Source organism: Microcebus murinus, chromosome 5, assembly GCF_040939455.1.
Source record: "Microcebus murinus isolate Inina chromosome 5, M.murinus_Inina_mat1.0, whole genome shotgun sequence".
Taxonomy (NCBI): domain Eukaryota; kingdom Metazoa; phylum Chordata; class Mammalia; order Primates; family Cheirogaleidae; genus Microcebus; species Microcebus murinus.
Genome location: NC_134108.1, coordinates 47,220,165 through 47,469,899, shown reverse-complemented (window position 1 = coordinate 47,469,899; position 249,735 = coordinate 47,220,165). Strand labels below are relative to the sequence as shown.

Genomic DNA, 249,735 nt, shown 5'->3' with positions numbered 1-249,735 from the left:
AAATTAACCATGAGATATTCTAAACTTCGTTGGCCATTTCTACCTTGGTGACTATCTCACTGGTCACCTTTCATCTTCTAGTTCCTGGATCTTCCAGTTCCTTCCAGATTCCAGTTCCTGGATCTCTGTGGTGTCCCCCTCTTCAGAGGCCTCCTTTCTCCCTCCTTCAGGGCCCTAGACCTGTGTCTCAGCACCACCCAGGTGCGAGATTCTGCAACTTTATCAGACAGCACCACCTCATCCCTTTCCATGGTGACAATCTCTCTTTCCTGCCCATTGCTAGAGAACTCATCTTTCACAGCTAACCATATCCCATCAAGGTCATTCCATAAGCAGCTATCTGCCACTGAGATCATTACTATTTCCTAAATGTCAAAAAAGCCATCATTTTATCTTTTTGTAGTGGTTTTTTTCCTTTGTGTTACATCAGAAAATTTTGGAATATTAAAAAATTAAGAAACAGTTTAGTAGTTTCTCAAAAAGTTAAACACAGAATTACCATATTATTCAGCAATTCCCCCCTTTGGGTAAATATCCAAAAGAATTTAAAGCAGAGACTTGAACAAATGTTTGTCCACCCATGTTTATAGCAACATTGTTCACAATAGCCAAAAGGCGGAAACAACCCAAATGTCCATCAATGAATGAATGAATGGATAAACAAAATGTGGTACAGTAATACATAATACGATGGAATATTATTTAGCCTTAAAAGGGAATAAAGTCATGACACATGCTACAAGGATGAACCCTGAAGACATTATGCTGAGTGAAATATGCCAGGGACAAAAGGACATACATTGTATGATTCCAGTTATACGAGGTACCAAGAGTAGTCAAATTCATAGAGACAGAAAGTAGAATAGAGGTTTCCAGGGCCTGGGGGACAGGGAAATGGGGAGTTCTTGCCTAATGGCTACACAGTTTCAGTTTGGGATGATGAAGAATTTCTGAAGGTGGATAGCGGGGATGGTTGCACAACACTGTGAACGTACTTAATGCTACTTAATGGTACACTTAGAAATGGTTAAAATGGTAAATTTTATGTTATGTATATTTTACCACAGTTAAAAAAAACACGAATTAGGAGCCATGGCTCTTTTCATTTTCTACACCCTCAGGCAAGACCCTTCTCCCTACACGTCCCTGGAGAGCCCCAGCGGGGACAGGTGAAGGTGGGGGCTACGACAGCACAGCTGTGACTATAAAGCAGGAGGGGTTGCTTTTTAGATTCTGCTTTTCTTTGGGATTCGGCACCAATGCTTGGCTCACAGGTAAACCCTCCCTTTAAATGTTTTGCTGTTTTCAGTTTTCCACTGTCTTTTGATCCAGTAGAAGCCAGCTCCCTCCCTGGGATTAATATTCACAACAAGCAGCAAGCGATTAATTCAACCAGTTGAAATTTATTGTGCACTCGCCTTAACTCAAAGGCAGATTCTGCTGGGTGTTTATTTTTCACTGTTGATGCATTGCACGTGACAGCCCCGAAGCATCTTGAATTTAAAGCACGGCCCACTACAGGGTTCCTGCTACCCCCTTCCTCTGACCTGACCCCCTAAAATCGAGAAGGCTCTGGGTTCCACACCATGTCTCAGAAAAGGTAATTCTTGATTGCTGGCCGATGGGAACAACAGTTGGGAGCCTAGAGGCAGTTTAAGGTTTGATTTTGATGCCTGGCTCATGGAGCGGGTGACTCATTTCATTTCAGGGGGCTTCAGTCAATAAATTCTGAATCTGACTTACAAGCGCATCCACCCCCACTCCCCGGCTGTCACAGAAACGACCAAAGAGTCTGAGTGTGTCTCTCCGACTGAGCACGGAACCCTCTTTGCTGCGTTCAGCCTCATCCAGGGCTGCACACGTGCCACCAGGCATTGTGTGGCTCATCCGGCCCGGCCCTCTCCTCCTTCCTTACCTCGCTTCACCTCGCCCCGCTCCCCGCCCCGCAAAGGGACAGTCTAGAGAGGACTCTCACTGCTGGCGCCTAACAAGGCAGAACAAAGGCCGGCGTGCTCGTGGAGTTCCATTTGGAGTGCATGACAATTTCAGAGCACAAATGGAGAAAGAAAAAAAAAAGGAGGTTTGAAATCTATAGCTGGCTTTTATCAAACCAGAACTTGTAGCTGTCGGCTGACAGAGAGCCAGTAGCTAAAGCCCACGAGGGACAGTTTGTACTCGCGGCTTCTGGCTGGCTATTAGCTACCAGCAGCCTCCTGACCCTTTTTCTAGGGAAGTAGCAGCTGGCAGCTGACAAAGGCACTGGCAGAGTGGGTAACTTTCGTTTCTCTGGGAACGGATATAAGATTGGCAGGAAATAAGGCATTTAAAATATGACGATTATAAGCATTTTCACTTGCTTTTTTTTTTTTTTTAAATGCTTTTGGATTCTGGCTGTGATTACTAAAATGTATTATGTGCTAAGGAGCTTTCATGGCATTTTTTGAAAAGTAGATGTCCCAGCTCTTTCCCTGTCACTAAGACCAGCCCAGAAAAAAAGTGCATTCTAGGAGTGTTTTCTACTTAGCTCTGGTTGAAACAATTCTTAATAACAAAGATGACGGACGGACGAATGGCCGTGAGGTCACATGAGCTGACGTGCATGCTGCTGCCTAATTAAAGCTCACCTGTGGCTCGTTGGGGCCCGGCAGGCAGGGCCTTCTGTGGGGCCACAGCAGTCGGGGAGGGGTGGAAATTGGGATGACGTGAAGTCCAGATGGATCAACCAGCAGTGGATTGTTTAAAACAAGTCAGCTTAATTTCTCTCTTCTCTGGACTTCCCAATATTCCATTTTTCTGTCAGAAAAGGCAGAGGTGGGGTCCTAGCAGAGAAGCTAGTGCTCGTGAGGTGGGATAACCACCCTCGGGAGGAAGCAAGGACACATTGTGCCGATGCCACACTTCCGTCCCTTGGGTCTCCTTTTGCAGGACTTCGGGCTTGTAGCCATCACAGTATCTGCAATATTCCTGTTTTCAGTCTGTTAACAATATTACAATCTGCTTATTGTAACAGTTGACCTTTATCGAAAGTTTTTTTTTTTTTTTTTTAATGTAGATGTTCAAGGTAAAGTTTGTCCAAAGAGCACCAGGCAGAGGAGGACAAGAAGGTTCTGACCCTAAATGGCCAGCAGGACAGAGAAACATCCTGAAGGTCAAAAGGACTTGGCAAGATGGAAGAAGTGTGTTTCCATGACAGGCTTAAACGGCACATCTATATGCATTTTGACTTAGTAAGCAGTATTTTCAGAATACTGAATTCTGTTTCTTGTGTTCTTGTCCAAGGAGAAAATAGATCCATGTTGAGAGGAAAGCTTAATTTTCAAGATGGTGGCCTGGGCAGGTGGGTTTCTCCTGCTCCCTCCCAACGACTCTCTAACATGACAATAAAGGCATCTTTAAAAGGTATGATCCCATAACATGAAAATAACTGAGGAACAGGAATTGGTGGACTATGGGAAAAGGAAGGTAAGGGAGAGGATGTTGATTTTCTAAATAGGTCCTCCTGTATCATTTAGTTTTTTTAATCATGTATTACTATGATATGGAAGATTTCTTTTAAGTTGGAAGGGACCTTTGTTGTCTTATTCCTACGCCAGCTTTTAATTAAGACCACACTTACACCATCCTAAAGAGATGAGCCACGATCCTATTTTTAATAACCCCCAGAGAAAGGCAACACTAGCCTCTCCTGAGCGGAGCCGTTGCATTATCTGACGATCCTCTCAGTTTTGGTTCAGATTTTCCTTGTGGCCCGAAGGTGATAATATACGTGCAGGGAGAAGCCCAGCTCTGTTCAATGAAATAAAATGTCCAGAGCTGTCCTCTTTATGTTTTATATCACAACACACTTGTACGTGTGATTAAGAAACAAAACAACAAAGTGGGGAATGTACTGGGCTTATCAAAGTACAATAGTTGCCTGCTCACCAGAAAAACTAGTACTTTCATTCTATTTCTGGCACGGTTAGGCTAACCCTGGGGAACCAAAGACATTCTGCACTGAAATAAAGAATAACACTTAACAGCAATAGTCAGCTCATGGCAAAATTGTGAAAAGGGCAGAATTTGTTGTTAGGATTTTTTTCATCATCCCTTACCTGGTCTTTCTTCTTACTATCTCTTTGCTTAGTTTCAAGGCTCCTACTGCTCTCTAGGTGCCAGGAAAACAAAACAAACTATTTTACACTAAAGTGTTGCTGAAGTCCTGTGAATTCTACCCCAAGGACGTTTGCATTCTATATCAGTCTGGATCCAATCACGAGAAAGAAACTACATAGTAGTTTGAACAGGCAAAGTATAATATAAACAATTATTTGGACCGGGCGCGGTGGCTCAAGCCTGTAGTGCTAGTACTCTGGGAGGCTGAGGCAGGCGGATCGCTCAAGATCAGGAGTTCGAAACCAGCCTGAGCAAGAGCGAGACCCCCCCTCTCTACTAAAAATAGAAAGAAATTAGTTGGCTAACTAAAAATATATATATAAAAAATTAGCCATGCATGGTGGTGCATGCCTGTAGTCCCAGCTACTCTGGAGGCTGAGGCAGCAGGATTGCTTGAGCCCAGGAGTTTGAGGTTGCTGTGAGCTAGGCTGACACCATGGCACTCTAGCTGGAGCAACAGAGTAAGACTCTGTCTCAAAAAAAAAAAAAAAAAAAAAAAGAGAATTATTCATTATAACAGCGGATTGGTTAGTAAGAGGTAAAAAGAATTCTAAAGAATATTGGAATGGCAGATATAAGGAGCAGCCACGACCCTTAGGGCTGAGACAGATGCTGAGGAAGAGGCCCCCTGGGGCTGAGATCCAGACCTTGTTGAAGAGAGCTCAGCTGTGGCACACTGGATGGTAGAGAAGTCTCCAAGATGCCATACTGGTGGAACTTGCTGGAAATCTGCCTTCTAGGGTAGCAAGAAGAGCTGACCACAGGGAGATATCTCTCCAGATGTACTCTGCTACAAAGCCACCTTAGGTGGGGGAAGTACCAGGGAAGCTACCGGCCATTGGGTGCCACTGGCCACCATGCATTATAGGAGCCAGGCACTGGTAAGCTGTGGGTGTCGCCAAGCAAGCATAAGGGAACAGGATAGAAACCCCTTCCCTCTGAAGTGTCTCTCCAGTGCCTTCTACTGACAAGCTTAACATTGTGCCAGCTGTAAAAGAAAAATATTTAAAGGGCACAGGTCCATTTTTGAAGAGCATGCAATGAAGGGTGAATTTGGAGTCAAGAGTCAACAAATTAATAACTGGCACACATTTTAAAAAAGAAAGAAAAGATCAAGGCAATGTTGAACCCAAATGGGATGAATTTCTAATGGCAAAGTTCCAGAATATGCAGGCTACAGAAGATATTATAGTGCAGGATGGCTTTCTAACAGCCCATAAATCATACTATGTAGGTGACATAAATGTGTATCAGGATTGAATGGGATTAGTAATGGTTGGTTCAAGGCAAGACAGGAATGCTGTCAGGCCTGAAACTCTTAGTTCAGGTTCACCTCCATTCCTAGATGTGTCTAGGATGGACTAGATTCCCACCAATTCCATTTCTGCTTTCAAGCACATGAGGAGACATGCTCCAGACTCCTTGCTTCTGAAGGGCATGCAACAAGTTCTGATCAATGGAATGTGAGCAGAAGTAATAAAAGCCATTCCTTTCTAGGTCTGGCTCTTAAAACATCCCGTTAGACCATCAGTTCACTTATGGCCAGATGAAGACAGGGGAGCCAGTAGAAGGCTCCAAAGAAGCTCTAGCAGTTGTGGTCTCATCAGTTGGAAAGGCCCGAGTCATAGCTCAGAGGAGAGACACTCAGGAGACCTGCTCAACCCACATTGGACTAGAGTGTGACTAACTTGAACTAAGTCTCTGATACTTCTGGGATTTTTGTTACTGCAGCTAGTGTTACTTACCCTGACTGATACACTGGGCAAATTAAGAACCCTAGGACTGTCTCATTCTTAAACTTAAATAGCAGAGAGACAGTACCCATTACTTCTTTGAGCTTGTCAAAATGAAGAAGCTAGATTGTATCTTCCCTTTGATTCTATGTCACATAAGTATGGGATGTCTGAGTCCCCAAATAATTTTTCATGACCCAGTGTAAAGCATGCCATAGCAAACAGACAAGGACTTCCTGAAGGTGAACTTCAGGGCATGTCCTTTTCTCACTTCCAGGGATTGATTGTTTGTACAAATAGGCTTGACATGGAGGCACACGATAGAATGCACCAGGGAATTTATCATGGTGAAAGAAGGAAGCCCTTTCCTGGCCAAAGCTGAGCTTCAGCTGCAACAGGCAGCTCCATTCCTGGTCCACACTGCGCACCTACTGGAAGAACTCCCTGGGCCTGGCCAGACTCTTCTCTCCACTATTTACTGATGAGCAGAAACAGATTTGGTCACCTCTATAAATATTTAGAAAAATGCATCATTTTCCATATTCAAATATGTATATTTATATTAAATATGTATATTATATATATACACACACACATACATATTTTCCCCCTTTTCTCTTTCAGACAAACCTCCTATTATTTATGGACGTTTTGGGGGTATGTATAGGTGAAAAAGAAAAGCCATTGCACATGGGTTTTCTCCCATCTGTCGAGCCCAGGCCTACTTCTGCAGCCTCCTCTGATTTTATGGCTGTCAGGCTGAAAGCCAGCCGGGAGACACCTCGGAGACTTCAGCTGGGGAGACGCTATCACCCGGCCTCTGCGATTCAAGGCCCTCTGGAGAGCTGCTCTGACCCTGGGGCGCTTTCTTTATGTGACGCCTGTGGGGGTAGCACAAATCTCTCTGCGTCCTGTGATCCAACACCTCGAGAGTAAATCACTTTCAACAGCGGGGAGGCACAGTATAAAGTTTACAGCGGATGGACATAAATTTGGGTCTGGAAAGAGCACAGTTCCCTGTGGTGACAGGCAGCTGCTGGTGCTCCCACAGCCCCCAGCCCCCTTTATTGGATTGCAAAGGGTGTCAGCTGGGGGCCTTAGTGGCAGAACAGAACACAAAAGCCAGGTCCGACACTGGCACCTGGCATCTGAATCCAAACTCAGGAACTGCGTTTTATCCTGTGAAATGTGCTGGGTATAGGAAATCTATTAAACTGAAGGCAGCACCCTCTAACCCTAAACACACACCTTTTCTGAAGGTTTCAGTGAATCCAGAGGAAGGAACCAGGGTTAGAAAGAAAGGGGTGGGTTGGGGGGGTTTAGGGGGTGGGGGTAGAAAGAGAGAGAAGAGAATTTTATTCTCCTGTCTACTGACACATAATTACATGGTTCTACTTTAGAATCTGTCTTGGGACAAAGGATCTCCAAATGAATTCACTACTAAACCTAACATTTTTGGGGAGATTTTACACTGAAATTGATATCATCTCGCCCCCACCCCCAATGTGCCATAGGACCCACATCTTCAGCTTCTTCTTTGATTTAGTTAAGATTGCACAGGTTGACATTTGTGAACAAACGGGGCTTCTCGCACACTTATGCCCCAAACCACGTTAGCCCTGACAGACTTGCTGTGGAACCTGCTAGGCTGCCCAAGATGTTATAAATCGTTATTTTCCAGAAAAAAGGGGATGTCGGCCTTGGAAGCCTGGAGGTAAGGCCAGGGGCTGGGGTGGAGGATGGGAGCGTCATTTTGAAAAATATAACTTGGTAACTTCAGGGTTAGACCTGGAACATACTCCCACCACCCACGCCCCCCAAAAAAGGCCAGCACAGAGGGATCCCTGGAGAAATCGGGGTGATAGAGGCGGCTTTGAGAACTGATAGGGCCACAGAGAAAGCCAAGGGCCATTTGGGGCAGCGAGCCCTGCTTGTGTGGAGACCTGGAGTGCTGGTGCTGCTTTGGCTCCTTTGATCCTGAGAAAGGGGAGGTGAACAGAGGGAGCAAAGCGCTTGGGGGAGAGACTTCTGACCAAGGCAGGTTTCTAGAAAAAAACAGAGCCTTGTCAGAGGAGGCAGTGCGGCAGGGGTCAGGAGCGTGGACTCTGGCACCCAGCAGTCTGCGTTCTGTTTCTGGCTTCCCCAACTTGGTAGCAGCATGACCTTAGGCAAGTCCCTTAGACACCCTCTTTTCCAGTTCTCTCAACCTTGAAATGGGGACAATAGGCCTTAATATATGTAACAGTCTAGAACAGAACCTGGCATATAAAGGAGAACGTTGAAGTACTAATATAGTGTCTAACCATGATTTAGGGGAGGACAATAGAGAAAGAAATGACATTTCCTCTCTTCCCCCAAACATGAGGCTGCCTTATGCTTCCTAAACACAGAAATTCTATTGCAGACACATACAAACACATGCAGAATTAATACTTCCTTGGAGGAATTTATTCAGGGAAGAACCCTGGGCAGGGAGTCAAAGGACTTGGCTTTTCTTCTCGGCTTTGTCACCGGGACCACGGGCCATAAACCCCATCTCCCTGGCTTCCATTTATGCATAGACTCTTGCAGCAGTTGGGTGAGGCTTTGCAGTTCATCTAGTCCGTATCCATAATGTTGACAATAGCAGTAACAACTGCTATATCAGCATGTATTGAGAGTTTCCTATGCCAGACACTGTTCTAAGTGCTTCGTGTAAATTGGCTCAAAATTAACTTCTGATATGAGGGAGTTACTATTTTTATGCCCATTTCGCAGATGGGAAAACTGAGGAAGAGGGCAGTTAACTGCCTTATTTTATATACATTATCTTGTCACCAAATTAATACATACAAGGTAGATATTATCTCTATTAACATGAACAACTGAGGCTCAAAGAAGTTAGATAATCTACCAGACCCTTAAAGAGGTAGTAGACTTACATTTAAGTCCTTATAAAGTTTCTCTTAGTATGAGTAGTTTCTCTCAATTAGTTTTTGTTGTTGAGGTAACTTACATTCTGTAATGTGCGCCAGTCTTAAGTGTGCAGCTCAGGGATTTTTTACTTTTAGATATACTAATGTAACTGCCAACTTGACTAAGAGATAGAACTTTCCTTCACTCTAGAGGGTTCCGCTGTGCCCCTACCTGGTCACTACCTCCAGACCCTCAGATGAGCACTAGACTGCCTTCTATCACCCTTGATTAGTTCTGTCATGTAAATAAACATAATATAAATGGAATCACACAGAATGTACTCTTCTATGTCTGCTTCCCTTCACTCAATATTAGAATTTTGAAATTTCATCTGTTGTGACGTGATGCGTATCAATAGTTTGTTCTTTTTCACCACTGTGTGATACGTTCCATTGTATGAATTTATCTACAATTTATTGACCCATTTTTCTGTTGATGAACATTTAAATTGTTTCCAGTTTTTGGCTATTATGAATGTTTTATGAATATTCATGCACAAATCCTTTACATGCATATGTACTATTTCCCCTTGGATATATATACACCTAGGAGTGGAATTGCTGGGATATAGGGTAGTAAGTATATGCTTAACTCTACTGCCAGTTTTCCAAAGTGGTGGAACAAATTTATACTTCCGCCAGCAATGAATGACCTTTGAGTTGCTCCATATCCTTGTTCAATATTGGTATTGTCATTCCTTTTGCTTTTTGTCATTCATGCTATCCCCTTGTGATTTTAATTTGCATTTCCTTGATGAACAATGTTGGTGAGCACCTTTTCTATGCTTACCGGCCATGAGGATATCCTCTTCTGTGAAGTGCCTGTTGAATCTTTTGCCCATTTTAAAATAAACTGTTTAGTTTTTCTTAAAGATTTTTAGTTCTTAATATATTCTGGGTATGAGCGTTTTGTAAGAAATATGTATTGCAAATATTAATATATTTTCCAAGTATGTGACTTGCCTATTTACTTGTTCGATGATGTTTTTGATGAACATACATTCTTATTTTTAAAAAGGTCCAAGTTATTGTTTTACTTTTGAAATCTTTTAAAGAAATTTCTGCCTATTCCAAGATCATGAAGATAATCTACTGTTTTGCTTTAGAGGCCTTATTGTTTTACGTTTTGCATTTAGGAATATAATCTACCTTCAGATGAATTTTTGTGTATGGTGTAAGAGTGTGAAGGTTCATTTTTTTCAACATGAGTATGCAAATGATTTGACACCATGTATTAAAAAGACCAGTATTTTCCTACTGAATTGCAGTGGTTCCAAACCAAATGACTATATGTGTGTGGTTCTAATTCTGGAGTCTCTATTCTGTTCCATTGGTTTATGTGTATATCTTTGTCTATACCACTTTGCCTTTTATGGTAAATCTTCAAATCTGATAGTAGTATATGGTCTCCAACTTTGTTATTCTTCAAAATGGTTTTGGCTATTCTAAGTTCTTTGCATTTCCTTATAAATTTAAGAATCTTATCAATTTCCACAAAAGCTTCTATTGGGATTTTGATTGGGATTGCCTGGACTCTATAGGTCAATTTGGAAAGAACTGATATTTTAATAATATTAAGTTTTCTAATGCATGAAGATGGAATATCTCCTCTTGATTATTTAGTTTGAATAATAACAATTTAAGTAAAACTTTATTTTCAATGATTAAGATAGAGGCTGGGCACAGTAGCTCATGCTTATAATCCTAGCACTTTGGGAGGCCAAGGCAAGAGGATTGTTTGAGGTCATGAGTTTCAGACCAGCTTGAATAAGAGTAAGACGTCATCTCTACAAAAAATAGAAAAATTAGATTGGCATGGTGGTGTGCACCTGTAGTCTCAGCTACTTGGGAGGCTAAGGCAGGAGGATCACTTGAGCCCAGGAGTTTGAGGTTGTTATGAACTATGATGATGCCACTGCACTCTAGCCAAGGTAACAGAGTGAGACTCTGTCTCAAAAAAAAAAAAAAAAAAAAAAAAGAAAAGGAAAAGAATGATAGAGTTACTATATGATCCAGTAATTCCAGTCCATATACCAAAGAGAGTTGAAAACATATGTCCACATAAATGTTCATAGCAGCATTATTCATAATAGTCAAATAGTGCTATTATGAATAGCACTATTCATAATAGTCAAAAAGTGAAAATAACCCCAATATCCATCCATTAATGAATAGATAAATAAAATGTGGTATATTCACATGATAGAATATTAAGCCATAAAAAAATAAAAGTCTGATACTTGTTATAACATGGATGGCCCTTGAAAACGTGCTAAGTGAAAGAAGCCAGTCACAAATGACCCCATATCATATGATTCCATTTAAATAAGATGACCAGAATAGGCAGATCATGAAGATAGAAAGTGGATTAGTGATTGCCTGGGGCTGGGGGAGGGGAGGGGAGGGAGGGAATGAGTGATGACTAAGGGGTGTGGGGTTTCTTTTTGGGTAATGAAAATGTTCTAAAATTGATTGTGGTGATGGTTGCACAACTCTGTGAGTATAACAAGAGTCATTAACTTATACAATTTAAATGAGTGAATTGTTTGGTATGTGATTATATCTCAATAAAGCTATTTAAAAAATTTTAAAGTAATTTTGTCCACAATCTATTTTTATGGGCTGAAATGTGTCTCTCCCCCACATTCTGCTAACTTACATGTTGAAGCTCTAACTGCCAATACATCAGAATATGACTATATTTGGAGACAGGGCCATTAAAGAAGTACTGAAATTAAGATAAAATGAGGCCTTTGGGTGAGCCTTAATCCAATCTGATGGTGTCCTTATAAGAAGAGACTAAGACAGAGAGGCATTAGCAATGTGGATGACCAGAGGAAAGGCCATGTGAGGACATAGTGAGAAGGTGGCCTTCTTCAAACCAAGAAGAGAAGCCTTAGGAGAAACCAAATCTGCTGACACCCTGATCTTGGATTTCCAGCCTCCAGAACTGTGAGACATTTCTATTGTTTAAGCCGCCCAGTCTGAGTTTCTTTGTTATGGCAGTCCTAGCAAACTAATATATCAATGTTGATTTTTATATTCTCCAATGCCAAATTTAGTTTCAAACTCTATCAGTATATGAACTTCCCAAGTCTAAAGAGAAGTCAAACTGGGCCATGTTTTCAGCACTTAAAGAGTTGTCTTTTTTTTAGGAGAAGGAAAGAGAAGTTTATTATTAATAATTTGTTGGCAAATGAGGAGGCTGGCAGACTCCCATCTTAAAGTACCAGTGCCTTGTTTTTGAGCAGTACAGAGCTTTTAAAGGTTCTGATTGATACCATAATCCCATCTTTGGTTAAGGCAATCTAGTGGCTTCTGCCTGAACTCATCCCATCTTCTGCTAAAATAATCTGGTTCCTGGACAATTCCCTTGAGCTATCGCCTATGGCACAAAGAACAAAGGACACTCTTCTCCCTGTTCTGATCACTGGCCTGAGGGAGGGATGTAGGTTTTAGTTCTCTAAAAGGGTGGAGGGGTTCTGAAGAGACAGAAAACATTTTAACCCTTTTCCAGGCCATTTTCTCTGTTACATATTCCCCACTCTCAAGTTTTATCTTTCCATATCTACGAGAGCAGGGGTGACACAGGCCTCAAGCCACTTCCTGCTAGATTGGGGCAATGTTTTAGATGAGAGGTTTATATTAATAGTTATGTCATTACAAGGTTTTGGCAGTAGATTTATAACAACAAATTACTGGGTGAGAAAGGGCATAAGTAACAACTATAGCCGTGAGTATTTTTTTTTTTTTTTTTTGGAGACAGAGTCTCGCTTTGTTGCCCAGGCTAGAGTGAGTGCCGTGGCGTCAGCCTAGCTCACAGCAACCTCAAACTCCTGGGCTCGAGTGATCCTTCTGCCTCAGCCTCCCGGGTAGCTGGGACTACAGGCATGCGCCACCATGCCCGGCTAATTTTTGTTTTTTATATATATATCAGTTGGCCAATTAATTTCTTTCTATTTATAGTAGAGACGGGGTCTCGCTCTTGCTCAGGCTGGTTTTGAACTCCTGACCTTGAGCAATCCACCCGCCTCGGCCTCCCAAGAGCTAGGATTACAGGCGTGAGCCACAGCGCCCGGCCGTAGCCGTGAGTATTGACAGGGCAAGATGGGAGATACCTGAGAGGAGAGATTTTATGCCACTTGGTATCTAAGACACCAGTAGGACTGTGGGTTCTTCCTGTCACCTTGCACATAATGTCCAATACAGGGCTGGGTAAGGAGTAGTTTTTTGTGAAAACATTTTGACGGTAAGCAGCACTTTGGAATTCTTTAGGTGTTTTTTGTTTTGTTTTGTTTTTAAATTATAGACAAATCAGATTATCTAAATTTGGGGGGAGGAAAGATAATTACTGAAAAATTGAATTTCTAAATACTCAGTAGTGTCAATAATTCTCAAGACAAACATTCCCAACCTCAATCTCATATAGTCAGTATGATAAAAATCCTTGATTCTGCTTAATTAAAAAAAAATCATCTTTCTGTGTCTGTTAATGCTTTATAGTTCAAAAAGAGTTCAAAAATAACATTAAAAAGACAAAATTACTGGAAGACCTCACTAATCTATTTTTGGGTTGTATTTTTAAAAATTTAAATCTTTTAAGGAATTATGGTAATTACTATACATTTTTTTCCCTTGGAATGAAACACTGAGAAAGAAGTGAATCTCTTTAAGCCCTAAGTATGAATGAACACAAAGGAAGTGTGAATGGCATATTAACAAGAGCATTCGAGGGAGCCATGTCTTGTTTTTTTAACTTGCAGTGATGTGTGTTTCACAGGAAAGCTGGAGAGCTGTGCTGCTTGTAAAGCAGTTTTGAAATCTACTTAAACCAAGTATTAAACTTGATCAAAAAAGCCCATTTTTGGTGAGGATCACCTCAATGCAACAGTGGGGAATAATAAATCTATATTTGGTAATTTCCCTAATGTTACAGAAGCAGGAATTCAAACCAAATGTTTTTGTCGCCAAAGCTGGTGCCCTTAACCCCGGCGGTAGATGGGATTGAAAGACACCACCCTGACTCTCCGCTCCCCTTGGCCATAACTTTGCAGAGCCCTCCCACCAAGGATGGGGTATACTTTCCTGCCCCATTGATGTGTGCTTGGCCATTTCGCATGACTGGCCAATGAAGTGTTAGAGATTGAGATGCAATCATAAGTCTTAAAAGAGTGTGAGAGGTGTGGGTTGGCGTGGGTGCTCCTGTGATAGCCACATGACATGAGTTCCCCAGGAAGCGGGGGTCCCCCTTCAGCCTGGGCCCCAGAGCAAACACCTGTGGAACAGATCTGAATTTGACCTGAAGCCTGCAGCTAAGTCCTGCAGTGGGCAAGTTGGAATTCTGAGTCTAGAGTCCAGTCAAGCACAGCTGGGTTGCGGTCCACCTGCAGACCCACAAAAACAAAAACAAAAACAACTTGTTATTTTTAGCCATTGAGTTTTGGGATAATTTCTGTAAGCACAGTGTTATTGTAGCAATAGTCAACTAACACAACCACTATTTGATGTCCTCAAAGTATGGTCCTTGGACACCTGCATCCAAATCATCTGAGTACTTGTTAAAAAATGAAGATTACAGGAAAATGATTATTTATGTACACTGACTAAGCAGTTGGATGGGACAATTCAGCAGTAGATATTAAACTTAAGAATATATTCAAATTAACATTGAAGCAATTCCACTTCTGGATCTTTCTCCAACAGAAATCCTTGCAGATGTCCATGAAAAAAGTGCAAGCATGTAAAGTTGTTTGTAACAGTGAGAAACTTGAAGTAATCTAAGTATCCACCAACAGAACAATGATGAAATAAATGATGTTATTTCCACTCTATGGAATATGAAAAAGTAAATCTAAACACACAGACATGGAAATTTCTCTGAGACATCTTGTTGGGTGAAAAGTCAAGGTGCAGAACAATATGCACAGAAGGATTTCATTTATGTAAAAAAAAAAAAAGCCTTGCTTGTGTAGATGTATTCAAAAAAGATTATGAAGACACAAACCAAGTTGATAAGTGATTCCCTTTGGGAAGATATGGTTTGGGAAGGGGTAGGGCATTGCTTTATCTGTAATGTTTTTACACTAACTCGAGAATGTACACATATATGACTTGGGCCATTAAGAAGAAAAATTTTCTGTTTTAAAAAATGTAGGCCAGGCACGGCAGCTCGTGCCTGTGATCCCAGCCCAGCACTTTGGGAGGTTGAAGCAGGAGGATTGCTCGAGCCCAGGAGTTCAAGACCAGCCTGGGCAACTTGGGGAGACCTCCTCTCTACAAAAAATAAAAATTAGTCGGGTGTGGTGGCACGTGCCTATAGACACAGCTGCTCAGAAGGCTCAGGCAGGAGGATCACTGGAGCCCAGGAGGTCGAGATCACAGTGAGCTATGATTGTGTCTCTGCACCCCAGCCTGGGCGACAGAGCAAGACCCTGTTAAAATAAATGTAGATTTCTAGGTTTCACTTAGAATCAGAAGAGTCTAGGAATTTGCACTTAACTAAAATTTCAAGCTGTGTTCTCTTAACTGCCTGATTTAGCAGCGAGCTCAGGGGAAAGCTGCCAGCCAGGGTAAGAACTGCTACCTGGGGTAAGCCAGGGCAGAAGACAAACTGCAGGCTTCCCCTGTGAGCAAGATGTGGAGGGCAACTCTGCCTGAGGGTTCTTCAGTTTTAAGAAAGCCAAAGGAGGCTCTGGAGCCTTCAGCCTCTGGAGAAAGCCCCTGCTGGTTGCTAGGGCGCCCCTGACAGGACATCTCCAACCTACCCTGTGCCCCTCCACTCGCCTGGGGGAGTACATCTGAATCTTGAGTTAGTTACATTTATCAAAGAGGGCATGAGAATCGAAGTAGGGTGTCCTGAAGTGTGGCCAGCTCAGGGAAGGGACACTGGATGTCATTCCACATGGAGACTTTCTCATAATGAAAAGGATGAGGTCAGGACAGGACCAAAGCCAATGGGAGTTTTCAATGTGTTTCTGGAAACGTTTCGTCTATAAAACCAGGGGCTTGCCCTGAAAAACAGTCTCGTATGTTCTTACGTCTGTAATCTTCTGGAACTCTCTGCTGGAGGTCAGGTTCATCAAATCTAACAGGGCAGCACTTCCTGGAAGTGCGAGTGCTAAGGCTCGGGCCTTGCAGCCCCAAACCAAGCAGGACTAGAGCTGTGAGCTGGGGGTGCTCTTTGGGTGTGATAGGAATCAGGCCATCCTGCTCCCAGGACACTTATCACAGGTCACTAGTCCCTGCTGTACCTAGGACTTTCTTTCTCCACCTGGCCTGGCCTGGCTTGGTTGGCTTCTCCAAAAGCTGAAGGGCCCCATGGCCAGGACTGCCCTGGTGCCCTGTGAGAAGGCAGACTTTGCCTCAGCTGTCGGGAGTCTCTCACCCTCCCTAGGCTCAGGGGCTGGACTCACCTCATGACCTAGAACCGCAAGTCCGGCTTCCTTGCACAGAGGGGCGGTCAGGTATTGAGCATCTCTAGGCTGGGAGTGTCGCTGGAACAACACCCCCAGGACCGAGCCCCAGGCACAGGGCTGGGGAGGAGCTGCCAGGCTCACATCTGCAGTCAAGATTCTCATCGGGGAAATTCTTACGTTTGCAAAATGCAGCTAATGTTTCAGGCACTGTCTGCACGAGCAGCTGCTTTCTATTCTTGACGTGGGGCCACGGAATCCTGAACCTGAGTGGACATGTGTCCACACCTAACACAGACGTTCCCTCTCCTGATAAGGCCAAAGCCAGGTGTGCCTGTGTCACCAACAAAGGCAGGGCTCTGCCGGTTCCCGGGTCAACGGTGAAAGTCTTCCAACTCAAGCCTTCCGGATACAAGAGCCAGTTTCAGCAATAGGCATGGGGGGTTTAATCTTAGACTAGAGCAATCTCAACACTTATAAAGAGGCGACAGCCTTTCCACCAGGATAAAAGTTCCAGAAAGTTTTATATTGCAGCACCAAATCCAGAGTTATGGTTCCAATCAATTTAGGAAATAAAATTTATTTGGGTCTGTAAGACTTAGAACTCTTGGCCAAAAATGTGCCCTTTGATCGTCGTCCCTTTAATGTGAAGCATTCTCTAAACACATTTCCATTTTAAAGAACGATGCCTTAGACTGGCACAATGCTCTTTATTGAAGAAGCTCAGATTGTATTTTAGGATTCTGCCCCTTGGATTAAATCCAGTGTAATGTCTGGGTGCCTAATGTGTGCCAGGTTCCTACCCTCAGTGGGCTTGGAGGCGAGGAGAAAAACTCCAGGACATCCACTGACAAGCACGGCAGGGAGCGGTGTGCGCGAACGCCATCAGAGGACCAGAAGACAGCGTGAGGGGTTCTGAGGAGGCAGCCGTCACCAGATGCCTGAGTCAGGTCTCAAGGGATGGATAGCTTTTAAGAAGAGGAGCGAGGACAAAGGAACAGTCCAGGCAAGGGAAAAGGCTGCAGCAGTGCAGAGCATGCTGGCAGAGTTGTGGATAATTTGGTGTAGCCAGGAGATAGGGCAGGGGTGATGGAGGGTCTGACGGGACAGTCGAGGCTGTCGGACAGCAGAGCCAGACTGCAGGGGCTAAACTCCCTCGAATTCACCCAAGTAAAGGGATACTAGACTGCAATGGTTCGGAGGAATCTCACAGAGATGGTGCTCGGGCAGCACAGCTAGACCTCCAGATGTGGGAGCGTGGGCAGTAGCCGTCCCTAGTCACTCTCTCTGGTGGCCCAGAGCCTGCAGCACTGTTTCTCTCTGCAGATCGCGTCCTCTGCTCCCCACAGGGCTGACTCTGGCCCTGACTCAACCTACCCTGTAGGCCAAGCATCCGTCACCACGGCGTCCTGATTCTTGGTCCCAACTTGAAGGAGACAGTGGCCAATGAACTGGCTGTCCTGGTTAGGTGTCTACCCCTTGTATATCAGATGTTCTGGTGGGGAAGGGGGCGGGGGTCAGGTGGTAAAAGCATGGCCTGCTGGGCCCACCCTTCAACAGAGGGTAGAGTGTGTGGGAGAGTTTAAAGAAAGGGGCGTGGGCTGGGCAGGTCCTCTAAACAGGTCTCCTTCCACTAGTGGGGGTCAAGGGGAACCATCACATTTTTTGAGGAGGGAAATGACATAATCAAAGCTGTAATTTTGGAAGATTATTCTCCACCACATGAAGGATAAGACTGAAGATGAAGGGGAAGCTGCCGGCATGTATCAAACATCTACCGTGTGCCACGCACCATGCTAGGTGCTGTGTGCATAGTTTTTCAGTTTTCACAAGAGCCCATTGGACTTATAAGGAAATTGAAAGCTGAGAGGCTTGGAAAAGTGAAGTAACTTGCTCAAAGTCACACAGCTAGTACCGTGTTTCCCTGAAAATAAGACAGGGTCTTACATTTATTTTTCCTCAAGAAGACACCCTAGGGCTTATTTTCAGGAGATGTATTATTGTTTTAAGTATGGTACAACAATCTGCATTTATTCAAATATAGTTTAGTTGTCTTCTTCTGGAACATCATCATAACTCTCCAAACCCCAAATTCCATCCTGAATTTCTTGCAACTCTATTTCCTTTAGAACCATTGGCCCCAATCTCTCATGTCAAGCCATAGAGCTCTTGGGGCAGATGAGAAGGGCTGCTCGTCTTCTTTACCTCTCTGCAACGAAATGCATGGGTTGTGCAGATGCGCTGCGTAGCCACACCCATCACTAGGTCTTATTTTTGTGGTAGGTCTTATATTGTGCAAATGCTTAGAAATCCTGCTAGGGCTTATTTTATGGATAGGTCTTATTTTCGGGGAAACACAGTGGTAGAATTGTGATTTTAACCTAAAATTTGTTCAGACTTGAAATCCTTGCTTTTCCACCACACCCGGCAGGAAATCAGCTGGGATAGCCTGAAGTAGGCGTCCGCAGGGACCTCATGTGCCTCAGATCCGAACTGAACTGAACCCGTCACCTTCTGCCATTTTCTGTTCCTCTTCCATATATCACCATCTGCCCCGCCACCCAAGTGCACGTCTTTATAAATCTCAGTTTCCTTGTCTGTAAAACAGAGATAATAATATGTCCCAAAGGCTGCTGTGAGAATTAACAGAGAGCATCCTCGTGATATTCTTGGCACTGAGCAAGGTGCTTGACTAGGGCTGTCTGCAGAGTTGACAGACAGAGCAATTGATTGGATGTCGGGACCACAGGAGCATGACTTGGAGTTTTATTTGCCTAATACAGGAGCTGACAAACTTTTTCTGAAAAAAGGCCAGGCAGTAAGTATTTTCAGCATTGTAGGTCATGCAGTCTCTATGACAACTACTCAACTTTGCCGTTGTCAGGCAAGATCAGCCATGGAAGAGACAGAAATGAAGGGGTGAGGCTGTGTTCTAAGAAAACTTTATAGACAAAAACAAGCAGTGGCCCACTGGCCCCTAGCGTTGTGTTTTGCTGACTCCTGGTCTTTGTTCTGCCTCCTCCCATGAAGGCGATGCCATGTCTGTTTAGTTCATAGATTTTTCTCTAGGGTCTAGTACAGTGCCTAGCACATAGTAGATACTCCATAAATAGTTGTTAAAGGAATGACTAAAGGACAGGAAGCAAGCAAGTAAGAACAAAAGAAAGTCTGAGAAGAGACAGAGTTTTGGGGACTACCTGGATATTAGCAGAAGGGTTCAGTGTAGGAAACAGAAACTACACTAGGGTTTTTAAGCAAAAAGGGATTTAATATGGGGAACTGCAAATTTGTTGGAAGGGCTGGAAGAGATGGCTCTAGGCTGGGCCTTTGAGGAATGTGGCAAAACCAATCTGCCAAGGGAGGTGTCCCTCTGCCACAATCAGGAAGGTTGGGCTCAGGAAGCTGCCATTGGAACTGGCAATCTCAAGAACACAGTCACTGCAAAACAAGGGCAGAAAGGGGTCAGAAAGCTAGCAACACACGAACTGCCGCCACCAGCTCGTTTGCTAGGCAGAGGCGCCTAGCAACTGCCAACAGACTCTCGACACCCATGAAGCTGCAGAGTGGATATCAGTGGCTCCATGACCTCGCTTCCCAGCAGAAAATAGCCAAAAGCCACAGGAAACTGCTGCCTGCCTTCTACACTTTGTGCAAATATGTCTAATTGGTATACCCTAATTCACAGTCATGATCCTAGTGGTAGGAGAGCCTGGGAAATGTAGTTCTTAACTTCCTGACTCTATAGCTCCAGGAGGCAGCCTAGAAAGATGTGGGAATGCAGTCACACCACAGCGAGCACAGTGGGTACATTCTCCTGATCGACTGTTGCGAAATAACTATTCTAAGCCTTAGTGGCTGAGAACCATAATCATTCATTTTGTTTAGAAATTTGCATTTAGGGCAGAGCTGGGTGGGGACAGCTTGTCTCAGTCTAATGATGAGTCAGCCAGGGTAGTTCAACACGCGCCCCACTGTGGGAGCAAGTGCACGCGGCCACCTGGGAGGCTGAGAGGAGGGCATCCAAAGCCCTCACCCACCGCCCAGCTGGGCTCCTGGGCGACCGCCACCAACTTAGCAGCCACGTGCACGAGCCACTGTGAAAGTGGGTCCGTCAGCCACACCTGAGCTGCCCTGGCTGAGGCCTTGTGGAATGGAGAGGAGTTGTCCCTGATGAGTCCTGCCCAAATGGCAGATTCACCAGCAAAATAAATGACTGTTTCTGTTTCTGCCGCTAAGTTTTGGGGTGGTTTGTTATGTAGTGGGAGATCACAGAACATGCAGGTTGTGCTGAATGGGAAGGAGGGAGGGGAACAGATGGGGTAATCAACAAGAAATGAAGCAACCACAGCCAGAGAGGGGGGTAATGGTTGACCCACGCGTAAGCCAAGTCCACCTCCTCCACACCCCAGCATTCAGATTTACCAGCTTTCTAACTTCGATGCTTCCTGAAAAACAACCAAGTGTGGTTTGGGCTGTGTCTGCCAAGACGGTAGGTCAAAGCTCGGGCTGAATGCTGGAAAAGCCCTTTCTTCTTATAGGTGCTGCTGCCTGGGAACTGCTGTCTCTTCCAGAAACGGCTCCTCAGCAATTTCTGATCACGGGTAAAGATTTAGATTTTGACATTGCAAACTGTCATAAAAAACAAGACTGACTTACTGTGGCTGTGAGTTTTACACAGGGTTCCAGGATAGCTCAGGTGCTTTCAGACTACACGGTTGTCACATGTAGTTGTGCCAGTTGTGTACTGCACAATTCTAGGGGGCACCATTCACATTCTAGTCATTATCCTTTTGCATATTTGTTATAACGATTTTCTGGCAGATGGCAGCAAAGTGTCTTGAGGCAGGGTAGCCTTTTCTATTTGCATAAAGGCGATTTATAGCAAGTGGCAGGAGGCATAGGTACAAAAACTAGTGCCTAATAAATCTTAAACCAGTGGCAGGGGGTAGGGGAGAGATGGAGGGAGTGGGGAGGAGTATTAGGGTTGGGGAAGGCCCTTTTGCTCAGCCAGAATGAGCACCCCAGAGATAAGAAGTGCTGAGATTTGTGGGGTTCAAAGTTCAGTTTCAGGGGCCAGCAAGCTTCTAGAGGAGACAGGAATTTAGTGCAACAAAGGAAGACTGCTTGGGATAAGCAGACAGAAATCAGCCACAGGTTTGTCCTGAAAGGTAGAAATCTGAGAGCTGAATTTAATAAGTAAATAATGACTCTTTGTGGAGAGATGGGGATAAAGAGAGTGAATGAATGCCTAAGTGCAAATTTTATGAATCTAATGGGATTGGGGAGCAGGGGTGATGAGGATGGGAAAAAGACAGGAAGAGAAGTGGACATCAATTGAAATGGGTGTGCCCTCTGGAAGCAAGGGGTTTTGGATCTATGTATGAATTCCACCCCACCTCCAACCCCTCTGGTCCTGAAAATCTACATTAGTCAAGAACAATTATCGTAATTCCTAGCAATAGTGCGGCTTCTGACTGTCAAGGTGGATTACATGATGATGCCTTTTTGTTTCAGACGGCTTGTAGATTACAAAACCTTTACAGTTGGAACAGTGTTCTCCATTTTGCATTTGATTCTGAAACAGAAATCCCAGCCAAGCACAGCTTTTTGTTTTATCTGTGTATCTTCCAAGGTCTCCTTTGGCTGCATGCTTGTTGCTTTTGTTCTTGGCTTGCTGTTTTAAGTATAGCTTTGCTACATTTCCATTTCCCCCCACTATTCAAAAACAAGTACTTATTTGAATCAGAGCAGAAAAATACTGAATAGAATGAAGCATTGCAATCCCCCTCTCAAACACCGTGAGGTCATGGTTTAGTGATAGCAATGACAATGATTAATGCTTTGCACTTTCATTTAGAGACCTTCAGGAATGTATAAACAAATATTTTCCGAAATTCGCAGGTGAGAGGAAGGAGGTGAAGTGGCTCACGAAGGATTGTGCTGATTGCAGCCCGATGCCTCTTCCCCTTCCCAATTATCTCACAAATTATGCTTTGGTGAACAGTCCGGGAGCTGCTCATATTTCAAATCAAACTAAAGTCCACTGAAGTAGGAAAATTATGCCTTTTACATAAATGATGTGGGCAAATTATTATTCAATTTTTAACAGGGCTTTCCCATCACTTTCCTCTGCACAATGTAATACGCTTAATTTACCAGAAAGCATTGTTATTCATTTTCTAATTCTCCAGGCAACTGCTGCCATTTGCTTACTATTTCCTCCCTCTCTGGGAGCTGACAGACCTCCAGGCTCCTTCCAGGGTGGTTTGGGTTCTCTCGCATCTTGCTGAGGCTCAGCTTCCCTCCTGGAATCTTCCTGTGCTCGCCCCTTGGGAGGAGTCTAAAAAAAATGAAAGGATTCACATACTTGGATTTAGTTTCCGAATGACTTCTATGAATCCTTTTGTAAACACACACCAAAGGAAAAAAAGATGAAATCTCTTGCTATTTAGTGATATTTCCCCATAGTATTATGTGTGCTCTTTTCATTAAAAACACTATCTGAATAATACCCATTTCATTTTCTCTTGCTTCCAATTAGCTCCCCATTGATTGCTACACAGCAAGCACTTGATAATTAACTAAAGGAAAAATATCCAGAACAAAACAACAAGCCCACCTTGCATGTGCCAGCGTATACCTTCCTCCATGAATTTACACGGTGCATGATGATTCGAGCAAAATAGCCGGGCTAGTAAATGGAAGGAAAGGAATGACAATGGATTTATAAATAGGAGAAAAACCCCTATTAATTGCTATCAAGAGAGGTAGTGAGGAGTTATTACAAGCCTCTTTCCCAGCAATTCTTTTATCCTCATATTCTATAAATAGCTTTCAAATTACATTCTAGCTGGGACATTGGAGACAACAACCTGCTTAAAATCTTACTCTCTGTCCTTGAATAGTATTATCTACCCTCTATTTAGTAGCCCGCTAATCAGAATAAATAAGCATGTGTGTGTGTGTGTGTGTGTGTGAGAGAGAGAGAGAGAAAGATATGAGAGAGATGAGATGTTTATTGGTGTTTTTCTTTATCTAGACCCATCTGCTGATCACCTTTTATATTTAAAGCATGAGGTAGCCCCTAATGGGGGCTGGAAATCAGAAGGAAACACATCCAAAGGCAGGAAACACTAGCCCCTGCTACTAAGCCATCTTTAAGACCGAGCTCAAGCAGCACCTCCTCCAGGAAGCCTCCCCTGCCCTCTCCCTTCTGAGCCAGGTGTCACTCCTTCGCTAACACCTGTGCTTCCATCCAGCAGAGAGCTTGCTGCAGCTGTATTTATGGGCCTCCACCCTCACTAGACTGTGAATATGGTCTCTCTTTGAGTTTCTGGTGCTAAGCGCAGGGTCTAGCCCATAAGTAAGCAACAAAAATTTGGAGAAGGAATGAACGGTAAGTGCTTACACGTGTGCACAGTCATATCCACCTTCACCCCGTTGCCTTGACCAGCGCTGGAAAGGACTCCTCTTGTCCCCGCTCTGGTTTCCTCCTCCTTGTCCACCGTCTCCATCTTCTCTACTCCCACCCACATCTCGGTGGCACAGGCTGACCTGACCCACCCACTGCCAGGTGGCTCTGGGTGGTTTTCCTCTTCCTTCCCATCATCAACTCCCTCATCTTCTGTCCCTGTCTCAGTCACAGGGCTGTTTGCTGGGTGAAAGGAGATCGGATAAGAGAATCCATATTAACGGGGGCTAATGTGACCTCTCCCAAGTACAGTAATGACACGTGAGCAGTGACGTTTTGTGGACATCGCAGGGCACAGGAACTCCCTGGGTCATGCAGGGGCGTGTCAGGGACACAAGCCGCAGGCTGGCTAACAGTGCACAACCTGATGGTTCAGGAAAATAATTTTATATGAAGAGGAAGATGGATATCTTAGGGAGTAAAATACCAACTTTTCATAAATTACGGAGTTAAAATGAGATCTGTAAAAGTGCTTTACCTAAGACTATGTATCACTTGGTGCCATTTATTTGCTGTCCCCAGGTTCCAAGAAGTACAAGTTTATCCCCACTGGTGTTGGGACAAGCTCTTGGTAAAGGTTCAGGAAGCACCAGTGGTGTTTGCTTTGGGCTACAGATTGGCCCTTCAGATAACAACTGGAAGACTGGTGACCGGGCATTCATAACTGGTAGGGTAGCGCTGCTGGCAGCACTCGGTGAACCCTGTGTGCTCAGCAGGTTCTTAGGCAAGTGAGGGAGACTGTTCACCCCACCATCCACCTAACAGTCCATCCATCTGTCCAGCCGGCATCTGCCATGAACGCATCACTGTTCTAGGTGCAGGAGAATAATGGTGAACAAGTCAGGCAGTTCCTGTTCTCAAGGAGCTCTCAATGTGGCGGGGAAGACACATAAAAAGCAGAGCAGCATTATCAGACGCGTTGTGAGAGAGCAGTAAGTCTTCTGGAGAGGAGCGTCGTGTTCTGGCTGTTGCGGGAGCAGTCGTTTGTCACTCTTGTTAGAGTAGTCCCTGCAACACTGGAAAATCACTTATTTTTATTTTCAGCACTCAGAATTAATTTCTAAAATAAAGGTACCTTTGTCCCTCTATGGGATTCTGAGTATTCTGCATGTTGGGAAAGAATGAGGATGATTTAAGAGTTTATTATGAAAACTTTCTGGAAATACAGGTATATATACATTATGAAGGTCCATTTGATATTTCAAATATATCAAAGATACTGTTTTTTCATTATTTTCTTCTCTGTAGTTGTAATCTATTTTTGAGAATTAAGTAAAAATAAATATATGTATTGATAATTGCTTTAGTAATCTATATCCCCACACAATACCATTTTTAGAGTCAAAGCTTGTTTGACCTTCCTTTCCCCCCCAAAATTAAAGCCAATCTCCTTCCTTCCTTCCCCTTTCCCTCTCTCCCCTTTTCCCTTCCTTCTAGCAAATGTTTCTGACAGCCTAATTGAATTGCAACAGCACTGTATAATATATAGTTGTAAGAAAGCCAACAAAAGTCATCTGAATCTATTAAAATACCTTTCAGGAACAAGCTGACCAAAGGCCATTACATTCAAATACAACTTGTTAGGAAAGTCCTGTCCTGTGAAGTGAGGTTCCTTGTCCTGAGTCATGACAAATAAACAGATAACATCCCTTTTGCAGTGGCTTTAGTATAATTCTCTTCTGCATGTTGCTGAAAACCTTCTTTCAAGACTCATGAAAGAACTATTCCAATTAATACAATATACTATTCTTAAGGCCCTCCTAGGAAATTGCAGATAAAATAGTGCAGCTCCAATGCTACTAGTAAAATCCTCTGGTGCCAACATTTAGCCACAGGAGGATTCTTATCTCTCTCAAGGTGGGTAAACACCCTGTGGTGCTTGTCAAGAACTCTTCAGCAGTGTGGCTATGTTTGAGGGATTAACTGTTCTCATGCAAGCCTCTGGTTCCCCATACACCTTTCTGTGCCAAGAGGTGGGCAGAACCAAATGCATGGTTGGCCCAGGTCTATACCCTGATGCCCTAGAGGACATAACACCCTGTCGCACTGTATCTGCAGGGGCTCTCTGGCCCTCCCAGCCCACCAGTGCGCTGTGAACCAAGCAGCATCAGGGGAGAGTGTAAGCTGCAGAGAGAATGGGGTGAACAGAGCTCCTTTTGTCACAGTTTACAATGTCTGAACTTTGTAAATTATCTTTTCTAATAGATTGATTATTTGATACTTAAAAAGTAAAAAGGCCGGGCGCGGTGGTTCATGACTAATCCTAGCACTCTGGGAGGCTGAGGCAGGCGGTTGGTTCAAGGTCCTTAGTTCAAAACCAGCCTGAGAGGCCGGGTGCAGTGGCTCATGCCTGTAATCCTAGCACTCTGGGAGGCCGAGGCGGGCGGATTGCTCGAGGTCAGGAGTTCAAAACCAGCCTGAGCAAGAGCGAGACCCCGTCTCTACTATAAATAGAAAGGAATTAATTGGCCAACTAATATATATAGAAAAAATTAGCCGGGCATGGTGGTGCATGCCTGTAGTCCCAGCTACTTGGGAGGCTGAGGCAGTAGTATCGCTTGAGTCCAGGAGTTTGAGGTTGCTGTGAGCTAGGCTGACGCCAGGGCACTCACTCTAGCCTGGGCAACAAAGTGAGACTCTGTCTCAAAACAAAACAAAACAACCCCCCACCCCCAAAAAACCAGCCTGAGCAAGAGCAAGAGCCCATCTCTACTAAAAGTAGAAAGAAATTAATTGGCCAACTAAAAATATGTAGAAAAAATTAGCCGGGCATGGTGGCATATGCCTGTAGTCCCAGCTACTTGGGAGGCTGAGGCAGGAGGATCATCTGAGGCCAGGAGTTTGAGGTTGCTGTGAGCTAGGCTGACGCCACGGCACTCTAGCCCAGGCAACAGAGCGAGACTCTGTCTCAAATCAATCAATCAATAAAAAGTAAAAAGACATAGTTTATGAGGAAGCCTCCCTGCCCAGGATGATGTCAGATGCCAGCTCTGCTGAGGGAATGGAGTGAGTGCTCACTCACTACCAGGCTACTAAAGACAAAAACTACCTCGCTGTCACTGTACACTAAGGCGATACTTTTCTCTCTTAGCAAGGGAACTTTCTGGTCAGCAAAGTGTTTCCTCACCCCGAACTTCTACAACCAGCGAGGAGAGAGGCTGCTCCGGAGGTGTTGGGACTCCCTGGAGGTGACGTTCCATTTGCCTGGACTGGTCTACCTCAGGAATGGCTCCTGAAAGCACATTAGCATCTTGGAAGAAGAAGACTGAAAGTTTCTGATTAATTTTTATTCATAGATACTCTCTTAATTTTATTCTGCAACTTTCCCTAAGCATTTCAGAACAGTTCCAGCGTGCTGTTTTTCGTAAGCATGTCCTTGAGTTGACCCAAGTCCATAGTTTTGTTTCATATAAGAGAATCCACAATGAATTCAGTTGATGAGTTAAAGGTTATACTTTGTTTTGAAGAGATAGCTTTTTCTTAAAGAATCTCTGTTTAAAACAGGTTTTTTTCAGATATTTTTTTGAAATGAGTCAAAACATAAACAAAAATCTTCCAGAGAATATTTGCAAGTTATCCAACCTACTGGAGTGTGAGGATTAAAAACAAAGTTGTCTTTAAAAATATCTAGAATGTGTTAACCAATTGCCTGATACTGTATTAATAATTATATGTTATGAGAGCTTTAACATTTTACCAGTTTAGCAATTGGATATTAATGCCAAAAACAATACCATAAAGTTTGGGTCAATCAGAAAATCCCTCTTTGTATCATTTAAAAAAAATATTGGAAAACTTTTCTACATGTTAGGGTTATTTCAACAAAAAAACTGTCCTCCTCGTATGACTCCACCTGACGTCAGTGATTTTAGAATCACAGATCTCGGAGCTGTAGGGCCCTAAGAGTGAATCTCATCCAAGCCCCTCAGTGGCACAGACAGGCCCTGAACACAAGAGATGCCAGGTGGTCCCGCAGCTGAATGGTGACAGAGCCAGGCCTGGACAGTTGGCCTGGGTCCACTCACTGCCCTTTCTACCACACCACATTGTCTCCTTGTGTATCAACTTCATTATAGAAGTAGAGGGACACCCAGAAATGCATATATTGACTCCAGGACAAGAGAGATTCTTGTATTTGTCTCTTTCACTTACAAGTGGGACACAGTAAATTCCAGTTAGAAAAAATGTCTGCTAAATTAAAATGTTAAGGTGTAGCTAATTTTGCTTTAAGAATCTTTGGATTATACAGACAATAGCCTAGCTTTTCTGGGGTGGAGGGAACTCTCCAGATGTTCTGAATGTCTCTGTCATTTGCAAGTCATTGCACCATGGCTGAATTCACCAGGTGGCTCCTTACCATCTGGTGTAGGACAGCTATGTCACAGAACTACCAGGGTACCTTCCATGATTTAAACAAATAAACAAAAAAAAAAATTCAAATGTAAAATGCTCTCTTTTTAATTACTAAATTAAGAAAGTTAAACAATTTAAAAATGTAAACTCACAAATAAATCATAACAAAAAAGGAATTAAGACTTCAGAGGTGCTACTCGGCATTAAAAACTCAATAGAAATAGGATTTCTGATTTGTTGTTGTTAAACATATGTAATTCAAGGTTGGTACAAACAGCAACTAAAAATGTAATACTTTTTTTTGTGCATCCCCATGAAATGTAAAGTAGTGCATAGTTATTCCACTGGAGAACTCTTGGACATATAGAAAGTCATTCATTAGCAGTACAGGACATTCAAAACACTTATTTTACAATGGGAAATGTACAACCCTCCACCCTCACCTTCCCCATAAATTTTAGTTGTATGAGAAAGTTTAGCAGGTTGCCATGACTACAATGCTATGGGTTTTAGACCATTTAAATGTGGTTACAAGGTTTATTAAATAAAAAACGTCTGAAACATTTCAGCATTCATAATTTTATACAAGAAGTTTGTGTGGTATCCATCTTCCAGTTCCCTTGGTAGTATTGGCCATTTGCTTGCTTAAATATGCTTGCTTTTAAGTTTCAAGAACAAACCGCAGTAAGTCGAAGCAAATACTGGTAACAGAACTCTTGAATTCAGCTTGGGGGAAGTTCCTGAAAAGAGTCAAGGTTAACAACCATCTACAGGTACAGTCATGAACCAAAAAAGTGCAACCTAATGAAAAAAAAATCATGCTTTGCAAAAGCCAAAAAAGAGGTCACTGGTTTTCAGAGTAACACCAGTGCTTTGATGTTGATTTTGCAGTAAAATCCTCACTCTGGGTCCTGCAGCTTTGTGGTCTAGGCTGGCCACAGTCTCCACGTTAGCACCCACATTGTATATGTACAGGGACATATATATTATATATATTCATAGTTATAAAAAAGAAAAAAAAAACAAACACCTGTCCTGATTGGTTTTTGTTAAAACATGAAAAAAAATTTTATTGTTTTAGACAAAGAGGCCACTTTTGGAAAATAATACTTTTTTTTTTAGTTGAATCAGGTGAAGACAGAGTTAAAATCACATAGGATTTGCATTTTAAAAAAAGGAAAGCACTAGGATCGTTGGCACTGGAGTAACTATTTACACTGAACAGAGGTCTGGCCTTTTACATAACATCGATAACAATGCATTTTCCAAAGTCTGAGAAATAACAAGGTTCTGCCTCGAATGCTTCACAGAGGAGGTTCGGATTTGGGGACAAGTGTCATTAATGAGGAAGTTCATCAGCTTCAGAGTCACATGCAATCTGATCCTGGACGGTTCTTGCTGCTCAGGGGCAGCTGGCTACGGAATTGAAAGCTAATGGGGAGGGGTGGGGCAGCCTCTGGGACAAGGCCTCTCTCTGCAGGCCCGGGCCTTACAGGTTTTCACCAGGTTGGTACTGCGGCTCTGTCGCGGTAAAGTAGTCTTCCAGGAAGCCCTGCAAGTACTCAAAAGTGGGGCGTTCTTCGGGGTCCTTTTTCCAGCAGTGGATCATGAGCTCATGCAGAGAGATGGGGCAGTCCTGCGGACAGGGCATCCTGTAGCCGCGCTCCACCTGCTCCAGCACCTCCCGGTTGTTCATGCCTGCAAAGACAAGCACAGTGAGCGCGGGCACCTCTGGGCTCCAGGCCTGACTGCGCCCCTGAGACTCCCCTTCTTCTCCTTTGAGTCTGCACGTGGCTGAAATCCGTGGAGGGCCCCCGCCTCACCCAGGAGATGAACCATGCCATACCACTCAGAATTAAAAGAGGAACGTGGCACCGATACGTGCAAAAACCTGGAGGGTGAATCTCAGAAGCGTGAGAAATGAAGGGAGCCAGACACAGAAGACAACATACTGTAGGATTTCATTTACACAAAATTCTAGAAAAGGCACAACTCCATGTAGAGAAGGCAGATCAGTGGTTGTGAGGGGGAGGGGAGGAATGCCTGCCCAGGGGCCGGAGGGAATGTCTGTAGCAGGGGTCAGCAAACTCTTCCTGTCAAGGCCAGATAGTAAATATTTTTGGCTTCATAGGTCACATATGATTTATGTCTTCTTCTTCATTTTACAACCCTTTATTTAAAAACAACAAAACAAAGCCAGGCTGGGAGTCAGATCTGGCCCATGGCTGCAGAATCTGCCAACCCCTGTTCTGTGTCACGTACGTGGTGGTGTGACTGTTGATGTATATCAAAGCTCACTGAATTGCACGCTTAAAATCGTTGGATTTTACTGTATATAAATTACATTTCAATTAGGCTGACAAAAATATATGAATAAAGTAGACAAAAACACCTTCACAGAATGGAAGCACACCGCCCTTGTTTATAGCATTTATAACCTCCATTTATGAACGTCATAAAGCAGTTTTCCTCGTGTCTGGGCAAACTCTTGAAGCCCCACTGTCTGAGATCTGCCATCATGCCGGTGCAGCTCAGCACCGTCTGGCCTGGTGACCCCAAAGTGCCCTGAGGTTTGGAGACTTTGACGGAGGCACGAGGCACCTCCAGGGCCTGTGCTTACCACAACCCCGGCCAGACCATCCATCATGTGAGACCCTCCTGCCCCAGCGTGCTGTCGGACAATACGGGAAATACCACACTCAGGGTGAGGCAAACGGTCTGACCGCTTTCCCAGCTACCGCCAGTCACTATTCTCCAGTTTTCCTTCCCTTTTTCATCGTATCACCTTCGCCATCTCCCCACCAACCCCTGGTATGTTTTCTGGCTGCTTCCTGGCCCCCAAGCCTGTAGTCTGGAATCCTGCCCACCCAAGCCATACAGAATCCTAGATTTCTTCTCCTCTCTCTCAGGGCTGCGACCAGCAGGAGAACGCGGCATATGCACCCAGCTTCCTTAAATTCTGGAGGAGGTGGCGACCTGCTAGCTAGAAACCTGTCAGCCTGGCCAGAGGCACCAGGCCCAGAGCACAACCCTGTCCCCCTGGGCAGGGGCATTCAGACTTTGGGTGTGTTGCCGATCCTCTTTGTCACGTTGTTACTTTTGGAGCTGGGTGTATCCTGGCTCCCCCTGGCTGTCCGCCATTGTCCTATAGGTCACAAGTCCGTCTACACCTTTTTAGGATGCTTTCCTGTTCTCTGCTGTTATAATTTCTTGAGGTGATAACATCCACATGTTATTTACACTGTATTGAAGTTGGCTTTCAACACAAGCATTGCAAAATCACCTTGCAGGTCAGGGTGACCCCTAATTTTAGAGAGAGAGGTTTGGCGAGACAGTCTAGGTCCCTGCCTCCGCGCCACGCATGCCGTGGGAGGTAGAGGTGGCAGCTCTGTGGCCGATTAGCTTAAATCCTCCTCTAACAGCTGAAAACTCGGTGCAGGGTGGGGTGGTTGGGGCGGGGGGGGGGGAGCTGGAAGCACAGGGAGGAACTTTTCCACAGTGCTCTGGACAAACAGGGTAAGGGACACAGGCCAGCACTTCCTTATCCACAATTCCAAATTCCAACAAGCTCTGAAAACCAAAATGTTTTTGTAACTCAGTTGGCAGCAGAACTGATGTGAACTGACCTCATTCGGCTATAAAACCTGAACTGATGTGAGGCTATTTACTGTTTTTATTTCTCTATACATATTGCCCAGAAAGGTTTAGGAAGGAAGAGGGTGTTATCACACACCAGGATTGGCATTCTCCAAAGTGTTCGCTTTGCCGCATATTTTAGTACAGTCCTTTGGGTTTCATAGTATTTCAGAAATCACAGAAATTTCTGCCTGAACCTGCACAAATCTCCCTTGTCCTTGTCCCTGCCAGGAACCTGCAGGAACTGGAGGGAAGACAGGCAGCAGATCTGAACCTCAGAGGTCTGACAGGCCCTTCTGGAGGTGTCTACGACCCCCCAAAACGCCTGCTAATGCTTTATCCTGTCACAGACTCTCCATCCAAAATGGCACCACAGAGTTTAATTAATCACTCTCCTCTGGCTCTGCAGAGCTTATGTCAGTACATGTTTCATTTCATTAAAAAGCAAACTACTCAAATGGAAAGATTTTACTTTTTTTTTTTTTTTTTTAAGTCTTAATTCAATCTCTGCCAATGGAAAGTTTAATTGGCCACTTGGGTCAATCCTATTTTTCCAGTGCTCAGCCCAAGCCTCGGACACAACAGATTTGGCAACATGAACTCAACATGCGGCCTATCTGGAAGGCAGCCTGCTTCCTGGACATTTGGAGCCAGGGGACAGAGTGTAAGCTGGCCTGTGCGGGACACTGGCAGGCCCCTTCTCCCTCTCCACCTCCTTTCCTACCTGCACCCCCCCCCACCCCCGCCCCCTTCCCCACTCCTTCTCCTTCTCTTCTCAGGCCGCCTTCTCCCCCGATTCCTCAAAGCATGGAGAGCAGATGAAAACAATTCCACGCACAGGGCCAAGTAGAAACATACCAACGACAGCTTTGCCAGAAAAGGGGCTATTCAACAATGCTCTTGGCTGACAATGACAAGCAGAATGGCACTAGCTCTTTTCCTTTTGCAACCATCCATAAGCCAGAACCCACTTTTGGATTGGCTGACCCTTGGACCTGGCACCTTCACAAAGTACCTCTGCAACAATAACTGCACAATCAAGATGGGCACACTCAGCAAGGTGTAGGCTAGTTTTTATTTTACGAACAACAGCTAAATTAAGTGGACTGTGTTAACACAGGTTGAGTATCCCTTATCCAAAATGCTTCAGACCAGAAGTGTTTGGGATTTCAGATTTTGGAATATATGTTTTATACTTATCAGTTCAGCATCCCTAACCCGAAAATCCGAAATGCTCCAATGAGCATTTCCTTTGAGCATCATGTCGGCTCTCAAAAAGTTTCAAATTTTGGTGCATTTCAGATTTTGGATTTTTGGATTAGGAATATTCAACCTTTATCTAAAAAATAGAATTCTCTGCTATAAAAATTTTGAAAATCATGTTTTTTCCTAGAATTTTGTTTTTGGAAAAATGGCTTTTACTCTATACACGACCATAAAGACGGGCCTATTTTGTTTTTACTTTTTAGATGGTTTCATATTTTTTTCCACCTGGGAGGAGAAGGGCAGTGAATGGGAAGGGAATATATAGCATCTTGGGGACCGGAGTGTTCAGGAGAGAGTCTTGAGGGACATGGGGATAGTAGAGAGAAGATTCTTTTTATTGTACTTCCAGCTGAGACAGCGGATGAGAATGCCTGCGAATAGTTTTCTTTTTTCTCCCTTTTTAGTGGGGAGAAGGCCATAGGAAAAAAAAGAAGAGACAGGAACTTTAAAACACAACTGCATGGGCATGTATCAGAGAAATGCTGTCATAGACAGCTTGAGTTTCCAGGTTTCCTAGTGGGAGCTGCAACAGACAGCGTTTTCAACAGGGGCTGCGTGTCCCTGGTTCCCAGCCTCCGTGTCAGAGAGGAGCCTCAGGCTGGGCAGCCAGCAAGCACAGAGACCACCCCTGGGTTTCCTTCCGATCCTCTCCCCTCTGCTCCCAGTTCCAAGGGAGCAACCTGCCCTTCCTGCTCTCTCATGAAAGTCACTCAGGAAAATGCGCCATTGTGGTGGGCCTCTCTCACCAGGCACCACTCCACAGTACTTAAGCCACAAACCGCCTTACTAGCCACTGTGTGGGGGTCTGCCTTCGAATTCCTCTTCCCCAGAGTTGCCACGAAAGCCTCCTGCCACCTTGGATTTTAAGCTTTCAAACATTGCCCTTGATTTCTAGTCGGTCTGCCCAAAATACTGCAGCTAAGATTGTCACAGCCAAGAGGACTATACTCAATTCCTGCCATTATGACTGTATTATCCTTTCTAAATCACACTCCTTTCCAGCACACTCAGAGGTCAAGTCTCCAACTCTCACTTTCAAACCCTCACTCTATATGGTTGCCAACAACGTCTACTCTTACGTATGTGTTTTCTTTTTCCTTCTCTCCTTTTAAACTTTCCTATTCTTCTTCTTGAACTCAGTGGAGACTTCCCTCTTTTTTTTTTTTTTAGATTCTTTAGAGAAGGAATAAAAATCAGTTTCATTGGCAGAGCATTGGATTAGTTGCCACCTCTTGACTTCTGACTTTGCATCCATCTTTCAGCAGGTGACTTGATTTTCCCTGGCCTCAGTTTCTCCATTTGTCAACAAAATACCTCAACATTCACTGTGTTTTCAGCTGTTTGAAAAAACAACTTCTGGCTGGGCACAGTGGTTCACGCCTGTAATCCTAGCACTATGGGAGGCTGCGGCAGGAGGATTGCTTGAGCTCAGAAGTTTGAGACCAGCCTGAGCAAGAATGAGACCCCGTCTCTACTAAAATTAGAAAAAATTAGCTGAGCATGGTGGTATATGCCTATATATGCCGATTGTCCCAGTTACTCGGGGACTACAGGCAGGAGGTCACTTGATCCCAGGAGGTTGAGGTTGCAGTGAGCTAGGCTGATACCATGGCAATCTAGCTGGGGCAACAGAGTGAGACCCTGTCGGAAGGAAGGAAGGAAGGAAGGAGGGAAAGAGGGAGGGAGGGAGGGAGGAAGGGAGGAAGGGAGGAAGGAAGGAAGGAAGGAAGGAAGGAAGGAAGGAAGGAAGGAAGGAAGGAAGGAAGACAAACTGTCTTCTGTGAATGAAAAGTATTTGTTTTATAGCTTTTGATTGGTGCGGCTTCCCAATATGAATCTCAGAGGGGCCATATCTGCACAATCAGGGACCTTAACTGTTATCTGCTCATATTTACATCTGTATTCGACTATGGGTTACAAGAACCTGGATTTTTGTGCCATGTGAATTAAGTACTTTAACAATGGGAATGATGTTCAGGTGATCACACATCCAAAGTACTTTTGCAAACCATGCTTCCCATTAGAAGGAAACTATACAATACTGTGCATGAGGCCTTCTGTCTGAAGCTCCCCTTGCCTCTCTGCATAAGCCCTGTAAAAAGGCCCTTGTGTTTACTGTCTGTTGAGCAGTGCTGCACCAGTGCTGGAAGAAGGAGGGGTGTTAATGCTGCTTCCTCAGCACGAGCCTGCACCATCGCGTGTGCTCCTATTATCAGATTATCATGTGCTCTAGCTGCCTTACTGGACAACAACCATGCGGCTTCATGTTAGGTTTTGGTATAGGATCAAAGTAAAAATTTTAGGCAGAGAGTATAGATCAAAGAGTATAGATGAAAATAAAGGACTGATCTTGAGAAGGCACAATAATGACTAGTTATGCTTCCGTTTCCCCATCTTACCAGATAACCTCAGGGCAGCTGTTTTTATTAAGCCCACTGCATTAATAAATATAGAAATGACAGCTGTGCAGGTCCCATAATACACAAAGGTTATTTAAAACTTGATAATGCAGTATCATAAAGAACTCCTTTGTCCCAGCAAGAAAGACGTGAAGAAGAGAGGAAGGTGCCATTAGGGAGACCAGGGGACTGCACCACTGAGGATGAGGAGCAGTGGCGCAGGGCTGGGTGCGGAGGGCCCCTCCCTGGCTGCCCCTTCCTCCCTCCTCCTCTCACGGGCCACACTGGCCAAGGGAAGCCTTGTAGGGGAGGTGACAGCATGAACCTCTGGGCATCCCAGGCAGCATTCTCTCTCTGAGGGAACACCATGAACTGAAGGAAAAGTCCCAAGGACCGTGGACTGGCCAGGGAGGGACAGAGCAGCCTCGGCCAAGATGAGAGGTTTCATCCTGCTTCCTGTTCTCCTCCTGGCTGGAGAGTCCTAAGCCTACCCTACCCCGCAGAGAATCTGCTCTTGTCATGTTGAACACAGGAAAATACATGTCTATGGCTTAGGGCAGGACTTGTAATTCTTTAAGGAAGGAGCTACTAGTTTCACTAATTTCCCTTACTTCTTAAAGACATTATCCAGTGACTACATGCATTCAAGGAAGTCAAGCGGCTGTCACTTGCTGAATGATTTGAAATTGCTTCAAATGCATGAATAAATACAATTTGCTTAAGAAAATGTTCCTGGCTCTGCCAGATCTTGCCAAATACAGAAAACAGGTGTTCAGTTAAGAGCCAGGGAACAGAATGGCCAGGACATTCTGCCTGGAACAGTGTTGGAACATGGTGTTTGAAGTGACCACAGGATCAATTTTCCAGAACAACTTTGAAGACAGAGGCTACCTGGTGGCTGAGAAAATACATGTTATATCTGTGTGTGAAGATTATGGAATAGATTTAAAAGGCTTTGCAGGCTACGGGCCAAATTTGAAAACCTTGTTTCAAAAACCTGATAGGTTCTTTCTTTTCTGTCTCATTCATTCATTTGTTTATCCTTAGCGAGAGTCTACTATGTGGCTGACACTGTACTGGGAGTTGGGAATACATCACAGGAGCTCCCTTCCCCTCAAACAGTGTAGAACTACTGGGAAATACAGGCACACAAACAGGCGCTTCAACAGAAATGTACCAGGGGTCATGGAAGCGAGCAGAAGGGGCACATATTTGGTCTGGACATGGGGAAGCCTTCACAAAAGAGGTGACATCTGGTTGGGCCTGCGTGTTCAAGACCTGCATGTTCAAAAGTGATCTCTTGGTGTGTCTGGGGTAAAGTGTGAAAGGTAAAGAATGGCAAGAGAGAAATGCTAAGTCAGATCATGTCACTCTCCTGTTCAAGTCCCCTCACTTCTCATCTCACTAAGAATAAAAGCAAGAGTCCAAACAATGACTTAGGAAGGCCCTATCAGGTCTGCCCCCGGGGACCTCCTGCTCCCTCAGCTCCCCCACACCCCACACCGGCCTTCTGCAGTTCTGCAGGGCCTCTGGCCTCTACTCTCTCCCTTCCCCCTTGATAGCAGGCTCTATCCCCAGATACCCACCTGGCTCAAGTCTCCCTTCCTTCAGGTCTTTCCTCAGATGGCACTTTCCCAGTGAGGTCCTCCCCGCCACTCTCTCCTGACTCCCTCTCTCTCCTTCCCTGTTTTCTTTTTCTCTCCAGCTGTTATCACTAGCCAACATTTGATATATTTTGCTTATTTATCTTTGTTTATTGTTTGTCTCCTTGAAGCAGAATGGAAGACTATGAGGGCAGGAGCATTTGCCTCTGTTGGTTCACTGATATACTGTTGGTGTCTGGCATACAGTAGGCACTCAATAAATATTTGTGGAATGATTACAGGAAAAGAGTTGCAAAGGACTATGCAAAACTAAGCCTTCTGGAGTTTATCTGGAAGGCAAAAGGAAGCCATGCGTGTGTTTGTTTGACTAGGAGAGTAAGATAACTAGGTCTGTGCTTTCTAGGATACTAACTCTGCTGGTGACAATGATAAAATGGTGGGTGGATGGGGAGAGACCTGGAGCAGAGAGGAAACAAAGGATTTGAGAGAGGTTTTGAAAGTGAAATGGCAGGTTAAAATGCATAACTCTGATTTTATGCATCAACCCACGAAAACTGCTTTTACTTACGTGTTTCTATTTCTCATTATACATCAGTATAAAATCAGTTCTAATCTTGATGCAAAGAATGGTTCTGAACCTGGGCTTGCAGAAAAGCAAGCTAGATTGCAATGCTGGAATGAATTCAGGTCAGGCTGCTAGCAGGGAGCTGATAACATGGAGCTATTCTTTGGAGCCGTGTGCGTGTTTGATACACGTCTTGAAAGCAACCTTACTTGTCTGGTAAGGTGACGTGACTCCTCTTCACTACCGTCCTGTTAATCTCAGCATCACGTTTCAGTACTTTTTTCCTCTGGCTTCAAGGTTCTCAAGCAGTTTGAGACTGTCCTCATCCCTTCCTTTTTATCCATTCCTTTCACAAAACTTGCCCATGTTTTATTGCCTCTTCATCCCTTTTGCCCTTTATTTGGTCACACCTCACACAATCCATTCTAAGTTCCTTCTCTGATGCTCACTTCTGGATCTTCTTGCATGCTGGGCAAAAACGCCTAGAAAGCTTTTATAAAATCCATTTGTAAGTCACCTCCTCCTCCCCCACTTCCATCCTCACCTACCAGCCCGAGTAGCTTTCCTATGTGTGGAGGCAACAGAAGGCCATTCTTAGGCACGGAGGAACTCAGAAAAATGTACCACCACCTACTGTTCTCAGAAAAAGAGAATGACTTGCATGTGTACTCCAGCCAATGGAGAAACTACTCCTTCAAAATGCAGAATGAAAGTCAAGACGGATGGGGCCTGGGAATCTGTCTAGGGCGTCTACCCACAGGCACAAAGACTCAACAGGGAAAATTGAGAAGTGACCTCTCAGCGCACGTGGACTGCCTGGGCCGCACCCCCAGACAGCCCGAGTATAGAGAGGGGACCTTTCCCACCTTTCCCAGTGATGTCTGACGAAGCTTAATGGAACTGTTTGTTCCCTAGGAATTGTTATCCTTCATTAGGGTAATAACCCTGTAATTGGAATCCCTCTGTAAAAGCTTCTCCCTCAAGAAGAGTTTTCTGTCAGATTCACAAGTCCAATTAAATATGATTATAGCTATGTTAAAAAACAAAGGCCACAAAGCACCCGTGGCCAGGAGCAGGCCTGGGAACAATCTTCCACGAGTGAGGGGCAGCTCACGTCAGCCCTGCCGACACGGCTCCCGGTCACCGCTGCTTACCGCCAGGCGGCACACGGGGCCCCACGTGACCGGCTCCTGCTCTCGACTGCCTTTCCAGCCACATCACCTCACGCGGCCTCTTTTCCTCACACTCATCCTGTGGCTCCTTGTACAGGCCCTGTCCTCTGAAGGCTTAGTGCCTTCACAGGTGCCAGACTTTGGGATGCTCTTCCCACCTCCTCGCCTTGAGGAAACCCTACTCACCTTCCGAGGCCTGGCTGACTTGCCTCGTCTACACAGCAGCCCTGCCCCACCCCCACAGAGTCAGAGGCAGTTATCAAAGCCCACTGCGTATCAGCAGTTGCTTGTAAATCTATAACTATGCATGACAAGCTGGACTTAGTCCTCACTTCAAAGTCCTGAGTCATCGTCACGGGGTGCTGCGGGAAAGGCCCCTCTTCGGACCTGTTGTATGTAGACACCTGAATCAGGTGCCGCTGACCCCATGATCAGAATTAAGATTTGGGGCCCATAGTGGGTAAAGTCAAGTAATCCGTCCCTTGAGGATGACTATCTCTAATAATAAAAAAGTAACAAATACAGCTGATTTCTTCCTGGATTTGATGCATATTTTATCTACCTGATTATAAGCTCCACAAGTGCAGGGACTAAATTCATTTATTTGCTTACTAGTCTCTCTCTAGCACCTAGAACAGTGCCTAACCTGAGGCAGGAACTAATCAATGTTTGCTGAGAGTACGAGTGTCTTAAAAACGCCTGGCACAGTTTATACTTGACTAAAGCTACACTAAATGAACGAATCCCAGTCTAAGTTGTAAAATGAGGCCATTTTCCTTCTGCTAAAACCAAACCTGACAAAAGACCCTCCTGCAGAAACGCACACCTGCCTTTCTTCTCTGAGGCCCTCACCTCCACCCCTTTGTCTCGGCTTCTGTGTGTGATCTGGAGAAACAAAAAACCTCTTTGTATTCTGGAAGGAAAGGCTTTTCAGAAACGCAAAACAACATTAACCTTTTCCCCCCAATTGCATTCAACACATGGGGTGACTATAAACCAGGGGGATCAGGAAGAAATTAGTTCAAAATCCAGATGAGAAAAAAAGAGGTGCCTTCCTGTCTTCAAAATACCTAGACCTGCACATTTCCCCCTTGGGGAGCAATTCAGAAACCCCCATGTCGTGCTCCAGCCCCTCCAGGGTGGCCCTTCCTTCTGGGCTGCCGCCTGGCTATTCCTGGGCGTCTGCCGCCTGTGTGTGCGGGGGAGGGTGGGGGTGTGGGGGTGTGGAGCAGCAGTCTCCCCGTGTCAGTAAAGCTGCCTTACACCCGCGCCCCTACACACCCATGCTGGTACTTCCGAGACCCGGAATTTGTCAATTCTGCCTCCATGTCACCCTGGCTCTTCTAGGAGTGTCGAGGCTACACCAATCCAGAAAGAGATCCTCTTTATGTGCACTTCTCTGTGTTCTATGAAGATGACCAGAAACAATCATGCAAAACGAACAAAGGGATTACAAATTAATCTGCCCTCGCTGGCTCCTCTGACTGCAAAGATACAATTACAAACCCAGGATTTGCAAGAGACCTAAATTCCTCATTAATCTCCACTATCGTTCCTATCACTGTTTTTTTCCCCCGTCCCTAAGCTTTTTTCTTAGGCAGGACATGAGAAGGAGCTATGTTCTCTCTCCACTCAGCAGTAACTGAAAAATATGTCCTTAACATTTCAAAAAGCAGATCGCCCCTGTGCCATAACCGCTAAAGCGTGGAGGTGAAATGGGATGAGTGTCCTTTACGTCACCATCTGTCTAAATTAATGAATTTAAACACGCATAACCTAAACCTGCGGTTTCTTTGGAAAGCATGAATTTGATACTCCAGAAAAATTTCAGGGTCTAAGAATCTCCAATTTCTTTACATTATACATGCTTTGATATAGCATATCTGGACTGTTCAGCAACAGGCAGCGAATGGTCTCTAAATTGCATTTTGCATGTGCGTCTGCTCTGTTTGGCCATCTGGAGCTGGGGCCTGCAGAGAGAGCAGGTTCTGGCATCTTCCTGCCAGGCTCACTCCATGGGTCAGTGCTATAGTGTAATCAAAAAGCAGTGGGGGCTTCTCTCCTTCTCTTTCCCAGACATGCCTGCAAACTCCATTTGGGCAGAGGCTCTGCCAGTGACATTTCTGCTCTGGGAACCACAGACACATACTCCTACTGAGAGAAGAGAGATTCCATGAGCTGGAGATGGGGGGTAGGGGTAGGGGGACCGAATCATTCAGACCACCTGTTATTATATTAAACCCAGCACACAGTTCACAGTGGCTGCTTGTCTACATGCCATGGTGGATCCCAGTTCTGTTTTTCTCTGACTAAATACCTGCCCATGTTCTTCGAACTCAGGCTAAACAGAAAGCAAACTGGGTGAGGTTTCCCCAAATGGTGTCAGAAAGCCTCTAATCAGAGGCGCATTTCTGCAAGGTCCTGCTCTTACCTGGGTATGGCACTCTTCCTTTGGTGACCAGCTCTGTGAGTAAAATTCCAAAAGACCACACATCAGACTTGATTGTGAACCTGCCATACAGGGCTGCTTCAGGGGCCGTCCACTTAATGGGGAATTTTGCACCTGCAGAATAAACAACTGGTTATTCATGAGGCAGAGGGCACGGGATGGTATGGTGGTATGGTGTGGGGGAGGGAAAGCACTTGGAAGCCACTTTCACAGGAGCAGGTTTAGAGAGAACAGGGAGGGGGTGAAACAGGAATGCACTGGGCTTGAGATGTGCGCCAGGAAGTTCTGTTGAAATGGGCTATGTGTCCCCAAGGTCTCCCACACTCACAGCAGAGAAAGGATTTTCCCCTGGCAAGTCCCCTCCCTATACTTGCTTTCTCTCCTCTGCCCTTTTCCTCCATAGCAGCCATCTTGACCCCTGGGATAGTTTTTTCTTCTCCACTATATGATTACTTTTTTTTTTTTTTAATCTCTTCACCTTTCTTCTACTAGCCAGAAAGGGTATTATTTAATGTTTGCTTTTTTCTTTTTGAGACACAGTCTCGCTCTGTTGCCCCGGGTATAGTGCAGTGGCATCATTATAGCTCACTGCAACCTCCAACTCCTGGGCTCGAGCAATCCTCCTGCCTCAGCCTCCCGAGTAGCTGGGACTACAGGCATGCAACACCACGCCTGGCTAATTTTTCTATTTTTAGTAGAGACAGGGTCTCACTCTTGCTCAGGTTGGTCTTGAACTCCTGAGCTCAAGCAGTTCTCCCCTCTAAGCCTCCCAGAGTGCTAGGATTACAGGTGTGAACCTCCGCGTCTGGCCTAATGTTTATTTTTTAAAGAGCAATGTTGCCTCTATGACTGTCTTGGGAGTCTCTGACTTTTGAAGACCAGGGAGCAAATTCATGCCAAAGTCAGTAGAGTTTTTCCTTTCAAATTTCTCTCATCATTAAAAGAATCCTCTCTCTGAACCAAAAGGAAGGGTGGGGTCCACCCTGTTCTTTACTATGTTTGATGTGTGTGTAGGGTATTAAAAGGGATTGGGCAGCCTGTCTGTGTTCATAAATGTTAGGCTCAGCAATTACAGAGCAGTTCCAGATATTTCATTGAACAAACTAAAAGAAAAACACAAGGAATTTTTATTACTGATATAAACACAATTATAGTTAATTCTGCTTAGGAGCTCCTAAAAAAATCATACAAAGTCTAACAAAATCAGAAATTTTCATAGTATCTTCTATAAAAAGACACTATGTGCAAAAGTGACAAATAATTAAAATCTTTAAATTAGTGTGGTTTTAATAACCAGAAGTATGATAAATTACAGCAATTATTTGGTTTTAAATACAGTATATGATAACATCTTTAGTAAATCTACCCTGGCATTTTATGGCAACATAATTTTCCTCTCCATCTCCTTCTATGCTCATGTGAAATGAAATTATAAAAAGAAAATCTTACTATTATGTGGCATCTCACATTAACACTGGAGCAGAAAAGTTATTCTACAGTCTTTTTCCCTTTAATGCATTGAGTTATTTTTAATTAGCTATGTTCCTCAAGCATAATTATTTGTATCTTTCCTTATATGCTGGATAATTCCACACAAGACCTGGTATTCTCTGAATAGTCATTTTGTTTCTAAAGTTTCTTTCAAAGCATTCTTTTTACACTTCCTTTCCTTGAGCATTCTGTTCACGCAGCTTTGGCCTCTGAGCCGCTGGGATTAATGTGATAGATTTTCTTCAGTGTCGAGAGCAGACTTTGCCCTGGACCAAGCCTCAGCTGGAGTTCTCTTACTTCAGAGAATTAAAGGTATATTAAATTCATTCCTATTTAAACCATCTCTCGAGCCAAATGGCTTAGAAATTTCTGCCCATCTCTGAAGCAAATGGAACATTTTTCTCTGCTGTGCAGACAAATCCCGTAACTAAAACGACAAGCAAAAAGGAGCCTTTCTTCTTGGAATCACTCAACGTTGGGTGAAGGTGCATGTATTGCTGAAAGCAAACGAGTTAAAATTTGGATACAATCATTTTGGATTTTCTGAGAGATTTCATACTTTCAGATTTAAAAAAGGTCAATTTGTCAGCCACTTGCACTAGTCTGCTTTATTATTTTCTCATTTTATAATTTATATTAAGGATTATAACATGTAAACCTTCAAAAAAAAAGATAAAACAAAGGCTGTGTAGTATAACGGGTCTTCGATAGGAATTAATTTGTAGATATGTGCTATGGTTTAGTAGTAGGAGCTAATTTAAATAAATTTATTTTGTATTAGTTTTCTGAGATAAGCAATATATTATATTCATACCAAGCAATATATTTATAATATATTTGTAGGGACAAAGAATAAATATCTTCATCCAACTGCTACTTCTTTTCTGTCTTCAAATAGTAGGCACTTTTGACAAAATAAACTTCTCTAAAGATAACTCATATTTTCCTTTTCAAGGAGGACAAAAGGTTAAATTTAAGCAGCAATAAGTATTAACCCTTTGCACTTGGATGTCGAGTGTGACTCGACACGGTTAGCAAAAATTATAGAGATTAAAATTACTCTTTGAATGTATCAATAATTTGAAATATAAAAAAATTCAAATAAGTTTATATGAAAAGAAACTCTAGTTTTTTATTCTACTGCCACACTTTGTAAAATCTGGGGTATTTAAAAAATTAAATCCCAAGTAGAATAAAGGAATCGAGACTAAAGCAAGCGAGTGCAAAGGATTAATGATTAACTGAGGTTTCTACTGAAAAGAACTGATTGATGCTTACTCTTACTCTACTCATTTCATTACCTGTATTTCCCCTTATCTTGGTTCCCACCTCTTGAGGGTACTAAGCTATTGGCCCTAAAATGCAGCTCTAAAAGGCCTCGAGTTAACTGGGGATTTTTGGCAGGGGTCTTTGCAAATGGCCATCCAGATTGCACAATGCAAAACTCCTGTCTGTGTGAACAGTATCCCTAAGGTTGTTGAGTACAAGACCTGTCTAATCCCACAGGTGGCCTTGCTAGGAGCTGCTGCAATGGGCTCTTTGCTTGGATGAAGTTAGGAGAGCTCAGACACTGGTAAGGATAGATCTCCTGGGTGTAACTATGGTCTTTCCTTTGAAAATGAAGTTCTGTCTCTCAGATATTTTCCCAGATGGCAGGCATAAAGTCAGGATCAAAGTCGTCTTCTAAACAGTATGGATTTGTAGAAAAATGGAGAAAATGTCAGGAGAACTATATTATAATTAACTTGCTATTGTTATGTAACTACCTGATTTGCTCTATGAAATTCTGTCTGGGAGCAGGATTCAAATACCAACACAGTTTTCTCTCCTTTGCATTTTATTGGATGAAATACAGCAAACCATGTAGGTAACAATCATCCGTGTCACTGACCTTGAGCTTTGGAGCACACTGTAACGCTCAGTGTACTTGTTCCATGTTTATATGAATTAAAAAAAGGAGTTGTCACTCTGTTTTTCATTTCTTACTGAATTGGTTTAACAGTTTAAGATTCCTTTAAGCCAATACACAAAGGCCATAATATGTATGTATGGACTTGGAAGCATCTTTCCATTGGATGTTTTCTAGGTACTGCTTGCAAGTTTTACCAATCTCTCAGGATAAACTCATTGGTGAAACCTCAACTTGGTGCTGCCACCAGGCCAGTATCCCTGGAACTTCCAGGTATCTTTGTACTTTAGTCATTCAACTCCGAGGAACAGTTTATAAGACCAGTTGGCCTTAGGGTGAATCACTTCCTGTGGTGAGTAAATACACCAGTGTTTTCTTTTTTTTTGTTGTTTTTCTTTTTCTCATTCTCACCATCCAAAGGAACATACCAGTGTTTTAAATAATTTCTTATACATACGTCAATTTTATTTCTCTAAATTCTGTCAAGATAAGAAAAGAGTGGTCACAAGCTCTGAGTAACAATAAGTGATCTTAATCACTCTGTGGTTGCAATGACTATCTTGACGCCAATGGTGCCTGCGTTTACATCACTGGACGAGACCTCTCTCTTGAGATCCTGACTTGTGTAACTGATTTCCTCCTCAATGTCTCCACTGGGATGTCTCAAAAAGCTCCTCAAATACAACAGCCAAAATTTATCTTCCCCACAATTTGGCTTCTTTTTCAATCTTTGCTGCCTTTGTAAACCACCCAGCTGATGATACCCAAATTCCAAGATTCATCCTCATCTGGATGCTCTGATTTTCCATCACTGTGCACTCAGATACCAGCACAGTACCTGCCTGGAGGAGGAGCTCAATGCGTCTTCACCCGATGATCTTCAGCCTCTCCTCTTTGCTGCCCTCCATTTCCATACAGAACCCATTTAACCCTGACTGTTTCATACTCTCGAATGTGTCTAGTCCTCTTCACCTTCTCTGCCCTCACTCTAGTCCTCATGAGCTCAGCATCACCTGCCTGGACACTGGAGTAGCCTTCCAACTGCATCTGCGTGCACCATCTGTCCCTATCTACTTCTCCAGCCTCTTCTTGTCATCCCAGACTTGCCTTTCTCTGCTCCCCTCTTTACCCCACAACTCTCCATTGCCTCTCTTTGACTGCTTTGCAAGTCTCAAGCTCCTTCCTGCTTTAGGGCCATAGGACAGGCTGTTCCTTTTGTCAAAACTCCCTGCCTGGTGGCTAACTCCTACTCTTACTCCTCCTTTGATCTTAGCCTAAGTGTTACTCACACGGGGAACCTGTGCCTGATCACTAAAGGCTGGGGTAGGTTTCCTAGTTCTGTGCTGCCAGAGCATCTTCCTCTTTGTTACTATTAAAGTGCAAGGAGTACATGAGTTGCCTGAAGTATGTGTCTCACAATAGATGGATACGGTCCTTGAGCACGGGAGCTTGTCTTTCAGGATGACCACTGATCTCCAGTACTGAGCCCAGTGCCCAGAAGGCATTTGATACACGGGTGTGGAATGAATGAATGGGTAGCTGGTCAGCTGGCCGGCCCTTCCAGCCCTCCCTGTTTGCTGAATAACCACAGTTCCTCATGGGGCTTATTGTGAGCTCCCTCCCACCGATGAACCCTCTCCTTGTCCCTGGTGACGCACCTGTGTCACTGTCTCCATCTGGATGCTCTCGTGAGGGAATGACAACTGCCAACTACCACGGACAGCATCTGCCACTACACACTAAGGGAACTTAAAAGCACCCAGAAAACTCTATATTTTTACTGTCAAATGTGGTGTGTTTAGATCCCCTTTGGGTCTGAGTGATCTGAGTGAGGTAGGGGGAATCCCAGACTTGGCTCTGTGAGGAGAATGAACCCGTGCCACTGGGCTGCCACAGAAAGACAAGGTGGCAAGAGGCCTCGGGAGTGTCCACAGAAAAAGAAAGTGGAAAATCCTTCTCTTGATAGACTGGGATGAAAGCAGGTGACTAGATACCATGTAGCCCTGGTCTTTCTCATTTCAAATAAGGCCAATAATCATCCATGTTTCAAGTAAGAGAAAAAAGAGGGTTGTGGATTTGTTAAAAGTTTGTCCACAAAATCAATAACAAAAACGCCACTACTGCTGGGCTGGTTTGTTCTTTCTTCCCATCACAGATATTTCTGGAGTTTTCCCCATGTGCCCAGCATCGTACTTGGTGCTGGAAGAACAACGGTGAACACAACCTCTGGCTGTCCTGGAGCTGGAAGCTTAGTTTGAGGAGGAGATAAAATAAATGAATGGCTACTATACATGTCAACTACCATAAAGTGCTATAAAGGATAATAAAATGAAGTATGTGGATAGATTTTGTGGGGCTTTGTGACCTGCACTAGGATTTTGGATTCTGTCCTAAGCGTGATGGGAAGCCACTGGGCTCATGAGCAGAAGTGCGATGACTTCTCACCTTGTTCCTTCTCGTCTTTGAAACATGGAAGATGAACACATCAATATCTTGAGAATGATATGTGATGAGATAGAATGGGAAAAGTATTTTGACTTTTCAAACTCTTAAGAAGCGTCATGACATTTCAAGGCCCACGGGTGTCTATCGGCAATTAGCAAATGGGTAGCATATGCTTCCACTGTCACTTCTGTCATGTTTATTTAACTAGTGGCTCTTGTCACATTTGTGCTATTTTAGTGCACTGTCTCACATTTGAATAATACCAATAGTCTCAGGAACAAAGGAGTAAAACTTAGCATACTCCAACACTTTGTAAAGCTCAAACATTTCTATGGGAAATGCATCAATTATTTTTTCTGAGTTTATTCTTCCCTGATGTTCTTCCTTTCTTTCTAAGCATTTTGTTTGTCTCCACTGTCTTTTTCATACTCCCACTCTCTAATTATAAGTGTCTTAGAGGACTCAGTGTTCCAGACTCTTCTCTTTCCATATATTCCCTTAGGCAACACACCCTCTCTTATGACCAACCCTGCCCATTGCTACATGAATGGGGCTGGCCATACCATTCAGACACTGACTCTCATATGAAGTCTTGGGTCCTTATTTTAAAATATCTAAGGGACAAAGCCTCTAGGGTGTTCTATCTTTAACTCAAATATGGCGACTGCATATTTGCATTTATTTTTTCACCAAATTATCTTACTATGAGTAAGGTTATAAAGGAGATTCTTATACTAGGTGAAAAATTTCACTAACTGAATTATAAAGCTAATTTTTGCTTTAATATTCTAGGATAGAAATGGAATCCATTTTGTTACTATCCTCTTTCTGGGGGTTAGATCACCATTCTGCCAGGCCTTAAGGTGAAAACCCTAAAAGCCAGCTGGGACTGCTCTCTCCTGAAACCCCCAGATCTAGCCCAGCACCAAGGCCTCTTGTTTCCCTCTTTGACATCTCTTAAATTTGCCCTTCCCTTTTGAGATTCACTGTCGAAATCTGACTTGTCTCTTTACTTCTGCTAAGTCCTCCTGGCTTCAGCTCATTGTTCTTCCAACTAGTCACTTGAATTTGCAGCTTTCTAACGTCACTCCCTCTCCAACCACACAGTTCATTCCCTACTGCGTTAAGTCAAATTCCCTCACCTGGTTTTCAAAAACCCATATGTCCATTCAACTTTGGTTCTTGCTGCCCTCAACATGTAGTTAATCTGATTTAGTTTGCTTTCCTGTGACCTATACCCTGCACCTGGCAGGACTGTACTTGCTTCTTTCACATTAGCTTGTTCCAATGCCTTCTCTCCTTCCATCTGCTTAGCAGAAGACTACTCAACTCAAGTCCCACCTCCTTTATGAAGTCATCTGTGATTACTCCAGCCTTCCTGACCCTCCAGTGCACTTAGAGCCAATGCTATCAACGACAGTTTAATGCTTGATAATAGCAGATAACACAATAGCTAAACATATATCGAGTGCTAAGTGTCAGGCATCATGTGAAGTGCTGTACACATATGAGGTAGATACTAGTAATAGTCCTGTTTTACAGATGAGAAAACTGCACACAGAGAGGAAAACGATGTGCCAAAGGACATGTGCTAATGGTGCAATTGGAATTTGACCTGGAGGAGACTGGCTCCAGGGCCCAAGCACTTAAACACTATACTCTATTCTGCCACGTCCATGTCTCCTCCATGTCTTTCTACGAGTTCTTGCATGTGTTATTTTTTAAATCTCCTTAAGTAGAATGTAAATCCTTTGCGGCTGGAGACCAAGTTTTAGATTATACTTATGTTTCTTCATAGTAACTTGCCTAAGGCTGGTTAAACAGCAACTGCCCAATAAATGCTTTAACAGGCTAAAGGGTCAACCCAGGCAGTAATTCATCCAACACACTAATGGCCAAAGAAATTCTCTCCTTTTACACAGACTTATTCAAACTAAACACCAAGAGCGACAATATGGTGGTATAACAAACTAATACTTTCTCCACTTTCAAGAATTAGAGGAATAGAATCTTCCTTTCCTGTTCCTCTAGGACAGCCTGATTGAATGCTCTGGATTTTCAAGTGAAAGCAGGATGACTGGCCACATTCATTATGTCAGGATGGCCCATCTCAACCCCAAGTCACATTCCAGTTAATGAGGTCCCTCCATCCCTGGTGGCCAGGGAATCTGCTTTTCACTTCTGCCTCAAATAGAAACAGTTCTTAATTGATTCAGTTACTTCCTGTACTTCATGCATTGAGACGATGGCAGTGGCATTTCAAATGCTCACATGAAGACTTCAGATACTTTTGCTCCCAAGTCCACCTGCACTAAGTGTACACAAAAGTTGGCTGGGAAACGGGCGTGCATGCTCTTCAGTGACAACGCAAAGAGTCCCAGCTGTGGGCTGAGCTGAGATTGAGTGGCCGCTTGTGGAAGGGGGCTGCATGATCATTTAGAAAAGTGGCTCCAGAGTCAGGCAGCCCCGGGCTTGCATGCTGGATTTGCTGGGTGACTATTTAAAACCTCCCTGAGTCTCAGTCTCCTTGTCTATAAACTGGAAGTGATAACCTCATGAAGTTGTGGTGAGAGTTATAATAGACGTTAATATAAAGGGCTCAGCACAGCATCTGGCACCTGGTAATAGCTAAATCAACACCAGCATTTATTTTATTTGGCTAGAAATGCAAAGGCAGTGAGTTGCACTGGCAAATGACCACAAAGCTCCAGGCCATCGGCAATGCCAAAGCTCTCCAAACTTCAAGAGAGGGAAAGAGGTTGAAGAAAACCCAATAGACTCATCAATCAATCACTGAAAATTTATTGAGTGTCCATGAAGTCCCCAGCATGGTGTGAGGCACTTCTGGGAAAACCAAGCAAGGTCACTTCTGGCCCTAGGAGTTTCCAGGAAGCTGCAGACAGAGCTCACAGGCAAACCCAAGAGAGAACTAAACTACGTGGGCTTTAGGAAGAAGAGTGCTCAGAAGAGAGAGGAAAAGAGGACGTGAATAGGGAATGAGGACTCCAGGGGAGGTGGCCACACTGAAGTGATGCAGTGTGTCCCTGAGGAAGGGAGGGTCAGGGTAGGGGCCAGGACAGGCCTGGGTGGGGCCCAACTCACACCATGGCTCTTAGGGGGGAGCTAGACTGACACGTGTTGTTCCCCCCTGGTCCCCAAGCCAATTCCATAGTCTTGTTTCAGAGAATATTCCCTCTGGCTGAAAACTGGGCCAAGGAGGAAAAGGTGAAGCCAGTCAGGATAAAAGCAGCCAAATCCTTCCTACAGAGAATACAAGCTGTACTCTAATAGCATTTTCAAGGAGAAGTGGCTTTAGCTTCAACAACAGACACTTTTTCTGAACCAAAGAGCCACCCAGAGCCCTCTTTAATTATGAAGCCACAAACTCTGCAAATTATTATATACAATATTTAATAATGTGCAACTTTAAAGTTGCCCTGGGGAATAAAAGAAAAGAAATCATGAGCTTTGCCAATAACAGGAAGTTGGTTACACGGGGGGAGGTGAGAGGCGGGACTAGGACAGGATATCCCGTGAAGGAAGCATAATCAAAGCTGACCTGACCTGGAGCTTTGTGGTCATTCAAACCAAACAATGATTTCAAACCCAGTGAAACCTGGCACAACAAAACTCAGATTTTCCACGCTAGGGCCACGGGAATGACTTTCAGATTTCCCAAATGCTTCTGAAGTAAGACAACTGTGTGTCTTCCAGTCATCCCTGCTGACACATTCTGTTGAAATTTCTACTTTAAGTTTATAAGTTTTAGCCCCAAGTTTATAAAATAAAAATAAATGAAAAGTAAATGGTACAATGGGTGGAGATTACATTCCATTTGAGATTTCAGCATAATGGTGGGCAGGGAGTTTGGGAAGGAAGGAGACGGGGAGTAAGGAGGAGCGCTGTCTCACTGGGAACGTGGCTGGAGGAAGGACAAAGTCAGGCCAAGGAAGACAAGCACCGAGGACCAGAAGCTGGGCCTGAACATGTTACAAAGACAAGGTTGATTAACTAGGCACAGACTCAAAGACTGGTTGGGTTGATTCCATGGATGGAATATTCAGGTTGAGACGGGTGAAAGGTCCAGCAGTGGGAATTAAAAACATAACCCAGGACAACTAGAGGACAGAGGGGCACAGACTCGGCCACCAGGGAGAATGGGGACAAGGCTGGGGTCCAGGTGTTAACCCTGGGGTCTTGCTGTCAAAAGGACCGGCAAGAAGATGACTGTGGAAGGTCATGAGACCTTCCATGGTGGCTGTGACATTCCTCCTAAATACCTATGGGGCAGCCAGAGGTGAAGGGAGGACATGCTGGCTGCTTGCCTTTCCCCATCACCCTCCTCACAGTGGTGACCAATGACAACTCAGGACAATTCTCAGGGGCAACATGAAAGTAAAGAATAAATTTAATGAGCATCTCCTGAAATCATGGGTGTATGGTCCCTTTACTCTTAGGAAGGAAATCTGAGAACCACCAAGGGAACCTTCCCTGCTGCACAGACCGAGTTAAGGGGGCTTATTTAAGTGGTTGCCTTGGATGGAACCAGGGAAAGGAGGAACCCTGTTTGCTATTCTAGAACACTGAGGCTCTGAATAATTCCAATCATCCTTCCAGCTTTCCAAGAGCCAATGAGGAAGCAATATCAGAATAAAAATTCTGATTCACAGCCTCCATCGGGTAAATACCACGTCTGTGGACTTCTGATCCAGAACAAAAGACAAGAAAGCTGTGTGCAGAGCGCTGTAACCATCTGCGTGCTGCTGCTCAGGCTGGTGAGAACTCACCTGAGTCACAGACAGATGTCTGGGAGGCAGCTCAACATAGAAATGATTCCAAGAATCCAGCCATCCCTGGAAGAGGCAGTGCCCCGAGTCAGTCTGACTTCATGCCACACAGTGTGCCAGCAGCCAGGACAACCCTGGGTTTGGGGATACTGCTTGGGAACAGTTGGAGGTCATGTTGCGGCTTGATTGGGAGTTCATAAAAAAATGAAGGATGAGAGGATATTCGGGAGACAAGCACCACTTTGGGGCTGCTTTTTTAAACTGCCCCCCGTCAATCTGGCACAGTGCCCGTGCCATGGGACCTCCACTGGGGAGACCAGAGAGATGATGCCGAGCACCCTCTTTGGCTGGAGGAAATGAAGGCTTCAAAACTGGGGCAGTTTTCATAAGCGTTGCCTGTCTCTGATTATCCAGATGATGCAAATGCAGTAGTTCTTTTTGCCAGCAAAGCAAGACAAGGAAGCCAAATGACATTTTTGATGTTTGATGGCAGCCTGTAGTTCCTATTTACACACTTTAAAATCACAGAGGGTGACCATCTGCTTCCTTCTTAACGATTACCAAAAAATCGTTAAAGTGAAATGGGCCAACTGAGGACTTTGCTCTTGACCATTCAAAAAGCACCACCTAAGTAAGGCTCTGCCCAAAACAGCACAAAGGAAAGGAGATAAAGGACAGATAAAGAAAGCAGAGTCAGAGAGTTGCCCCAGGGTGGAAGTGGAAGAAACCAGTCTCATCTCCTTCCCCTAAACAGTTTTAATCTTAACAGAGAGACTGGAGTAAGAAAGGGTGATTTAAAGTCCCCTTTCTTTTAATTTTAATCTTTGGATTTCAACACATTCTTTCTAGGAGGAAAATGAATGTGCTGTACAATTCATCTCCATTTCCCTGCCAGTCTGACCTGCTCCCCCTGACTATTAATCTGGGCCCTGAAGCTCCACAGTGGCTCAGCAGATAAACAAAGCAGTCCCTCCCAGAAATGCGGTGGAATCGAGGAGCTTTAAGTGATAGAATACAAATGAAGGAGCTTTTCTGCCTAGTGACCGAAGTGTACAGAACTCGGGATCTGGGAAGCTTGATTGCAAGCAGCGCGGTTCAGGCATACAACTCAGCTCAGCAAAGACATGTCTGACCTCTTGGAGGGCAGGGCATTCTGCAGGGGACATCCCCTGTCCACTGGGCCTCTCCCCGCCCCCAGACAGCCGGCAGGAAGATAAACTCCCAACATGGGCACGGGGGTGTGGTCTGGTCATTTCATGGCGGCACTGGAATTAGGAGCTAAGGAGTTTCCTGCTCAGTACTTAAAACAATGGCTTGCATTTGAAAGGGTTTGCTTTTTGTCAAAGGATGGGTTTGCTTCTTTAGTAGGGGAAGAATTAGATTAAATTCAATAATGAAAAGGCTTTTCCCCCCCCTCCCGCTTCCCTCCCCTGACATTTGCTGTTCAGGTCACAGCGCACGGTGAGGGAATGGCAATGCTGCTGTTGACAGAGAACAAGAAATTCATGCGCTGACGGGGGCAGAGGGAGGGCATCTCATGGCGAGATCAGCCTTGATCTGCCACCGGATTACAGGGGCCTCAGAAGCGGCTGATTAATAATTCTGCAGGAGCCCTTGAGCTGCAAAGCTGGTGCTCTGAGTCTAATAATCCCCAGTCTTTGTAATACAAAGGAAGGACAGGAATTCACAGCTCTGAATTGTGAAATTCAAAATTTAAAAGAAACAGGGATCCACTTCTTCCTGACTGTGTTTGTCAACCTAGCTGCCTGCTTGTTTGTGTTAAATGGCTACTGTGCTTTTTGAATCTAAAATCTGATTATATTTAATTAGTACAGGCATCTGGGATTTCTAATACACAAAGAGTTATTAAAGTAACAAATCTTTCTAAAATATGTTCTCTATGAAAGAATGTGTTAATTTATGCAGTAACAATTTTTTAACATGAAATAATTAACATGAAAACTGCAACAATTAGGAATTCTTCGTAGTCTAATTTATACGCGAATTTTCCTCCAGACAATAATCTATTCAATTTCAACCCTCAATACTGGGAACATTTGAACAGAAGCATTTTTCTTCTTCTATTTAATACATAAACCTAAACTCACAGCAGTCGTATACAAAGATAGGAATGTCCTCGTTTCTACATACATTCCAAAGATCCAAAGATTATCTTGCCTTGACATTTGCTTCCTCAGCAACGATTCTAATATCAGTAATTTAGAACTTACAAACAACTAAGCAAGCAAAACCACAGAGCAACTCCATGTCCTGTCCTTCAAGATGACTCTAATCAGGAGGGAGGGTTATAGAGGCACATCTTCCAGGTGGGAAGAGCCCTGGTGGGAACAGGTCAGGAAAACCCAAAGTGACACTTGTGTGTGTGTGTGTGAGCATGTGTGTGTGTAAGACACACACAGAGATTAGTGCCCATTGGATCAATAATAACATTACTATTACTACAACTACCAACTGCAACTATCAGCTCAGCGTTTGCTTTGTGCTTCATGGCTATTCCCAGGGAAACCACACAATTCTATGATATAAGTAACAGTTATCGCTATTTTCAGAAGAGAACATAAAGGCTCAGGGAAGATTAAGCAACTTGTCCAAGATCTCACATAGAATTAGCAGCAATGCTAGGATTCACTAATTGTCTCCTCTAATCCTTATAACCACTGGAAAGGTAACCTATTTCCAGTAACAACAATCCTATTTTGCAGATGAGAAAGCTGAGGCTCAGAGAGGCCAGAACTTATGCTCTGGGAATATGGCAGAGTCAGGATTTGAACACAGGCTTATCTGGCTCTAAAGCTCCTGTGCTTCCCACTACCCCAAAGACAACCTTGCAATGTGCAGGGAATATCGATGTTAACAAACAAGCTTTTCTGGAGGTTCCTACAGCTCTGATTCCCGGGGGGAGCTGTGCACATTGCTCAGAGAGCAGGAGGCATGTCTGGGAAGAGTGTGGGGAGGGGTCGGTGACCTTGGCTATATCCATTACTGTAAAGAAATATTTATTAAATACCTATTCTGTGCTCTGTGTCCATGAGGGCCCATTGCTGGTCTTTAAGCCAAGTCTCTTCTATAGAGAAGCAGTAAGACTGGTGCGCAGATACTCGGGAGAATCGCTACCATAGTGCTTGTGCACATACGTGTGATTGCACCCGCACTGCACGTGTTGATGTGTGCAAGCACACGCCTCAGTGAGTTTCTGAGAATGCCCACCTGATCCTCAGACTTGACAAGATTAAAAACAATAGAGGCAGCACCGAGGCAGGGCTAGTTTGCAACAGAAAAGGCCAACGTGAGGAAACAGACCAAGTCTGCTGGAGAGGAAGGCAGGACAGCAGACTCCCAGCTGTGGTCAGCGTGGCCGGTCCCGTGGGGCACACAGGTGATATCAATGTGGGACTGGCCAGATAAATAGACTGGCCCAGCCTATAAAATAATGAAATAGTATTTTTTTTCTTGAAAGATTCTTTCTTCTCTATTGATTACTAAGTCTTTCCCTTTAAAAATGTTTTAGGTAATAAAGACCCTTATCAAGGAAAGTACATGTCAAACACAAAAGTTGAGGTTATAAAAATGAGTTTTACATTTCACAACTCTGAAAGCACTTTTATAGACAGCCCATTTAATTCTCACACTAATCATACGAGGTGATTATCATCTCCATTTTACAGCCGATAAAGGTGAGGCTCAAGAAGGTTGAGTGATGTGCCTGGGGACACCAAGCTTTGTAAGGAGGGGGCCGAGCTGGTTTGAACCCAAGCCTACTACCTTCCAGCCTCTGGTCCCCGGGCTCACTAGGCTGCCTGGCTAGTAGCCTGGGGAAGTACAACACTGGCAACTGACACGGTGACTGTGCGGTCTCCCTTTAAATATATGTCCGTTAGGCACTGACGACGATTGCTAACCTGGGCTTGCCCTGTGATTAGCGATTCCACCTGGTAACATGCCCCAGAGATACGAGGGCATATGTCCACCACCACGGCTGATTTATTTATAATGGCCCCAAACTGGAAATAGCCCCAAAGTTTCATCCAGCAGAATGGATAAACTGTGACAACGTGTGCAGTGGAATACTTCCCAGCCATGAAAAGGAAAGGACTGCTGTTACATGCAGCAACATGGACGAACCTCACAGACACAATGATGGGAAAGCAGCCAGACAGAAGTGTCAGACTAAATGATCCCCGTGCGTGAAGTTCACTTACTGGCAAAGCTAACCTATGGTGACAGAGGAAAACAGAGGCTACCTCTGGAGGTGGTCACTGACTGGGGGTGGGAACAAAGGGGTCTTCTGGGCTGCATCTTCATCTGTGGGTGGTTTCAGGGGCACAGGCGTATGTAGAAATTGAGTTGTACGATGCAGATTTGTTCATTTTACTGTATGTGTGTTATGACTCAATAAAAAATAAAGTACCCACAAATGGGAGTTATTCTTACACACAAGCCAGGTCTATCTGAACTCGTGAGGTTTAAATCAACATTAGTCAGCACTGAGCTGTCTGAAAGCTTGTGAAAAAAAAACCCGAGGCTGTGAAGAACCTCCCGCTGCTTCTTGTCTGCCTGTGCCAGCTTGGAAAGAAGGGACAGCCGCAGGGGCTGAGTCTCAGGACGCAAGGCTTGGTGACATCCACCTATGCCAGCGGTCACAGGACACAGGCATGGCGTGGACGTGTGAGGACAACAGGAGGGACAGCAGAGCCCGGTGGCCTGCAGGGATGATTCTGGGGGGAAGGTGCAGTGCTGGGGCAGGCGGGTGGCCGCCATCGGACCTTGGGAGGGCTGGGAGGTGCAGGACCTCACCGTGGCAATGGGACAAGGTGACTGACTTCTTGGGCTTGGATGCACCATCACAACAACTTCAAGGTCAACAAGTCCAAAACCAAACTCATTCTCTTTCTCTGAAAATAAGATCTCCCCTCATTTCTGCCATTGGTAACTCCATTCTCATGATTACTAGCTCTTGACTACTTGGGAATTATCTTTGATTCCTCTCTCCCTTTCCAGAACAGTGTTTGGGCCTATACGTTGTATCTACGGGGCACTCACTCATTTGTTTATTCCCCAACAACTGAGTCTTGAACGGGATATAATAATAGGAACAGTAACATTTATTCACCACTCTCTATGTCCTAGGCTAAAAAACTCTACCTGCATTGTTTCATTTAATCTTTTCAAACATACAGAGAGCAGTTAGAATGCACTTCTGTCTAACAGATAGTAAACTGGGCATGGGAAAGTTAAATGATGTGCCCAAGGCCCCAGATGGGTAGGTGGTAGAGGATTTTGGCTCTGACTTTGATGCTCCAGCGCCTTCCTCCTCAGGCTAGCTGACTGCGCATGTGTGGTCTTAGGCGTTGTCCTGTCAGTAGCTCCCAGCGAAGTCCCTTTCCTGGACAAGCCACTCACCACTGAGGCTGGCATTACTTAGAGACCCTGACTGGGCAGAACTTAGCAAAGAGCTTACGACTAAAGAAGAACTATCTGCTATAATTGAGTGAGGTGTATAGGAAATAGAGAATGAGCAATCCCAAATAATTTCCAGTTGCTTCTAGAATGCTGTCAACAGAGGACCAACCCTCACAGGCCCTGGGCCTGGTCTTGACCTCTTGCCTGACCCTGGCTTCTGCTCTGCCCAGTGGTAGGTGGGGGATGGGGTTGGGGGGAGGTGGTTGGAGGAAAGAACACAGGCAGGACTGTATAACACAGCTCCAAATTCCAATTCTGCCTATAACCTATGCAATGCCACCTCACCCACCCAGGGGGGTGACAGACATTTCAGTGCACCATGAGATGGGAAACTCACAACTGTTTTGAAAACAATTGTCATCCACAGTCTTAAAATATCTGTGCTTGGCACACATTTCTGAACACTGCCCGCACCCCCACAATCACGATGCAGCATGGCTGTGGCCTGTGGGTAACATAAAACCCGATGTGCAAATATTATTAGGCACGTGGACCAGCTGTCTAGAGGAGCTGATTAATCCCCAGCAGAAACTCCGGCGTGCAGCACGCATGCCATCTGCAGAGGACACCAGCAGACACACACCAGCCTCCTTCTGCCTCGTAAAGAGGCCAGGGCAGGGCAGACCCTCGGGAGGAATTTTATAAATAGCTAAGTTGTCCCAGAGCAGGAAAATGAAGGTCTGTTCAACTCCCTCACACACATGCACGTTAGAAGGTGCCCCTTAAAAAATTCCCATAAAATAAAGGGGAAAAGGGACTTATGATTAATCCTCCCCATTTTTATTTTTTCTTCTAATCACTGCCCTGATGAGAGGCCGGCAGCACAGCGTGAGGGTGGATATAACAGGGCCGGCCCTATCTGGATTCAGGTCCTGGCTCTGTCAGTCTACCAGCTGCCTGACTCTGTTCAAGTTCCTTAACCCCTCTGAGTCTATTTCTATCCCTCCCCGATCTCGTTTCCCCTCTCAGGCCTGGCACTCGGAAGGTATTCTACAAATGCCCCTGTCCCTTTCCCCGCTCTGCTGCAGGACAGCATTTCTTTTATTCTCCTTGGACACCCTGGGACCCCACAGGCTTTGTTTCCTTCCCCCAGTGCAGTGCTCCGGCTCATTTACTTCTCATTTATCTCTTTCCAGTGTCTGGCGCAGATTTGAAGATGTTTGGAAAGGGAAGAAAGAGGGAAAAAAAAGTTTTAAGAAGGAAGGAGGGGGGAGCTGGGGGGGCCCTCTACTTGGAAATTAAGTAAGGAAACACGGCGCACCAGGGGCGGGGCGTGATGGTGGGGTGCGGAGGGGCCGAAGGGCGATCGGGACCATGGTGAGCGGGAAGGCTTCCGGCCAGAGCTGAGGGTGGCAGCCTGGGCCTGGCTCCAGAGCAGCAGCTTGATGGGAGGGAGCCCGCGAGGGCGCCAAGCACCCAGGGCCACAGCCTGGGGACCTTACTCCAGTGGAGGAGGTATGAACTAAAACCCAGGCCCTGTCGAGAGCCCCCTGCTGGCGTCCTCTGCCTCCTGGCCCTGTAAGCAGTTCATTTATCCACGGCTGGCTCATGGGTGTCAACCACAAACCCCACAGAGTCCTCGGTCCAGGCAAAGGGGAGAGATTCTACTCACACACAGAAGGGCAGTCGCATGACTCCGTTCCAGCCCTTCCCTAAATCAAATATTCATGTCCCAGCGCCTTTGCCCACTCTCCTCTGAGTCTGAGGAGCTGGGATCTGACAGACTCGCCTCAGGGTGAACTCCCGCAGCCGGGGCCAGGGCTCAGATCCACTGGCACGCGGGTCCTCTCGGCTCACCTTGCCTCAAAATCACGTCCACATTCCTCTCTGGGCTGCCAGTGCCAATCAAAGCTGCAGTGTGGCTTTGATTAGCGGCACGGCACGCCATCTGGCCCAGCACCGGGGCGTGCGTGTGATGTGCGGGCATGCTCGCCGTGCGGGCATTTGGCTCCAGGACAAGAGCTGCCACGTGTTGGGGAAACTCAAATAGCTGAGCTGTCTGAACGACGTGTAATTTAGCATTTGGACAGTATCTGTACCAGCCAGCGCCTGAGTTTAACATTTCCCCTCATCACTTCGAACTGCTGACAATGTTTCCATTCTGAGTCAAAGAGAAGGAGGGAAGAATTGGCATGAAAGAATCAAAAGGAGGAGGAGGAAGAAGAAAAGGAGAACTCCAGAGACGGCCAGAACTCAGCAGAAAGCACCACCCTGCAGTATACTCCAGTCACTGCTCAGCATGACTAGGCTTTGGTTAAAGACAGCAGTGAAAGTTGCCCCCTTCCCCAGTTACAAGCATTATATTCTACATGAGGAGCCTACATTCAGTCGCAAACGGCATACTTAATTCCACCCATTTCACACTTTTACCTGGTGACCGCTACCGTGAAGATGCAGGAAGACAGAAAATATCCCTGGGAATTCCTTCCTGGTATTTGGTGCTGTAATCGCACCTGCAAAGTTGCCCCACTGGAGTGGCTGTGGGGTCGGGATGTGTTTAACTGAAAGGCTAATGTCTATGAATTTTTGTAGGGAGTGGGGTGGAGCAAGGGGCTTTCCGAGCGCCTCTGCTGTTATCTCCTGTGGTCTCTCTGGATCCTCTTTCCACCCACTTCTCCCTGCTCTGGACCCAGAAGGACCATCACTGGCTCCTCGGGCCAGGTTTGGTGGGAGACTGGAAGCAGGCTGAAGAGCAAGGTTGGACATGAGTCCCCAGACGGCCCCACTGCCCCTCTCTGCAGTGAAGGACTCTCCACACAGCTGCCCATTCTGACTTCTAGTGCCCACTCTCTACCCCCTGCCTTTCAGGCCTTGGTTCCCTTGCTGTTATGAGCTCCGAGATACTGCACTGTGCCCTGTTGGCTTTCCTAGACCCTGACTGTACATTTGTAAAAAAACTCCTTTATTGGCTAGGCGCTGTGGCTCACGCCTGTAATCCTAGCTCTTGGGAGGCCGAGGCGGGCGGATTGCTCAAGGTCAGGAGTTCAAAACCAGCCTGAGCAAGAGCGAGACCCCGTCTCTACTATAAATTGAAAGAAATTAATTGGCCAATTGATATATATATAAAAAAAAAAAATTAGCCGGGCATGGTGGCGCATGCCTGTAGTCCCAGCTACCCGGGAGGCTGAGGCAGAAGGATCACTCGAGCCCAGGAGTTTGAGGTTGCTGTGAGCTAGGTTGACGCCACGGCACTCACTCTAGCCTGGGCAACAAAGTGAGACTCTGTCTCAAAAAAAAAAAAAAACTCCTTTATTAAATTCTCCAATTGGAGCGTGCTTTCTGTTTTCTGCTGGGACTTTGACTGAGGGATGAGCCATAATTTGACTGATCTCTTGGCCTTCTCCAGCCCTCTTTGTCCAAAAGCAGAGTATCTCAGGCCTGGACGCCATGAGGAAGGCAGCATGAGCCAGGAGAACCACAGCCGTGGACCCACCCACTCACCAAAATGCAACATCTCATCTATCTACTGTGCCCACTATAGTCGCCCACCTGCAGAGCTGTCAAATTCCTGCCAGATCAAGGAGCAAAAACCCAGCTGAAGAATAGTATTTCAAGTGTTTTCTGGAGGAAGGGAAGGGAAGGGAAGGGAAGGGAAGGGAAGGAGGAAGGAAGGGTCATGCCCTTTAGCAACTGATCTGAAGGATGAGATCACAAGCTATTGTCATTCAAGTGCCCACCTTGTCTGGCTGTGTATTCATTGTCTTCGATCAACCGGGCCAGTCCAAAGTCAGCAATCTTGCATATTAGTCCATTCCCCACTAGAATGTTTGCTGATCGCAGATCTCTGTGGATATAATTCATGCGTTCGATGTAAGCCATTCCTGCAGCAACCTGTGGAAACCCGGGGAACAGGGCTCATATGTTACACTGTGACTTGATGCAATTATGCAGTGTTAAATCTATGGCACAAATCAAGGTACCCCACAGGGCCTACCTGTGCTGCCATGTCCACAAGATTTGGTAATTTCAGAGCTCTTCCTTCTCCATCTTTTAAGAAGTCAAGTAAACTTCCTATGAACAAAACATAAAACCATTTCAATTTACTTTGAAAGATAAAAGTTCCCAACAGAGGGCTATATTCGTTTTTTTTTTTATTATAAGTGATAAGGTAGTTCAATGAAATAATGCCATCAATGGAAAAAAAAGTTTATATAAAAAGGAGAATAGAAAAAATTCTATGCATTGAAAAGCAACAGCTTTAGCTTTCAAAAATAAACAGTACGGATTCTATTTCTAAGGACAATAAAAAGAATTTGATAAAACTGGAAGAAATGGAATGTAATCTCCCTTTACGTTTAAGAGGAACATGTGAAGAACTGCACTACCTCAGTTTCTCCCCTCAGGCAGCCTGCACAAAGGACTGATGCGGGGAGCACGCGACCTAGCTGAGTGTCCAAAACTGTGGTCTCAGGATCAGCTGCAACAGCATTACCAGGGACCTTGTTAGAAATCCAAATTCTCGGAGCCCAACCAAGCTGTACTAAATCAGAAACTCTGAAGTTTGGGTCCAGAAACCTGTGTTTTAAGAAGCCCTCCAGGTGATTCTGATACAAGGTAAAGTTTGTGATCTCTGGCTTGGCTCATTTACAGATTTTAAATCAAGACAAGACTATCTAAGGAATATAGATGGGGTAGATGGCTCACCTAATTAGATCGTAGCCAGCCAAGCCTTAAATCAGACATCATCTGAAACAAAACAGCTGGAGCTTCAGAGCCACTATTCTAACACAGCCCAAGGAGGCTTAGAACTAACACCAAGGCAGAAATAATCATTTGCAGAAGCTGGAGGATCATGATGGTCATCAGTGATATTTTATGCTTTAATCACAAAGTTATTTACAAAATAACCCCAGATACAAAGAAGAAATAATCTGCCAGGAAAAAATTCCAATTATATTTTAAAAGAAAGTACGTCGAAAAGAAAAATTACACTGGCATCCTCTGATGTGCAATGCGTTGCCTTTTAAGGCTGTTTTTTGTTTGGTTTGTCTATTTTTCCAAAACAAAGTGATCTTTAGCCTTACCCCCAACAATATTGGTTTGATTAAAAAGACAGAGAGAGTGAGAGAGAGAGAGACTATGAGAATAAAATGTGCTCTTTAAAAGCATGTCATTTGTTTCCTGAAACTCTGCGCTTGACAGAAAAAAAAAAAGTATGTCATTTAATCATCTGATGTTTAAAAAGAGCTGGAAAAAAATAAGATGTTGAAATGACAAAGACTAAACTTAGTCCAGAGACCAGCATCTGATATTAATTGTTTAGCCCTGCAAAAAGGAAATTTAACAAAGCCACTACATTCAAAATAATAGCAAACTATCATAGTCCTCTGTATCACCCTTGATATTAAACATGAATGTCTGAATTATGGAGAAGAGCTTGAATTTCTGATACGTGAAACATGCAAAAGGTACTTGTATTTCATAAGGATTTGGGGGGCAAACTCAAGGTCAGTCTGTTTTTAAAATGTTTTCATTAATAAGCACACAACTGGTGCTTCCGATGGGAATACTTGACTCCTGCAGAACCCAGGAGATAAGCAAGCAGGCAGCTCCACTTCTCCCCCAAAACCACCCCTGTACGGTGCTGTGAGGTGGAGACAGGAGGGGTGTCACCCAACCTTTATTCATATACTCGGTGACAATGTAGATGGGCTCCTCGGACACCACTGCGTAGAGCTGGACCAACTTGTCATGCTTCAACTTCTTCATGATCTGCGCTTCCTCGAGGAAGGATTCAGGGGACATTGTGCCTGGTTTAAGAGTCTTTATGGCTACTTTTGTGTTTCCATTCCAGGTACCTACAAACATCCCACAATATTAAGTCAAACCAAAGATTCTCTTTTGATGGAGAAAAAAAAGTTTTTGACCAATAGTTATTTGTACAAAGTTAAATTTTAAGTTTCAAGAAACTTAATATAGTTTTTGTTGAAGATGGTCAACTGCAAGGACTCTGTCAAGTATTTCAACAGGAAAAATGTGTCTATGTATGTCTATTAGCTATGTTAAGCTTTATCATCCATTTGATTTTTTTTTCTTATTGTAAAATATATCACTCTTTTTCTGGCTCAGTCATATTGTTACAAGTTTATACCAAACACTCTGAACCCCTGTTTATAGTTTATAGTTTATGGAAATCCAGGGGTTAGAACAGGCCTGGCCATGGTGGTGCAAGCATGTACTCCTAGCTATTGGCAGGCCGAGGCAGGACGACTGCTTGAACCCAGGAGTTCGAGACTGCAGTGAGGTATAATAGTACCACTGCACTCTAGCCTGGGTGACAGAGTAAGACTCCCATCTCTTAAAATAAAAAAACCGAAACCAAAAAATAGGCCTGGCCACCCAATAGCCATCCCTTAGGTAGTGGGCATGGAAGAAATTAGATTAAGTGTATGCAGGTGTGCCATTTAAAAAAATATGGAAACACGGAGGATGTTTGGGAATTACCTCTAGACTTTCAATTGTTTGAAAGGATGAGTGACTTCACTGAGTCCTTGCACAGTTGAGCCTTGCATGCTGATAAGCACTGGCAAGGGGTACACGGTTTCCTTGCCAATACTTAGCCAGGTAAGGCAAACTCCTCAGTTTTCCTGATGATCAGCCACAAGAACAATGGCTTCTATCAAATCAACTGGGAAAGTCAGACAGCAGCAATGAGGGAACAGAAATGTTTAAACTTAACATGTTAAAAAAAATCTAGCAGATTTGAAGGCACCGCCTGGTTTATGATCATCAGTTACTTCATCTGTAAAATATAGGAATGGAAGTGGATTACCATTGGTGTCTCTTTCATTAAACAAAACCAAACCTAGGTTCTATGTGTGTTCCAATATTAGTCCTATGACTTTGAATAACTTTATAAGGGGAAAAGAAATATACTAATTTAGATTATGTTATTTTCTATTTGAAAAAGAAGACTGGTTTAAATTAAGATTTACTTTTATATGTAATCTAACTGATTTTAGAATTTAAGAATTCTGTAAGTTGGAGCAATTCTTGTTATCCTGTTAAAAACAGAGCTCCATATAATATACAACTTACAAAAATAGAAATTATGAAAAAATGAGCTGCTTAAAGAACAGTTCATTTAAATCTCATAAAATATCTGCCTACTAGGTATATATGGGAAATTTGAGAATTTTTAAGTAATTTTTGCTATTTAAGTGTTGGCAGCCTAAAAATTTAAATACAGTGAGGTCTCCCTTACTGACAACCACCTGGTAATTACATAGATAACCATCCTTATTGTGATGGGCATGTTGTTTTACATTTATTAGGAAGTAAAATGGTAATAGTATGTGTAAATGATTTAAAGTTGATAATTGTAAAGTTTGAAAAATTATTTTGTAGGGTCCAATTCATCTTGATTGTGTAAGTGATTTGATTAACACATTAACTGCTATGTGAGTTGTATTTAACTCACGCTAGTTTTGAGCCCAGGGCCTCGTGAAGCATACGAAGACTCAATTCGCTGAAACAAATTCAATTAAGTAGTCGTGAGATACAGAGAACTTAATTGGTGTGCAGTGTAAAAACTGATTTTAGTGCCATGTGAGTTGCATGTAATTCATGCACAGAAAACAAAAAAAAAATAACACATTTTTCATTAAATTAGAAAAGATCTTTTTGTTTTCAATGATCTTTTTAATTCGTTTTAATTCGTTTTCATAATAAAACACTGGGGCCCCAGGGAAAATTGTTTTTGTAGTATGGCAATCAATGTGTTAAAATGTTTAGGACCTACAACTTCATTATAAAATAGGTGGATGAAGGAGAAGAAAGTCTTATAAATATATTTTACAGTACTTGAGATAAAGTCCAGAGAGAGATGGACACAATAATGTGGATTCCTTAATAGCTAATATATACACATATATGTGTATGTCCAAGTGCATATCTATTATCTATCTAGGACTTACCACTTGCCAGACTCTGTTTTAAGTGCTTTAATTGAACTCTTTTAATGCAGACCTATATATACTCACATGTAACAATAGTTACCTATATATATTGTTTTTAATGGACTCTAAGGAAGGAGGAAGGATTCCATAAGCATCAATATTATCTTATGAGAGATGTTTCTGGTTGGGGCCTAAGTCCATGGAGTACCTCTAGGCAAAGCTGCAACTGACCCAAAAGGGTTAATAAGGCAATTTCAAGGCCCCAGTGCAGTCAGTCTTCTCAGTGACACCAAATAAAGAGAAGTGTGCATGTCTACTAAATACCTATTATCTGCAAGGGACTTTGAACATATTGTCCCATGCAATCTTAAAAACAATTCTAAGCAGCAGCTATCACTCCAATTTTACAGATGAAAAAACTGAGACTCAAAAGAGGTTAAATAAGCCCCTTATTCATGGTTAATCACCCAGCAAGGATTCAAATCCAGACCCATTGAGCAAAATCTCACAGTCTTTCTCTGTGGCTGCCCATGTACAGTATCTTACCTTCCCATTTCTTAGGAAGAGAAAACACCAGATTCATAATGTATTGGTTTCTTGTTCTGTGGGTGCCTTTATTAACCACATGATGTGGGACAGACGAGCACAGCAAGGTATCAGCATATTCTGAAAATCTGAATGGTCTGTGCCTATCTAGTTACCCAGGTTAAGTGCCTTTGTCCCAATGGCTGTGCTATGTGTTTTTGTTCAAAACTGTCCTTTTAATTGGCTTTGAGAAGCAGCCAAAACAAAACGTGCCCTCTGCCTTACCAAGCCACACTTCAGCGAAACACCCCTGACCCAGCTTCTTCTCCAGAAACAAGGAACCACGTGCAACTTCCCAAGCATCTTTAGCCAATCCAGAAGTTTGTGGGGTACAACTTGATGCAATCACAGTTAAGTTAAAACACAAACCATCAGCTTTTTCTATAGGAAAAGGAATTAATAAAGAAAACACAGTCCTTATAATCCACAATTATGCATGCACTAGGGAAGATGGAAGGTGATTTGCCCTTTAGGGCAATATTCAACAAATATGTGCCATAAGAGTAAGACTTTTTATGCAGGTTGAAACATTCCTTATATACCACTTGCTGGTTTATGAAAAAATTTTTTTTGAGACAAGGTCTCACTCTGTTGCCCAGGCTAGAGTGCTGTGGTGTCATCATAGCTCACAGCAACCTCCAACTCCTAGGCTTAAGCGATCCTCTTGCCTCGGCCTCCTAAAGTGTTTGGATTACAGGCGTGGCCTGAATTATGAATTGAGGCTTATATAATAGTACAACTTGAGCCATTTGCCAATTTTGGCCACTTACTGTCTCTTTTCTAGAAATTCCAGAATTTTAAAATAAAAATTATATTCCCCACTATTAGTAATTCAAACTTTCTTCCTGGTCATAAAGTATTTATTTCCACCTTCCATCTTTGATGTTTGGTATTGCCCAAACAAGGAGGTTAATAATAAAGTAATTGAGTCTCAGCATACCCATCCATACTTCCCCAAACTGCCCATTTCCCAGTCTCTTGATCAACTGCAGGGATTCTCGAGGGATTTCCCAGACATCTTTGGTTTTGACAGACAGATCGGTAAGCCTTGGCATCCCTTTGTGACAGGGGACTACTAGGCGGCAGCAGAGACCTGCGGCTCTCTCTGGTGAAGCGAGGCAGCGGCAGGAGAGGGAGAGAAGAGCAGAACACATGTAACAACAACACGCACAGGTGCAAACCCACACTAGCCAGTGCACAGCGGTCCTGGCAACAGAGCTGCGCCAGCAGAGGACTACACACATCCTGGAGGACTAGACGCCGCACACTGAAACACGTTCATTGAAGGCAGAATAGGAGACCTTTTAAATTTAGACTATCCCAAACCCCCAGGTATGATATAGTCCATGCAAATGTATAGATGTAGACTGCTATGGTTTCTGTAATCACTAAGGAAGGAAAACATATTTGGCTCAATGTGCTAATAAAAATGTCTTCTGGAATCTTGACAATACCCTTACTAATTTCAAAAAGTACATTTGGACTAAAGGATGTCAGCAGGACTGTCCTTTCCTTACCTCTAGTATCTAGATTACCTAGGGGATTGGGGACCTCTCTGGTAGGAATATATTTAAAATTATAACTGTGGTATAAGATTCTTCTATAGAACGTTAGACTGTTATAAACTAGTAAGGCTAAAGGTATATACATGGTGGGGGAAAAAAGAGGTCACGTTTTTTCTAGAGTTTTTTTGGCTTTCTAACTGACTCCATTCTACCAGTTAAGATATTCTTGTATTGCTTCTTTGATATTTCCCATTTTAAAAAACACATTATAACAGTCGCTGATGTATAATTTAGGAGTCTGGTTTGAAAGGAGAAAGAATGGAAACTAAAATTTGCAGAAACTCAAGGGTGTGAAAGTATTCTGTTCCTTATGAAAAAGAAGGAAAAAAATAGTTATCACTTGGAAGTTATTGGGAGATTTCTTTCTCTCTTTCATTCTTTCTTTTTTAAAGAATATACCTTTTAGAATCTAGCTGTAGTAGTAAGTGGAAACTAATTAAATGCAAAGTTAAAAATCAGTCAGGTGAAAAAAGGTAACAAAGAATGAGAAGTCAGGGAGGTGACAAAAGCTGCACAGAGCCTGGCTGGCAAGGTGAGCAGACCCCCATCCCCACCCCCAAGCAAGCAAATGCAGTGTTGCTGCCTGTTCTCTGGGAACTAGCTGTAACTTACTTTTTACTTTTTTTTTTTTTTTGATGGACTCAGGTTCTGAGATGTTTAGGCAGGAAATTATTTATGTGTCAATATCTCAAAGGCATTTTATTGTGTAAGAGAGAGAAAGAGGGAAGAGGAAAAGCCAATATAAAAACAAATCTAACTCAAGATGGATTTTTTTCTGAGATTAAAAAATGCCTATTGTTCTTCATATCCCTTCTCTCCTTCCAGCTTTATGATGTTATTAAGGTGCCCTTTCCAACAATATTTTCAAATGATCCAAACCCTGGGGATACTGCTGATGCTTGGCTGTAATGAAATATATTTCAGCATTTGAAAAATCCTTACAACATGCAGGCATTTTGAGTATATCACTTAAGCTCAGGGAGCTATTCTGCTCCATTTCTCTCCAATATTTCAGTAGAATCCACATAAACTAAGCTAGCCCATGCCCTAATCAGCTAGTACTCTGAATGTTTTTAATATTTTCAGTTGCTCATTAGCGCTCAGGATCAATATACAGGCGCTCCTTATTATCATTTTTCAAAAGATTGCTTTGTGTAAAAAAAGTATACATAGACATTTCCCAATGAATGTGCATAGAGCAATAGTAGAAGCTAAATAATACACTATTTTGGAGTCTTGCCATCACCCAGAAGAACAAGACAAAATGTATATATGGGTCACACAAAAAACTACTGGGCTTAATGGGATATAGATCTACATTCGCACATATATGACTATATCTATATCCATGTGTACATCTATCAAACAGTGGGAGATACTTGCTAATCTAGGAAAGAAAGCAATCATTTTAACAACTGCACATAAAGCCACATTCTTTAATAAAATGTACAAACCGCACACCTAAACATCTAATAATTTTGTGTGTCCAGGAACAAAATAATGGTGACCTCTGGGTGTTAGGACAGAGACTGATCTACTTTAAAAAAGTTTAATTTAACACAATAGATGTACTGGATCTATGAGAGGTGGGTCACATAAGTCTAGGTCTGGTTGGGAAGCAGAAGTGTGGTGGGGCAGGGGCACGTGCCAAATGAGCTGCGTGGGAGCCCAATGTACGTGCAGCCACTGCCGCAGCAGTGCCGAGTGTGCAGTGATGGCAGAAACACTGTGTCCCCCGTGGCAGTCCCCACGCAAGTGCCCTCCCAGAGGCTGTGTCCTCTTCTTATCATGGTTTCTGAGTTACATGATGAAAGGAAAGGGAATAGATAACTTGCAAGGATGTTAGGATGAAGATGAAAACACGAACAACTTTTAAAATTGAACCTGTCTACTTGGGGAAATATAATGTTATAGAATCTCCCGACAAACATAGGGACCTCGTCATAACTACGACAGAACAACAATAGAACCCATGTAGCCAAGTCCCACTGTCAGGGGCTGGCAAAGAAAAATATTTTTCTAGTGGCTTTGTTTGTATCTGTTATTACCCGTGTCCCGCTCTGTGCCTACCCACTCCCTCCAGTGTCCCAGTGGTTGGCAGGGAGTCAGAATTCAGGTTACCTGAGTAATGTTGCACAAGCTGCTGAAGTGTTTCAAACTGGGCCCGGGTGGTAATGTAGTATCCACCATTGTCAAGTTTGCGAATTTTATAATGTTTGACATGGTCTCCTTTCATATCATCCCAATCACGGATAGAAAGTGAATAGGCACCTGGTAAATACGCAAAGCATTAGCGGCTCCAATCGTTTTGAGTACTCGTTTGTTTTTTTAGGTCTCATCTACTTAACTATCCTGACTAACAATTATCATGGGCGCGCACACATGCGTACACACACAGAGCATCTCCGCCCAGGAACAGGAAGAAGATGCCTCTTACTGTCCCGCAAATACCAGAAGATATTAGCAATAAAATGATTCTGCCCTTGAGACTGAAACCCTCCCGGATATTTTTCTAAAACGCTCTATTCGGTTGCCTTGCGTTGCCTAATACGGAACAGACCCAACGCCCCCTCCCCACCCTGCCCCCCAAGAGAAGCACCAGGATGCGCGGCTGAGCTGCTTCCCTTGTCGCCTTTACACGTGGGGCAAGCCGGGAGAGGGGGCGGCACGGACAAAAGACATCTAAGGACTGTTTCTCTAGAAGTGAGCTTCAGATTTCTGCCCTTTGACATTTTTTTACAGGAACAGATAACCAATGTCTGATAGATTAAGCTAGAAGGCCTCCATTCTTTTCTTCCTTGACCTATTTTTCCTTGTGGGCTCTAATGAGTTGTTAAATAATGAAAAGGCCAATAGGTGCAGGAAGAGAAGTGAAGTCTTCAGTTATTAAAAAAAACAAAAGGAAAGTAAAAACAACCTGTATGATTGGCACCTGCAGAACTAAGAGTTTCAGAAAATCATAATTCTAAAGGACTTGTGAAAAATTCTATGATCTTGTGTGCCCAGAGCAGTGAAGCTGCCCCAGCCCGTTTCAAGAGGAAGGTCTTGATTTTGAGTCTCTGTAGTTCTTTTGGTGCCATATGCAGTTCCAGAGCCCGGAGGGAAAACTAAAAACAGGACTCTTCTCACTCATATGTATCATTTAAAAATCCTTGTACATTAGAGATAAGCCTTTCATCCCCTCTGACTAATCCACAGATTTGAATGACAAGCCAACTTTTTCAACTTGTTATCCTACCTTTGGTGGTTTCACTCTCACGGATAAGAAAGGTACCTCTTGGGTTTCCAAAGGACAAAAGCTGTCGTTCAGCATCTTTTCGGCCAAGTTTTCCAAAATACCACCTTTAAATGAGATCAAGGAAAGGAAATACTTCATAGCAATCATTTACAAAATAGAATAGTGTAGGCTTTTCATTTTTGCCCATGAATGCCCCCTCCTCCTATTTTGTCCTTAGCTCCTTCCCTATATGTTATTTTTTTCTAGTTTCATTCAGTTCTCTTTCAATCTATTCCTAATTCTACTCTTCATCCATCTCTTTCACTCCTTAAGACAAATCATATTTGAATTATGGGTTGTTTTCCTTCCCTCCAGAGACGACAAGAACTGATTTGTGTTAGAACTGCCACCTGCATGCACAAAAGGAGAAATCTAAGACCTTGCTTTGAAATGGCAACCGTGGGAGACCCTTCCCACGCTCATCTAAAAGACTCTTGATTTCTGAGCATAATTACAACTCCTGAGAAACAACAAAACACAGTATTAGTGTATATAAAGACCATTAATCAAGCATTAAAGAAAATTCAGTCAGAATGGATGAAGAATAAAGATATGTGATATTTTCAGTAACTTCCCACCTACAGGAACTCTGAAAAAAATGGTCAAGACTACCCCTCATTTGAGACAGCTGCTGCCCTGGGATGCTTGCTTGTGCTTGCTTTTCCTATCCAGCAGGCGTGAGGCTTGTAGAAGTAACAGGCAGGTACCAAGCACCTGGACCGTGATCTGCTGCACATCTTCTCTGCTGCACAGCTGCAGGGACTGGCTACTGCACCGCTGAGGTCCGTGCATGGTCACTGAGCACGTCCTTAAAAACGCCTTTGTGTTGGAGACATTCTACTGTTTCTCCTTGAACAAATTAATGACACTCTTGTGCCACTTTAGGACCTTTGCTGTTTTTTTACCTTCCCCCTGCATTCTCAAGCCTTAACCACTGCCTGGCAATTAGTCGACATTTCAGCACTACCTGCCGAATGAATAGCAAGTGCCCCCACCCCGAACCAAGAATTCTGGAGCATTCCATTGGAAATCTATGCATAGAAACATTGTTTAGAATATTTAACTGTGAAAAGATTGAGTTTCTCAAGTGAAATTTCAATTCATTATACATGAACTTAGGTGTTATGCGTTCACTGCCAAATTCTTTTGTGAATGAAAGAGTTTCACTGAAGAAAAGACACCCTACATGTTATCTCCTCAGTGACATTCAGAGGTACAAAAATGTGCAACAATCTCTAATCTTGTAATAAAGAATATTATGCCAATTATTTGTGAGAAATGACTTTCTGGGTTTATATCACTATCCCAATTAAAATTCTGTGTAAAACAGTGGTGAAACCCAGAAAATTGTTAGAACAATGGATTGCCCCGAAACAATAGTATTTTAAGATAATGATGTAGTTAATTGCATATGTAAAACCACAGGCATTATTTTTAAACATAATATTCTTTAAAAACAAAATATTTTACAAGTTGACCATTATAAATATAACTTAAATATATAGCTGGGTAGGTTCCAAGTTAAATCAAAGTAATGCAACATTTTGGTAGTACTTTTTGCTCTGAAAGAATAAAAAGATGTTTGTAAATCTACCCTAAAATAAAAATTCAATATAAATACCTTTATTCACTGATGATGAAACATACTCACTAGGAGAAAAAAACCAGCTCAGAACCACTAAGTATTTGAGAGTGGGAAGCAAAACAGATCTTAGAGGAAATATAAGAGAATTAAAGGCAAGACAATGATCCAACTGGGGATTTGGCTGGGGTGTGGAGTCTAATCCTCCTTGCGATACTTAAACAAACCTGCAGCAAAATTAAATATCAGAGCCAAAGGCTGGGCTTGGTGACTGACTTTTCTCCCTTTCCGGAGAGGCAGGCCCCAAGGTGTCAGGGAGGAGGCCAAGTTCCTGCCTCTGGGAGATCATCGCTCCACCTCCCTGTCCCTCACTGCAGAAGGCAGGGTGGCTCTCAAGCCCATTCACGCCCGCGGGTCAGGAGAAGGAACAATGGTTATCCCTTCTGGGTCCCCTCAGCCACTGACCACCTTCCTAAGTGGCTACCAGTTGAATATTGGAGCCAAATAACTGCTATTCATTATTTACTATCAAAGAAACCGAGATTCTCAATCAAAGGAAAGGAAAGGACCATTTGAAAGCCATCACCAAAGTGTTTCCCAAGTTGTGGGACACACTGCATGTGAGCTACTTTTACAGGGGGCATGGAAGGTGTGTCCCTTCAGCACTCTTTTAATGTTCCTGATTGCACTGGGAGAAAAATCTTAGCTTCATCTTTAATCATTATTTGCCTTCCCCTCTCCCTTTAATAGAGGGAGCAGATTGCAGGCTTTAAAACTTGGGTGGGCAATAATATATGCTTTAGCTAGAATTTCATCATATTTTCACGGTTACTTTCCATCTTTGAAGAGTTGCTTTGGGTTTTCATTTAGGGTACTGATATAACATTTCCGTTCAAAATAAATATTTTTTTTTTTTTTTTTTTTTTTTGAGACAGAGTCTCGCTTTGTTGCCCAGGCTAGAGTGAGTGCCGTGGCGTTAGCCTAGCTCACAGCAACCTCAAACTCCTGGGCTCGAGTGATCCTCCTGCCTCAGCCTCCCAAGTAGCTGGGACTACAGGCATGTGCCACCATGCCCGGCTAATTTTTTGTATATATTAGTTGGCCAATTGATTTCTTTCTATTTATAGTAGAGACGGGGTCTTGCTCTTGCTCAGGCTGGTTTTGAACTCCTGACCTTGAGCAATCCGCCCGCCTCGGCCTCCCAGAGAGCTAGGATTACAGGCGTGAGCCACCGCGCCCGGCCCAAAATAAATATGTTTTTAAAAAGTGAGCAGGCTTAAAGGGAAACTTTAAGTTAATAATAGTGCAAGTATTGCATAGATTATTACATAGATGTGGCAAAAGCCAGCCATAAAGCCTGAGAAACACAAGACTACAATGTTCTCTCAACCCTTAATCACTCCAGTGAATTTCTTCTCTCTCTTGCTCAATGTAAATGGCATTTTACTGTGGCAACCAACTTTTAAAAGCAAGCGGTTAGGTCAAAACACAACACAGCAAAACATACTCTTCTGCCTGGATAGAGTCGACGGGAGCCACGTAATTGCTGGGGATGTAACCTGTCTCTCCTGTTGTCAAGGAGCGGGCTTCCCACCAATCTCCTTCCCTGCAAAGAAAAAAGAGAAAGAAGTGAATATGTTGACCACTTCAAAGCTTCGCAGTTACAGATTCAATGCTGTCCACAGTGTCTGACTGTCCTTTAGCCATCCTATCACCTGATTTCTCCAAATTGCTCCTTTTCCCTAAACTTGAACATAGCCCTTCCAACCCCTCAACCCCATCAAGGTCAAAATGTTACAGTCCCAGTCAGCTGTGAGATGAGCCTATTGTCGTCTCTTGCCTAGTTTGTGAATGACGAATGTAGGACTCTGGCCATGAGCAGGCTCTCCTGGTCGGGCGGGGGGGATTTCGCCAGGGAAGCGCCCTCAACTTGGACACAGGGGAAGGACACCCAGCCTCAGCACACTTAAGAAAAACATCACAGCTGCAGGCTGTCTGGGAAGGGAAGCCTGTTAGAAGGCCCCACTAGGGGTGAAAGCACAGTCTGAATGCCTGCCTGCTTGCTCTCAGGAATGGGGAGACACACCTTCCTGCAGGTAGAAGGTTATTCCATCAAATACTCAGAGCACCAGCCTGAGGCTGGCGGGCAGGAGCGGGAGGGTGGGAGCAGCCATGCGTGCACGTGCAGGGGAAGCACAGAACCCAGGCGGGGAGTGAGAGGTTGCTCACACCACCCTGTACTGCCTGATGTCATGCCACAGTGTGGCCTCAACCTGGGGGCTCGCAAGGACGTGAAAGGGGTGCTTATAACACTGCTCTTGCCTTAAAGCCAGTGAGTAATCTAAACCTGTGGTCCCCAACGCCCGGGCCTTGGACAGGGACAGGGTCCATCACGGCCTGAGCTCCGCCTCCTGTCAGATCAGTCACTGTCTCCCATCATCCCCAGATGGGACCCTCTAGTTACAGGAAAACAAACTCAGGGCTCCCACTGATTCTGCATTATGGTGAGGTATATAATTATTTCATTATATATTACAATGTAATAATAGAAATAAAGTGCACAATAAATGCAATGCACTTGAATCACCTCGAAACCATCCCCTCCCTCCTCCGAGATCCATGGAAAAATTGTTTTCCATGAAACCGGTCCCTGGTGCCAAAGAGATTGGGGACCACTGATTTAAACAGTTCAAGCTCACATGCTTAGATGCACACAGGTTTATAGGTTTATGTGTGACAGAGAGCAGGGATGGCTTCGCCCCAGCCCATGGTGGAGGCAACGAGTGGGGACAGGGGCTGTGACACGGGGGGGGGGGGGGGGGGGGGGAGACGTCCGCAGGGCCCAGCGCTGGCCTGCGGTCAGCAGTGCCGGCAGGACTCTCATCACCAGACGCCCAGCACCTTCTCGCCTTCCTTTTTTGGTCCTTGGAGGCAGCACGAGAAATCCCAGGTCTCATTTTTTAAAAATCACTTTTTGGCTGGGCTCTGTGTCAAAGCTCTTGGCCAGGGAGAAAATGTGTTGGCTTTTGGCCATGGTAAAGATCCTCCCAGACTGATTTAATGTGGTGGAGAATCACCAGCCTCTAGCAAGCTCCAGCCTTTCTCCGGAGGATCACTCTCTGGACTGCCTGGGCAAGGTGAGCAGTGGCCCTGGGCAGGATTTAATAGAGCAAGGTGACAAGCCAGCGTGCTACAGTGCAGCTGCATAAGTAACAGAACAGCCCGCCGAAAACCAGGGTGCTGGCAAAAGTATTTTAAAACTTATGTTCTAATTTAATACTCATGTTTCTCAATCTCTCCTTTTTATCCTATTAAACAAATCAATTTAAAAGGAGATAACAGTTCTCATACCCAGAAAGCCCTTTATTCATGACCTTAAATTTAGTTCATGTCCAGATTTTTACTATGAAATATTTACAAATACCAAAGAATATAGGTACAGTATACATGAACACCCGTGAATCCACCACCCTAAGAGCCAGGTCGTTACTAGTGGTGTGGACTCTGCACTGCGCTATTCCCCTATCACATGCCCTCTGCTGATTTTTCAGGTTCAAATCATGAAATTAAAAATGTCAACATATTAACAGTTTGTGCTGGTCTCATTTTTATGCCCCCCAAGAGAAACATAAGCAGTTGTAAGTATATCATCTGAGAACATATGTGGAAGTGTATTTTTTTCTTTCAACATCGTAAATGTTTAAGGAAATGGCTTTGGAGACATAATGCTCACTTGAATATAGTGACAACGTTTACTGCTCTAAACTTCCACTAGATGGAGACATTTCATCATAGAAAAATAACAATACCCACTCCCCCTCTACCCTGTCCCCAACCTGGGAAATGCTCCAAAATGGCGAGGAAAAAATTACATGCTGTATCAGAGACTTATTTTTTAATGCAAGATAACCTTCATCAAGTTAGTTCTAATTGAATTAAGAAAAAGAAAGGTTAGCATCAATTTTAGGGTAGGTGGGAATGTTGATGGGGGCAGAAAGCCAATACATTTTGCTGCGGGTTGGGACAAGCCTCCTTTCACCCAGGTGATCTGGCATTAATGAAGCCATTTCCAATTCAAATCTACTATTAACAATCTCATTTTGGTCTAGGCAACTAAACAGTTTAGCACAGAATTCAATTATCAGCTTATTCGAAAGTCATGCATCAAGAATTCATGATTTTCTTATTTGACCCCATTAATCTTACAAGGGTTTTCAGTTACTCAAGAGAAAGATAAAATCCTTGATTTCTCTTTTTCTAGGCCATCCAGGGTTACTTTCTGTACCAAAGGAGACATGAGGTGACAAAGATTCAGTGTGTTATACAGTAAACCTCACAGGCTGAGCCAGAGGGGCTGGTATAGACTCAAAACATCTATTGAAAGTTGTTCAGCAAGTGAAGAAGTCATCTTTTTAATACACTAGAAGCACCAATTCACCTATAAACAAACACTGTATAAAAATCATTCATGTCAATTTAGGAAAACAGGATCTCTATTATGCCACCTTTTATTTCTTGAGTTATTGTGGACAATTAGCATTATTAAAACTGCATTTCTTTAAACTGTTCTTATGGTTCAGGTCTTTTCATTAATTCACACTTGGCAAGACATTCTTTGTTATCTTGCTCTGATTCAAATACGCGGTTTAAACCCTGGTGCTGGTTTAGAATGGCTTTTAAGATTTTATAACAGCTCCCCCTGTTCCTCTGACTTAAACACTTATTAAAAGAGCCTGGCCGCAATCCCTGAAGTCACTCACAGGGCTTGTGGTCCCAGGAGTCGGGAGCCTTGATGGAGCCAGGAAGTGGCATCTGCCAACAGAAGTCAGCCTTGATCTGCCTAGCCATGCAGCATTCTTATTACAACGTCCTAATACACTGAGCACTTACAACAGCAGGTCCGTGAAGCACCCCCACCCTGTGCTGGGCAGCAGGAACACCGCCTGAGGGCACACAGCACACCCTGGCCCACAGTTTAAGCTGCACCACAAAACACAAAAGCCAGTCCCAGTGGCTTCCAGTTTCTGCCCATTGACAGGGGAAGGGAGTGGGAGCACACACACTAGGAGGTGTGGCAGCTGCCCCAGGGAGAACAGAACCCCATCCCTCCTTCCCTTCAGCCAGAGAGCCAGGGGCTGGGAGAGGCTGGGGGAGGGGAGAGGCTGGGGGAGGGGAGAGGCTGGGGGAGGGGAGGAGCTGTGTGCCATCTGCTTCCGTATCAATGCTTTGTTTTTCCTTCATGATTTTCTCTTCCCTGTTATTACCCTTGACTTCAGGATACTGTATTTGTTGCACAGACCTTATTTTTCTTTTCCATAACCTTGAGAAAGGGCATTTAAATGGCACGTAAGATGAGAAATTGCATTGGCAAAAAGGAAGCACATTAAAGGGGGAAGAACCTTTGTAATATTTTCCTAAGAACAGGGTCAGAGGCTCAAATGCCTCTGGAAACTCAAAGGCCATGCATGCAAATCACAAAACGTAGACTGAGATAGATTGGATCCTCCTCGAATGTTTCTCCAAAATTTTCAATTTAATGGCATGATAGATCCTTTCCAGATCAACAAAGGAAGAAGTCTTGGGTCAGACTGTGGTGAGGACTGACTTTCCAAGCGCCCTACAACCTGGTGACAGAACCACCTGCAGTGTGTGTACCGTACTGCCTGCTACTCCTTGCTTCTTACCTTTTAGAATTTACAAATAGTTTTAAAGTTTTTAATCAGCCGTGGCATTTAGGGAATATTGTATAAACCAGGGAGGGGAAGTGGGTTGTATTTCAGAATCCAAAGTTAATAGACTCTGACAAGAAGCATTCATCTGAGAATCAAACTGACAGCCAGGAATCATCAATCAGAAGAGATCAAAGCCAAATTCCCTCCTCCCCCGCCTCTCAGCCAACTTTCCAAACCTCCATGTAGCTGGAATGGTTTGGTCCCCTTTGATGGGGGCATCTGGGCCTTTCCAAGGTCACACCCGACACTGTTCTCAGGACGCCCTCCCAGCGGGCCGTGCACTCTGCCACCTGCCGCCTCCCTGCGCAGGGGTGGGTCCCTAACCTGGGCCTTCTGCTCCTCAGATGTCAACCATGATACATACCTCAGGCAGTTGTGAAGGATAAATGAGAACATTTGTGACTTAGCACATGGCTGGTCCATAAGGGGCCTTCAGTACATGGCAGCTGTTTACTATTTTTAAAATATGTCTGTGGCCACAGGAGGAGGGATCCTGGGGGCAGGTCATGTTCTTGACCTGGGTGCTGGCTACACAGGCATGTTCGATTTGTGAAAATTCAACAAACTGTATACTTTTAAAAAATTGTGGTAAAACATATGTAGCATAAGATGTGTCATTTTAATCATTCCTAAGTGTACAGCTGAGTGGCAGTAAGTACATTCACACTGCTGTGCAGTCATCACTGTGTACACTTTCGATACAGGCACTGTTCTGTACGTTTTAATAATAAGTCAAAAAAAATCCACCCCTGCCTCTGTTAATGATGACAATACTAATAATTTTTTTTTAAAAAAGTGCTGTGACTATGCAGACTGTATCTTCTGATGTCTAGACTGGCCTCCTCTGGAGGCATGCAGTTCCAGCTGTCGAAAGGTGGCGTGCTCTTGGTGTATGGTCCTGAGAGCTGGGGGCACCCCAGGGAAGGGCGGGCTTCCCGGGCAGGCAGCATTCAGGCCGGGTGTAATAAGCAATAAGCACTTCTCTTTCCCGGGCTGTGTGGGTGAGCAGGGCTGCCCCTTACCTTCCCCTAGAGAGAGCTTCAAGTCCCTCCATCACATGAAATGCAGTTTGCTCACAGAGCAAGAGGAGAAGCAACCAGACTTGGTGGCCCAGGAGAACTTCCTGGTGTGCCCTGCAGGCCCTGGGTGGCATTCTTCCCCAACCACCTGGAGCAATGCACCAAGTCACTGGAGGTGCCTGGCTTGCTGACATGGGACCCCACCATTTTCTTTGGAGCCCAAATTTTTCTGGCGTCCAACCATACTGCCACAATCTAACAGAGGCAGTGTTTTACAACCATAGGGAAATCTGACCCATATTTACTCTTCCTTATGGAGTATTAAAGGTAGGATTTGAAAAGTAAGTGAGTCTAACTCTTGAAATTTCCCCATTGCTTATTTAACTGTTGTTCCTACAGGCCACGTTTAAAATGCATGCAGTGTAGGCATGCACGAATGGGCGAAATCGCTTCTCTTTCCATCTCGCCACGACTTCAGTCACCCCCAAATTTTCATCATAGGGGTACCACAGGCTTTACCAACTGGAATGGTTAGCAGTTTTGAAAACAGAAGGAATGTGTTTGCAAGCCTCAAGTGAGGGCTTAGCTAGTGCCACATCCGAAATGGGAAGAAAGTCTCAAGGCAGAGAACGCATGGTGCAGGTGGCCAAGCTTTGTGGCAGTCATTGGAAACTGGGGATCTGTGGCAATGCCCTGGGCAGTGGAGGGCAATGCACCAGCTTTTACAACCTCTAAACCCAAACAAAACAACATGGACTGTGCTACTATAGTTCTCCAAAAGGCTCCTTGGACACACCATGCCCTCAGATACTGCATTGTGTCACTGACTCTTCTTTTCTCAAATTATATTGCTATGAACTAGTGAATTCAGCAAATATTCTCTTAGCATCTCAGACCCCCGAAGGGGCACAGACTGGTAACCAGTCTGAAAGGTACGCATGCTTCTCTTCCCGCTCCAAACTTACGAGCTGTTCAATATTTGAAATTTTTCTCCTTTGTGAAAACTCAGGTCATCTTCCGTCCGTGCTTCATAGTCATAAAGGGCCACAAACAGTGTCACTCCTGCCAAAGCAACATCAAAGGAGGGGGGTTATTATACATGGGGAAGTTAATACCAAGAAATCAAATCTTCACTAAAATCTCATTCTCAGACTCTGCATCTAGTCAGCACCAACAACATGTTGAAGTGTTGTGATTAATGTGTGAAAACCAGAGTCCCGGGGCTGTGTTTATGCCTTGGTCTTTGCAGGGAAAGCATTATTTAATCTGACAAAAACCTGGACTTGAAGGACTTCTCTCTGTTTGCCTTTGAATGACTCCTGGGGAAGAGACGGATATTAACATCCAAAACTAAAGGGGGCGGCAGCGTTGGGGCTCAGATTTGCAGGGCTCTGCAATGATTAGGAACACCCTCTATCAAACACATTCTCCTCTACTCGGAAGCCCACATCAGGTTCTGGGCAAAACAAATCACTCTTTCCCCTGGCGTAACAGTCATGAGGAAGACAACAGGAAACTCTTCCTGTAGCTTGGGGAAATTTAGAGAAGACCCCTTACTGTAATGCTCACCCCTATTAAAGAATGCATTGCCCTGGGCATCTGCAATTGTTCTAGCAGTTGCCAGCTGCTTAGTCCTCCTGCTGAAAGTGGAATTTCTCTTCCTTATCCTCCTCCTGCCGGGAACTCATCTCTCCTCACACTGTCTTGTAGTACTCACTCTTCCTCACACCTACCCTATGTCTTCTCATCTGGCTGACTCCCCGGAGAGGCCCTTCCTGCTTTGCAGAAGTTGTATCAACAGCAAAGAATGTGCAGAGTCCCATTTGGCCTCAGACTTCCTCCATATGACAGGCAGAATCCTGAGACGGCCCTCGCTGATTCAGCCTCCTGGGACCATGCCCCGTGCGGTCCCCTTCCCTCGAGTGTGGGCTGAGCCTGAGGACTTGCCTCTAACAAACAGTGTGCAGAGGTGATGATGGCATGTCCCTTAAGTGACTAGGCTTCAAAGGTGGTGACTCTCCTTATTCCTTGCAGACTCTCTTTATTGCCACTTCGGCTTGCACACTTTGACGAAGCAAGGTGCCGGGCCGGCAAGGCCCACAGGACAGAGAACCGAGCGTGGCCTCGGCCGACAGCCAGCGAGGAACCCGATCCCACCAACACTGCCCGAGCCTGGGAGCAGATCATTCTCAGCCGGATGTGAAATGACGACAGCCCAGCCCGCACGCCTGTGAGAGGCTCTGATGTAGAGAACCCGGCTAAGTCATTCCCGGACTCCTGACCCACAGAAACTGAGAGATAATAGATGTGTCTTGTCTTGAGCTACTACATTTTGTGGGAGTTTGTTATACAGCCGTCGATAGCTAATACGTTTCGCTTCCCTATAAACTGGCTTCTCATTCTGATCTCTACACACTTCCAAGTGCCTGGAGTGCTCGAGGGCCTGGAGAACACACAACGTGGAGCCTCCTCCCCTACCAAGCCGCCACCTTTCCGTGTAGGTAGTTCCAAGGGAACAGATGTGTCCACAGGACTGTTCAGGAACCTCGGGGCGGGAGGGATGTTTTTCGGCCCCACCCCACGTGGGATCTCCTGTAGGAGAGCTGGCATTCAGATGTCTGCCCGTGCGAGGCAAGGCTCATTTGGCAAGGGTCCTCCTTTCTGTAGATTTCTTTGAAAGGTACGAAAAGACTGGCTTAAAAGAAAAATGTGGGTACCTGTAAGGCCACGCCTACTCTTATTTAACACTCTATTAACAGATTCCCTTCCTGACCTAATTTAAAAGCCAAGCCAAGCCAGCTCCATGGCGTGGAAGGGAAGCACACCAAGCCCAGCACTCGCTCCTTGCATGGTGGACGAGTTCTCAGTTAAGGGCTTTTATGTTCCAGGGACTGAGGGGAGAGTCAAGGGAGGTTACAGAGAAACACAGACACTGTGTTTGGCCTTAAAGGAGTGAAAACACTATTGGGAGAAAGGACGTGCACATATAATAAAATAATTCAAGGCAGAAAAATCTGCCAACATTTGGGGGTAATGTGTTTTAACTTTCAAATTTTATAAGGGATGATATGGCCTCTTAGACTTAAGATTGTCCTCAACTGCAGTGCAGACCCACACGTTCAAGGCAAGTAGCCCTCTCTAGTGACTTTAATGACACCTGCAGATGCAGGGACTCCTATCCAACACTCATGAATGAATGAAAAAGGACAACGCCTGTGTCAGCAGAATTAAGAGTCTGAGCTGGCAAATCCCTCATGTTTCCCATGATAGACACAGGGCAGGGTGCTCGATGGGTTTTTGACTCTCTTTCCTCTTCCATCCTCAAGAGACAGATAGCCTGCCTCTTCCCTCCTTTCCAGGTACTTTGGGAAGGCAGGAGGCATGAGCAGGTGTACCTAGCATTCACTCACCTATGCAAGGCCTGGGTTAAAGGGAGAGCTAGAGTCACCATAGCACAAGGGTAAATATGAAGGTTTTCTCCCACTGGGCAGAGCATGATATTCTGGTGGAAGAGAAGTAGGTAATGTCCAAAGGCTCTGGGACAGGTCCCCCTGATGCAACAACACTGCCATGTGTTGGGTGCAGACAGAAAAAAGAATCCCTGCTAATGCCTTGGGAGTGGCAAATCCCCAGGTAGAGAGGCACTATGTGTCATTATATAAGACATCTGCTCCCAAATGAGCTGAGGGATGCTACATTCTTCTAAACTTTTGTAATAAACAAAACGATTTTGGAACAAATAATGTCAAATATCTAGTTACCGTGGTTCACACACTGAGAGAGGATTTGGAAGACTAAGGATGCATGAGATAATGTACAAATATTTCGGAAAACATATGTCTGAGAATGTATGCCAGATATTTTACAAAGTATGAGCTAAGTCAGCAAATACACATGGCAGTAAAATATGGCCTTGTGGTGTGAAAGACAAGGGAATTTCAAAAAAAGAGAAAGGCAGGCTGAAGATTAGGAAGATGAGGGAGAAGGCACTACCCCTCAAAGAGGTAGAGGAAGGTGGGGGAGGGACTGCATTAGTATTTGGAGAACTCAAAGTATACATAACCACACCCAGTCTTGGAGTTTCAAAAGACCCGTGATAGGGCTCGGGCATCTGTGTTTTGAAAAAGCTGCCCTCGTTATTCTGAGCTAGCCAGCCAGCCATGGTTGACGGCCATTGACCTACTGTGCCTTGGAGGAACGTTGTAGCTCACTAACTCATGCAGAGCCCCACAGAGCAGCAGCTTAGGGGTCCCCGCATCCCTGGAGCCAGGCATTTTGATTTGTACATCAAGCTCTGGCTGGTAGAGGAGACTGATTAGAAACTTACATGTGAAACCCACAGCCCAAGGGAGCTGACTGGAGCACAAATGTTCAATTGCCAAAAGAATTAAGGGCAGCTGCCCCCTCCCCACCCTCTGCGGCCCTGGGGGCTTACCTGTTCCTCCTCTCGTACGCAAGGTCCCAGTATGAGACGAAGAGTTCACACCCCCAAAGACTGTGAGTCCTTGGCCCCCGGCTGCGTGGAAGTTGTTGTAGTTTGGGATGGAGGTCACGCCGAAGCTGGGGTAGTGCTGAGGGGTGGGGTCTGTGCCATAGCGGTACCCGGAGCTCTGGTTCAGGCTGCCATCCCTCTCCTCCGTCAGTTTTGTTGCTTCTTTATCCTTACATTGCACACAGCCCATTATCTAAATTCCTGCCCAAGACAAAAAGGAAGCACATGAGCTTGGATGTCCCCCCTTGCTGGGTGGCTTTACTAGGAAAGAGGAATACTTGGCAAGGCTTGCCCCCTTGGCTATTTCGGGGCTGTGAGGGGCGCGAGGAAAAGCAGTGGCTGGGGGGGCGGTTAGGAGGAAGCTCAGTTCCCTTGACCCGATGATCACATTTGTTCCCCAGATGCTCAGGATGACGGCATCCTCACAAGGTACAATGTTCAACATGCAGCAATTTTCCTTGAATGAGGCCTGCGCCCCTTAAAATTCTGTAATAGCACACACCTGCCTAAAGACAGTCCAGTAATACTAATCAGTCATCTCAAAAAATAGCATATGGTCTATAAAATGAGTCTATGCAATATTAGAATAAAAACTTCCATCACGGCAGAGGAAATTTAAAGAAGAGGGCATGGGTGCTGGATAAGCCAGACTCCAGCCCCTAAATAAGTCACTAGACATCTCTGCTCACGGGTACCTACTCTCCAGGCTCAAAATTGGTCAATCTTAAGCAATAAGATGATGATAAGTATCGAAATTAAGAGCCAGTTACTGGATGAAAAATGAAATTGGTAGAACCTAAGAGGTCTGAGTATATTTGCAGGATGTCACAATAGCCTACAGTGACAAAATCACTTATAGCTGCTAATTAACTTTTCAAATTTCCATTAGCTTTTGACATCTTTCAAAAACACCATGCAAAAAAAAAAAAATCATTCCCATGTTCTAGACTTAGTGGTAGATTAAAAACTTGAGTCACTGTCATCCTGCCCTCAAGCCTACTTCTGCCGGCTCCTCGTCACAGCAAATGGAACCACCAACCACCCAGCTGCTCGGGTTGGAGTCCCGAGAGGTATCCTCACTTGCTGTTCCTTGTTTACACCTCAGTCTCCATTGCTCAAACACGCCCAAGTCTTCAAAGCTTCCATTCCCACCTCCCCTACGTTCAGGACTTGAACACTCTGGCCGCTCCTCTTTGACACTCAGTGCATCCTCTGCATCTCAGTTAATAAGGCGCCGCTTCCTCTGCAAAGCCTCTTCCAATTCCCTGCCCTCCCGGGGCGGGCAGTGCTTTCCCCAGTGCCCCCACCATGGCATCCCGATTTCCCTCACGACACCCACTGCACCATAGTGAAACATGGCCTAGCCACCTGCCTTGTCACCTGATGGACTGCGAGTTCCAGGGAAGCAGGGCACCATCTATTGTCATCACAGCTATACTGCCAGCACCTGGCACCGTAAACAGCAGCCAGATGAGTGAAGATTCCGCAGCCTGTTATGTTTCTCTTTTGCCCTTTCTTTCTCTCCGTAGCAAGGCCAATCCTACTTCCAGTGACTTTTATCAGCAGCGTACCCTGCATTTTTTAGTCTACTGGTACGAGCGTGAGAAGTGAAGAAGATTCAGAAATACAGGGTAGGTTTGTTAACGACCCCACTTTGGACTGCAATACCCTGTCGAGCCGGCAGGGGGTAGGCAGAACAGGCAACGGAGGTCCCTGCCAAAACTCTGCAAAGCAACCCATTTGGGACCAAAGAATCAAACAAGAAACACATGACATCATGTGTAATAACACATATTCACTGGGGAGGGCACAGCTGGCACAAGGCGGGAAGTCGCTTGAGGCGGCAAAGGAGAATGAAAGCGTCAGTTTTTCTATATTATCTTGCAAACCAAGGTGGGAGGTGCCACATCAGACAGGTGGGCTGCCCTGGGCGCTATTCTGAGTGCTGGTTTTCTGCTGGACCAGGTCAGGGGAGAGCAATCAAACTGTTCCAAAGCCCTCTCAAAATTACACGTTTCAATACTTTTTGAATTGAATGTCAGATCTTGAGAATGAAAATGTTTGGAAAAGAGCCGCCTACTGCTCGAGCTGAGATCACCAAATCTGGAACACATTTACTCGTAAATCATTTGAGATTAATTTACAGTATAGTGTGTCCAACATGCTTTGTAACTTACGGTAAATGAATATGATTTTCACAAGTTTCCAACGGGAGATGCAAAATATTTCCAAGGAATGATTTACTAAAAGAATTTCATCATTTGTTGTTGATGTTGCTTCATCAGACTGATAGTTGTCTTGCTCACAATATATTAACTCTTTCATGGTGGAAAGTTGCGCCAAGCTTTTACAAAGGTCAGACAGAAACATTTCTTGTCCCATATCTTTTGTTCAGGAATTTCACTGACTTACGGTAATTAGAGGATGTAAGACCTGAATCACACCATTTATACTAGTGGTTCTCAGCTGGAGGTGACTTTGCTATTCCCCCTGGCCCCCCAAGAGACATATTAGGCAATGTCTGGAGACATTTTTGGTTGTAACACTCCATGGGGAGGGATGCTCTTGGTACCTAGTGGGTAGAGGCCACAGATGCTGCTAAACATCCTACAATGCACAGGACAGCCTCCTTCAACAAAGGATTACTTGGCCCCAAGTGTTAGTAGTGCCAAGGTCAAGAAATCCTGATTTACACTCAGGAAAGAATTTATGTCTATGTCTTTGAAACAGCGTAACACCTTTTCCCTTACATACATGTGATTAACATGCAACCCAGAATGCTTTCCTTAGAATAAGGATGCCAGGTAGAAGGAGGCAGTCTTAAAAAGCGACATGAAATGCTTTGCTTTTTCTCTAGAAGCTTGTTCTAGAACTAGAACCCAAACCAATGAAAATTCTCATTACAAACCATCCTTCCAACTCCAACAAAACAAAATTAACCCCTACATCAGAACCCTAGAGAAAACAGGACCCTACATCTAACCAAATTAAGAAAAAATAATCTTTCAGAATCCATTTTAAAAAAGTAACACACTGTAATAAATGACTATCAGCTTATCTATAATTTTATGAAATAATGAAGGGGGGAAAAAGTCACCAGCTCCTAGATGGCAGGGATTATTTTTTGTGTCATTGCCGCATCCTCAGCATCCAAAACAGTGCCTGACACGCAGTAGCACTCAATAAATATTTGTCAAATGAATAAATACAACAAAAATAGTCAAAACCATTTTGGAGGAAACAATTTTCTTCTACAAAAAGACAGCATGTCACTTTAGACGTGAAACTTTGAGTTAAGTAATATTTCTATACAGATCTTACTCTCTCCCTGTCATTGACACACATAAAGAAAACAGAAATAAATCAGTAAATGCAGTTCTCAAGTCATTAAAAGTTAATCACAATGAAAATATTTGTATAAGAACTTGTGGTCTTCTTCCTCCCACAAGGGGCATTCAGACTAATTGTTTCCTGATGGAAGAGGCAGAAGATGCCATACAAGCTGTACTTAATGTGCTCGGGCTCTTTACATAAGGCAAACTTTTAAGCATTTGAGCTAAAATAAAAATATTCTTTACTACTGGTATGTATCATTCTGTGCCATGGTTTTTCCGTCTAATGCTGTAGGTCCATCGTGAACATCTGATGCACTAATATACTTGCTCTAGATCCGTGGAGCATTAGGAAACACCAAATAATACCATTCTCATAGTGGAGTCTTGGCGTTACTCTGATCAGGAAAACATCACACACCATGGACTCGTGGCTATAGTCCTCTGCACGGTGTCACACCTAGGAAAACTGGTGAAAGAGCACTTTGACCAATCAGATTCTGTGCTTGCGGTCAAGGTGTCTATAGTATAGCTATGAAGTCCATATTCGCTAATCCTTTTGCAAACTGAGGGGCACTGTTTCTACTATGCAAATAAAACTCAATTTACTTAAAATCCACTTAGTCCTGTGGATCTTTCCAAAGGCACCAATAGTGTTAAGCAACATGGGAAGAGTTGCCAGATACAGAATTCAAGGATTGCCACACCCTGTTCCATTGAGGCTGTGGATATTATCAACTGATCACAGCACTTTCCGCTGCTGTGACACGGCGTGGCCTCAGACTCCTCCTTCACATAGCTCTCCTGTCTGAAGCTGATCTAAAGGATTGAATCTGTCTGCTACGAGGGGCACAGGGTGCTTTGATCAAGATGAATCTGCTTGAACACACACTCCCTCCTACTGATGCCACAGACCAGAGTCTGGTCTGCCAGATGCACATTAAACACAGACACGCTGATATTTTCTTATATGCCAATCAATACAGCAATGCCAGGATGCCCAGATTATAATGTCATAGGACTTGTGAGAGGATTTCAGGTGTGCGGGAGCTGGGTACCAAAAAGATTGCCAGTGCCAATCTTCTGCAGGAGCAAATTACTTTCTCTTGAGACACATACACTTGCAGGCAGAGGAGGGATGGTAGGAGGGGGAAGGTGAAAACAACAACAAATAATTTTAATTGCAGCAATGTAAGTGCTTTTGTCTCAGAAACCAACCTAGGTGGGTGTGAAGAAGTGACAGCTCTCAGGCATAGCAGGCTACCCCTGCTCCTGACAGGCCACAGCAGATATCCAGACTTCAGAGAGTGACAGATTTGTCTCATACTCTGACATGGTATGTTTCCTGGTGCTCCTGTTCCCTATCCCTTTAGTTGGTCTCCATTTTACCTGGGCAGGTATCATAATGGAAGTAAAAGAATAAGGAAGGGAACTGAACTGAGAAACCAAGCACAAGTAACTGAGATGGGGGCAGTTGAAAAAATAACTTAACCCTTTGCACTCGCTTGCTTTTTTCTCGATTCCTTTATTTTACTCGGAATTTAATTTTTTAAATACCCCAGATTTTACAAAGCGAGGCAGTAGAATAAAAAACTGGAGTTTCTTTTCATACAAACTTATTCATCTAGATTTTTTTATATTTCAAATTATTGATACATTCAAAGAGTAATTTTAATCTCTATAATTTTTCATGGTGTGAGCTGCTACTGATGCTAACCGTGTCGAGTCACACTCGACATCCGAGTGCAAAGGGTTAAAGCTGAGTTCTAAATCAGTTGCACAGGTTCATAAACTGCTCTGGAAAAAAAGCAAAACCTGACAGCTTAATGAGCAAACACACTTTTTCAGTCGATAGCAACGGCCGGAGGAGAAAGGGTAAGATGTGGCAGAGACGCGTCAGACATTACGTGGCTGCTGGACAGAAGATTCCCGCAGGGGCTTCTTGAGCCTTGTGGAATTGGAAACACACAAGAGTCAACCTGAGGCATTTTGTTACATGCTCCACGGGAAAGTTAATCCCTTGAAAGCCTAGGGAACCCCCGGGAGCAGGACGTTTCGAGACCGTTGAGTACAAAATCGGTAGCAATGGTAGTTGGGCTACACAATCTATCACACAAATTTCCCAATTTCCCAGCATTTTCAATCCTTTACAGTGAGGCTTTGCTCTTTTGTAGGACATTGGGCCATTTGATTTTGACACCCCTCGGGTGAGTGCAGACAGTGCTGCCTCTGGGGACAGTCAGGAAGAAGGGCCAGGGATGCCTGGGGAGAGAGCAGGACCACGGGACCACACGAGCCACGCTTGGAATCACAAGCACACCCCAAGGCCCTGAGGTAGAGAAAAAACCACTGACCCTTCGGAGATGCAAGTACTTAAGGGCTGAGCCACATTCAGCACTGGTGCTGGGTCCAGCCAGTGGCCCCAGCCCAGCTATGAAAAAAAGCATGCAGGACTCTGCCAATGTGGGAAAATCCTCTCTTTGCTGCCAACTGGAGGCAAGAAGTGAAAATATGTGCCTTGATGAAATGGAATTCTGAGCTACCTCCCCAGGTTCCTGCCCGTTTGTAGTCCTGGGACTTGTGAATGATGGGACAGTCACTCTGTGATTAGGTTACGTTATTTGGCACAGTTGAGTTTAAGAAAGAGGGATCATCCTGGCTGGATCTGACCTAATCAGGTGAGCCCTTTAAAAGGGATGGCTCCTCCTGGGGATGGAGATTCAAAGTGCGAGAGGCGTTCAGTGTGAGGGAGATTTTCCACTGCTGGTGGAAAATCTTTAAGGATGGAGTGACAGTGTGGCCAGGCATGTGGGTGGCCGGAGCTGAGAACAGATCACAGCTGGCAGACAGTGAGGAAATGGGGCATCAGTCCTACGACCACAAGAAACGAAGTTTGGTCAAGAACCTGAACGAGGCTAGAAATGGATCCCACCCCGGTCAAACCTCCAGATGATGACACAGCCTAGCCACGCCATGCCCGGACCTGTGACCAACAGAACTGTGAGCTGATAAATAAATGTTGTTTTAAACCTGCACCCCTCACATGTACTTATTGCCATCTTCCCACACTTCACAAGCAAGTAACAGAGAGGCTGGGGAACTGTCCGCAGCCATGTCAGTGGGAGAGGCGGGATTTGAAGCCAGGCAGCCTGATTCCACGGCCAGCACGCAAACCCTCTCCACTGGAGTCAATTCCTGACTATGGAATCCTGGCCTGTCCACACGAGGGTGTGGGTGTGAGGGTGGGAGGTGTTGAGGGAAGAACTTGCAGGGCAGGACCCCTGGCTCCGCAAACTCAACTACGTGCATTGCTAACGGAGGCCCTGACCTCAGGGACTGGGCCTTACCCCCTACCCCGGCCACATTCCAGTCCTCAAGACAGTGGATCCCATGGAGGTGCTAGGACTACACATTAGGTGTGGTGAGTCACCGTCTTCCTTGGCGTAGTTTGGCATCTTAATAAACGTATGGGCCGCCGACATTGAAGCAGCCCTTAATTTCCTGATCTTTCTCAGTCATGGCAAGGGTGTATGTACACCATGAAGGAGTCAGCACTTGTTTCCTTGGGATAAAAATGAGGTTTCCTGCTGCGTTTAGAATATGATTTGCTTTACGGGTGAAACTTTCTGATACATACTCACTGTATAAACTGAGATACACATATAATGCCTTCACCAAGCACAAAATAACAGATTCGTACTCTTGGTGGAGCCCTGTGAGGGACAGCTCCCCACCAAACATAAGTAATAAAATGCTCCGGTCTCCAAGGTGAGAAGACTGATGTAGAAGTGGGGACATACAATGCCGACACTGGCCACCCGCAACAATGGGAGAACAGGGCCTGCTCAGAAATCAAATCAAAGCTTTGCTTTAGCGATAATGAGAGGTGGAGCTGGACCCATTCAATCATTATTCATGGCTTTGCCAAGGGCCTCTGGAAGCTGAGGAGGATGGATCGTGTCCTATACCACACAGCAAGGGAACTGAACTAACACAAATCACTTTTAAAACATCACACTACTTTAAGAGAAAAACCACATTCCTGGCACCTGGAATGTTTTTGTGGTTCCCCGATTCTGGCTTTTCTTGTTCTTATAACCTCCAGGCTGAGAAGCAGCAGCTCATGCATCCCTGCAACAAATGTGCTCTTTCCCTTTTTCATAACCTTCCATTTCCCAACACCAAAGATTCAAAAGCACTTAATAAAAAGAAATGCCACCATTAGACCCCAATGGTGAGATTTAACACTGCAGTCAACTAAGTGCTGGAACCAGTCCCAAACTCAAATGGCCAAATGGGGTTTTAATACTCAACCATGGAGAGGTGCCAAAGAAACGGTAAGAACACTTTCTTCTTACATTCATTTAGCTTTGGATCTCACGACTGAGACAAGAGTGAAATGGTAATGAAAACAAGGATGGTATGTTTTAACCCTATGTAAAAGGGTTCAGAAAGAATTGGAGCAGGAATTGTAAAGTTTTTAGGTTCTACCTCCCACCCCCTAACCCTTTTTTGGACCATAGAAGAGTCCCTTGTAGTTATTCTTTTAAAATTTTATTTTATTTTAATTGAGATATAATTCACATACCATAACATTCACCCTTTTGAAACATACAGTCCACGGGTTTTTAGTACTTTTACAAAGGAAATCATTACCACTATCTAATTCCAGAATATTTTCATCATTCCAGAAAGAAACCCATACCCATTAAGCAACCACTCCCCATTCCCTTCTCTCCCTAGCCCCTGGCAACCACTAATCTACTTATTGTCCTTATGCATATTCTGGACATTTCATACAAATGGAGTTACACAACATGTAGCCTTCTGTGACTGGCTTCCTTGGGCTGGCGTGTTTCCAAGGTTTATTCGTGTTGTAGCATGTATTGGTACTTCATTCCTTTTTATGGCTGAAAAATATTCCATTGTTTGGGTGTACCACATGTTTATCCTTTCAACAGTTGATGGACATTTGGGTTGTTTCCATTCTTTCCTTATTATGAACAATATTGCAATGAGCATTCATGTACAAGTTTTTGTGTGGACATATGTTTTCAATTCTCTTGAGTTAATATTTTAATATATAAGGAATTTATACAGATAAGAAAACCCCAAAGATTAGGTAAATGGTTATGGGAAGGCATCTAAATTGGCAATTCAAAAAAAAAGAAAGAAAGAAAAAAAGAGAAAACTTATGAAACACATGGGAAGATACTACCTTCAGTAGTAATCAGAAAAACACAACTTAGTAAGTTATTCTCTTTCACCTCTAAATTCACAAATTTAAAAAAATAAGTCTACCTGCTCTTTTTCGTGGCGCCTCGGAGGCAATCAGCTGCTTCACGATGAAGCTGAGTATCTCCTTCCCAGCCACTGGCTGCCAGAAACTCATTGAAGTGGACGACGAATGCAAACTTCGTACTTTCTATGAGAAGCGTATGGCCACGGAAGTTGCTGCCGACGCTCTGGGTGAAGAATGGAAGGGTTATGTGGTCCGAATCAGTGGTGGGAACGACAAGCAAGGTTTCCCCATGAAGCAGGGTGTCTTGACCCATGGCCGTGTTCGCCTGCTACTGAGTAAGGGGCATTCCTGTTACAGACCAAGGAGAACTGGAGAAAGAAAGCGCAAATCTGTTCGTGGTCGTATTGTGGATGCCAACCTGAGTGTTCTCAACTTGGTTATTGTAAAAAAAGGGGAGAAGGATATCCCTGGACTGACTGATACTACAGTACCTCGTCGTCTGGGGCCCAAAAGAGCTAGCAGAATCCGCACACTCTTCAATCTGTCTAAAGAAGATGATGTTCGCCAGTATGTTGTGAGGAAGCCCTTAAATAAAGAAGGTAAGAAACCTAGGACCAAAGCACCCAAGATTCAGCGACTTGTAACTCCACGTGTCCTGCAACATGAACGCCAGCGTATTGCTCTGAAGAAGCAGCGCACTAAGAAAAATAAGGAAGAGGCTGCAGAATATGCTAAACTTTTGGCTAAGAGAATGAAGGAGGCCAAAGAAAAGCGCCAGGAACAGATTGCCAAGAGACGTAGGCTGTCCTCTCTGAGAGCATCTACTTCTAAGTCTGAGTCGAGCCAAAAATAAGATTTTTTGAGTTAAATAATAAATAAGACCATATCCTAAAAAAAAAAAAAAAAAAAGTCTACCCAATAGCGATGAAGGTCTGTTGAAATAAATACTCTCTTACACTGCTGGTAGAAGGCTAGGAATTAGCATATAACCTTTTGGTAAACTAATTTGGCAATATTATTGAAAAGTCTTAAAAATGGGCCTGCTCTTTGACCTGTACATCTGTGCTAAAGAGATCCTTTTAAAAAATGACAAATGAAGTGGTTCTATAAGTGTTTTTTTGCCATTTGAAAAATTAGAAAACTTGCTAATTGTTTAACAAGAGGGCAATGGCTGAGTAAATTATAAAGTATGCCCATAATGGAAAGTTAAGCACAAACTAAAACTTATGTATACAGAGATTATCAGTACTGTGGAAAAACGTTCATGTTATATTAAGAAGGACCACATGACTGCAACTATATAACAAACGCCTAGAAAACTCTTTGGAAGCAAACATACTGAGATTAATGGTGTTATACACCATAGGCAACTGCTCAACTGCTCTTTCTTCATTCTCTATTTATTTCTCAGACTGTCTAGTACTAAGAGTGCACTGTTTTTATAACGAGAATAAATTATTTTTTCATAAGAAAGTTCCCTTTAATCTTATCAGTTACAGACTGAGTTTGTATAGAAGTTGAAACAACCATACACTGATGAAGGATACTTTGTCAATTCAAAAGTTAAGAGAAGGAAGGAGTGATTGATTCTAAAGCCTGTTGGGAGGCAACTCCTTCTGGAAGGTGTGGAAGGTACCAATGCACAGGGAGCCTTCTAAGTGTGTTTCCATAACTAATCTGTGCCAAGACGTGGGCAGTTGAGGGCCATGCAGGAGCAGGCAGTGAATGCACGCAGATGAACACCCAAGAAAGCTAATGAAGGGCACGAAGCAAAGCCATATGCAATCGGCTTGGAGGGCCCTAAGGTCACAGGTGCAAAATCTGGGATAACAGAACCAAGAGTGTGTGTGTGGGGGGGTGGTGGTGGCTGGATTAGTGGGTTTTTGAAAACCTTTGGGACACAAGTCCTGAGGAAACACACTAAACACAGAATGACAGTGCTCATTCAAGTCAACCTTGGAGCCCAACCGAGGTGCTCTGGTGACGGAGGTGTCTGCAGGGCCTCTCTGTGAAGTCGGGAAGACCACGCACCAGCTGCACTCTAAGGAGGTGGGGGATGCAGCAAAGGCCTTTTGTCCTTTGGATGCTGGTTGGTGGTAGAGGCAAGGGGACTTTCCCTTGCTCTTGCTGCCTTTACCCTTTCCTCTTGGGACATGCAGCTTGGCATTTTGATACCTTGACTTTAGAACTACTCTCCCTAGAACTTGGGGAAATCCAACAGGGCACAGAACGGTAAGCAACACTGGTTTACTTGACCTGGAATTTTTCAGAAACACAAAGGATAGAACAGAGACGTTTCTTCCTAATGTTGATATTCAATCAAGCATCTTTCTACCCTCCTTGGCCATGTTCTATAAAAACGACCACAGAAAGACAAAATAAAAACAAAAATGTGGGCTTCTATTCATGAACCAGCAAAGAGAAACAGGAAAGTGAGTGTCATATCTGGGCCACAGTGGCAGAGACCGGCTTTCTGGGCTGTGCCTATTTAAGGAACAGTGGTGGCAGAACTGGCCCGGGGCCCCAGGATCAGAGTGTCACCTGGCAGAGCCACAAGAAAACACATTAGCACAAAGCCTGTTGTTTGAACAGCCTCTGTTTGAACAGGCGTCATTGACAACCCCCCCCCCAAAAAAAAACCCCCGACCAACACGGAGAATGAAAGCAAAGAGGTCCCTCTCCAAGGGCAGAACAAAGACCCACCCTGCCAATCCTTTCGGTCTCAATAGAGGCTCCTTGCCAGATGATTCTGCAAATGTGGCCTCATCCTTTCAAAACACAGTGAATTCTTTCTCCCTTTCTTTAATTCACTAGTTCCAGTCAAGAAGATTCAGTTCCTTTAAAGAAACAGAATAGACTTTGAAAAAGGAAACTTGACTTCTTTTTGCCATTGAGCTCATAGAACGGTGCTTGTCGTCTCCGAGTCCCCCCTGAGCAATGCCCATTCATCTGGTTGTGAAGTCACAGCCCAAGCAAAATCTACTGGCCTGAGAGTGTGGTTGTAAGGCCATCTGCGTTGTGTTTTAGGGACCAAGGCCACCTCTGGGTCTTTATGTTGGCACTTTATTGGAGCTGGGAGGAATCAGCAACACCAGGGGTGAAAACGCTTGCATCCCTTTGCAGTGGTTTAGAATTTCAAAGCTTCTCAGCAGCTGTTTTGGTGTGAATGCTGATAAAGTAGGTAGTCAGAAAACACTCCTCCTTCCAGGGCCTCTATGGGGACAGAAGAGCAGTGAGGACAGGAACAAAGGGAACAGAGAGGCAGACTCTAGCCAGTCTCCTCCTCCTCCTCCTTTGTGCCTGAAGGAAACGAGGACAGTCTCTGCCTTGCCTTCAGTTAGTTTCCTTCCCCTGGTGAGCCCAGGGCTGTTGACTCCGTGGTACTTGCCGCAGTGAAGTTTTCCTAAGAGGTCTGCGCTCGTGAATGCGTGCTAAGTGCCAACAGCGACACGGGGGAAATTAGAGCAGGGAGCAAAGATGGAACCACCTGCAGGCAGTCAGGGAGCCTTTCCCCAGCAGCACATTAAAAGCAGTATTTGGGATGGCAAACTGTGGCTACTTTGTGTGGGATAAACATATGCTACATAGGCTGGACCCCTCATGGATGACCTGCTTAACACCCGACAGAGATCCAGTCAAGGTTTTCTTAGCAAATCTGAAAAAGGGAACACTTGGTTTATACACCAGCATACATTCTGCGAACACTACTGCTTGTAAAACTTATGGCAAAGCAATTCAATAGTGACATTTCACTTGGCACATGAATGAGGCAGAGAGTATGATTTTCTTTTAGAGTGTTGTCTTGCAAAGTAATTAAATTTGAAGTTATTTCCTTAAAAACAACACAGCACTTTCATCACCTCCCCCCCCCCCAAGAGCTTGCAGAATTCTGGTATTGTCCTGGGCCTGGCCACAGCCTTGATGACCTTGTAGCCCAAACCCACATCACTAAAAGTTAGAGAGCAGTGGAGAATGGGGGCAGGTGAGGGTTATGGCAGACTGCTCACCAGTCCACTAAGTCCACCCTGCCCCCTCCATAGTAAAAGAGCTTTAGTTAGGCAGATGGCATTGCAGCTGAAGACTGCAGTCTTTGTAGCTAGATGTGGCCATGTTAATTCTGGTCAACTGGTTGTGAGTGAATGTGACACATTCAACTCCTGAATCCTTCCCAAGGGAGCTGGTTGCCCTCCATTTTCCTTCCCACTTCCTGTGGGCTGGGAAGTGGGTGTACTGCTGGTGAACTGGCTTCAACAGGCAGAGGATGGCAACAGAAGAGGGAATGGCACAGCCACAAGACAAAAGGAACCTGAGCCTGGGACGGCCGCATGGAGCACAGCTCCTCGTCCATCCTGAAGTGCTGCCCTCTGACTCGAGCAAAAGAGAAGCATGAACATCTGTCTGTGTGAGCCGCTGGATTATTTTGGAGGAGAGGATGTGCAGTGGGGCCTTTTTGCTATAACAGGTAGCCTGCGCCTTAATACAAAGGAGGAAGTAAATCTAACACAGAGGCCAAAGGGTGGCCCTGTTGGTCAGGTGTCTCCCTCAACTCCTAGAACAGTCAGAGCTTCCGACCTCCTCTGACACCAGCAGCTAAACTTGGATTTAGGCAAGTTTAGAAAGGTAACAATAACAACAATAAATAATAACAACACCTACCACTTATTGAGAACTAGTTTTCTGCTTGGCACTTTACTTATGCTATCTCATTTAATCCTCAGAGCAGCCTTGCAAGTGGACTTCACAGCCAAGGAACCCTGGATTCACAGAATGTAAGTCACTTGCCCAGAGTTTCCTAGCTACAGCTCAGGATTGGTTCCCAAGACATCTCAGTCCTGGAATATCAGACCCCTGCTCTAGAGAAGGTGTGCAGGCAGCGGCATTAGCCCAGAACCAGGCTGCAGAGCACCCTGTGGCCCAGAGGATATCATTCTGACACCCTGGAGCCCAGTTCGCTCATCGGTGGAGTAAAGGGGGCTTGGCTTCAACGAGGAGCTCTCCAGGGTTCGTACCAACAGGAGTTACCAACGTAACTCCTGAAGAGGCCCGGAGCCCGTCTGCACACATTTGCACAGAGCCACTGGGTCCACAGACAGCCACAGCACAGCTGCCGTTGCCCCTAAGTTGAGCCTTAGGAGCTGTGAGGACTCAGGAGTGAGCTGACCAAGTGGTCAGGTTGGCTATAAATGCTCAGAGATCCTTGCCGTGGCCAGAGCCTTGACCATGGCATTTTGTGAGAGTTTTAATGATGTGACAAGAGCTGGGCATTGCTGTGTCCTACAGTTTTTATTTTTTGCCCTATGATTTAAAGCACACCCTTTCTTACTGCAGTTTTTAGAAGACTGACTATGCCCTCTGCTTTCTTCTGTTGCTAAAATGAAGAGCAACTTATGCACCAGCTCAGGCATTCATGCCATGCTATGGTGGGTCGAGAGGCCTTTACTCTCTCTGGCTCTACCCAAGGGGCTGTTAGGTACAGCTGTTCTTCTGAGCTGCTGGAGAGGAGGAAATCAGAAAGAAAACAATAACAAAAATAAAGAAACTACTCCCGTTCCCCTCAAACAAATACTCAGAAATCACCATATTAACAAATCACTGGTTTTCAACTGTTTCGTTTCCCTTGCATTTTTGTCACTCTGTACACACCCTTTTCATTACATTCAGCTCTCACTCCGGCCTTTGTCCAGCAAACATATTTTGATTCCCGCTATGTGACAGGCACTGTGCAAAGGGCTGTGGATGCAGAGTCAGGCAAACACGGCCCCTGTCCTCAGGGAGCTTATATAGACTTAAGAAGGGACGGAAAAATCAATCAAGGGACTCAGGTTGGGGAGGGAACGCAGAGGGAGTTCTACTTCATCCAGGTCAGCAATCAGGAAGGTGACTGGACGCCGGCCCAGGCAAGGAGGGCGTGGGCCCCACAGGCAAGGGAGCTGCACATCTGAGGGCACAGAGCTGTGGCCAGCGTGACGTGCTGAGAACTGTGAGTGGGCCCATGGCTTACTGATGTCTATATTTATGGAGCACTCTAACATGAGCCGGGCAGATTGCAAGACTCTGGGCGGCGCTAAGTGAAGACGACAGGCTCCTGCTCAAAAGGAGCTTAGAATGTAATGGAACTGAAGAGTGCAGCTGGCAAAGTGGTAGCGCTTGAGAAGCAGGCAGAAACCAGATGATAAACAACCACATGTCCATTCTACTGAGCCCTCACTAGGGTGCCTGAAGCTTTGCTGAGTGTAATATGCAAATTATCTCCTCTGACCCATCCACAGCCCTGAGAGCTGGGCATTATTATTGTCATCAATGAAGGGAGGTCAAATTGCTTGCCCAAGTTCTCACAGCTAGACTGGGCCGCATTTTAACCCACACCTGGCTGAATTTAAGACCTATACTCTTAACCACATGTTAATGCACTAAAGCATTTGCATATAATCCAGCTGATACTTATCCAGTATTAAGTAGGAGGGAAACTGGATCTTGATAGATACTGAAACTGGGGAGAAAAGAAATATTGGGAAGCCAGACAGAGAGGCCAAGAGTAGGAAGAGATTGTAAGCAAGTGGCTGGACAGGGAAGTATCTAAGTAAGATGGTTGGACAAATGACTCTATCCTTTCTAGCTACCTGTCTATGCATAATTCATACCTCATAAATCATTCCCAATTGTAGAGATGCTGTAGCTTTTGCTGCATGTGAGAATAAAGATCTGAAACCATAAATGGCTGCAGAGGTGATTTACTACACACTATATAAGTTACATTATCTGAGAGCCCTTACACAGAAGAACCCCCAAGATTTCTTGGGGCTGGTAGGAGTGAGAGAGAGAGAGGCTTGTGCAGCTGTGTAGGTGGCTGCCTAAGCATGACAAGGACAGATAACAATAGAGACAGACATCTGCAATGCAGGACATCAGAAGACAGACAACAATGTTCACCAAAAAGAGCACAGACTGACATGACAGGAGGAGCCTGAAGGAGTGGCCAGGTTTAAAGGGGCAGGTGAGTGTGAGGAAACAGGGGATGGATCACCAATGTTCTCCTCCAGCTGTGGAGGGTTTACTCTGTCAAGTCAAGCAGGGGTGTTTTTGTCATGATGCAGAAGTGGCAGTTATACCTCAGTTTTGCATGAAATAGGTACCAATTAACACATTCTCTGGGTTAGAAGGTGGCTTATTTTTTTTAGCCATGACAGCTCTGCTCATGTATACAGGCTCAGCACAGTGCCAAGATGGAAATTTTTGCTCATCCACCAGCAAGAGCCATCAACTGGCAGCTCTGGGCAGAAGCACTTTGTCCCAGCACTAAACAAAACTGGCCTGGCCCCGGAGTGCTCATGACCTCCAGTGCAGCCACTTGTAAGACTCCAGGTGACAATGGCCTGAGTGTGGCTTCATGCTCTGCCCCCCTTCTGGCTCAACGCAACCCACATTGAATCAGCAAGTAACAGTGGTACACAATTAGAATAAGTCCAGGCAACAGTTCTGCCATCATTCTTTCAGACACAGGCTGACCTGACATGCTGATTATCAGCGTAGGTGAAACAATGGTCCTGTGTAGAACCAGCCTCCACAATTCTGGTGCTGTTTCCTCAGGTTTCCTGGTTAATCTGGAAACACCTTCCCTGAATGCTCTCCCCTCCAAACTCCTTTGCCATTTCCTGGTCTTCTTACTTCTCTCTTAAGATGTCCATTTTCTACATAGGTTCACTGCTAAAATAAAAATATTGCTACAAATTTGTGGAACTGCGTAACTCTTATGGAATAAACTATTAATATTTATACTAATTCCTGCTTTTTCAAACCTACAAAACTGTTTATAACTTTGTTTCCCTTAACTATACCTTCACTATTTTCAATCTGTTTCTATTGTAACATGCTTGCTGGTTAATCTTCCCTTTTATTCTTTTCACTATGTCTTTTGTGCCTCAAACATTTGGCTCTTAAGTTCAAATAATGGTGTGAATGTAGGAATTAACAAACTCAGTTTCCCCTCCTATACTCTGACGACACGCTCTGACACCTACACATTAGGCAAGCAATCAGTTCTGCAGCGGATACCAGCTGGGGGCTCTCCAGTTCAATTCTGACACTATCTACCTGGAGATGGTGCCGGAGCCCACAGGTGGAGGGCCAGTCCCATGAGACCCTTCCCACTGAAGACAGTCGTAAGCCCCAGGTGTGGCTATGCTTCTGATGACCAGCTATAAATCAGGGTCCCCACCACCCCCTCCTTGAGTTCGATTAACTTGCTCCAGCAGCTCAAAGAACCCAGGGAAACACTTTCTTACATTAACTGCTTTATTATGAAGGATATTTTAAAGGATACAGATGAAGAGATGCACAGGGTGAGGCACAGGGGAGGAGGTGTGGAGCTTCTATGCCCTCCCTGGGGTGCTGTCCTCCAGGAACCTCCAAGTGTTCCGCTCTCCAGACGCTCTCCAAACCCAGTCCTTTAGGGTTTTTATGGGGGTTTCATTATGTAGGCATGACTGATTAAACCCTGGCCACTGGTGATCGACTTGACTTTCAGGCCCTCCCCCCTCCCTGGAGGTCGCTGGGGGTGAGGCTGAGAGTCCCAACCCTCTCATCCTGCCTTGGTCTTTCCTGTGACCAGCATCCGCACACTCCTGAAGCTAACTAGGGGCTGTGAGCCATCGCACAAAAAGATGTTTATTATTTTGGAGATTCCAAGGATTTCAGGAGCTGTATGCTGTTAAATCCAAAACACTGACCAAAGGCATATTTCACAATATCAAATCAATATCAAATGGCCTCAAATGTTTAAAAATTTTGACTGTTTCTCCGTAACAAAACAAACAAAAACCAATTTCATTTCTTTATTTTTTTGGTACCAGAGCATTTTGTTTTCTTGCTAGGCCAGGTGACAAAACTATCACTCTTTTTCAACCTAAACAAAACAATGTAACACCCACCACAAACTATCATCCTTCATTTCTACATTGTAATTCCAACATAAAGAAGGGATTCTATTGGCAGAATTTTCAGTCTGTTAGTAGTGAAAATATGGAACAAGAGATTTGCACACACTGCTAGCAGGTAAACAAACACTGCTAGTAGTTGTAAACTGGTACAACTACTTTGGAAAAACAACTTTATGTTATTTAGTGAAGATGAAGTGTACATATCCCATGAGCAGCAACTCCACTCCTAGGCATACACCCTAAAGGAACACACCTATGTGAACCAGGGTATGTATGCACCCTGAGGTCTAGGCTGAGGCCCAGAAATCTGCATTTTTTTATAGGCCTACAGTGGATGTTGCTGCCTCACTGCACTGCAGGAGTCTGAGATTGAAGGCCTACGATTTAAACTCTAGTCTGCTTTTGGAGCCAGGTGCCCCTACGGCCCACGGCTGTAGCCACAGGAACAATCCACGGGGAGGAGCAATTCATTCGAAAGGGCACATCCTTGGGGGATGCTGATCCCTGGTCAAAGATACTATTCTGAGGATCTGGAAAAATTCAGCTCAGTGTTATGGTGTAACCTCACCAGCCGCCTACTCTTCCTGGGCAAGGTTTGGCTTATGTATTGCTTCACTCAAACCCCTCATCTGGCAGGGTGCTTGGAGTGGCATCATTACCATCTCCATTTTCAAAGCAGAGTGTCCACCCAGCCTGGGAGCAGCCATGACTGTGAGGGTCCTGCCTGGAAGAGGAGACAGGTAGGAGGGACTTGAGGAGACAAGGCTGCAGGGGGAGCTCTGTTAAAGTGACCTTCGGTAAATACTTTCAGATGATGAAGATCAGAACGTGGGATAATGAGCCTCTTCTAAGGAAGCAAAGGGCATTTTCTGCCTCCTCGTGGCTGTCAGCTCTCATCACGGTTGTCGTGGAGTGGTGGCTCTCTGCCACCTTCACTTCCATTCATTTCTCCTGTCAAGAATGGACTCCACCTTCCCTCCTTCCCCATCTCTGAGTGAAGCCAGAGACCTGTTTGTTCATTCCCATCACCCTCCCATTCTGGAACTGAAATATTCTCAGGGCGAAGTACCAATCACCATGTAGCTATTGTTCTTTTCTGTCTAAAAATACCTTCAAGGTGTCAAAAGCTCTACAGATTCCATGGAGCGCCCGAAGCGTGCCCTGTCATTGGGCACTAGTAACGTGCTTGAGAGTGCAGACAATTTTTTTTATTACCTCATATTACGGGGGTACAAATATTGTTATGGAGACATATCTTGCCCCTCCCCCCTCCCCCACCCCGCTATGCCAGAGCTTCAAGCAGGTCCAGCCTCCAGGTGGTGCACACCACACCCACTGTGTAAGTACATACCCTTCCCCTCCTCCCCCCTTCCTCCTGCCCACCTTCTGATAACAGATTTGTTTTTTTTAGACATTTTGGTTACAGTGTATATCTTTGCCTCTCCCTAAAAAGGGATAGAGGTAATCCCTTCCCCCCTACAATGCTCACGTGGGTGCAATTTGTTAAATTGTTAACTAAGGAAAGTGCAGAGTTCTGGCAAGATACACGTGCCTGGGAGACGCGAAGTTCTGTTGAGAGGAAATCGAGACGATGATGCGCTGTAAATACAAGTGCTGTAAATACAAGTGGAGCTTGGCGTGGGCTTCAGGGAGGACACACACTTGGCTGCGCTCCCACACAGCCCTGACAGGGTTCTGTCCCCCCTCGTGGGGATGCTGTGGTCTCATCGGACCTGCCTGCCCAGCCCACTGCCTTGAGGGAGGCACCGCCCGCTGGGCAGTTCATTACTTGAGGTGGCCTGGGAGAGAGAGGGGAGTGACTTTTCCTTTGCTGGTTTCAATTCCACTCTTTTTATTTCTCTCCTCTTCTTCTCTTGCTTTCTCATTTCTTCAGGGCATCAGAGGGGCAGGAAGCCATGATGGAGAGGAAAGATTTCTATTTTAAGTAGGTGGTTAAAACTATTCTCAGTTCTTCCCTGTGAAATGTGGATTATGCCAACTACTATTAAATAGTGATAGGAGGTTACTGATACTTAACTATCTGTGACGTAAACAAAAGGAAAGAGCAGTTTTGTGTGGTTCAGATTAATAGAGAGCATCTAGACCACTATCTGACCACATAGCAGGTGCTCAATAAGCGACAGGTATTAACAGGCCCGCGTGCGTGAGGACGGGATGGGGGGGGCACTGGAGCCTGAGAGTCTTCTTGCTGTCACGACTGGCCTTTCAATCCCAGCACAAATGGGATCCAGTGACAATGCAGCCTGCCCAGGAGATGGCCCATCTGCCATGCCGGGCATCCAGCCACACCCCCAAACTAATCATTGTGCGTGAGAGCTAACACTTGATGGGTTTAACTGAGTGGACAACAAAATGAATTATTCTGATAAAAATGAAAAGAAAACATAAAAAATGAAGAATGGAGGAACTGCACTTCTGCTTTTTATTCTATTTCAACTCAGAAAAGAATTCAAGGCCTGGAATTTGCAAAAGGTAACACAACAGTCTTAAAAACACTCACGGTTTTTAATGCATTAGTGGGGCAGTGGGGGTAGAAGGTTGAACCACATCATCAAAGGGCCAATTTCGGGGGTAACTAAAACTAAGGCACTCCAGTTGGAAAGCATTTCCCACGTAATAAGCTAATTTTCACCTAAATACTAATGCTCAAGCACAGAGTTTTCAGAAGCCTTACTCTGATGACTGACAACACAGAGAAGAGCAAGTGGATCTCAGGACAGAAAGGGTTATATTTAGCTCCACTATTTCCTGAAAGCCACGAAGGGACAGTTCTGAGAACCCTAGTCTTTTGGGCAGAGTCCTCTTGGCTTGGTATGACAGCAAACCAGAAACTCAAAGGGAATAAGGAACCCGTGGGCTTGGGGCAGCCACTTTCAGGTTCCTCATGGATCACTTCTGTGGCTCCATGAAGTGACTTCAGCCTCTCCCATCCCATAGGCCCATGTCACCTGACCGTAGGACCACTTCTCAGTGCTTTGGGAGAAGTGGCTCCAAAGAACTTTACAGACCAGGGGAGCTGCTAGATCCAAGTAGGCACTAGATGCTGGGGACAGGCCATCATCTCAGAGTCACCTGAGCAAGGCCACCTGGGTCTTCTCCTTTACCTACACTGAGATAAGAGCAGGGGACTCTGCCAGCTGTATCAGACACTGACTCTTCGACCATAACTAGATGACCTGGAGTGATGTGGCTTTGGCACATTTTGGGCTAACAGTGTTTGGACTGTGACTTTTTCTGCTGGTAATGGTTCTTGCTAACGGCCATCTACCTACTGACCTACGTGCCCAAGACTTGCTGCAAATGCGCTCACTAGAGTCAGTAATGAAAAGGAGGAAACAGCAGAGGAAAAACACAGTCCATTCAGCAGTGCCTGAGTCAGGCTGACACCCCAGTGTGGGACGGAGGTCTGTGCAGCCAAGGTCAATGGCACCAGGAGCACACAGCCCAGTGGGAGGGTAGGGCCTCCTATAACATACAAAGATTCTGTCTTTGTCTCCAGTGATGTGCTGGAAGATGTCTCCCAACTGCTGTGTGGAAACCAAGTGCTGGGAGTGGTGTTCCAGAGAAGGGAACAGAAGTGCATTATAGAACTGAAAATCTATCTGGTCACTTGAAGAGTTTGTTCTTTTGGATTCTGGCCAATTTCTCTGTTCTGTTAAATGAAAAAAGCTCCCACGGTAAGTTTTCATCCTGCAGTTTTCTTGAGAGGTAGAGAGAATTAAAGAGTCTGAGCAGAATGGAGAAAATAATGGGCTGCCATTGGGATGGCAGGATTAGGCTCATTATACACCCAGTGGGCTCACAGTAAATCCAACATGGGAGGCATGAAGGCTTCATTTTTGTAATCCATAGGTCAACCAAGCAGGACCGGGAGGCAGATACCTGACACAGCCACTCATGAGGTCAGGGAAAAATAGGATGCTTAAGACAGCTTCTCTTCCCCTATACCCATACATGAAGAAAGTGGACCTAAGACCCATTAGCTGTTACATACCTGTGTTTTCTAATTATGAGAATGAAGATGATAATGGAAACAGGTAATGTTAATATATAGCTAACATTTAAGTTAATGATGTAATTCTGTAACAGGAACAAGCAAAACAGACTCAAATCCAGAGACAAATCATTACTTTCTTATATTTTTCCTATATAAAAGTGCCAGGGCCAGGACTAAGATGAGGTGAGTGGGGCACTTGCTCTGAGAGCAAAATTCAAAGGAATATTGCATTAAGATAGTATTTATCTTCATTACTGAGCTATCTCGAGTATCCTTAAATTATGGGCCTCAAGAGAGTGCCTCATTTGCCTCACTTTGGCCCCAGCCTGGTAAAAGTCCATCAGCTAAAGGTATTAAATAATTGGAAAGTGCCCACTTTAAAAATTACACATGAAACCAACAAACAGACTCAAGAAAATCTTGGCCAAGGACTTCCCCTACTAGGAATTATCCAAAGAAAAGGACAAAAATGTACACAAAGATTTAACAACACTCACTTGAGTGCTACTCATGATAATACAAAAACTGGAAATAATCCAGACTCTCACCTAGAGGGGATCAACAATACACAGTATCATACCAGATTCCTATGCGGCCATTAAAAATGACAACATAGCAGAATATGAATAACCCTGAAAGATGGCCATGCTACGGTAAGGGAAATGTTCTTGCCCTCTATAATCCATCCTCTGCGTGACAGAGTGACCTTTTAAAAAGTAACTCCCAGGCTTAAAATGGTTTTTTACTGTATTTGGAATAAATTTTAACTATACAGCTATCCTGGTCTGGCCCTGGCCTATGTCTCTGGCTTCATCATCTGTGGTGCTCACCTCCATGCCTCCTCTCTAGTCACACCGGGGCACCTTTCTGTTCTTCTTTGACCCACTCCATGTCACGTTAGTGAGTCTGCACAAACTCTTCCCTTTGCCTGAAACGCTCTTCCCCTAAATATTAACATAGCTGGCTCCTTCTCAGGTCTCAGCTCAAATGTCACCTTCTCAGAAAGGTTTCTCCTGGCTTCAAATCTTAGTTGGCCACTGCACTGTCACTCTTTCACATCACTCTGGTTTACTTGCTTCACAGCAAATAACACCTTCAGAAATACTCTTATTTAGTTAGTTATTTTCTTGTTTCTTATCTACCTCCTCCCACAAGGATGAAAGCTCCATGGGGGCAGAGATTTTGCCTGTGCACTCATAGTGCCCGACATTATGTCTGGCACAGAGCAGATACTCAGTGGATCAATGCTGGAATGATTATGGTGAGATATTTATATCCATGCACACTGATTAATTTGCATAAAAGGACAAGAGGACAAGTGTCTTCTTTTTTCTTATATTCATTTTCTATAACAATAGTGTATTACTTTTAAAATAATGAAAACAAAGTTTTTTTTCCCTGTGTTTATTTTTTAAGAGTGTGGTCATTCTATAAAAACACTGCCACAGCTAGCTTGAGGCTAGAACCATAGATACTGAAATTAGAAAAGATCTTAGAGGACATTTGGTTTAACACCATCTCTCATTTCAGCAGAACATACAAGAGATTAGTCCAATGTGCTTTTCACTACACTAGTGCTTCTCCAACTTTATGAGCATGAGATTCACCTGGAATGTTTGTGCAAACATGGACTGCTGGTTCTCCTCCCCCACGCCCCTGAGAATTTCTGATTCATCTAATCTGAGATGGGGCCTGGGAACCTGCATTCTGACAAGTTCCAAGGTGATGGTGCTGCTGCTGGTCTGGGCCACACTTTGAGACCCACAAGCTTATGCAACACTGCCTCTCATGGCTGCCCTAGAATGTCTTGGTCTTTCTGCAAGACTGGTCCTGACTTAATACCCTGAGCTGAAGAATTCATAGAAAATTCTACATTTTAGATTGACCCCCGCTTCTAGAAATTCTAACTGAAAAGAAGGGAAGGGGACAGGGATAAATAAATTTTGAGAGCCTCCTCTACCCTGGGCTGAATGATCTATATTTTGTTTGTTTAATCAATTTTACTATAGAAAAATCTAAACTCAGAGAGATTAAGGAACTTGCCTAGGAAGTGGTGGAGTCAGATTTCAAATCCAAGTCTATTTGACTACAAAGTCCATGCTCATTCTCCAACCTTCAGAACGAAAAGCTTTCACTAGTGGGATTCAGAGTAGCAAATTGATGTCTCCCAAAGTAGAAATAAATACCTGCAAGAAATTGTAATATGCTGTCATGCTCTCAGTGATACTGAAGGTATATACATCGATATTAATGTCCAATCTTTTCTCCAGGTTTGAAGGCCAGGTTTCTTCATTTACATGATATTCAGCAACTTCCAGCCCCAGAACCCCAGAGCAAAGATGACTTGAGTTGATGGCTGGCTTATTATTGCAAGTCTCAGCTTCCAACAAAGGGAAGAATTTACACATGTTCTGTGGGGAAAGAACTTAATGGGCTTTGTAGCTGTATAGAACTGTCCCACTCTTTGAGGAACTAAGTTTGAATTCAAAGGCTAAAAGCCAACCTAAAGATGGGAATGTATCATTTACCATTTTAGGTAAAAAAACCAAAAAAACCAGGAACTAGTAATTGCTCACTTTCCATTTCCTGAAGAGGAAATGAGCAAGGGACAAGAAAGTCCCCATACCTACAAACACCCATGCAATCAATGAGTAACAATTTGTCCTTCGTTTTGGTCAGAGATGACCCCAAGTTTGAGAAAGCGCTGTAAACACTGAGATTGCAAAGGGGCTTGATGACATTCTTTCACATCATAGTTTTGACCAGAATTCTAAATTAAGAACAAGGTTAAGTATTAGCGGGTTATTTCAGGAAAAACAAAAACAAAAATGCGGTTTTCTGTATCTGCCTCCTTGTATTTCTTACTTCACTTTATGATTTTCCTCCATATTTTATTCTACATCCCTGAAGCAGCTGTATAAACAGGTTTTATACATGGAAATAAAAAGAAATACTTTGAGTCTGGGGTGCTTTGAGTAATTCTGGTTATCACATCAGAGAAATGGAAGCCTCAACTGAGATAGCTCACATGATCAGTTCCCTTCCCTTCCCTTCTACCAAGCCAGCTCATTTTCTAACTGCGAACAGGGAAATGTCTGCACATTTGGGTTAACAAAAACATCCGGTGGAGACCTTTAAAAGAAGATAAAGGGGAAAGAAGGAACAGGGAAGAGTAAATGTAAAAAAGGACAAGCGGATTCTAGGAATAGGTACCGGAGAGCTGTTAAAATTTGATATCAGTGGCAACTTTGCTCCAAACACAATTAAGAATATGTTTAAGGTGTGGAGTGACTGCCGTCTTCTTGGTGCTGTGAATCAATAAGGTGGAACCCAATTCGCAGCCCCTCATTTATTAACGTCTGAAAAGATCTGGCTCTCTCAATCCCAACAAAATGGGATTTTATTTCTTATAGCAAAAAGAATATCTGAAAGATCTCACAGAATAACGAACCCTGAGTCTTAAAGCCGATGAGCTGTCTCCGCCGTCAGCTTCTGAGTTAGACATCGCATGCGGGACGTGAGATCGGACTGTGCAGTATTAAGCACGGGCAAGTTCTCTTTTTGCTCCCAACGCTTGCCCTTATGAATAGCTGGAGAAGAGCCATCTTGCCTTCCCCAGAGGAATGATGCAGCTGCAGATGCAGCTTCAGCAGCCGTTACCCTACTGTTAAATGTTTGCTTTTAAACATTACACTGGCCCAGCAAAAATAGCTGTCTCGAAGCACACGGAGCGGCACTGAGGACAAAGCCCTGTATCTGCACTGGGGCCCACACCTGTGTCCCGGCAGGGATTTTAGCAAAGACATTCTCTAATTTCTGTCCGGATGGACAGGCTCGTATGCTTTAAGTTTCAACTATTTTTCTGTAGGGGATGCCGCTCTTGATTCCCACAGATTTCACAGTGGCCGTCAGCCCGTGGTGGTTTATGCAGAAGACAAAAGAATCGCTACTTGGCAGATAATGCTCTTCAGGCCTTAGGGAGGGCACTCAGCTGGAAAGATCTGTTTTCGTTGGACATCGGAAGTGCTTTTCCAGCAATTATTTGATCTTTCCTGGGAACTTGTTCTTTTGAACAATCTCCCAGTCTGGTGGGAGTACATGGACTCCCAGCATTACCACCAGCCAGACGTGGGACTTTGGAAAAATCATCTAGCTTTTACTTCATTTCAGTTTTCTTATTTGCCTGGTGGGAACAATTGTCCCTCCCCTGCTTAATGCATGGGATTTTTGTGAAGATAAAACAAAGTGGTATATGTGAAGGTATTTAGAACATGTAAAAAGCTCATTCATTGTTAGGTGATATTTATGTTACATTTTTCATTTTTTTCCTTGCCCTGCCTGGTCGATATCATTAATGGTATGTTTTCATTTTCCTTCTTAGAACTGGGTAGGAATTCCCTCATGCAGAGGAGGAGAGGTAGAAAGTGCAACCTAGGCAAAGAATATCATCATGTCCTCCTTACTACTTGGAAAAACAAAGTAAAAGCAGGACCAGAATACTGTAACATCTTTTGCTAGGGCCACAGACCATTCTAGTCTTGATCTGTCTCCTCTTCAATGTCCCACAAAGAAGGACACTGCTAGAGTGGTGAATGAATGAATGAATCCATCTATCTACTCACTCACCCACCCACCATTTGTGGGCCAGCTATATATTCAAGGAGTGTGCACAAAACACAAGACACAAAATGCCATCTCCATTGCTGAAGAGTGCTTCCAGCCCTGGGAGACAGTGACAAGGACAGGGCTTGTTCTGCTCTAATGTGGTAAGTGTGCCTGCCTAGAGAGCACACAGGGTGCTCAGGGAGCTTGGACATGTGGGTCACCCCTAGCCTGAGGAAGCTGGGATAGGTTCTCAAAGGATGGGAATCTGAGCTGGGCCTGCAGGAAGGAGGGGATGGGCGAAGTGTTCCCAGGCTGAAAAACAGTTATGAGGGCACAGATTCAGGACACGGGAAGAAAAATTCCAGGGAACAGCCTTGTTTGGTGTGATAAAACCCAAGAATAAGTGAATGTGGGTAACTAGGGAGTTAGGCAGGCCCTAAATGTGAAAGAGGGAGTGGGCAACCAGGTTTCTGAGCAAGAGTTAACACAATGGATTTATATTTCAGATAAATTATTTGACAGTAGGGAGCATGGTCTGGAGGAAGGTGAGGGGGCAGGTAAAAGATTGAAAATTTAATGTAAACATCTGCATTTCAAAACACAGAACACTTACAAAAAGTCCTGGTTTAAGAGCATCCTCTTCCAAATTCTGAATTAACACAACTGATAATAAATCCGGGAGTGAATACGTACATTCAAAAATATTCTTCAAGTAATAAATTTCTCTTGCACAACTTCTAAAACATTGATTTCCCACTAGGAAAATCTCCTGTGCAAGGAAGGAACTCTGTCTCTCAAATGCGGGTGAACATTTATGTACTGCAGCAGCAGAAGAGTCCAAAAGAAACTGGGACAATGTCCCACCAGCACCTGGTAGAAAAGCAGGGTGGTCAACAGATACCTGGTAGCTATTATCGATGGAAATATCTCATAAATGAAAGAGAATTTCCAATAATTTGGGGAGGTTTCGCAAGGAATGTGGATTTTTTTCAATTACTTCCCCCTTTCTTGGTAGTTTCTGTCTTCTTTTTTTTTTTTCTTTTAAGTTTAGGTATAAACAGTGCAATGTATAGATCTTAAGTTTACAGTTCAATGAGTTCTGACAAATGTACATATCTGTGTAAACAAAACCCCCATCAAGATATAGAACATTTTCATCACAAGATCCATTGGCGTCCCTTTGTAGTTAATTCCATCCCAGACAAATACAGTTGTGATTTCTGCAACTACAGATTAGTTTTCTCTGGCCCAGGACTTCATATAAATGTAATCATATAGTATGTACTCCTTGTGTCTTCTTATTTTACCCAGCATAATGTTTCTGACACCTATCCATGTACTATGCATTCAGTAGTTTATTATTGCTCAGCAGAATAGTTTTTATTGTTTTATCCACCATAGTTGATTTTATTACTTAGCAGTATTCCATGGTATGAACATAATACTATTTGGTAGGTTTTTAATAGCTCTCTCTTTTGTTAAATAAAGTCTGCTACTGCCTACCCATGGTAAAGCAAAAAAGAAAAAGCACAGGTGTAAAAGTTCAAGTGCAGTCGCCAACTGTTCTCTATGCTCTCAGGCATTACATTTATGAATGGTCTTCATCTCAGAATTCTCTAACAGCAGCAGGGGCTAAAACATAAGGTAAATCAGGGCAAACAAGGGAGAGACCACCCCTTGTACTGTCTTGGCGCTATATGTTTGCGTCACAGGAGCAGATGAAAAAGGCCCTCAAAAGAGAGATGCCAACTTACTAAGAATGTGGGTACTTGGGATGAATGGTTAGAGAAATGATTTAAACAAAAATATCTTTTAAAAATTAAAATGTGCCCACAGAGGCCTGTACATGGCCTGGGGTTCTATATTGTTTTCCCCTCTAATTGTCAATACTCTCTTATCCAAGTAGCATTTTTAGTAGGTAGACAGAGGGAGTCCAGCAAAGAAACGAAGTTATTTATAAGTATTTTCAGTTTTCTAGGAGAGAATTGCACCCATGAGTACCAAGTAACTACTTGGTGTGGTTTTAGTTGCGTTCAACCAAGAGATAATACCTGGAAGCTTCCAGGAAAGCCAATGAGCTCTAGCTAAAAGGATTTACTGAGCAGAGCCAAGAGGCAAATCAAGGAAAGAAGTGAGTTAACTTGCAGGGGTCCTCAAACTAAGGCCCGCCGAGGACATTTATCCCGCCCACCGGGTGTTTTTGCTGCTGCTGCCTGTCCTGCTTAGCTACCGACTTGTCCCGGGCCCATAGTGCGAATGTGTGGAATGTGCGCTGCACTTTCCAACGGTCTGAGGGACAGGGAACTGGCCCCGTTTAAAAAGTTTGAGGACCCTTGACTTAAAGTCTTATATTTCTAAAAACTCAATTTCCTTACTCTGTGGAACTGTTTAAAGCAATAACACAAAAGATTCCGAATGATATGCAAAGAGCTTATTCTGTCTTCTCCTGTACAGCTGTCACGGTTTACTATGAAAACCGGTCATGAACGTGTTCTGATGACTTGAGGCACATAATTTGGGTCAGCTCCTCCCTCCAGCATGGTGCACTGCCTGTCCTTTGAAACGAAGTCGTTCTGACTCCCACATTCCCATCATCACTGAAGCGATGCTGGTTCACACTGTCATGCTGAAGACACAATGGAAACAAAAAGCTCTCAGCTCTGGGTGGAGCCTGATTTGATTCCAAGAATTAGACTTAATGTTCCCCCCCTAGAAAGCTGGCAGACTTCCTTTCCATTTTTCAGATGAGGTACACCTCCTTGCTCTCTATTTTTCAGAAGCCAATTTATTATTTGTTGAGCACCAACTATGTGTGAGATACGGTGCCCATGCTCCTTTCTCACAGGTCTCTGAGGTAGGCACTACTATTATTCCTGCTTCAAAGACGAGGAAAATAAAATGTAGTCACAGCTCCTACTTGTCATTCATTACTATTCTGTGTGCTGCCTTTCCTCCACCGGCTGGGAGGGGAGGTTGGGAGCTGAGAAAGATGCTGTGTGAACAAATAGAGAGCAAAATGACTTTCCTCTTTGATCTCCCTCCTTGCGTATTTGAACATTACGTTCTGTCATTAGGTCAAAGCAAGAGAGATACCACTGTTGAGAGCTAAGCTGCAGCTAAAGTTTAACAATTATTTCTTAGAGGATCATTAATTGGGCTGACTTGAGACACAGGCTTTGGAATACATATTCATTCCGATAGCCGTTGCAGTACAAGACATCTCATAAATAAAAGCCATTTAGAACATTATCCACAGGAAACAGCTGCAGCTGGTAAGGGAACTTTTGACATTAAGGAAACACAGGACCTCTTGGAATGAGAGGAAGGCAGGAGTAATATATCACATAGTAACACTATCTTAGCAAGAGCTGGACCATGTTTTCAATAGATACATTCATTTTACAGCAGTTCATGCTTGCTTACCTCTCTGGGTTTTCAGGAGACAAGCACAGCATATTAAGAGCAAAAATTCAAAGAAATGTGAACTAGTACTCCAAGACATTTATGATTTCAAGGGTTGGGGCCTGTGGTTTGGTGTACAGCTTGGGCCTGTTCAGTCGTATAGACCTGTGGTATCTCATATGGTTAAGTAAGCACTGACCACATGTGGCTAGTCCTAGCTGAGATGTGATGTAAGTATAGAGCATATAGAGTATAAGCAGAGTTCAAAGACTTAGCATGAAGAATATAAAATATCTCACTAATAAATTTTAAAATACGATTACATGTTGAAATGATGTTTTAGATATGCTGTTTAAAATAAAAAATATCATTAATATTACTTTCATCTGTTTCTTTTTGCTTTTTTAATGTGGCTGCTAGGTAGTTTCAAACTACCTGTGTTGCCTGCTTTTATATAGTTCACATTATGTCTATGGGACACTGCTGGTATAAGAAATTCAGTAACTGAAAAGACTAACCCAAACTAAATGTTGGTGCATTTGAGCAAAAGTGGTGAGCCACCCACTGTGAAATACGTTCCGTAGGAGGTGAATAAAACGATGGAATAGAAACGAGCATTCTGCTATTCTGTCCTGACCCTCAGGTAAACCACTCAAGTCTTGGGCCTCACCCTCTGTCACGGTTGATCCAGACAGTCTTGAACATTTCTTCCAGAGCTGACATTTGAGTCTGGCAAGCTCCTAAGGGCAGGTAACTCATGGGTGAAGGTGGATTTTATAAAACCCTAATATTTATTTAATATTTGCAGCCCCAAATGTTGTCTGCTGATCTCTCATGTGTGACATGCCTTTGGTTAAGTCTTTCTGCAGCAACAGCTAACATTTAATGATAATAAAAACCACATTTATGATCCACAGACAGGGCTACCCTAAGGAAAAGATGATGTTTGTTTTGCACACCTCACCAAGTGAGTTTCATATGACAAGGTTATACTTCTAAAATGGAAAAAATTAAGAGCACCTTAATAAGCCAACAAAAGCTTATTAATACATGATTTCAAAATATTCTAGCATATCAGGAGGGGGGAACAGCTATTCTTTCAGTGCAGGTTCTACCCTGTTTCATTTTCAGGGCATCTAATTACCTGCTAGAAATTATTCTGTATTTCCCAGGCAAATTATATACTTTTTACATAATCATAAAATTTCTCCCTTTTTTTCCTTAAAAGGTAAAAAATTTAAACTTAGATAACACAATTATAACTAATAGGGTAAAAGTTGTAGCATAATACTAGATAAACAGCAGACATATATCATTATCTAGTATTTTAATATATTTAAAATTATACAAATTATAATTATAAATGTAAACATTATAAATTATAATTATAAATATATTAAAAGTATAATAAACATTTATTTTATAAATATATAAATTATAAATATAAAATAAATATTTTAAGTAAATGCATGGTCATAATCTATGTGTAGAAACAAACATGGAATTGAGAAATTATAGGGACAAATGTCCCACGCGATGGAAATCTTGTGTATGGTGATAGGTGTATATAGCTGTTGCTAATGTACATGTCCGTTTTGAAGTAGCCCTGTTCTTTATTTACTTAGCTTCAGATTCCTTCCATTGTGACTTTCTGTAACATGATCATAAAATCACTAATACTGATAAACTTTGTAGCAGAGGTAACCAAAAAAAAGAAAAAAAATCTAGCAAGAAAAGAAATTTTAGGGATACAGGCTCTTCCCTTCTCTTCCTCTCTTCAATGTCTCCCCTTCCTTCCTCTTTTTGGTCAGACCATTTATATCATGCCAATACAATTCACGTCATTTTGTACCAACGTTGAAGGCAAGTTGGAAATTTTAACTGAATTCCTGAAACAAATGGCATGTGTTTCAGCCATTCCATATTTTTGAGGGAATTTATTTTAAAAAGCAAAAAAGGGGCTTCAAAGTCACAAAGAATGGGAGGACAGACTGGCCACCTTCACTTTCAAGACTGGTGGAATGGGAGGTGAACCAAAGTATGGGAACGAGGCTTACTGGGTCTGTTGTGCAAGATAAGTTTTACTTGAAAATGGAAAAACTGACCCTCTATTTCTTTCTCTTTTCCATTATCTACAGAACCACATTTGAAAAAACACTGAGAGAAGCAGATTAAAAAGAATAGTTTCGATTGGCTTTTCCTCAGCATTTTATACTTTTATTCTGTTGTTCTTTTCTTGTTCAACCTCATTCCCAACAATTCTACTACTCTGGGGGCACTGGGGACAGGACGCCTGGGAAACTTAATGCATATTAGTCCATCTGTTTTCTCAGTGAATTCTTCTCAGCATCTTTGTGTGGCGACAGGAAGGATGTGGGCTCCTTTTCAGATTGAAATGAGGCCCATGGCGCTGGCGCAGGTTGAGAACATCACACTCTTGTTTCGCTGTGGCCTGAGAATGCCAGGACCGAGTTTCTAGGTAGGGGGACCATTGCATCCTGGGCTTATTCTCTATTTTTAATAGCAGACCCCAAGCCCATACTTCATTAAAACAACAACAAAAAACAACCAAACAAAAAAAATCAATGACACAGTATAGCTAGAGTACACTATTCTATTAAGAGAATTGTAATTTATAGAGTTGAAAAGGCCAACGTTTTTAATGTATTCGCAGATGTTTCAAATTGTGTGGGGCAACCATTCAGAAGTGGCAGTGTCTCCCTTCAAATTATTTCTGAAGCTAAAAGCATGTGGTAGGAAAATCCCATTATACCTTTTCTCCATTTATTCCTAAACATGCAAAATTAAGGAGTAATGAATTTATAACAGCAAATAAACAAATACAAGACTTTGGTTTAATTTAAAAACTGGATGTTTATTACTAAGACATCCACAAGAAGATCAAAGCAAAAACCAGGGAAGAGAATGTGGGGTGGTGTTAGACAAATATTTTATTACTGAACTCAGGAACTGACTCTTATTATTAATTCTATTAGTCCAACTTTGTGATCTTGGCAAATTACTTATCCTCTCTTGCGTCTCAGCCCCACTCATCCTTTCATCCATCCATCCAACCAATACCTCCTACCGTCCACTAGGTGCCTGGCCTTTGGTGAACTAAAAAGATGAAGAAGCTATCATCCCAGCAGTGGAGTAGCTTTTAGTAAAATAAGTACACAAATAATTCTATACAAGACAACTGTCACTTGAAAGTTGTGGGATGTTAACAAGCGCTTAGTTGAGAAAGAAATCACTTCCAATGAAGAGATCAGTCAAGGCTTCATTGAGCAGAAACATTTAGTTTACTGCTTGAGAAAGGAGCAAGATTTCTAAACCTAGAGACAGGTTGGGATATTCCTGGCCACAGGGAAAGCCAGAGCAAAGATGGGTGTCAGGGAATCGGGGAGGAATGGGAGATGTTGAGGGAAGAGTGATGGCCCCATGAGGTGGATTAGGGTCTGATGAGTGAGGCAGTGGTTGCTCTGAGGTAACTGAAGCCAAGAGAGGAGGGCTGGACTTCATTTGGAGCTCAGAGGAGAGGCCCTGAAGAGTTCTGAGCAAGAGTGACTTGGTTTGGCAGCTCCATGCAGATTGGCTCAGCCAAGGGAGCACCTGGAAGAGGGACACATAGCCAGGCAGAAGTCTTAGTGATCCAAGTTAGTGTTAATAAATCTTGATTTAGGGAAGGCAGTGGTGAGGAAGGGATGTAGACACAGACAGGGCTGTCAACTAGTAGAATGGGACTGGGGGACTTAGTTTATCTCTAACATTCTAGATGACACATTCTACTCTTTGACAGTTCAGCATAAAGAGAGGGAGATTAACTGGAATGCCCTCAAAACAGAGGTTAAAAAATAGCTCTGGCTAAAATTCTGTATCATTTCTTTATTTGAAATCTCAACATTAATTGGTCTTATAGAAAAAGTTGATCTTATAGAAAAAATATCAGGCATGTTAATATGAAAAAAACAAGCCAAATTTGGGTAATCCTACCAAAGTGTTTCAGTATTTGGTCTGATATCTCATACAGGATGCTCATAGGAGGGATATTAATCTCAGTTTCCATTTTGACAGAGATCAGAGAAACATGGTTCTTTATGGATTTCAGTAATGTATCATCCAAAATGGCCTCTCATAATATTTTTTGGAAAGAAGACAGGAGAATGTGGGCTGGATACTAGGGCAATGAAGTGAATGATAATGTTTAAATGGGCCTGATTGGTGAGTCCATGTCTACCTAGAAGGTGGTCTCTAGGGGCATAAAAACGAGGCTCTGAGCTCTTCAACAACTTTGCCAGCATCTTAGACGAAGATAGGGAAAATTTGCTTGGTAAAATATTCAGATGGAACAAACTTTTGGAGGAATAGGAAATGCTATAATTGACGATCCCAATATACAAAAATATCTGGCTTAGGCTGGAGTAATAGGCCACAACTGACATGATAAAATTAGCAAGGAGAAACGTGAGGGCCTGAATAAAAAAAAAGCTGCTTCAGTACAGGACAGGGAACATGTGGTTTAGCAGCAGCATGTGTGAAGAGGATTGGGGGGGGGGTGGATGCTAGCTGAAAGTAATTTCAATTTGAATCATTTGTTTGACACGGCTGCTTAAAAGTGTGAGCTAGTGTGGTATTTACTGAAATATAGCATGAGCTCTGGCCTCGCTCAAGTTGGGACTCCAGAAACACTGAGAAACATTGGTGCTCTTGATACAGACATGCTGGATAAAGTTGCTTAGCAACCAAGAGAGGTCCTGGGTATCATGAGGGAGGCCCTCTCTTATTTAGGCTGAGCCACGGAGGCTAACAGGAAGACACAGTGCAGGACCTGCCAAACCAGAGGCTACATTTATCCTTTCTTCGTTAACACTCAACTTTGATTTTTTAAATCGTTATGATAACAAAATAACCAAGAGGCAGAGACCAGTCAAAAGGACAATACTGACCCTCTATTCCTTACCAAACACAATGCTAAGCCATATGAAGATATTTCTTGCATTGTCTGTCTGAAGGTGGACTCCTCAACTGTCTGAGTAGTTCTGGCCCCATGCTAGGGTTTGCTTTTCTGATGGTTGGAAAGGATCCTGAGGGTAGGTAGGGCTGGTGTGCCTATGGCCCACGGCCAACTCCCTGCAAGCACAGTGGGGTACAGGTCCCACGGGGGACAGGGGCATCCGACACCTTTTATTACCTTCCCTCGGTATATAAAACTGTGATCTCTGGAACTTGCAAACATAACACTTACCTCATGTTGGCAAATGAAGGTGAAGTTTCTCCTTATTCTCTATTAGAAACATAGAAAAAGCAAGCCAGCATAATTTCTAAACCAAGATGGATCTTTTCTTTTTTTTTTTTAAACAGGAAAATTATGTGTTGTTTTCCTTCCCTGTGCAGTATGTTGTTTATCTTCAGGAAAAGAATCACACAGATCCTGGTGTACATGCTTAAGAACAACGGGCAAGGGTCACAGTCTCTGATTCTCACTTGTTTCTTTGAGACAGAGAGAGAGAGAAGTCATATGGTGGGGTAAGTTGGTTTTAGCCTCAATACAGGATGTTTTCCTGAGGAGCTTCTTTAATAATTACCCAACAAAATATTCCTTATAACACACACACACACACACACACACACACACATACACACACACCAATCCCCCCCTCCCATGTGTATATAATCTGACAGTCTCTCAAACCATGACTATACAGAATTTAGCATTTATTCAGAAAACAGTAATTGTGATGATAACAAGACCTGGAATTATGTTGGGAAAAACTAATACAAAACAGAAAATTGTTTTGCTGTTTTTCTTCGAGAAGACAATATTTAAGCTGTCTTAAAAAAAACAACTGATTGGTTGTTATATGGAAGAATATTTTCTTAGGACTCATTTTGAATAATGAGAACATTCCAAAGATTATAACAAATATCTTGACACTAGAGATGTTGTGGTAGAGTCTGGATGGAGACTGGTTGGAATTGATGAGTTTTAAGGCTTCTTTAAGCATGGTAGCTCTATGATTTTATGATACTTGTTTTTTCTCCTAAATTACCCCATTGTGTAGAAGCTAACAAGGTGATCTGGAAATGAATGCCTTGCAGTCAGGGCTTCTGAGAGGCAGGATTCATAGTTACTTAGAAGCCAAAAGAAAAAAATCCACATTTTGAGGAAAGAGGATATTGTCAATGAAAAGTTCCTTATTACTCTTCCGAGGAAATGGATATAACCATGTAGAAAGAAAATCATCAGAATTGTAAGGACAGACTGCCAAACAGTGGGGAATTTTAATAACACCTCTCTTAGAAGTTAATGAATGAATAAAGACATAGAAGATGTGAACAACACAATTAAGATGTTTACTCTAATAGGCATATTTAGAACTCTGTCTCCTCAGTCCCCATCAGAGAATATGCACTAAAAAAAAAATTCATGGAATATTGAAAAAGGATTGGCCACATACTAGGCCACAAACTGTCAATAAATTCTGTGGATCTGGTATCATACAAACAACATTCTCAGACCATAATAGACTTTTTGGTTAGAAATCTGTGACAAAATGATAACTAAAAATTCTCATTCATTTGGGAATTTAAAATGACACCTCTAATAAAACTCATGAATCAAAGAAGAAACAATTATGGTAATTATAACATTTTTTTAACTGAGTGATGAAAAGCCTTCATATTAGAATGTGTCAGATTCCACTAAAACATTACTTAGAGGAAAATATTAAATCTTATCCTAGAAAGAAAAAAAAGACCGAAAATTAATGAGTATCTAACTCAGGAGGTCAGAAAGTAAACAAGAGTAAATCCAAAGAAAGTGGAAGAAGGAAATAATAAAGGGTAGAAATTAAAATCAGAAAACAAAGATACACTAGAGAAGATGAAAAAGGAAAAGCTATTTATTTGCAAAGAGTAATATAAGAGACAAATCACCAAACTCATCAAGAAAAACACAGAAATGGTACAAATGATAGTATTAGGAACGAGAGCAAAAACATAACTACAAATTCAGCAGAGATTAACAAATAATAACATACAGTACTATGAAAAATTATATGCCATTAAGTTTGAAAATGTCAGTGAAATGAATAACTTCACAGAAAAATTCAACTTATTACTGAAACAAGAATAAAGAGAAAACTGAGTAATCTTATTAAAGAAACTGATGCATTTGTTAAAAATCTACTCATTCCTCCACCAAAAAAAAAAAAAAATAACCAATAAACATCAGGTACAGATGGTTTTAAAGACAAAAACCTGTTTTTTAGGCCAAAAGAAAAATAAAAGTTAGAAAATGAAAAAGCACTAGCATAAACTTAGTACTAAAATCAAAGACAGTAGGAAAGGAAAATTATAGACCAATCACAGCTAAGAATGCATATATGAAAATTCTAAATAAGATACTAGCAAACAATCCAATAGTGCATAAAATATATTATGACTAATCTAGATTATTACCAATAATGCAAAGATGATTTAATGTTAAAAACTGATGACAATAATTTCCCCATTATCAGATTAAAAGAGAAAACCCCTATGATTTTATCAATACATACATAAAAAGCATTCAATAAAATTTAACACTTATTTGTAATTTTCAAAAACAGAATTCTTAGCAAACTAGGATCAGAATGGAACTTTCTTAATTTAATAAAAAGTATTTACCAAAACCCAATAGTAAGCATGCACAATGGTGACATGTTAGCAGCCTTTCCCTTATAATCAGTAACAAGCTAAGGCTGTGTTGTCCCTATTTCTTTATAACACTGTACTGCACGTCCCAGCCAAAATGGCAGGACAAGAAATAAAAATAAATAAAAAATGCAAGATAGAAAAAGAAGAACAAAAACTTGTATTTATTCATAAATTATATGATTGGTTACACAGAAAAATCTAAGAGAAATGCAGATAAATTGTCAGAATTGATAAAAGGCTTCAGCAAACGTCCAAGTATTAGTTTAATATGAAAAATTGTGTTCCTATGCACAGCAACAATTAGACAAAGTAATTAATGAAAAATAGAACACCATGCTTATTTTTCTTAACCTTCATCTCCTGCTCTTCAAAAGACACCTCACCCAGATAAGCACAGGATGGTAAAAAAAATAATTAAGAAAAAAACAAAGTAACCTAATTATACTGCAAAACTCTGAGAGGCAGGGAGCATAATTTCATGGAAAACTTACAGGAGTCCTCTCAATTCTACTCCCATGGAAAAATCCTGCTTCAAAAAAATGAGGCGTTGTAGATGGGGCTACCTTGAACTGTGGTGAATCACACTTATTACTGGAAAAGAAACACAAGCAGGAAGTCCCGGCCTCTGCAAATCACACTCTGCCTCAAAGGAAAAATACTGTTACACCTTCTCTTCTACACAGCTTGTAATAAAGCCAGCAGGAAGCAGCCTTCCACATGGCATCCCACCTTGGGAAGGGGACAAGAGTTGTGAAGGGGGACATTGGTCAAGAAGTAGGGAGACACAGAGCGCTAAAAAGGTTCTTGAATGCTTGCTTCTTCACCTACATGAAGGTAATATTGAGGGTTACTTGAAAAAGCATCTGTTGAAATTTCACTTCAACCAAGCACTTAAGGATGACACTTAAATTCTAAGAACCACTTGGTCTGATCAAGACCCCCACACTCTTATTCCACACTCAGGTACACCCACTGGCATGGGGACTGGTCTGCCCCTGCTGTTAACTGTCTTAGAGAAGCACACTATGGCATGTGTAATTTTTTTTTCTACAGAATCTTGATTATCATTTTTGATGAAGTGATAATAAAAACGAGATAAATTGTAGAGAAGGTTCTATATTCACTTGGATCTGACTCAGTAATTAACTCAATAAAAACAAGGTTGGCCGGGCGCTGTGGCTCACGCCTGTAATCCTAGCTCTTGGGAGGCCGAGGCGGGCGGATTGCTCAAGGTCAGGAGTTCAAAACCAGCCTGAGCAAGAGCGAGACCCCGTCTCTACTATAAATAGAAAGAAATCAATTGGCCAACTGATATATATATAAAAAATCAGCCGGGCATGGTGGCACATGCCTGTAGTCCCAGCTACCAGGGAGGCTGAGGCAGAAGGATCGCTCGAGCCCAGGAGTTTGAGGTTGCTGTGAGCTAGGCTGACGCCACGGCACTCACTCTAGCCTGGGCAACAAAGCGAGACTCTGTCTCAAAAAAAAAAAAAAATAAATAAATAAATAAATAAAAAAAAAAAAATAAAAACAAGGTTATCTGAAAATACTATTATGGTATTTTAAAAAAATATGTTAAAAATCTAACCCACTGGAAACACCAAAGTGAGCAAAAATAGGAGACTAATTTCCTATTTGATTGGTTAAACAAATGATGGTACATACCTATAATGAAATAGTTGAAAGCACTAAATTCATATTGTGAAATAAGTTTATTGACACAAAAATATTCAGGGTATATTGCCATGTTTAAAAAGGAGGATATAAAACATTAAGTACAATTTTAAATCATTTTTAAAAATTTCTAAGGAAAAACAAACACCATATGTACTCACCATTAAATGGGAACTAACCGATCAACACTTTCATGCACATATGGAAATAACATTCATCGGAAATCAAGCAGGTGAGAGGGAGGAGGAGAGGATGGTTAACTTCATACCTAACAGGTACAGTAACTTTGACTCAAACTGTATGAAAGCAATTTATGTAACCAAAACATTTGTACCCCTGTAATATTACGAAATAAAAAAAAAAATTTACACCGGGAAAGGACATTGAACAAAATACTAACTATATGTGTGATTATTTCTGTGTGATGGAATCATAGGTGACTTTTGTCCTTCGTGCTCTTTTTTATTTCTAGTACTCTATCTACCCTGGGAGTGTCTGTTAATGTACATGTTATTTTTTAAACTCCACCATAATGAAAACACCTGCAGTTTATAAAACACACAAACTTGTGGCGGTTTCTAAAACATCCACAAATTAAGTACAGTTCCTGGCAGTCAAAACAACTGACAAAGTGTCCGACCGACATTTATACTGTAGGATATTCTTTTCTTACTCCTGTTCTCCACTGGGCATATGGCCTGGGGTCTATCAGTGCCCCCAGGAGAGGCTGAAAGGGCTTGATGCCATCCCAAGAAGCTGCTTACTCTCGCACCATCAGCGGGGACAGTGCACCTGGGACAGCAGGACACGAACGAGAACTGTGGGCATGGACAAAAGCTCCATTTACCACCTTCATCTGTCACTTCCCTGCTCAGCGATTTTATCCAGCTCCGAACCTTCTACACCAGTGTCCCTACACCTTTTCCACCTGTCTCCCTCTGCCCGTAGCACACTCTCCAGCCAGCACGGTGTGTATAGTATCTCCACACAACTGTCCGTGCCGTTCACACATCTTGTCCACTGGCCACGCTCCATGTGAGTCTTCCCCCTCTGATGAGCCTCCCCTCAGCTCCTCAGGCCCCAACTGGTCACTCCCTCTCGATTCCTTGGCTTGTCCCCAACACTCGGTCCTGTGCAAGTGGGACACTGACGTCATTTCACTGTTGCCTGTGCATGGCCAAGAATCTCTTTCATTCTCCCCATTGTCTTCTCACAGCCAGAGCACAGGTCTCAAATACAGGAGATAAATCTTTTAAGGCAGGGTAATTTCACTGAAAATTCCCTGACAATTTTATGAGCAAACTCTCTCTTCATCTGTCCATCTGCCTCCCTCTTCATACTCGTCTCACCATTAAGAGCAAAGAATGGCATTTTTCCTGCTCACCCTTCTCAGCTTATACACATAATATCCACATGGCTTCCTCTCTTACTTCCAGCCCTCATTCAGCAACACTAATGGATGGCAAATCTCAAAAGCGGGCAATCCACAACAGTGCCAGGACCTCTCACCTGCTCATTCCCAGGCACCCGAGCACTCTGAGGGTGCTGCACCCTCTGTGCCCATTGCCATGGAGGACTGGGGACCTTTCGGTTCCTCCTTCTTACTTTTCAGAACTTTGGTGGGCTACGTTACATATTCATTCATTCACCCACTCACTCAACACTTAGTTTCTTAGTGTCTTCTGTGCCAGGCACTTTTACATAAACTCACAGTTGTATGTCCTGTTTCTCCAACTACATTATAAGCTCCTGATGGCAGAGATTGTCTGCTACAATTATTTTTCACAAGAGAATCTAGCAGTGCATTCGGAAAGTGTTTGAGAAATATTTAAATGACTGACTGAAAGGAGGAAGAGAAAAGAAAGCAAGCAGAAGGCTGCAGTTTTCTTTCACTTGATTACTCTCCCCTTTGTGGTCTGACTAGAGATGGCGTAAAAGATAAGGGAAAGCTCTCACTCTAGCAGAGTGGGGAGAGCCTCCATTTTTTCTGGGCCTCTGTCCAGACCAAGTGAGACAGTGACGTAAGTGAAAACATTCTTCAAGTTGCATAATATCTTACAAATAGGAAGTATCATCATCATCCTGCATCACCCATACCTCACTGTGAAAAGTTTGACTCCAAACAATAAGCAACCAAACCACTCCCTTTTGCAAGCTCCTGCAACCAGCAGCAAAAAGCAGCCAGGAAAAAAAGCTAACAGTCTGACAAAACCCAAATGGAAGATAAAAATGAGCAAGAACAGCTACATACCCAAAGAGAGAGCAAACCCTCACTGCTGGGAGGAAGAATCCTCTAATTGCCTCCACACTCCTCCAGCTCACTTCCATCTGCTTGTATTTAGGGAAACCCAACTACCGGGCTCTTCGCAGCTGTGGAGAAGGACGGACATGTGTCCCAAGTGCCTGGACGACTGCAGCAGGAAGGGGCCAACAAGGAGAGAAGATCTGCAAGCAAGGCTCCACTGCAAATCTAACAACAAATTTAGTGTGTGTTATGCAAAACCGAGAGAACCAGCTCTCCTGACTGTGAGACCACATGTACTAACAGCGGAAGTCGTTCTTGGGAGGGAGGCAGTAGCGCGTGGGCAGGAATGCTGCAGTGGTCTCACCCAGGCCGCCTGTGAGCCTCCCCAGTGGGGAGTCACGTGGGGCCCAGACTGCAGTTAGGCTTCCCATGGGGAAGTGACCAGAACACAGGCACCCCACACTCCTCGATGTGGGGGTAACTAAGTCTTCTTTGGCAAAATTTCCTAAGGAAAATGCTAGTTTTTAGAAATGCCAACCTTTTGATTTCAGTCTCACTTTGCTCATATCTCCCTTGCAGTCCCTACCTGAATTTCACCAATCCCACAGTCTCCTGTCTGCCCCCAGCCTTCACCCCTTCTGGGTTGCCCACCACCCATGCTCAGGACCTTCCTATGCTTTCATAATCTTAGGGGCTTCTCTAAGGAGCAACTAAATAGTATAACTTAAAAAAAAAAAAAAAGAAACAAACCTATGTCTTAGAGAACAGGCAGTTCATTTCTGATGATGGAACTGCAGTGCAGAGATACAAAGACGCCAAGATGTGTCCATACCACCGGCTAGTGGTAGGGACAGGGACTGAAGGCAGAGATCTACATTGTATCACACATGTGCCAGAAAAGGGAAACCACCACTTAGTTGTACTTGCCATGAGCCAGAGACTTGGTTAGGTGCCTTCACAAACTTTATCTCACTTCAAATCTTGCAATAATCCTATGAGCTGGGCTCAAAGAAAAGAGGCAACTTTCCCAAAATCTCAAAGCCAGTAATGGTGGTGCTGGGATTCACACCCAGATCTGATTACAAAGCCTATTCTTCCTTCTAGCCTGTGCTGCCCAGAGATTTCAGGATGAAGGAAGCTGATGGAGTAGTTAGCTCATGAGACATGTTCCTCTTCGGGGCTTTATATTCTGCTCATGTATAGTGAAAGGAAAACAGCATAATGGTAGGAATACCAGTGGATCAAGTGGGCCCCAAGATTCAGCTGTAATTTTGGAAGGTGAAGCTGGAAATCAGTGGGAAAGGTTGTTGTTGGAAATGTCTTTGTTTCCTGGTGTGACCATAGTTTTACACTTTGAGGGGTCCCTGGAGTATTCTGGAAAGTGGCTTTCACATCTCTAAGTGGCTCCCTCTTCAGCAGTCCAAAGCCAGGAACACTTGGCTTCACGCACTTAAGCATGTGTGTGGGGTGCTGCCCATGGCAGACAAGCTTGGCAAGGAGAACAGTAGTTGCTGGTACCCCTGGGACTCTCTGCAGGACTGGGAGAGGGGCCTTCTGGCTGCCCCCCAGGGTCTCCTTGGACCTTCAGCAAGAAAATGCTGTTGGGAATCCCTTAAACCAGGCTATCTCTGCCTCCAACCATCACTCCCAACTGCTCAGTAGCTCCTGGCCAGGCAAGCTCATCACCAAAGCAGGGCTTGCATTATTACATCATGGAGTGGTGTGGGTGGCTCAATGTTTTTTATATAGCATAAAAAAATTGAATACGCCCTTTCATGCAAAGGAACAGCTTTAACACATAGGTTATAGGTATACAAAATATTCTGTTTGGTACTTGGTAAAAAGAAATCACCATGGAGTCCCCACCTAAGTGGCCTGAGGTGGATAAAAGAATTGTCTATCATGGTGACTGGCCCAGGCTTTCCATGCACAGCAACAGCGAGGAGGCTTCCCAAGCTGTTGTGTCAGCCCACAGTTGGGGGGCCTCCCAGAAAAGGCTTTGCTTCTGCATCTGGTTTTCTGAGTTCTCTAAGAACTCACCAGTTAAGGTTGATTACTTACTCTCCAAGTGATCTCTATCCTTGGCTTGCTATTTTTAAGGTTAAAATTCAACCAAGTCTCAAATCTGTCTCTTTGTTGCAGATATCAACAAGATAGGTATCTGTAAATAGTTTGTGTCTTGATCACTGCTTGATAGTTAAGACAAGGTTTGCTTCTGTTGGAATCCTCCACTCCCAATATTTTATTGTGAAAAATTTCAAAAAGTCTCAAGAATTTTACATTGAAGAGCCATACTCTTATCACCTACCTTCTAACATTAATATTACAACATATTTGCTTCATCACATAGCTATCCATCTATCTATACTACAAAAGTTTTAACTATACGTTTTTTTCCCATGGTCTTAATTCTTGTAAAGTGTAGTTTAGAGGGAAAAACATGCTTTTCAGATACCTCTGGATATGAATCCCTGCCTGAGCACTTACTAGCTGGGAGACTTGGGGCAGGTGTGCAATTTCTTAGAGATTCAGTTTCTATAGTTATAAAATGTGGGTACCAATGCCTAGGGATGCTGTGAGGATCAAATGCAGTAAGGTGTGGGAAGCACCTCACACACAGTCAATTTAGTATGTGGTAAGGACACGTAACCAATTTTTAGCTCATTCTCATATCTATGAAACAAAATTGAATTAGTCAAAAAATAACAATAATCCAGATATAGATGAAGCAAGAATAGCAAAACGTTGATCACTGTTAGAGCTGGGTGAGGGCACATAGGGTCACTTATACTATACTGTTTACTTTCTATAAATTTGAAATTTTCTATAACAAAATGATAGATTTTAGAAAAGCAAATTGGTCACTGGGTTTAGTCAAGCAACAACAGCAACAACAAAAAAGAATACTATATTTGAAAAATTTAATAAGAAACCTCTGAAGAAGCAGTAAGATAAGAAGTAGTGACGTGGGGGCTAATGGCACAGGGCTGAGGGGCCCCGCACGCTCCCACTCTCACGGGGGTTGGAGGGGAGCAAGCACAAGGCTTGAGTATTTTGTAACAGTGCCCCAGGTGAACTGGTTCACTCCCGATGAGAAACCCTGTGCTGGCAGGAAAGTGTGAAACCACACTTTCCAGCATATTAATTGTGAGAATAAATACTTTGCATAATGCAAAGCTTGTGCCTCAAGCTAATTTGCAGGCAGATGATACAGCATGAGGAGCGTCTGATTTAGCAGAATAAAAACTATTTGTAACTGAACAGCCTCCCTCTGTTAAGTCAGGGGTGGGTTAATGAAGGACCCAATTAGACTGCATTCTCCCACATCACTCATCAACTGTCTCAACTGCGAGAGCTAAGGGGTTGTTCCTTTAGTGCTTTCAGAATTGGAGACCTGGAGAAATGTGGAGGAAAAAAACCCTGTGGAAAATGTTAAACAGAAAAGCAAAAGGAAAGGCCGCATTTCTTTCTTTTAAAACTAAATGTCACCCTCCTGTTCCAGTCCCCTAATTCCTTCTCCTCCCTGCTGTGGTTCATTCTCTCTTGTTCCGCTTTGCTGGCAGCTGGAGGCCAGGAGGGGGCTGTGATGGAACCGCTGTGTGAGACAGGACGTGTCTGGGAGCCTCTCCCAAGCAGTGTCTTTGCAGGTTGGGACCGTGTGGAGGCAGCTAGACTGGGCAGGCCAAGCTGGGCCACTGCAGGAGAGCAAAGCCATTTGCTATTCTGTGGGCTTCCCAAATGAGGCCAAGGAGGAAGAGAATGCTGGCAACAGAGAGGGGCCCGTGCATGTGCGCGTGTGTGCTGGCCCGTGCGCGCGCTCTCCCCCCTTCCCCAGGTTCTGGCAGAATTTTTATACCCATGTGTTATGGACTTAATTGTGTCCTCCTAATATTCATGTGGTGAAGCCCTAATCCCCAATGTGACTGTATTTGGAGATAGGGCCTTTAAGGAGGTAATTAAGGATAAATAAGTTCACATGGATAGAGCCCTAATCCAACAGGACTGGTGTCCTTATGGGAAGAGATAGAAACAGCAGGGGGGCATGTACAGAGAAAAGGTCAGTTGAGGACACAGCAAGAAGGCAGCCATCTGCAAGCCACAGAGAGAGGCTCACCAGATTCTGACCCTGCCGGCACCATGATCTTGGACTTCCAGTCTCCAGACTATGAGAAAACAAAATTCTGGTGTGTAAGTCCCCCAGTCCTGGTATTTTGTTATGGCAGCCTGAACTGATGGATAGACCATTAGGCCTTTCGCCTGATAGAAATGCTGACCTGGAAGTAATCTTTACCTGTTTCTCTGGTGTGTGTTATGTTAGCACGTGTTAGAACATATTCAACCCCTTTTCTTACTGTTTTTTAAGCACCTATGATGAGAAAGACACAGTGGTGGACACAGGGGTGAGTCTTCTAGCCTGAGGATTAGGAAGAAGTGGCATTTAAGATGAGCCCTACAGCAGACTGGATTTAGACTCTAAGAGATGGTAGAAAGTCATCCCAAGAGGGAGAAAATGAGTCCCCGAAGCCCACTGAGGGCCGAGAGATGGTTTGGTTTTGCTACAGGATCAAAAATGAAGTGGAAACGTTAGATGTGGTGGAGAGGTGGGTTGGACAGATCATCAAAGGCCATGAATGCTAGATTAGGGTGTTTGGGCTTCTCTAAGGGGAAAAGGGAGCCTTGAAAAGTTTTGAAATACAAGAATGACAAAATTGATATATAAGCTAAAAAGGGGAAAGCGAAGAGCCCTGACAGAGTAAGCACTTACTGGTATCAGGCATCATGTTGGCATCACATTTCTTGCCTCCTCAAAACAGCGCCATTGTGGGCATGAGAAAGTTGAGGTTCACAGTGAGGCAGCAACTTTCCCAAGACCCCACAGTGGATCAGCAGTGGGGCTCAGACGCAAGCATGTGCCTGGGACCAACAGGAGTGCCCTGTCCATCCTGCCATTTAACCCCATGCCCGGCTCCCACATCAGCATCTATTTTGCTTCCAATCAGAATGGCTATTTCAAGGAACAGGGCCTGGAGGGCACACTGCTTTTAGGGCTGGAAAGCAGGCAGATTAACACAAAAATTTCCAAAGCACCAGGCATCTCTAGGAATATCACTCAGCCTTCTAAACAATGTAATGCGTGACATGGTTCTTGCTGTCCCTTCCTATTACAACACAGTCAAAGGGTCAAGTTGAAAATTTTCCAGTTATGTCCTACAGGATCAAAGTAACCAACAACAGTAATTTGCATATCAAGCTGTAAAAATGTGTAGGAAAAGTAGTGGTCCTGGTTGAAAAACGACCCCAGCATTGACTGTATTTTCAATGAAGTATAAACAGCCACTCTCAAACAATCGCTGCTCCCTAAATCCTGCAAGAGCACCCAATATCCAAGGAAAACACAATGCTGTTTTCTTTGTCTACCTGAATAACAGACTTAGTAAGGAACATTATAATCATTTGATCTTTGTCCCAGTTGCTCTTCCAGAACCTTAGATATATTGAAAAATGAGGAAGAATAAAAATTAGTTTAGAAAGAAGAGTTAATACTCTTAAAATATAAAAATCAAATTATACCAGCAGAACAAATCACATACATTCTCAGATGTGCTCTCCTTCAAGGGCAAAGATTTTCAGTACTTTGGAAGCAACTTATAGAGGTATTAATGACTTGGGTGTTATTTAGAAAATTATATGCAATGAGATCTACAATCGTGTCTAACATTTGTCAGAAGAGAGACAAAACTGCTGAAATTCAGCACATCTGCTATGCTGTACACCTACTGTGTACAGCACTGTGTACACCTAGGCCAGCACTAGGACCTAGGCAGGGATTAGATAGATCAAAATAAGCAAACTGAATCACATCAGGGGTAAATGAAGTCCCCCTAAAACACAAACGGAGGCATCAATTTTTTTTTTTTGATACTTTAGAATCAAATTCTGAGAGCTATGTCTTTGAAAAATAGGCAGCATATTTTTCACTTCTTTGTCTACTCATGCCGCAGGACTCATGTTCTGTGGCTTCTCTGTGAAACCTTCCCAACAAAGCCTACCTCCTTCCACCTTCAAAAAGGTGGTGAGGTCAAAGTGGGAATGTGTGCACATGCACACGTGTGTATGTGTTTTTTGGGAAGGGGTCTTCTCCCTTTTTTCTCCATAGATACACTTATTATACTTTTCACAGTGCGTTGTAATTGTTAGATATTGTTCTTATCCATCAAACTCCTTCGAGGCATGTACTGTGTCTCAATGTACCTCTCTTTTGCCAGGGTAAGAACAATGCCTAGCACTGCTCCTTAAATGTTTACTGAGTGAACGAATGATTGTTTCAACTGTGAGTTTGATCTTCAGACTCTAGAGTGTTTCATAGTCAAAATATTCACCACAGTAGTGTGCGCCACAAATTTCATAAATTTCAATGTATGCATACAAGTAGTTTTCAGGACAAATTTACTGAGGTGTAATTTACAGATAGAATTCTCCCTAAGCTTTGATAAATGGATGCAACTGAGTAAGAGCAGGTGGCTCTTACACACTTCCCTGGAACCTGTCCTCAGGGACCCCAACTGAGTGGTGGGACAGGGGGACCTGGGAACCAGGATTTTCAGTATCTCCTCAGGTGATTCTGATAAAAAACCCCAGTCAAGCACCTCTGAAGCAGGGGATCCTCTGTCACTGTATTTTATATTTCCTTTCCTCTTCTCACCCCCAGGCCCAGCCACCACTCTCAGCCAACTAGTAATATTGAAGATGAAACCAAAACATTTCTAGTCAGCACCATACTTGGAAATAAAACCTAGGTAACTCAGCCACTTGGCTGAAGTCTACTGTAATTTCTGGTTATTTAGTAGAAATACAGCTGCTAAATGACATTTTGAAATGAACACAAGATATCCACTTAAAGAAATAAAAATGGCTTTGAATTGGAACAGACAAAAGGATTGTGATTTGGGGGATCTAAGTGAGCATTACTGCAGGGACATGGTGAGGTGAGAGAAGAAAACAAGTCCTCACAACATATCATTCTGATTCCAAATACAACCTCACACCTAAAGTTTTTTAGATGGCAGATTTTAGGGGATATGTTAGTGAGGTGGGTATCAAGTCAAGGGAATTTGGGAAAATTCACTTATCTTCCACAAGAGGGGCTGGTTTTGTGATGCCATCCTTTAATTGCTAAAAGATAACAAAAAAAGTATTATCTTCTCTATCCTTCACTTAACCAAGAACCCTGGAAGACGTGGGGGTCTGGCCTTTAATTAAGAATATGGGATGATCTTTTCCTTATTCAAATTTCAATTTTTACAAATTTGGATGAAGTCCATCATAACAAACTCCAGGAGTCTGTCACCATTTTTTAGTTGTTTCCCCCCTGGTATTATGATTATAGTCTAATAATTCAAGTAATAGGGTCAATGGCCAGAGATTTGATATTTAGTAGAAATGGAATCTGACCTTTACTAATGTTTCATTGTGAATAATGCTCAAAATGGAACTGATGTATTGGAGGAGTGTTTGGCTAGTTAAAAAAAAAAAAGAATGAAACATCGTTAATCAAATCAGAGGTATATTTGGTATAAAAATCAGATAAAAAATGTATAATGCCTACTTGTTCTGCTGAGGTCATGTGGAGACTGCTAGTTAGTAAATATTTTAAGAATCAGTAAGAAAAAAAATCAAACAACCCTTTTAAAAAGTGGGTAAAAGATATGAACAGAAACTTTTCAAAAGGAGATAGACTAATGGCCAAGAAACATATGAAAAAATGCTCAACATCTCTAATCATCAGGGAAATGCAAATCAAAACCACAATGAGGTATCATTTAACTCCAGTGAGAATGACTCTTATCAAAAACCAAACAACAAATGTTGGTGTGGATGCAGAAAGACAGGAACACTCATATACCGCTGGTGGGACTGTAAACTAGTGCAACCTCTATGGAAACTAATATGGAGATACCTCAAAGAACTAAAAGTAGAACTACCATTTGATCTTGCAATCCCACTACTGGGCATCTACCCAAAGAACAAAAGACATTCTATAATGAAGACATCTGCACTTGAATGTTTACAGCAGTACAATTCACAGCTGCAAAGATGTGGAACCAACCCAAGTGCTCATCAATCCATGAGTGGATTAATAAAATGTGGTATATGTACACCATGGAGTACTACTCAGACACAAAAAACAATGGTAATCTAATACCCCTTGTATTATCCTGGATGGAGTTGGAGCCTATTCTAAGTGAAGTATCACAAGAATGGAAAAGCAAGCACCATATACACTCATCATCAAATTGGTACTATCTGATCAACACTTATGTGCACATATGGAAGTAGCACTCATCGGGTGTTGGGAGGGTGGGAGGGGGAAGGAAGGGATGGGTACGTTCACACCTAATGGGTGCGGTGCGCAGTTTAGGGGATGGGCTCGCTTGTAGCTCTGACTGAGGTGGTGCAAAGGCAATATATGGAACCCAAACGTTTGTACCCTGGTAATATTCTGAAATTAAAATAGATAAATAAAAATCTATTGATTAGGATGGGACTTTAAGAAAGAATGACTTACAAAAATCACCCTAGCTTTGCAAAATATCATTGAGTTACTCCCAAGAAAAGAAAATCATGGAAACTCTGCTGTGAAGAAATTTGGAAGTATGCTTTACACTATCATTTACAGGCAGTGTGTGTTGGTCTCACCAGCTGCCAGGACTGGTAGAAAGCTGCTGAGCTAGCAGTTATGACCAAACCAAGCATCTCCCTGTAATTAGTTAGCCAGTGGAAAAAAAATGGCACAAAAAGGACGGAAATGTGTGGTTTCAAATTGGGGGGAGGGCAAAAAAACTGATTAAATTTCTCTAGAAAGATTTAAATTAAAGAAACTAGCTGGCTGGGTGTGACCTTGGACTTTGTCCTCCAGACTGCTGTGCTGCCCAACATGATAGCCAGTAGCCACACTGAGCACTTGCAATGTGGCTTGTCCAAACTGAGATAGGCTGTAAGTGTAAAATACACACTAGATTTTCAAAGACCTAGTGAAAAAATCTCAATAATGGTTACTATTGATTACATGGTAAAATGATAATATTTTAGATATATAGGAAGTTAAATAAATTATAAAATTTAATTTCACCTGTTTCTTTTTACTTTCTTTTATGGCTTCCAGATAATTTTATACTGTAGGTGTTCCTTGCCTTTGCTTTCTATTGGACAGTGCTGGTTTAGACCTTTGCTTCTCCACGTGTCAAATGTGGCTGGTGGTGGGAAGCTGGGTGGTGGAGGGTCCAGACGGGAAGAAACATTGTGTGGGCCCTGGGGGACCTGCCAGGGTGAAGCATTATGGTTGCCACTTGTTAACTGAAAACCTTAGCTTTAGGGAGTGTGAGCAGCAGTCACAAGAGACCCAAGCCAATCAGGTCTGTCTGAGTCCATTTTGTGTTGCTATAACAGAATGCCTGAAACTAAGTAATTTATAAAGAAAAGAGGTTTGTTTAGCTCACGGTTCTGCAGGCTGGGAAGTCCAAGAGGCACAGCACCAGCACCTGCACAGCTTCTGGTGAGGGGTCAAAGGGGAAGTGAGCATGTAGAAAGAGGCAAAACCTAGGAGGGGTGTCCTCACTTTATAACGACTTAACCATTCCCTTGAGAACTAACCCAGTCTTTCCAGAGGGAACTCACTCACTATTTCAAGAAGGGCACCAAGCCATTCATGAGGGATCTGCCCCCATGATTCAACCTCTCACTAGGCTCCACCTTCCGCCATTCTGCATAGGGGATCAAATTTCAACATTAGCTTTGGTAGGGACAAAAAATCATATCCAAACCATAGCAAGGTCTGACCTGGGCCCTATTCAACCTCCGGGGCTGCAGGTGGTTTATCTGTAAAATGAGAAAGCAGAACCAGATACCTGCATGATGAACTAAGAGGAGAGTAGCTTTTTACCTGCATTGTTCCCTCTCACTCCAAACTCAAGAATAACCCTAAAAACAATCAGAATGAACGTCCTAGGTCTATATCCTCAGCCAGGACCCATCTTGAGAAGCAGAGCTATATATCTGCTAGTCCTGTTTGGTCCCTCTTGTGGGAACAAGCTTACAGAGTCTCCTGCAACACGTTAACACAGTTAAAGACACACAAAGAAGGAGAGTGCAAGATGGGTATAACAGATGCCATCTCCCTTTTAAGGACTCAGAAAAATTTGAAAAAGAAAAATCCTACAAATGATATTCAAAGGGAAATGTATTTGCTTTCTCTCGAATCTACCTATGAAATATCTACTACTGTGCTGAAAATCTACCAATTAAGAAATCCAAGACTTTACAATAATGCCTTGGATTATTAAATTGTCCAGTTATATAACACTTCCATAAAACATTCCTCCCCCTCAAAAACCAAATACTTCCCCCAAATCAAAACAGTATCACTTCTTAAGCACATTAATTTCTGTTGAAAAGAGGGTATTAAAAACAAACATAGAAACAAATGATAATGAATTACATTTATAAACAAAGGTGGCTGGCCCAAGATTGCCTTAGCCAATAGTAGTGTTGGTGCTGAGGTTTCAGAATGTATAAATTTTAAGTTTCAGAATGTATAAATTAGTTGCCACCATTAAAAGTCAGGATGGGCAGGGAGTGGTGGCTCATCCCTGTAATCTCAGCACTTTGGGAGGAGTTTGAAACAAGCCTGAGAAACCTAGTGAGACCTCATCTTTACAAAAAACAGAAAAATTAGCCAGGCATGGTGTCATGCTCCTATAGTCCCAGCTACTCAGGAGGCCGAGGCAAGAGCATCGCTTGAGCCCAGGAGTTGGTGGTTGCAGGGAACTATGATGATGTCACTACATTCTAGCTTGGGCAACAGAGTGAGACCCTGTCTCCAAAAAAAAAAAAAGTCCAATGATTAATATAAAGTCCAGATTTCTGGCAGAGCTCAGCCCACTCATCTAAGGCCCAGTAGCCCCTGCTCCTTTAGATGTGGGTGGCTTGTGTTTCTCCAGCTGCACAGATTCCAGGCTGACTTTCCTGGTTTAGGGACCTAACTAGTTAGCCAGGCATTTGTGGCCTGAGGTAAGAACTGTAGGTGGGAGGCACAGCCAGGAGGGATCAGAGGGAATGTAGAAGATTAAAAAACCTAGGCTCTAAGCTGGACAGATCTGGATTGATCTTAGCTACACCACAGAGGCTGGGTGACACTGCACAAGTTACTTCACTAGTCTGAGCTATTGTATTAGAAGAAAGTGAAAGAAGTTCTACATATAAGGAGGCTGTGTGGTACCTAGCGCGTAGTAAATGCTCTGCTAAAGTTATTCTTTCTTATCCCAAAAGCAAGAAAAAAATGTTTAACATAATCTGTTACCATAGTAAAATCTGGTTGACTACTGAGGAAGTGGCTAAAAGCCATCTTTGCAAACATATGAAGGCCTACATCATACACACAGAGAATTCAGGAAGAGAAAGCAAAGAGCAAAAAATATCAGATAATGTCCCAAAGTAATAACTGATCCAGGCAAGGATTATCGACGGATCCTCAAACCATTGGATGAAAGGAAGGCTAGAACAGGATATTCACAAAGGACCCATGTACTAGCTCACAGATGGCATATTAATTCAAAGTACCAGCAAATTGGTATTAACAGATCAACACCTAAGCGGACATATAGAAATAACATATATCAGGTGTCAGGCAGGTGGGAGGGGGGAGGAGGGGATGGGTATATACAAATACAACGAGTAAGATGTGCAAAGTTTGGGGGATGGACACGCTTGAACCTCTGACTCAAGGGGGGAGGGGGAGCAGGGGCAATATATGTAACCTTAACACTTGTATCCCCATAATACGCTAAAAAAGAGAAATTCAAAGTCTATATTGACATTGGTTGGGTCTGGTTACCACCCTACCCAAGAGATCAAAATTAGCATTGAGAATGGTGGAAAAAGTAATATCATCTCTGATGTGATGTAATTTCAGGTGTACAGCCATCACTTATAAAGTATTCTTGTCCAAAGATGCTAACCTCCATCTAATAACAAGCCTCTAGATCTAATGATTTTCAGGAAACTAGGATCAAGTTCAACAGCCCTGTGAAGAAACAAACAAGCCCAGAGTATAGGACATTCTATATTACAATCAGCCTGGGATCTTAAAAAAGTCATTTTTTAAAAAGCCAAATAATATTCTATAGGATAGAAGAAAAATTATCAACCAAATTCATCAAGAGAATTTGATTAGACAATGATTTGAGACACAGATGTGAGTTATAAAAAATAGTTTAGAACATGTGGAGAAATTTGAATATGGATGGCTATTAGATAATTTTATAAAATTATTGTTAAATTTCTTAGATATGATAACAGTATTATTATAGTATGGTTATACAGAAGAATGCCTTTATTCTTAGGAGATAGATAGGGAAATAGAGGTAAAGTATCAAGATGTTTGCTTACTTTCAGATAGTTCAGGAAAAACTTATATAATATATGCGATTTATACATATAATTGGAAGAGGAGAATATAGTAAATGTGGCAAATTTAGAACAAAAGGTGAATTTAAACAAAGGATATAAGGTGTTTGCTTTACAAGTCTCCCAACCAGCGCAGGTTTGAAATTTTTCAAAATAAAATGTTGGGAAAGAAATTTAAAGAGGGAGAAAGAAACACACACACATGCACACACACATAACAGGAAAGAAAAAAAAAAAAGATAACACGATATCATAATCTCCTTCTTGTAGAATCCCCTCCACATCTATATTCAGGTCAGTTTCCCTGCATGCTTTTCATTCAATATGGTTTTATTTTTGCCACTTTAATAAATTTCATGTGTGCTCACTTAAACCGATGTGGCCACCATCTTGGATTTTTGCTGGCTAACACCAAAACCAAACTTTAAACAAAACTTCAAAGCAGGCTGTAAGAGTCCACCAGGGTCGGGCGTGGTGGCTCACACCTGTAATCCTAGCACTCTGGGAGGCCGAGGCGAGTGGATTGCTCAAGATCAGGAGTTCAAAACCAGCCTGAACAAGAGCGAGACCTCGTCTCTACCATAAATAGAAAGAAATTAATTGGCCAACTAATATATATAGAAAAAATTAGCCGGGCATGGTGGTGCATGCCTGTAGCCCCAGCTACTCAGGAGGCTGAGACAGGAGGATCGCTTGAGCCCAGGAGTTTGAGGTTGCTGTGAGCTAGGCTGATGCCATAGCACTCACTCTGGCCTGGACAATAAAGTGAGACTTTGTCTCAAAAAAAAAAAAAAAAGTTCACCAGTTAGGTATGAAAGCTAAGATAGTAAATTAAAAATTCCTGAAATTGACACCTAATTCCCTATCAGGATGGTTTTTAAGCCAGTAAGATTGGATCCAAGGCTGTGCATGAAGCATCCTATTGGGCTCTGGTCTTTTCCAAGACAATCCTTTCTCTCCCACCTGCACTGGACACTGAGGGAGGAAGGACAGGTACAAGACAAGGTGCTCACTAGCTAGGCCACAGAGATTTTAGAGGGTCTGTTTCCACGCAAAGCATGCTGTGCCCTAGCTGGTCCCTAGAGCAGCAATGGCATGAACCACAGAATAGCCACTGTGAATTCAATTTGTAGGGAGTGAGAGTTCTCAATGAAGCGGGAATTAATTCCGTGACACCTTTAACATGAGAGGGCTATAACGGATCTGGTTTAGATGATGTAGGTGTGTGTTTGCTCCACTGCATGTTAGTTGTACAACCTCAGATTCTCAATGAGGGTGCTATGGCACTGTGCCAGGGACAACCCTTCACTGGGCACGACTGTCCCAGGTACTGCAGGACATCTACCATCCCTGCCCCACTCCCTGTCACACCATGTGCCAACAGTGCCTCCCAGTCTTTGAGAGAAGGTCAACAAACACACCCTCCACCCCATACACACCCTGCCAAATGCCCCCTTAGACACAGGCTAAATTTTCTCAGCCTCAGAATTTATCTGGTGATGATATTGGCTCTGCCACCTAAGAAATGGTTTGAGAAGATCAAATTTGCTGCTGCTCTTTATAAACTTGTCTACAAAATGACATCCTAACACGCATACACACCAGCAGCCTGCCAGTGAGAGGCAGCATCCCAGGTGGGATCTATTGCAGTTTTGTCTCTCTAGTCAAGTACTCGACTATGTGACAGCTACTTATTCTGAAAATAAGTGGGAAATTTGGGTTTATAAGTGTTGCGGCAGATAAAAACCACATCACAGTGTGAATTTCAGAGCGAAAGCAGATGGCAAATACATGGGCTATCTATCGTAGCAGAGGAGCGGGATGGCATCTTCAAAGTAGCTTCAAACAAGCTGGTTTAGGATGTTGCCAAAACCAACCTGGAATGAAAATGACACTCCTCTTAGTGAGCAAGTGATAAAATGATAGTGGGAATTATTTCAGGGATCAAGATTACAAAGTAACACAGAAGAGGATGCTGTCCCCTCTTATGCATAGGGGTTATTTTCAGAATGCCACACACTGGTGATCGGCTCTTCAGATTTTTGAGTGACGCTCATGGAAGGGAATCATAGGGGCTGGGCCAGACTGCTGCATACAACCAAGGCTGAGGGTGGAGACTGGGACAGGGATTCTCACCATTCGGTGTGGCAAAGGACCACCCGAGCGCCTGTTAAGAAGGAAGGTAGTAGCATGCACTGCCGGGATTCCGATGCTGTCCACCAGGGATCTGCACTTTTAAACACGCTCTCGGGCTGATTCTGACGCAGGGGCGGCGGACTGCTCTGGGAGACGCGTGGATGCCTCTCCAGAGAACCCTTCCGGAGCAGGCCCTGTCCTCAACTCTCCCTACGGAACACTCTTGCTCTCATTTTATGGCCTTCATGACTCAGAATTTAGGTAAAAGCGTTTCTCTAGCCCTTAGGTCTAGTTGTTTTTTTGGGTTATGAAAATCGCCTGTTTTTACTCTTTATCTCTGCTCCCTCTCCCACTGTACACACACTGTGTAAATAAGAAGCTAATTTTATTTTGCTGATCAAATTTCTCCTTTCAAGTGAGGGCCAGGAAATGCTTACTGGACAGAAAGTTCTGACCTCTCCCTTTAAGGGCGAAAGCCTCAGGTATTAGGAGAGAAGTGAAGGTGGCCACAGAAGGCTGGGATGGGGAGGTAGACAGAACAGGGGAAAGGTGCTTGGGGAACAAACCGAAAGCAGATTCCCCCTCTAGGTCACAGGCCACTGGAAAACTCAGGGCAAGGGCCACGAGGGTAATTACCCCTGGGTTGGACAGGGGGTGCTGGCACACATGGGTTATAACGGCACAGCTTTGCCACACATACTCACATAAAAATAGAGCCGATATTGTGTTTTTATTGTCTCCCTCAACTCTGCTTATTATTCAACTTTGCTGCATTCCTCTAAAATTCCATTCATTTTAAAAACAGTAGACTGATAATGTAAAGTCCCTAAATCTCTAGGTGAAGTGAGAGCTTTTATCCTTCTCTTTTCTGGTTTTTGCAGAATACCATTTTCACAATATTCTTGCAAGAGGAAAGACTACCAGAAAAAAGAAAAATGAAGGGTAGTAAAGTCAAAAGAGTATCACAGCAAAGCCTTTGGTAAGAAAATATTTATGTCCACAGGCACACACCACACCCTTTCTGGGAAGATATTACTGGTCTAGAAGCTGGGTGAGCGTATCCCAAAATATACTTCACAAAAAGAACAGTAACCCTCCCAAAATAGGCCCTATAATTAAGTAAAGTCTTTTCAAGTGGATTGTCCTATATCACAACATGACATATGTTGCTTTAATCTCCCTGCTTCAGTAAATGTAGCCATATTGGGCTACACAAGCTCTCAACGACTCACATTTAAACCAGATTGTGGTGTCACCATCAAACTGATGCAAATAAACAGCCCTGTGTACCAAAATACTCCATCTTAATCATCTATAATGAGATCTTTCTCCTCTGTAAGCACATTTTCATCACACCACATTCAAAAGGAAGGACCAGCCCAGACTGAAATACCATTTCATCTCAGAGGTCATCTAAAGACTAACACATCTGAAGAAGCTGGGGCTGAAATTTAAAATACAAGACAACATCTTTTGTGTGAATGCTGGGATCATGGTGAGTCTCATTTTCATCTTTAGTTGACCATCATGCAGTATAAGCCGTCAGAGACCCATCTGTCTGAATTCATTTAGGTCATTTGTTGCTTAGAGTCAGGGGTTATAGAAGAGACAGCCTCTTCGTAGCCCTTCCAGTCCTATGATTCTTTGAACTAATTTCTTTATGTTTTCTAATTATATATTTACATATAATTAAATGTTAAGATAGTTAAATTTTTACATCTTCAAAATAATGAGTGCTTTAGACATTTATACTTTTTTTGTTATTTCTAATATCCGAGTTTCTCGGCCTTGGGACTGCAGACATTTTGGGCTGGATCTTTCTGCGAGTGTGCTGTGTGCACGTGCTGTTCTGTGCACTGTGGGACACTGAGCAGCATGCCTGGCCTCTACCCACTAGATGCGACTAGCACACACACCCTCCCTCCTCCAGCTGTAACCATGTCTGAATGGCTTCAGACATTAAAAATTGTCCACTGGGAGGGCAAAATTGACCCCACTTGAGAACCACTGACCTCTACCTCTCTTTATATATCTCCCCCTGGTATGGCCAGGAAAAAAAAATCTAGGTTTTTCAAGGCACCCACAAGTTTTAGTTTTAAGTATTTCAATCTTCCAATGTCATAATGAAGAATCAGGATTTGTGACACACTGCTAACACTACTACTCCTGAAGGTTTATGAACAGCACTGCGGCTGTCTCACACCAAGGGTTCCAGGACCTGGCTTCGTTTTGGTCAAGAGGATGGATGTGCTGTCTCCTGGGCTCTTGGACTGCTACCCTCCCTTCTTTAGGAGCTCCTTTCTTAGAAGACTGCTCTAAAAAAATCCAACACTACCCATTACCAGGCACTTTGTACTGATGATGAAAGAGGAGGATTAGCATCACCCACAGAAGCAACACAGCTACCGTGCTCCTCCTGGGCCAGACCGCCGCCAGGGTGGTGCTTTTCGTGCTGGGCTGCGTGCACAAGAGGAGCATGGGAAAGTGGGGAAGGATGACAAAATACGTCAGAGGGCAGAGTCCAAGAATGGGAGGTGGGAAGTTCAGGCCAGAGAAGAAAAGGTGAATGAGGAAGGAGAGTGTCTCAGACATCCAGAGGGCTGGCATGAGAGAAAGTGAGCTGACTTACTGAGAAAGGGATTAAAAGCAGTCGGTGATTCGATAAACATTTATCAGGTACCTTCCACGTGCCAGGTGCTATCCTGTCCTGTGGGAAGTATATTAACGACTAGATTCGTTTCCTTTCCTCTAGCCCTATCTCCTTCCATTCCTCTTTCTTTTTAACAAGTTGAGCTAATTTCCAGTTGTTTAATTGCTTACTTTTTCTGCTTTAAAAATTAAGCTTAAATTAACATACAGCAAAATTCACCCTTTATAGTGTACAGTTGGGTTAAGTGTTCACAAAAGCATGCATTTGCATAAATACCACCACAACTAAGATCTAGATGAATTTTGTCACCCTCCCTAAAAAAATTTCCCTGTGGTCCCTAATTGTTTTTTTATTTGAAGCGAGGTGCCTTGTGCAATCTGAATTCCCCTGTTAGGGATTCTGTAGAAGGCATTTTTTTTTTTGGCGAGCAAAAGTTTGGGCCAGACAACCTTTGAGGCCATGAAACTGGAGCATAGTCACCTACAGACATCTGGACCTTAAGCATCAGCCTGCCTGTAGTGATGTAGCTGATTTGCCCCAACCGCAGGTAAAGGCCCCAAATTCTTTTCAGCAAAGCTCAAAAAGTTCAGTCCAATAATTAGATCTCTGTGAAGGCTACAGAATAAACATAGACAAAAAAATAAAATCAAAAGAAAGATATGGAAATCAAAGCCTAAACATGATAATTGAGGTTCAAACCAAGATGGTATCATTTACCCTAACCTTTTGTTTTCTTCTTGTTAATGTAGTATGAAATAACATTAACTCTGAAAAAACTAACACAGCTCAAACACGGAGCTCTCACTTGGTTGTAAAGGTGGCAGAAAGGGAAGTTAAATTAGCCAAGCTGGTCTAAGGATGGTCACCAGGGTTGCAGAGGAAAAGAAATGTCTGGACTTCCCACAGCTCCTTATGAGGCTAGTGTTGGAGGAAGGAAGGTGGTGAACAGTTGGGAGGCCCCGTGAAGTCATGCAGGTATGACCGACCCAACCCTACTAGCCCTCCTGCTGGAAGATACACACCTCTTGGTGGCTTGACCTCACTGGCAGATGTCCAGTCCCCAAACAAGGCTGCAGTATTATCAAGAACGACTGATTCACTGAGCAACTATTATGCTCTAGCACCTCACTCATTTTTTCTACTAACAACCCTATGAGGGAGGTAACATTCTAGGCCTCATTTTACAGAAGAGGAAAATGAGTTTCCTCTTTTTTCCCCCATAGGAAGATGAAACCAATTTATAAATTATCTCAGCACTCACTAACAATAGTAAAAAAACACCGGGTAATGAAACAAACCAGAAACTATGCTTACAAAATATTTGAATCTTCAGCCCTCTAAAATAATTGAAGAGAAGAGAACAATGGGAAAATATCTAAAACTGAACTCATAACATCATCCCCCCAAACCAATTCCTTTTTCCTTTTATTTCATAAACACCTTCCCTTCTCCCCTGCTCAGAGGCTACCTAACAACCGGTAGATGCTGAACTTAAATTTTAACTCAGGTCTCCTGGCCCCTAAAACCCCAAGACTGGCCCCTTTACTGCTGCCAGATAGCAAGGTCTGAGTGGTTGCTGAATAGAATGTTCTTGGTTTCCCAGGCCCCTGTTATGGCAGTCTGTGGGTTGGCTCCCAGCATGATGGATTCTTAACTTCCTTTAATTTCTCCTTCTCTAAGCTGCCTGTTTCTCTCTCATTTCAATGAAACAGACCATAAAGATCTCTCCGCTTTGGAGACTTTAAGGCATTCTCCACCCTGCATCCAGAAGCTTTCTTTCCTACACCTAGATTTACCAAATTTTAGAAAACCCTATGTTGCTTAATAACATCAGCAATAACAAGAAAAAATGTCATACTGTCAGAAAACACCAATTCAATGCCACATTTAATTATAAAATTCCGTTCTAAGTTTAGTGCAAATTTAAAAGATGCATAGAACAAGGCAACAGAGCTGCCCTTCACGAGCACCCTCTGACAACAAAAGGTATTAGAAACAAATGCAGCCAACAACACTTACCAAAATTTCCGCCAACTATCACAAACTTTATATACACCACATGTCTTCTAAAACAGCAGCAGGACTGGTCCTGAAAACAGTACCACAACAAAAGAAAACACATCATTAAACAGAAGTAATTTAATACACATTGTGCTCCTCTTCTGGAAACAGAAACCTCTTCCTCTGTTTTGGGCAGTCATCAATGTACCAAACTCCACCTCCAGTTTCCTCTTTGTTTTTCACAGGAAGATGAAACCGATTTACAAATTATCTCAGCACTCACTAATAAGAAATAAGTTAAAAAATGGACAATAAAATTAAACCACAAACTGCTTCCAAATATGTGAATTTTAAGCCCTTTAAAATAACTGAAGACAAGCGAACAATGGAAAAATATTTAAAATTGAACTCATAACATTTTCCCCCAAAACCAATTCCTCTCTGGTTTTTTATTTTTTATTTTCCCCAATAACATCTTCCCGTCTTCTCTGCTAGCTATGAGACCCAGGGCCATTTTCCTAACTGTTCTTTTCTAGATTTCATTGTATTATCTGTGAAATAGGGATCATGGTACTGACCTCACAGGGTGCTATGAGGATTAAATGATATCATACAAATGACACAGACGGCTTAAAGCAGTGTCTGGCACACAGTAAGCACTCAGTAAACCTGTGCCATTAGCATCACTCTCCCAGTCCCCCAGGCTTGAAACCCAACATGGCCTCCCTCACCGCCGCTGCAAACCATGGCCCAAACCTGCCGTGCGAGTCCCACATCGTGCCGCAACGCACAGCTTCTGTTCTCGTCATGACTCTCCATCTGGTCGCATCCCTCCTGGCAGACAGCGGTCTCCCATTTATTCCCTCCCCCTCCAACTCTCATGGCTCTACAAGGCGTCCTTCCTAAACACACTTACAGCCTGCCCTTCCTCAAAAGAACCACCTTCCGCCACCTCCCATCGCCTGCACATTTATCTGTGAAATCATGTTAGCCTGGGATTCAAGTTCACTTCGGCTTTATTTCCACATCGTCCTGTCAGATGCTACTGTAGTGTCCAGTCCCCTGCCCTGCCTCTGAGCGCCTTCTGCCCACACCTGCTGGGAGGAGGCCACACCATTTCCTAAGGCAGGGCTCCTACCTTTCTATGCTATGGCGGTCCAGACACAGCGTTCTCAGAACAATGTTTTCCAATGCTAGCAAAACCCTAATAACTACTGCAATTTTAAAGTACTGTCAGGCACAAATAGTATTTCAGGATATCTATAACTGTAATATAACATAAAAATATTCATAATTTCGATTGGGGACAAATAGCTCATGATATTTTCATCATAGAAGGTGATGTTTTATTTCAGTTAAGGGTTAATGAAAATGACAAGATAATTTTTTTTTCCCATCCAAGTTCGCAGACCCCTTGAATTCCACCCATGGTCCTCAGGTCAAGAGCCCAAGCGTTCTTCACTCTCATTGCCTTTTCTACCCTGATGTTCTCAATTTGGTATTATCTTACCCCTCTGTACTTCCCTCTTTTTAAAAATTATATTTTATTTTATATGTATGCTTTAAGCAAATGTACTTACTATACCCTAACCTTTACGTTGTAAGCCTTTGAAGGGAAGGGGAGACCCTATTTTTTCCCCCATTTTTTTATTCTACAGCTATGGATAATAATGTCCTCCCTGATAGCAGGCACAGCAGGGAGGCATTCACCAGGATAGTTAGAATTAATCAGTGAGTAATAGTGCAATCTTGCTTGCCCTACAGGAGCTCAGCGAATAAATAATATTATCTCATCTCTCTTTGGCAGCTTATGAGGTCCTAAACATGTAGGTGGGACAGCTAAACATTCTATTTTTAGATTATAAATTACAAAAGTCAGGCAACAAAATGTTCTCTACTTCTCTTTAGAGAATGGAAGCTTAGTCCATGCTGTTGGCTGACAGATCTCCCAGGAACAGACCAGCTGTTCATTCTGTCAACACGTGGGTGCCCGAGTGACGCAAGCACAATTCCTGCCTTCCTGGGGCTTCAAGTTTAGCAGCTTTCCCTAGCTGGCCCAGAGCCCTTACAAAGACAAAGAACAGCCTGCAATTTCCTAAGTGCAGGCACCTTGGTGACCCATGTTGGCAAGGCCAGCGGAGTTGCTCTTTCTTCCACCAGGGCCCAGAGAAGCTCCAGCTTCCCATCACAGACGTGTGAGGCGGAGGTTTTGTGGTGGGTGGGAATTCCATCTCCCCTCCAAGTACCTCCTGAGATAGGTTGTCCCTGCATATGAGGTGGGGGGTGGCAACTACCAAAGTGACCATCTCAGGGAGGGCTACTCAACACCTGGCCACATAGTTCACTCTGAGCCCACCAAGTCTGTAACACATCAGCCTCAGGACAGACACTGTCCTTTGGTCTTAGCTGCAGCTAAGGATGCCTGTGTGCCTTCTGTCAAGAACAACACAACTTACAAACAAAAATAACAGAACAGTTCTTCCTTTTCAAATGAAGAGCGTGTTATGATTTTCTCCACTGAAAACCACTTACAAGGGCATTGTGACCATTTGCTTTGGCAGAAATTCACCACTGGCAGCATTTTTCACAGTCAATATCATGTCAAGTGACTCTTAAGACAAATGGGGGTGTACTCTCCCTCCCCAATAGCCAAGGCGGATGAGACAGCCACTCAGAGAACAGAGGCTGGACTTGGCGTACTCTTTTCATGCTTTAAGGACATTTAAATCCATTTCATTTGAATTTGTTCTTTTTGAGACACACCAGATATAGGGCATCAATTACTAAGAAAAACAGCTGAATGATGAGGGTGGCATGACTGCTCTACCTTCTGTTTCAAGAATTACAATATCTACATCATAAATGAGTTAATATTTCTATGGGCGCTCCCACACAACATGTAGCACTGCACGTCCTTCTTGCTTCTAATATATGCCACAGACTATTTTGTGGGTCCTGGTTTAAAAGTAAAATTCTCATTATACACTCACTGGAAACAAGTATCTCTAATGCAGTTCTCATCTCTCTTTCTTCTATCCACCAGAGACCCCATATTTTCTCACCCACAGTGCCCTATGGGCAGGTGACCGCACCCCCAGCTAGGGGTTGGGGAACTGAACAGTCTAAGGTTTTGCAAGGTGTCAACTGGCAACATTTGCATCAGTGGGAGCTTCTTAGAAATTGCCGGCTCTGAGGCCCCACGCAAACTGATCAAATTGGAAAGTATTTTATGTGATTCTGCAGGTAATCTGTGTGCACATTATGGCTTTAGAAGCACTGATCCAAGAGAAAACCGTTCCCATTGCCAATGATTGGTTTAAGAATAGGCATATGGCCCAATTGAAGCCAATGAGATGTGAAGAATGTTTTTCTGGGAGTTTCTGCTGACTCTGGAAGTCCATGGCACTTCTGGATTTCTAATAAATATCGGATTGTTTAGGAGTCCTCGAGTTGGGTTTTCAATCACCTGCAGCTGGAAAACACCCTGACTAATCAGTCCCCATTAAAGCATTAGAAAGGGAACAGCATGCCAAGGCTCTGGGCTCAGCCACAGGCTAGAAAAGACAGCGTATCCAGAGACCACAGCGATAGTTCCAAGATTCCTTCGGATCCAGGAATGGACTCAGTAGTATTTCCGATCCTGACAACCATGGTTCATTCGCACATTTATAAAAGCTTTCTAAATTAGTCAGTCTAAATGATCAACTGAAGGAAATGCTGAACATTTTCCAAATGACTGTAACCAGAGTGGTCAACAGTGGCCCTCCCCAGAAGCCATAAGGATGTCATTTCCTGCAAAGACAATGGGAGACTAATTGCTCAGCCTCAGACTCCTAAGAGGGAAGACAACCTGTGACATGTAATTACTGAAGGGTAAAAAAGGAAAAGCTTGAGGCTCTCAGAATCTGTTTCTGGATCTGCTCCAGTTACTTGGGGAAAAGGAAGGGGAAAAAAAAAGACCCAGCCGGTCTAGGGAAGGATTTGAGGGGCTGGCCGCTGAGGACACCACCCTGACCGGTTTTTCATATCACTGGCACATATTAAAAACCTTTTTGAGGAAAATGAATAGACCAGCTATTATACAAAATCATATATGGCTTTGGTGTAGCTCTGCTTCACATACAGGAGTGACACAGTCAAGGAGAACTGCATGTCTAAATGGACATTATCTCTTTGGTGTGTCCTAACTTCTTAGCCACAAGAGGATATTTTGGGGGTTGGCTTGACGAAGAGAGCATTTTCTATCAAAGAGCAGTTCCCCACAGGATGTTCCTAGGTTCTATCTCCTCATAGCTCTTTTTCTCTCAAACCCTTTTGGCTCTCTCTTTCCTGCTACCTCATACCTTTTCATGGTGCCAACTATCATCCCATGTGATGTTTTTAGATCTATCACCCAAGTTCCCAGTTCCTCTGCTGCCCCCTACACGGAAAGTGCTTCAAGGGTGGGGACTATGTTTTGGCCACTGTTATTTTCCCAACACTTAGCACAGTGGCTGGCACCGAGTGTGAAGTATTTGTTGATTGAGGAAATGAAAGCTCTGGCCATCATCTACTGACTGGCCTCTGACTCTGGCCTCTCCTTTTCAACCCTATTGACACATACAAGGTCTCTGGATTATAGTGCTGCTCAGGTTGCTCCTAGAATATCTCACCTGGGAAGCCCTGTGCTTTCCAAGTGAGAAACTGGGTCCATCGAGGCCAAGAGACTAGCCCAAGATCTTACAATTAGAGGGTGGCATAGACAGGATTATAACTCAAGACCCAGTGCTGTGGCTACCAGGCCACTGACCAGTTCAAAAACCTTTAATAGTCTTTCAGGAGAACCTAGTTGAGGGCCTGAAATGTAGTAGGTACTAAATAAATATTTGTTGAGTGACCGATCAAATAAATTAACAGGGCTCATGCATATACCAATGTGTTTTAGTGTTTCTTACAGTGGAACCCTCCTCAAAAGAAAGACAATGCCCCTACATACAAAATGGAGAGGAGTCACTCTCTCCTCCAGAGTCGGGGGAGCAGCTGGAACACCAGACCTCTTCCCCTGCAGGGCCTCTGAGCCACCTCCCAGGAAGCTCAGGGCTTGGTGACAAAGCTGCCAGAAAAACAAATGTTTTACACAGTCAAACTTTTCAGCTTTGCACTCAAAGCCACCCACCATCGTGCCAAACCCACCTCATCAGGCGTCTCTTTCATTTCATTTCTTCCTCCTCCCTTCACACCCAGCCTTACCAGAGCACTTGCTATTTCCAGCACTTGTCCCTCCTCTGGGCCCTCACCTGTCCTGTTTTCCCCGTTATGTGCTTTTATCTCTACCTGCAAGAATAGAGAACCAACCTGTCCCTCAAGCCAACTCTAACATAAATCCCTCCCTCAAGCACTTGCCCAATTTCCCCCACCAGAATTAGTCTCACTCTATTTGTACCTCTACTGTACAACTTACTGCACTATCTGCTTCAAGGGAAATAGTTCCTTGAGGGCAAAAACCTAGTCTAAATGTATCTTCAAACCACTGGCACCTTGCCTGGCCCAATGCCTTGCACAGAGGAGATATTTCTAGTCATTAGTTGCATTTAAAGAGACTTATTCTTTTTTGTTCACCTCTGTGACCAAATTATGTAAGTTTTGTAATTATGCTTCTAAGTCTTCCTCTAGCCTGTGTGGGTTGATGACACAGCCAACACACATTTGCAGAGCCCACTTGCTAAGGAACAGCTGTGTGAATGTTTGTTGAGTCTTATTTTCAAAAGCAGAGAATGGGGAGAGGGGCAGGGAGGGTGACTTCCCCCTCCCCTCTGTAGCTCTCCTGTGGGTAAGGCTGTCCTGTGCAGCAGGAGGTAAAAGCCAGGCAGCGTGTGCACAAAAATAACAATAGATTCAAAATACAGTACAGTCCTGAATGCTTCCATGCTGCAACATTCTCTGCAAGCCCAAAGTCAATTGCCTGAAAAATTAGAGTTCCAAATGGTAGGATAATACATTAAACAAGCAAGCATACAAACAAAGCCCAATCGCCAGGGAGGGGGATGGGAACCAGAAAATACAGAGTTCCCTAGGAAACTGAGCCTCCTTTTGGACTGACTGTGCCTTCCCTCAGTCACTGGGTGCGGGGCTGGGGAAGGTAGGAGGGGTGCTCTGAGAAGGCTTCACCGACCCATCTGCTTCCCTGCCTATAGGGGTCCGGGTCCTTCTGACTTCACTCCAACAAGTCAGCAGACTCAAGTAAGGTCAGGCAGACTGGAGTAGGCTCGCGGTTGTTGTTTTGTTATTTTCTGGAATGGGAGTACAGAGAGCAGTGAGAGAGGAGGAGGCGGAGAGATGGAGAGAAAAAGAGATGAGCATGAGAGTGCTCAGCCAGCAGAAAGCATTATTGACCACAGAACGAGAGGGCAGGAAGGTCAGACTACAAAAAGCTGGCTGGTCCTCTCTCAGCATCTCTTGAAGGGCAAGAGGGAATCAGAGGCTCACTGTTGAGCAAGGCTCCACAAGACCAGTGAAGAGCTTACCCTGGGCTACCCCTGAAGCCAGGTGTAGGGCTCCCAGCATCCATGGCTCTCAAGTTGGACTAGACAGATAGATTTTGGACTCATTGGCACATATGGGTGGACTAAGTCATGCAGGTGGCTGGGGTGTGGGGGTAGGGCTTTAGCTCCCCCTCCTTAATCTCCATCAACACCCAAGCAACAGCAGCAGTACTGAGATAAGGTCATATTATTAGTAGTATATTTAAACCTTAAGGCTGAGGAATCCAGTTTATTTGGGGAAGAAATAAATGAAATAAATGCCACTGGGATAATTAGTAGACTATCAAGAGGAAAAAGAACATGCTGCTTCTATAAGACTCATGAGAATGAAGTATATATTTATAATAATCATGTCTTTCTTTTCTATCTGGTAATGAGTTCCTGTCAGGTGATCACATCACTTATATATCAGGTAAAAAAGAAAATAAAACAAAAACTCTGTTTTTGCAGTGCATTTGAATTATTTCTGACTTGCCCTTTTAAACTGAGCTACTTCTAGGGCTCTGCAATCCACAGTCTGAACAGAAACAATGCTTTGCTCTGCTGCAAGTGCAGCTGCTGGACAAGTCCCCTAGCTCTCTTCCAGCCGGATTACCACTCCCAAGACCCTCCAGACAGACACTGTGGAGTGACTCCTGGGAAGGCTGGTGAAATGCACACAGCATCCATCACAATGCTGCCAAGATCAAGGTCAACAGTGAGGCATGCAGAGCCCTCTGAGTGTGGGCTGGCTACAATATTAGAGTCCCAGAATTGTGAGGCTGAATGGAATGTTAAAGAATATCTAGTCTGATAGTTTTAAAGCAATTTTTTAGTACCAGAACTCTGTGTATGTGTATGGTTGTTATCCAAGCCAAGCACTCAACAAGTCACCCTCCCTGCCCCTCTCCCCATTCTCTGCTTTTGAAAATAAGACTCAACAAACATTCACGCAGCTGTTCCTTAGCAAGTGGGCTCTGCAAATGTGTGTTGGCTGTGTCATCAACCCACACAGGCTAGAGGAAGACTTACACCTAGATATCCAGCTATCATGCCACGTACGTGGAGAATCCACTATGATGGGAAACATTTCAGTCTCAAAAAAAAAATTCTCTTCTTATTATTGGTAGTTCTGAAGGTCAGATACACACACACATTTTCAAGGCTTATGCTAAACTTCAAAATATTAGATAAATGTGGTACAGAGCAGCTCTGTTCAACGGTGTTAAGGACTCAAACTGCCGCCACCTCCAAATCAATACGGAAAAGGCAGACAATCCAACAAAGAAATGGGCAAATTACTTGAGAAGGCAAAATGGAAAATCCAAATGTCCAACAAACATACAAAAAGAGTCATCAAAGAAAGGCAAATTAAAACCACATGCATTACCTACACCTACCAAACTGACTCAAATGACAAAGACAAAAACCGTGAAGTGTTGGTGAGGATATGGAGCAGCTGGAACTCTCATATGCTGGGGGTGGGAGTGTCAACTGAAAACTGGCAGCGTCCACCAAAGCTGAACACACACACATACTACGACCCAGAATCCTGCCACCCACAGTCTTCCCTACAGCAATGTTACATATGCTCACCTGTTACATGTATGAGAATGTTCCTAGCAGCACTGTTTGTAATACCCCCAAACCACAAATAACTGGAAAGTCCACCTACAATAGAAGTGCTATAAATGTTGATACAGTTATACAATATATTACACAGCAATGAGAGGGAACAAACTACGACTCCTAACATAGATGAATATATCAAATATTAGGTCATTAAATATGAAATATCCAATTTTGAATCAAAAGTGTAGTTTATTATATCTCAAACAAGAAGCAGTACAATTGGCCAAAGTATGTGACTAAACTATTGACTTAGTTCTGCCATCTTAACAGTAGCTTGTTTATACCAGCAGTGAAGAAGCCTGAAGAGTGAGTGGTGATGAAACCACAAAAGGTGTTTTCCACAGCTTGCTGAGAATTGAATATTTTTCCTCATAAGAAGTGGCCCAAAGCCTGGAAGAAGTGGCAGTCAAGTAGGTGCAAGGTCTAATGAATACAGCGGATGACAGAGAGTTTCTAAATCCAGCTTCTGTAGTTTGAGCAGCGTTGTTTGTGCGACATGTGGTAGAGCATTATTTTAGAAGAGGATTGGCCTGTCTCTATTGAGCAATCTCAGCTGCTTAACTGCAAGTATCCTCATCATTTCATCCAACTGGTTGCAGTAGATATCTGCTGTAAGCAACTGACCAGGTTTCATGAAGCTATAGTGGGTAATACCAGCACTGGACCACCAAACAGACACCATTAGCTTTTTTTTTGATGAATATTCGGTTATGGACCGAATGTGTTTCGTCCCTTCATCTTTATCCATCCATTGTGCTGAATGCTTGCGATTGTCAAAAAGAATCCATCTTTCATCACACATGAAATACAGTGTAGAAATGGTTTGCCTTTTTGTCGTGACAACAAAGAAAGGCAAGCTTTGACCTGATTTCTCTTCTGAAGCTTGTTTAACTCATGTAGAACCCATCTATATCCAGCTTCTTTACCATGCTGAGTTGTTTCAAATGGTCCAATATTGTTGGAATAGTAATGTCAAACCTTGCTAATTCATGCGTAGGTTGAGAAGGATTCGCTTCTACTACAGCTTTCAGCTCATCATTATCCACCTTGGTCTCAGGTTGCCCACGTGGCTCATTTTCAAGATCAAAATCACCAGAACAGAACTTCCCAAACCATCAGTGTACTGTGCACTCACTAACCACATCCTTCTCAAACACTTCGTTGATACTTCAAGCCGTCTGTGCTGCATTGGTTCCACAACAAAACTCATATTTGAAAATAACATGAATTTTTTTACTTATTCATGGTTTCACAAAAATTGCTCTAAAAATTTTTGGAAGTTTTTCAATCACCAACATGTGCATTTGAAAGACTGAGGATGTACATTCATAATAAAAATAAAACAAGAAGTGTCAAAGTGAAATGTCAGAGATACCAACTGCCAAACTTAGTACTTAAGTACTTAAGTACATTTCATACTTAATATAATGTTACCACAAAAGTGTACCTAATGTATGATTTTATTTATATAAAGTTCATAATAGATAAAGCCAACCTTTGTAGTTATCCTTGGAGGAAGGTGGGGTGGTTAGGGACTGGAGAGGGGTCTGAAGGGGCATCTAGTTATCTAGTATTTAAGTGACATTCTTTCTCTATCTGGCTGCTTGTAACAAAGGAGTGTTAACTTTACGAAAATTCATTATCAGTGCACTTAAAAATTTGTGCACTCTTCTGCATGAATGCTATACTTCAATTAAAAAAAAATCTTAGTGTTAACACAGTGAAACCAGAAACAAAACAGAGCTCTTATAAGTACTGAAAGCAAAAGAGCACAGCAATTTAATTTAAGCAAGATAATTCAAAAATTTGCTGCACTAAAAGCTTAAAAGTGCCATTTCATTAAATTGTGTTTCTTATTCATTTAAGATGATTGCTATGCCAAAGCTATTTTATTATTATATGTTAGGAGGGCATGAAGCAGTTTCAAAATAAAATAAACACAAATCATTTTAGCTTTATCTTACTGATTTTTTAAAGTGAAGTTTTAGATATTCGAGCCCAATCTTTTCAGGACAATTAAAAACAGTTTCCTGGGCCACGGGGTTTAGAGTGCAGCATCCTTAGATGGGAAACTGCTGGGGATAAAGGTGTTTTCTTTCTGTGCCACATAGTAGGAGCTCAACATTTCTCTTTCAGTGTCAGCAGGTGACGTCAGCTCATTCCTGCCAATGGAAGCACCAACAGCTCAGCCTGCCTTTGCAGCCTTGCTGTGGATGAACGTAGAATTTCCATCAGACAGTCTGACATACTGGAAATAACTCACAGGATACCATTCCCGCTGTGCATTTCCGGAGCTCTTCAGATTCCGCACTGGAATACACACAGTCGTGAGGTCAGGCCGGGGTCCCGACCCACCTAAGGGCAATTGGCATAGCTCGGAGGGAGACTGGGTCTGTGCCCCAGTCTTGAGGGCAGCTTGCCCTCGTCTCTGCCAGGCCCCCCCTGCATCCTGTCAGTCTGTCCATTACCATTAGACACACGCTCCGCACAGTGTTCCAGTCACCACTGGAATAAATCCCTTGGAGCATAGAAACCGCATGGCTGGACTGGCTCTCCCCGACACCTTTGGTCTCTTGGACCCTCTAGTAAAGCAGATTTACTCAGGCACTGAGACGGGCACCCTGAGACTGCAGGCAGCCCCCCAGGAAGAGAGAGACGGCCACTCAGGAAGCCTACAACGTAGCTTGCAAAAGGAACCCTGCAGGGCTGTGGAGGATGTGGGGGCCCAGTGGAGAAGACTTCAGTCACCCTCTAGCCAACCCTGTCCTGGGGGGAGCCTGGGCCAGGCCCCTGCTGCTGAGCTGCTCTCTTCCCAGGTACCATGAGGAAATCCAGGCCTTTCTTTGGCCACTCCATTTTCCTAACTATTAGCTTCCCGAGGAAGACCCCTTCCTAGAGTAGAATTCTGTTGTTTTTGTGTAGACTTTCTGATGCTAACTCTACCCCAAACTTCACTGTCTGACAAACAATAATTTTATGGGTCCTTTAAGGATTTCCCCCTCCCGACCCTTGCCCCAATCCACAGTTAGAGTTCCCTTTGGTAAGAAAATAACATTTGCTTTTTAAATAGCTCTTTTTATCATGCGTGCCACAGAGATTTTCCTTTTGAAAATAAAGATAAATCATCACAAGGGGCAGATAAGATAATGAGTGAAGAATTTACAGGAACAGAGGGAAATCACCCAGGTCAATTCCTTGAGAGCCTGTAGCGAGAGAGGCCCGAGCTCTGCCAACGAGGGTGGCGGTCAACAGACCACAGCCATGGGTCAGATCTGCCCACTGCCCGTTTCTGCACAGTGCATGGACTCAGAATGGTTTTTAGATTTTTAAATGGTTAAAAAAAAAATCAAAAGAATATCTCATGGCACATGGAAATTACACGAAATTCAAATTTCAGTGTCCATAAGTGAAGTTTTACTGGAACACAGCCATGCCCATTTGTTTACGCATTGTCTGCGGATGCTTTCACACCACAACAGCAGAACTGTCTTGATAGAGACTGCATGGCCTCCAGAGATGAAAATATTTACTATCTGGCCCTTTACAGAAAAAGTTTGCCAACCCTGGGCTAAGGTAGTCTCTGTGTTTGCAGAAGGCTGCCCACTCTGATTCTTACTGTTTCGAGCCTCTGGGGCTGTCTCCACAATAAGTCAAAGGCAAGTCCTAATGCTGGTTCCAACTTCCCACTAACCGGGGAAACCAACACGACCCACTAGAGCAGTGCCTTTCAACCTGTGGGTGGTAGTCAACTTAGTGGGTCAAAAAAATTCAATTGGTTGTGCCCAGCCTTTCTTTAATGAGATAAAAGAGAAAAATATTGAGGGCATTGTTACGGACTGAATTGTGTCTCTCCAAAATTCGTATCTGAAGCCCTAACTTCTAGTACACATCAGAATGCGACTGTATTTGGAGATAAGGCCTTTAAAGAGGTAATTAACTTAAAATGATGTCACTATGGGTGGGCTCTAATTCACTATGATTCGCATCCTTCTAAGAGGAGGAGATTAGGACACAGATACCCACAGAGGAAAGACTAAAGGAAAAAGATGGTCATCCACAAGCCAAGGACAGAGGCCTTAGGAGAAGCCAAACCTGCTGACACCTTGATCTTGGACTATTAGCTTCTGGAACTGTGAGGAAATAAATTTCTGCTGTTTAAGCCACCCAGTCTGTGGTACTTTGTTATGGAAGCCCTAGCAAACGAACATTGGTGTCATATAATACACAGCATTTTGTGGAATAATATTTTTTCTAATCACACATGTATAACAGATTTGTGATATGTATTAAATGTATTAAATTCTGTGTGTCACACCAAAATAAATAGAAGAACACTGCACTGTGGGGAGAGACAAATACGCTTTGCTTGGTAGCAAAAGCACACAGAGAAGGGTCTTCTAATTGAACCAAGACAAAGGTGGGGGGAAAAAGCACTTACTGAACATATTAGGCACTTTCTATACCTTAACCATTTAGTCCTCACAGTAACCTTATGCAATGGGTCATGTTTTATGTTTTCAACTGATAAAGAAAATAAAGTGCAGAGAAGTTATGTAATTTACTCAAGTGGCAGAGCCAGGCCTATCTGACTCCAAAGCTTATATATTATTTTTCATCACGAATCAATTTCTATTTATATGTCCCTGAGAATAGGTTGTAGCTTGACAATAAATAAGGGAAAAGATTTATTAATAATAGCTAACATTTACTGAATACTTACTACATGCCAGGTTCTGAGCTAGGCTTTACATAAACCTCATTTACCCTTGTTAACAGCCCAGTTGAGTAGGTTCTATCCCTGTTTTTCAGCTAACGAATCTGAATCTAGAAGAAATTAATTAACTTGCCCAAGATTACAAAGCTGGTAAGTTGAAGACCCAGGATTTGATTAATCTGATATTTAAACTAGAGGTCTTGCCCACCACAAACTCTCCTTTTAATTGGCTATATTTGGTGCCAATCTAAGTACAGTCATGTGCAACAGTGGTCCCATAAGATTATAATACCATATTTTTCCTGTACCTTTTCTGTGTTTAGATATGTTCAGATACACAAATACTTACGAGTCTGTTACAGTTGCCTATAGTATTCAGTACGGTAATATGCTTATAGGTTTATAGCCTGGAGAAATAGGCTATAACATAAGACCCTAATATGTGTACTAGGCTAGGTTGTGTAAGTACTTTCTGTGACATTTAAGCAACAAATAAATTGCCTAAAGATGCATTTCTCAGAACATATCCCCATTGGTGATACATGACTGTACATACCTGTTTGCTGGTTAATCTCCACTTGGAGAAAAAAATGCATACTTTTTATTCACACATCCAATAAATTACTAACTGAGCACATACTATGTGCCACACCAAAAGCTGGGGATACAATAATGAATAAAATAGACAGAAATCCTGCCATCATGGTGACCACATGGGTAAAACCTTAAGGACATAACCATTATCAAGTATGAAATCACCTCATGGGTAAGAGAAGTGACAAGTAAGACCCAGGTGTGTTGAAGGCACGGGCGAATGGAATTATAGAAATTATAGAAAACAGAGGATTATGGGTTTACCAAATAGAAATTTCCAGTAATTTTTATCTAATGTCTCTTGTATCCATGTGGTATATCCATGTGGTATCATGTGGTCATGTCTTATCTCCAAGTAGACTGGAAGTTTTTCAATGGCAGGGGCTATGTCATACTTTAAAACCTCTGCCTCATTGCTTGGCATAGTGCACAGTAGTCTGAATTTGCTTTTTTGTTTTAAAGTTATACCTAAGAGGAATGTACAGAAGTTACTTAGGGACCTTCAGAGGTAATGACACGAGTCAGACAATCCTTGGGAAGTTCTAGCAGAGGAGGAGAGGTCCTGCTGCATGGGATCAAGGACACCATGAGCAAAGAATGAAATGCTTAACTGGGGCTGGGCGTGGTGACTCATGCCTGTAATCCTATCGCTCTGGGAGGCTGAGGCAGGTGGATCACTCGAGGTCAGGAGTTCGAAACCAGCCTGAGCAATAGTGAGACCCCGTCTCTACTAAAAATAGAAAGAAATTAATTGGCCAACTAAAAATGTATATAGAAAAAATTAGCCGGGCATGGTGGCACATGCCTGTAGTCCCAGCTATTCAGGAGGCTGAGACAGAGGATCACTTGAGCCCAGGAGTTTGAGGTTGCTGTGAGCTAGGCTGACACCATGGCACTCTAGCCCAGGCAACACAGTGAGACTCTGTCTCAAAAAAAGAAAAAAAAAAAAAGAAAGAAAAGAAATGCTTAACTGGAAGAGTTTTAGTTAAATGGGGTGCCAGTGCGAGGGTTAAGAAACCAGAATGAGTGTCTAGTTATGCAAATGTGAGGAAAAAATTAGTAAAAAGAAGTGAAAAGAAACCAGAGCATGGATTATTAGGAATTTTGGTGTATTTGTGACAAATATATTTTTCCTAAGGTTTCTTCTATTTCATTTTTTTCTTTTTTTTTTTTTTTTTAGACAGAATCTTGCTTTGCTTTGTTGCCCAGGCTAGAGTGAGTGCCGTGGCATCAGCCTAGCTCACAGCAATCTCAAACTCCTGGGCTCAAGCAATCCTACTGCCTCGGCCTCCCAAGTAGCTGGGACTACAGGCATGCACCACCATGCCCAGCTAACTGTTTCTATATATATTAGTTGGACAATTAATTTCTTTCTATTTATAGTAGAGATGGGATCTTGCTCTTGCTCAGATTGGTTTCGAACTCCTGACCCTCGAGCAATCGGCCCGCCTCGGCCTCCCAGAGTGCTAGGATTACAGGTGTGAGCCACTGTGCCCGGCCTAGGTTTTTTTATGTATACAAGTTTTATACTTTTACTTAGTCAAGTCTATTAGTTCCTTCTTCCAGAATGTTTATTACAGCATTATTATAATATCAAATATGAGAATATTTGATTGCATAGTAAAAGAATGATGAGTGGTTAAATTAGTCTACTCACAGAATGGAAAACTCCAGTTATTATTCAATCCCATTAGAAAATGATCATAATTTAATATTAAAAGAAGCCAGATCAAAATCATATACATGCTATATACCCCATACATGAAAGAGGGAAAAGTACATTTTAACATTGCTATTTCAATATAATGTGATTAAGAGATATTTTCATTTCCTTCCTTATAGCTCACCAAATTTTCTACAACAAAAATTTTAAAGTCAGAAAAAAAACTAAAAAGCCCTTTAAATAACTTTAAATCAAAGAGAAAGTATATATAAATAGTACCCTCTACTGTGCATCTTTGACTTGCTGAAAATCTCAGTCACCAGAGGCCTCTAAACACAATGGCACATGTGGCAAATTCTGGTAATAGTATTTTAAACATGTATCTATATCTACACATATTTCTAAACTCACCTGCAAAGAGGTTTCAAAATAGATTCAGCAAGGCCAAGGGCAGTCTCCAGGACGAGATGATAAATCTTAATGAATTCTTTGGCTTTGATAATATACTGATTTAACAAATATTTACTGAGTGTCTGTCATGCTCCAGGAACCCTGTTAGGTATCAGAGGTCAAACTGGATCTCTGGGAACAAATGACCCATTGGGCTGACATTGGTCCTACATACCACGGCCCCAGCAAGATGTAGCAGAAGGCGGTGCTCGGCAGTAATGGCGCAGCCCCACCCTCAATCCTCCCTCATCTGGGCTCTCACCCTTCCTGGATGTGTGGCCCTGAAGAGGGCTGGCTTTACCTCTCTGGCTCCAGCCACCTCATTTGTAAAACAGGGATAATCCTGACCCAGTTTGCGGCACCATGGTGAAGAATAAGTGGAAAGCATTCTGGGCATGTTTTTACCCATACAGTGCCAGATGGATTCTACATGTTGATAGCCAGTGTTGTTGCTTCCCTTTGGAAACTGTATATTTATTTTTTAAGAAAAAATGCAGGGTCGGAAATAAAGGTCAGTGATTAAAGGGATATTCCGTATTTCTCTTCCTTAGAACATTCAGATTAACAATTACAGAAATGAATACTCATTTTCCCAACCCCAGACAAAAGTAAAGAGAACTCAAAGTTCTTGAAAAGTTCAGTGACATTCCAAGGACAAATCTTGGTGAGATGCTGCCAGGTCATCAGGGAAATAATTCAATTATGATCAGCACTTCAAAAATCTAATAAAATTAACTTCTTGTTTTCCCTCTCCTTTTCAAGAAGAGTGATTTTTAAAAAGCAACAGTTAAAAATAAGTGTTAACCTAAGCATTATAAAATTTAACATTTCTAAGAGAAGAATAAAGGGCACCAAAAGGTTACCAACAATATGTCCGAATAAGACATAAATGTATAAGTATTTCTGGTCTTTCTCCCAAAGTGAACTCATTTCCAAGCACTGAGTACATTTGTATAAATTAATGCCTCATTATAGACAGAAAAAGAAGTGGAGAAAGAGGTAGGAAAAGAGGGGGAAACACAGAAACCTAAATATGGAATGTGTTTAGGAAGTTTCCTCTTACTATTAAGTTGAGAAAATAATAACTGTACAAATACATACACTGACAGAGAAAGCATAGCTCTACCTCCTAGTGTTTGCATTTTATGTGAACGATTTGAGATATTTTCCAGTTACAAAATACCTGTTTCTATGACATCTGCAGATTCTTTGTGGTCCTTCTCCCACAGCAAAGATTGGTAAATGGGACGTTCAGACAGCTCCTCAAATGTCTGGGCTAAAATCCCCCTTTCCCTCAGCTCTTCATTTCATGATGCTACCGGTCAATACCCACAGAGGTAGGGCAGGCACCAATGGCCCAGGTGAACAAACACTTCTATTTGCTTTTGCTCATCTTGTGGATGACCATGGGCATGATTCCCTTCCTACTGCACCTGTGCCTTCCCCATCTGCTACGCCCTTGTCACTTCCAAGTCCCAAACACTCCAGCTCCCGAGTGGAAATGTGAAGGAGCACCAGCCAGAGGCAGTATTTCCAACACGGATTAAATATGGACAGAGCCTGCGACTTCCAGCCTGAGTGGGACAGTACTGTACAAATGGCAACCAGCAAGGTTTGCTTCAAAGTGCATGTGTGTGTTATGATATATTCAGTAATTGCTGTACTTTTTAAAAGGTAGTTGTAAAAATTATCTTTAAAATGCTTGTCGATGCCCTGTGGGTATGAGTCACTTCGTGAAACAGGATCAAAATGAGTTCTCTATTATGGGTTTCTGCCGGCTCTTTGATTCTAAACAACTTTATTAATGTTAATAGGAGTTATGCACACATCAATGGCAGAATGAATTCCTTGGGTTTGGTGGAGCTTCAATTAGTGCTCTGTAATAAGCAATGTAAAATGCTTTCTAATTTTCTTTCAAGTAATCATATGCTACCCCAGCAGAGCTGAAAATTAGGCACAGGTCTCACCACAGGGTAGGAAGAGACCAGGGGGTGGGAGAAATGAAGCTCGACGGGTGCTCTGCGGAAGTCCTCGCTGTCACTGGTGGCAGTGTGGCAGGGCAGACAGGCACAGCTTGCCGAAGGGAAAACGAACGTGACGAAGGGAGGAAAAGAAAACGCACAAAAAGTGAGCTTGACACAGAAGGAATTTACTATAATCTAAAACGGGAATGACTGCAACCGCGCTTCCAAAACCTGTCACAAGACCGTTTCATTTTTTCAGAGCATAAGTTAATACTCTTCATTGACTTCCAAAAATACTCACTAACATGAAAATGGGAATTTAAGTTCCAAGAATGATGCAGCAGAATGCCTAATGAACAGGTTATTTTGCAGCGACAAGAAGCTCTGCCTGGAATTTCTGGAAACCCAGCTTTAGGTTTAACCCTCTCCTGCCTAGACCTGCACTTCTGTTTTCTCATGGGAAACCAAATGCCGGAGTATTGATATTCTCTGAGGATGACAGGGCGGGATGCCATGGGGGCTGCAGCACAGACAAGCATAAACGGCAAAGGCCTAAATTCCATGATTTGAAAAGAAAATAGAGCAAAAATCTATTTGCTCTTTCATACTTAAATCACCTTATGTTTCCTTACATTGTATCCTAAGGCTTCACAGACAGTAAAAAAGACCTCTGCCAACAATTAACAAGATCCACAACACTAACAATTAGATACAAAGTGGCAGATGTAAAGAGATGTCTGTGCTTAGCTGCTGAGAGTTAGTTAGTTAGATATCTGAGAGATTTGGAAACACTGTCTGCACCACGCGGATGCTGCAGGTGGCCGAGCAGCCTTCTAACCGCTGGCAGCAACAGCAGTATCTTAATCTCTTGGCTCAGTGGTCACTTCCCACTCAGCAGATTTTAGAGCACTCTGGCTTTAAGGGCTACTGCATTTAGATATTCCAGTGTAAATCATTTCCATCATAATCAAGGCAGGGCTCCACATACGGTGTACGTTTTATTTAGCATTAGGTGGCTTTTCAAGAGAGTTCCCTATTTTTCTTATAACACCTTCCTAGTTGCCCTGAAGCAGAATAAATGGCAATCCTTATAACACATAGTTTAGTTAAAGTACAAATATTTACAGGGAGAGATATTATATTTGTTGGCTGGGGAAATGACTGTTTGGGTAATGCTATTACAGAATACCAAAATTCAACAGAACTTCTATACCATCCACTTATACGTATCAGGGAAAACATTGCTCACTCTGTGAATTATCAGTAAATGGGAAGTCTCTCCAGAGGTCCAGATCACACTAGAAGAACATGAGCCAATTACAAAAATACCAAGTGTATCTGAGACCGTGGTGAATAGAAACCACGCCTGAGCTGTGCGCTATGTTTGGATTATGCTTTCCTCTCGCTTCCATTGATATGAGAAACATATTCTCATATTATATCCTCAAACTACAGCCCACAGGCCACGTGCGGGCCACCTAGCACATTTATCCGGCCCTCTGGGTGTTTTGCCACTGTTGCCTGTCCTGGTTATTAGCAGCCGACTTGTCCTGGGCCCACAGTGCGCACTCTCCAACGGTCTGAGGGACAGTGAACTGGCCCCCTGTTTAAAAAGTTTGAGGACCCCTCATACAAGTGTTCAGTGGGTGACCCATATATGAGCAGACTTTGGGGGAAAAGGCTTTGCCCCGTCTTATGCCTGGGATGAATGTGTTGGGCACCAGGTGAAGATCTCTTTTGTGTGATAGGTGACTGTACAGGGTACAAGATACTGGTTAGGAAATCAAGAAGAGAATAGAGAACTATCAGACATCATCTCAGCATTCAAAATATTTGCAACCTACTAGGCAGGTAATGTGTGCCTTTCAGGGGCACACATTTATTTGGCTCCTCTAAAAGTATTAATTCAATCACTTAAACTATTTGGGTTTCATTAAAAGCTTCCCTCCACCCCCCAATCATGCCACTCTTATGGCTTGTACCCTGGAAGTGAAGTTTCACTCTGCGGATCTTTAAAAACCAAACAATCAACAGATAACAGATAACATTTATAAGTATCCAAGAGGTTTTCTTATTCTCAAGCTACTCTGAATTGAGGACTGCAGCCTACTTGGCTGCTGATACAAAGCTGATCAGATCCTGGCCAGTTTCATTTACCATATATCCTCAGCTTTTCAGTTTCACATTCTATTTCATATTCTCTAATCTGTGAAGAGTCTAGTACAAACATTGTTAACGTCATGGAAGGAAGTAACCCATTTCATAATGTTTTGAGCCAGTGACCGCTGGGGGGTAGGCGGGGAAAAGACCACAGAGATAAATGAATGGTAACATGAAATTCTGAATAATAGGGTACCTTTGCCTATAGCTTTGACTGGCTAATGTTTAATAGCATCGCTCCTGAGATAAAAAAGAAACAATGTGCCAAGGATAATTCCCTTTCTGCAGCCAACAGCACAAATCAGAGGTGCTCGAAGAAATCATCTGTGGACAAGCACATGGAATTTCAGCTTCCCAAAGAAGCCATCTTATGTTAATATGGGATATTTTGCTTTCCAAGGAAACACCAGAAAATATCTATCATGTTAGGAACGAAGCAAGCCACATGAAAAGAGAATAAGAAAAGCATCTTCTTTCCCATAAATGATCTCCTCCCCTCTAAATAGTTTCCCACGTGCTAATTTACTGAGGGATGAGACAGTGTGGATACAGCTACTGGTTTCACCAAAGTCTTATCCTCAAATCCAGTTTACATCAAAAGCTGCTAAAGTAAACCAAATAAACTTAAAAAGAACATTTCATTCCTGTGTATTTAAAAGCCAGGAAGAGACACCAGGGTCCTGAAAATATAGGAAGGCCATGCTTAAGGATTCAGAAAAAAACAGGCAAAGTCAGGCTTTGGAGAACACCCACATCTGTTACCATAAAACCTTCAGTCCTTGGAGGAACTGGGGGATAGAAACCTCTACCTGAGAAGAAGCACCTTCCTTTACTTGCCCTGAACGTTCCTTTCTTCCTAGTTTGACACTACAGAGGTCTCTAGTAGCTTGTAAATAGACTACTGGGACTACTGTTCTATGACATTTCTGTCACAGACAGGAATGGGAGACTACATTGTAAAACCACTGAATTTATTTTTTTTTTAAGCCAGAAGGAAGCAAAACTTTAGGTCTCTCTTTCATTCTACCGAGTCACTGGATTTTGGAAACACACAGAACATGCCCTAAATCCAATGCAATGAATGGCATAACCTGAACTTTGAGCCCCTAGTTTTTGTTGACCAGGGTATAAAACAGAACCCAGCCTCTTGATAACAAGAGGCTACCTAGCCAGTATTCACTTCAACAGAAAAGAAAAGGAGGGCCATGACTCATAAGCAGAACGTGGTCCTTTCCACAAGTGGGTACTGTAATCTTGTGTGGAAACTCGGAGGCTTTCATAAGAACCTGCTATGTCAGCACCAATGTAGCAGAAAGAACTCAGTGAGGAAATTCTGATTCTGTTCTAGGCTACGCTGGTCATTTTTCTTGTGACTTGAGTGGCCATTTCACCTCATTAGTCCTCAGCTTCCTTATGAAACAAAGAAGGTAGACCAGGTGATTCCTGAGTTTATCCTAGGCCTCTCAACGAACAGAGCCTGCCCCTGGCCTCTCTTGATCTAGTGCCCTTTCTGCCACCCCGAGACAAACACCAGGTGGCTCAAAGTATGTTTGCAAGCTGGCTGTTTGGTCCTCCAATGCATTCTCCACGGATGGCCAAGGGGTAGGAACAGCAGCTCTGAAGGATTCTTCTCCACCAACTGAGCTGTCAACCACAACGCCTCTTGGCCTCCGCTCTCCCATCACTGAAGTCTTTCTCACAGAACTGCCAAATGTCAGGTGCTCAGCCAGTGCGAACACTGCCGGATAAAATTCAGGATGTCCACTTCAATTTAGATTTCAGATAAACAATTTGGGGCATACTTACATAAAAAATTAATTCACTGTTTGTCTGAGATTCAAATTTAACCGGGCTTCCTGTATTTTTTTATGTGTGAAATCTGGCAACCTATGCATGATGGACACTGATGTTGGTGGTATCAGGTACCAGGCTGCCTCACCAAACGAGTCTTTATGCAGAATAAAACTAGTACTGAACGAGCATCTAAGTGGTTCAAGTTCTTTTCTCCTTATCCTTCCCCCACTTTCACGGGCTGCCCCCTTTCCTACTGGCTTCGCATCACCGCAAGTCCCACCTGGTCCCCTCCTCTTGGGGGCCTGAAGTGTCTGCTGACGACCTCCCAACCACAGCCCGCTTCCCCTTCCCCTGGCTGAGCAAGCTGATCGAGTTAATTCACACACACGCATCACTGATCATCTAATGAGTCATCAACCCCCTCTGAAGCAACTGCCTTTTTTTTTTTAAAAGGTCATGTATAACCTCAAATTAAAATGATTGAATTATAGGCCATCTAAAAACTGAAATGAAAAATAACATAAGCTGTGTGAAAGAAAGGCATCGGGGTGTGGGAGAGCTGGTACCATGGAGGAGCTGGCTTTCACACAGTCCTGCAACATGTTTCTACTTTTCCTACAGTTCTCCGTTTCTCTTCCTCTGAGCCCACAACCGCTTTCCTGGTAGTTGAAGACCCCGGGGATAAGGGCAACGGAAGGGAAGTGGGACGGGGCAGAATGGGAAGTTGGGGGCTACTTGTGAACTCTGCCCCCAGCCTGCAGGCTCCTTGTGGGAGTCCAGTGCAGTTCCCAGGGTGCCCCAGCACTGGATTTAGGTTTGTGGAAAACACAAAACCTGACAAACTTTCTCCTGTTGGATCACCTTGTGTTCAGAGAAGAGGCATGACTGCAGGAGCGTGTGACTCCCAGCACCTGAATGCTGGTCAAAAATAACTCCAAGGGCCGTTAAGAACCATCTCTCTCTTTCCAGAGCAGGTCAGTCTAGACAGCTCTGGAAACTAAGCCATGGAGGGTGGGGGGCGGACACAGGCTCATCGGTGTGGCCCGAGCACTTCTGACTGGGTCAGGCTGATTCCTCTTCGGGCCCAGTTCTGCCCTCCTGGAATGGAGCTGGGTCCCTGGCTGATTCTACCCAAGATGACCTTTACCTTAAGGTCCACAAACCCTCAGCTTGCAGCACTTCACCAAACCACCAAAACAAAAAGGCTTAAAATGAAGTAAATGGGAAAACATGATAAAACAGTTTATTTCCTTCTCAAGCAATGAGCCCTTAGCAGAGTGACCCTCATGACCTTGTGGGAAGTCAGAACTGCTGCATGTCCTGGCCCACTACTTAAGGCGAGGTGAATTATTACAAACTTGGGACTGAGAGATTCATTCTTACAACTTTGCAATACCCACTGCAGGGCAGCTGGAGGCACCTGGCGTTTGCCCCATCGGCTCAGTAGAATACCCCTTCAGATCATCTTTATATCTTTGCAACCGTGCCCTGAGACTAGGGCGGTCAATATTTTAGATGGTAACAAAGTTCTGGTGGAGATGGAGGCAGGCCTGGGTGGCAGAGAGTAACACTGAGAACCTCCTGTGCTCCGGGAGCTTTACATTCTTATTCAATCCCCCCTACAGCCTAAGGAGGAGAAACGACCCTTTCAGTCCAAGCAGGATTTGAACTCACATCTTGTGGACACCGGCACCAACTGTCCGCCACACCGTGTTTGTTTCATTCAGGGCACTGGGCAAGGATTTCACTTTTCCCTTGTACGAGTGGAGTGCCGAGGCATCTGGGTGTGCTCCCCGACAGGGACAGACTACACATTTCATGGGCTTATAACAAGGGCTCTACTGAAGGGATTTATTTCAACAGAGGACATATTTATAACATTTTTTGCAGGGAAACAGTGTCCAGTATTTAGATAATTACATTTCATATCTTGAGTTGTACTTTGGTAGTCTACAAGAATTTTTTTTCCTAGCAGATGATGGTGAGGAACCCCATGGCAAGACAGACACTGGGCTTTACTCCTGGACAATGGAAAATGTTCTCTTCTCTTCCAAACCTTTCACAGTGAGACGGGGGAGTCTGGTCACTCCTGTTAACGCATCAGCTCACTGCTGTTAACAAGGAGATAAGTGAGCAATTCTTCTTCTCTCTCTCAAATGACTTTTATTTATATTCTTGCATGTTATTGTACTGTATTGTTATTGTTATTGTATTGTATGTTATTTAGGATAATTCTTATTTACAACCAGCAGGTTTTCTCTTGATTACTTACTCACTTGCCCCCATGTAAGACTAACACATGACATAAAAAGCAGGGATCTAGTGTCCTATAACTAGTTATCTGTTCAGAAGGCCACCCAGGTTTGGATACTACTGTGTTTCCCTGAAAATAAGACAGGGTCTTATATTTATTTTTCCTCAAGAAGATACCTAGGGCTTATTTTCAGGGGATGTGTTATTTTTTTAAGTATGATACAACCATCTACATTTATTCAAATATAGTCAAGTCGTCTTCTTCTGGAACATCATCATAATTCTCCAAACCCTGAATTCCATCCTGAATTTCTTGTGACTCTATTTCCTTTAGAACCGTTGGCCCCAATCTCTCATGTCGAGCAATAGAGCTCTCATGGGGCAGATGAGAAGGGCTGCTCATCTTCTTTACCGCTCCGCAACAAAATACATGGGTTGTGCAGATACGCTGCATAGCCACGCCCATCACTAGATCTTATTTTCTGGGTAGGGCTTATATTGCACAAATGCTTAGAAATCCTGCTAGGGCTTATTTTATGGGTAGGTTTTATTTTTGGGGAAACATGGCATAAATTATCATATTCTATGTCTAGTGAACTACAAAAAAATTAATCCTTGCAAGAGTGTAGAGCCATCCTCAGTGCCCCCAAGTCAGTAGGTCAAGGGGTGGGGCCCTAGAACCTGCATCTTCACAAACCTCCTGGGGGGGGGGCTTGAAGCACCCCCAAGTCTGAGAACCATACTGGTCATACTGGCCTAGAACTCACTGCTATTTAAGCTGAGGTCGGAGTTCAGTCCCTCTGGAACCAGTTATCTGTGTTACGAAGCCACCGAAGCAGCCAATCTGCAAATGTACCCTCTCTCAGTCAGGGTGCCAGCAGGGGAGAGGTGTCACCCTCAAATTACAATGATTTGAGGGGAATTTAACAAAGGGGCATTTACAGAGAGGTGGACAGGGCACAGAAAACCACAAGGAAGGGCTAGTCCCCTAAGCTAGTAATGAGGGCAGGCGGGTTGGAGTAGGCTCCGTTATGCCCCAAAGCCTGAAGGCGCGAGGTAAGGGGACATCTGAACCTGGGACAGCAATGCTGGTGAAAGGGACTGCCTGACAGCAGCTGCCTGTCGGGAGCGACTCCCCAGGAGTAAATATCCTGACCTTACTCTCTGCCAGTCTCCAAGTGCTCCCCTTGCTAAACCCAGATAGAAACTAGAGGCAAAGGAGCCCACCGAGGTAGCGCATAGAAGGCAGTTTTCTAGGGCACAGAGCGGAGTGGAGAAGGGTGGAGAGTGTTTGGATATAGAAGAGCACGAGGAAGATGCCAGGTGCAAAATCTTGAAAGAAAGCATGCCAGGGAGTGTTGAATCCTCACCATCATCAGCACAGAGAACAGCATCTGAAGCCTGTGCCACGGCCACTCCTGGAAGCACCTGACGCTACAGGTAACTGCTGACTCCCACCAGCAACTTTTGAAATGACACAACTTTGTCCATGCAAGTATTTCAAAAATAAGTTCACAAATGGACTTATCAAATATTTATGGGGCACCTAGTCCATCAAAGGAATAATATCTTACTCTTATAGCCACATAGTAAAGGTCTTGCTGTATTTTATGTTAAACTCAGTAGGGCTACCACCTCATCAGTTTTGTGAAGCCCATATTGCTATTTTTTCTAAAAGATGCACAACTAAATATATAGAAAACGAAGATATCTCAGATTTTTAAAGTGGAAAAACATTAAGATTTAATTGCATGCACTGATAGTGTACAGCAAAAGTGACCTATTTTTTTTTTTTCACATATATATGATTTCCCAGTTAGGTTTTACCTTCACCTTAGCAGACAAAATGCACAATGTGCTTTCAGGTAGCCTGAAACAGGCTGAGGGATGGCTTTATCCCTTTTTCAACTTGCACACAACTAATGTTAGTTCCACTAAACTGAGAAAGCTCTCAGGAGGCATCATGTGTGCCACTCTCTACTCTATGGACACCTTCACTGGGTCACCAATGTAAGACTTCTAAATGTCCCCGTATCTGTGATTGTCTTCTCAGTGGCGTGAGTGACCCAAGCAGTCTCCCGAGTTCTCAGGATTGGCCCTGTGGTGCGTCACGGCACAGGGGATGGTGTGAGCTGCTTGGGACACCCCGGGTGATTTCAGAGGTGCACAGCAGATATTAGGTGGTACTAAGCAACAAAAAAACCCCACAATATAAGAACCTTATTTCTTTTCCAATACTTTTCAAGCTTTCTCAAATACCAAAGCCTCAGCCAGATGTTGGAGTGTCTGAGACATCGCTCTGCAACACCTGCCAACCCCTCTTTATCAGAAAGGAGTGGCCCTGGGCTCTGAGTCTTTAGGCAATGGCATCTCTTACTTTCACTTACTGACTTTAATCATTTTCATCTACTTACATCATATGATACTGGTTTTCTGGTTGAGATGGTTATAGAAAGTTTCTTTGAAAAGTAAAATTTAGTTTAGACAAAATAAATTTGAGGGAAAATATATAAATATAGGTGGCACACAGATATGGCAAAATCATAAAGGTGATATATAAATGACTACAGTTTGGGAAACATTGATGTAATGCTAAGTACACCTCATGAGTCAGAGACACCTAGATTTTAGTTCTAACTGCCATCAGATAGGCAATAATGACTAATTTTCTTGCCTCATACAGAAATGATTCTTTCATTGAAGGTAGCAGCTCTCTAGTTCAGGCAGCCTCAAACTACTGCCCGCAGCCCACATGCCACCCGCCTAGGACATTTATCCGGCCCGCTGGGTGTTTTTGCCACCGCTGCCTGTCCTGCTTAGCAGCTGACTCGTCCCGGGCCCACAGTGCATACTCTCCAACGGTCTGAGGGACAGTGAACTGGCCCCCTGTTTAAAAAGCTTGAGGATCCCTGCTCTCGTCAGAAGGCTGTGGCTCAAAGACAGCAATACAAATTTAGTAAAATGCCTTTGTAATCTGAATCCTGTCTTGTTCATAACATAACAGAGATGCCTGTGATAAATTATTAAACATTAAGGTTTAAAGATTTATAGTAATACTAGGTTGAAAATATGGGAATGTAAATTACGAAGTGCTAGGAAGGTAAGCTAAAACCTGGTCTTCTTGTCCACTGGCATCAGGTCTAATGAGGGGCCTTTGCCATCACTGGAATGTGAAGAGAAAAATGTCAGATTCACAGAAGGCCTTCCCTGACAGTATTCCAGGGCCATCGGGCAGAATTAAATCACAAACGCAATCTGTCATGGTACGAGAATCCTCTTGATGTCGGTCTGGTAAAAATACTGCATATTCTGCGGTGCCGATCAGAGAAAACACTTCAACAGTCATCCCTGCCTGGGCTGTAAATCTCTTTGACATTTTAGTTCAACTCTATTTCATCCCAAGTCGCCCAAAATTCTAACATCTTGAAAAATTTGTATCTATGTTCATATTCCTTCCAAGTCAAGACCTCAAGAAGCACCAAACCAACCAATGCATGGTGTGTTTTTCCTCCCACAAACGTGAGTGTGGAGAAGCCATGTGCTTGGGTGCAATGCACACCTACACACCCCTGCTCCCCACGCCCCCCCCTCAAGCCCAGCCTGGGGGCCCCTTCCAGGAAGAGGAATCTGAAACAAAGCCCTCTGTCCTTCTGAACCCTCACTCACACTCCTGCTTTGCTAAATCCCACACGTCAGCAGACCTCACTCTGGAGTTGGGGCCCTTTCCCTACGCACTGTCTGTTGTTTACTAGTTTAAAAACTATTTCGACAATGCGTCCACTGTTCTTCATTCACTGTATAATTGTATAATACATTGGCAAGTAACTGCTCCTCAATGAATAAAAGTGTGTTTACCAAAGAATAATCAGAGCTGCTTGGCACAGGAACAGACCTTGCCTGGCACCAGCTGATGTATGTGACAAACATGGCTGTCCTCAGCCTCTGGCTTTGCTGAATGTGTAAGTCATCAGTAGTTAATTCTAGGACCTCAGTTTTAGGCACATGAGACAGAGGAATGTTTTATATGTTGTACAATTTCATTTGTGAATTCATTTAGACTTAACAAGCTGCTAGAATTACAGGAAATAAACAGACTTTAATTTTACTTAAGTCATAAAGTTTTTGATTCAAAAGAAAACATTTCAGGCCGGGTGCGGTGGCTCACGCCTGTAATCCTAGCACTCTGGGAGGCTGAGGCGGGCAGGTTGCTCGAGATCAGGAGTTCGAAACCAGCCTGAGCAAGAGCGAGACCCCGTCTCTACTATAAATAGAAAGAAATTAATTGGCGAACTAATATATATATAAAATTAGCCGGGCATGGTGGCGCATGCCTGTAGTCCCAGCTACTTGGGAGGCTGAGGCAGCAGGATTGCTTGAGCCCAGGAGTTTGAGGTTGCTGTGAGCTAGGCTGACGCCACGGCACTCACTCTAGCCTGGGCAACAAGCGAGACTCTATCTCAAAAAAAAACAAAAAAACAAAAGATTTTAAACATGCTATAATAGGCAGTTGCTGATTTGGGGGTAGATGTTCATACAGCATAGCATACTATAAATGTAAGTATTGTGAACACTGGACAATATGGGTCAAATGGCGTCTGTGCTCCTTATTCTAACAGAATCTAGTTTCACAAACAAACTTGAGGACAAAGGGCAGAATATGGTTTTATGTTTCATGGCCTCTTGAAGCACATCTGTTCTATGTATATTTTAGGGTGACTGCCCCACCCATGTCCCTTTCTCTGGGAATCCGTTCTGACCACAGCAGGCCAATGTGTCCATAGCTTGTCCAGCCACATATGACTGGGCAAGGTGGAACAGCTGACCCAAGAGAGGCTCACCCATGTGCTGGCTAGGAACCTACAAGTTGTGTGGCTTGGCTTAAAAAGATAAATCAATCAGATTGCGCTGCCAGGAATTCAGAATTAGAAAATAGAGAGGCTGTTACTAGTTAGCTGTGGGTTGCTAAATTGACAGGTCATGATGACTTGGGTGTTGCAGGGTCAAGGACAAGCAGAGGGAGCTGGTCTACAGATGTGGAAGAATGGAGCAGACAGACAGAAGACACATGGACTACATACTTAGACGTGAAAGGGGTGGGGGGGCTCTGTTCCTAATGGCTTCCGGCTCCCGAGTTTCCTGCTCTTAGATTCTAGGAGATCTCTCCATGTGATAGCAACAAACTCTCTTTACCTGAGGTGTCTTTAATGGGCCTAGTACAGTAGTAATGATCATAGAAAGAATGTCTATAGCAGGCGTCCTCAAACTACAGCCCGCGGGCCACATGTGGGTGTTTTTGCCTGTTTGTTTTGTTACTTCAAAATAAGATATGTGCAGTGTGCACAGGAATTTGTGCATAGTTTTTTTTAAACTATAGCCTGGCTCTCCAACGGTCTGAGGGACAGTGAATTGGCCCCCTGTTTAAAAAGTCTGAGGACCCCTGGTTTATAGTAATATGAAATAATACTAAGTGAAAAAAGAAGACAGCATTTGGGTGACAAAAATCAATACTCAAAGGCCATGAGAGTTTGGAAGAATAATCAAGACGGTGTTATTTGATAGGGTTATATGCAAAGTCTTATTTGTAGGATATATATTTTTTTAAATCATGCGCACAAGGCCAGGATGGGGGCAAGCCAGGGAAACCAATGGAGCTGATATCCCACTGCGCTACGTGCTGGCTGGAGTACTCATCTATTTCTGCACCAGTGAGACGGGGCTAATAAACTCACTCTGTTCACTTAGAAATACTGTTATAAGGCACAAAGGAAGCAAAGTGTGTAGTGATCCTGAAAATAGCAATGCCCCGTGTAACTACTGCACCTATTACTATTATGTGGTCAAGACGACTCTCACACTAGGTTACTTGAATGGATTTAAAACAAAATTTTTTTTTACGTTCTCTACATTCTAGCCCATAAGGTCTCCCTGCCCCACAGTTGCTGGCTCTGTAGCCATCACAGGTGACCAGCAAAGCTGTAGCCTTGAAACTGCAGCACAAAGGAAGAAGCATATGCTGGCTCCCAGGGACCATGTCCTAGGACCCTCGGCACCCCAGGACTCAGCTTAGGGTTGGACAGTGCTCAAACACATATATGGAACTGTAGGGAACTAATCTAGGGCCAAGGGCAGCCTTTTAAAGAGCACTGTACATCCTTGGGTAAAAGTTGGACAGGCTCAGAGCTAAACCGGTTTAAGTGGAAAACAGAGAGCAGCTGCTATCAGCACTGTATCTAAGTGAATGAGGGGCACTCAGAAGACTGGAGCTGTGACTGGCTGGGCAGGAGAGGAGGTGCCAGGGCCCCTGGGAGGAGGCAGGGCAGATGGTGATGCTTCAGGGGAGTGTAGCAGAAATGCCCACGGCAAAACCCTGAGATTCTTTCATCTAAATGGATGTGTTAATGGCTCCCATGGAGCCGTATAAGAGGGCTTAGCACATATGCCTCCCTCTACTGTACTGGCTGTAAATAACCCATGTGCTTGTCTGCACCATCTGCTTGGTGTGCACTTTGTGGAACTGTGCGAAGAGAAAAAAGTGTTTGGGGATAAATGGCTAGAAATACTTGAGTTGTATACTGAGAAACCAAATATGCTTACACAGCTAAATTATCACACTTCCTTTAAAGGAGTAATTAAGTCAGAAATGCTCCCTTTTTTATAAGGGAGGGAGGCTGGACAGTAGGAGCCTACACAGCTTCCTAAAGGTCAGACGGCAGGTCACCAGCACAGATTGAGGCCAGAGACAAGTCTCCCACCCCTGGAGTTCATCAATCTTGAGTTAGTCACACTTAACCAGCTTCAGCCACAAATTCTTCATCTATAAATGAGGGGTGTGTCACTCACCTTCCTCAGAGTAATACTAATGTTTAAAACATGAAGTTCTTTAGATAAAAGGCATTATAAACATACAAAATATTTTTATGGAGAGTCATGCCCTCTATAAAATGTCAGGTATACATTACACACTACTGTGGCCCTCACATACACATTGACCTTGCTCACTCATTTTTTTCAGTTCCTCGGAATTACATAAGCACTACAACTCAATCATTCATTAAACAACTGAATGAGCATTTATTATGCTATTTAATTCTAATTTTAAACCTACAAGTGCAATTGTGCTGTGAAATCATGGACTTAGTGTGTTGCAAGTAATTCCCAAAATACAAAGTTGGATTTGTGTTTTCACAGGCATGTCTATCTCATAATCATTCTGCTATGCTGAATTTCACTTGTGGCCAGAAAAAAATACAGTATTTTTTTTTTAATGGAAATGCTACAGAGCCAGGTGATAAACTAAATGGAGACAATATATTTCTAGGCATTTACTTTTAAGAGTTTTGTTAAATGCCTCTTTGATTTTTATATATTTTCAAAATTATGGCATATATTGAAAACAAAAGGTAATAATTAATCAAGTCATGAAATTTAACATATATTAAAACTCAAAGGCTAGATCTTCTCCAAGATACACTAATTAGATTGAAATCTCTAAGTTATATTATGCTAAAACCAACTAGATTTAAGTCAGTAATAATATTTGCACATCTTTTCAGTGAGGATTCAGCTACCTGTAATAGACAACCTCTCACTGATTCTAACCTGACTCTGAAGAAGGGATAAAAAAGATCTTCCCTTTAAAGAGAAATAAAATTAAGATTCAAAGAAAATGGCACTCCATAGATCACATGGAAGCCACAATTACGCAGTATTAAAACTCCCATTTCAAGCACACTAAAAAAAAAATGTGTTAATTAAATTACAATAATAGAGTATCATTTTTCACCTACCACATTTTCAAAGATAATCAATAAAAAATATTATCATTAGAGAAAAACTGGCATCATTTGACACTTTCAGTAGAGAGACAGTAAATATGGATCAAACTTCAAAATGTGTAAACCTACGGACCAGTCAATTCTTCTCCTAGGTACTTATTCTAAAGAGAAAATGAAGTGAGTATGCAAAGACCTATGTTGCAGTGTTACATGTCCAATGCAGTGCTGCTTATAACAGAAAAATCATTAATAACCTAAATATCCACTGATAGAGGAGTTTGCTGCTATATCCCCAGAATTTAGCAGTGTCTACCACATGATAGGACTGAAATAAATATTTGGTGAATGAATGACACCATGGATAAATTAATAGTATATAGTTATACAACTGAATTTTGGAAGGCATTAGAAGTTTTGATGTAAAATTATATTGAACAACATAGAAAGGAGCCCACTGCATTTTATTAAGTGTTCAAAACAGATTACAGACCAGCCTATATGGTATAATTCCAATTATATGAAATCATACATATTTCTAACTGTATATATGTGTATAGATTTCCAGAAGGACAATATAGGTGGGATTTGGATGATTTTCATTTCTTTTATACTTTTCTGTACTATGTAGATTTTTTTCTAAAAAAAACAATAACTACATATTTTCTATTTGGTTGGGGGAAGTCCTATTCTTTAAGTCTTTATCCCAACCACTAGGGAGGAAAATAATACTATTAATAGATAACATTCACAGGATAAAATTTATGACAATTCCTTTCCTCTTGATTTCTCAGGTACTGCTATACTAGAAGTTCTCTTTTCTACAAGTTACTCCTTTAACATACCCAAAACAGAACACAAGGCACATCCATTTTAAAGCAGTTGCAGGCTGGGTGTGGTGACTCATGTCTGTAATCCTAGCAGTTTGGGAAGCTGAGGCAGCAGGATCACTTGAGCTCAGGAATTTAAGATCAGCCTGAGCAACAGTGAAACTCCATTGCTACAAAAAATAGAAAAATTAGCCAGGTGTGGTGGTGCATGCCTATAGTCCTAGCTACTAGGGAGGCTGAGGCAGAGGGGCGGGAGAATCACTTGAGCCCAGGAGTTCGAGGCTACAGTGAGTGATGATCACTGTATTCCAGCCTGGGTGATAGAGCAAGACCCCGTCTGTAAAAAGAATTAATAAACAAAAGTAAATTTAAAAAAAATAAAGCATTTGCAATAAGTTTCCTGGTAGCCATCACACTGAAGAGAGAATCTCCATGCATGCTATTTCTCTATTTTGATTTTCTCTGTTCACACCACCCTGAACCCAGTCTTGTTAACTTTCTGGCCAAACATAGCCCAAAGATGCTCTCCTGGACTCTGTGTGCATCCAAGTGCATTCACCATCAATGGACTCCATCTGTCAGCTCTATTCACAAAGACCCCAAGTTATTTGGCAAAGATACGCTGATTTCCTTAAATGCTGGATTGAGTTTAAAAGTGGACAGCTCGTATTAATAACTAACAGTTTCTGGTAGTTTTTGTTTTCAATCCAGGAGAAAATATAAGCCTCCTTAACAAACAAATGACAAAGTGTCTCTCTTTGGATTCCAACAAGAGCAGTGTGATCCCTCCATTGGGGCACTGTCTGGTTACAACAGTGCCTGGCTGCGATTCTGGCCAGCCTCTGAAAGCAGGAGTCAGGGCCAACAAACGCTGCATCGATTCACATGTGCCCTGAAGAATCAGCCAACTGTGAGAACGGCAAAGAGAACAGAGATGACCTGATGACTGACAAGCCTACTCCTCTGGATGCCATTTATCTGAATTACAGAAATTTGCTGACATTTAGCTCATGCCATGCCAATGCATGGGTTCACCAAGCTAAGAATAAGCTATGTATTTTGGTCTCAGTATTTTTCCCCAAATAAGCCTGCACAGAGACAGCAAGATGGAGGGCTAAGAGAAACAGAGATGGACCACTGAAAGAAAACACACACTGCTACTGCTTTGCTTTCTGCAATTCCTAGGTGCAACATCATTCCAGATGGGTGCTAAAGACAGTGGCAGCACACAGCCAACCCACAAAGCATTCTAAGTACCTAAGGCATGAGGGTGGCTGGCTTGACCTGACAAAGCTGATTATGGACTTAGTGCTGCAAGTACTCTTTTTATTCAAAAAAGGCACACTTGTATATTAAGACAACCCTACTAGTATGAGCCCTGATTATGTTTTCAGTGGTAGTGATCATTTGTAATCACACTTGCTTGACGCAGGGACTACTAATTTAGAACATGCTTGGCCGGCCGAGGGGACTGTGAGGTCCAACGCCCAAGGCCCCCCAAGAAAGGATCCTAGACCACGGCCTACTGCAGGGGCCCCACTCCATCTGTGGTGACAAGTATCTGGCAGCTTGCTGCTGCCACTGCTGACTAGTTTTCTCCAATGGTGCTGTCATGTGCCTTATCTACCCAGAGCTGTCTGCATCTGAGCCACAGCTATTTCCTGAGGGACATAAAATTCAACAAACTGCAAATAAACAACACAGAACATGATCTCATGCTGTCATGCTGCTGTTTCTCTCAATTGTAGCCACATGGCAGCTCCCCGATTTACAAGTATCACTTGACCCTCATGTTTCCCTTTCACTTACTTCTCCCTTGATTTCATCACCTTCTTCTACTACCTAACTATTGACCCTCTTGGACCATCCTATACCACTCGGACTCTGGCTCTCAAGCTCACCAAGCTACAAAAAATGTTCTTGCAAAGTACACCAGCAACCTCTTAACTTGCCTGTTCTCTGCCCCAGGACCTGACACTGAACACTGTCGGTGGCACTCCTCACTGGTCTTGACTAAGTTTGATCATCTCCTCTCACTGAAACTGCCCCTTTCTCTCCCCATTTCAGTCAGAAGCCCAGAAACTCAGAGTGAGTCATGTCTCCCTCCCTCCTTCTCTCTCTTTAATCCCCTACACCTAGGCTGGCTGCCACCAGCAATCTTGGAGATTCAGTCTTCAAAAAGGCTTGTAGTTTTCATTAAGATTTAGTGCAGATAAAATAAAACATCCCCAGAGTCTGTAAACTATAGAACATCTAAAAATACAAGGTATCACTATGGGCATGATCATTTTATTTCTTCACTGTTCTTTGTGGAAATCATTCAAACTGTTATTCCAACATTTAAATCTTTCTGTAATATGGACTCATATCCATGAGTCCAACTAGATCTAATTCTCCAACTAGATCTCAGATTGTTGTCTCATGATAGTCCCTGAAATAGAATATTCTTTCCTCTCTGAACTTGTCTTTAAAACATAGTACTTGAACCACTTTTGCCAAGACCCTGATCCACATTAAACTGAGTTTTAGCCACTCCATTAACTCCTTAGGTGGAATTTTAATTAGCTTTACAGACTTGTTGATTGTAGAGGTCTTTCTGTAGTTTCCATTTTCCTATTTTTTTACTGTCTAGTTTGTGGTTGTTTACACATTTCTCAAATTTGTTCAAGTATTTGTTCATGTCCTGTTCATTTGTTCATGTCCTGATGTGCAAATATTAACTGATTTCAGCTCATTACTAATCATAGATTAGGTTCACCTCCCCACTTTTTAAAAAAATACCCAAATAAATTGAAAAAAGATTATTCCCAAACACTCACCCTTGGTGTCTCCTGCAGAGGGTCTGGTGGTGAGAGTTATTAAGAGTACTTAAAAGTCTCATTTCCACTCTACAGTGAGAAACTCATCCTCCCCTGACAAAAACAGCTTAAGAGTAAATTCCAAATACCCAAGTGTTATTTTCTTCACCCCACAAACCCAAGAACATTACAAGACCATGACACAAGCTTGGATGACATCTCACAGCTATCAGATGATAGATGTTTTCATTGGTTTCTCCTTAAATCGGGGTCATTAACAGCAGTATGATACTGAATGAGAACCCTCAGCAAGAGAGCTCAGATTGTACCTGACAAGGCTCACTTTATAAAACCTCGGCTATCTTCCTACTGAAGAGATGCTGTATTAAGGCAATTCTCTTTATACAACCATTATGCATTTATATTCCTTCTAAAGATAAATGATACTCTTATGAAGAATGAGTTGTATACAAAATACTATCTGCCTTGGCAAGATGCCCAAACACACTCATTTAAAATATACCAAACAAAAGCAACCAGCCACCAACACTTCTCCCTACCAAAACAAGTGGTGTACTGAATTCTCTTTTGAATAGCAGGGTGATCTTAATGAAGAAAACAAAAATAATAAATTACTGTTATAAAATGACCTAGGAAATAGAATAACTATACCTTATAATAATTATATTAATATGTTTACTACAGAGCTTAGGCTATTTAAGTTTGAATTTAAATTATGATATAATTTAACATTACCTGTATAACATAAATTAGAGTGATCTAATTGAATGGGCAAAAATGCCAACATTCATTCATCCACTCACTGGAATGTATTTACAAATACTTTGATAGAGGAATATGAAAAGACACTGTCTCTACCAGCTCAGAGTTTTAGGAAAAACAGACACACAATCATAAAAAACAACATAGTAAGTACTGTAATTATTCAAAATGCTCTGCTGGGAAACACCCACATTGAAGGAGCTGGCAGATCATTAAATGGGTATGGTAGAGATCTATTTATGTGAACCAGGGTCACCTCCAAGTTAAAAAGCAGCATGTATAAAATGATCCTATTTATGTCAAATGACAACCAACCAACCAGATTACATGGAAAGGGGTCAGGAAGAGAGATTCGTCCAGGGGTTAATCATGGTTCACTCTGGGAAGGGAGTGGGAAGAAAAATGATTAAAGAAAAGACTACATATGTCTGTATTGTCTGAAATTTTTTTAATAATTGATATGTTCATTTAATATTTGAATAATGGAGAAATAATAATAATTGCAAAAGACAGCAAAGGTTGAGGCTGCAATGCAGGCCCAGAGCAATGAGCTAGAAGCAGAAGGGAATGCAGAAGAGGGCAGAGTCACAAAGCCAGGGGAGGGCAGTCACCGGTCACCCACATAATGGACACTGTGGGAGGGGGAGGGGGAGGAATCTCTAATTTGGCCTATGGCTGTTTCAGGGGAACAACAGCTGCCTAAAGAAGACTGCAGCAAGTGAAAACCGGTTGAGGGAAGGAGCAGCAGGTGCAGATCAAATGCCACAGGTAACTCACATGAGTATAGCAAGCGAATCAGCCACCCCCTCTGTCTCTTTCATGTTACCAAATGGGTGAAGCAAAATACTTGTCGGTTTTATAAAAATTTACAACGCAAATGTGATTATGAATGGCAACCAACACTTGCGGGCCATAAACACCAGGTGTGGGGACCCACAAGGAACCAGACAGAGGGCCTAGAAACTACCTGCTGGGGGTGGCCTCTACACAGCTCCAGCCCCAGCAATGGCTGACAAGAGGCGATGTTGGCCCAGTGTTGCCAGACCATCCTATTTTTAAACAGAAGTCATAAATCTGCATTTTAAAAAAAATGTGTGAAAGATCTTGACTTTTAAATGCTGGCTCAAATTTTCAAAAACACTGGACTAGGCAAAATATGTCTGTGGGCCACCTCAAGCACTCAGACTCCCTATAAGGTTGGCATTGAGGAGAATACATCAAGTAAAAATTTTATACTTTTTCCTCTTTTTGAAAAATGAGACTTTTTCACATGTTGCTAGGCTAACAGCCAAGACCTAATGGATAAAACCATCCCCTCTTCTCTATTTTTAAAATATCCAAATTTGAACTAAAATACAGCTCTCTGTGCTTTCCTTTAAGTTTCTACACACTCACATGCTCTGTGGGTAAATATTTAATCCAAACTCTTGTATCATGCTAACATAACAGACCTCAGCTAACTGTTACAAGTGTTAAAATATGTGTTTGGGTGGGAAGCACAAACTAACTGGTAATTTTTAAATGGAAACTATGAGGAAGAACAAAAATTTCTCACAGAATACATATAAACACTCAAGCTGATTTTCAGTTTATCAAATTTCCTGAGGAAACAACTTCCAATTTGCCACTGACCTATACTATAACAACACACCCAACAGTTTCATTAGAATGCTATTTATAATCAGTCATCATATCACTATGCCTTAGGAAGTAAAAGCAAAAAGTACATGAAGTCATCAACTGTGGATACAGAACATTCAGAAGTCAAATAACACTTTGAACCAGGAAAACAGTTTAGGAAGCACAGCATCTCTACAAAGGAAAAGTATCAACAGTTGATTCTCTTCTCTGAGTGCACAGACTTTAAAAAAATCTTCATTGCAAACTTTGGAAAGTTGAAAAACATCTATTGCAAGATGTGAAGAAGGCATTTGATAACGACTCACTTGTGATAACATCACCGGGTGGGCCACTGCCAGAGAATCTATTTTAAGCTCATTTCACTTTGCTCTGGTCTTCACAGTTTATTAAGGGGCAATTTGGATGATGATAAATATTAGTGGCTCTACTAACATTCAAATGATTTTCCTCATGATGCAGCAAATACAACCTCAGGCTTGTGGAGAGAGAATTCACACGAAAGCTCCCTATACACTACATTTAACTTTCTACTGAAATTTAGGGGAAAGACTCAACACTATCATTCATGAGAACAAAAACCTGTATAGCATCTTGTTGACATCGGGTGACATGGCCTGTGGCTCCCTGAGTCTTTGTCTTTCTGGCTGTGGGACATTTCTTTGTCTCACATCCGTTGTCTTCAGCTCATATATGTATTAGTTCTGCTCTAGCTTGTTCTTTCTTGCTCACTCTGTCTGGTCTATTTTGCCTTACTTACTCTCATTCATTGCTCTAGATCTCTCTTTGTATTTGCTTATGTTTGGGTTTAACTATTTTTCTTTCCTGGTCTCTTGTCCCCTCTTGCATTTCAGACCCTTTCTCCCCCACCACTCTCCACTCAAAGTAACACTAACTTTCAGTCAAAGTGTTACCAGGCAGCCACAAAATGCATTCTTGTACACTCTTGCGCCTAGGGTTCTCATTTGTATCAAGTTCACAAATTCATTTTGTGAATTCACAAATGCCTTCATGAACCAAGGCATTTGTCAGAAAGCATCTTTACTGTATACTTGTGACAAAGGAACTGCTTAAAGTTTCCAGTATTTTTGAAAGCAGCTCTTGAGCTCCCATCTTTGTGCACTGCAGGCATTACCTCCGATGGCCAGGCCTAACATCAACACTCAGTTGGCTGTAAAACCTGCCAGGAGACTGAAAGAGTCAGAAGGCCATCACCTATGATATGTCAGCACAGTGGTCCAAAGGGCTTGCTGAGGTCTTTCTGGACTTGTAGGCAGAGAGGTCTGGACAGCTCTCTGCATTTCCAAACAAGACATAGATTTCGCTCCACAAGGCTCTGGGAGGACATTTTCTTCTCAATCTAGCTACTGTGCTTTCAAGATCTTTGCTGAAAACAGATTTAATGGCCTTAATGCAAACACCAAAGAGTTAGTTTTGTAATTTAAGCAACTGAAATAACAGAGCCTCTGTGATTTACATTATTTAGAGGCAGCATCATTTGGGAGAAAGAGCACAGTTTTTATAACCAGCCAGACCAAGGCTCATATCCTAGCATTCTCTCTATCACATGATACCAGGCAAGTTACTAAACTTCTCTGACTTTGATTTTTTTCAGCAGTAAAATGAAGATGTCAATACCTACCACATAGGATTTTAGTGCAGATTAAATTATATGAAGTATACAGAAGAATGCCTAGCACAGCACAGCGATAAATAGTGGTGTGAGGGAACAGGAATTAGTAACACATGCTCTCAGGCTCTCTCCTCCCAGCTGCTGATGTGACTTCTGGCTTTTTCTTCCTGGTTCTTCCCTTTGCCCACCCTTCTGGGAAGGTCTTGATCCAGGCCTGTTTGGTGGACGTTTTGTGATGCAGGATCAGGAGGAAAGGTGCAACAGCAGGTGGGCCATGGTTAGGAAAAGCCTGGGCTGTAGAGTGTGCAGAAAGCTGGAGGAGAAAGACAGACTTGCAAAGTACTGCTGTAGATTCTGTATCTCTACTATGATATTGAGAAAGACAAGTAAAAATCTGCTATTTTTAAACTGTCACTAGACTGTATTTCTTTATGCTTACATCATTCTGACACCGGATTGTGTAGGTCTGGATACATAAGAGTTACAATCTTATATTAATAGTTTCATTACTATTTAATTACACAAAAGTAGGAGTGGAAGTGGTCCATAAGCAAGAAGGAAGGGGAAGTGAAAACAACTGAGCTGCCTGTCTCCTTGAGAAAGGAATGTAGGGAGGCGTAGGGAGGCGGGTGACTGATGGTCTGAGGGCTGAGTGCCAGGGCCCAGTACCCTTCCCTGATTCACTCTCATTCTGGTGAGTCATTAGGATTTCTGTGTTTCTGTTTCTTCTCTTGTAAAATTGCAGAATGGGAGGGCTATATGTTTATGGCACACCAGTTGGCCTTTTAAAAGTTGGTTTGGAGATATGCCAGCAGCTGGGGCCTTGCGATCCTCACTTCTACTGCTCTGTAAGCAGAAGTGTGTGTGTGTGTGTGTGTGTACACCCATCTACATGTGTGTATGTATATGCATGTGGATATATATGAACACACACACATATAAATGTACACAAATTCTGGTGCTACTCCTTAAAAAACTACTAAATACTTTAAAAAGAAAGCCTTCAAAAAGATCATCTGGTTAATCCATGTCCCAACAGTATCCCTGAATCTGAAACCATGAATAGATTTCTTTTCCTAAAAATCTCCAAAGGAGAGGTTTATAGCCACCCCTTAATGATTTACTTGATTTTCTAACAACTCCTATAATGAAAAAGTTCCTCTTTGCTACTTTTTTTTTTTTTTTTTTTTGAGACAGGGTCTCACTCTGTTACCCAGGCTGGAGTGCAGCGGTACGATCGTGACTCACTGAAGCTTCCAACTCCTGGGCTCAAGCAATCCTCCTGTCTCAGCCTCACAAGTAGCCGGGACTACAAGTGTGTGCCATCACACCTAGCTGGTCTCGAACTCTTAGCCTCAAAGGATCCTCCTGCCTCAGCCTCCCAAAGCACTGTGATCACAGGCGTGAACCACTGTGCCTAGCCTCTCTTTACATCTTAAAAATTGCACTCCTGCTTGCACTCCCAATTTTCCTTATCACAGTATTTTGTTTTTGCATAGGACATATCACCTTCCAACAGCTACATAATTTACTTACGTAGTGATGTTTCTCATGTTCACTGCTTATTGTCTCATCTCTTTCCCCCCAACTAAAAAAAGTTACCTTGTCCACTGATTTATCCCAAGTACCTACAACAGTGCCTAACTCTGTTCTACCAGAGACTCAATAAACATTTGTAATTACAAGGTGAATTCTTTTTTTATCTATCCTTTGATAAAATCATAAACCTGTGGAGCTAGAAGGGATCTTAGAAAGGGCCCTTTAGAGATGAGGAAACAGAGGCGCCCGGAGGGGAAGCTGCTTGCCTGAGACCCCACACTGCATTTCCCCAGCCTGCACCAGTGCTATTTCCACCTCGTCCCAGTGCCTCCCACAGAACTGTGGTCCTGGGGCACAGACAGCCTGGGTGGGAAGTGGCCAACGAGAGAGGCCAAATCTGAACTTGCGTAAAGCAAGGAGAGTCCAGGAGAAGAGGCTATTACTTAATATATTTATTTACAGAACAGTAAAGTCTCATATAATAACAATAGTTTATGCATCAGTAGCAGCTTTCATCTAAGGATCTCAGAGAGCTTATGAAATCCTCTGCCCACGATGTGAGGTATCATTATCTGTTCTCAGTGAAGTTAGCTAAGAAGCTGGGTGTTCTGTGGCCTTATTGCAGGCTGGTTCAAAGCCTCTTTGGAGCTCCTTGTCCTCTTCACAGTTTTTCTCATCCTTATCAGCATCAAAAGCAACTTAATAAAATTACAACAGCTATAGCAGCCTCCCCTATTCGTTTCCTTCTAGGCGGCCCTAAAACCCCTCGGGCCCATGCCAATTTTTTTTTTTTTTTTTTGAGACAGAGTCTCACTTTTGTTGCCCTGGCTAGAGTGAGTGCCATGGCGTCAGTCTAGCTCACAGCAACCTCAATCTCCTGGGCTCAAGCGATCCTTCTGCCTCAGCCTCCCAAGTAGCTGGGACTACAGGCATGCACCACCATGCCCGGCTAATTTTTTGTATATATATTTTTAGTTGGTCAATTAATTTCTTTCTATTTTTAGTAGAGACGGGGTCTCGCTCAGGCTGGTTTCGAACTCCCGACCTCGAGCAATCCGCCCACCTCGGCCTCCCAGAGTGCTAGGATTACAGGCTTGAGCCACCGCGCCCGGCCTCCATGCCAATTTTTAAGCTAATCTGCAGATAAACTGACATTGAGCATTCGGGGCATTTAATCATTATAATGCCTCCTTCTGGGTCACCATCAGCTGGGGCTTCCTGAGCGAGTCTTGGAGAAGGGCTGACCATAGTGACATCTGAGGGCCAAAGCAGCTTTTGGCGGTAGAAAGAAATTTTTTCTTTTCTCAGTTCAATGCCCTTGCTCCACATGCCCTTTCCATCTGTGGAAGACAAGCTGGGTGGGATTTTTGCGTACCTACACAATTACAGTGTTTACAATTACCCCTCAATTATTTGAGGACCACAATAAGGACCAATTAGACTGAGTCAACACAACATGCCCTGCAGAGGAGCCCATTTAGGTTTTGACTAGGTGGCATTCTTTCTTCTTTGGGAAGATGGGGTAACAGTGGGCTCTGAAATCTAATGCTTCTCTTCATAAAGCTTCCCCCAGACACCTTCTTGCAGAGGAGGAGGCAAGCCCTCCTCACTAACCAGTGCAGACAGAAATGACTTCAGCACTGCAGTGGCCTCTTCACCCCAGTGAAGTCCAGCGCTGAGGAACTCTTGTTATAGTTGGCCGTGTACCCTGTGAGCTTCCTCCTCTTCTTGTAGTTCCTGGGACCGCACACTGGCCTTGTCCTCGGGCTGGGAACCTCACAGCTGAGCTCCCCAGCCAGCATCCTGAGGTCTGTGGCCCCATGGAACAAGCGGAAATCCTCACTGAGCTCAGGATTTCCCTAAGTGTTTTCTGAAAAACCCCTGTGTTCTGTGGGAGACTCAAAGGTATAATGTGGAAAGAGAATTTTGTGATCAAATAAGTTTATGAAACTTGGGTATAAAAATATATTAAGCAATGGTGGTTCCTTAAAAAAATTAAACATGAAATTACTCTAGGATCCAGCAATGGTATACACTCAAAAGAACTGAAAACAGGGTCTCCAAGAGGTATTTGGATACCCATGTTCACAGCGATGCTCTCAATAGCCAAAAGGTGGAAGTATCTCAAGTGCCAATGGAAGAATGGGTAAACAAATGTGGTCTATAGGTACAATGAAATATTACTCAACCTTAATAACAAAGGAAATTGTGATACATGCTTCAACATGGATTAACCTGGAGGACATTATGGTAAGTGAAACAAGCCAGCTATAGGAGGACAAAAATCGCATGATCCACTTGTATGCAGTACCCAGAGGAGTTGAATTCATACAATAAAAAGTAGAATAGTGGTTGCCAGGGGCTGAGCAAACAGGAAAAATGGGGAATTGTTGTTTAAGAGGTATAGATTTTCAGTTTTGCAAGATGAAAAGTTATGGAGACTGGTTGCACAGCAATGGGAATATACTTAACACAACTGAACTGTACACATAAAAACGATTAATACGGTCAATTTTATCGTATGTGTATTTTACCACAATTAAAAAATAATGCATTAAACAGTCTTCTTTACAGTAGGACTTCTCAGAGCCTTTAAGTGCTAATGTACGCTGGGGATTCCCAAGAGGGGACTATAACAAGTAGCTCTTCCCAGTGGGTCTGGCTACACGATCCATTTTTCACAGATTATCTCCTGGGACCAGAGTGCTTCAGAATACACTTTAGGAAATGAGCTACTTAATGGAAAACTATTAGGAAATACAAAAATCCTATTTTTTACTTTTACATAATGGAAGGAAAGATTTTAGAGCCTGAAGTCAGATTTTCAAAACAGTTTAATTCACCATTATTTCTCTAAGACAGGAGAGCCAGATTCTATCCTCCACTGTAACTTACTACTTATAGCTGGGTGGTGTAACAAGTAAATCTAGGCCTCCGATTTCTTATCTGATAATGACAATAACATCCCTCAACCTATCTCTCACCAGTTTGTAGTGAAATCTAATTAGAAAACATATGTGAAAGAGCCTGAAAAGTACCAAGGGCTAGTCTCACTAAGAGATAACTATTGACATTGGCAAACATATTTAACTCAAAGTTTAAAATGTCAAAAGCACATTTAAATTTTGCAGGCATAGGTTCCTTGCAAAAAGCTTAATATGTATGGTACTTCTTTAACATAAGAGTACCTGGATGTGTTAATATTCACAGCCAGATTCAAAGACCCTGCCAAAAGCAGTTGTTAGAGCTACTTTTAACAGCCATGACTCCCCCACCCCAAAAGTAGGCTGTGCAGAAATAACTATGAATACATGACATGCCTGTGTTACTATAAATAAATATTGCACATTCTCCCAACCCATTTAATTACCGTTCACCTAAAGCAATGCAATTAACAAAACTGTCTGAATTCTGAAAATGGGAAAAGCCCTCCTGTCTCTCTTAGGTAGTTTTACAATCCTAACAATAGACTTAATGAAGCCTTTTAAAAGAAGAGATGATTACATTAAAATGACTGGGGCATGTAAAAATTCATTACATAGATCCTCACGGTGTCTGATATATTAAATGCCTCATCACACCCTAGAGAAAAGTAGGAACAAAAAAAAATAAACTTTTTCAGAGGGAACATCTTATGCCTGAGTTTTAATCTGGCCCTATCAGTCACTCAGGGCTATACAATACACCCAAGGTACGAAGAGGTAAATTATGAAATGGTGCTAGGAATGCTGTTTATTGAATATAAACTGACATTATAATCCATGTCTTGATGATGGCAAACAATAATTATGCTAGTTGGTATAAGTTTTTCCTTTGGAAAATGGACAAGGTATACTTGATTTTTACAGAGTCTACTTCCTGGGGGGTTACCTGGGACTGTTAGAATTCATTACATCCAGACACAGCACCAATTGACTGGTTTGAGTTAAATTGATTCCCAGGTATTTTATGTTTTTCTGTTGCTATGGTACATAGAATTGTTTCTTTAACTTGGTTTTCCAGCTGTTAGCTGATGATATACAGAAATGCAATTGATTTTTGTCTACTGACCTTGTATCCTATGACTTTACTAAATTCACTTTCTAGTACTTCTTAGTAGTTGTTTTATACATTCCACATGATTTGTCTATATAACCTGTTATGTTGCCTATGAATAAAGACAGCTTTACTTCTTCCTATCCAATATTTGCCTTTTATTTCTTTTCCCTGCTTTCTTCCCTTTCTTAAACATTTTACCTACAAGGAAGTCCCTGTCACTGCATTCTGGTTTCCCTCATGCCATCTCTGGCCTGTTTAGGGCTATGAGGAACCGTGGCCTTGAGCAGAAAGGCACTGGTCCCACCAAGCCATCTGCAGAAGACAAGGGGGCTGATTCAGAGCCTCAAACTATAAGGGATAAGAATTTATAGTTGATTTCCATTGGTTTAATTACTTGTATCTCTCAAGATGCTGACACTTCAAAAAAGAAATTCCCAAAGGAATTACTGAATCTTTGAACTTTTGAGCTAGAAGGGCCCTTAGAGATGAAACCTCTCACCTTATAGCAAAACCAAGGCTCACCAATTCCAGTGACTTGCCCAAGGCCAGCTCAAGGCAGAGAAAGAGGAAGAGTCTGCTCTTCTGGACAGCACATGAACTGAGAGCACCGGGACCCAGATCTAACCCTGAGTAGATCAGGAATGCACTCCCGCCTTTAACAGACTATAGGTCTAGGAGTCTAGGTGAGATCTCCGATGCTCTGTGTTGGTTCCAAGTAGATAGGATGACTTGAGCCCATGTGAATACGGGCATCTTATTGAACCTTTGCTAAGGGTGTTCCCTAAACCCAGAGCAAGATTCCCAGAGCATATGGTCAATCTGTAGCTTGTTAATATTAAGAAATGAATTTTCCTCTCTATCCTCTGAGTAAACATATCCTGCAATAAGTTAGACACTAGGATCTCATTGAACATCTCTGGTTCTGCTTATACCAACTTCTGACATGATCATCTCATATCATCACAGTCTTGAAATCTCTGTTTAACATCTTAGGGCTCACACACAGCCCCTGGGGATCCTGGCTGAATTCTTTTCCTACACATGATTTGTACCTTTCTCTTAGAAGAATTTGGCAGAGCCAAGAAAATCACCAGTCTGTTTAGAAAACATACATTTCCTCCCCATTAGACAAGGGAAGTTAATAGGAACATCCTCAAATTAACAAATTTATTTCTGTCAATCAAATACATACATGTATTTAAATAGCTGAAATTCTAAGACTATTAGGAAGTCCAGTTATTCAAATTTTCCCTCTTGTCGCATAAGGCCACACATTCTTACTCATCAATCACGTCTCTAAAATAACTGTCAGTTGTCATTTCTAAAACAGAAGTTCCAAGATGTCCTAAGTGTTTACTGAGATCAGAGCTAGGCCACAACCAGACAAAATAGAAACCAGACAACAAAAGGGTATTTCTGATGGTTGCTGGGTGTGTGCTGGGCGAAGCTAGTTTCAGCAGAGAAGGGGAAGCTGGGAAGGGTAGGAGCCACTGGCTACTGTAACAGGGGACCTTGGGCATATTACCTTGTTTGGTAACAACCCTGTGGGGGTAGCATCTTTTGGCTCCTGAGGAAGCCAACTTCACTAAGCAGCTTGCCTGAGGTCAAACAGCTGGTGAATGGTAGAATGGCAATTTGAATCCAGATTGATCTCTCTTAAGCCCATCCTTTTAATTAATTTTACTATAGATATAACCATATTAACAAACAGAGAAGAAAATCCCCATAATTTCATAACCCAAATACAATTGCTGGCATTTGGGCACAGTTTTTGTAAGCTTTTCCCACATAGGCATTTTGCTTTCAAAATTAAGCTCATATTCCACATACGATTTGGTATCTTGCTTTTTTTTCTATTCAACAACCTAAACATTTTTCCAATTTATTTTGCAATTTTGATCGTTATTTTAACTAATACATAATGTACCACTGAATAGATTCAACACAGTTTTCATAATGAAACCTCAATTGTGGGACACTGAGTTTCTTCTCAATTTTTTTGGCAAAGCACAAATGTTATTTCCAGTATACCATGCTGTCTTCCCAAATATGCACTGTCACCATCAAAAGTTTCAAATAGACAATACCAGTCAGCAGATAATGAAAAACCATGATTAAAATATTTTGAAAACACCCCCATCACTGATCTCTCTGGCCTGGAATCAAATAAATCTGATGAATGCTATTAATGAAGGGTGACCCAAAAATAACAAGTTAAAAAAAGCTGCACTTTTGAGACTCCAAAGGACACGTGCTTTTAATGGTTTAATGCTCTACTTTCAGTTTCATAGAAACGCCAACAAAAGAAGTCAGCCTTACTAAAATCTAGATCCGGAAGAAGGGAAATTCTTTGAAAAGAAAACAAATCCCATCAGCTTTCCGTATCAGAGTGGTCGGAACTTACAAACGAAGCCGAAATGCTCACCAAGGACTGTGTCATATTTCACAGTTAATTTGCTATTCAAAATGTCACGGACCCATTTTTCTCAGGTCAAGTGAATAAGCAACCACGGAGTGGCTCTGAGTTCTCAAAAAATAACCCTATGCAGTCAAAAAAACAGCAATGTCAAACCTAGTGTAAGATTACTGAATTTATAAGATACAAAGCACGGCTGTCAGAAAAATCTCTTGAGTTTGAAGGAAAGTAATCTCCAAAAAAACTTGTGTGCCTCCTTGTGAAAATGTGCTCTGAAAGCTTTATTAGAATCCATGCCACCGTTGGTTTGACGAGGAAGCAGCACACTTATATATGCCTGACAGCACCTGCTCCCCAGACAGAGTACTATAACAATTGTTCCAGATCAGGGAAAACTGAGTGAAAATGGACAGAACTGGTTGTTTCCATTCCTGCCCAAGCTGGAATCTGCTCCCTAATGGCAATGTACATATAGTCCATACAACATACCCTTCACCCTTTCCATAATGGCTGTTTAAACCTACACCTTCCTCTCCATTTCCCCAGCTCTCTCTACCCCACACATTGATGGAGAGTTGTACTTTATCTGACCCTAAGGACATTCTTTTCCTCTCCAATGTTTAAGCTAATTCTGGACTTCATCTTTCCTTTGGACTTCTCCTTCTCTTAAAAGTTAAAAGTTTCCTCATGGGAATGTCAAGTGGTACAAACCAATTAGGAAAACCATTGGCTATTATCCAGCAAAGTTGAAGATGCACATACTGTAAGTCCCAGAAACTCTTCCCTTAGGCACCTATCTTAGAGAAACCACAGCAGGATGCACATTCAAGGACACTCACAGGAGCACTGTTTAAAATAGCAAATTGGAAATGACCCAAATGTCCACTGAGAGAAGGGATAAACTGTGCTATGTTCATACAATGGAAGACCATACAGCAGTGAAGATAAATGAATGTCATGCATGATGCTTCATGCACCAATAAGGATGAATCTAAAAAAAACAAATATTGATTGAAAAAAGCAAATGGTGTAAGATGACCATTTATATATACCCTGAGATAAACAAAACAACAGATTGTTTAGGGAAAGAAACTTGCACAGAAAAGCAAGGAAATGACAAATACAAAATTCCAAACAGTGACTCCACTGAGGAAGAAGAGTATGGTGAGGAGGCACTCACAGGGGCTTCCGAGGTACTGGTGATGTTCTAGTTCTTAAGCTGCAGCATGGGTACTAGAAGTTGTTTTATTCCTTCCCTCCTCGCCACTGACACAATGTTGATGGGAGGAGTGTACACACATACATATATATTCCTTTGTGTACATCATAATAAAAATCATTTTTTCCTAATTAACCTGAACCTTCCTTGCTCAGCTCCTCCTTCCCAGAACTTTCACCCCCTGCAAAGCCTTGGGCTTGGACCCTTGTCTCATGTTGAGCGCTTGATCCCTCCAACTCCCTGCTCCAGTCAAACATAAGGACCACACAAGACCCAGTGCTCTCTACAAGGACTCACTTATGTTAATTCAGGCCACCACTGAGGGGAAGGTAACATCTCTCACTCAGAACGTGGTGGTAACCTTACTGCAAGGACACTTGAATTCCCACCTGGAGAAAGCGGTCCCCATTTCTAATCTGTCCACCCAGAGTACAGCCATCCTTTGCTGAATTGTGCCAAGGAGCTGCAGGCAACAGCACTGGCCTAGGTTTCCCACACCCAACCCAAGACCAGGGTCGTCTGAGGCTCGGTAAGCCTATCACATGGCATTACTGCTACCCCAGTTACTACTGAGTAGTATCCTGTTACTACTGACTTCCCCAAACCACCCTTTCTTCATTCCTATAGAATAATCTCAGACTCAGTCAGCCCTCAGACATGCAGACTCGCAACCTTGGCATAATTCTCTACCTCCCACCCCACTCCCACTTTACTATTGAGTTTATTTTTTGGTTCTACCCGCAGGTAGAGTTCCTGATCTTGGTACTATGGCCTGAATTCAGACAAAACAAGAGTTTGTACTGGATTTATTCCATTTCAGGAATGTTTACTCTAAAAGCTTTCCTATTTCCTACTCAAAAAGTAAAGCCGATAAAGAAATTATTTTGAAAGCAAATGAATTCAGAAAATAGTTTCTTTTAACCTCAAATGTTCTCCCCTGTTTAGCAGACTAGTTGTGAAAAATACAAACTATAACTACTGTCCTGGAGATCTGGGTCTACGTAATTTGATTTATCTTAAAAAATGTTTCACGCCATCTGCATCATGACATGAAAACAGGACAGCGCATCTCCATTTTCACTTTAATGGGCCTATTTTCATTGGATCACAGAAGACATGCTAAAGTGAAGAATGAAGTAGAAAAAAAAATACAAGTAAGGAAAGGTTTATGAATAAGTAGTGGAATACTGTAAAGCAAACTCAGAGCTCTGCCCTGAGGAGCAAGATGCTACAGCACAGTTACAGGGCCTGGCTAAGTGGATGCGTCCAATAAAAAACTCTGAATTCACCAAGAAACAGAAACTGAAAGACAAGTCTGAAATACCAGGCAAGTGAAGGTGACTACAAAGTAGGAGGTGGTAAGAACTGGACTCAGGGACTTGACTGTGAGGAAAGAAAAAAAAAAAAAAGGCAGGCCTTTGGGGAAAAGCACCTGAGGTGGCTGACACCTTCCATTTGGGTGAAGAATGTTCATGTTCTCAATGATACCAGGGCCAGGGGATACAGTGATATGAGAGAAAACACAGAAATCTGCTGTGTGCCCTCTCAAATCTGAGCTGGGATATGGAATGGTTATGCATGGGTTAAAAGTCAGGTGAAATGCCAGTTACTTAAAATTTACATACAAAAGGACCTCAGATACTCACTGATGTGTGTGGGCTTCACTCCTCAAAAGAAAATTTAAAAAATATTTCTGGAGAAAAACAAATGCGTTTTCTTGAATTGACACAGTTTGCTCTGTCAGCTCTGAAATTATTGTTTCTGAAGCTTTTTAAATTTTTCCTTTAAACAACATTATATAGTATTTGTTGTTGTTAAATGGTACTATCTAGAAAACACAGAAGCCTAATTATATTTTCTTCTTGGCCACTGTAAAAACAGAATAATGAAAAACTTATTTGATTGGCTAGGAGCCAATGTTTATTAAAACCAACTATGAGAAAATATAGTTAATATTACGGCAACTGTCAAAAACTTTTTGTGGCGGGGCATGGTGGCTCACGCCTGTAAACCTAGCACTCTGGGAGGCCGAGGCAGGAGGATTGCTCAAGGTCAGGAGTTTGAAATCAGCCTGAGCGAGACCCGTCTCTACTATAAATAGAAAGAAATTAATTGACCAACTAAAAATATATATACAAAAAATTAGCCGGGCATGGTGGCGCATGTCTGTAGTCCCAGCTACTCAGGAGGCTGAGGCAGGAGGATCGCTTGAGCCCAGAAGATTGAGGTTGCTGTGAGCTAGGCTGATGCCATGGCACTCACTCTAGCCTAGGCAACAAAGTGAGACTCTGTCTCAAAAACAAAAAAAAACACCTTTTTGCACTACCAGTTCATGGGCCGTGCATGAAAAAAGTCCTAACATCTTACCATCGAGGCCTTTCCCACACCTAAACCCTCACCACGGACCACAGTAACAACTTCTAAAACTTCACCGGGTTTTTTAAGTTATTGTATTTCATCTTCAATACCCAAGATCTATTCAAACTTTTCCCCATTATCAACTTCACTTTTTTGTAATAAGCAGCACTTTGAGGGACATCAAGCTCTTTCAAAGGAAAAAAAAAAGTTTATTTCCTTCATCTGGTAATAGTACAATAGGCAAAGTGGCAGTTACCCTGTTTTTTAAAATTACAGTTTCCCTACCCCCAGTCTAGAAGGACTACTTTTTAGAATATTCTTCTAAAGATGGACAATGTCTTCCCTACACACAAAGGTTTTGTTTGTTTTAAATTACTATAGCATTAAATCTGGACATAGAGCTGCAACAACAACAACGACAAAATAATGTGGACAGAAAGCTTCTTCCCCTGGGCCCATTCTTCTACCCTATCTACAAATCCGCGCCATGTTGAAGTCGGAGGTTATCCAATCCTGGGCCAGTCCTGCCCAAAGACAGGGGGCACAGCAAACAGAATCCGGTAGATGAGGATTACTTTCTCCCCCTCCTCGGCGTCTCTTCACCTGACTCCTACCAAGACCCCTGCATGTCAGTCTCAGACCCTCTGCACCCTCTGCTCAGTCAGACACGTGCCGCGGCCTCACCTGGGGCCTCAGGCCTGCCCGCCTCTCCCACGGCCAGCAGCTCATGGCGCTGCGGTGGGACAGGCAGGGCACTCACGCCCCGAGGCCCACACGCTCTTCACACGCTGCCTCATGTTCACTTCGAAATCCCTTCACTTTCTCTTGGCAGCATTATTTGGAAGGATTCTGCAAACGGATAAATTGTTTTATCCCTTGTAAATTGTTAACCACACAAGTGACCCACAAGCACCTCACTTCCTTTCAGCTTTACACTCTGACTACACTCCGTAGTGGCACGTTTCACAACTTAACGAACACCCCTCCACCTTCCAAGAAGCTGCTGTGTTCGTACCACAGTGGGGGCTGCTCTCCACAGACCGCATACTCGCAAAGGAGGACGGGTCTTCAATAGAAGTGAACCCTTCAAACAAAGATTAGTATCCCACATCCGAACACAGGATTCCAGTCCCGCCTTAGGAAAAAAAAAAAAAATCACCCATGGACTAATACTTGGGTATGTTACAGGAAGTGGGTTCAGGATTTAAACTGACACCAGTGAGAATATCCAGGTACCTCTACCCCCAAGTAGTGACTAACCAAGCACCCTACGAACTTTCCCCTCTCATCTTACTGCCCCCTCTCAGGGCATTTTCACATTATCGCCAGAATGACAGATCTTAGACGCAGAACACCTTGATGTCAGCAAGGCCTCTGAGAGTCACTCAGCGACATACCTGAGCAAGCTGGGAAACCCTGGGCCAAGTGGTGATTCAGCTGGTGGACTCAGAACTGACTGAGGGCACTAACACCTCAGAACTGACTGCGCCTGAGGGCACTGACACCACAGAAGAGCACCACTGACCTGGAGGGACGTCCCTGGCACAGAGCTTTTCGTGCTTTCATCAAGATGTGCTTATAGAGTTCAGAAATAATTCACAGAGATTTTACAAGATTTCACTTGGCTGGAATGACAGCCACAGCTGACCAAAACAACACACACCCTCCCCTCAATTAACAGAGATAAAATCCTGCTTTTATTTGTAAAACATCAGTGTGTGTGTGTGAGTGTGTGTATGTGTGTGTAGAATAGTGTCATCACCTGTCTCATACCTGTCAATCTGCTCAGTTGGGACAACTCACTCTGTTTACAAGTTCTGCCAGTGGCCCCATCCCCAGGCTCTAGGTGGGCAAGGCTCTAGGCCATAGACACTCAGAATCATACCAGACTCTGACCTCAGACCAGGGTTTCCTTTTACTCTTTGTGCTCAAGCTCCTGCCTTGGGCCCTACTCCATTTCAGTGGTTGATATCATAACTCCTTTTTGTGGACTCAACTCCTGTATTAGCTCCCGGACTGGAGTCCACATATACCTGCATGCCTCACTTCAGGCCCTGTAACCTTCTCAGCCAGGCAATTCTGCTGCCAAACACCCATCCATCTAGACGGCTGGCTACAGAAGCGCTCCCCAGGCTATGCCTTACCAGACTACCCAAACTACCTCTTGTTTGCTGCCTGCTGCTGGTACCATCCCCAGGAGCACGTCCCAGCCCACGGGTCTGTTTGCTCTCTGCATCACTGTCTGGTCTACATTCTGGATCCCAAGCTGATCCCATCCTGGTACTGACAGAGACCCAGATCTTCCCCAGCGGGGAAGGGCTGAGTTTAAAGAATTCATATTTAAGAAGTCCTAAGGATTTTTATCAAACATAAGCTCCATGCAAGCTGAAGCTATGACAAAGTGACTAAATTAGAGATACAATCTTGATCTGGAATAGTGTAGCATATACTGATGCAGAAAATACATGCATCTCATGAAACCTAATAGTGGCCCCTCACTCTACACTGGTCAAGCCATCTTCTGAAGTATTGTGTTCATGTCTGGAAGAATCACATTTTCAAAAGGATAGTGACATAAAGGGAATGTACCCAGGAGGAAATGACTAGAATGACAGAATTCCTGATACCAGCTAGTGTAAGAAGGTTGTAAGAACCAGGGTTCTTGGCCTAGGTAAAGAGGATTTTGGGTCGGGGGGGGGGGTGGTCTCTGGTACTGAAAGGCCGTGATGACCTAGAGGCTTCTATTACAAGAGACAGTGTGAGGGTCGACAGGAACACAGCGAAGAGGTGAACTACAGCAGTAAGTGCTTGTCCCATGTCTGCTCCTGATTGGGTGACCCTGCATCTCCAGCCTCAGTTTCCCCCTAACACATGGGAGGGTATGATTTCCAAGGCCCCTCCCACCTCAAGGCTCAAAGCTCAAGATTCCTCGTCATTACATAAACCTCAATCTGAGAAAGACAACAGGCATGGCCTTGCCTGTTCCAAAGCCTAGAAGAAGAGATTAGTTCTTCCATCCTGCAAGTGGCCTCTTTCAGGAAAACTAAATGGCCTGAAGTAATGAATGAAACAAGTGATTGCAAGCCTTATGTTTTAGTAAATGAAAAAAAAAAAATACAGAAATTCCCAATTAGAAGGTATGGTAGGCAGAAAAATGCCCCCACACACCAAATATTCACTTCCTAATCCCTACAACCTGTAAATGTTACCATATATGGCAAAGATGTGATAAAGTTAGGATTTTGAGAGGAAGAGCTTATCCTGGATTAGCTGGTAGGCTCTAGAAGCCAGCACAGGTGTCCTTATGAGAGGGGCGGGAAGGAGCTCTGACAGACACACAGAGGAGAAGGCAATGTGAAGGCAGAGAGGGGAGGGATGTGGCCACAAGTCAAGGGACACCTGCAGTCACCAGACCTGGAAGAAGTAAGCAACAGATTCTCCTCAGAGCCCCTGGAAGTAGTGTGGCCCTGGTGACACTGTGGTATTGCACTTCCAACTTCTAAAACAGAGAGTATAAATTTCTGTTGTTTTAAGCCTCTAAGTTTATGATAATTTGCCTGGCAGCCACAGCAAACTAAAGGTTGTTTTCTGCTTAAATAAAATTTTGTTATGGGCTAAAAGTGAGAAGTTAAAACTTTAAGGGAAAAGCTTGGATGTTATGTATTTTCATGGCCCATCCCATACCAGTCTCAGAACAAGTGCAGCTCTGCTCTTAAAAGTGTTTAGGGGCAGTGACAAAAAGCATCTTTTAAGCCATTCTTCATACATACTGCATTAATAATCTCTCCTGCACATGTGATTTCAGCAGACAGTAAGTCTATACAAGGCAGACAAGCAAATGATTCCAACCTCCGCCCAGCAAGCCTGGCTGCAGCAAAGCATATTATGCAGTATCTGAAGGCTACAGGAGAAAACCTCCACATAAAACAAATGGCACAAAGTACGTAGGTGAGAGCTGGTCTTGATTCTCTATTGTACCATGGGCAGCATTTTCCCCGACTCTCTCCTGGCAACCTCTAGCTCTTGCCTTACAGAATGATGAACGCTACTGAGACGAGACCTGTAACGAAATGGTCCCCAAGCCTGGGAACCTGCAGTGGAAAGAGAATGAGTGTCTCACAGGCTTCCCCTACTCCCACTACCCACAGAATGCCACCCCTGGAAGTCACTGTCACACTGTCACAGGGGGACCACCTCGCAGTTAGATTATTCTCTTCATAGGTTTCTAATTGCTCCTTGAGAAAAGGAGCAATTATCACTACTACTTTTAAAACCAAAAATAAGAAAATGCTTTTGAATTCAGTGAAGAGAAAATAAAAGATGTGTATAAAATTCCAGTTACATTACATGAGGCTGATAGGGATTCACCTGTCTTCTCTACTGAGCTTCAGGACAAGAGAGCACCCTCCGGGAGTAGAAAGAGAAGGGGCTTTGAGTCTGAGACGAACCTTTGGATCTTGCCACTCCTAGATATTAGTCCTAGGGCAAATCATTCCTCTTCTGTTGAGCCTCATTTTCTTCAAATGCAAAATGGGGCAAATGAATATGATAACATGTGGCCTAGTACAGTGGCTGGCCCAAGGGTGTTCATTAATGTTTAAGAAATGAATGAATTAACTGTTCTGTATCCAGGACTAAACGAGCCACCCCCAATTTTTCAACTCTTTCCCTGAATCACAATGAAAATACTGTTATCTGTAGCACTTCCAGATCAGTCATCAATATCTTCCCGAGTTTACAATGTCTAGGAAGAAAGACCTTCTTTTATCTTAGAAATTCAAATTGGCAGAGGTCGTGTTTTTGCTTGTTAGACAGTAGCATTTACTTTTACAATCCAGAGATTTGTGTAAAAGAAAGTTGGTCAGTCATTATAGATGATGCATAACAACTATTTGTGGTCTAAGCCTAAAATGTTTGCCTTTCAGTCTAAAACAGAACTTTAAGCATGTTCCTTCCTCCTAAACACACATATTTGCGTGCGCGCGCTCTCTTTCTCTCTTTCCCCAACTCAAAGCCATTCCCATTTCCTGATCCCCAGTCACCAGGAAAGTGGGCTGTGTGAAACATGACCCTTACTCAGAGACACCCTGAGGCTGGGGTCATTCTGTGGCCTGGTCACCAGCAGTATGGGTCACTCTGAGTGTGAGGTTGGGGCAGGGGGATGGAGAATGTCTGCCAACTTGGCCTCCTGTAGTTACTGGGCTGGCAGCCTAAGGACACATGTCAGGGAGGGCCTACAAGACAACTCCATCTGCATGTGGGAGCTGCCCTCTCCTGTCCCCATTGGCTGAGAGGCCACAGCACCTGGCACCCCTCCCCTCCACTGAGGCAGCTATGGCTTCCTCAGATGGCAGGGAGTGGTGCTTACTTGGTTCTTCTCTTACTCCTCTTCACTCCCTCCCCTGCCTTCCTAAAGCAACCAGCACACACAGGCAGGGGGTGCACCCCAAACCATCCCCCCTCATTCATACTGGAGACACATCCTCAAGCCATCCCAGCAACCAGCATCTTGAAGCCTTGGATACTACATAAGCACTCCAGACCTGCTGAACCTCAGAATTCCTATTCCCTCCACTAGAGAAAAAACTTGTATGAATTACATTTGCCACCTCTCAACCAGCTGTGTACGTATCACCTGCACATGACTTTAAAGCTTGATTCCAGATGCAGCCTCAAATTTTGAACTCTCAACTGTCCAGAACTAGATTTTTTTCCCCAAAAAGACTATTCGCCCCATGATAAGAATCTAGGATATTTTTATCATTTCTCTTGGGACTTATTAAAACCAAAGAAACAGTGAAAAATGGAGCAACTTCCACATTTGTTCTATATTTACAGACCTACACTTTTCAAGGAACTCGCTCAGAGGGGAAAAAAACAATTCTAAAGCAGGTGGTAATTCTTCTTACTTTTCTTTTTGAATGACTGTTTTAGTTTTGCAAGACTTCTGTGTCTATCAAATAGGCAGTAGTGTTTATGGCCATATTTGTGGCCTGAATAAAGCCCTCTAAGCCCTGCAAACAGATGGAATGGCAATACAGGAATTGTTGGTCTCACTGAAACTGCAGAAATGGCAGGGGCCTCTCTCATGGCAGGCACTGAAAGACTTTTAATCACACTAGGTAAAGGCCATCCAGGATGCATTAAAATCAAACCTTTCTACTCAGCCCTTTCATAGTAGTTATGACCAACGTAGATGTTATTTTAATCATATTTAATTTACTAAATGGAATGACTCAATTTAATCAGCTTTTTCTACTAAAAAAAAGCACATTTTTATTCTGACATAACTTGATTATATATTTTTCAAAATTCAGATGAGTACAGGTTTCACTTTCAGAAGATACACTTTATACATTTAAAGCAGTGATTTATGGAAACCATACTCAGAACTGTATTCCTCAAGAATTCCAGAAAATTCTGTACAAAAAAAATTATTTTAATGTTTCCCTTGTGCTCTTACTGCTTCTCCTTATTTTATCTTTGGACTCTCTTTGAGTGCCCAGATTACTTCATTCTTAAGAATTATCTATTCATTTGTCTGCTTGAAACTGTGTACTTCAGGAGAGAAAGCCAAGAAGTGATTGTCTTATCTCCATATAATGCTATTAACAAGCATGGTTTCCACAGATAAAATCCCTAGATGGAGAAGAGAAACCATGTTTTCTGGGGTGCACAATAAGATTTTTTTTTTTACTTTGCCACCTTCCAAAGTGGCTTTCACTGGCTCTTTTTACCCCTTTATTCAGTCATGTGTTGTTCACTCGCACCTGCAATCAACATCCTGCTAAGCCAGGCCCTAGGCTTAGCACAGATTAGGATTCTGACCTGACAAAGTTAGAGCCCAATAGGGAGCACAGCAAGTGGATAGTTATCATACAAATAACTACACAACTACAATGACGGCTTTGAAGAAGTACTTGGTGATAGGGCAACCCCATCGACTGGGGGTGTGGGGATTTGTCAAGGAAGATCTCTCTAGAAGGTGACATTGCTTTCTTACTACTTATCAAACATTTTTAAATAGGGTACACAAACATATTGTCTCAGATATGATATAAATTCCAAGTGAAGAGGAGGTATGAGAAAGAGAGGCTCTGGACCCAGCAGATTGGATTAGAATCCTAGCTATAACTGTGGTGCCTTGGACAACAAACCCGGTAAGGGACATGGCTCCTTCACAGAACTGTCATAAAGTGTAATATACACCAGGCAGTCCGTGTGTAGTTCAATAGACTATAGCTATTAATTAATACAGAACTTATGCTGACTTACCTTTGAGCTTTGACATGTCAAAATAAAGCTGATTTTCCATACTGCGTTCTGTCTTTACAAAAAATGTTCAACTACAAAAGCATTCAAAAAACAAACACTATGACTTAAGCAATTTTTCTCCACTCAGGTTGGCCAACAGGTATCATTAATCCTTTGCACTCGCTTGCTTTTTTCTCATTATCCACTCGACATTATCCACACTCGACATCTGAGTGCAGAGGGTTAACTTACACAATGGAGGCACGCGGTATACACCAGGTCCTTCTTGGCAGATACATAAATACGGGCAAAAAGAAAAGTTGATGCATCTGTGCTCAACAGCCTTCTATTAGCATTAGGAAAAGCTTCTGAATTAGAGCTTTTAAAATGGTAAACTCCCCTAAGACAGGTAAGTGTTTTTCAGTGTTAACTACTTGACCGAGAGGGTAGAGGCAGAGAGCCCTTTAGAGGCAGCTCAAATTCATTCGTGGAAGAAGCATTCCACCCCTGCTCAGCTTCTCTTCCTCTGGGTTTCCTCAGTACTTGTAATCACCTACACGGCCGAGACAGTCACACTTGTGGGTGCCTTTGTGTGACACTCCCTGCTGCCTTCAGTCCCAGTCCAAGACTGGCCTTATCTAGCATATTCTAGATTGGTGGCCAACAGCTTTTTTTTTCTATTTTGGTATAAGACTCAAGTCAGAAAACAAAAAAATATATGTGGTTTGTGTTTTTAAGTTAAAAAAATGAGTAATTTTATTTGGCCCTGGAAAAGGGACCACTTTAACAAGAAAAATGACCGAGAGGAGAAACGATTTGCTGAAACCCAGTTAGCAGTAGAACTAAAGCAAGAATTTAACTCATCCCACCCAGACCCCACCCCCACTTACTGAGCCCCACTGTTTGCCTGGCTTTGAGCCAGTACTGAGATCCAGGGGAACAGCCCCCTGCCTGCCTACTGTGGTCACAGGATTCACTCAGCCTGAGTTGGACAAGGCAGGGCAAGTCACGCAGTCTGGAGCTTTCCCCAGAGGCTCCAGCCTGCTGTTGGCCTGGCCCATGAGGGTCACAGTGTGCTGACCTCCCATGGGGGAGAGCCTTTGCCAACCCCTGGCTTCTACAGCCAAAACCTAAATGCATGGGAACTCTAAAAAGGCTACCCTTGCTTTGCCCTGACTAGAGCCTTTTTATTTCCCCAAGGGCCCCTGGTTTACATAAGCTGAAAAGCCCATGACTGACAGTAGATCACAGGCCATTCTGCAGAAGCTCCGGGGGCCTGTGTGGGGTCAAAGGTCAGGGGTTGCTCCTAATTGTTCTAGAACAATGTTTCAGATAGTATACCTCTTCAACTTAAAACAAAGTTGCATTGGCTGCATTCAAATGGCTCCCATTCAGGGAGAACCTCTCTTGCACCCAAATCAAAATGAGAAATAACCCTAAGTCATTCGCAGATGAAGTGTCAGCCCTGAGTGGCCGGGGAATTGAGGAATGTAACTCGGAACAGCTGAAAAATGACACCCAAGGTAATGTGGTTGGGCAGAGTAGTGCAAGGCATAACAGGACCCACTGGGTGGCCAGTGAGAGCTGTGTAAGTTCAGTAAGTAGGGAAACTCAGGCCTGGGAGATGAGAGAGAAGTGCAGGCAGAGAAGACTGAGCAAACGTTTGTAGAAAGAATGAATACATGGCTCCTTCTCGCACCTTCTCCATAACAGAGCTTTCCTGGATAGCCCAGCCCTCAGCCTGAGCTTCCAGAGTCCCTTCTGCACAGCTTTGACTACAGCATAATTACCTGAGTACCCGTCTGTCACACTCACTTTTGTTTCAACAGAGTCCAGCATGGTGTCTAATACCCAGTGGGCACCATAAAAATGTGAAGTGAATGAAGAATGACCTGCTACACACTGACTGCAATTCAAAGGTACAACTAAAGCAGAGGCAGGCAGCCATCTGACAGTGGAGGAAAAAACAACAATGGACTAAAGGGAATCTCCCTGCGCCAGTTTGAAGATGGAGCACTCCCCACCCCTCACCAGCCCAAAGGCTCAACAGCGACAGGACAGCTGTTCATTCTATTTCTAGGGTGGGGAGACATAACTTATAGCTAAGACATATGTTCCCATAATTACCAGAATTGAGTGTTACAACTAAGGAACAGGGGAAATAGTGGGTTCGCTTAAGTGAGATAAGATTTTCTTTCTATTTCATATACCAGTTTCATCTTCAACCTCCCTCTCAGACACCTGTGAAACTCAGAATTACAATCCCAAATTAAAAGTGGACTTCAACCTGGGTTGCAGTGGAAAATGCTTTGTAATTCACAAGGTACATGCACTCAGTGCAAAACTTGTTCACTTACTTTTTCCACGTCTAGATCAGCATCCTGCTTCTTCAAAAAACTGTAGAAGAAAAAAAAAAATAGTGAGGCATCAAAAGAGAACCACGTACTCTCTGCCTGTAAACCACCCACAAAGCACCACCATAGAATTTCCATTTGTTGCAGACAATCAATTTGCCTAGAAATTTTTTCTAGTTCACACAATTGTTACGAAGTCACAGTTGCCACAAACACCTGCCTGAAACTGCAAAGACCTGGCCCTGTACCACCAAAGGAAGCCAGCATGAGATTTTAACTTTCCGGAGCCAGGAAAGATAAAGATGGAGGCTCTGAGTATTTATTTACACATACACATACACACACAAACTCACACACACACACACACTTCCCTTCCTCAGAGTCTCTACAAGTCATCCACATTTGGGGCACATTAAAAATGAGAGTTCTACAGTCTCATATAACTTAATTCTTAGATTAAATCACCCTATCCCCCAGCCTCTATCTGTTCTGCTTCCTATTTGACTGTGGGTGGGCTTCACTGTCAAATAGCCTTCTAGGCATGGCCCCCGTTTCCCATGAGCTGGGGTTCCCCTCTGTGGGAGGTTTGCCAACTCACAGGCCCGCACCAACTTGCCCGTGGAACTCGAGCCCCAGGATTACCCTAGAACCTTGCACCAAGCCCCCGGCAAGGCTGAGTGCTGATTCTGACGACACTTATGCTCACATCCCATTAATCTTACGGTGCCAGGAACAGGATGGCAGATTTCCAGTTTGTTCATACATTCTGCCTACAACCTGCCAATACTATGATACCTCATTTGTTATTTGCAATTTTAACTGCTTGAATAAAGCTTCAGTTTTAATAAGGCATCTAAAGAGAACAATAAAAAATGGTTGAATGGAATTATGTTGATAACATTATGTTAGGGCAGAAAGTGAGAGGTTTGAGTTAAGGAATCTGAAAAAAAAAAAAAAGAAACAATTTTTCCTATCTTAGTAGAGACTGTTAACCTTTTTCAACGTGACTCTTAGAATCTTTCTTCCTAGTCCATGGTTTAAAACAGCTCCATCATAAATTACTATTCCCACCAAAACCATCCCCCCAACACAAACAGAGAATTTTTACACTGCTTGAAAAGATGTATAATTAACAGTAACATCTTTGTTTTGTTTAATCAAAGAAGACTCAAACGAAAGAAAGAAGAAATGACCATGGGGAAGAGAATTAGAAACTCATATATTGTTCTCTGCAGATGGGCATTCAAATCATGAACTCACTGCAGACAAGCAAGAGAACCACCATGGAGGCTGGAGAGAGAATGTGCTAACAATAATAAACAGGCCACTACAGCCTGTGCCTTAGTGACCCATGCCACCCCCTCTTTTTCTGGCTTCTGAGACATGCTGTCCTATCTTAACTAAGGAGACACTGCCAGGCAAGACATGCCTTTTCTTCTGGCTAACCCACTGGGGATCTAGACACTGCTGAGCTGTACAAAATGGGAATTCTCTCTGTCCAAAAGTGTTAACGTGCTTCCCTACAATCAGAAGAGAGTAATTTAATACTATGAGACATTTTACCAAAGGGAATATATATAAGTGGAAGTTTGACTTCCATTCTTGAATGCTTCTATAGAGGTTTAAGAAAGTTGTTGTTCTGATGTATAGGTCACAACAAGGAATTTTCTATTTGAAAGGGGAAGATTCTCTCATCTGCCACAGAAAGAGCACTTGGAGAATCATTACCCTTTTCCAATGTAGGGAAGGAACTTAACACCTCTCTCTCATGCATACTGCATAATTGCAACAACACAGGATGCACAATGCACAACAGATTCTGAATGAATGAGCCTTCATTCCACTGCACTTTAGCAACTGGTACCAAGAGGAAAACTAAAAACCCATTTGGAGCTGCTGACTCACTACTGCACAAGGAGTGTTATCCATACATACATATAAACGGCATCATCCAATTTCTTTTTCAGGCTTACTGAACAGATGGAGTTAACTAATAAAGACAATATATATATATGCTTCATTGTGCAGCCATAAACCAAAAGAAGGATACCACAGCTTTAACTTCAAGGACTCCCAGCAAGATGGCTTGACATATTTTTAGGCATTGGCCCCATTGTTTCAAAGAGGATAAGGATGGACAAAACAGAATTGTCTAAAAGTGAAATTGACATGGCAATCCCATCTAGAATAGAGTGGCATTTGCTTTTAAAACCATGTATATCTTTCTTAAATAAAGGCTGTGTTTCTGAAAAGTTGGCAATAAATAAGTTTTGGCCACCGAATATTTAAGTGAAAAAGACATTTTTTATTTAAATAACTCCTATATTAAAAATCATTTTTTAAAAATTGACCAATTATTCTCCTAATTTATCTTGATTCTAAATCTTGTTTTTAGAAAAACCCAAGTGTTAAGGTTTCCAAGGACTAAGGCAAGATAGGCCCCTCCCACCCCGCCCATGTGTCCGGGTATACGTATATGTAGTTATACATTTTATATAGCTTTATATGTATTCAATTGTGGAATTGGGGGCATTAGAGCATTTTCCATGCCTTTATTCCTCCTGTTGAAGTGGTGCTGATGTTTTATTTGAGAAGCATGAATGAAGTGACCCAGATACTCCAGTGGAAAAGGCTGATCCATAAATGTTGCAAATGTGTGGTCAACTGCAGAAATGGAAGCCAAAGGACAAGATCTCAGCCAAACATGAACTACTCCCAACTGTTTAGATCAGATCAATCCTCCATCTTTGAGAGAATACACAAATATCCTACAAATACAACTGAGAAGTCCTCAACTCTGAGCTGTCTCCTGATAGAGCCATCCCACCAGCCCCCACCACTCTCTGTTTCCAAATGCCCATGGACATCTTCCCCTGAACCTCATGACAGGACAGTGCAGGCAGAGAGAGTAGCCGGTACCCAGGCAAAGCAGCACTGGCCACATGCTCAGAGAATGGCAAGAGGCTCAGTGGTGCTGCAGGGCACAGCAGTGGCTAGGAGACAGCAGGATGCAGGAGGGAGAATGGTGGGGAACTGGGGCAGGGGCCAGACCATGAGTGATGGTGTACACTAGCTAGGAAGTCAGCCAGAGGTAGAGGCACGCTTCTGCACTGCACCATTGTGTTTTCAACCTGCCTCTCTCTTGGGAAGGGGCAGAAAAAGAGATGCAGTCCCCAGTGTATTCCTGGCAGTGGGCTACACACCATCATTCCAATCTCACCAACCCTGCTGGTTGAGTATAATTTTTTCCTAAGGGACCTTCAGGGCCTAGGCTCAAAACTGCTTTTTCAGTTTTGTTTTCCTTTGCTGGCACTTCCAAACAGAACTCAATTTCCTCTCTGCTGTCTTCCTACAGCACTTTGGGCAGGGCCTGTTTCACGTATACCTGATAGTCTGTCAGCTCACTGGTGGCACCGAGCGTGGTGCCTGCAACACAGAGGGGTGGTGCCGCCTCTGCTGAAGGAAGGGTGAAGAGGGGCGGTGACAAGGAACTAGTGAACCTGCACTAAGTCAAGACCACCCAACTTCCTCCTGCATTACAAGGTGTGTGTGTTGGGGGGTGGGGGGCATAAATCCAGAGTGTAACACACACCACACACAACACGTACGTACCCAGAAGATGATCTTCTTCTTTATGTTTAACCCCATGTCTTTAGCTTTAAATAAATGATAGAGATCCAATCTGGAGATTCTGCTATTATTTCTAATATTATATAGCAATTCTTATTATTTAAAAAAAAATGTGACAGAGAAACTGAGATTCAATATATTGGGGTAATCATGTCACCCCAATATATTGGGGTCAATCATGTCTCATATAGGATGAAAGAGATTTAAGCACCATGATGAATCTAAGATTTAAATCATGGTTTGGGTTTTTTATTTGATTATTTCTAAAATGGAAGATGGAGAGAAAAATGAGATAAACTTTTCTTTTGCCATAGTATCTTCTCTACTTCGAATTCAACCCTTTTTACTACTTGCAAAAGATTTAAAATATTCATTGACCTGCCAAAAAACATCTGTACATTGCTGCACACGTCTTCACACACTCACATCTGAATGGCTTCTTTCTGCTTCAAGGATCACAGCTCCATTCGACCACAACTAAAGTGAGAACCTCGGAACCGTACGTAGCAGGATGTCAGTGGCAACGAAGGATGAGATAGCCACTCAACAGCGACTTCCACATGAAGCACGTCAACGGGGACAAGCGTTCCTTCGGTTATTCTTAACTTAGGACCCAAGGCACAAAAAAGACCAGGCAGGGCCAGACTCTGCCTAATTCCAAAGAAAGCTGAGGGCCACAGGGAGTACACACAGAAGCTCCTCAATGCTCTCTGGCAGAGGGGCAGCCCCTGGCTCCCTGCCTAAGCCCCGGAACAGGCCTACTCTCACAGGCTCCCTGCGGCCCGTGCAGCTGCAGACAGACACGCAGTGTGTGGGACCCTCCACGCTCAGGGTCACCACAATCTCCTGTGTGCCCAACAGCTGGGTCAGGCCCCAGACACAGGCCCCAGCTCAGACAAGGCCTTTGTTGTGGGGTATTCCTGACTGCCTCGTTTCCCCAGGAAAAAATGTATTTTCCTCTAGCCATTCATTCTGGCCCCAGACTAGCTCATTCTCCAGCGTCCTCCTGCACACAAACCTTCAAACAAGGCTAAAAGACGGTGGCAACTGCAACCTCTTCTGTCATACCTGCCCCTAGTCAAGATGCACTGATAAGTGCACATTCTAAATGGTGAGGGACATAGAGCAGTGACAAGGTTGGTACTAGACAATGCCACCCCAGGGGCATCTTCAGCAACTGGCACCAAGGTGAACAAGGTAGAGGACAGGCAAGGTGGCTGGGGAAGGGCCTTGTGTCTCCCACACTGGGGACATGGCACAGGACTCAGCCAGTGTTGTATGCATTCTATACTACTACCTCATTCTTACTTATTTTATACAAGTATTTATTTTGTCTCATTAAAAAGTAATACATTCTCATTGAAAATCTGGAAAATCTGGAACTCGTTATGGCACTGAAGCTTTTCCTTTGGGTCAGTTTTTCTATGCACACATAAATGTCAACATCCTACCTCAGCACATCACAGTGAAGAGCACACATGGCCACCAAAAAGGGGAGGGACTTTTTCTTATATATAAGAATGATACACCTGGCACCATTAACTTCAGGGTCTATTTCAATTAGTAAGGTGTAAAATGTAGACCAGACCACCTAATCATGTCCCTCACCACTGACCTATGAATTACTCTCTAAAATATAGAATTTTGGTCCACAGCCAGGGAGGAAGCAGTTTGCTTGGAAACTAAGTTCTATCCCTAGCCTTTCTGTTTCTTTGCCCTGTGATTGGGTAGGAGGGGGTGCAACAAGGGTCACATCTCAGAAAACCCACAGGGGCCAGGGAGGTAACAGAAATGAATAGAGCACGTAAGCTATGGCAGGGGTGAGCTGAAGAACCCTGGCCCCTCCCCAGGGGACAGTCACAACACTGTATGGGCAGACTGTTATCATTAGAGAATGCAGGTTTAGTTCTGCCAGACTGTCCCATTTTTTTCAAGAGAAGCTGGAAATCCTAGTTTTTACATAAAATTGCCCAACTTAAAAGTGTTAGTTTACATTTTAAAAATGCACCATGTGGCCCTACAAAACATAAATGAAGGTATCACCTAGCCCATAGAATGGTTTGCTATCTTTAGAAGTCATAAGATCTATGTCTCAGTTTCTCTTTCTGTTAAGTGGGAAACTTGACTGCTATCTGCTTACCACTAGGAGCTTATTTAAGAGCACAGAAGGGGTTTTTATTAACATATAACAAAATAACCCGAACACATTCAGATGCACAAAATAGGGTAATGTATTCTCTATTTAAGCCATGGTTTATAGAAACAGACTTGATGTTTTGCAGAATTATTTGAAATGCATACTATACAGCTGTAATACACGTAGAAGACAAGGGTGTGACCAGCTGGTGATACTGGATCAAATGGTGGAGTGAAAGCCATATTGGAATGGCTTTGACTTTTAACAAGCAGTGTGCTGAGAAGGTGGTATAGACAACTATCTCAAAAAGAACTGCAATAAAGGGCAGCAGGGAAGTGGGGTGTTAGCTAAAGTGGAATGGGAGTAGAGAGAGTATATCTTTAAGACTGATGAAATTATAACTATTTATATGTTATGGAAATTACCAGCATATTAAAGCAACCAGACAAAAAACCCAAGTGCCAATGGAAGGAACTGTGTCAGCAAAATACTAGACAGTGTTGGATGCAGCGAAAATTTTATTACTAAGAGTTAAGAATCCAAGATCTAGTTATATAGGTTTTCCTAAACAAGAAATCAGGGGGAAAAAAAAGAAAAAATCTTTACTACAACGCACACTGCCCCACATTTTACACTGTGCCATTTCTGTATTTGTCCTTTTTAGCCTACTTCTATCACAGTCTCTCTTTGCTAAAATACATTAGTTGCCATGGAAACGATGTCATAGTGTGTAAAACCATTTACTGTCCTTGGAAAGGCATTCATGATAAAATTGAACAGTAGCACGTTTTAAAAAGAGAAGCAACAGAAGGCAGTTGTGCAAGAACACAACAAGGTCTCAAAATCATGACTTCAAAGTGTTCCTCTACCACCAACATCATATGTCCCCAAGAGAGTTGTATCAGCTTTGGCATTGTCAGTTTCCCCCCAAATCCAGAGGAGCATCTTTCCAACTCATGCAGGCAAAATATACTTAAAACAAAATTTCTCATCTAATGTCGATGAAAACAACAGACTCCCCATAATTCACACTTACTCCCATGAGGGAGGGAGGGCCTGGGAGCCTATTGAGTCAGAATGGTTGCGTGCATCATAAGACCTCTACTAATTAAGAGGATCCAATCCTGTAATGCATTCTGATTCAGTTCTGTAGTACATCCTGCTGTCCAACTTTGTTGTCAGAGATGGAAGCAATATTCGGGATGTAGAGATTTGGACCTGAATTTCCCGATTGCCATGGATTAGCAATACACTCTCTCTTTTGCTTTCATCAATTCGAAGTAAGTAAACCACATTCACTCCACCAAGAAAACATACTAAACAATTCTTATATGTCCTCTTGACAAAGAAAACAGACAGCTACATATGTGTCACCTGGATGCTTAAAATCTAGTGGGGGACAGTCGGGCAAGCGCAAGAGCGTGAGGCCTTGGTGGGGAGCTGTACTTTATCCCAACTGTGATAGGAAGACGTTGAGGGGAGGGACGTGATCTCATACAGATTTTTAAGAGTTCTCTCAGCTGTTGTGGGAAGTTGGATTAGAAGGGCAGAACAGTAAAACTATCAGAATAGTGAATAATCCAGACAAAAAAAGAGGGTGCAAAGCAGATGGAGTAATGCAACGTCTAACTAGAGTGACAGAGTACTTTCCCCCACCTGCAAACGTGCTGGTTTATTTATGCCTATTGTCCCAACAACCCGTCAGGATGAGCATTTACCCAAGATGTTTCACTTTGTAAACCAAGTGTTATTAGTGGCATTAAAATACAGCAGGATTGGGTTTTGTGACCTCCACTTTGCTCTTGGAATTTCTGCCATGATTTGCCTACCAGTGTGTAAGACAACTAACTGTACAGTGAAGGGAATTTCCATATTAACATGTGACTAAATCTGAAAGATGACCAATGACCATCCATCTCTTTTCCTGTCCCTTTCCAATCTTAGTGTAAGTAACACCTCCCTTTTAAGGACAACAAAGAGCACCTGGACATGAGCAACTATGGGTGGCTAACTCTTCCAGTTTTGAGTGGTAGTGAGAAGAGTATTATGCACCACTGCCCATCAGACACGAAATGCACCACCCCTTGTGCTGTGACCCATGCTGTAGCCTGAGATGCAGAAAACACCAGTCAGAAGGGCTAATGGGAAACATAGAAAGTTAGAGGTTAGGTGTGCATGAAATGCATGCAGGAAACAGACCTGCTACAAATCTTTTAAGGAATTGTCTACATGCTCCCATTACAGTGTCTTTATCATTTATTGAATGGTTATACTATTTTATTTTGCTATATCCTTTCAGCAGCAATAGGTAAAAAGAAAAAGAAAATGCAAGTTTAATGGGAAATTAAGTACCAAATTTCGTTTTTTCAAGAAAGTTGATCATGAACATTAATTCGCACAAAATGATCTTTGATATTCACTATCCACCATGGGAACCCTGGTGATATCACTGACTATAGAAACCAAAGTCACAAACCTTCTAAAGAGGCATCAGCTGCTATTTCAAATGTTAATAGTTACTGTAAGACTGCTGAGGACGATGACTTAGCATTGTGCAGCTGCAGTAGGTTCACTAACATAGTACCCTAGGAAACATTACTTTTCTTTTAGATCAAATGACTACTGTTCTAAATTGATTTTGTTTATTTCTGAGCTCAGGTTTTTTTTGGTGCATATATGAAAAGTGAAGTGGTAGCTTAAATGTATTAGCTTTGTTAGCAGGAAATTTCACAAATAGACAAATGGTTCTAGTTTTATGTTAGTGTCATCAGATATTTTAAACAGAAAGCAATCAATTCGAATAATGCTTTGATTTTCTTCCTCTATTTCATATAAAGCTTGTGGTAGTTCATTCTGTCACAAGTGAAACATCTCATGCTATTGTAAACTATAAAAAGGTCAACACAGGAGATGAAGTGATTTGTTTTTGCAGAGATAATACAAATTTTGTGATGCTAAAAATAATCGTCTTACTAAATCAAGAAACCTATGGAGCAGAAAGTTATTAATACTTAGAATTTGGTATGGCCCATGCATATTTCATAACTGCATCAAACAAATGGCTATCTCTACCAACCAAAACTGTAGGTATACAAATTGATAACTAGTTTTACATATATCCAGTTAAAAAAGCTGAATTACAAAATTTTTGTGACAATGCCAACGATGAATGCAAAAAAACACTTCGGCATAGCAGTATATGCCTGCCTTCTCTTTTGCCGCTGGTCATCATCACCCAGGTTTCAGAAATGTTCAAGAAATGGCTCTCTAAATCAACCTTTGTGTGCCATAATGAAATGACAGACAAGTACTCTAAAGGTTGAGTGCATTCTGTCCCAAACCAGTTGGAAGTCTTTGATCAAAGCAGTGAATGAAGCACCAGAACACTTCAGCTTCTGAAGCCTTTAGCCAACTGCAGTTATTGAAAATAAAGGCTTGAGAACAGAAGATGAAGAAATGTATCCTATCAAAAGCAAAAAAAACCTGAACAACAATAATAAAAAAATCTGAACACATTAAATGACGAGAATTCGAACAGTATCCAAGATTTAATTCAGAAATTATATTATGATGTTTCGTAATATCCTGACTTACGGCAACCTTTTGATGGAGCTCCTAGTTTTCACTGGAATACATTTATAGTCTGTACCAGAATGGAGTGCCATTGAGAGGACCCTTGATTTTGTGTCATCTAAATTTGATAAAATATTCAAAAGGACCATAGAGCAACTTATTTTCATAAGTTTTGCCTTATATTTGTTGAAGATAAGAATTCTGCATGAGGAAAAAAGATCTGTGAAAATATTTGGGTGAAAGTATCTGCACATTTCAATAGGAAGAAAACTCCTTTGAGAAGAGCCTCCATTTAGCAAAATTTGTTCTGAGCTCATCAGGCACTTTGCTTCTGCAGAGATATTTTCTCAATTGGGAATATTGTGATATATACATAAAAGCCAATCAAAGATATTAATTTCAAATATTAACTATAAACACAACTTTGAAGAGATTGCAGGCAACGTTTTGAGCAAATTAAAAACAATTCATTCTTTATATCAGTGCCATGGAGATTAGAGACATGCCTGAAGAACAGAATAAAACTAAGATAAATATGTAACAAAAATAATTACATTGTTGCTAATGCTCAGATAATCAATAGAGAAGTTTTTCTTTAATGTACATGGACATATGTATTTAAGTTTTAAAAATTTTATTTTTGAAAAGATTTTGAATAGAAACTATTTCATACGTCCAAAATATTTTTTAAATGTTCAATAAATCAATATATTTTTTAAATTCTATAATTTTATTTATTTATTGACTCTTTTCAATTTAAATTATATGGTTCCCCATCTCTAACTCTCTTGGCTCCCACTGACAGACAAGGGCAAATATGAGAGGTGTTTATGTTTTGAGAAGATTTGCTCAGACTGTCACAATAATTTTCTGGTAGGAAAATACAGACACGGTGTCAAAACAGGCAACTCTCTACCTCACCTCACCACACCCCCAACCAAGGCACACTTAAAGCAGGCCTAAAGATTTCCCTTCCAAAATTACTAGGTATTTCAAGAAACAGCAGGTTTTAAAATACATCATCTTGAATGCAGCATCATCCTCATATGAATGTCAAAGAGAGATGAAATGTAATTAAAAGGAGCTAACTGGTTTCCTTCCCCCTCTCTCATTTGAGTGTTCTGGTAACTACTTATAAATTATACTTGGAAATGAGTCCCTTCATAAACTGATGCTTTATTTAGTACATGAGAACTGAATAAAAATGAAGAGCACTTCCCCTTGTATTTAGAGAGATAATTTCTAGTATTCACTCTGTTACCTTTCAGACGTGAAAATGAAGGATCACACACAGTAAAAACCGTCCTCTAGTCTCCAGCATCGCAGTATGTTCACTGGAGAAAGACTTGAAATTCTGATACTTTCCACGGACCCAAGGCCCCATGACAACTGAGGTCCCTCCTTCCAGAGCACTGGGAAGAACTGCCACTAGCTGAAAATGGGAAGCCCAAAACCTCACTACACTTTGAAACAGCAGGTGGAAAAACTCTGCCCCTTCAGAGGACAGAACTTCCCATTTCTTGCCCCAAATGTAACTAATACAGGTTAGTGTTAGTGACTTAATTAAAGGAAAAACAGTATATTACCATAAGAGTACTAGTTAATTTGCGCCCCCCCCCCCAAAGTTAAAATATAGCCCAAATGTAGTGTGGAAAGTTTGAAACGTATATTTATCACTCTATATAAAAGATAGTTACTTTATTTCCCCATAGTTGAATTCAACTTGATTATGACCGTGGCATTTCTGCTTATAAGAAAGAACAATGTTACTCCTTACAGATAACCTAGTCTCTTCAGATTTGAAACTTCAGTTGCTTCAGGGCAATTAGTCAAATTAAACTCACTTCAAACAGCCTCTCAGGGCTGTGTTCCTTTCCCTTTCCTCCTCCTCCCCAGGGGGGAAATTATAGACTGTAGCAGGGAGGGGAGAGGAGCCAGCCTAGGTGCTGCCCTCCAAGCCCTCGCTGGCCTCTGTGGGGTGTCTCGTCCCTTTGCCTTAGGGTGCTGGCCTGGTTCTGCTGACAGAACCGGTCAATGCCTCACTGAGGCTCCACAGCGCCTGTGGCCACGATCCCAGCCGGTCTCCAGGGGTGAGACCAACATACTTCCTTCTGTGCCTGCTCCAGTCTCACCCCAGATCTCTCAGCACCTTCACATCTGCCCAAGGGGGCAAGAGGGACTGTGGGAGTTTCCCCACGCCATGTGCAGGCTCTGGGGAACTGGAAGGGGACACCATCTCAGGGCCTGTTTCTGCCTAAACCTGCTCACTGCAGGGCTGGCTACAAGGTGGTTTCCTTCCAGAGCGGGCCAAGGGTCCGCTTGCTCTCTGGGTCCATTGCTCCATTGGAGCAAGGGTCCATTGCTCTCTGCTTGCTTCCCCCACCCACCTGGGCTTCTAGCATCTCAATGATGCCTTAAGCAGAAGCTGGGGGAATGGGGTGCTGGATTGCAGGAACCATCCCTTTCTTAGCTCTAGACTCCCCTGAATCACCACAAGCCCCTCCCACCAACCCAGGAAGGGATTTTCTCCTTCCTGGAGGAGCCGGAAACAACCCTTTAGCCTCCCTCCTCCATGGCTTAATGTACAATTTATGCCAGGCCTTCTGAGATTCGGCTCCTTGGAATCCACAAACCATTTTCTTCTAACAAAGCCTGCCTCTTTTAAATGAAGGCCTGGGCTAACTCTGGTCTCTGAAATGTGCTTTAAAGGCCCGCTTTGGAAGTCAAAAGCCGAACAATGTCTTCTTTGTCCTTGACCATGTTCTGTCCTCCCCCTGAAGTAATGGAATCCTTAGTCTCTATGGGGGAGACTCCCAGGGCAACAAGAATTAGGAGGAAGGGAAAATAAGCTGAATACCAGTTCAAAATATTATTCCCACTAAACCAGCTGTTCATAATGCAAGGTCTCAGAGGTCCCAGAATACTCTTCCAGGATTAAAAAAAAAAAGTGCAACACACTAATGTGTCATTCTTCCAAAAGACATCGTTTATACATATTTGAACCAAGGGTGAAATGGGCCTATGGCTTTCAGTTTCTTTAATTCTTTGTATCTAATGTCTTTAACCTCCATTCTCCTGTAGAGTGGAGATCCACTAAACCGGAAGCCACCCCTGCATCAGCATCATTAGGAACTCTCCGCTTCCCTGGGCTTCCTCATCTTTGTCTCTCCTCCTCTGTACCCGCTGTGTTCCCTCATCACACCAGAGACCTCGACCTTTCCTTACCTTGTCTATCACACCCAACTCCTCTGTCTAGCCTGAACCTTACTTTTAGCTGATTCAATTGATATTTTCTTTAGTCTCTTAGAACATCCTACTCACTTGACTATTCAAATCAATTCCTAATTCTAAGTAACCAGGTGGTCAGATTTTTCATTCCAAAGTGACAAATATTACCAGGCAATGTCACAAAATTGAGTGAAAGGGAACCACTAAAAATACCTACAAATTCTGGTGGAACCTCATGGTGTAATTCTTTTTATCCATCTGTTAACACACTACCCTGTAGTTTAATGGCTGTTTGAACCTACTCTAGATTCTCCAAGCTCCCTCTCCCTTCTCCTAATCTCACAACCTCAGATGAAACTTCAGCCTACAATTGCCCACTCCACTTTTTTGAACGTCTTCCTTCTCACACAGAAATTTCACTGTACCTTTCCTACCTTGCAGTGATGGTTAAAGTCACACGCATAAGGTACAGAGCACCACGCCCGCCATTCAGTAGGCATGCAGTCTCGTAAACACCTTTCTCATCTGTTCTTTCTCCCCTGAGTAACTACTCCTTTCTATCCTTTTGAAGGCTATAGTGGGTTGAGTGGTGGCCTCCCCAAAGTATGCCCACCTGGGACCTGCAAGAGCAATTTGGAAAAAAAGGGTCTTTGCAGATGTAATTAAATTAAGAATATCAAATTACCCTTTATTAGACTGGGCCTTAAATTAAGTGACAAGTGTCCTCATAAGAGAAGGAAAAGGCCATGTGAAGGCAAAGGTAGAGACTATAGTGATGTGTCTACAAGCCAGGAAGGCATAGGTTTGCCTCCGCCATCAGAAGCCAGGAGAGAGGCACAGAACAGCTTCTCCTGCAGGCCCTCCAGAAGAAACCAGCCCTGCCAACACCTTTATTTTTGACCTCTAGTTTCCAGAGCTGTGAGGGAAATGTTTCTGTTGTTTTAAGCCACCCAGTCTGTGGGAATTTGCTATGACATTCCCAGGAAACTAATACAAGGGCTAATCCACACTTAACCAGGATCTCGTCTCTACCAATTCCTTATTGGTCCCCTTCCAACCAAATCCCTTCTCATTCCTGCTTCACCAACACCCCCCTCTTTTGTGGATCATTCCTGCAGTCCTAGCTCACCCATGAGCTAGGACTGAGAGCCAGGTGGGTGCACAGAACAGCTCCCCACTGTTGCAGCTCTGGGTCTCAAGGGCGTGGGAGCATCATTCTGGGGTTGGGGTCAGGATAAGAGAATTTCTGCAGCAGCTGCACATGTGAGGACCAGGGAAGGCAGCAGGGCTTGCCCTGCACCCGGTTCTGGGACTCCTTAGCACCTTCGTACGCTGGACTTTTCCCCATATGACATGATGCACTGAGGTAAAACCAAATAATGTTGAAGTTGCAGTTTTCTAAGTGCCAATCCTCCCTGGATCATACTTATAAAAAGAAACTAATCAGAACTAATACCTTTCTCAGAAGCTGCTGGCACCCACAGAGGAATCTGGTTCTATTTAATCTACCATAGTCCTTCCAGATTCTTCCCAGATACCCCACACTAGTCTTCAATGGATAATTCTCAACCTCTAAGAGTACTTCCAACTCCTAGCAGTCCAAAATCAAGAATTTGTTGAAAAATGGCTACAAGACAGAGGGAATTACATGGTTAAGTGCACTTATATGAAAAGAAGGGCGAGGTGTGATGCATTACGTATGCTTTGGCCCTAGCATGCATGCAGGATTAGAAGATAGGATCACAGCATTTTCACCCAAGGAGGTGGAAATAAGGTGGAGTCAAAAACATTATTATGTGCGACCAAAATCTGGATTCTCAATCATGACTCTAAGGATCATCAATGCGGAGGACTTAATATATTACCTGCACAAAGAAAATTTACCTGAGATGCATCTCATTCTAGAAGTACTGAAAATATGTATAAGACCTTCCAACTTGGAAGCTTAGACTCATAATCAACAAGAATTAAATGCACAGTGCAGTGTTATACAGCACAAGGCAAATTAAACAAGGTGCACTTTCAGCCTTCTAGAAGCTTGCTACTGAAAATGGACAATATTGACGCTGACATGTACAAAAGAGGCTAAACACAAACAAATTGGATAAATACAGGAAGTGGTGACATTATATGCCAGCAAAGGGGAAAGTGCATTTTGTGAGAGTGGCGTGTGATCTCCCGCATTTCAGGTGGTGGTTGTGGCGGTGGGGAGGGGGCAGGAAAAGCACTTAAACCATAGACAGTGCATGGTTAAGCAAGGAAAAAAAACATTCACCACTGCTTCCCAAAGACCACAATAGCAATGCAAACAACAGAGAAGCAGCAGGTACGGTACCTCCCCGCCCCCTCTCAGCTGCAGCAGTTGGCCTACATCCACAGAAAATGCTCTTATTGCCCGTCTCCATCCCAGATACATTAAACTTGACATCCAAGTGAGGGCTAGGCAGGAGAAGCCATTAATGAGGAATCACAGTGAGCTTTTGACAGGTAGCCGAGAAGACTCCCATGAATGCCTAACCAACACTGCCTGTTGTGCTGTTGTGTCTTTTGTTACAGAGATGACTCAAGGAGTACCCCCCCAACCACAGGAAACATTTTATAAAGCTTATTTTTCAATCATTCTTTTGAAGGATATACAAACAAAGGCTGTAGCTGAGCTATAGTGTTAAATCACTATTTTGTAAGACCTTAAGTCTGGCAGAGAACCCTCCTCCCATGCTAAGGAGAGTCTTCAGATGATGACAATACTAAGTAAACAAAATTCATGCATGGCGTGGAAGGCACGCCCACAGCCAAAGCTGAGCTATATACGCTAAGGGACTCAGTTAAATGCTGCTTTGAGAGGTCCAGAGATGGGCAGATACATAACACACAAGCACCTGCTTTCTCTGCCTCACAGACTTTTAGGCCCAATGCTGGTAGTCCACTGGGCTCCTCTCCTTTCTCCACCATTCACTGCTATATTCCTCCAGATTTTGAAGCATTCTGCATTTTCTCCCTTGTCTTGGATATCATTCTGCACTACTGGCAATCTTTTTTATAAAGTGAAAATCTTACTGGTGAAAACCTGATGGCAGAGGACAAAGAAGTAACTATTTCCCTGAACACCCAAAATTTTTAAGAACAAGATCAAGATTCTGAACAGAAAGTCTTTAAATGCATACCATTTGCAAAATGCAATGGTGGTTCCTAAAACAGACTAGGACAGTTATGGAACCTAAACCATGTGGGGCAGTAGGGAGTAAATCTGATGCCACCGGAAAATACAGAAGCTCAATGTCCAAAAAGATGCCAGCCTAGTGCCACAGATGCCCAGGAAGCCAGCTGCACATTCCAGTGCCTTGCCTCAGGCCTGTCTAAACAAACATCTGCTGAGTGTCTACATGTGAAAGACGCTGGACCCCATGCCATTGGTGGACAGATAAAAAGGGGGAACAGCAAACATTTTTGCACACATGGGGCCAACAGTGTCTTGAGAAGGCAGGACTCAAGTATATTGATTTCTAGGAGACCCAGATTCTTCTAGGGTAAGCTAAATTAATAACTGGATGTATGAACTTGGGCAAGTGATAAAAAATGCTCTGAATCTTGGATTTCCCATATCAGGATTTAACTAATAATGAGGCAATGAAGAGATACAAATGTTCAATGCAAGAGAATGAAGAGATTGGGGTAACCTTTCGAGAGTTGCGATTCTATTTGGGCCTTGACGAATGGATAGAACTCTAAGGAAAAGGAAGGATTAGGGGATTCCAGGAAGGGAAAACAAAGATCAGGACCATATTCCACATTAATGAGATAGTGTTGATCTTCTGGCTAATCAAGTGTTACCGTCCTGGTAAGAGAAGTGAGCCTGGGAGGACTGAGGAAGAACGTGGCAACTACGCAAGGCACTGAAGGCTTGGCTAAGGAATCTGGTCTTTCTGCTCCTATTCACTGGGTTGTTAGTAAAGGAACGAGGCACAAGAACCAGTACCTACATCAGCTGGCACTTCCATCTTGACATTGATCAGCATCTCCTCACTCCATCTAGGAAGTATAGGAATCAAGCAACTGTTATTTGCAAACCATGGGAGAGCATGCAGGATCTAATTTATCAAGAGAATATGGATCAGGCAAAGATGTGCATAAAGGACAGCCAGAGAAGGACACTTCCAAGTAGGAGACACTGATAAAGGATAGAGAATGACAGGATGTTAGAGTTCATTGACAACTCAGCTCCTGAGTTTTACATCTGAAAATAATGAGGTAGCATGTTTATATAACAGTTATAGGTTAGAAAATAAACTATATGATAGAAGGTGATAATACCCTTCAAACTCTGAGAGCAAGAAGAGAAACCATTAACAGAAATTAGTGCTTTCTAACATATCCTCGTGTGTAGGTATGGCCTAGCTGTAGGCAACACATCATACAATTTTGAAATAAAATTAAGATAAAATTAAAATAAAAATCAAATTTTACAAATGACAATATTTGAAATTGTTATTGCTTCTAAATAGACACAACATTTGTGTGGAAATGAAGGAACTTGTTGGTGTTTATTTGTCTTTTCTGTAGAATTTAAATTGGGCAGGATTTCACAGAAATACAGATTCTGTAACTTTTTCTGGGGATTAAAAGAAAAAAAAGGATTGGGAAAAGTGCCCTGGGCTTTGTTGTGGGAAAGGAGATCTGGCTCATTTTTAATTTTCCATTAAAGCCCTACTTTTCAATATAAAGCAGATGGAATCCTTATACAACTCCATGAAAAGCCTACTATTTTTGGGTACCTCAAAGATGAAAGCTCTGAAGAAAATGAAAGTGTTTGAATTCATCAGATAAAATCCCACCAGCACATTCAAAAGGCACAGGTACTTAGAAATCATTAAATTACAAGTTAAGAGGTCTTTCCGAGATGGATTTATGATTCTGGGCCTCCTCCCACGCTGCGGCTCCCCCTGACCCTGGCTGCTGGACGGTGCCTACCACTTCTCCGCCTGCTCCCCCACTGCTGTAGCTGGGGCTCTCTGGGCCTGCTTCATTCCTGGCCTTCCAGAGCTGCCTCCTGCCACTTCCCTTCTCACTGCTGTTCCCAGACATAGGAAAGATTTCAAAGCATTCAAATCTACCTGTCCCATTCCTACTGAATCAGAACCAGGCCTAGGAATGTGCATTCTATAAGATCCTCAGGGTATGCATGCAGCTGGTGCCCTAAAGCTATTTTCTTATCATAGGACCTAGTTCAATATATTCTCTGCCATTCTGCAGGGGAGATGGAGAACAAGAGGGCTGATGTTTATTGGCAAGGACTGTGAGGCACTGGGCTGGGAGCTGCTGGGCACCATCTCCACCCTCACAGTTTACAACCTCGTTGAGAGATGGCACAAATTTAGTGTGAAGAGCACAGATGTTGGAGCTGGACTGCCTGGGTTCAGATGCCAGCTCTGTCACTTACCACTGTGTGACTCTAACTCACTTAACCTCTATGCCTCAGTTCTTTCATCTTTTAAATGGGACCTCATGGAATTGTGATCGGACCTCATGGAATTGTGCTAGGTGTTGTGTTGGCAAATCAAACACAAATGAGATAGAGTCCCTGACTTCCAGAGAACTCACAAGTCAGTGAAGAGGGCCAGTATCTACCCCACTCTACCACCCAGCTGACTCCCTCTGCTTTACACGTCAGGTTACAATGAGGGTGATGAAGATGAGGTGGTAACCAAGTGCCATGGGACCCCACAGGCAGGAGAGATGGGAGCACTTCCCAAGAGGTAAGTCTTGAGTAGAGTTATCAGAAGGGCTGAGATTTCCACAGTGGGGTAAGAGCACCTTCGTATGCCCCAACACAAGACACAGAAGTAACTGGGTAACTGCAAAGCAAAGGCAAGGAGGCAGGGAAGGAAGAACCGCAGCTGTGCAGCAGAAGCAGGCATGAGCTTAGTAGTCGCGCAGACCTGCCTTCGCTAGTTATTAGCTGTGTGACAATGGGCAAGTTTCTTTACCTCTCTGAGCCTCAGCCTCCCCATTTGACTAATGGGGATAGTAACACCTGCCTCACAGAGTTGTTATGATCAACTAAATTACTGTATGTAAGCACATACCACAGGCCTCCAGGTTCAATAAAACGATAGGTGTTATTATTTCTATGGTATATTCAGGGTGGGGTGAGTAGCTGTGGTATGCCGTGTGCTTTTATACACAATCACAGAAAGGAGAATACAGGCCAGAAAGAGACAGCACTCAAAACAGCTTTCTAAACAGAAATAACTAAGACTTTTCCATAGTAATACATTTTTTTCTGCCCAAAACTTACCGTTAACAAGTGCTCAATACATATTTGCCCAAACCCACCAGGTGCTGCTCAGAGTCATGGGTTTACGAGGACAGACTCTATGATCATATCTGCTTCCTGAGAATTCCCAAGAAGCCCCAAGTCAGGCTTCCCACCCAGAGCGAGGCACAAGGCAGGCTGCTGGACACAAGCTGAGAGAAATGGGAAAGCACTCTCATCCAAATATTACGACAACTCGGAGTCTCACAAACATCGTTAAAGTTTCATGAGTCAGTAAGCATTATCTTTTCCTCCCACGTTTTTATTAGACCATAAATCCAGTTCGATTTATATCCTTCCAGGATTACTGCGTTCTAATCAAGTCCACAGTGTCACTTACTGCATGTCACCCAAGTCCATTTGGATAATACTATTCAGGCTACTTACATGTTTTAGTAGCTAAAAATTAGATTTGCTCAACTAGAAACACTAAAAACTTATCGTATTCCTCTAAATAACACAAATAACTCTTTCTTCATAGGAATCAAGTGCATAAAAGTCACAATCCATGTTTTTTTTCTTAATCTGTAGTTCATTCTACCTTTAAAAGTCATGATGACATTCTGAAGTCAAACTCAACAGATTTACACTGTAAACAGGTTAAAATTCTAGTTACTTGACTTTAAAAACCCGACCCCTACACCATGCTCTTAACCACACCCCTCACTTGGGCTAATAGGCCAGAAACCTGGTGATTCTGCCACTTTGGACAAGTCACGTAACCTTCCTGGACCTCACTTTTCCCTGTAAGTAAAATGAATGTGTTGGACTACATGGTCTCCAAGATTCTGGGTTCCATGGCCTGTATCCTTGAAAAACTGCAAAAGAGACCCTTGTGGTTCTATGTCCTGTAGGTTTTGACACATGTTTCTACTCTAGTTTGGGGGAGCAGCAGATTCCTAGACTTCTACCTCTCCATTTCCTGCTCTGGTGAGGTTCAGATATATTTGGTGCTGAATCCAACTGCACTTTTCATTTTCTATTTTGCTTAACTCTGAGGCTCATCCTATATTCTGTCACCCCCCCCCCCCATTCAGGGGCTGGCTCTTCTGCCTCTGCTGCCGGGCTCACCCTCAGCCCTGTCTGCTCCTCTTTATACTCTACACACTCTCCCTGGGTGACCTTACCTGCATCCATGGCCTCAAGTATTTTGTAATTTGCTGCTAATAAATATATAGTTGAGTCCTAGTCCTCTCCCTCACTCCTGTCTATTCCCCTGCCTACGAGACACCTCCACTTGGAAGTCCACAGTGTCCATGACAAAATCACTGCTTCACCTGCCTGAACCCTGCTTTTCTTACCGGCTGCTTGTCTCTATGGCTCTCTCCACCTAACTCCCCAGAGACCCCTCTTCCCTGCCTGCCCACCTCCATATCCTGTCTCACCCTCTCATTCCGTCTTTCTCACTCCATCCCCACCTCCATTCGTTCCTTTCAGACCCTCATCTATTACTCTTCTGAGTCTCTGTAACTACACTCCCTGCACCAGTTTTGCCCACCTCTGGTCAAAGGCCCACACTGTGGCCAGATCTTTATAAAAATACAATCACATCAAACCACCATCCTCACTTACAACTCTTAAATGGCACTCAGGATAAAGTACTTACAAGAATTTTCTCAATTTGTGCTTCAGCCCTGTCTTCTCCCTTCATCCCTTCTCTCTACTCCCCAAACCTGCCTGGAACTAGCTGCAGTTTCTTAAAAGATCCGTGCGTTTTCCTTCTGGGCTGTTCCCTCTGGGGCAGTGGGCTTCCCACAACACTCCCCTAGCCAACTCTTACTCCCCATTTTGCAGACACCTCCTCCTCCAGCCTTCTCCATCTGGCCATTCCACTTTCCCACCTCTCTGCCACATTCATGCTCCCTTCCGTATGCTCTCTCGCATCCTGTGTGGACCCCCAGAATCACAGTTATAGCAGTGGTCAGAGACTTCCTCATTTCTCTGCTCAACTAGCAGGTAAGTTCCTTGGGGCAGGATCATACCCTCTTTTTGCCCCTGAAGCATCTAGTTTAATGTTTGGCAAATGGTAGATGCAATGAATGAATGTTCTTGAATGAATAAGTATGTAGACAATTCACAAACTCATACAGACCTAACTGTGCACCACAGAAGGACCCAGCTTAATATAAACAATCACACAGAGTAAAATCATTTCCAGCATCAATATGCTTTTTTAAATTTAATTTTATGTTTTTATTTCCCAGATAAGCAATAGATGAGAGTCTGAATGGAAGGAAGGGAGGTAAGGATGAATATTTTATGTCTTATTTGGATATACAGTTCTATTTCCCATCAACCAGAAGTCTCAATTTCCAAAGTATTTTAGCCATCACCTTCCCTTATGGCACATAACATTTTAATTGATATCATCATTATATCAATATGTAGTATTTCGAATATTTCCTAGTGGGTAAGGGCAAGGGCTTTGGAACCAAACTAATTGGGCCTGAATCCTATCTACCACTTTAGCTCTATGATCTTGAGTTAGTTACTTAACCTTGTGCCAGTAACTGCTCATCTGTAAAATGGGGATTGTGAATAAAAACTACTTCATATCATTATTGTTATGATTAGAGCTTAAGCCACACTTGTCACACAGTAAGTGCTCGATAAATGTTAGCTATTATTTTTATCTCCTCTAGTAGACTATGAGCTTCTGAAGAGCAAGGACAGCAGAAGTATTCATTTCCAGGAACCCATCTCCCCAGTGCCTTGCACAAAGTAACACACTAGGCTAGTGTTTACAGAACAGATGAATATAATGAAGTGTTTATAGCCAAAAAAAAAAAAGTGCATTATTAATTATGATGGCTGGTATGGACAGAACTGCTCCAACAATTTGGAGCCCTGTGGAGAACAGGGACCATAAAGAACACTAGCAGTTCCCCCTGTTCCTGGAGATCTGGAAGCTCACTTAACCGCCATGGAATACGCAGACTCACAGACACAGAGTTAGGCAGCTGAGTTGACAGAGGGGACGCAGGTGGGACTGAAGAGCTGGCTGGCTGAGCCTCTGGCCTTTCCATCAGGAAGCTGCATGGCCTTGGGGCAAGGAGTTTCACCTGTCAGAGGATGCTTAATTTCCTCCTTTGGTTAAGAGAAGGTAGGACTGTGATTTCTGAGGACCCTCCTAGCCACTTTAGGAGTCTATAGAATCACCAGATAAAACACGAAGCCAAGAAAGGGGCTTCTGGACTAAAAGAACCACATCAAAGTCAACACAGGAAGCATATCTAATAACTGTATTATAAGGGATTATTGAGTGGGAGTTGGCCTCTCAACAAAAAGCAAGGCTTTTGAAACACACTTAAGATGAAAAGATCTGAACTTACAAAATTAAAAAAGAAGAGAAGAAATATGGGTATCAGCTTTAGGTTTCCATTTAGTTTAATTCCCATCAGCCTATACGCTTACTGAAGGCAGTCAATCTGCCTTGTTACAAAGTGGCAGCGTTTGGCAAAGCTGTTTACCAAAAATACATTTCTTCTTGTTCTTTATTCTGGGCACATGGCTAAACTACATTTCCCAGGCTCCCTTGCAATTAAATGTAGCCACATAACTGGCCCTAGAAAGTGAGCAGAAGTAATGGGCGTCATTTCCAGGCCAAGGCACTCTAAATTCCCTTTTGCTCCTTCTTTCACCTTAAATAGGTTATAAGGGAAAGCTATGGGACAGTTGTGCTACAAGATAGAGGTGTGGGATCCAAAATCACTGCATGGAGGAAATCCACCTCCTGACCAGAAACACCCATTTTGGACTATTACAGGAGCAAGACAAACATCTATTGGTTTTGAGCCACTATATGGCTGCAGGCCTATTTGTTACAGCTGCTAACATTAGCCTCATTAATACAGATGTTGAGCACATACCAAGGACCTAACTCACATTTGTTGATCATTAAATGAAACACTGAGAGCTTACTAAGGTAAAATTTAGTAAGAAACAAGAAAAATAATACCAGGTTCCTTTTATCAATGTGCTGACCAACTGAAGGTGGAAATAGACACATGCCAAACATAATGCCTGCTGCTAAAGTTTGAAAACAAAATTGAAGGTATGATGAGAAGATGCCATTTGAGCTGGGCCCTGAAAGTTAAATAGGACTTCAAGTAAGTCAGATGGGGTTGGAGATTCTAGACCCACAAGAAAGCAAAGTGTGCAATTGCTCACAACCTTATCATTAAGTTTCTTTAACTTTGTCTACAGAGTACAAGTCTGTGTGCCCTGAAGTTCCTTCCTGGGTCTGGCATCAAATGAACAACCTTTGTTTTTTATAGTACACTCATTAACCCTATTGCTTTGTTTAATGTAAAAAATTCCATGATCAATGTCTTTAAAAATATAGAAGTAAATGTTACTTTAATGGATCAAACCAACTCTTTTCTAATAAAATTCTTGAAGAATAAATTTGAGACAGTTCTGTTACTGAGAAGAGTCGAAGAGTCATGCTCTTAGGAATCAACGGGTTGAACCCAAGCTTTGACAGCATTGAGTAAGCATGTGTTAGTCACTGGCTTACAAAACAGAACATTAAGCCCCCAGATTTACATCAACATCTCCTCTTCAAGAGGAACATTGGATGGTTAGAGTTCACCCAAAAGATTCTCTACATCCTCAGCTCACAGCTAAGTGCCTCCAAACGCTCACATAGTTAAACCACTTCCTCCAAAAGTCTGTGCGTCCCTTCATCTGAAAGCAAGGTACCCATGGGGCAGGGACTGGGGCAGAAGACAGCACAAAGGGTGGAAAGTATTGCTTGGGTGGTGAGAGGAAGGATGTGGGTGACCAAAGGCTACCTTGAAGCAGGCAAGAGACAGTCTCCGAAAGTCTTCCAATTCAAGACTGCTTTATCTATGTCCCCAGGTATTTAAATAAAAGGATAAAACAACATCACTGGGCAGACAAGGTTTCACTTCAAAAGACTTCTTCAGCACAGTGGCCTTGGACTTGAGATAAGCAGCAACTCAGGCTGCCTCCCTCTTATCAAACGCCAATTTAATTCTGATTCAGAAACAAAATTCTTCTGAGTCCACATCAATTTCTGCCCCAGCTCTTGCTACCTATCCCCAAAAGGAGAGGGGGAAAAGATCAAGGGGATGGGAAAACTACCTTAAAAGTAGAGCAACTCCTAAGACTGCTGGAATAATTGTCCCCTTAAATCTAAGAACTACCGCAGCTGCCAGTCAACACTACCGGTCTGTGAACACAGCAAAATGCCGGCACCTGCCACCCGGCATCTGGGGGAGGCCTTTCATTTTTTCGTAAGTGTGGCAGGAAAGACTCAGAGATCGACTGCTTCATGGAAAGAAAGGGAAGCCCCCGGGAAGAGCAACAAGAAGCATCGTGCCTATTCTTGGGGACTTTGTATGTCTCCTCTCTATGCACTGAAAGGGCTCTTTGTGTCACACACTCACACACACACACACCCCGAGTCTGTGTGATTTATTGGGGGAAGGAAGGGTAAGAAGGGTGATTGTATTATCCCTCTTCCCAGTGAGTCCCAGCAAATATCTGCCTGGGCCCAAGCTCGGTGGCCTCTTTCTGGCCCAGTCCCTCCGCCTGTGGCCGCAGAGATAAGAGAGGGGAGGAGACCAAACAAAAACAGCCATCGATCTAGGGAAGTAGGGAGGAAATCCAGCCAGAGAGCGGGCAGGGGAAGAGAAAGGAGCCTGAGGGAGCAGAAGGGGTGGAGGACGGAGGAAGAGGAGAGAAGGCTTCAGCAAAGGGGAAAGGGGAAGGGTGGGTGGGTGGTGGCACAGGAAGAGTGAAGGGGCGGATGGGGGAAGTGCAAGGGAGGTGCCAGAAATAGGCAGGAGGATGCGTTGGGGAAGGCGACGGCCTCCGAGGGAGGAGGCCGAGAGGTGGAGTGAGGCAGGGGTTGGGTGGGGAGGGAAGCAGCACGGGGCATCAATTATTAAGTGATTACATCATCCCTGACATTAAAACAACACACACAGCCCGGGTCCCCGCGGGGGGCCCCGAAAGGAGGGCGGGGGCGGAGTCTGGGCCAGCCTCTCCCCCGAGCCAATTCTTATTCTCACCCGGCGCCCGCTCGCGGGCGAGGGAAGGGCCCCCACCCCCGCGCTACCTCGGGCCGCACCCCGCCGAGGTGTCCTCCCTCCCGCGCGGCTGCGGGAAGACCCGGAGAGCGGCCAACTCCCCGGCAGCCCCGCGCGGCGCCCCGCTGGCGGCTCCGGCCAAGCGACTGCAGCGCGGCGGGGGCGGCGCTGTGCGGGGCCCCGGCCGCCGGGCGTCTCCGCTGCATCCCCCGCGGCCTCCCGCGCATCCCCGCCGCTTACCTGCGCCGCGCTCAGGCTCCGGAGCCCATTCACATGGTCCTCTCCCCGCCCTCCTCCGGCGCGGCCGAGGCGGCTCCGGCAGCTCCCCGGGGGCCGGGAGCCGGTGGGCCTTCCGCGAGCACCGAGGGGGCGGCGCCGGGGTGTCCCCGGCCCGGCGGCCGGATCCCTCGCTGGCGCGGGCGGCGGCTTTGTACGCGCCCCGGAGCCCGCGCTGCGCCGGGAGAAGCGCCGCGCGCCCGGACGGCGGAGGACGCGCGGCTCCGAGGGCAGCCTCGCCTCTGCTCCCGCGGCCGGGGGCGGGCGGGTCTCCACGGGCTCGGCTGGCGCGACCCCTCCTCCTCTCCGCGGCAGCCCCCTCCTCGCCGGCTCGGCTCCTGACAGATGGCGCAACTGCAACGACGCGCCGCCGCCACCGCGGCTGCTCGCAGCTACTCTCGCTGATGCTCCGGCCCCTCCAGCCCCGGCGGGGAGCGGGGAGGGGGCGGGACGCGCCGCGGGAGTGGCAGGCCCCGCCGCCCTATCAAAGAGCCCCTTGGGAGCTGCGGGCCGCAACCATTGGTGTGCGGGGCGTGGGCGGGACGGCAATGGGTGGGGCCATGAGTGGGTTGAGCGTTACTGTGGCAGCCGGCATCCCGGCGTGCGTGCGGGGCAGGGTGTGCGAGAGGACGCGAGGTTGGAGGAGGGCGGGTGTGTGTGTTTTAAGGATTGTGTGGAGTTGTGGGGTGGTGGGGTAGGGCGGGAGAAAGAGAGGGGCGTGTGAGCCGCAGTTTCTGCTTTGCGGAGGATTGCAGCTGCTGCTGCAGATTGGCACCTGCCATTCCCCCAAGCCATGGGAACCTGCTTTGAGAAGGCGCTGTCCTACCTTTCTGGTGTCTTTTCGTTTGAGGGTGAGAGGATAAAATGGGAACGTGTTAGGGTGGTGATTGCAGCATTTTCTCTGATCAAACTGGAAGATTGCGGAGCAAAGTAGAATCCTATTGCAGAAATCTGGAAAAGCTTACAGAACCCTGGAAACGCACAACAATTAACAATAAAAAGAAGGGGGAAAAGAACAGATTTGGGTTATTTTATCATTCCCCTAAATTCGTGAACACACATATATTTATTTTCGAGCAAAAGTTTGGAGGAACCATGACTGAAATGGGGGCGGGGGCGGGCGGCAATTAGGGAACCCGAAATCACAGAGTAGAGACTTGTTTGTACATCTCCCCCGAAAATCATGTTTAATTGTAGGCATTGGTTGTCTTTGGTTTCTCGTGACATTCAAACTCCTCATGTGTTTTCCCCTTCACTGAATCTGAGCTTTTGCTCAGATTTTCCTTGGTGAAATAATAGCTGGTTTAGTACACAGCTGGGAGTGCATCAGTCTTTATTTCCTACCCAGCATTTCTATGGCAGGATGTAACTTCATAAAAAGAAACACTTTGGCTTCCTGATTTTCTTTATAGGTAATTCCTGTTTACTGAAAGTTCTGGTTTAAGGAATGCTCAGAGTCGGCTCCTTAATGACTTTTGCAAGAACTCTACTTTTCCCCCTCAGCAAATCTAATGGTCCAAGAAATATTAATGAATCAACTTCTTCTTCCATGCTCAAAATCTATAATCATGCCTTTCCTGTTCAGTACTTCTTTTTTTTTTTTTTTTGCCGTAGTTTAAAATTATCAGTCACTTTTGCGGACCTTTTCCTTTTTTTAAAAAAATTGCTTTCTTTCGCTGATTTCTTCCTAAAGAAAAAAAAAAATTGCTAACATTTATTAAATGATCCCCATTTTATGAATGAGGAAACTCAGGAAAAGAGAAGTTACATAACTAACTCAAGGTGATAGGGTAAGGTGGTTATTGTTTTTTTTTTTTTATCACTCCTTTAAAAAATGATCAATTAAACCATGTTTAAATTGTGTTGGGTAATTTATGCCATAGTACCTAGAAATGGAACCATAGCTAGGACTAGAATATTTTCATACAAGGGAATGCCAGCTTCATCTAGCCAAGAATTGTTTATCTCAGGAGCAGGGGTTCTTCCTCAGTGCTAGTCCACATGGCTGTCCTAGGTTTATTTGGATTGGGAGGAAGAGGCAGTTGTGTAGAGTCATGGTTCTCAAAACTTTAATGTGTATCAGAATTACCTAAGGGGGCTTGTTAAAACACAAATTGCTGGGCCCTACCCCTAAAAATTCTGATTTAGTAGGCTTGGTATTAGGTCCAAGAATTTGCACTTTTTACAAGTTCTCAGGTGCTGCTGATGCTGCTGGTCTAGAGACTATCTCTCAAGAACCACTGGTCTAGAGTTGGGCAATCCAATACTGCAGCCACTAGCCACACATGGCTATTAAGTACCTGAAATATACTTCAGTACTTGAACTATAGCTAGTACAAATTGAGATGTGCTGTAAATGTAAAAGGGATATTGGATTTTGAAGATTTAGCATGAAAAATACATGTAAAATGTCTAATTTTTATATTGATTACATGTTAAAATGATAATAGTCTGGATATATTATGCTAAATAAAATATTAAAGTTAATTTCACCTGTCTCTTTTACTTTTTACATGTGTCTACTAGAGAATTTAACACATGTGACTTGTGTTATATCTCCATTGTACAGCGCTGGTCTACAGTTGTTTATGATTCCAGCTCCACAGTGCACGGTTGGGTGCACTGTAGTGAGGCAAGTCATTTATCCCTTCTGAACCTCAGTGTGTCCTCATACAAAAACGGGGAAAATAGTAAAACTGATCTCATACTATTCCTGGAAGACTAAATGAACATGGAAGCAGTTTATGTAGACCTTCCTCCTTTTTAAAGATAACTTGTCATATGTTGTCAGAAAAACCACTTAGAATATAGACCTTGGAATTCCTTGTATAATTCAACCTATCTTACATGAAATCTGGAGTAGGTGGAGTAAGCCATCTTTCTCTCTCTCCCTCTTTTTTTTTGTCTTCTTCAAGAGGAGGTACTTTTTAGTGTCTGCAGCTCTAATAGCTCCTTGATCTAATTAGTGGACAAAAAGAAGAAGCAATACAATTAAAATGACAGCTTAACCTACTCCCATCAAGACTTCATCCTGTTTTTGTAATTCTTTCCTTACCTATCTTTTTTATCTGCTGCCCTTCTTAAAGGTAGCTTTCAATGGATTTGGTCTCCTCAGGAGGATTTGCTAATGGTCTGAACAAGTGTATAGAGTAATGCAAAAGATTGGGACACTATCCTCCATTTGATCTACTCTGCAGGTCTCTAGAGAAGATGGGATTAAAGATCCACAACACTGTCTCTGGCTCACCCAAGGTAAGTCATACTGTCCTCCACAACCCCCGATTTTGTTTTCTTGATTTCTTCTGAGCAGCTTCTGTTATAGACATCATAGACATTGCTCTAGAATTTCTCTTTTATTTGATTGGTATTGGTTATTTTTATTTTGCTACTTCTTTTACCTTAAAGTTTCCTCTTTCTAACCTGGCTTTCTTTACTTTGTCTCACCTAAATCTTATTCTCTAGCTTTTAAAGTAACTTTTTTCTTGTTTTTAACTTTATTAGGTACAATGTTTTCTCATCTCATTGTCACAGTTTAGTTTTTATCTTTTCTTAAATGTCAATTCAATAGCAACATATATGGCAAGGGTAAGAATTGTTGATACAGAGTTTTTACAAATCAATGGAAAAATAAGATGGACACTCCAGTGGAAAACTATGTGCAAAGGAAATGCATCCCCAATGGCCAGTAAATGTGAGAGGAGGTTCAACTTCACTTGTAACCAAAGCAATGCAAAGATATAGTTTGTTTCAACTACCTAGTTGGCCAAAGACGTAAAAGGATGTGGAAAAATGGATACCCATACCCTACTAGTAGGATTGTCAACTGGTACAACATTTCTAGAGGACAATTTAATAGCATTTGTGAAAAGCGTTCTAAAAAGTGTATCCCTTTGACCTACTGGGCTTAAATTAGACAGGCCATCTTAAGACAGTCAGTCCACCAGACCCTCAAGGTTGGCTAGGTCCTGGCAGACCACAGCAAAGCTGTATGTGGCTTTCCAGCTCCCTCTCCTCTTACAAAGGTGGAGAGTGGGCTGACCAGACAGTAGTTATTATGAATATGGCTTTAGAGCCCATGTGCACTGGACCTCTGCTGATGCTCTCAACGTGTCAGGGTCAGTACTGGGCAAGCTGGACCCACTGGGGAGGAAGAAAGGCCTATATCCCAACCAGACCTCAGTGAAGGTGGATAGGGTGGTGCTGATCGAAGATGGTCTTCTTTGATTCTTTGCCCAGCTCCCCAAGGGAGGCCTGGATTATTAGCTGGTAAGGTTCAAGTGTCAGGAAACAGGACTTAGTTAACCTTAATGGTCTAGATGAAAGGCCTTTAATTTCATAATTTTATCTTCCTTCCAACAGACCTCCCACAGGGCCTCGCTTGGGAGGCTCTTCTGCCATAGATGGCCTCTCTCTCTTTTTTTTTTACATCCTAACTAGCTGTACTGCCCACTCTGGCCCTTTCTTGTCTCCTCACTGTTCTCTATTTCCAGGTTCCATTCAGTTCAGTAATGATGTTTGAGATTCCTCCTGTGTGGTTGAGCCAATAGAATACCCCACCCTGGTATAGATAACTGGATCAGAAGCTTTTGAACTCCCCTGTTTGCAGGGACAGGTTGGTTTGACCTGACCTTCTTTGGGTGAGCTAAGCCTGACTGGGCACCCCTGGGAGACACTCAAAAGCCACACAGTGAGGCCAGCAGGTGCTTTGTATTTTTTAAATTTGATTTGGTAGCACTCCTAGAGTATGCCTTCAATGATTCAGATATTTTTCTGGTCATAGCCTCTTGTAGTTAAAAAGAAAAAAAGACAATGTCTCAGCTTTCTAATTAGTTCAGTGATCTACATTCATATGAGATGTGGATTTTGTAACATTTGTCTTGCCACTTTCAAGAATTCAAATATTCTGTTAGGTTGTCAAGGAAAAAAATGAACTGAAGGAAAAGAAAATTATTGTACTAGTCAAGGTTCTTGGTTGCAGGCATCACAAACTTACTTTGTCTAATTTAAGCCCAGTAGGAATTTATTAGGAAGATATTGGGTGGCTCATGGAATCAGTGGGAAGACCTAAGAACAAGGCTCGGAAAATAAGCAGGAACCAGAAATCACCACCCAGGGGCACATTTGAGAACTGGGACCTCACACTGCCAGAGACTTCTGCCACTGCTGAGGGGCAGTGCCACTGGATGTAGACTCCAAACTGTCCCTTCGTCCTTGTCTCACTTGCTGAAAATTCCAATTCCTGAGTGCCAACATCCAACAGGCTGACCATACCCCAGCTGTCAGCCAGGGTGAGAGGGAGTTGGAGGACAGGAGGCAGAGGAGAAGGAGAAGTATTTGTGTGTTTTCTCACCCTCTGTGGGAAATGATGAGGGCTTGCCTCCATCCCACTCAGATGATAGGACTCTCCCAATATGGAAGGGAGATGAGATGCTGGGCCAGAATTTTAAAATGACAAACGCCCACTGCAATTGTTCACCCAAATCCCTGTGAACCTCAGTGTTCCATGATTGAGTGTCACTACTCATTTGACAGGAATTTCTTCCTTTCCAATCTGTTCCCTGGCAAGAGGATGACAGGCTAGGCCCACACTTACATTCCCTCAGCAAGGTACACAACATCTGTTTGATCATAATGTCTAACGTGAATGATCTTTTAACTTTCATTTATTCTACATTTCCCAAGAGAGAGTTAATTGTCTCTGAGAATGAATGCCAGGATTTACGACAAGTCTTACAGGGATGTGAAGCTTCTGAGGAATGGGAAGACGGATGGGTATTTTGCCCTTTTTCCTACCCTGAGAGTCTGTATAAGAGGTTCTGTCAGTCCTAGCTTCTTCCTGTTTACCATCATTCTTCACATATGAGACACTCTTGTAGTAGCTGCTCAGCTCACAGTGACTTCCCTTTTCTGGGAATAGCTCCCAATACGCAGAAGTGGGCTTCTGAAGGCCATGTCTATATGAAGTGACTCTGTAACACCCCTGCCTTGGTATAGCCAAATGATCAGGGGTGGGCACTTATCCCAGAATAAGCCAAATATTATTTACTGAGAATTTGAAAATTGGATCCAAGATATACAGAGCTGTGTCTATTAGCCAACCAAACCAATTAGTAAACTAAAACCAACTGCTTTAACAATCCCCAAATCTCAGTAGCTTTATATAACAAAAGTTTACTTCTCTCTTTAGTCACAGTCTAATTGAGTTTTAAAGGACAGTTATCCATAAAGTGATTCAGGGACCTAAGCTCCCTTCAGTCAGGATTTTGTTGGATTCTATTCATACAACTGGGGAAGAAGGGAAGAGAAAGATTGCAGATTTTAGGGGTCTGGTCTAAAAGTGACTTCCATCATTTCTGTTCATATTCCATTGGCCAGAACTAATCACACAGCCACACCTATAGGCATGGGAGCTGGGAAGTGTAGTCCGGTGGTGTTCCCGGGAAGAAGAGGAAATGGCTTTGCTGAGTATGTAGCCAGTGTGCCACATGGGAAGATGATAAAACTGAGCAGTGCTCAGACAATAAATAGATATACATTTCACACAGATACAAAATACATTTTATATTTCACATAGAATACATACAAATACATACAATACAAAAATTTAAGATAATTTTAAAATTTGGAAGCAATATCAGCTATCATCATCTAAATTTTATTTTGGCTATAGCTTTACTAATTTGGCCAGAATTTTTTTGTTCTTGTTGGCTTTATAACCTATCAGTCCTCATCAAGTCAGGTAGACACTAGGAGGGCAAGAGATGCTTTTGCTAGAGTACATGTCAGGTAGCACTAATTTTAAGTTAGTGTCCATCTTTTGACAGTATGTCAAGGGCAAAACTTTTTTCTTGAGGGATCCTAGATACAATTTTTATCCCTTATAAATATTACAGTTTTATCTTCATGGATATACTTTGAAAACTCCTCAATCCATCTTATTCTTTACCCACTCCCTATTGTCCCTACATTTGTGAAATCAGATTCTGGGTCAGCTATGCTAACATGGAGGATGAGGGGGAATAAACACCTTCTACTAGGTCCAAAAAAATTGAGTCTCTTTTAAGGTACTTTCCTTGCAAGCATCTCAATTTATTTAACTAGTCACCTATTGATGGACATGTAAGATGTTTTCAATCTTTTGTGATTATGAAAAAATGCTGAAATTCTTGTCTTTATACATACATCATTTTGTACATGTATAAACATATATGACTTACCTTGAATATAAGATGACACGTATTGTATACATACTGGGACATTATAGTGAGTTCAAGATGAATTCAGATATATTTTCCAAAAATTTGTATTTATATTGTAAATATAATTGTGAAAATATATCTATATGTACATATATTTACTCCTATCTATAAATATGTATATCATTTCACTTAGATATATTTTGTATGTATGTGAAAATACCTGGGACTGTCTGTCAGAACGAATAGTAAGAGAGAAACAGTTACGTGGGATGTTTGAATCTGGCAAGTACTGGTGTGGAAATTTAGATCCCTGTTACACCTTAGAGGTTTACTTTTTCAAGCTTACAAATCAGGATCAACTGCCCTACACTTGGAAAGTACCAGACCAGTCTGAGGAATCAATGCTTCTTCATGTGATCCATGGAATCAAAAGTGCAATGAAAATAAAACAGCCAGAGAAGATCTCAAATAGACTTAAATTATTGATGGTCTTATGGAAATCCAAACTCATTTTAAGTCAAGAGAGTCAAGTTTACTAAAAATGGTTTATTGAAAAGTAAGAAAATATTTCATATGGAGGTACAGCTGAAATTTATTCCATCCTGCATTTAATTTATCATTAATTTTAATGAATTACCTTTGGATAGGCTATATGAGTTCCTCAAACTTTTTATTTATTTATTTATATTTTTGGAAACAGAGTCTTGCTCTGTCACCCAGACTAGGGTGCCGTGGCATCAGCCTAGCTCACAGCAAGCTCAAACTCCTGGGTCTAAGTGATCTTCCTGCCTCAGCCTCCCGAGTAGCTGGGACTATAGGTGTGTACCACCATGCCCAGCCTCCAAACTCTTTTTTTCTCTCTCTCAATAAAGAGAAACATACTATTTTTATTCAAAGTTCAAATAAGACAAGGATATTCCTTTTACTGGTAACACTTAACACTGTTCTGAAAATTCTAGTAAATGTAATAAGACAAAAAGAAAAAAGCATATGTATAAATGATGAAAAGGAGACACAATTCTTATTATTTTCTGTAAATGTAATTATCTACCTGGAAAGACCAAGAGAATCAATGGAAACATTGTTAATACTAATAAATGAATTCAGTATGGGAGCCAGTTGCCAAAAATCTTGAGGTTAGGTTCTAAAAACAGTGAGTGAGGTAAAAATTATGTATAGTCAAAGTCACCCTTGAAAAGTCCCCAAGCTGCCCCTGACGTACTGTATGTATGGGGAAGTTTGGATGCAACTGTAGATGCTGTGTGTGTACAGATGTATAAAATACATAGTAATTTATAATATATAAGATTATATATGTAAAACAACTTAATACTAATTTTTGCATGGCAAAAACTTGTGTTTGAATATGTTATTATATGCATATATGATTTATCCTTGCCCTAGATAAAAAAAAAGTCAATGACTTTCTTATATATCTAGTTAGAAATTATAATTTTTAAAAGTCTCATTTATAATAGCAACCAAAAATAAACAGGGGTCATATCTTGGTTTGTGTTCCCCTAGAAGCAGACCCTGAGACAAGAGTATTAGAGTTGTTTCTTGAACCAGTCTGGGAAATGAGGATGGGAAAAGAAGGAAGCCAACAAAGGGTACATCATCAAACCTGTACTACTGAAGGCAAATAGAGTGCCACCCTACGGGGTACCCTCTGGCAGTCACTGAGAGCATACGTCAGAGTCATTCCAACAGAAGGCACAGGAAGCTGGGTGTTTACTCACTGTATTAGTCAGGGGTATCCACAGAAACATATGTAATTTACTATAAGAAATTGGCTCACAAGATTATCGAGGCTGAGAAATCCCACGATCTACTGTGTGCAAACTGGAGACCAAGGAAAGCTGGCAGTGTAGTTCTGAGAATGAGAGGACCGATGGTGTAAGTACCAGTCAAGAGCAGCAGAAGACTGATGTCCCAGCTCAGCAGTCAGGGAGAGAGTGAAGTCCCCCATCTTCTCTACCTTTTTGCTCTACTGAGGCTCTCCTTGGGTTGGATAATGCCTGTCTCCATTGGAGAAGGCAATGTGCTTTACGGGGTCCACCAATTCAAGCGCTAACATCTGGAAACACCCACGGATGCACCTAGAAATAATACTGAATCTGGGCACCCCATGTCCCAGTCAAGTTGACACATAAAATTGACAATCACACCCACTGAACTCCCCATTAACATTGGTGAAAGGCTATGTCTAGGGGCATAAACTCCAGTTTTCCAGCTTACCCTGCCAACAGGCTAAGCGTGCTCCTATGGCCAGAAAATGTCCCTCACAGAAGTGCAGGGATGCACAGTAAACAGCCCTGGCCAGTAGATGGAAATGCCAAGGATATTCGGTAAGTCAGGCACTGGCAGTGTCTACCACATTAACCTAAATAGGAGTGGGCACTCTATGTTAAAATCACACACTCTCACTGAGATCATGAATTTAAAAGATTTAAATAGAGAGATGGACCATGTTCCTGGGAGGGAAGACTTAATAATGTTAAAGATTTTAATTTTCCCAAATCAAACTATAAATCAAATGCAACTCCAATTAGAATTCTACTGGGGCTTTTTTTTTTTTTTTAAGTTTATCTGGAAGGAAAAAAATAGTAAGAATAGATAAAAATTTTTGAAAACTTGGATGTAGTCAATATTACCCTTGAAAATCCTTTAAATAATGAAAAGGTACTGATTGGCCTCCCAGATAATAAAATAGAGTGATACTGGTGCAGGAATAGACATACAAGTAAAGGAACATTCTTAAGATTGCATGAACACACCTAAATATTTATAAGCATATCTATAATACATATTACATATGACATTTCCCATAAACCATAAATGAAAGGAATGTTGAATAAACATTATTGGGATAAGTTCAATCTTACATTGTCTCACATAGCAGAACATATTCGATATAAATTTAAGGTTGAAATGTAAATAAATAAAAATATTAAGCACCAGATATATAAAATCAGTGTGAATGTTTATGGACTTTTCGAAGGGAAAGTCAACCTAAGCTTGACACTGGAGATAGAATCTGAGAAGAAAGAAATGATAGAATTGAGTACATAAAAGTGAACACATCTATAGACTCAAACAAAACAGAGTAAATGAGAAACCATTAGTATACTTAATATATAAAGAATACTTGAAGTTCTTGAAAATCAACAAGAAAATATTGAAACACCAATACAAATTAAACTGGGCATAGTATCCATTCATTCATTATTCAATAAATATTTCTTGAGAGCCTGTTATCTGGGAGGCACTGTGTGGGCACTAAGTATATACTGGTGAATGGAATCACATAGGATCCACTCTCCTGGATCTTAGAGTATAAGTGAGACACGGTTGATAAGAAACAAATGTATATGCTAGTAATTATAAACTGTCATAAATGTTGTGAAGAGATCAAACAGGACAGAGTAACAGAGAATACTGAGGGAAAGTACTTTGACAGAGTGGTCAGGAAAGCCTTATAACCTAAGCCCTTTAGGAGGAGAAGGAGCTTGCTAAGTAAAGAGGGGTGGGAGGAAGTGGGAAGAACATTCCAGTAAGAGAGAACAGCATGTGCAAAGGCCCTGGAGTGGCGAGACACTTGGTGATTCCAGGAAAAGAAACGAGGCCCATGTGATAAGGGAGAGGGCAGGCAGACTGGTAAGGGATGAGGCTGAAGACATGGGCAATGGTCAGTTTATGAAGAGCCTTCTAGATCATGATAACTAGCTTGAAATTCATCTTATAAATTATGGGAATTCAATGAAGGGCTTTAAGCAGGACAATAACCTGATGAAATTTTACATAAAAAAAAAAAATTCCGGCCGGGCGCGGTGGCTCACGCCTGTAATCCTAGCTCTTGGGAGGCCGAGGCGGGCAGATTGCTCAAGGTCAGGAGTTCAAAACCAGCCTGAGCAAGAGCGAGACCCCGTCTCTACTATAAATAGAAAGAAATTAATTGGCCAACTGATATATATATAAAAAATTAGCCGGGCATGGTGGCGCATGCCTGTAGTCCCAGCTACTCGGGAGGCTGAGGCAGAAGGATCGCTCGAGCCCAGGAGTTTGAGGTTGCTGTGAGCTAGGCTGACGCCACGGCACTCACTCTAGCCTGGACAACAAAGCGAGACTCTGTCTAAAAAAAAAAAAAAAAAAAAAAAAAATTCCTGTGGCTGTTGTTCAGAAAGCAAATGACAGGGGTGGCCGGGTGGGAAGTCGTGGTGGCAGTCCAAGCTGGCCTCAGGCATGCTGGCATAGATGAGGTTTCTGGAGCAGATGGAGAGAGGCAGAAGGGTCAAGATTCCCGGTGGAAAGAGAAACAATAGGACTGGCTTACGAGTGGGAAGGGAATGCAAGAGAACCACCAATGATGACCCTCAGGTTTCTGACCTAAGTAGCTCTGAATATAGTGGTGACATTTTCCAAGACAGGGAAGTTCTGGGGGAAGAGCAGGACAGTCAATGTTTGTTTCAGAGTGTGTTAAATTTGAGATCACTGAGATACATCCCAGTGGAGATGTTATTATCAGTTGGACGCATGAGTCTGGAGCCTGGGGAGAGTTTGGGTTGGTGATATCAATGTGGTAATTAAAGCCATGGAAAGTGGATGAGTTCACCTGGACAGGGGGCCTGGACTTGGCCAGAGGGATCAGGTCAAGGAAGAGATAAAAGGAATGGGCAGAGAGGTGAAAAGAAAACCAGTAAGATGTGATATCTGAAAAGGTGAGAGGAGAGTGTTCTAAGAAGGAAGTGGTAGATGATGTCAAATACTGCCAAAAGGTCTAGAGAAATGAGGCCAGGAAAATGACTACAGGATCTGGAGAAATTTAGGTCACTGGTGACCAGTGGGGGAATGGCTGAGAGTGAGAGGTCGATGAACAGTGAGGAGGTGGAGACAGAGAATAGCTGTACCTCTTTAAGAAGTTTGGTCCTGAAGGAGTGCTGGACTAGGCCAAAACTCAAAAGTCCATAAACAAATGAAAATGCATTTCACCTCAGTAGTAACTCATGCAAAGCAAATTAAAATAGGAAAGGCAAGGCCGGGCGCTGTGGCTCACGCCTGTAATCCTAGCTCTTGGGAGGCCGAGGCGGGCAGATTGCTCAAGGTCAGGAGTTCAAAACCAGCCTGAGCAAGAGCGAGACCCCGTCTCTACTATAAATAGAAAGAAATTAATTGGCCAACTGATATATATATAAAAAATTAGCCGGGCATGGTGGCGCATGCCTGTAGTCCCAGCTACCCGGGAGGCTGAGGCAGAAGGATCACTGGAGCCCAGGAGTTTGAGGTTGCTGTGAGCTAGGCTGACGCCACGGCACTCACTCTAGCCTGGACAACAAAGTGAGACTCTGTCTCAAAAAAAAAAAATAGGAAAGGCAAATCTCCTGTAAACTATTAAATTGGCAACATACTGGACATTTTTAAAGAACAGGGGATGGGCTCTCCTACACACTACTATAAAGGGATTGTAAACTCATGTCACATTTCTGGAAACTTAGCTTTGTATTAACCATTTGGATTCAGTGATTTCATTCCTAAGAACACATCTCAGGAAGTAATCATGGATGTGTGCAAAAATGTTGCTGTATTTTTGTCACAGAGTCATATATAAGAGTGAAATGTTGAGCCAACTGAAATGTCCAATAACAGGAGACTGGTTAAGTTTTAGAACAAACAGGGTTTATTGTTTTCATATGATACGTCTAGCAATAGGCAGTTGCTGGCCTCAGTTCATCCTCCCAGTGGGGTCCTCAAAGACCCAGCATCTTTTTATCCTCCTGCTTTATAATCCAAAGCATGTCGGCTGTTCCGAGCACTCATCTCCTCATGGCTGCAAGATGGCTGCCACAGCCGTCATTCCCAAAGTGCAAAGGCCAGAAAGGCAGAGGGAGCTGGTGGGGGAGGGCTGGCCTGGGACAACCAAGCAAAAAGGGACCTTTACACATCGCTAGCTTTTTAGCAGACTTCTAAAGCTCCCAGCAGACTTCTCTTTACATCTCATCAGAAAGAATGGGATCAGCTGCTTGTCTCTCACTGGACCAGAGGCCAGAACTATCTTTCTTGACAGCAAAGCTCTGTGCCAAACATTTGAACCAAATGGGGATCTGTCGGATAAGCAACTGTAGGGTTTGCCAGTCTCTACCTCAGGACACCTGAGCCAGCACACCTTCCCTGTCCCACGACACCTCTCTGCTCTGATGCCTGTCCCCATCATCTCTGTCTATGCGCTGCTGTTCTGCCTATTTCCCACGACATTTCTGACAGGACCACTGAGTCTCTATTCTAGACAAATCTATTCACCAATTAGTTTAAAGAAAAAAACCCCATTATATCTTCTTTATTCCCCCCACAGTTCCAAACACCCAAAAAGCCAGTAAATCCTGAATGTTTGATGAGTGTTTTTGGTTTCCAGCCAAGCTATTAAAATTTCAATACAACTTGAAGTTTATGGAAATTTATGTATTTGTGATACACATCCATAAAATAAATCTATCTTTGCAACCTTTAACGGAAAAGCCAATAAAGCCAGATTATATATTAAAAGCCCTCATAGGTTGCCAGAGCCCACATTGAAATAAAGAAAAAAAGAAAAAATGTAACACCTATTTTTCTTGAGACATCTTTAGGCTAATTCTTCTTATAGTTCAATTTCGAGTTTTTTCTTTGTATTGACTATATTCCTTGTGAGTTCGTAGACAGAGAATAATTACTGAGGACAAAGCTGTGGCCCAGTCAAGCTATAGATTTCAATATTCCTGGGAAAGCATGAGCAGGACTTAAGACAGGTCGGGCAATCCTACTATAGGAAGTGTATGGTGTTGTGTTTTTATTTTTTATTACTGGAAAGCTCTTATTTGTGCAAGTTTTGGCTACCTGAAAGGCCCAGAGTACATGAAATGACTTTAGAAATAAGATGACACAAATTACTTTAGCAAGTACTACATCATATTTACTCCAACTGGCAGAGTAATGAGGTTGAATCGTATGATTCTTCATAGGATTCTTGTTAACAAGAAGCCATACATGAATTTAATTATCAATTCATTTGGAATTTCTCCTCTCCTTATCTTCTATCTTACAGTGCCCAGTATCTTGATTTTTCCAGCATCATGGTCTTGGAGTTCTGCCTACATTTCTGGTAAATCTTTTAAGTCTCTGGATTGCTCCAGGATTTATTCTTTTTGAAATCTATTAAGAGGGTTTCCTCTTCACTAACCCCATGGTGTGTGTTCTTTCTTTCTTTGTGTTCCCATAGCCATTTCCACTGTGTCTTTCAAGTAGCACAATGCAGTGATGAGGAGAGGGAAACTGCCTGAGAATTTTGAAGATTGGAAAATTGGGTCGATGCCAAAAAGTAGGAGCCTGTTTTCCCCTTTTGCTCATTTACTTGCTCAGGTCGCTGAGTCCTGGAAAGGCTGCGACTGAAAAAGATAGGAGGGCTATCTTTTGTCAACAGAAGCAAGCAAATGCAGAGGTTTGCACGTTTTTTTAAGCAGCATTGTAACTATTCAGCATGATGAAAGGAGCTCCATGGATGTGTGGAAACAGCAAATCATTCTGAGAATTTTTTAAAAGATTATTCTTTTTCTTATTTTAACTGAAAGTCTGATTCCTCCTCATTTATTTCCTAGTTCACGGTATTTTCTACATCAGGTCTATTCTCCTCTCTTGTCTTCAGAAAAGAGGCTTTTGCTTTTCTGTTTAACTGGATACTCATTAAAGCTTGGCCCGGGCAGGAAGCCTTCCCCATGCATGGAGGGTCTCCCGCTGGGAAAGGGTCAGGGGGAGTAGGAGAAGGACCCCAGCAGGGGCTTCACTTTTCAAAGCTGCTCTTCTCTTTTGGAGGGGAAAGAGGAGGATCAGAGGGTTGAAGTGCCCTCACAGCACTTCTAAAACCTACTTAGGACTTTATCACTACAGATCCAAGACTCAATGTACAGTTGCTATGCCCATTTTAGTTAATTCAATTGGAAAAGGAAAAAAAAAAAGGCCTAGTTACCCACTTGAAGATTTAGAAACAAAAGCCCAAGACTGTGGCAGCATAGGGGCCAGGTGATCATAACTGCCATCATCTTCCTTTCAAATGAAATGTAATCGTATTTTTGCTCACACATGCTTAGGGAATTTCTGGCAAGATACCCAATTAACTACTGTAAATGATCACCTCTAGGGAGGGTCCTAGGGCAATGACAGGCCAAAGGGAATTTTATCTTTTGCTTAATATCCTCTATTCTGTTAGAGCATTTTATAAAATACATATATAATTTTTACGCTAAAAAACTAGTGATTCAGCTTTTGAGCTATTGAGTAGTTCCAATTGTTTAAATGGAAACTACTTTGCTACTTAACATAAAGATTTAAAGAAAGGAAAGAAAGAGAGCAAAGGAAATTCCTTTTTTCTAGAGTTCCTCTCCCCCATCTCATGACTAAAATGCCAGACCTGTCTATTCAGATAGAAAGATGGGCCATGGGATGGTGGCCACCTAGGCAGGAGAATTTGAATTTTTAACACAGCTACAATATGAATGAATTTTATTAGATTTCTTCCTCTTCTTTTTATTTCTTCCTGTTTCCTCATTTGTTTTTAATTGGCGGTATAGCTTTCTAGATCCTAGGGGAGCCTCAAGCCTTACTTTCCAGAATCCCATTGTTCTAGCCCGTTCTTAAGGCATCCTCCCATAGCAGTGCATGCACAGTTTCAATGGGGGTTCTTTTTCTGTTTCAATTTCTGCATGTAAATTGAAAACTAAAAAGCATGTGAGTTGGCATGAACAAAGGCTTGGCATAGATGCATCCCCTTCCATTCAGAACCCTGAATACCAATCATGGCTTAGGAGAAAGGAGAGAGGGAGGTGGGAAGAGAGAGGGAGAGGGGGGGATACATGGAATTAATGGGCATAGTCTCATTTTATAATTAAATATAGGAAATTTTAATGGATATATGCATATTTCTCACAGATAATGAGCAACACCGTAAGTATTCCTTGATTTCTATAACTGAAGTACTTCTTAGAAGAAATGTAAATCTATTTCTTTTGCAAAATCATATAATAATTTATGGGCCCATGAGGAGTATCCCATTTAAAGAACTCTAATTAGAAATATTTTTGTAAAACTCATTTCACTAATTGTCTCCTTTCTTTTATATCCCTTCAGTCTTTTTCATTCTATTAGTTCTTCCTTCTCATCAAATGGACGTATTTATGACATTTCCATCTTAAAACAAAAAAAGAAAGAAAACCCTCCCATGTCTCCTCTAGTTACTGCCCTCTCTTCTTCCCTTCACAGCTAAGTTCCTTCAAAAGAATAGTCTCCCCAAGGTGACCAGCCTCCTTGATGTGAAATCCAATTAGCACGACTTAGGCTTCATTTTATGTGACCCTCCGGTGTTCTTTGACCTTGCTGGAATGCCCTCCTTCTTGAAATATTTTTCTCCCTGCACTTCCATGACTTCATACCGTCCCATGATTTCTCCTTCTCATCCTCCTTGATGTGCTCTTCTGTCGATACTCAGTTTCAAATGGTAGCATGTCCCAGGTTGGGACTTTAGTCTTCTTGCTCCCTTTGGTGTGGCATTCATGCATTCAAATATTTTTTGGGTGCCTAATATAGAAAGGGCAGAGTCCCTGGTGTCTGAGCTCATGGTCTCACGGTAGTGAGTGCTACGTTGTGTGTTAATGAACCACTGAGACTAGAAGTCCCTCCCAGACATTTCTTTTGAGTTCAAGACTCATCGACAAATATCTGCTGGACTTTTCTACCTACACATCTCCTAGTGAGCTCACGCTAAACACATTAAAAACAGAATTGTTCCTGTTTCTATTTCTACCCCAAGCACTGTCCTTCTTGGCTCCTTCTTCTTCTTCAGCCTGTGCATCCAATTGGTCACCCAAGTTATTTTTATCATTTTGGATATGATTTGAATCTGCCCTCAATGCCCCCCATTCCTGATGTGTCTACCTTAATTCAGACCCTTATCATTTTTTTTTTTTTTTGCCTAAATGATCTTCCTGCCTCTACACGTACCCTCATGTATTTTTCCATATTCCCAAACATTTTCTAAAATGTAAGTGTGATCATGTCACTTGTCCATTTAAAAAACTCTGTTCCCTGTTGCTTGGCTGGACAACATCCAAACTCCTTAACATGACAGCCTAAGCAACATGCTTGGCACTCAGAGCAGATTGTGCTCTGCCCTTCACGAACTCCCGCACCAGCCATATAGTCTGTATTGTGCATTTATAAATGAGTACTAATGAGTTCCCTAAACATGTTGGCTGTTCCCAGGCCTTTGTACCTTTGTGTAAGTTCTTCCCTCTTCCTGGAATGTTCTTCCTCCTTCACCTAATTCCCACTTTTTCTTTTTTTTCTTTTTTTTTATTTCAGCATATTATGGGGGTATGAATGTTTAGGTTACATGTGTTGCCTTCTCCCCCTTCCCCCCAGAGTCAGAGCTTCAAGCGTGTCCATCCCCCAGATGGTGCACATCTCACTCATTATGTATGTATATACCCATCCTCCCTCCCCCTCCCACCTGCCCGACACCCAATAGATGTTATTCCTATATGTCCACTTAGGTGTTGATCAGTTAATACCAATTTGCTGGTGAGTACATGTGGTGCTTGTTTTTCCGTTCTTGGGATACTTCACTTAGCAGAATGGGTTCCAGCCCACTTTTTCTTTAAGACATAGCTCAATGTCATTTGACCAGGATGCCTTTGCTGAATGCCTGTGTGAGGTTCTCTCCTGTGAGGTGTCCTCTCACATTGCACTCCCCACGATGACATGTTCCTATAGACTGTAGGCACTCAATAAGTGTTTATTGAATGAATTAACTAATGAATGGTGAATGTAATCTCCTGATTTATTTTAGAAGCATAGATTGGTAATGCTAAAAGGGGTTTTATCGAATATCTAGTCTACAAAAGGAGAAACTAACACTAGTAAGTAGATCTCATGAGTCCTATTTCTCTTTTCTTTCTAAAATCTGTATTTTCATATTTCTCATTAGATTCAAGTGACATATCTTTGTTATCAAGTTTTAACTAGGAAGTAACAAAAGTTATCCAAAGCTCATCTGGAAGAGGTCGTTGCAAGAAAAAGAAAAGTTACTTAAAGGTATTAAAATACTGGCTGCTAGTGGGGCTGCATAGTGTCCTTACTGCTCTTCTCGGCTCCACTCATTAGGACTTACCTATAAATGCATAACGTGCTTTGCCAGTATTTAGCATGCCACCTTTAAAATTGGGTGACATTGCCATTTTAAAACTTCTTCCTTAAAAGGGAGCCGGTAATAAGTATTAATATTTCCCAGGAAAAATTTTGGTTCTATCCTTTTTCTTTGTAGTCTTTTTCTTCTAATCATCACCCTTATCATCCAGAAGACAAAACCAATGAGCAAAGAAATTGCTGACACATTGGAGCCTAGCCCAAAGACTACAATGTGGGTTAGAGGGCATGTGTTTAAGAAGTAACACAAATATTTGGCATGCACAGTGTTGAAGAATGGCAGGAAAGCAAGGATATGGTGATTATAAATAACCAAGAGCTACTAAAAAGAAAGGGAGGAATTATATTGGATATGGTCAAAGAGACTAAGACATGAGAAGAATGAAGTAAAAATACACAAAGTATAAAAACTATGTTTATAAGTAAGCTTGGCAAGAAAAATAAGAAATTAAGTTATAAATATTGAATACTAAGTGTCAGGTGCTATTTTAAGATTGTGACATGTATTATTAACCCATAACAGCTCAGTGGGGAAGGTATTTTATTATCTCAGATGAGAGAACTGAGCCCTACAAAGGTTAAGTAACTTGTTGAAGATCTCATGGGCTTTGAACCAAGGCAATCCATTAACTATTTACAGTAACAGAGTAAAGAGCATTTAGCAAATGTTTACACTTTTCAAAAGAATTTCCATGCATGAGTTTATTAATCCTCACAACAGTCCTGTTGTTATTCTTATTTTTAGATGAGGTTTGGACTTTTCCATAGTCATTTAATCAGTAAATGGTACAACCTGGGTTTTAAACCAGGTTGGCTTCTTCCACTAAGCATGCAAACCTCTAAGGAAACAAATCATACCTATAAAGGAATAACACTCAAAAAGCAGGCCTGACCCCTTTTTGATCAGCTCTCTTTTCCACAGACATGTATTTGTTCATAGCTTTACTGTGATATAACTCACATACCACAACATTTTTCCACTGAAAATGTTCACTTTAATAAGTTTGGTATACTCAGAATTGTGTAGCCATCACCACAATACAATTTTGGAACATTTTCTCCACCCCTCACTCAAAGAAAACCCACACCCATTAGCTGTCATTTCAGATTCTTCCCTATCCTCAGTCCCTAGCAGGCACTAAACTACTTTCTTTCTGTCTGGATTTGCCTACCTGGACATTTCATGTAAATGGAATGTGTACTAATACAATATGTGCCTTTGGTGTCTGGCTTCTGTCCACTTAACGTGTTTTTAGGGTTCATTCATGGGATATCAGTACTTCATTCATTTTTATGACTAAATAATATTCCAATGATTATTGGAAAATGTGATTCCACATTTTTTAAATTCATTCATCAGTCAGTGGACATTTGGGTTGTTTCCACTTTTGGACTTTTATGAATAAGGTGCTATGAATATTCATGTATAAGGGGTTCTATTTGTGTGTGTGAAAGACATGCATTTTAAAATGAATAATCATTTCAGATGTAGCCTAATGGCTCGTTCCGTAGAGGACCGGTTCAGTGAAAAACAAGGCTCTGTAAAACAAATAGGCAAGCGAGCTCTGTGGTCAAATAAGTTTGGATAGTGCTTCCAGACATCCGTCCTTGCTCTGTTGGAGTCACATTACACAATAGAGGCACCAAGAGCACCGGCTCTAAGGAAACCTGTTTAACTTTCCTATCTAGTGTTCCTCCAACTTCTATAATGCTAGAACCTTCCTTCACAGAATATTATTTAACATTCTGAGGAACTAGTTCACTATGAAACATATTTTTGGAAATTCTCTCCAAATATTTAGCAAAGAGAGCCTTTCAGGGAGTGAGGGAAGTGCATGCAATTCATTCTGAGATGCTCCCTTCCTTTAATCTGATGCAGCATCTTTGCATATGGCATGCACATTATAA

General features: G+C 43.0%; 2 protein-coding genes across 7 annotated transcripts; one reads left to right on the top strand and one right to left on the bottom strand.

The window, feature by feature from the left end:
* Positions 1 to 29,117: 29,117 nt before the first annotated feature.
* Positions 29,118 to 229,829, bottom strand: FYN (FYN proto-oncogene, Src family tyrosine kinase). Of its 6 annotated transcripts, none has more exons than XM_012753105.3 (14): positions 229,370 to 229,829; positions 204,193 to 204,232; positions 143,852 to 143,921; positions 83,376 to 83,633; positions 79,906 to 80,002; positions 73,697 to 73,795; positions 70,569 to 70,672; positions 69,452 to 69,601; positions 66,706 to 66,870; positions 62,901 to 63,080; positions 61,217 to 61,293; positions 60,960 to 61,113; positions 41,152 to 41,283; positions 29,118 to 29,776 (listed from the first exon to the last, which is right to left on the bottom strand). In XM_012753105.3, the coding sequence occupies exons 4-14, from the start codon at positions 83,620 to 83,622 to the stop codon at positions 29,568 to 29,570; spliced, it is 1,614 nt and encodes a 537-aa protein (XP_012608559.1). In that variant the 5' UTR covers positions 83,623 to 83,633; positions 143,852 to 143,921; positions 204,193 to 204,232; positions 229,370 to 229,829; the 3' UTR covers positions 29,118 to 29,567. The 6 variants fall into 6 exon arrangements, with proteins under 6 accessions (XP_012608559.1, XP_012608565.1, XP_012608562.1 ...); XM_012753111.3 differs by lacking the exon at positions 66,706 to 66,870 and adding an exon at positions 65,991 to 66,146; XM_012753108.3 differs by lacking the exon at positions 143,852 to 143,921.
* Positions 92,110 to 92,892, top strand: LOC105864920 (small ribosomal subunit protein eS6-like). The gene has a single exon (XM_076003052.1). The coding sequence runs from the start codon at positions 92,110 to 92,112 to the stop codon at positions 92,857 to 92,859; it is 750 nt and encodes a 249-aa protein (XP_075859167.1). The 3' UTR covers positions 92,860 to 92,892.
* Positions 229,830 to 249,735: the final 19,906 nt, after the last annotated feature.

Excerpts from the sequence above, each read along its gene's own strand:
- LOC105864920 (XM_076003052.1), top strand. The coding sequence starts at position 92,110 with ATGAAGCTGAGTATCTCCTTCCCAGCCACTGGCTGCCAGAAACTCATT.
- FYN (XM_012753105.3), bottom strand. The coding sequence starts at position 83,622 with ATGGGCTGTGTGCAATGTAAGGATAAAGAAGCAACAAAACTGACGGAG. Across the intron at positions 73,796-79,905 it reads TTTCAAATATTGAACAGCTC|GGAAGGAGATTGGTGGGAAG; the intron begins GTAAGTTTGGAG and ends TTTTCTTTGCAG. Across the intron at positions 70,673-73,696 it reads GACTCTATCCAGGCAGAAGA|GTGGTATTTTGGAAAACTTG; the intron begins GTATGTTTTGCT and ends TCTCATTTAAAG.